This window comes from Cupressus sempervirens, chromosome 2, assembly GCF_028749045.1.
Source record: "Cupressus sempervirens isolate cs-2001-9-10 chromosome 2, ASM2874904v1, whole genome shotgun sequence".
In the NCBI taxonomy this organism is placed as follows: Eukaryota; Viridiplantae; Streptophyta; class Pinopsida; order Cupressales; family Cupressaceae; genus Cupressus; species Cupressus sempervirens.
This window is the reverse complement of record NC_143119.1, coordinates 630,502,854-630,791,211: the sequence shown is the minus strand read 5'-3', so window position 1 is coordinate 630,791,211 and position 288,358 is coordinate 630,502,854. Positions and strand designations below refer to the sequence as shown.

Sequence of the window (288,358 nt, the reverse complement as noted above, 5' to 3'; positions counted from 1 at the left end):
TGATTTGGATGATTTATAGTCAAGGTATGATGCTCAAAGAATATACCTTTGAGGGGGACCATTGTACAATAACTTTTTAAAGGTAGGGCATCTAACACTTGTGATACCTTCCACCCTAGAGCCCTTGTTAAAGAAGTATTTCAACCCTGGGGAACAGGCCCTCTATGTTTCCCTTTGCGAAAAAATTGGCATGGATGAGAAAGATCATATCCTAGGGTCTTTGATTTTTATGATTGCTACTCGAGTGAGAAAAGGATGGAGAGAAGCTACTAGTTTAGCTCTAAAGTGCAGATATGACTTGGGAAGTCATAAATGCCAGTTTTGTCCATTTTGACAAGTATTTTGCATTAAAAATGAGGATTTTGTTGAGTCGAGATAACCATCAAATTCCCCAACCCTTACTGGAGCTTATCAAGCCTCAAGATCATGCTAATTGTCTTAAGGTTAGTCATAACTAGGGAGACATTATCCATTGTTCAATTTCAATTGTATTTAGAGTGTATGGTTTCAAGGGAACCTCATGTCCTACCATACAAAGTGCATTTGAAGGTAGGAATTGTTATGGTAGGTTGGAGGACTTCAAGAGAATAAATTGGTGGGAAGATCTAGGGGAACCATCTTTCCAAATTTAATAGTTATTCACAATTTTATGCTATCTAAAGGAGGATGGAGACATTTGGGTAAGTTTCTTGACAACTATCAAATGGCCCAATCTCATTCTCATTTCATTATTTAGAAGGATTGTATGAAATGCTCAAAGAAAGAACCTAAGCCAAATCCTATAAATATATTTTTTACTTTCATGAAGATGTGATTAGAAACAACTTTTCTCTACAAGAACATGAAGTAAAGAAAGAAAAATGGAGGGTCTATAGTAGGGTTTTGGAGTTTTTTGATATGTTAGATAGAAAAATTATGATCCTCTAGTTGATATCAAATTTTTGGGGATAAGGTGAATAAACTGATGACGCACTTTTTTGGGATCATGCAAATCTTGAATGAAAGAAGGAAGCATTGGTAAAAGCATACCCAAATCAAGCTAAGGAGGTTGAGAGGAGAATGGAAAATAGGATTGTTATCAATCTAAGGATAGTACACCCTCCAGAGGCAGGAAGCATGTGTAATTTCCAAAAATGTGGGAGCACATCTTGTTCCAATCTATAAAAGACAACATTCAAAAAGCCCACCCTCGGCACCAGCTGCAAAAGGGGAAAAAAATTGGAGGAAGGAGCCTCGTCAAAATTAGAAGAGTATTCTCCATCCCAAACCTCTATCCATGTTGACAATGAGGACTCCTTGAGGGAGAAATTGAAATAGATAGGGGGCTAAAATGATGTTTTAATAACAACATTAGAAGTAGAGGAGGGAATGCCTTAAGAACCTCCAATGCCGCTCTTAACCCTCACTGTTGAAAACTTTAAAAGGAAAGAGATGGATCCTATTGTAAATTAGGTTGCCAAGATATTCTTGGATGATGATGATTTTGTAAATTCTAGGGCTTTTATCTAATTTTTGTGGAGAGTTAACATATCAAATTTTGAGGCAAACTGCAAAACAAAAAAGGTAGAGCAACCTAATAAACAAGACTCTAAGATAGAAGAAGAGATTAAAGTTGAGTTAATACAGAGTTTTAGTCAGATAACCCCTAAAGGGGGAAGACAATTGCTAAAAAATTTAGGTGTGTTTATAGTTCCAGAGTTGGACATTGCTAATGAAATGGTTTTTGATGTAATAAGGAAGGAAAAGGAAACAAAGTTCAATATAGAAGAGGAAGTTAAAGAAGCCCATAAAGGGGTCAAATATGGTAATGATCACAAGGCCCTAGTGATATGGTCTATCTAGAAGAGGGATAAGTCAAGACTCTAAGAGGCTTTAGATCTAGAGCACATAGGAAGCTTGGTTGTATACAAAGTGGGGGATGTGGACAATGAAAAGGTTGGTTGCATAAATAAAGACATGGTTGATTTTGGTGTGAAAGTAACTGTGAAAGATAAAAATAAATTTCTTGAACTGAATTCTAAATTTGAGAATGTATTAGAAGCTTATGATAAGAGGGGAAGGAAAATAAGTGAAATGGAGAAAACCATTTCAAACTTCCAAAAGCAAAAAGGTAAGAGAAAGGTGGGAGAAGAACCTAGCCAATGTTTAATTGTGTCCTCCCCTAACACCCTATGTCCCATTGGATCTAAAGTGGAGATCCCAATACACCTCAACATCAGGATTTCTACACTGTAGAGGAGCTAAATGAAGAAAAGAAAAAACTCATGGCATTGCATGCAGAATTGAACATACAACATGAAGACAAGATCAGGGACACAATTTTGTTTTTGGTAGATAGAATAAATTGGCCCCTTTTCTATTTAGAAATGTCAAGGTTAGTAAAAATTTGGAAAGAATTTGAGAGTAATGAGACTACATTGAGGGAAATTTTGAATAAATGGACTAGTAGGGAGGATGACATCACTACTCTATGTTTTACTATCATTGATAAAATTGATGATTAGATTGAGAAAACATATGACCAAGTAAGTGACCTAATGAATTTTGATCAAGAAGATATATTTTACAAAGGAAGACAACAATATGTTTCTCTAGATATCTTAGTAGGAATTTTGATCTTTTCCCTCACATGCTAAAAGGCCAAGGCATCATAAAAGATAAGGAAGAATGGGGAAGTGAAATAAAAGAAATAATGAGTATTAGAATGAATGATGTTGATAATAAAGATAATTATATCTAGTTTGCAAGAATTTTTGAGGAGGTTGTTAATGTCTAGATATTCTTTGATTCCTTCTAGAAAGATTTTGAAGAAATAAACAAGTTGGTAAAGGATATTTTGAAGAGAGAAAAAGAAATTCTTAGTTTCAGCTAGCCCGACGACACTATTTTCAACAAGTGGATGGCAGAGTATTCTTTAGCTTCACAACTACTACAGGTGACATCTAAGGATAAATTTGTAGATAAATCAACATCTACAGAAGAACTACATTTTGTTGACAAATTTGTTCAAACAACTAATGGAAAAGTAGAAGAATTGAATTCATAAGTGTCTCAGGAAGCTGAAGCTAAGATAACATAGATAGATGAGGCAAATCCTTAACCAACACAAGGAGTTGAAGACATAAAACTAGATGTGGTTGATGACAAGGAGAATCAATTTCTTGATATAGATATTAAAGTATCAAATCAAAGCATAGCTGAAGAAGAAAAGGTGGCCCCACAACCTAAGGAAAAACAAGAGGATAAAGACCAATCATCAAGTGTTGTAGAGGAACAAGAAACAAACAAAATAGAATAGGCCCTACCACAAAGCAATGAATGAAAAAACCATTATGTTTCCAAGCAAAAGACCACGAGTGTTTTCAATTTTTTTGTGTAAAGAGGAAAGTGACTTTTTGTCTTGTATGTAATCTTTTGTTTTAAAGACAACTATCATTTTCCCCCTAGATCCAAAGCTTGTTGTAACTCATGCTATATAAGTGAGTTCCCAAGGCTAGAGAAGGGGTTTGAATTTCATTTTGTTGAACTAGGTTTTGCTCATGTTTTGATTTAGTCCATGCAAACTATAATTTTATTCCAAAATTGAATAGAAAGTTAATAGTTGTTGGTCTATTTATGATAGGAATGGTCATTGAATTGTACACAACTTCAAAGAAATTAATACAAAATGTGGAAAGCTAACAACTCATCCTAGATCTTGTCTCTTTTCTTATCTCCATTTTGTTCTCTGAGATTCAATGAAAAAGTTTATTAAATTTTAGATGTGATTCATTTTTGAATTATATTTCAATTTGATTTTGCTAATAATCTAATGGGTTATGTAAATTATTAATGTAAATTAGAAGAACTTTATGGTTTTCATTAAAGATTTTTGATAAGTACAAGATCTAGAAATAAACATTGATAATCTTTTCACAAAGTATTGAGACAAGATCTAGAAGTAGATGACTAATTCCTATTATTTTATAACCCAATAGATAAGGCATTAGTCATCCTTGAAGTTGATATACTAGGGATATTTTACATGATGCAAAAAAAACATATAAATCAACCTTTTAATATTTTGTTGTTGAAGCTCGAAATGTCAACCTATGCTTGACTCATGAAGTTCTAGGGTTTGATAAAGTAGTCATTTGTCATCTCTTTTACTATCTTAGAGTTAGAAGAAAGAAGGCTAAATTATCTTTTATTTTGGAATTCATGTTGACAATATAATTTTAAAGTGAATAAAAAATGGATTCCTAGGTGTACCCACCTGAATCTTGCAGAGTTCAACGTAGAGAAGACATTAGAGTCTTGCCGGTTGGTCCTTTTAGTTTGTGTTTTAGAATACCCATCATGGTATCTAGATTATTCTTAGGTTTTCTTATCATCCAAGAGGTTGTTAAAATTTTGTCAAATCAGAAGCCAATGCACAATATTACTCCAAATCTCCTTACCAATGATGAGTTTCCACTCCATTTTGCAAATGAGAGCCTTATTTAAGCTATTAATTTTCCACAGACCAAAGCCTTCAATATTTTTGGGGGAGAAAATTTTTAATTATTAGTTGGAAAGGTTAAATACAAAGAGGGGGGTGAATTAGTACTTATAAATTTTAACCTTAAATCATTTTCTCAACATAAATCGATAATTTGTAGTCTCTAACCTGATAAACCTTCCATATAACTGATATTGTGACTTGTAACTTAAATACTCATATGCTTGAAAGTAAATAACACTAACACATAAGAAATTCATATAGATTTTGGTATCGCATAAAACCCTTGGTTAGAGGGAAAAGCTATGGTGGGGATGATACCCACAATTTTTTCACCCCAGTAAAAAAGGTTGTTGATTAGGCTTACAATAATGTTTCCTTCTAAGAAACTTAGTTGATGAAAAGTGATTGATACAGTGCCAATTGTATCATTAGCCTTGTTAAGGCTACTTGTTGTGGTTCCACAAGGCATGTCCCATTCCCTACTAGGAATGGGGACCCCCTACTTTTTAAAGTTTCGGATCCCCAGATTCATAATTCAAGATCGTGGAAAGTCAAAGAGTCGAAAGAGTCAAAATTGAAAAAATTGAAAAACCAAAAAAAATTGAAATATTCAAAAAAGTCATAAAAAGGTCAAAAAAATTTTAAATATGTATATAAATTGAAAAGACCAAAAAAAAATTTTAAAATCAAAGTGTGCACCCGCACACCTCACATGGTGCGCGGAGCCACATCCCCACCTTGGGTGATGCACACTGTGCACCACCCAAGATGGGCAGGGCTATATAAGCCCCAGCCCCCTTGCAACTTCCTTGCCTCTTTTTCATTTGTGTTTTCCTCACAACCAGACACTTTGCAAACATTTTAGCTCCAAACTCGTGTGCATCACAACTTTTGCACCATCATCAAGGTGCGCACAACATCCTCCGTGCAAGGAAAAAGGGGTTGCGCAGTGTACACCTGACCTTGGTGTGCTCCCACACACCCTGACATTCAAAACCCTCAAATATGTAACATGCAACTTTCGCACCTCCCCATCACCTCTGTTCATCCCATCCTACTTCAGCCACACATCACGCCACCACGGCTATGCCTACTCCTGCACACCACATGCCTCTCGCGTGCTGCACAAATCATGCGCTCTGTGCTCACCAAACTCAAACTCATCGCGCATGTTACTCTGCATTCTCATTGCCACATGCATTTTCGAACTCTTGTGCATCGCACGCTCCATATTCTCATTGTTGTGCACATTTTTGCACATCGCACGCTTTGCGCTCATGCACATCGCACCACCTCACATGCTGCATGTGCATTACAAAACCTCACGTCATACGTGCACCACCTCGCATGCCACGTGCCCATCACAAAGTGCCACAAAGTACCGTGCGCACACCACTTTGCGCCTTGCACACTATGCTATGTACTCATCCATGCATCTACCCCAAAAACCTAAAAATTAAAAATTAAAAAATATATTTAAAAATAATATAAATAAAAAAGCACCAAAATTCTGCATCTTATTTTTATTTTTCGTTAATAAATAATAGAAGAATTTTTTTGTGCTTTTAAGTTTTAGGTTTTTCTTATGTTGAACTAATAAATGCCTTTCTTGTGTCATGCAGATATAATGGCATCCACTTCCCGAGAGAAATTGGCACCTAAGCCTGTCGTGTTTAAGTTCCATGGCATGCCATCGAAGTTGAGGTTCCAAGATGACTATGCAAAAATCAAAGACACTGATTTGAGACATACTGAATTGGGAGAGTTCCTTAGAATCTACAACAAACTCATAGAGAGATTAGTTTTGGTATCCGCTTTGATCCAATCAAGGTTGGTGAGCGCAGCTTCACATCCAGTATCAATGCAATCACCAGAGTTGATCATGACACTAGCTCAACACTTTGTTCTTGAAGAAAGAGTGGGGAAAAGTGTGATAGGAGAAGTGATTCTTGATCTCTGACCCGAAAACATTGAAAGGGTCTTCCATCTCCCGAGGGTAGATCAATTCATCAATCTTTCCTATGAAGTAGTAGAGAAGTGGTATAGGGAACACATTAAGGAGACTACAGGTATTATCCAATCCTCCTATCTCATTGAGAAGCCCCCTCTGGGAAAGATAACAAGAAAGGTGGACATGACTAAGGGATACATGAAGGACGATATTGGCTATTTTATCATTCTTTTGAGCAGAGTCATGGGTCTACCAACAATTGGCCACCTCAGTGCTTTCATGGTCAATTTCATTGAAACAATCAAGATGACAAAGATGCCACTGGACTAGGCCACCACATTAAGTGAAAACTTGTGTGAGAAATTGGGGGCAATCAAAGACAAGAAGAAGTTCTATATGACTTCTTACATGGTATATCTGCTAGCAACAAGGGCCACCAATTACCCTGGATTGTACAAAAGAGGCAATATGAAGGATCATAATGCTTGGCCCTACATTCTCTACCCTCAACTGGTAGGAAGAAGCTCTTGGCATAGAGTAAGGAATACAAAATCGTGAATGACGCATTCATTTTTGTGGTCATCTGATTCATAGAGGGAGATTATGCAAAGAGACTATCTGATGAGGCAATAGCATAGATAACAGTTCTTGGGGCCTACTACATCTAGTTTAAGATATTCATGTATCTATAGGTAGCTGGTGCCTCTTTCAACCCTAAAAAGCTCCCTAGATATTTAAGTGACAAATTGTTGTTATTGGAGATTTCACGACAGATTGAGTCTGCCCATTACAGGGTCAGGAGGCAACAAAGACCGTGTTGGACATGGCCCCTGGTCATAGGACCATACCAGATGAAACATAAACAAGATATTTTTTCCTTTGAGTGGAAGTGGGAACATTATCCCTTAGATGAATACAACTCTCCCCGACCCTATTTTGATAATATTGGTAAAGTGGAAAGTCTAGTTGGTAAAGAATTTCATCACGAAGAAGCCATTGAAGACCATTGGATGAATGCAACAAATGACTACAATGTCTGCATTAGGGATTATTGTAGGATGAATTTATATTTGGTGGAAAATGTTCTCAAACTAAACATTCCAGAGGAAATAAGGCAACAAGATTCTGGGGAGCTGTTGGATCCCCTATTCAACTCAAACAAAATTAGAGAGAGACCCATCATGAATGTTGAGGTTGACAGGGAGGAGGGTGATGATATTAATCATTGGGCAAGGCATGTCATCAAAATGACCAAGGATTGGATCAGGAAGCCTTTTCAACTTGATCCAATACCTAACACTATGATCTTTCATTCACAAGCCTGCCCAGAGAAAGGTAGAGGGAAGAAAGTTACAATTCCTACCTTTGCAGCTCAGTCTCCCATCAAGCTAGAGACAGTATACCAACTTGACCACCCAGTTGGATACTACCACCCTCTAGAGAGGAAAGGAAAGAACAAAAGGAAGAGGACCTCCCATCAAAGGATTGAAATGGAAGAAGCTGAAGCACAAGCACCTCCCTAGCAGCAGGAAGAGAGTGTACAAGGGTCCGAGGATATGAGAGCTACTCAAGTCCAGGGTGACCCTCAATTGCCTCCCTTTGTGCCCAGCCAATCAAAAGAGGGAGAGAGTCAACAAGTTTTCATTCCTCCTCCACAAGAACAGCCAGCATCCCCTTTTGCCTCTATGAAACAGAAGAGGATTAAGATCTAAATGAAGAAGAGGCAAAGGGTGACTGAGATAATGGTGCATTTCCCTTATGTTCCTAAAACCATTCTAGAGGGAGAAGAGGAGGAAGAAGAAGAGGGAAATGAAGAGGAACAAGTGCCCCTACAGAGAAGAACCCAGCTAGCTAGAGCCGTAGAGTAAGAAAGGAGGAGTACCATAGTAACCTCGCCATCCACCCAATTAGGACCCTTGGAAGTCTCTTCTTTAGAAGATGAAGTACAACAGTGGGTGGATGAGCAAAGTGAAGAGGGTGATGACATTTTCAAAATGTCATATTTTGATTTTATGCTTATGGAGATAGAGTTGATTGGGGATAAGATTAGAGATACCCCTACAGGTGAACCCCAATAAGAAGACTGGACACAAATGCCACCAGATTCACAAGGTCAGGATCTTACTCCCTCATCTCCACCACAAGTCATTGTGGTAGATACAGGCTCAGTTACTCCTCTGTCCTAGAGTTCAAAAGAAGAACAGGTTCAAAAGGAACCGTCGCGAGAGGAGCAACTAGGAAAAATGGCAACTGATGAAGTGTCAAAGGAGGGACAAATGGTGGAATATTCTCAACCACCTTCCCAAGACACTAAGGTGCAAGCTGTAGGGTCTATTGAAACAGAGGCCACAGAAAAAGAGCCCTCATAGAGGGAAAGTACTCTGAGGAGGAGTGATAAGGGGAAGGAGGTAGTGGAACATACTCCTTCATCCTTGAGAGGAAAGTCTTCAACTGAGTGCATCCCAAGATGGCTCCAGAAAGAAATGATGAGGAGCACAAAGCCTCAATTCTATGCTAACGAGGAAGACATTTTTGAGTTGGCAGAGATTTTGAATAAACCTGAGTCCCTGTTGCATGAGGCAAGACCATTGGTATTTTTCAACAATACATGGGACCAAGATTTGTTTTTTCCTCCTGAAGATACAGATGTAGAAAGCCTTAGTCCCCAAGATTATCAAATCAAAGAGGTTATGCTAGAAAAACCTATACAAGATATAGCCTGATTGATGGTGACCATGGGAATCAAAGAAGTCTTTGAGAGCATGGAGTAGGAGGAGGTCAAACTCTAAACACTTTGAAGGTAGATCAAGATCCTAAGGGGATATTTGGCTGAAGTGGTTGGTCCTCTAGATCCTGAGCACCCTGAAGCTATACATGTAGATCAATTTTTGAAAGCCTGTCAAGAAAGTCTTGAAGAGAAGGGAATTTTGATTATTCAAGGGAATTTGAAGTTACTGCATGCTATGCAAGAGAATGTGAATAAAATGGTGGCAATTTTGAAGCAGGACTTCAGCATTATGAATGAAGGGCTTGGAGTAAGGACTTACAAATTTTGCAAGCCATAAAGGGGCAAAGGTACAGAGTTTTGATAGATGTATATACAGGGGAGGAGTTGGACATGATTGATGATTGGATAGAGAAAATTGTGGATAGTAATAAAGTAATGGAAACATTACACGTAGAGATTCATCGACTCAAGGACCAAGCCCAAGAGTGAATTTTGGAAGTAGAGAGACACTATAGCGATGCATGCTTAGATATTTTTTAAGATGAGGAACAGGAGAATTTGTTTCCTATAGAGGTAGTAGTGGAGAGTTTTAAGAAGATTTTTGTAGAAGCTACTAATGATGAGGATATCCAGCAAGCCTTTAGGACTGAAGAAGCTTTGTTAGAATTGGATACCAAACTCAGGGATTTTGTTGACACCCAAATTGAGGTAGAAAATTACAAACAAAAGGTCAAGGAAAAATACAAGGCTTTATATTTATTGAATGTAGCTAAAATTATTGAGATTATAGAGAAATTCAAGGGAAAACATCCAAACATAGCTTTGGGATAAAGAAGAACAAAACCCAGATGCCAGAATTTCAATCTTGACACTTAGTAAAATTTTGAGATTTTGGACCATTTTGAGGTGCATAGGTCCATAGGTGCACAACTCCGTAGCTCCGCAGGTCTGCATTTCTTGAAGCTCCAGCAACAGTTAACTACTAGTTCCAAAAATAGAGCTTTCCATGCATTGAAAATGCATTCTAACGACAGTTTAACTCTGACAAATGCCTAGTGAAGGATCAACATCCATTTTTGGCACTTCTAGACACTTCCACTTCAACTCTAAGATTTCTCATTCTTTCTTCTCTCATAATTCTTTTTTTTTTAACATGTAAAGGCTTATGCATCCAATTAATGAATAAAATATGGATGGAGTCCAACTAAGCACCAATAAGATTGTAGTTTGTATATAATTAGTTTGTTTTATTAAATTAAAAGTATTTTTTATTGCATGAAGATATCTCTCACTCTCAACACAAATTGAGGAGATGATTTCTTATAAATACTCCATTGTAATATTTAATTGGCACCGCCATTATTCTACAATAAAATTATGATTTTGGTGCTCGCATTTGGAGTGTAATAATTCTTGCTTGAATGTGTCATATTTTTGTGGATTCATGTTCATGAAATTGTGATTGAGCCAAAGGTTTATTGCTTTGTTTATGGTTGTGTGATTCATTAGTTCTGGTGTTTGTTATGGTTTTGATGAATTTCGCTGACATAACTAGCTTGAGAAGAAATCATCGAATTGTGCCTGCATAACTTTTTGTCTCGCATGAGTGCCCTTTGCATGGCCTTGCGATTTGATGAAAGATGAAACATCGTACAATTACTAAGTTTCTCACTAATGATTGCATCAGTGGAATTAGGGAAGCGTTGTTCCTTCTTTCATTGGTTATTTACCAATCTCTTTGAAAGCTTAATTTGTAGATGTGTCATTCTTCATAACTTATGTCTGTTAGGAATTTTCAATTTCATATTATTTTCTTTAAAGTTCTTTTTATTTTCTTTGCTAACCCCCTTTGTTAGAATAGGAATTCATCTTAGTTGCATTGTTAGATTGCATTCGTAGAAAACATTAAAAAATACAAAAACATAGTTCTCTTGCATGTTTTATTTTGAAGCATTGTGCAGATTCTTCATTTCATCCAAGATCAATATGAACTAGCAAAGGCCTCCTTGTGAACAATCACATTTATCTTCAACTGAACGGATTCTAGTAGGTCACAAGATCAACCCGAAACCTTGGAGTTGATTCACAAAATCAACTTTTCATTAGAGGAGTTCACAAGAATTCCTTCCATTTAGCATCATGCATAACAACAGCTCAACACTACTCAATTAAGAGATTTCATCCTACCCTACATGGCATCCTACCCTACATGGCATTCACCTTGCTGAAGGATTTACCAAACTTTATACACAAACTTGTCGGTCCTATAAAAGACTACCTTAGTTTTAAGGATTTTACTAATCTTGTATAGAATTGGTCAAGTGTTTATACAAGATAACTTGACCTAATTTTTTATTTTGCCTTAAGCTTGCCACATCCCTTCTTGTGCTTTATTTTTGCCTTCTTTCTCTACAACAATCTTTCATTCTTCTTATTCTTAGTTGTTTACTTCTCCTCTCTTTTCTTATATTCATGTTTCACATCTCAACTAGCCCTTTACACAATCTTGGCCATAGATCTTAAGGTTAACCAATTTAATTTTTTTGTTGTCAGTTGCCAAACAAAAATTCCTTAATACTTTGATAGTATTTCAATATTATTGTCCATACTCTACTCTAGTAGTTAGATCTCTTATAACTACACTTAGACTCTAATAGTGTCTTAAGATTAAGAAACTAATAGTAAGTTTTCTTGTCAATTCAATGAATAGCCCTTAGATATTTGACATCAATGAAAAAACTATATGTCATACCTTCATCATCATATTCATCAAATACAAATGCCAACAATACTCCCCTTTGGCATTTATGGCAAAAACAAAAACTATGATCTCTGTCTGTGTCCTTCACTATATTGTACTCCCCCATTCATATGACTTCCCTATAATTTTTTGTGATACTCTAATATCCTCTTTTCATCTAGTCTGAATTTTCTCCTTTGTCTTTTTGTAATGCCTACCCCTAGTTTATTTTTCATGTTATATTGTTGAATTCTTTCAAGCTAGCTTTTGTGTTTATGTGTTATGGTTTAGTGGTACTTGGTTACATGATTGGATTGATGTTATTTCATACTTAGATTATACACTTGATGAGCTACTTGATACTCATTATTTCATGTGTTCATGGTTATTGTTTCGATGATGATGCTTTGTATATTTCATATAGTGATTTCAATTGTTTCATGATGACAATTAGATGGATGATTTATATACAATTTTTATGGTTACTTACCCCATACTTGCATGTGTATGGTGTACATGTATGTTTTATATTATGTTTGACATTTTTGATGTGGTTGAGGGAGGGAGTCATAGTCACCTACTAGTTGGGATCTACACGATGTACCACTCCCTATCATTGTCTATTTAGTTTAGAAATGTATGCATATGTACACGTTCAAATTTTATGTAGGTTGTAGGTACCAGACATCGACTTCCCTGAATTGTCAGGATGAGTGTGCCCTATCGCAATATCTCAATGGTAAAGAGGGGAGATAGTTCTCAAGTCCAAATCCTAAACTGAGCCAATTATCCTAAAATATAGGACAAGTATCTGAGTTAATTACCTTTTTGAATTCATCAAGTGATGTGAATTCGAGATTTTAACCTTTGAGTTTGAATTTGTACCTTGTCTTTTTCTGCTGTGATTTTTACTTATGATTAAATCAAATAAAGATATTATTAAATGATTCAATCAAACAAAAAATTAATAAAGAAAAATCAAGTTTCAATGATATTTAATTAATTAGGAAATTAATTAAATAGAGGAAATAAATTTAAAGATTTACCAGGCATAACAATATTTATTAAATTTAATTATAATAAATTTAGAAGTTTCATTAAAATAATGAACTTTAAATATTATTATTAGTTAAATTAATAATTTTATATTTTCTAAATAAGTCTTATTATTTAATAATAACAAAGTGGGAATAATTTAAATAAATATTATTCTAATTAAAAGTAAAAAGGATGTACAAATAATTAAATAAAATTAAAATAATAAAAGAAAAGGCTTTTTGCATGTTCGTAAAACCATAATCCTAGGTTGAGAGATCTTTTTTAAGGAGATTAGAGCTCATTTATCTACACACACAAGTTTGGAGAAGCAACCAAAGCTTTGGCAGGAGAATTTTCTTATGGGCTTTTGGAGACATAGAATTGGTGGACAAGGCTTCATCGAATTTTATTAGCATCAAGTTGAGGTAGGAATCTATGCAATTCCTTTGTAAATTTCTTTAGGAATCCTCTATCTTCTTTGTGCTTGGAAAAGAGAGATTGTATGTGCCAGATCTATGAAGATTTCAAATTATTTTATGAAATGTGAAAACAAATTTGAAAGCCCTCATTAAATTATTGAATTTTTTTTCGTTGAATAACCATATGGGGAATTTAGAAAATTGTAGAAAACCAACTAGGGTTTGGTTAGAAATTACAATTTGATTTATGAACTAGTTTAGCTTTGATTAAAAAAATGCTAAAAATAGTGTATTTTAGGCCTGTACTGGAAATTAATCAAAATATATAAATATATTATTAAATTTATTTTTTAATAAAGTATAATATATTTTTTTTAAATAAATTTAAAAATGATGAAATTGGAGGCGGGCGCCATAACCCCCCAACCTCCATTACCTTAGCGGCATGGCTACCAAAGGCAACACCCTATAGCTCAAGGTAGTACGCGTGTTGCCCAAGGTAGCAACATCTACCTTGGCAGACCGTTGTTGCTTCTAGACTCATTGAGCCACCACAACAACCCCCCTTTTTAGGGTTTAAAAAAAATTATAAATTTTTATTTTAAAAAAAAATAATAAAATATAATTAACTTTAAAAAAAAGGAATTTCTTAATTAAATTAATTTAAATTTAATTAAGTTTCAGTTAGTTATTATGTTGTTTTAAATTAATTATTTTTACTTATAAAAATTAGATTATTATTTTTATCATTTAATGTAATGTTTAATTATATTTAGATTTTTTATTATTATTTAATGCTAGTTGAATTTAGTCAATTAAATATAATTAATTTCAATTATTAACTTGTATCGAAATAGGTTCCTTGCAGTTGATTTGCGTTTGAAGGAACATTTCTATATTGGATATTTGACCATTGAATAGAGGGGGAGGAAAATTTTGAATCCTTAGACAATGGAAATGAAACTTAGACTTGATCCAACTAAAAATTAGAAATTTTATCAACTAAGATATCTTCGGCAAACGAAAACACCACTTTTTACCCAAATCAAAACTTTAGAGAATTACTATAGAAAATTGGTATGGCTAAATAACTACAATTGTTTTAAATTACTTGATGAGATGTTATGTTTTATTTCATGTTGGGGTTTGGGATAAACCTAGTTTTGACCAGTTAGGTATGTTTACCAGAGGCTTGGGAAGTGATTGATTTATGATGTTATGTAATGTTATTTGGTCACGATCTTTTTTATTCGCAAACACTATGATGCAATTTGTATTTTTGTGATGAGGTTTTCGATCAATTATCTATTGGTGCTTTACAGTTGCTTGTATAGGACTGAGGTGAATATTGTGGTTTTTGAGATATACTTTTTATGAGCTTAGGGTAGGTTATCTATGTGTATATTGGGAAGTGTCTTGCAATGGAGGTCAGAGCCCTAAAGAGGTTTCCAGGGTAACCCATTGTAAGTTTTATTAATAAGTGATACCATTTCATTAAATGAGTTTAAATGAATTAACAAGAGTTAGTGTATTACCTTGCCCATGCCTCGATTGCTTTGATTGCTAGTACAGACAAGGATGGGAGTAGAGAGGATGTTTGGTTACGACCTTGCCTCGTTATTATGCCTTGTCTGTAAGAAAGGATACTGATGCAACATAGTGTCACTAGGGGGCTGAAGTCTTGAGAGGTCACTAGGGTAACCTTAAAGTTGGCTCATGTGATGATACTTTCACACATGCATATTAGGTTTCCTACATGTCTTTATTGCCCTTGGGATTAAATGTTACTTGTATACTTGGTACCTTTGAGGTAGATTGCTATCAAGATTCCTTGACCTATATTCTTGTTATGACTTTTGGATTATTATCTGTTTGGGACTTGAGTTTATGTCCGCAATATAGTGAGAGTGGGCCATTTAGGTTCCATGAGGTTAGGTGGTAGTGTTTCTTATACCATTGAGATTCTGATAGCTAGATGTCACAGCTCGATGTACTTGCACAGTTGTTCTATTCTTCTGATCTTGTGATTATGTTTTATGCTCATATTTCAATTTATCATACTTTGATTATAATTTGAAATACTATGAGATGTTGTATCTTATCATGATGTGTATTCTTTTAGCATTTCATACCCTATGACTTGTACAGAGGATGATTATGCATTTTGGTTATGTCATGTGGCATCTTATGTACTTGTATATTAATTCATTTAATTTTTTAATTCTAGTAATTCTATGATGTGGACTTTGTTATTTAGTAGATTTAATCTTAATAAAACTTATATTTGTGATTCAATATTATGGAACCCTTGAGAGATGCAACTGTTAATGTATTGCTTATGTATGTATGTGAGTTATTGCTTCTTCTATGTTATCTCTTGTTGTTTCAATCTTTTGAAAAAAATGTCTAGCAAACTTAGTGACACAATAGGTTAATTTCTTTTGGGTTCCCTGACATGGTGTTGTACTTTTTCTATCTTCTCTTAGTGATTATGATATTCTCCTTGTGTGAATCTTCTCCCACTTTTTGTTTATGAAAATCAATGCTAGTAAATAAGACAAAATAGAATATGTAGTAAAAATTATAAGTATTTAAAATTTGCTCACTATATTTGTATATCTTGATTTAGTGACTGACACCAATGTATCCCATATTTTCTTTAAAGCTTTCAAGGTTGAATATTCTTGTGTAATTTTGAGGTAGTGTTCTCCATACCTTCTACTATACAAACTTCTTTTGTATGGATAATACCTTGTGCTTCCACCATATTCCACTTTAAAACATCTATATACAAAATTAACATTCCTTGTAACTCCAAAACTTTAGCTATTATTTTCTCCTTCTTAGTTATAATTTCATGATCCTTTGCAATAATCAATTCCTTTAGTCTTATTGAGTATTGTACAATATTTATTGATGAGTCCAATCCTCCAAGATGACTTGTTCTCTTGCTTCGTACACCGATAATGTTAGTGTCAATCTCTATAGTTAATGTATCAAAATTGCATAGAGAAATATATAATCCAATGGATTTTTTCAATATCTCTTGTGCTTCAACAATAGTGTTATGTAACTTCCCTTTTAAATCCATAATCTGATTTGACAAAATTTTCTTTGTATGTTATTCAACCTTGTACTTATTTTCCTTATTCATCTGATCTTCTAAATCTTTTGGATGCTTCCATAGTATCTAAATATACCTTTATTCCTTTGTATTAACTTATCCTTTTTTACTATAACATTAGGCATAAGATGTTTAAACATATGCAATGTCTTGTTCAATACATGTATCTTGATTTGTTTTGACTTCCTTCTATCAATAGTTGTCTTAATCTCTAAGAATCTTTTAAATTCTTCTTGTTCCTTCCTCTTTATGTTTAGTACTTCACTCTCTAACATGTCAAATTGAGGATCACCGCTAGGTAGATCATTATCATCCTCTATCTTCCTCTTTCCTTGAACATCAAGTTGCTTCTTGCCTTCCTCATGAGCTTTATTTCCATTCTTGTCCTTGTCCCTATCATCATCATCCTTTCCTTTATTTTATTGCTTCTTCATGTTGATAGTGACTAGATTGGATTCACTATGACATTCTGGTTGAGTGTTATCACTCTTCCCTTGCTCTTGTTGTGCTCCTAATTCCTTGGTTTGACTACCTAAATCACTAGTATCCCTCTAACTGTCATCATTACCTTTAGTCATTTTGGGTACATCTATTTTCGATTAAGTGTGTTGTTGTTCAATTGATATAGGGTTTTCATCATCTTGATTGCTAATAGCATTTAATACTTCTTCAGTCAATAACAATGTTTGGCTTGGTAATTCAAGTGATGGCATAGCGATCATTCTTATCAGTGCGAGTGCATGTTGTATTTCTATAGCTTTAACGATTGTCTTAGTATAGCTTTGCTTATTACCAATCATTATGTCCTCTCCTGTATCTTGTAAACTAACTCGTGCCTATGTTAAATTAACTCAAACATTGTCTTCATTATAAGACTCCTTGTTTATCGGTGATGTCTTCAATAGTGAAATGTTCCTTCTTATATGTAATAGGGGTAGATCCAATTAACTCACTAATAATGAACACATCATAAATATTTTATGGTCTTGCCTCTTCATAGACCTAATTTGGCTCTCTTTGTAGCTCCTAATCCATACTTCTCTAATGCTCTAAATCAAAATGGGTTCTTCATTAACTAACACCATAGCAATTAGTACCTTGGTTCTAAATATCTTACTAAAATTATCCATCTATACTTTAATATCATTCAATGATAAGTCAGGATGTGATTCTCTTAATACCTATTTTCTCTTGATTCATCTACTCTTAGATGCATTGAGTGTCATCTAATTAAAAATATAGTATACAATTCCTTTGGCACTTTATCCTTCACATCTCTAGGATACTTACCAGATTCTCTAAAGTATTTAATCAATGAATATTCGATCATCTTTTTATCAATTTCTCTCAATTTTTCAAAAGAATTAGGATCCATTTTCTCGACTAAAATTGTGTCAATGATATATTGTGCTAGTTCCTTAGTGTTGGATAGAATCTTATGTATCTTTCTTCCAAACTTTCTTCCCCATGAACTCACTTCTCTCTCCAATTATATTTGTGACTTCTTCATTGTCAATGGAGTCTTGACTTGACTTTGAGTGACTCTCATTTCCACTGTAACAAGGTGAGTTTCTCTTCTTTTAAATACTTTACCCTTATTAGTTTTAATAATTATTTCTTCTAATTCCTCTCCTAGTGTACACATTTCAATTTCATCATCGCTATCATCTTCCTTTTCTTCTTCATGTTCAAAAAAAGTAACCATAGTCTCTTTTGGTAGCTTAATCCCTTTATCTTTCTTCTTCCTTGATAGAGTAGATAGTTTTAATGACAATTTTGCCTAAGTGATCTCCTTTGTTGATAAGCTTTTGGACGCTCAGTCTGGTGTTTCTAAGGTCATCTTTGTTTTATTCTCTTTCTTTGGAACTAGAGCCTCTGATGCCTTATAGCTTGAGACTTCTTCGTAAGTGTCAAAACAAGTGGAAGATGTGTTCTTCAAAATATTTAGTATATAGTCATCATAACTAACTGACTCTTCTTATGTAACCTCATAATATAGGAATGGAACCTAATAGGTTCTCAATTCCACTAGTTGAGTTCTGCAATTGTTAGTATCAACAACAAATCAAAAAGTATATCTATAGCTTTCAACTTTGGATGTTGGAATCCTCTAGTTCTCGTGAGTTCTAAGTTGAAAATCCTTGAAACAACTTCACATAATTCTCCAAAATTCTCTTCTTAATTTCTTGACATACTCATTAATTTAATAAATAATATGTCTATTTTCATTCAATACTACCTCTCCTACATAAGGGAAACAATTCTTAACATACAAATAAATACACATAAGTAAAGAGCCATACTTAATGTCTTGTTGATGGTCCTTCTTCAAGTGATCCATATTTACATTAAACTAATATACATCCATACTTGATAAGTTGTATGTGTTACCTCAAGTAGGAATCTCAAGTGTTGTCTAGATAGTTTCTTAGGCAATTGTTGGGATGGTTGGACTAATATATTTTGTACCCAATGGTCATTGCTAAAAATTGTGTGCCTTCATGCTTGACTTTATCCACCATCATAGATCTCTTGTTGGATGTTGTCCGAATTATCTACCTCGGCTCATTCATGTTGCTAAATTGTAGAGGACAGTCTTTTCCTTGCACCAATAATCTCATGACCTTGTGAACAATCTCCTCAATGATCTTTATTGGCTTCTCTTCATCAAGCCAAAGTGACCCATCAAGTACTTGGATCAATACATATCTAATCCATTCATCAAAAAGTACTTTAGGTTTATACACCATATGTGTGAGACCTTGAGCTTTAAGGTTCATGCAAATGTCTTTCAATACTACATCTACACACAATTCTTTGTTGTATATCTTTGACTCATGTATTACCCAACACTAAAATTTTGTTATGGATAAAACTATTGATATCCTTAGCCAATATTACTCTCAACAGCAGTGACCATAAAGCTCTTGTGTTATTTCTTACACTTGAATCCTTGAGATAAACTTCGCATTTTGGTTTCAAAATTTTATTGATCCTCATAAGTAAGGTATCTTTGTGATAGTTTCCATTTTCTCTGGAGATTTTTTCTAACTCAACATACACATTGAATAAATTTAATTTTGGCTTCTGTAAATCAAGGCATGAATCATTCTTTGCAAATTCTTATTTTTAATGCTCTTAGTAAATTACTCTAGATTTCTTTTTAGACTTAGTAACTTTAGAGAGTAAGGTGTTCAATGCATTGATTTTACACATACTTATAGCCTAAAAAGTAAGCAAATGGTTAATTAAGAATTAATGCATTTAAAATGGTAACTTTTTTCTAATAGGTATAACTCTGGTTGATAAATATTATCATTCCTTGCTAATAGCATTGCAATAGACATCAACTTGTACTTTCTTGTTTAATACTCTTATCTATCTTGGAGGGGGAAAAATATGATTTTATCATTGTTACAAGTCCCTAAGAAATACCTTTTGACTCAATTCAAGGTTGTTCCTTCTTGGCTTGGATTTGGGTGAGCTATTGTCAGATACACTCATGTCTACCTTTTCTATCCAAATTTGTTTGATGTAATTCTTTTTTGGTTTTAGTTCCCATATCATTCATTTCTTCATTGTTTTTATTCATAGCTTTTTGATATCTATAGTTTTGTGTTATATGACCATACTTGTGACAGATGTACCATAATACTCATGTTGATCTTGCACCAATCTAGGGTTTATGAACCTACAATCTCTTGTTATGTCTCCAAGATATCCACAATTGTTACATATCATGTTTCTTAATTTCCTTGTTGATGACATTCCACTTCTAAAAAAATAATTCTCTATGATCAAATATGTTGCATGTATAAAAATAACCCATGGAGTTTCCTTCTTTTGAGACATTTGATGTTTTCACTCTACAATCTCATATTCTATGTCCATATTCATTACATTTATAGCATTAACCATTGAAAGTTGTTTTTGATTAGATATTAGATGTTCTACTCTTACACACATTTTTTGTATGTCTTGGTTTTCCACAATTATAGCAAGTAGTTTTCTTATGTTGGTTATTGATTGGTTTGTTCGACTATGATGTCTTTTATATGGCAGTTTTTGATGATTCACCAATTTTGATTTTTTTGTTTTTTGTGCATCTAAGTCCATTTGTATTGCTAGATTTCCTTTGTCCTTTTAGTTTTTCATCAATGTTTTTCATGCTTAGATAAAACTTAGTAATCTTTTCATTTACTTCTTGTTCTATCTTCAGATTATTTTGTCAATTCGTCTACTTATTTTCCTAATATTTTATTCTCAACTAGAATTTGTATGTTTTCTTCATTTATATCACTTATGTATCCATTCAATGTATTATTTTCATGTTGAAATTAAAGAATTACATTATCCATATCTCTAATCTCTTGTTCAAGATTTCTTTTATTGATTTCAAGTTTTCCTTTTTCATCTTTGGCAATCTTTATTCTTTCCAATAGTTTAGTCATTCTTAAAGCTTGACTTTCAAGTTCCCTTTTGACTTCTTCTAGGTTTTCATCTAGAATAGTGTTATTGTCTAATAGATCTGCTACTGTTGCATCAACTTCTCTAGAGTGTGTACTATTTTGGGAAAGTTCCTCAAGATCTTCAAGGCTTGTATGTAATTTTTCTAATAGTTCCTTTCTTTTTGCAAATGATATTTTCAACTTTTTCTTTAGTTCTTCACTTGATTTCCCAATCATGAATTTGAGTTGTCGGTGAGAATGGTACTCATAAAGAAGTTATCCCTTGCGCATGACCAAGGACATGATATTATTAAAACATTAACTCTTGAAATTTGGTCTTCTAGATCCTTTGAGGGTGAGAATAAAGAAGGGAGGGGATTATTTTCAGTAGGGAATTTAGCTTGGAAACTAGAGATGGAGGCCAATTTTGCGTTTGAATCAAATAATTAGACCCACTAGTATGAAGGGTGAATCATAGCGAGGCAGTTGAAGAATATTTTTATGTTTGATGACTAGAGATTTATGAGTGGCATCCATGATATTTTTGGGTTAGAGTATATGGATACTTACTAGAGAAGAAGATCCAATCTAGATATAGCGTCTCTTTTTGTGGCTTTGGCTTTGTTAGTTGGAGAGACAAATGAAGAAGTTTGTAGGGTCGTGGTAGCTTGCATGGACCTGTAATGGCTACTAGGGATAGATGATGTTATTGAAAAAGTCATATTGGGTGTTGGTTTGGAAATGGGGCAGGGACCATGGAGGATAATTGGGGGGGGGGGGGGGGGGGGAATTCCTCAATTTAACCTCTGGTCATGTGGTCTTTTGCATCTCCATAAGGGGTGCATTTGCCAAAAGTTGTGAAAGGTTGGAGGAAGATTGTAACTTTTTTGGAGGAAATTATTTGGGTCACAAAGTATGAGAGGAGGGGTTTCATGAAGACAATGCCTCGAAAGAGCATGAGGATGCCTAGGGAGCCACTGAGATATTAGATTGCAAGGGAAGGAAGGGGAGCTTCAGGGGAGGTAGGATCATGGATTGACATGTCACTTGTTGCGTAGGTGGGTATAATTTGCACGGGCAAGCAGTGGTCAGTGGAAGATGATCGAGCAATTTCAAACTTCACCAAGGATGATGCACTAAAATGGTTTAAGGATTTCCAAGCATTTAATGCTTTGTTTTGGGTCCTCTTTTGTTTTCTTGTTTATGTCCTCCATGGCATTCAAATACTACTATGTTTTCGGGTATGGTCTTTTGATGGGTGTTTATGCCATTTGTAAATATTGAATTTTAATGTCAATGGGGTGGAGAAGTTAGGAGGGATTTTGTAATAATGGCCACGTTATACTATAGAAAATCTTTGTATGCATTATCTTTATCTACTTAATACAAAAAAACTTGTTACCTATCAAAAAAAAAAAGTTGGAAGGGTTAAGTTTTGGAGGGAGGTTGAATCAATACTTAACAATTTTAACATTTAAATCATTTTCTCAAAATTAACCAATTGATAAACCTTCCATGTAAGTAATGATGTCACTTGTAACTCAAAGATTCATATGCATGAGAGTAAAAAACACTAACACATAAGAAATTCATACATGCATAAAAGATTTTGTTATCACAAAAAACCCTTGGTCAAAGGGAAAATTTGTGGTGGGGATGATACCCACAATTTTTTCACTACAATAAAAAAAGGTTATCAATTAGGCTTACAATAATGTTTCCTTCTAAGAAACTCACTTGATAAAAAAATATTTATATAGTGTCAATTGTATCATCAGTCTTGTTAAGACTACTTAGTTAAGATATTTCATCTTGCCCTTCCTAGCATTTGTAATAGTTCATACCACTAGTAGATTTTTAGCAAATAAATGACCATATGACTAAAACTTTTAGTCACAAGATTACAAATTTTAGTCATGTGACTAAAAGTGATCAAATTCTAGTAATGGTTTACAATTTATAAGTATAGGTGACTAATTAAATGACTAATTTAATCATTTTAAGATCACAAGGTTTGTAAATATATGTGACTAAATAAATGACTAAATAATTATTCACCTAAACAAATGCCTAAATGGACCATTAATGATCTTTTTATCATATTAATACATTCTTTAATTTTTTATAACTTTTATTGCTAACAAATTGAGTTTTTATACTATCAGTGCATCATTTTAAAATTACTTTTCTCTTAAGAAGTCATGTATTCTTAATTTTTTTCTTCTATTGGTTGTCTTCACCATTGGAGATAGTATTTTTCTTTTCTCGGTTGAAATTTTTTTTTAAAATAGTTAGCTATTTAAAATCATTTTATAGAATGTTTTAAATAATTTTAGATCAAATTTAAAAGAGAATATTCTTTTAGTGAAAATTTAGAGTGTTATTCTATTTTTCGTAGGTAATATACTATTGCATTCACGTTTCACAATGAGTGCAATAATTATATTATTTTATATTATTTTGCATGAATCAAGAGTAAAAAAAAATTATTCCATAAATTTAATATTTCTAATATTCTAATTTTATTTATTAATTCTTAATATCATACAATTTATTTATCTTACATATGATTGACTCAATTTCTTTTGTGTTATAGGATCCCTTTTTAGAGGCTCTTCCATATTACATTTTATTTGGCTAAATTTGTGTAGCTATTATATAATTAATTTTTTAATATAATATATTTGTACTATAAAACTACTAACCAATAAAATTATATTCAATAACTAAATCTATTAACAATTACAAATCAATCTTTCACTAAAGACTATGAGTGATGACTTGAAAAGTAGAGAAGACTATGATTTTTTTTTAAAAATATTTACTCATTATTAATTGATATCTCTTAACATTGATTTAGATACTTATTCTCATTCATTATATATTATACCTTTGAGACTAAAATGTATTTTATAAAATTAATCACATGCATACACACTAAATTTATACTAGCTGACAAGTATACAAAACAAAATCATTTGAATCAGATTATCTAAATTCAACCTACTACTTATACCTTGATAATGGTAAAAATATGATCTACTTATTATTTCATTGATTAATTATTCTATTATTATTTATATGAAATTCATGCTAACAGTTTCAATATGCCTACAGTTAATAAGTTTACTTGATTAATAGTACTAATTTGATTGATTTCATTTATATTTTATGACGCGTGTATATATAAAAATATGTTTTTTATTTGATTTAATATAATTAAATATATTAAAATTACAGTCAATTCAACTTGTTTTCTTATAGTTATAATTTCTTTCAAATCTTTAATTAAATTAAATACTTTTCTATCTAATTAAACTATTACAACTTACAGTAAAGACAAGCCACTATGTGACTCTTATTTTTCTAAGAATGAAGAAGAAAGAAAAGAGAGAAAGAAGGAATGTCTTTCATGAAGCTACAGAGTAATATCAAAACCTATTAATTTTTTTAAATTTTTTTGGCACCGAAGTAAAGTTCAAGTTGCAATCTCATATGCTTACTTGGAAAGAAGATGGAGAATTATGACTATTGAGGGTTTCAAAATTCAGTCAAAATCAATGGAAGTTATTCTCCATCTATCCTCCATGGAACCCTAACATACTCAAAGTGCAAGCTTGCATAAATCTTGGGACTTTTATAATTATTGGAGATCTGATGACTTGATAACCCCTGCATTAATCTCATCTTTGTTAGGTTCACCAACAGCTTGAAAGATGTCAATTCATTTGTATAGAATTGCACTTTAGAATAAGAACAAGTGAAGATTTCATACTGGTATTTTTTGAATCCTTGGTCTCCATGCTCAACAAAACCATTTTTTGGATCGGTTCTCACAATACAAAACTATTGCTAACGTAAGATTTTCGAGATTTTTTTTTCAATTTTTGTTGTATAGGCTTCAACTTTTCAAATTCCAAACAAATATAGACTTTTTATTGTATCTATGAATTAATTTTAAAAGTTGAAGGTCCCTAGCTGCCTCTAAAAGGTGAAATCACAGGATTTGATCTCACCAGTCACTACACCATTTCTTCCCTCACCTCTGTCATCCACAGATTTAGGCCCTTGGTACCCTCATCCTCAAAATTGTATTCATGATGTTGCACCACCCTATTAGAAATTATTGTAGAATTATGGATTTTTAGCTAAATAATGTTTTTACTATAAAGGAATTCCATGCAATGGTTTTTTAGCTGCAATATTCCATCAGGCAAACTAATATGGTTAATTGTGTACAAGCCTACAATAGGGGCTTCTATATATTTACATGGAATTGTCTTAATCTAGACATATTATTGGATCCAACTTGTGACATTTATTGGCACTTTTTTTACAAGGTCCATTCTAGAAATCAGGGTGAAGGCCAATGTATTGAACAAGAGATATTTATGTAATGTTTATAGTATTAATACATTTTCAATTTCCAACTCCAAAATTAGAAAATGTGTTATTATGCCCATGAAATGGTAATATGAAGTTTCTTATTACAAACTTAAACAATTAAATTGTGATCTCTACCATACATTGGCTATGAGAAATCATAGAGCCAATCGATGAGCCCTTGGTCCCTCATCTCCAAAACTAATATGCTATTAGGAAACTCAGTAGAAGTACTAGGTCACAAGATACCCAGAATTTCATCTATGGAGTTTGATTTGCAGCCATGAAGTTCAAATTTCATCAATGAAGTTTGAATTTTGGCAAATTCTTACCCTTTCCTACCTTTATCCAAATTTTATGATATTTAATAAGATATTATTATTTATGATCATGAACTCAAATTTTAATTTGAACATTGTGATTTAGAGTGGAACTATGAAGAAATATGAAAGAAATTTGATAAATTTTCCTGAGCTAGACTGGTCTCAACAATTGTGACTTGGAGACAAAATTCTTTGGGTGTTGACATCAAGCTTCTTTAGGACGATAACCATTAAGCAACATACCAGCATTCAAACTGACTTCTAGAATACTACTAGTACCTAGTTCTGCATGTTTGTCTGAGTTTGATAAACTTCAGTTTTCTAATGTACATTATGAGAAAAATATTTTAAAAATAAAAAATATCAATTAACAAGAATACTCCTGGGATTTTCTTTTGGCTATAGTTAATTATATGGGTTATTTTCCTTAAGTTATTGGTAGATATCATCATAGATTCCAATATTCATGCATGTTTGTAAGCTAAAAGAATATAGAATCGTTGAATATGAAGTAACAATATATATTTATACACAGACATATATATTCATACATACATCCACTTACAAACATATATGGAACCATCATTACCCAATTTCAATAAGACATGATTCTAGAAGAAGATGAAATTCATAACAAGCACATACAATGAAATGATAAGGATGTTGGAAATGATTGAAATGATCATAAGAACAATTGTTGGAATAATATATGGAACTGGTAAAGAATGTCCTCAATCATTGTTTTGTCATTGATGTCAAACTTGCTACTTGCAGGGATGACAATTGCTTTAGTGATCCAAATACTATCAATTAGTTGATTATCAAGGTGGAGGCAATCAATAAGATGTAACTAGAACACCTAGAGAAAGGTTGAAGTTATGATGTTGTAATGAAGTACAAGGATCGGCTAAGCCATTGATGAAAAAGTGTATTGGATGACATACTAAAAGATACGAAGAATGAGCACACTGAAACATATCAAAGATCTAAGGTTTTAGCTAAGTCTTTTGTAAAGCTCAAACTAAGTTCAAGTGCCAAGCAAGCTAGTAAGAGCCAAGAAAATTCCTAGTTAAGTGTCGAGCAAGTTCAAGTGTCGAGCAGAATCAAGTGCCGAGCAAAACCAAGTGCCGAGCAGAATCAAGTGCCAAGCAGAACTGAGTGCCGAGCAGATATAGGTGCTGAGTAACACAGAGGTGTCGAGCACTAGTAACTCAATAATGTCTAGTTGTTGCATTATTTAGGAAATCAAAGATTCATCAAATCTAAGCCGACAAAGTTGTTACCTAGAAATTTGTGAATTAAAAAGAAGATAAGAATGATGAGTTGGTGGCACAGAACACCATGTAGAACGTTTTTAAGATATAACTGGCGAAGTTTCAAGAAGAGAACAAGATATGGGGTAGATGCATTGTATCCTACCTAATCCATTTTGAAACCCTAAAATTGGAGAGGGAGAATTGAGCGGCAAAGGCAAATCAGACTTCTATATAAGAAGACATAAGTTAAATATAGCAAAAAGGAGGGGACAATGAGAGAAAGAGCCATGGTCAAGCATAAAAGCATGAAATACTGAAGAATGTGCTAAGGAGAAGATAGCACAGAAACTCTGTTTGGATAAACGACCACAAGGATGATTGCATTGGCAAGATGAGTAAGAAGACTCAAGAAGATGAAGCTTGAAGGAGACAAGCAGTCAGAGCTGAAGTGATTGAAGCCAAGCATAAGGATTGAACTGAAAGAGTGATCTGAAATCTACAATGTATGTTGTAAGTTATATCAGATCAAAAGACCATTATCGTTACTTTCTAGCAATTGTAATAGTAAGATAAATCCTATGGACTTAGGTTGGTTTAACAGCCATTAGATAAATCCTTTAACAGGGTGACATTCCAAGTGAATGTTCTAAAGACCTTTAACCAGGCCCATTCCTAATAGTTTGGTAAAATCCTCTAACAGGGTCACATTTAACAATGTGTTGTAAGCCTTTAACAGGGCAGGCTTTTAACAGGGCATCACTTCAGAAGAGTGAGAATCAAGTAGCATGTTACTGGTGGTTTTTCCCAAATTGGGTTTCCACATAAATCATTGTGTCATGTGTTGATCTTGAATGTTTTATCTTTGCATGTTGATTTATAGTAATTTGCTTATATGACTGATTTAAGTTTGAAAAGATGAAAAGGGTATGGATTCATTAAAAAGTATTAAAAAGATATTAATAGGGCATTTGGACCTTGAATAACTGATTCACCCCCCCCCCCCCCGCCCCAGTTATTCTAAAGATTTCTAACAAAGGAACCATAGTTGCAGACAGCTTCTAGTCTATGTTTTCTCCCATGGGATGGTAATCAACTAATGTTTCCAGTGCATACTCATTCTTTTTATTATTGATACTCTGGAGTAAATAAAATCGGCATCAATAATTGGCATTTAAACTTGATTTATTAAAATAAAAAACCTTAATGTTTGATTTTGAAAACCAAATAGTAAGCTTTGAATTTAGTGGAAGAGATAAACCTAACCTGTATAGGGACCCATTGGGAATATAGAAGCCATAGTACTTATGTTTTGCTTCATAATGAATGCTCTTGGGATAAAGTATGGAACCAACTTGATGATTCTCAAACTTCCCCCACATGATTTCTTTATTATTATTATTATTGTTGTTGTTGTTTATAATGCGATCAACACTCTATCTAATCAGTACTCTATCTAATCATGCCATCCAAAGAGAAATGTATTGTAAAGAATAGGAACAAACTAACATATCCCAGCTCAACATCTCATTCAAAATTTATCCAAGCCTTGTTTTCCTATATCCTTTCCTATAAGGCACAACGGTAATCTTCCATTGCAATCGAATATATTAAATGTGTGCTATAGACCTCCATTTGGTTACTTTAATAGAGTAAAAGCAGAAACCTGTGTCACCTTTTATAAAGAAACGAGATATCAAAATGTGACAGTTCAACATTAATGACAAAAAAAATGGTATTTGTGTTTAAAATATGAATATGATGTAAACTGATGAAATGTGTAGAATTGGATGAATTTTATGCCCATAATTTTTATAATTTTTTTGAGCAAGAATTTATTCATTTTATTTTATTTTGAAGTCCCTTTTTTAACTATAAAAAATATAGGGTGTAGTTCCCATCAAACAAGTATATGTAAATCATCTTTTTTTTTTATCTAATTTGAAAATATCTTATTGATGACATGTATAACTAGTGAACAAAAAATAAATTAAAAAAATTGATGTTTATTTTCTTTGTTACAAGTACTCAAGTTCGACCATATTAGAATCCAACATATTTTTCCTCCCATCAAAGCTTCCCTATCAAATTACATATTCGTGAAGAGGATTCTCTCCTATGGAGATAAATATAATTTTTTAATTTTTTAGATATGACTTACTATTTTATTTCTTTTTTTGAGGGAGCATCTTCTGAAATGTTGAAATATCGACTTATAATATTTTGAAATTATAACATATTATAACTAATCAAAACACTCAAAATTTTGTATAATGATGATATTAAATTTGAGATCTATAAAAGGGTATTTTTAGTTTTTGAAAAAAATTGAGTTATGATAGAGAAAAGAGATTTGACCAAAACAGGTTCTGATATCATAAACGGTGACACAGATCTGTGCTTTTACATAAGTTCAATAACATAATTTCTTCCTTTCTCTCTATGTTAATAAATTATAATAGAAATGGCTGTATCAAAAGCCTTAGAATTGTGTTTGTGAGTACTAAAGAGTTCAACAACACAATTCTTTTAATGAATCCCTATTTGAATTATCATAATTAATGGGATTTTACTTGTGTCATTAAATCCCTTGTTAGACTACCTTAAATTGAAATCATAACATACCATTAGGCACAATTGAAGAAATTTTTAGGGAAATCCTTTACATAATCTCATATGTAAAAGGCACATCTCCAATATGCCAATATGATCTATAGAAGATGACTTTCTTCTCTTCTCCTGACAAAATGAAGTCAAGGTCTTGCACAACTTATCAGTACTTTTATACAGAAAGCCATTAATAATAATTATAATGACACAATCATCACTAAATCATGGTTTGTAAATTTGAGATGGAATTTGTACACCAAATCCTATATGATAAGCTCCTTGATTCCATATGCCAATTTGTGACTTCCCATATTCTTATTTCCTATTGCATTCACTTTTTCACGTGTTTTTACTGATTGGAATAGCAATATATTGAGACTTTTTTTTATTGTAAATGACTCTATAATGAAAAATATTTCATTTTGTCTTTATATCATTCAATTTGGCTCCATATCAACAAAGCTATTGTGTTTTGAATTGAGATTGGTCCAAAACCTCATACAGGGAACCTAAAACCTTAAAATTTTGATATCTTTTAAATTTATGTAGATATAATCCCCATGTTTTTTAGGGAGATGGGTAAGCATGTATTATATGTTCTCTTATTTTGGAAGAGGCTATGCATAATATTCCATTTTTCTGGATGGATAAAACTAATAGTTGATGAAGGGACTGAATATTTGTCTCTAAAATACAATCCTGGCATGAGGGCAATATATCATAAAGTAATTGTTGGATTTTTCTACCATTTGGATATGTTTCTAGGAGATATGTTTCCTAGGCTTTGACTAAAGGAATTTAATAAATATGATCTGGGTAGAAAGTTATTGTTTTTTGAGTATAGGTTTACGTAAAAATTAGTAAGTTCTTTTTTCAACAATAAACAATTATGAACACTATTATATTTTGCTTTAGTTTGTTTGGTAATATCATTAACAAAAGTATTTTCCACCATGCTAATTTATTCATCACTAGCTACCTTTTTCTACAATGTTGCTAACAACATTCCCATATCTAGATAAGCTTTCATTTTCATTAGTTACCAAGTTAGATGTTCTTGACCCAACTGTCAGGTTAACAACTTCCATTGTTGAGAATCATTCATTACATTACAGTGTAGACAATAATATATAATGTATATAAAATCTTCTTTGCTTGCCAAACGTGTAAGCAAAGAGCTATAGATATTAAAATTGGTCACAACATGAAGCTAAATTTTTAACCTCTTGTTGCATGTATTTCATGAAAAATATCAGCTAATCAAGCATGCAACATTATTAATTAAAGAAAAATGGTACAGATGTTTGATACCAAAATCAAATTTATTCTAAACTTTTATAAAATTTGGCAAGTCTGATTATTACAGATCATTTTATCAAACTAGTGTAGAATCTATTAATCATAAATGCAAAATGAGAACTTGGAATCTGATCATGTTATGAAGTAATCCACTTGCATATATTAAGAGACATAGTTAAGCTAAGAATACTAGGAAATTGAACTGAGCTTCATGTTATTATAGTTAATCTACAAAATACTAGATGAATACAAAAATATTGTTCCTCCTCGTATGCACCTCCCCATGTTGTTTATATGAAAATAGAAAAATAGATAATATGAAGGGTGTTAATAGCTAGAAAAAAATTCCATCATCAATAGATGAAATTCCATAAGTTTGAAAATGAAGTAAATTCTAATCAACACTTTGTGCAAAGAAATAATACATAGACTCATTAGCCCAAGTTCATATTAGTGGGTTGTATATGACTAGCAAGAATTGAACTCACAGATTAACAAATGGCTTACAATATGCTTGTGAAACTAAAACTGAATAGGATCTCTTTCAAGTGTGAATATAAATCATAGGAAAACCATAAAACTAAACTATTTAAGATGGAAAAGGTATCCATCTCACTTGACATTATGTATGTGATAGTTGGCAAAAATTTAGGCATGAGATTGTGATGGATCTTCAACAACAAGCATGGTTGCAAGATGAACATTCAATCCCTCATCACTAGTCTTGTCTTTGGGTGGTTGTTAACTACAAATCTGTGATGCCTTCCATCATCTAAAGGATTTGTTGGCATCGTATAAGGACCTGGTTGCTCAGCTTCAACTAATTTCTCTATTTTAGTTCTTCCAACACTTGGACTCCTCCCATGTAGTTGTTTTCTAATTAATAGCCCAATAGGTTCTACAATTACCACATCATGGATTTTAACTCCATGAAGAATAGTAATGTAAATACCAAAATTGACTATCATCATTTAGAGGAAATTAAAAAATTGGCATTGTGCAAATTTATAAACCCTTATACAGACATCAATATCTTACAGTTCGAATAAAATTCACAAAATTGCTATGGTGAGATTGTAGATAATTAGTTTCATAATAACATATCCAAATTGAGACAAATTCAATGATGCATTTAATATTTACACTCCAAATTAGGAAACCCAAATTTACTATCATAAAAACTTTGAATTTCATTATTTTAAGACACTACGACATCATGACATTCTCACATGCAACCACTTATCAATATCAAACCAAAACCAAATGAAATATTACTGGTTCTATTATCACATTATAGAATCCTAAGACTTATGGACAATTAGAATGTAAGATATTGTCAAACCCTTGTCTACAAGTCTGATATGGAGGGTTTATTGCAATTTTTACAAAACTCTACAAATCTTCCACTAAAATCAACAATATTTGCTATAAATTAATATATAATAAAGGAGAGTTAGTCTGCTTCATAATAAAATACTCTTTCATGGTCACTATATCCATTTGTTAACTTGAATATTTGTGATAATCAGAAAAACATAATTGATCAAAAAAACAAAATGATCAGAAAACATGATCTAAAATATACAAGGAAGCACTCTAGTGCATATCTTTGATATATGTGAATATTTCAATTATAAACTTTATAAATAATAACATGATCGTTCCAACTTTTCACTTAATAGGAGAGGTTTCACTACCTTAAGGTAAAATGGAAGAAGGAGATGAAGATGAGTGTAAAAACACTTTGAGGGAAGCAAAGGAAGAGATCGGTTTGCACCATTCCCTTTTCTGAGTCATCACTACTCTAGAACCCTTTCTCTTGAAGGTTGCTAATTGAGTTAAAAAACCCAAATCAATTTACTAATTATTGTATACAATTTTATCGAGTCTAATCTGATATCCTCTGTACAACATTTTTTGAGAGTTGTACCTGTGGTTGGATTATTAACTAATAGGGAGTCATTTATACTAGTTCTAAATCTAGGAGAAGTGGATGAGATCTTTGATGCACCCCTCGAGATGTTCTTGAAGATGACTATATAAATGGCTACAATACCCATGTTATATGTTTCATATAAATTAAACTCAAGCAAAACTAATAGAAAGCTATTTCACTTTTTAAGATTTATTTTGCATTATCATATTGAAAGAACTTATAGTTGCTTACGTTGATTGTTAGGATGAGAACAACATATCCGAAGAAAGAGAATGGATGGGTTCCAATTATACTGTGGATTATTTTGATTATGAACTGAGTACAAGAAATTTTTGATTTTGGGTTTAATAGTTGGCATCTTGATACGTGTTGCTTCTATTGTTTACCAACAGCATACAATATTTACATCAACTATGCCAGACTTTGATGGAATCCAAAAATCTATTTATGAACATGATCCCAAGTTATGAATCAAATATCTCTATTGTGTTTATGACTAAACCAATTAATCATTGATAGATTATTGATGGCTATTGAGAGAGACTATGCAAAGCAATTGTTGTCTAGTTAGTGAGAGAAGCTATTTTTGCTATTTAACTCTAATATTATTTCCAACTTTGTGCATTTGGAAGTGCATTGGGAAAAACTTAAGTAGCTCCCCATTTAAATAATTTCATTTGGCTACCCCAATCAAGGTCCACCTAGTAGCTTGCTAGAAGTGTGTCATAATGCTTTAATAAAAGTGTGATAGTATGCAAAAATTGCATAATTGATAAATGACACAAAAGAAAGGTTCAATTCTAGAAAGATAGTCTTCTAAATACTATATTTTTCACAAGAATTTGTCTTGATTATGATTTTTGGAGATGTCCTTTAATTTGTAAATACTAAATAATATATAATTATTATATCAACAGCTGGTCCCTTATGTGGGGAACTATTTGTTGAAGGTACAACTTTACTTAGAATGAATGGCATAAAAGCTCTAAAACATGTTGATACCATAATGACCTAGGACTTTGTAACATGGCCACAAATATGTACATTAGTATGGCTATGGGTACTCCCTTTGATTGCCTGCAACACATCATTGTCAATTATTTTGCAAGCTATATGATCTGGATAATCACAAATGTCAAAGTTTTTCCCCTGCTATAATGTCAGCCATTTCAATTGTACCTTCCATTTTCCATATCCTTCGAATTTCCTATTTTAGAAAAGTTGTTGTCTTAAAAAAAATACAACTAAAAAAGCCCTTAAAACTATTATTAGGGAATTCATGTTTCTTCTAAAAATATGCTCTAAAATAATAATCGTATGGCTATATTTAGGTATATTTGCCATAAAAAACCAACAGGAAAAACCAATATGCAGCCAACAAGTGGCGATGCGACAAGAGGGCAAGAAACCAACCCTACAACTAGAAACAACCAACTAAGAAGGGTAATCTTTAAAAATTCCTCTCCAAAAAAAGATATAAAATGTTGGTGAATCTTTCATTATTTTGAAAAAAAAAATCTATTCACAAATCCTTTAATTTTTTTCAATTTTAAATATTACATTTGTTGGTGATTATTTTTTAATATAATTTTGTATAGAAATCTCATTAATCACCATAGACTATTACAAATGGAAATTTAATATTTTTTAACTCATAGAATATTATGACGATCATTACATTATATTTCAAATCAATAGTGAAAACTAAATATTGGTGATATATCCCTAAAGTAACTAATAATTATGATAATTATTAGTGAATTAATTTTTATTTTTCCAATAATATATAATATTTAGGTGAATCAAATCTAATCATATATCAAATATTATGGAAAATCTTTGAATATAATTTTTTTAATAAAAAAATTATTGAGAAATTTTAAATATTTTAGAGCTAAAATTTATAAAATATGGCGATTTAATTTCGGTGACTCAGATTGGATTTATCAAAGGCAAGTTCATACTAGAGAATTTGGTTGCCAGTTGGGAAGCAATGCACTGGGCTAAAGTTCAGAACCAAAATTCAGCAATGATTCTATTAGACTTTGAGAAGGCATATGACAGGATTGAGTTCACTTTTTTATAGCTTTGCTTAAACAATTTGGATTTCCTGATTATTTCTGTCAGTGGGTCAATATCTTGTTCAAGGATTCTAATACTTGTATAAAGATTAATGGTGAAATATCTGAATCTATTCTGTTGGGAAGATCTATTAGGCAGGGATGTTCTTTGGCCCTTGCTTTGTATGTTATTGTTGTAGATGCTATGAACTATATTCTTAAATCTACTAAGTTTGGCCCCCAATTAAAGGTATTTCTTTTCCTAACAATGATGAACTCTTGGTTGACTAGTTTGTTGATGATACAACACTAATTGTGAACATGGAAGAGGACGATTTTGATAGAGTTGTATCAAAAATTGAGTTGTTATGCAGAGCATCTGGTGCCAAGATTGCTCCACATAAATCTGTTATCCTTGGTTGGGACAACACCCCTCCCACTTAGCTTGAGGGGAAAGGATGGCAATAATCTGGTCCGAGCACCATTGTTAGATACTTAGGAATTCCATTTTCCCTTGACCCCTCTTTGAATGAAATGTGGAACTGGATTTTTAAAAAGGTAGAAAGGAAACACATCAAATGGAAATCTCACATGCTTTCTCTTGCTGGTAGACTTTAGTTAATACAAAAAGTTGTATCTTCTCATGCAATTTATTATACCTCTACATGGTTGTTTTCTAGTGCTCAAACAAATAAATTGGAGAAGATTATGAGGGATTTTCTATGGTCCAATGGACTAGGTAATAGGAAAAGGCATAATGTCAAGTGGGAGTGGTGTTGTACCCCAAGGAAATAGGGTGGTTTAGGAATTAAGGATTTGAAAAAATAGGGTAGGGCATTTATCTTCAAATGGCTAATAAAAGCTATAGAAGGCAATGAAACATGGAAAGTTCTCATCAGGAATAATGTGGTGAGATTAGTCATTAAGAAGGGCAAAAATTGGGGTAATATTCCTTTTCTAGACATATTGTTAGGTTTCTTTGACATCAAAGTTTTTGGCTCTAGGGTTTTCTCTGCTCTTTGGAAAGCCTGGAAGGATATTAAACCAGTACTATGTTTTAGAAGTGTTGTGGGGAGGAATCCTTTTTTTTCTATTACCGACAAATCCTTATGGTGGGGAGTTTATCTAAATGATAAACCATTGGCCCTCACACAATGTTGTTCAGCAAAAAGTTGGAATAAAAAAGGAATATCATACATTAAAGATATTATTGTTGATAGTAGGATGTACTCTTGGGCTGAATTAAGTAACAAATTTGATCTTCCAGCTTCTCAAAAGAAAACATACACTCTATTGGCTAAGGTTGTGGGTAACTAGTTCCTTGGTAAATATATCTCTTCTTGTCATAATACTGAATACATTAAATGGAAGGATGGCACTCCTATAATGAATTTTTGTTGCAAGCAAATTTATAATATGATGAATAATAGTGATAAATTTTTTAATGAAGTTAACCGAGTCTGGGGTTTGAATTGGTCTAACAATAAGTGGCATTTAATTTTTGAATTGTTATGGAATTCTCGTGTGGAGCCCAAAAAGGTTTGTTTTAAGTGGATTTTTCTATTGAAAAAGCATGCAATTGGTCATTATGTGTCTCAGAGTTGCAAGGTCACTATTGTATGTGATGTTTGTAATTGTGTTGAATCTTATGAACATTTGTTTTTAAAATTCCCATGGGCTATTAAAGTTTGGTCTACTATATTTGGAGTCGATGGTTTGAGTCTATATGGGTCTTATTTATCTTGGTTGGTTATGTGGACAAATTTGATTGCAAACTCAATGACTTCTGGATTGTTCTTACTTCTGAAGTTCTTTGGTTTATTTGGAGGCAGAGAGATGAGGAGATTTTCCAAGGGAAAAAAAGGGTCCTTGCTGAGTTTAATTATAAACTCACACATTTTATTATTATATCTCAGGTTTCGGTCACCATTCAGATTCCAAAGGAGAGATTCCATAGCTTGCTGAAAGAAGGTGTAACCATCCTTTTTGCCAAAGACATCCAGAATATAAATGAAGTTGAGGGGACTCAAATTGAAGCCCCAAGATATAATGAACCTACTGATTACAACACAATTACTATTGAAGAAGATAATACAATGGAATCACGGATGACAGAATGGAACAGGAACACGGTAGAGGCTTCTAGTGAAGATCCATCTGATTTAGCTATTGAAGGTCATTGGAATACTGGTCCTCATAGGGAAGATGCATAACAAGGAGATGAAGATGGATGGAGCTAGCATTGAAAAACAAAACATTTTTGAAAGAAGCTCTTTTTGTGATTTTTGGTTCCCAGCTTTGTTGTAAATTTTTGAACATTATGTATAGGCCTGTATAAAAAGTTTATGTACAGTCATGAAAAAATATACATAGATGTTGTACATGTCAAGTAAAATCATACACAGATACTACTTATGCTAATGTAAAAGATGGTGATCGATCTCTGTTATACTAGTTGATTCTTTATTTTCAATAAAAAAAAATATGGCAATTTAGGTTGCGTTAAATTTTAAATTATTAGCCAAATTAGCAGTTAAAAAATTCTAAAATTATCTAATTGACTAATATTACCCACTGAAGATGGGATGATGGCTCCGCGCTATGATTCTGCATCCTGCAAGGCTAGGGCCTGTGTGCCCTAAGCCTGTTGATCTCGGGCATTTGTTGCGGTGTCTAGAGCTGTTGGTTTTGCTTTTCGATTGCATGTTGGGGCGAGTGTCTGTGTAAGAGGAGTGGGGGAGTTGCGGGGAGGGCTTTGGAAGTTTGTGTGAAGTTGTGGCCGGCCAGGGTTGGGCACACAGAGGGAATTTACTTTCTACAGTGGTGTGGGGGGCACGAAAGTGAACTGGTGGGTCTGGTTTTAGGTTTTAGCTTGGAGATAATGCCTTTGAGTCCGAGCATGGGGCAATTGGAGGCCCCTGGGGCTCAGATTTTGTCTGATGATTTGGAAATGGTTGATACATCTTTTCAGATGCGAGGAGGGGCTAAAGGCCAAATGGACAATATCCCATCTAGAGAGAACGTGGCATCATCAGAAGGTTATATCTGAATTAAGAAGACGAATGGGTGTTTGGAGAGATCTGATGATCGACCAGTGTTGATTATTCAACCAGAGCAAAATTTAGAAGATGTGGAGTATTGGGGCAAGCATGCGCTCATATGTAAGTTTTTGGGTCTCTGACTCTCTCTCTCCCTGTGTTGGAATCATGGGTGCATCGGATTTGGAATCTAGAAGGGGATATGGAAATTCTACTGGCGGCTAACAACTATTTTATGGTTATTTTCTCAAGCATGTCGGACAGGAACAAAGTATTTGAAGGAGGCCCATACTTCTTTAACCAAGTTGGGCTATTCATCAAACCTTGGCACACTGGATTCAATTTCGTTGAGGAGATCCCATCTCGGGTCCCTGTGTGGATTCAGCTTCCACGTCTGCCACTGGAATTTTGGAGAGAGGATATTCTTCATTTGATATCTCTTTTTCTTGGGAAACCAGTTGGGTCGGCCACCCAAACCCAAGATCGAGAGGTAATTTCATATGCACGAATTTGTGTGGAGGTTGATCTTATTAATCCGTTGTCTAATTCTATGGAAATTTTCTTAGGCCCTTGTTCATGGATTCAGCAGTTGGACTATGAGACTCTACCCTTCAGATGCAGGATTTACCGTGAGTATGGGCACTTGCAATGCAAATGCCCCAGAAATAAATTTTCTCAATCATCAACAACCATGATGCCGACCCCTAAGGATGACAAGGGTAAAGCCCCTATGCAAGCTGGTCCCTCTGGGGATAAGGAGGGTTTTATCCCAGTGAAGCCGCGTAATAAGGGAAAGGGGCAGAAGAGAACTTGGAAGAATAGACAAAGTGATGACACCTTCAACAGGTTTAATGTGTTGGAGAACTTGATACAGGAGGAAGGTATACCTGTTGAGATACCCTCGGGTGATGGTTCTCTTTTGGAACCCCAGCTAGAGGAAGTTGGGAATCTAGTCCAAATTCCTAAGGAAGTACAAGGCCAGCTAGTCGGTTCAAATGGATTGGTTCAGGGGTTAAGTTGTGATATTCCTGGTGGCTCACATCCCCGTGACAGTCCAAATATCATAGCCTCTACCCATCTTGGCAAGAAAGGAGTGACCAACAACACAAAAGGCTCTTAAGCTGCATCCACATTGGGCTTATAGCAAAAGCCCTTTTAAAAAGGGACCTCAGAGAAGTCTACTAAGAGTGGAAGGAAAACGGATCAAGAGAAAGTTAAGATGATGGGTGAGACTTTGGTTGAGGCAGGGTTGTGAAACCCATTGACTCCCACTTCTCGCAATCTTCTAAATGATTGTTATTTCTTGGAATGTTAGGGGGTTGAATAGCATCCCTAGACAAAAGGCTATTCGTAGATTGATAGATTCTCACTCTCCAGATGTTGTTTTCATTCAAGAAACTAAACTTTCAGTTGATGAATTGAATAGTTGTGGGCCAAAGTTATGGCCCCATGGTAGCTGGTAGGTAGTTGGTGCTCAAGGAAGCTTAGGTGGTCTTGCTTGTCTCTGGAATCCTAAGAAGGTAACTCCCCTGTGGTGGATTGCGAGCAGGTCTTCCATCTCTTTTATGGCTTCTCACTTTGAGACAGATCAAAGGTGCTTGTTTTCCAATATTTATGCTCCTAGTGATTTGGTTGGAAAATCTCTTATGTGGTCACATATTATATTTGTCCAATCTTTAGATCCTTTCCTTCCTTGGATTGTTGCTAGAGATTTTAATGTTGTTACTAATCTAGAGGAAAAGAGGGGCGAGACTTCTCGATTAGGTCCTTCTTCTAGTATGCTTAGAGATAATATTAGTTCTTTGAACCTTATTGATGTTAAGCCTAGTTCTGGTATATTCACCTGGAATAACAGAAGGAGTGGGATGGAGGCTATCTCTGAAAGGCTTGATAGGTTCCTGGTATCTTGTTTTTGGATGAATATTAGATGGTTTACCAGTTCAAAAATTCTTGATTGGAGAGGCTTTGACCACTGGCCTATCAGGCTCTCTGTCACTCCTTTCAAGACTTCTAAGAATCCCTCTTTCAATTTTTAGCTGATTTGGTTAAGGGATCCTTCCCTTCAGGATCTTATGACAGCCTGGTGGTATGAGGGCAGGCCTCCTCATGGTACTTCCATGTACACCTTTAAGAAGAGGCTTCAACATGTGAAATTCAGGCTGAAACAGTGGAATAAACAGTGTTTTGGAAACCTTCAAGAGAATTTAAGAGGAGCCCAGGCCAGGCTGGACAGTGTCACTCACCAGATCAGGGACCAAGGAATGACTCCAGATTTAATGTCTGAAGAATACTCAGCTTTGAGGGAGGTTGAAGAATGGAAGCTTCGAGAGGAAATATTCTGGAAACAAAAGTCCCAAGTGGATTGGTTGTAGGAGGGAGATAGAAACATTGCTTTCTTCCACAACATTATTAAAGCTTGTAGGTTTGGAAATTTCATTACTTCTCTTGTTTCTTCTTCTGGAGATCATCTCTTTTCTAAGGAGGCAATTTCTTTAGAGGCCACTAATTACTTCTCTCAACTCTTCTCTAAGGAGGAACCTGTTTCCTTGGTGGAGACAAGGGCTATTTTAGATTGCATTCCTCATCTTGTGTCTGGCAATATGAATAGAGATATGTTAAAACCTATTATGCTCGAAGAACTAGAGAAGGTGGTATTTGGTATGAAGAAAGGTAAAGCCTCGGGCCTAGATGGATTTCCCATAGAATTTTTCCAAGAGTTTTGGGAGATTATTAAATATGATCTTCTAGAAGTTGTTGGGGAATCATATCAAAACAAACAAATGCTCAAGTCTTTGAATGCTACTTTCCTGACTCTCATCCCCAAGATTGATGGAGCTAACAGGTTGGATCAATTCAGACCTATTTCTTAATGCAATGTCACGTACAAAATTATCATGAAATTAATTGCTGAAAGGCTTGAGCCTTTTCTTGCCTCTTTGATATCTGAGGAATAGGGAGGTTATGTTGGTGGTAGACAGATTCTTGATGGAGTGGTTATTGCTTCGGAGGCTATTCATTCTATGGCCACGTCCAAGGAAAAGGCTATGTTTATTAAGCTGGATTTAGCTAAAGCTTACGACCGAGTTAGTTGGGAGTTCTTGGGTCATGTACTTCTTGCTTTTGGATTTGATATTGAATGGGTGGATTGGGTTCTCAACTGTGTGAATTCCACATCCTTTTCAGTTCTTATTAATGGAGAACCTACTGAACTTTTCTCTGCTTCTCGGGGGCTTCGGTAGGGGGATCCTATCTCTCTATATCTATTTATCATTATGGTAGAGGCTTTGGGTAGATTTATAAAATCTCAAGCAGAACAGGGACTTGTTCAAGGGTGGAAGTGGCACAATGATATTCCAGCGTACACGCACCTCCAATTTGTGGATGATACTAGATTGATGGGTTTGGCTACCATAAATGAAGCAAGGAACTTTAGAACAATTTTGGATACTTGTTTGAAAGCTTCTAGACAACAGATTAATGAAGGTAAATCATCTATTTATTTCTTTAATACTCCTCAGTTGATTCAGGTCAAGATTGCTAGAATTCTCAAGTTTCAGGTTAGATCCCTTCCTTTGATTTATCTTGGAGTACCACTAGCCCTGGGGACTCAGCTGAAAGAATACTAGTAAGGTCTGTTGGACAAATTTCGTAGCAAGGTGAGTCACTGGACTCATAGATGGCTCTCCTCTAATAGAAGGGTCATCCTCCTCAAGACTGTGATTCAGGCTCTTCCCATTTATAGGTGTCTGGTGCAAACTCCTCCCATTAGAGTTATGAAACATTTTGATGCTCTATCACGACAATTCCTTTGGTCAGGCAATCTCCTTTCTTCTAAATGGAGCTTGGTCAAGTGGGACACTGTTTGCCTGCCTAAGTTTGTTGGGGGATTAGGCCTTAAATGTATGGCTCTTGGTGTCAAGGCTCTGGTGGCTAAGTTATATTGGAGGTGGTGCAAGAATCAAGAACGAGATTGGGCTAAAATTTTGGCCCATAAGTATTTCCCAGGAGTGGAACTTTAGGATATTTCTAGATTGGAGCTGGATGGTAAGGGATCCTTTATTTGGGACACTCTTAAAAGAGGTGCTCCTCTCATCAAGGACGGCTTCTTCTGGATATGTAATGAGGGATCGAGTGTGTTATTCTGGCAGGACTCCTGGGATGGCTATCCTCCCATTCTCTCCAGCTATCCCCACCTTCAGCCTCTATGTCAAATTTTTTTAGCTACAGGATGGACCAAAGTTGTTCACTTCAAAACTATGAAGAGATGTGGTTCAATGGTTGTGGCTAGTTGGAAGGATCCTCAAGATTGGCCCTCGGGGGGCTCCTCGAAAATTCAAGCTGAGCTGGCCAATCTTCTCTCTATTAGGCTATGCAACTCTTCTAAGGACAAAGATATCCTAGCTTGGGGTCCCAACCCTAAAGGTATTTTTAGTGTGGCCCAAGGGTATGCTCAGCTGGATAGTCAATGTAATGAAATTCAGGAGATTCCCTAGTGGCGGAAGGTTTGGAATAGATTCTCATGGCCTAAATGTAATTTTTTTCTATGGTTGGTTGCTCAAAAAAAGTGTCTTACTTGGGGTAACCTCCAGAGAAGAGGGTTTCATGGTCCTTCACTCTGTCCCCTCTGTAGGTTGCATGGAGAAGATGTTTCTTATTTATTCTTCTTATGCCCTCTCTCTAGAGAAATCTAGCATAAGTGGTGGGAGGCATGGTGTCATGGATGCATTCATGCTGAATCTCTTATTGAGTTTTGGGATAGCCTGGGTAGACCCCCTGCGAAAACTTCATTCCTCCAGGTGGCCTGGGCTGTTGGACCTTCTTTCATTCTTTGGAATCTTTGGCTGGAGTGTAATTGTTAAATTTTTTGTAACTCTAGCTTGGGAGTCACTAAATTATGGCAGTTGATCTTAATCAGGCTTCAGGAAACTATCTATGCTAAATGTGATATGATGGAGCCAGTGGATCTTGATGACTTCAAGATAGTTAGAAATTTGGGGTTGGTGGACAAAGGATTGGGAAGTAGAAGCAGTAAGAGATCTCAGCCACTAAAAAGAAGAGTGTGTAGGATGGGGAGATGGAGACCTCCACCAAATGATGTCCTAAAGATTAACACTGATGGCTCCTCCTGTGGGAATCCTGGACAGGCTGGGGTGGGGGGGATTGGGAGAGATGCGGATGGCAAGGTTTGTTTCATATTCTCTATTCACAAAGGAGTTCATTCCAATAACGTGATGGAGGCCTTGGCCATTAAGGTGGCTATGGAGCGGGCTTGCTCTCTTGGATGGAGGAGAATAGTGTGTGAATCAAACTCTCAGATTGTTGTGGACATGACACGTAACCAGAGAATAGAGGACTGTAACTGGCATATTGCCTCTCTTGTTAGAGAGATTCTTCACTTGAGTAGCTTTGTGGATGAGATCTCCTTTTGTCATATTCCTAGGGAATGGAATGGAGTTGCTGATGTCTTGGCAAAATGGGCTTCGGAGAAGGGAGCTAGTTGGGATATTTCTGATAGGGATGATCTTCCTGCTGATTATGTGGGGATTTTCGAGCGTTTAGTGGAAAAGGATAGAACTTAATGGTTTTTGGGTTGTGGTTTGGTGGATTGGGCTTGAGGCCTTTGTAATTTGGCTTTTACTGAATAAATTTTTACCCCTTTTTCCAAATATTACCCACTAAAAAATACCTTTCCACTAAGATTTACTTTTGGTTTACTCTTATGAGAATCAAGTGTCATATCAAAAGAGAGAGAAGACAAAAAGATTTTTTATTTCCTTTCTCCAACCTTTGAAACCTCACCTTGTCAATAAATTGAATCAATTATAGAGCTCCCTAACCCAAAAGAGGGACAAACCAGTCTCCAAAGTAGGTCTAACAGGACCCTGAGAAGTAGGAGCAAGAGTAGCCAAAAATTGCATACTGTGGTACTTGGACTAATAGTTGTTGGAGAGGCACTAATAGTTGTTGGAGAGGTAGCATGTGTATAAGTTCATGGTGCTAATCAACTTGGTGAAAAATCCCTCTCAACATTTTTGTCTTTGATTGATCTTGTAGCAACACAATTTCTAATCTATATAAACTTGATACATTCTCGACATTTATATTTATAAGGTTTCTTACAAATTTTAGATTCTAGGCATCTACAATTCTAGAAGATATTATTTTGTACACATATTTCTAGAGGTCCATGATAAGGCAAATATAACTACATTACAATAATTTTTTTGTTTATTTAGCATTATTTGAGTTGTAGCTCTATCTTAGAGCATTCAACTGTGTGGTTTTAATATATTTCTCGATATTAAAAAGTATTGCTATAAAAATTAGTATTGGATGTTTAATTCAAAGCACTCCATTTAATTTGTTTTAGATATTTATTGTTATATGATGATAAACATTTTTTTCTCTCCTAGAGGTAAGTACATTTATGTTATAGATTGGATGAAGCTATACATAAACCAAATCCTCTTATCAAAATAAAAATTAGGAACTTGGAACAATAATAAATTGTCATCCAAAAATTTTTGGCTTAGTTTTCTCCCTTGTTCACACAAATAAAGGTCTTTCTTTTTATTCCCACAACTTTATTATAACAAGGGAAACAAGCCACATGTAATGAATTTGACAATGAAAACATTTTCTTGATCTTTATATTATGCATTTAATAACATCACTATTCTTTAAAGGGTACTATCTCAATGGAAGAGCACCTGCTTTACAAGTAGGAGGATGGTGGTTTGATTCCATTGTGCCCTAGTATGATTAAATTAATGATCAAATTAATTACCAAGTAAACTACTAGATATGCTACTAAATATACTACTAAATAAACTACTGAATAAACTACCAAATATACTACTAAATATACGATAAAAAATACTGCCGAATAAACTACCAAACAAATTACCAAATACACTACCAAATATACTATCAAATAACCTACTAGTTAATAATAATCAACTACCAAATAAATTGCCAAATAAACCAAATAAAGTACTATTTAATAACAATCAACAACCAAATCAATGATCAAATAAATGACCAAATCAATGATTAAAATAGTTTAGTCATAAATTTGGTTGCGATATTAATGACCGATAGTAAACTACCAATGGTTACGTGAACAAGATTGGTCATATATCTACAATTTTTAGTAGTTTATTTAATCATATATTGTTATTTTTGTACTAGTATACACAAACTTGTCAGTCCTATAAAAGACTACCTTAGTTTTAAAATTTTTACAAATCTTGTAGAAAATTGGTTATGTGTTTATACAAGATAACTTTACCTGGTTCTTGCTTCAACCTTAAGCTTGTCAGATCCCTTCTTATGCTTTGTTCTGGGCTTCTTTCTTTGTAATGATCTTTCATTGTACTCATTGTTCATTGTTCACTTCTCCTCTCTTTTCTTCTCTTCTCATTTCACATATCAACCTTGTTATCTTTTTCCTTTTCTATCCCTACACACAATCTTGATTGTAGATCGTAGGATTAACCACTTTCTTCTTTCTATTATCAGCTACCAAACAAAACCTCCTTAATATGTTGATAGTGTTCTAATAACATTGTTGATACTCTACTTCGATAATTAGATCTCTAGTAACTACACTTGGACTCCAATAATGTCTTAAGATTAAGATGTCAATAGTAACTTTACTTGTCAGTTCAATGAATAGCCCTTAGATATTTGACATGAATGAAAAAACCATGTGTCATACCTTCATCATCATACTCATCAAACACAAATGCCAACATAGATCGTGTCCCAATTTACTAGTGAAATTTTCCTTTTGTCTTCAGTGCCCACCCAAATGAAGGTGTATTAGATCTTCTCCACTTTGACCACCATAACCCCCATAATTTTGCACATGGATAGGAAATACATAGGGATACCTTGTAATAAAAATCTAAGAAGTTGAAGTTTGTCATCATTACTAAGAAATTTACCTTTCCATTCCATTAGTTTCTTTTCGATGTGTTCAAGAATATTAATTCAAAAGTCAACTTTAACATCTTTAATTACAAGTGGGAGTCCCAGATAGGTAGAGGGTATGTTAATAGATTAGTAGCCCAAAATTTTAATCACCTTAGTTTGTATTTTTGTGGTCATATTAAAGAAGACTATGCTCTTATGGAGGTCAATACATTGCTCCAAGTCTTCAACATACCTATCTAGCAAGTTTTTCCATTATCTAGCTTCAACTACCAATGATCCACCATAGAAAAAAGTGTCATCCACAAACTACTAGAGGACCAAGGGGGAAGATTTGAGGTAGGTTTGATACTTTTGATTTTCGTTGATCCACCAAGATTTGCAGATTTCAACCTATAAATTCACCAACATGAATGAAGAGGAAGGGAGAGAGGGGACATCCTTACCTTAGACCTTTTTTTGAGGGAGAAAACACACTTGGGGAGCCATTGAAAATAACATAGTAATTGATAGTTTGAACACATTCCTTGATAATAGTGATGAAATTATCGTTGAACACCAACCTAGCTAGAACTTTGTATGAAAAAATTCAATCGACTTTATCATATGCCTTAGAGATGTCAATTTTAATGGCCATACCATCATTTTTGCTTATGTCCATGGAGTGGATAATTTCATGAGTGCAAATTTTAACATCTAGAATTTGTCTGAACCTAAAACAAATCCTTTATAGTTTTGATTGATAATCTTATCTAATAGTAGTTTAACTTTGTTGACTAGAATCTTGGAAAGGATTTTTTAGAAGGTAGTACATCAGTTTTTGGGCCTATAATCACTCATGGGAGTGGGATTATTATGTTTGGGGAAAGCATAATGAAGGTTTTTTTGTATCATCGTAAACTTTTACCCATTCATATGAAGTCTCTTGCAACTCTGGTAACATCTAAGCTACTAATATCCCAAAACTTTTGGAATAAGCTCAAGGAGAAATGATATGAACCTAGGGATTTGTAGGAATCTAAGGAAAAAAATGCCTTTTTAACCTTGTTGTCATTAACATGGGATATGAGGTTAGTATTATCTCCCTTAGTGACCACATTAGGGAGGTGGTTGTTGAGAGGGTCTTGTAACATCAGGTTACCCCCCACCATTTGCAAAGTAGAGGTTCTTGAATAAATTAGTAGCTAGGGTATTTAGAAGATTTTTATCAATGATTTCCACCCTTGCCTTATTGTGAAGAGACTCAATGGTTTTCCTTCTACTATGGTTGGTCATTAAAAGAAGGCGATGTTGCGACCCCCCTTCTTAAGCCATTGCACTCAGGATCACTGCTTCTAATAGATTTATTTACCATCCATGAGTTTTTTGGCATGAATTAATTATGGAGACTATAAGTATACCTTGGGAGATGATTGAGTTCTTATGTGTTACATTCATGACTTGGTTTGTCATTAATGTCAACATATTAGTTTTTTGGACAGTTATGACGAAGTACTAGAGACATTTTTTTTCAACAAGGTTTCTGGTTGTTGAATTTCTTTTACCAAGTTTAGCAATATGTTTATGGATTCTTATAGATGCTATGGTCAAGTGCACAGAAAGAATCATGAAGTTTTGTACATGAGTTAGAAAACTTTTGTTGAAGACTAGTTGTAGGGCAATTTGTAGGAAACTATATGTTGTTGTTTGTGTTGTATATTTTTGGCAGAGTTAAAGCTTGTTCAATGGGATTGGAATTTGGTTAGAGGAATGTTCATTGTGCTATGTGCAAGATGACAGAATTTGATTTTCATTATGGAAAGAATTGTGAAGTATAATGTGCAATTTATTCCTTAGAGGTCAATTTTGTTTGTATTATTGATGTAACTTGTAATATAACATGTGGAACCTAAATGCAATATTGTATGATGGCCCTATATTATTCATTGTACATTGGGAAGCCTCAAGGCCAACTAAATAATTAATTGAGACTTGGCATAAAGTAAAGATGTTTCCTTGGTTATGAGTATCATTTTTGGTTGGTAAGATCATGTGTGGTCATATGTTATCGATGTTATGTTATGCGAGCTTTGGATGCAAATTTGTAAAGATTAGAAAAGTGTTTGAGGTTGAGAATAAAGTGTGGATTTCAAAGGAACTATATTGGCAAAGATGAGTTTTTGTTTTAGTCAATTCATTTCTCTTGGATAGGTTATCCTAAATTGTGCAAGAATAATTTTGAAGCAATTTGGACAGTGGCTTCAATTGTCTTCTTTAAGCTCCTAACAAAGTTGGCACAACTCCTAATAGGGTTGAAATCTTCTGATGGAGATTTGAAGTCTCCTAATGGGGACTCATATGTATTGATTGTATTTATTGGACTACTAAGAGGCTCAAGTCCTTTCACAATGAACATTTATATTAGTACATCATCTTTTGGGCATCATTCCCATTGAGGTAATTTCCTCTAATAAAGAGTTTCCATAGTTAACATATCATGTGTCACATTGCATGTTTATTATCTTGTGGTTGATATATATTTTTATTACATGTTTCAAATTTCTTAAAATTGATCAAAATTGTTTAAGACATATATTTTATTTGCCACCCCCTTCCCTCTTAATTATCTTGGTTGTGTATATGAGAAATAAGCATGTAAGAAATACTAAACTAAGAAATCAAAAGCATTTACAAACTTGTTAAACATAACATAAAGCGAGACAAAGAGGAAACAACTCAAATGAGAATGTGAGCCATTAAGGGACTCTCTCAATGAGATTGTTCTCTTGCTTTAGGGATGAGTCTATTTGATAGGTTTGATATGTATGCTCAAATGCTCAAAATGGCTTCAATGGAGGATTTGAATTTGGGTGTGGATGATGGCTTTGTTGTAAAACTTGGTCTTACAATGGCATTATAACTTTAGCTCAAAGGTTGTGATCATATGGCTTGGGAGGGGATCCAATTTATAGGTCAAGGGCTTGAGGGATGGAGGGTTAAGATGCAAGGAGAGATGAAAGCTTAAGGAGGTCTAGGATGCACTCAAAGGGGAGCATGTGGATTGTGCTTGTTTAGCACCAACCAGGGAGTGACACATGTCACAGGGTGAGTGGATGGAGGCAAGGGGATGGATGAGTCCACAGACGAGGCTCAAGGCCTTAAAGACCCTCATAAATGGCTTGTAAGAGCAATGAATGGGTTTGTAAGAGTCTTTATGGCCTTTGTAAGAGCAATGAAGGCTTGGTGGTTGGGATATTTTGGAGGGAGTTGAGATTGTTGACTTTGCTTTGCTTACGAAAGTCTTAAGCTTGTTTAGAGAATGTGACAAGGTTAGGGGAGGGATTAGGCTTGGTTTTAGGATTAGATTAAGGATGTTAGAGATATGCAAGTGGATGGCATTCATGAGGGTGGGTGAGTTAGTGGCTAAGCTAGGTTAGTATGGGTGGATGGGGTGGATTAGGCTAAATGGAGGATTAGGGATAAGTTAGGGACTATTAGATTTGAGAGATTTATTTATCAAATAGATTTATTTAATAAATGGGGATTTTGGAATTAGATAGGAGAATGGGATTAATTGATAAATAATGGGTTATTTGATTTATCACTTAGGACTATAGATGATTAATTAAATTAATCAGCTAGAGGATGGAAAAAGGATTAGTTAAATAGGAATTTAATTAATGATGCCTTTAGAGATAGCTAAATAAGATTACCGAAGCAATGTAATCAGATTTAGGTGTCTACATTTTGCCCCTCTTTGACATAGTGTTGAGACAACACTATTTCAAAGAATTTTAAATGGAGATGACACGAGGAAGATGTTTTAGCAACAAGGTTGCCCTAGTCTCGGATAAGAAGAGAAGAGACTAGACTTAGAGATGCCCCCTCAAGAAGGCAGCGGGGAGAGAAAATGAGGCTCGACGGCTTCTTGAAAAATACAAGAATCTGGGATAAGAAAGGAGACTCAGAGTGGCAAAGAGAAGGGGCTGAATTAGCTCAAACTCTCACTACCAGAGAATGATAAAGGGAGGAACAGATGCTCAAAAGGAATTAAGCTTAAGAAGTTCCAGGATTGGGGGGAGGATGAGGGAGTGGAGCGCTATAAAAAGGAATCTAGGAGGAGGGGAGGGAGGATGGGATTAAAAAGCTGATGCAATAGGATTTCAAAGAGTCAGATTGGCGGAAGATGGGTTTCGGAGATCCCTAGGACTAGGATTGTGGATCTCGAAAGATGAGGCTTGGTGGATTGATTGGATTGGTGGATCCCTAAGACTAGGATTATGGATCCCTAAAGCTAAAAGTGATGATTGATTCAAAGAGATACTGATGCATAAGCGGGGATAGGTGTTGGATATGGATGGGGGATAATGGAGATGAAAGGAATCCATTGAAGCTTTTTGAGCAAGGGGATACTTCAAAGAGAAGTACCACCATGTAGTTGAGCACTAGATTTGCTATAGGACTGTTGGTTAATTGCCAAGGTTACCAAGAACATCAAGGCCTTTTCACCAACTGTCCAGAGGACTGACGGACTGACTCGAAACAAACACAAAAGGATCACCCCAGCATCACACATGAATCTCGGAAGAATTAGAGTGGAAATGATACTGGGTAACCCACAAGCAGAAAAGAAAACAAGCAAAAGACCTGATCAAGACCTTACGCTCAGATTGCCCCATTCGTAGTATACCATGATATGGAAGATCATGGCAACCTTGAGGAGGGAACAAAAAGAATGCTTGGAAAAGATACTTCAAGTCCCAAAAGGGAAGATTCCAAATCAAAAGAAAGCAAAAATCCAAAAAGAGAACCATTTGCCAACAAGATGGGTAGGACGAGGTACTAATGGACCAAGATCAGACATGAGGAAAGCTATATCCTACAAGGATCTATTGGAGAGCACCTAAGCTGGTGGATTTGGATTAGTGATGCAGCTAGCAAGCTAAACTAAGAAGGATGACACTTTGGTGATAGGAGATCTAGCGAAAGGATACATTGGAAAAGCTAACCAAGGGTTGTGCGATGTGTGCAAGATGTTGATCAAGGAGGAACTGACATGAAAGCTGGATAGATACAATGGTACTAAGCTAAAGAGGATGTACAAGCTGACAGACCAAGATATGTTACAAATATACAAGGTTGTTCATGTTTTGGTTTTTTGTGAGATGGAAATGTTCATGAAGGGTGGGATGTCTGCAATAGTTGATAGGCGGATAGGTAGATGGTTTGTGAAAAGCTTAAGGAAAATGGGATTCTTTGTGTGCATGTGATAGGATACAAGCTAGGATACAAGATTTGGCATATAATACAAGTTAGAATATGGTACAAGCTTTGGACAATATTTGGATATACAAGCTATGATACAAGGGAGGATAAAAGATTTACAAGTTGGGGTACAAGATTTACAAGCGGAGGTACAAGATTTACAAGCTATACAAGAAGGTATTTACAAGCTTCATCAGATTTTGGATATTTGTTTGAAACACCAAGGGAGCAAGCGGGTGTGTTATGGGATGGTGGGTGAATGGATGAGGGATAAGATAGTGATAGATAATGGATTAGTCTTAGTACACAAGGCACCTGAATTACCAGGTTTTCACCAAGTTACCTATCCAAGGCACTTGAATTGCCAAGTTTGCACCATTGGATGCTTATTTCTCTTTACTATTTTATTTTTGTATTTTTCAAAAGATGGGTATACCAAGGATCTTCAAGCATATAACTTCTTGAGATGAATGATGTTAGTAGGATCATTCAAGAGTTCTCCTTCCGATGTAGATAATTGATAGGCTCCAGAGCCAAAGGATGCAGTGACAACATAAGGACCAAGCCATGTAGGTTCAAACTTGCCTTTCTTTTCTCGATCAGCTTGGACTTTCATATTTTCTTTAAGGACCATGTCGCCTGGCTGAAAGTATCGTAGGAGCACCTTCTTGTTGAAATTCCTTTTGAGACGAGTTTGATAGACTATGAGATGATCATAGGCTTGTTGTCGCTTCTCGTCTAAGAGATCTAGCTGGGTGAGTCTAGCTACTCTATATTTTTCATCTGATATTTGCCCTTGCAAAGATATGCGCAAGGAGGGAAGTTCAACCTCTATGGGTAGTACTGCTTCGACACCATAGACTAAGGAGTATGGAGTTGTGCTTGTGGATGTGCAGAAGGAGGTTCGATAGGCCCATAGGGTTGGATTTATTTGTAGGTGCCAATCGCGGTCGGAATCATTAACAACTTTCTTTAGGATTTTGAGGAGGGTTTTGTTAGTTGCCTTTGCCTGGCCGTTACCTTGTGGAAAATATGGGCTGGAAAAGCGGTGATGGATGCGGAGGGAAGTGCATAATTCTTCCATGTTGAGATTTTCAAAGTTACCTCTGTGGTCAGTGAAGATGGTGGATGGGATGTCGAAGCGGCAAACTATGTGGTACAAGATGAACTTGGAGACCTGAACCCCTGTAGCTAAGACTAGGGGGACTGCTTCCACCCACTTAGTGAAATAGTTTGTAGCTGTTATTATCCATTTATGTCCATTAGATGAGAGAGGTGTGATAGTTCCAACTAGATCAAGGCCCCAACAAGCGAAAGGCCAAGGTGGTGCAATAGGTTGTAGATCCTGTGCTGGAGCGTGCACAAGATTTGCGTGTTGCTGACATCGGAGGCACTTTCTAACAAAGTCACAGGAGTCTTCTTCAATGGTAGGCCAATAGTAGCCTGCTCTAAGGATTTGTCGCGCTAGGACAATACCACTCGTGTGGGCACCGCAAAGTCCGAAGTGTACTTCTTTTAATGCCATCGCGACCTTATTTTCATCTAGACATCGAGAGAGAGTATCATGATAACCTCAACGATATAGGGTATTGGTTATGATAACATAGCGAGATGATTTTCAGATGAGGTTCTGGCATTGGGTACGTGTGAGGTGAGGGGATATGATACCATCGTTAAGGTAAACGTAACTCTCATGGTACCAAGGGGATTGGGGACCAACCAAGATACAAACACAGTTTGAGTCATCATTCACATAAGCAGGTGTGAGGAGCTGCTCGACTAAAAACTCATACTGTGTAGTTGCTTGGGGAATTTCCAAGAGCGAGCCGATATTAGCCATAGCGTTTGCTGCTTTGTTCTGCATAGGAGGCACTTGTGTAAACTGAAGTTTTGTAAAATGTTGGGTTAGCTGATCAACTAGCTCTTTATAGGGTAATAGCTTTTCATCTTTGGTTTGATATTCATTTAAGGCTTGCTTGATGATGAGCTAAGAATCGCCAAAGATTTGTAACTCAGTGATGTTCCATTATGTAGCTATCTTTAATCCTGCTATGAGAGCCTCATATTTAGCTATATTGTTGGTGCTAGGGAATTGTAGCTTAAAGGCTTTTGGAATGTAATCTCCTTAAGGTGTGACCAACAATATTCCTGTCCTTGATCCATGAGATGTGTATGAGCCATCAAAATAGAGTTTCCATGGGGTTTGTTCTTCAATTAGATAGATATGCTCATTTGGAAATTCTGTGATCAAAGGATATGTATCTACTAGAGGCACATCAGCTAGGTGATCTGCTATAGCTTTCCCTTTGATTGCCTTTCTATCCACATACTGGATGTCAAATTCGCTAAGGAGCATAACCCATTTGGCCAAACGGCCTATAAGTGTTGTTCTGGAGAGCATATACTTGAGAGGGTCTATCTTGGAGACTAGTTGGATGGTATGAATTAGCATGTAATAGCGAAGCTTTTGAGTTGAGAAAACAACTGCCAAACAAGCTTTTTCCATAGGAGTATAATTGAGTTCATAACTAACTAGGGTTCTACTGATGTAGTAGATGGCTCTTTCTCTATCGTAGTCATCAAGCTATGCTAGAAGTGCCCCTAGAGTAGTAGGCATTGCTGATATGTACAAAATCAAGGGACGACCAGGAACTGGTGGAACCAAGATAGGGGGATTGGTGAGATACTGCTTGAGCTTATCGAAGCTACACTGACATAAAGGATCCCACTTGAAGTTCTCATCTTTCTTCAGTAAATGTGCAAATGGTGTACACTTATCTACAAGCTGGGAGATGAAGCGTCGAACGGATTGAAGCTTTCCCTGAAGAGAGCAAAGCTGTCATAGTTTCTGGGGAGGAGGCATGTCTAAGATAGCCTTGGAAACTATAAAGCCTAGAAGCTTGCCAGATGTGACCCCAAAGACACACTTCTTGGGATTCAGCATGAGATGACATTTGGCTAATCTATCAAAGACTTTCTCCAGGTTAGCAAGATGATCCATGAAGGTATGAGATTTGACCAAGATATCATCCACATAATCCTCCAAAATGCTATGGATGAGATCATGAAAAATGGCTATCATAGCTCTGTCATAGGTAGCCCCAGCATTCTTTAGGCCAAAAGGCATCATGTTGTAGCAAAAGGTTCCCCAAGGGGTAGTGAATGTTGTCTTATGCTGATCCTCTTCTGCAATCTTGATTTGATTATACCCAGAAAATCCATCCATGAGGGACAAAATTTCATGTCCAGTTGTAAGGTCTACAATCATATCTATGTTGGGCAAGGGAAAATCATATTTTGGACAAGCTTTGTTAAGATCTCTGAAATCAGTGCTGATTTTGATGTCATCGGAAGGTTTAGTGACGAGGACCTTATTGGAGATCCATTCTGAGTAGTCGATAGGTCGGATAACCTTAGCAGCTAACATTCTTTCTAACTCAGCTTTGACCAATAATGCCACCTTGGGGTGCATTTTTCTAAGCTTTTGTTTGACGGGCTTGATCTTTGGATCGACTGCAAGATGATGAACTATAAGCTTTGGATCAAGTCCTGGCATGTCCTAATATGACCATGCAAATTGGCCAATGTTCTCTCTTAAGACCTCAAAGAGGAGGTCAGCTTGGTCTTGTGATAGGGATGCAGCCATGTGAACAAGTCTGGGGATCTCTAAAGAACCGATGTTGGCTTTCTAGTATCCTCAATTAGAATAGAAGACACCTCCGGTCGATTATCTTGAGGAGGCAATGCTAAATCCTCATGTTCTGCTTGTGACTCTAGATTTTCTTGCTGAGGGGTTCTCTTTGTTGCCTTGGTTAGTCTCGGATTCACCTTAGTTCCAGTTTTGGGTGTATCGGAACTAGTTTGGGGATTTTCTCCAAAATACCCCTTGGGATCTAGCTTATAGATATAGGCAGAATCTAGCTTTGTTTGCTTGTGAGGAGTTTCGGCTCCCATGAATCTCAAAAGCGCTTCCTCTGATGTGAACTCATCAATGTGTATGATGCTTGGTTGGTCCCAATCTATGAGTTGTGGATGGGCGAGTGGTAGGTCAATGAAATGGATGGATAGTTCTTGGAGAATAGAGTATCTGAGGAAGATTTGGTTTGGGATATCATCGTAGGCTCTCTTTTCAACTTCCTCAGGAATGTCTTCGATTTCGAAAAGGTCACGATGAATGTTTGAAAAAGCGTGATTGTCCGTATTGGTGCCCCTAGTTGGGGTATGCCAAAGCCAAGACCTGACTTCGATTCCCACTTGTATGCGTCAATGGGGCACTGCATGCCTCTTTCTTCTGGTCCTAGACCAACACCTTGATAGTTCCATTTGTCAGTGATGAGCTTATGTTCTTGGGGATACTTCTGGCTGAAGTGATCAAGGCATGCTTGATTTCTTGGAGGTGCATCCTTATGTAAGCAATTGTTGATATCTGGAGTGAGCTCCTCATGAAGAGGGATTTTTGAGGATACAAAGGTTCTTGGGCCATACTATTTGTATTGAGGAGGTGGAATCTCCTTAGCTTTGTGATATGTCGGTCATCCATGGGCGTGTGGATCAAGTGGGAGTGCCCCGACAGCAAATGCATCTGACAGACTATACTCTCCACAGCCTTTGTTATTGATTTTCATGGTAGATAGGGTGGAGGCGAGGATGGTTTCTAGGTCATTACAAGTGTGGGATGAGCTGGCGATGGTTGTGCTAATATCAATTCCAGGGCAATGGTTTGTATATAAAGCTTCAACCGCATGGCAGTAAGCAAAGGGTTCTGGATCGACATGGATGGTTACCTCAGTGCCCTGATGCAAAAATTTGATGCACTGATGGTAAGTGGATGGAACAACTTTCATGGCATGAATCCATGGGCGATCGAGGAGGATGTTAAATGGTAGGTTTAGATCAATAACATGGCAGAGTGTTTCTTGGATGATTGGCCCAACCTTGATTGGTAGCAAAATAGTTCCTTCTATGGTTCTTTCCAAGTTGTCATAAGCTTTAATGGTGATAACCTCACTGATGATATATGCCTCAATATACCCAGCTTGTTTTATGAATTTTAGGGTGCAAATATTCAAGGTTGATCCATTATCTATCATTACTCTTTTTACAACAAAATTGGATACCATGATGGCTATGCAAAGCGGAAGGGTGTGATCTGGCTCGACCACGGGTATGTTAGTGGGTTTGAAAGATAGGGCACATGAGGATGAAAGGTGTCCAAAAAGATTATGAAAATCAATAGTGTTGATATCTGAAGGGACACGAGATTCTATGAGAGCACTATCAAGGATGCTTTTGTACGCAGGACTGGTGCGAAGAAGGTCTAAAATGGAGATTTGGGCTGGCATGTTCCCAAGGTGTTCCAAGATATTGTACTGGCTTTTTGATGGAGCTGATGGTGCTGGTGACACTGGTGGACCTACGATGTTAAATTGTGCTCTTCAAGTGGTGACTGCACACTCATTGTTTGGGCCTTGGATATTGATAACATTGATAGAAGGCTCTTTTTCAAATATACAACCGATGAGGCTACCATAGTCTATGTAGGATGAAGTGTGGTCATTGTTCTTCCCATGTTGTTGGTTTGGCTGGCGGTTGTTGGTGTTGTTGTTGTTGTTTTGGATAGGCGCTTTTCCAGGATTTTGATTGTTGTGAGGAGGAAAAGCATTTTGATAGATCTGTAAGCCTGCATTGGGAGAGGTTTGGGCACCAACAGTGATTTCTTTCTGATCAATGAGGTCCTACACATAATCTTTCAGTTTCATGCATCTGAGGGTGGTGTAACCTTTTACCCTATGAAATTTGCAGTACTCATTGTCTTTGTACCATGCAGCTTTGGATTGGCTTGGGTCGATTTGCTGGGTAGGAGGAAATTTGATGAGGTTTTCCTTGACTAATTTCTCAAAAATGACATCCAATGGCTCACCGAGGGATTATAGTTTCTAGGTGCAGGTTGGAATCTGGGTGGCATTAGCTTGATTGCTAGACCCTTGGAAGTTGGGTCTTGGATTGTGGTTTTGATAGCCTTGGTTATTCTGCTGTTGGTAGTTGATAGCTTGTTGATTGTTTGGTTGATATGGTGGGTTGGACTAGTTTTGGGAAGGAACAAAAATATTCACATGTCTCGTATCAGCAACCCCATCTGTTGCAACGTGCTTGCTTTTGTTCCAATACCTAGACTTGTCATTTGAATGTGTTTGATTTTGGTTGGCTTCCTTGTAAATCTTGACCACACCATCTTTAATGAGTCCTTGCTCAAGGATCATTCCTTTCTCTTTGATATCTTTGTAGGTATGCAAACAATTCATGGTCATGTGGTGAGCCAAGCTAGGATGGGCATTATCAATAAACATTTTCACCAAATGGCGCTCTGGCAAGGTGCAAGATATGCGGGTGGTAAGGGTTTGCCATCTTTGCAAATATTCGGGAAGGCTTTCTCCACCTTTTTTCTTAGTGTGGACAAGATCAACTATTGATAGTTCTGTTTCAACAAGATGGGCATATTGGGCTACAAATGCCTCAGATAATTCAGCAAAAATTTTAATTGTGCCATAGGGGATTCTGTAAAACCATTCAAGAGCTAGTCTGACCAAGCTTTTAGGAAAGAGACGCAAGAGAAAGACATCATCGTATTGCACTTCTTGGCAGTGCATGTAAAATTCTTTGATATGTGTGATAGGGTCTCCTTTTCCTCTGAATTTGTCAAACTTGGGTGTCTCAAAATGCTTGGGGAATGGAGTCATAGTAATGGCTTTGTCAAATGGGTAAGGACACACATTCTCAAATTTGGAGGTTTTTGGATCATTTCCTTCTTGGATGTTCTTCAAAGTTGTCTTCATGGCTTCCCATTCTGAATTAATGGGTGATGGCTGGGGTGCCCCCAATGTAGGAGTGCCTTGAGGTAGGTATGTGCTAGATGGGGCAATGGAATATGGATGACTTTAAGGTATGGGCTGGTAGGGATTGTACATGGCTTGGGCAACTGAATGTTGGATGATGGGTTGTTGAGGTGGAGGAGGCACATATTGCTGCATGTGTTGTGAGGCTTACTGTTAGGATGGGATTTGGGATAGGGATTGGGGGATGTAGGCTGGCTGTGGGATAAATGGATTGCTTTGTGGAGGTAAGGTATAAGATGGGTGTGAAGCTTGGGGAAAGTATTAGGGAGCTTGTGGAACTTTACTTTGAATTTGAGGAGTTTGACCAATATATGTGGGTTGTGCCCCCATATGGGAAGGTATCTACATGGCAAAAGAGGCCAAGTAATTGGTCGTTGGTGGCGGTGGATTTCCTCCTAGAAGTGGCATAGAAAAATAGTTGGTAATAGGAGGTAATGGATTAGTTGGTGGTGGAGGTGGTGGAAATTGAAAGCTTGGAAATGGAACTGATGGGGTTTGATAGCTTGGTGGCTGGATTTGAAAGCTTGGTAGAGTGGTGGCAGGAGCGTGGGTCACTTGAGAGCTTGGCAGAACATTGGTAGTAGCTTGTGGGGTTTGATAGCTTTGTGGAGTGAGGGTAGTAGCTTGTGGATTTGTGGCTGATGGCACTGAGCTCCAAAGACCTAGTGAAAATGATGGAATTGTGTTCTGAGCTGAGGTAAAGAAGCTGGGGGTGATGAAAGGTTGATTACTTGGCCCCATGGGTGGCATCCCGGTTGTATATTGCTGAGGTTGGCCAAAGATGCTAGCACTGATTTGAGAGATGGGTGGATTTGGAAGGCTGGGTTGGGGAGCCGCAATAGCAATAGTGAAGGGAGTGAATGATGAGGTGTTTTGGGCGAAGGGGGTTTGGGATGGAGTGGTATAGACCAATGGTGGAGTGGTGGTGGCTAGATTAGCTTGTGGAAGGGAGATTTCAACTTGAGTGGAGGTTGGTATGTATGGATCTTTTGGATCATATGGACTGGTTCGAGGCTCTTCTTTTGGCACATATTAAGGATAATTTGAATCATAAGAGCCTATGGGTGGTGGGAGTTGCTCAAACAAGGGGTGAGATGGATCTGATAAGGGAGGAGGTCTTCCAAAGTTGAAGGCTCCAATGTTGTCCCTTCGAAAGTTAGCCATGATTATTTCCTTATTTTTGTCTATAATGGCGTTCACCAATACTGCATTTCTTGGTTGGTTCATGAAAGCTTCAATGTGAGTAGGTGATGGTATGGTGTTCTCTAGGCTGAAGGATGGTTGACTGCTCAAGGGGAGCGATGTTGTTTGATCCAAATGATAGGGCTCCATTGTTTCCCTCTTCTTCTTGGCTAAGCGAGTGACGGGTGGCATGAAAATGCAGAATGTTCCTAGCGGTGAGATGCAACAATGCTGATGAATGCAAAGGGGGAAGGCTTTTCTATGCAAATGATTTCCTAGGTTGAGGCAAAGCTATATGAAAAAACCTAAGGAGGCTTGGGTTGGGGATTCTAACTTCAAAGATATGTTGCCAAAGCATGAAAGGTCTGCTTTCCTATGTGTAAGCTTGGTGGTGATTGTGTCAACTTAAGGATAGACTGATGATCCTTTAGGAAGAACATGAGATTGACCACTTGTGTATCCCAACCTTTAGCTCAAGGTGATGAGGGATAACAAGTAACAAAGCTAGATTACCCTAGACAAAGCTCTGTCAAAGGGATAACCTTGGTGAGGCTGGTGGATTTGGAAGATGTTAGGAATGGCAAACTTTTGGCAAGGTGACAACAATTTTGAAGGCTTGGATGCGAAGCTTTTGGATTGTTGGCTAGATGGTTTGGTTCTAAATGAGATGGATGAGCTAAAATTCTTAAGGGGATGACTAAGGATGGCTGGCTTACCTACAAGGATGACTCTAAAGTGAAGCTTATGCAAGAAGATGTGGAGAAACAAGAGGGTCTAATCATAGAAATCATGCCTAGTTGGTAAGGCATAAGCAGGGTTAACTCCTGGATGTTGGTTAAGTTGGATAGTGCGATCTAACCAAGTGTCTTGAAGGGCTTCGTCGGCAACTTTGTCCTCTTCTTTGTGGAGTTTGGCAATTCGAGGGCTTGGTGTTAGTTCCTTTCTCTTGGTTGAAAGTTCTTGGTATGCCTAAGATGGCTTGAGTTTAACTTTGTGAAACTTCTGTTTGGGTTTGGGTTGTTCTGACATGAATTCCCGAATCTACTTGGTTTTGAGAGATCTCGATTGTTTTGCTTCAACTTGTTCAACTTCTGGAACAGGCAGTGACTACGCTAAGTGTGCCCTAAGCTAGGATCGACCAAGTTTGGAAAACATCCATTCAACAAATAAAAAATCAAGCAATAGATAGGAACAACCAGATAGAAGTTTTTGATTCTCAGAATGTGATACGTGCGCCAAGGAGTGTGTATGTTTTACAAATGTTTTGATCAGTCACTTCAAACACATTAACACCCTAGATGGTTGTTTGCAAGGCTGACAATTGGTTTAGCTAGGGAGTCCTTGATATACCCAAGGTATGCGAGGCCCAAATCCGTAGATGAAACCAAAACAATGTCACACAGCCGAGAGGAGCGGTAACCCACTTCTCCTCTTTCACTTCTCAAGGGTATAAAGTTCCTTGAGGCTTAGCCCGAGTGACAAAATCTTGATTCCAAGAGAGGTGTCTTTGGATTCACCTCCTGATCTTTATACTTCGCCAGATGGCTGGAGTTGAGGTCATCCCAAGGGGTGATGAAATCCCCAAGATGGCCTCGAAAGACGACAAGGGGAGAGAAGACTTGGATGATCTTGGGCTAAAAAACACGTTTGTTCTTTTACCAACTGACTCTTATGTGTGCTGATCTAGACTTTGCAAGCACTCATGTTTAAGATGCAAATGTTCAATTCCAACTTTGAAATGCGCCAAAAAAGCAAAATCGATCGAAGAATGCAAACAAGAAGAAGAGTTAGGGTCAACAAGAAAGTAAACCCACACGCTCGGAGGCCCTCCACGTCAAGTATCGATTAATTTCCTTTAAGGCATTCAAGAGTTGGTGTGATTTTGTTTTAAGCCCAAGACAAAAAGATGTGTGTGAAGATCGATTTCAAACGCGCGCTCGGAGGCCCTTCATGTCAAGGATGTGTTCAATTTTAAAGCCCAAATGAAGTGTGAGCAAGACTAATGTGCATTCAAAGAATTTTCTAACTTAGAAAAACCACTAAAAACCCAAGTGAGTGGAGTTTGATTTGCATGGAGCAGTTAACACCCTCTTAGGTAGACCCATCCCCATAGATGGCGCTGAGATTGCAACCAATGGTTAAATTGATGGGTGATTAAGGAGGGTGAGTCCAACTACAAACTCACTCAAAAGTGTTTTTATTTGATTTATAACTTAGAAATTTTCTAAAATGTAGATTCTTTTTATGCCCCAAAAATCAAAGTGTGCCTAGATTGCATGAAAAATTGAAAGTTTGTTTTTGTTCGTTTTAAAGCACCAAAATTGAGTGTTTGATTTGTGGGGTTGTTATGTATACAAGTTTGTTTTTCCCAATTAAAAAATGTGAATGACAATGACTTAAAAGCAGACCAAAAAGGGAAAAAACATTCTTGCAGAGGAAAAGGCGAGAAACAACGTTCCCACGATGGTACCAGCGTTCCCGCACGCAAGTTAGTGATCCCGCTAGCTTTTTGTTTTCGGGAATGACAATCCCGCAAAGCCTTTGGACCGTGGGAATGACAATCCCGCAAAGCCTCTAGACCGCGGGAATGACAGAAAAGACTACTAAAAAGAAAAATTAAAACATGAGCCAAAAACCTGAGAGCTCTTTTTGACAGAGCGATCCCGTAGGTTTATGCCCTTACAACATTCCCGTAGGCGGGAATGACGATCCCGTAGAAAAAGGTTTATTACAATCCCAAGAATGTCAAGACAGGAAGTGGCGAGGCAGGAATGGCGATCTCGTTGTTATTAGGCGCGTTCCCGCAGGAGGATTTGTCGGCGGGGATGCGGAGAAAGTTTTTAGGACATGTGGTAAAACTGTCTGGTGATGACCTGCGAACTCGCTGTCGCGGGTTCGCATTCCCGCCGATGAATAGCCTCATTTTCGCATCGTGGGGATGTGTTCTTGCGGTCACGGGTTCGCAAAAATTTTGATTTTTTTGAAGTCTCAGAAATGGAAACCGATGATATGGCCGGGAGCGTGACTTCGAAAGTGTAACTTGCGTACCTGCAAGAATGTTAGCAAACCTAACACAAAAAGTTGCAAGCAAATAATGTTAGTTTTGTTAGTTTATCATAAAACTCAAAAACATGATTAGATTGACCCATATGCGGGGTCCCACCGGGCGTGCCAAAATGTATATGAGAAATAAGCATGCAATAAATACTAAACTAAGAAATCAAAAGCATTTACAAACTTGTTAAACATAACATAAAGTGAGACAAAGAGGAAACAACTCAAATGAGAATGTGAGTCATTAAGGGACTCTCTCAATGAGATTGTTCTCTTGCTTTAGGGATGAGTCTATTTGATAGGTTTGGTATGTATGCTCAAATGCTCAAAATGGCTTCAATGGAGGATTTGGATTTGGGTGTGGATGATGGCTTTGTTGTAAAACTTGGTCTTAAAATGGCATTATAACTTTAGCTCAAAGGTTGTGATCATATGGCTTGGGAGGGGATCCAATTTATAGGCCAAGGGCTTGAGGGATGGAGGGTTAAGATGCAAGGAGAGATGAAAGCTTAAGGAGGGCTAGGATGCACTCAAAGGGGAGCACATGGATTGTGCTTATTTAGCACCAACCATGGAGTGACACATGTCATAGGGTGAGTGGATGGAGGCAAGGGGTTGGATGAGTCAACAAATGAGGCTCAAGGCCTTAAAGACCCTCATAAATGGCTTATAAGAGTAATGAATGGGCTTGTAAGAGTCTTTATGGCCTTTGTAAGAGCAATGAAGGCTTGGTGGTTGGGATATTTTGGAGGGAGTTGAGATTGTTGACTTTGCTTTGCTTAGGAAAGTCTTAAGCTTGTTTAGGGAATGTGACAAGGTTAGGGGAGGGATTAGGCTTGGTTTTAGGATTAGATTAAGGATGTTAGAGATATGCAAGCGGATGGCATTCATGAAGGTGGGTGAGTTAGTGGCTAAGCTAGGTTAGTATGGGTGGATGGGGTGGATTAGGCTAAATGGAGGATTAGGGATAAGTTAGGGGCTATTAGATTTGAGGGATTTATTTATCAAATAGATTTATTTAATAAATGGGGATTTTGGAATTAGATAGGAGAATGGGATTAATTGATAAATAATGGGTTATTTGATTTATCAATTAGGACTATAGATGATTAATTAAATTAATCGGCTAGGGGATGGCAAAAGGATTAATTAAATAGGAATTTAATTAATGATGCCTTTAGAGATAGCTAAATAAAATTACCGAACCGGTGTAATCAGATTTAGGTGTCTACAGGTTGACTTTACTTTCTAACAATTGGTATCAAAGCTTATTCTTACATTTGTACTATTTGTTAGTGATGCTTCCTTGGGGGCATAGTCACTTTTCGTTAGAGTTACTGACACTTCCTATACATGGGAGTAGATTAATGGTTGATTGCAAAGGAGAATAAGGATTTTTATTAAGGAGAAAGACTTGGAGAACTACACACAAGAAGACAAGGGTTTATTCGTGTATAATATGAATGGAAGAAAAGCATTGTTATCATTTCTTCCTAAAACAACGTATGTTGAGGTAAAAGATTTATATCTTGCTAGTAAATTTTGGATTAAGTTATAGAATCTGTTTGAAGGAGATAATTTTTTAAAGAAAACTAGATTACAGAATTGGAAGAATATGCTAGATAATACAAAGATGATGGAAGATGAAGATATTAGAATATATTTTGGTAGTATTGTTGAGATTGTTGCAAGAATCAAGAGTTGTGGAGGAATTGTGACTGAAGATGAAGTAGTGTGAAAGATATTGAAATCTTTAACCCTTGATTATGTAGACAAAGTTGAAATCATTGAAGAGATTATATTTGTTACACCTAATTTTGTAAGAGAGACTTTACATGGGAAGTTGTAGACCTTTTAACAAAATTTTAAGTAGAACCAAGGAGTGACAAGGATAAAATCAGCCTTTAGTGTACAAAAAGAAAATTAAACTTAAAAAGAGTGTGAGTACAAATGGAGATTATGTTAGAGAGTGGATGATATAACAAGAAGAAGTAGAGATGATTGGTGAAGGACTTGCATTGCTTATGAAGAGAGAACCTAAAGGTAAGATGTTTTTTGCTTGTTGGAATGTAAAGAACTTGGTCATTATTCATCTAGTTGTCCTAAAAGAGAGAAGAAGATAAAGCCTAGGAAGCCTTATAAGTCAAAGTTTTCACAAGATTGTTTCTTTGTTAATGAAAAAGATGAATTTAATTTTAAAGTGCTAAATTTATTAGAAAGTGGTGATAAGGATGATGAACTTGGATTTGTTTCAATTAAGAAGGAAAGTTATGAGAAAGAAGAAGTAATAGAGGAAAAAGCTTTAGTATCATGTGTTGTAGATAGTAGTTGTTATTATCATATGACTGGATACATGAATAATTTTGTTGAGATCAACAATTATGATGGAGGAGTAATCAGAGTTGGAAATTTAATGGACCATGTTAGACAAAAGAAAATATTACACTTGATGGAAAGACTACCACTGAGATGTTTACTTTATTGATGGTTTGAAACATAATATTTTGAGTGTTGTACAACTTGTGGATAAAGGATACAAGTTGCAATTCACAAAGAAGACATGTATTATCAAAGATAAAGATGGTAAGTTGTTTGGTATAGACACAAGGATAGGACGTAACATTTTTTAGTTGAATCCTACTTAGATGACATGTTTGGTTGAAAAAGTGGATGACAGTTGGTTATGCCGTAAGAGATTTTGTCACATTAACTTTGATAACATTGTGAAGACAAGTACTACACATGCAGTTAGAGATTTTCCAAAACTTGTGAAACCATCTAATATGTTTTGTAAGGAATATGGGATGGCAAAACAAAAGAAGAGTTAATTTCTAAGCAAGATGTTTACTACTATGACAAAGTTGCAGATTGTGCACACAGATTTGAGTGGTCCTACAAGAACAAGAGAATTTCATGGTGAAAGGTACTTTATGCTTCTATTGATTATTTTACAATGATGATGTGGGTAGTATTTCTTAAAGATAAATATGAATATTTTGAGAAATTCAAGATATTTGAGAATAGAGTGGAGAATGAATCTAGTTTGAAGATTAAGTGTTTGAGATTAGATAGAGGAGATGAATAATTTCAAATGAGTTTATTACATTTTGTGAAAAAAGTGGAAGTAAGATAGAAATTTCAACACCTAAGACACCACATCATATTGGGATAGTAGAAAGGAGGAACATATCAATAAGTGAAGTAGCTAGAACAACATTTTTTTAGAATAATGTATCACATATCTTTTGTATAGAAGCAATGAACACTAGAGTATACACAATGAACAAAGTGCATATAAGGCAAGATATTGGTAAGACTCCTTATGAACTTTGGTTTGGGCATACACATACTATAAAGCACATTAAAATCTTTGGAAGTAAGTGTTATATTAAAAGGGATGATGATATTGGGAAGTTTGACTCTAGAAGTGATGAAGGTGTGTTTCTTGGTTATTCATTTAAGAGTAAGGCATATAGATGTTTTAATCAAATATTGAAAACTACTGTTAATAGTGCTAATGTGAAAGTTAATAGAAAGTTCAAAATTCAGGAAATAATACTTGATTATGACTGTAATGAAAATAATAATCAAAGGACTAACAATTAAAATGTTGAGCATCAATTATTTTATGAAACTGACACTGATTTGCAAACTAAAATACAAAGAGAAGAACAAGGAGAAGAATCTAGATCAAAACCAAGAACATAAAACATAATAGAATAGGGATAACCTAACAAATATGTTGCAAAGAAATACTTTGTGGATTAAATATTTGGAAGTGCAAATAAAGGAGTGATGACGACAAACAAGGTGAGTGAAGAACTATGTTTAATATCTGAAGTTAAACCTAAGACTGCAAAAAAATCTTATAAAGATGAATTTTGGATTAAGGTTATGAAAGAGGAATTAGAGCATATTGAGAAGAACAAGACTTGGGAATTGGTTCCTAGAGTTGATAATAAGAATGCTATTAGAACTAAGTGGATATTCAAAAAAATATGAATTAGCAAGGAGAAGTGGTAAGAAACAAAGCAAGGTTAGTATGAAAAGGTTATTCACAATAAGAATGAATTACTTTGAGGAAACTTGTACCCTTGTTGCTAGAATTAAAGTAGTAAGAATGTTGATCGCATGTGCAACTAACAAGTTTTAAGGTTTACCAGATGGATGTTAAGACAAATTTTCCTAACATAGGTCTCGAGGAAGAAGTTTAGATTGAACAACCTAAAGGATTTCCCATGACACAAGACAAAGACATGGTTTGCATATTAAAGAAAGCATTGTATTGATTGGAGAAAACATTTAGAGCTTAGTATGCAAGATTGGATAAGCATTTATAGAATTTGGGATTTAAGAAAGGTAATGCAGACATCAACATTAATTTTGAGAAAGAGTGAAGATGACTTGTTAATTATTATTGTATTTGTTGATGACATCATTTTTGGAGGAAATGATGAAGCTAGCAAGAAATTTTATGAGGAAATGCATAATGAATTTGAAATGAGTGTGATTGGTGAGATGAAATATTTATTGGGATTGCAAATAAATTAGAACGAGGATGGCATTTTCATATCACAAACTAAATATCTCAAGGATTTGTTGGAAAAGTTTGGTGAAGAATTTAAAACCAGTTGGGACACCTATGGTTACATGGTGCAAATTATTGAGCAAGGATTAATCCCCTCATGCAAAATAAACAAGGTACATATCTATGATAGGAGGGTTGTAGTTTTTGAACTCATACAAGACCTAGTATATCTAGTGTAGTTGGAATTGCAACAAGATTATTAAAGCAAATCCTAAAGAACCACATTTGGTGACACTAAAAAGAATTTTTTAGATATTTGAAAGGTACACCTAATTATGGCTTGTGTGTGTGTGTGTGCGCACACGCGCGTAGATTGGGCAAAAAATGTTGATGATAGGAAAAGTACGAGTGGTGGAGCATTCTTTTTTAGAGGAAGATTGGTTTCATGGCTGAGTAAGAGTAATGACAACAAACAATTGTAATCAAATTATTTGGACAAAGATGTTACAAGATATTAGTATTGAATTTTCAGAGCCGATTCTTATTCACTGTGATAACACAAGCATAATTAATACATCAAAGAATCTAGTATTACATTCAAAGACTAAACACATTACAATAAAGTATCATTCTTGAGAGAAGAGTTTGCAAAGAAAGAGATCAAATTGGAGTATATTAGCACAAAGGAGAAAATGACAGGCATTTTTCAAAAAACCCTTAGCTAAGGATACTTTTGAGGACAAGCGGTGTATTCTTGGGGTTATGCCCTAGCCTTCATCAAAGTAATTGATATAAGATTGCATGAGTCCAACATATTTAGAGCTTATTATTACATATAGATTGTGCATTCGTGATGCTTCCTTGGGGGAGTAGTCACTTTTTGGCAGAGTTACTAAGAACTCTCGAGCATTGTTTAATAGTGTCTTTTGACACTTGGTAAACTTTTTCAGGTTGTATTGGAGATGATTGAACTTCAAGAGTTGGCATAATGTCACCTTTGTAATTGATGTCAATGAGGGGGAGATAGACATGAAAAACAATGTTAATCATGGGGGAGATTAGAACATGATTTTTGTTTTACAACTCGTGTGTATCAATGAGAGAGATATATGTTTATATATTTATGGAGCAACATAAATTGGGGAGCAAAGGTAGATGAGGAAGAAATATATCTTGGTATTTTGGGAACTTTGATATTTTTCATCATATATTGCCATCAATGTTAAAGGGGGGGATTGTTGCCATGAATGCCTTATGGATATTGTTAGTATGTTTTGGGAGATGATTGAATACTCATGTTTTGCATTCAGGACCTGGTTTGTTGTTGATGTCAACATATCAACAGTTCTGGCAAAGTAGAAGAGACAATTTTGTTCAGCGAGGTGTCTGGTTTTTTAATTGCTTTCAGTAGGGTCAGCGTTATGTTTTTGAATTCTTATAGATGCTATGGTCAAGTGTGTAGAAAAAATTATGAAGTTTTGTATGAGTTACTTAAGTTTTGTTGAAGACTGGTTGTAGGATAGTTTGTAGGAAACTATATGTTGTTGTTCATGTTGTATCTTTTTGGCAGAGTTAAAGCTTGTTAAGTAGGCATGAATTTTGGTTAGACACATGTTCGTGATGCTATTTTTTAGGTGGAAAAACTTGGTTTTCAATCCATGAAGAATTGTGAAGGATAACATGTGGGTTATTCCTTGGAGGTCGATTGTGTTGTGTTATTGATGTAACTTGTAACATAATGTGTGGAACCTAAATGTAATATCTTATGATGGTCCTATATTATTCATTGTACTTTGGAAAACCTCAAGGATGAATCAATTATTTATTAGGAGTTGGTATAAATGGTTTCCTTGGTTGTGAGTATCATTTTTGGTCAGTGAGATCATATGTGGTCATATGTTATTGATGCTATGCTATGCGAACTTTGGATGCAAATGTGTGAAGATCATAAAAGTGTTTGAGGTTGAGAATAAAGTGCATAATTCAATGGAACTATATTGGAAAAGATAAGTTGTTTTTTTAGTCAATTCATTTCTGTTGGATGCGTTATCTTGAATTTTTTAGCAAGAATAGTTTTGGAGCAATTTGGATAGTGGGTTAAATTGTCTTCCTTTCAACTCCTAAAAAGGTTGGAATCTTTTAATAGAGATTCAAAGTATTCAAATGGGGACTCATATGTATTGATTGTATTTATTTGACTCCTAACAAGGTCACATCCTTCCACAAGAAACATTTATATTATTGTATCATCTTGTGGGCATCATTCCCATTGGGGTTTTCCCTCTAATCAAGGGTTTCCCCAATTAACATATCTTGTGTCACATTGCATGGTTGTTATCTTATGGTTGTTATATATTTTTGATTACATGTTTTATATTTGTTAAAGTTGATAAAACTTGATTAAGACATATAACTAATTCATATCCCCCCCTCTCAATTATATTGGTGGACCTCACTTTCTAACAAAGTTGTTTCCTTTTTTGCCTCTAGTTTTCTTCCTTATTTTTCACATCAAGGGAATTATTTCTTTTAGCCATCTATATTTGTAGATCATTGAAGGAGGTGGAAAGCTCTTTCTTCTCAATGAAGATATCCTAGAAGTTACTTTTGCTCCACTCATACCTTTCTCCTTGATGATCTCTAGCTTAGAAGCAACTTTGTACATGGCTAAGCTATTTTTGGTGTTTCCCACCACCTTTTAACCATGTTGTTGAAAGTGGGATGAGAAGTCTAATTGATCTCATATATGAAGGGGGTGACCCTCTTCAAGAGAGTCCAACCATTTGAACTTCAATAGGTTACGGGACAATGATGTTAGTGAAGTGGAATTTATAGCATCCAAGTTTGGGAATACAAGGAGCATATCAATTTGATCTTGACTAAGATGATCACCCTTTCTATTATTGGACCAAGTGAAAGGGTTTCCAATTAACACAATATTAACCAAACTAGATTCATTGATGAAAGTAGCCAAATCACCCATGTTATCATTATAGTCTATTAAACCTCCATTTTTATTCGAGGGGTAAAGGGGGGAGTTAAAGTTGTCAGCCAAAAATATATACAGTTAACGATTTCCTCCTAGAGGTACTTCTTATGAGACCTAGTGTTAGGGGTATTAACGTTGATTAGGTGCTAGTAATTAAGGTCCTTAATGAAAGAGACCACTGAGAAGTTTTAAGAGAGAGATAGAGCACTACCATTCACATGGAAGGGGTTCCAAAGGGTGGCAATTCCTCCATAGGCCCCATAAGCATCATAGTAGATGAATTGGGCCTCCAATCATTGAGTATTCACCATTATAGCAAAGTTATTGTAAGACATTTTTACTTCTTGTAGTAGCAAAATATCAACTTTATGTTAAAAAATATACTATCTGATAACATATTGATTTTTAGGGCTATATAGACCCCTAATATTCTAGGAAAGAAAAACCATTTCTTACCTTTTCCATTAGCGTCCAAGGTAATTTTCCTACCAACAATTATCTCCCTTACCATTACCATTTGCCTCCTAAGTATTTCAAAAGGTCTTCCTCTTGGTGTCTCCAAACCCACATCCAATTTTTTACTTTTATTTTTTATCTTTTAGGTTTTCCAATCCCCACTAATGTCCTTAGGTTCCTCAATTTCAGAAGTAGTTTGAATCTGTTACAGGACTACAGTAACCTAGGGCATCCAATTCTCTAGAGGGTTGAGGGTCGTGTCTCCTGAAATATCTTCAATGCTAACTTGGTTAGCCATAGGGACTTCCATAGGTACAAGTGTATCTATGGTATCTTCTCTGATGGAGGTGGTGGTTTCATAACTGTTTGAGTTCCCATCAATGGTCGGTAAGAATCACCATTTAAGGTTAGGGAATCTCCCCTTCTTCTAACCCTAGTCTCTTAATGGGGGGAGGGGAACTAGTATCACTCACAACTTTGATGGAGTTGGTATTCTCCCTCATGATGGTACTGCAATTAGAGCATTCTCTTAAGATGATTTGGGAAACCCTTGTAGAGGTTATTTTCTCCCTGTCCTTTTATTCCATGAAGGGATTGTTCTTGCAAGTAGCATTAGAGTAACCTTTTGGCCTTACACCTCTGACAAAACAGGGTGGCATTATTGTAGGCAAGCGCTTGGGTGTACTTGCTAAATCTTGACTTGAAAACCACAAAGTTAGGCATGGTCTTGTTAAAGGCCACATCAACATAGAATTTGGCAAAAATTAGATGAGATTTGGAGAGGGTTACCAGATCTGGCAAGATGTAATCGGCAAACGAATCATTAATGTAGTAGAAAATTTGTTCATCCCTAAACTCAAGGGAGAGATCAAACAACCTAATTGACACTAGAGCCATATGAATAAGCTTGATAAAAGGGTCAAACCCTAGCTCCTAATTAGCAAGTGTGAGGAAATGCTTGCTAAAAACCCACGAGCCTAAGGGAATGAGAGAGAGTTCATCTATGGTAGTGAATCAAAAGAGAAAAAGTTCTCCAGACATTGTCGAAGTTGCAACACTGCCCTTGAGCTTCCAATGAGAAGAAATCCATTTTTTACCATGTTAGTAGATGACCTAGAGTTAACAAACTTTCCTATCAAGGCAAGTTTCATGTCTACCATGGTCATGTTGACAATTGATTCAGGTAGGGAAACTTCAGTTCCCTTCTTTGTTGATATAATATCAACCAACATAGATTCACACATATTCAAAGGGGACCCACAAGTGCAACTTTCCATCCAACTTTAGTGGGGGTGGAAGATAATAGGTCAGGAACACTAAAAAACCCACTAACCAGGGTAACTATGATATGAGTAGAAACAACAGGAGTGACCCTTGTCTAGGGATCCATCATGGTTAGAGTGGTAAGACAAGGAGGGTTTGGAGTAGGCCTAGAAGGGTTTGAACCAAGGAAGACAAAGGGGGACGATGAGTCCCCACTAGGGGCAACCATGAAAATTTGAAAAAAATAGAGAGCAAGAAAACCGGTGCAACAATTGCTGTTTTTTTTTTTTTATAGTAGCCATCTAGTTGTACCCCGAATAGAGTGTATTTTTAAATGATTACTAGAACATTTGTGCATGAGTAGTTACAATTTTCGAACTACTACCATAAGACATTTGTACATAAGCATTAACCATTTTAAAAATAGTTATACTAAATGACTTATTAAATTATTTTCAAGTAATTATTGGATAATACTTTAGAAGCTCACATTTTGACCCTTAAATACATAAGAGATTCCTCAATTAAATTGTTGGTATCTAAAAATTAGAACAATCGGTAATCTCATACAAATATAATAATAATAATAATTAATGCCGATAGGCATTCTACAATGGGAGTGGGATGGTGTGAGCGTGTTAATGTTAACTTTTACTCTTTTAGGTTAAATTTGACAACCATCTACATGTCAAAAGTTCAAATCTTATTATAAAGAGAATATAATTTTAAAAATAATTTAATAAATACCACATAGAATATCCGTTTAAGTTATAATATTTGGAGATATAAATCATCTTTTTAAAAAAAAATTAGAATAAAAAACTTCGTAAAAAATTAAATAAATAAAGATAAAGAAATACAAATATTTTAAATTTAGTAAATTAAATTATAATTATTTTATAGTGATATCTATCGACATTTCACTCACTAAAATTTAGAGATATCCATCCCCGAACTAGTTAATCTTTGAGAAAAGACTTTTAATTACCATGTTTGAATGGAGATAGATAGATAAAAAAATTAACGTCCACGAGGCTAAAAATAGCCTATGGGACAGCAAGACAACTCAAGTAGACTTAAGTAACAATGTTCGTTGCTTGTGCAGGATGATGACGAGTCCACCCAATTGCTCAATGTACTCTTCATTGAATAGGTTATGCCAAGAACTGTCACATATAGTGTCCGCAAATTTATCTCTACTACTCTTGTAGGCTTCACATTCTAAAATAAAGTGTTGTTCAGTTTCCACTTTCCCAAAATTGCAGAATTTGCAAATTCTCTCTTCCCAAGCCTCCTTTTCCCTCTTCCAATGTCTGGTCTCACAAAGAAGTTGGTGAGAGTTGGTTCTCACCTGAGCAATAAGAATTTTAGCCCTCCAAGAAATGTTGGCTCCTATGTATGCTTTTGGAGTTGATCACAAGCAGGGTTGAACTCATTTATATAATATAATTTCTTCCTTCCGATCTCGCTTCCCCAATTTCTCTTGTAGAATTTCTCCATGACAAAGACCTTTATTTCTTTATTATTTGTGGGGCACATATTGAATTGAATATTCCATTTACTCATCCATTTGATGTTTTGTTGCATCCATGTCCTTTTTCGCTGACTTAGTGTGTCACTAAAGACCACTTTAGGCCATCTAGCCTCTTCCATTTTTTCGATTCTTTTTAGATAACTTAGAAGGCGAACCATAGCAAGTGCCTCAATAAGACCAACCCCCATTTCACTTAGCATGATATCATATGGAACAGTGCTTTTGATTTTAAACTTGCTTGTGATCAAGCGCTTTTGGATTCCTTTGATTTGTTTCCATTGTGCTATAGTAGTGTTGTTGGCCCATAATTCACACCCGTAAAGAACAACTGGCAGCACAAGAAGACCGAACAAGGTTTGAATAGTTTTCCAATCCCACAACTTTGCTTCACGACACCTATTCTGAAGAGCATAAAAAGCCTTCCACCCACCTAATATCCTTTTATACCTGCAGCTAGACCAGCTTAGTTTTTTGTTGAAATCGATGCCAAGGTATTTATACTCCGCAACTTCTTCAAGAACACTTCCATTGTAATAAAATTCACGTTGGTGTTATTTTTTATTATTAGAGAAAATCATAACCTTAGTCTTGCTGATATTGACTTGCATCCCCACCATTCCGCAAAAGCGCTCAAGAGAAGATAGATGATCTTGCAAACCATAGGCAAATTTGGCAATTAAAATGAGATCGTCCGCATATAGGAGCAGCTTTATAACAAATTCACCTAGCTGAATGCCTTCACCCTTTTGCATGTTTAACCACTCTTCTAGTTTGTCAATATATAAACCAAACAAAGTAGGAGATAAAGGGCAGCCCTATTTGACCCCTATATCGCTCCTAAAACATTCTGAAATGCCATCTGAAGTTCTGATTTTAACTTTCACCTCTTCATACATCCTATGAACAACAGCTCTGAGATGCATAGGAATCCCCAATTTTTTCATCCTAAACCAAAGCTTGTCTCTCGGGACGGTGTCAAAAGCCTTTTTAAAGTCGACAAAGCAACAAAATACCTCTTCCTTTTTCTCCCATTCTTTTTCAATAATGTGTCTCAAAGTGACACAGTGATCCACTGTCGAGTGCTTTGGCCTAAAATCAACTTGCCCTTTAGCACGTTCATGGTTTTCTTCTGCCCATTTGCTGATCCTAGTTTCTATCATGCTGCCAAAAATTTTAGCAAAGAGGGGATTGATCATTATAGTCTTGTAGTTGGAGGGATTGTTAACATCACCACTCTTAAAAAGTGGTATTGCAAGGTTAATTGTCCAATCTTTCGGAAACCCTTCTTGGCAAATTTTGTTGAAAATTTCAATGATGTGCGGTGCAAGAGTTTTCATACCCCACTTCAGATATTCTGCTTGGAGCGCAACAAGGTCTTTTGCTTTACCTCCACCTAACTTCTTAATCCCTGCCTCTATCTCTTGCATAGTGAAAAGATTTGTATCATCATTGACCAAAGGTGGCTGTCCCACTCCACCCTCTTGTTCATAAAGTTTCTTAGCATATTCAAACCATTGGGTGGCAGTAATATTATTATTTTCAGTTTGTTTTCTCCTTGGTTGGAGTTCTTTCCAAAAACGTTTGGGGTTATTTTTGCCCAAGAAAATTAGCTCCTCTCTCCTTGTGAACATAAAATCGGTTTTTTTCTTCTTTAGGATTTGTTTGTAGGCCGTAATATCAAGTTTAGTTTTATTTGACTCCCTTAGGTTTCTCCTAGCCCTCTTGCATTCCTTATCAAACCAAGCATTGGTTGAAAAACAATTAGTTTCAAATTTTCTATTTTTTGCTCTCTTGCATTTTGAAAGAGCCTCATGAATCAAATTTGATAAATCATAACTGTTAACACCATGTTTATACATAGGGTGTCCCATACAAAGTTCCTCAAGAGTAGCTCTGAAAGTGTTATTGTTTTCTGAAGTTAACAAAATTCTGCCCTAAGAAGGGGGGTATTGAGGGCCTTGGGTTTTTGCTCCAATCCGCCTATCCTTTGCCCAATACAAATTTACATACAATGGTCTATGATCTGATTTGAGATCCCAAATGTGTTCTCCAATTTCAACTCCTTCAATATTTTCATACAAATTCTGTGAACAAATTACATAATCTACCACACTTGCCCTGTTGTATGTGTTGCAAGTGAAAGTGCCTGACTTAGCCCATCTAGCCAAACCATTACAAATTATGGGATCAAATGTGCCACATAGAGTGATCAATTCTTCCCCAAAATGATTGCAGCCTTTAACATCTTCGGATATTCTTTCCCATTGATGATTTCTTTCTTCTGTAAGCCAAATAGGGTTATCATTTACTTTGGAGCTGAAAATACTTGCTTGCCAATTTGCTGTCCTAGCATTGAAATCTCCAACAAGAAGAACATCCCCACACTGCGAAAAAATAGCAACATCTTTCTTTAACGCAGCATAGGGGTCATTGTGATCTAAGCCACACTTTTTATAAGTTTTAGATACTTGTGGAGCAAAGTAACAGGCTGTAATCCTGATAAGAGTGTTATTTTTCACAATTTTGAGCCATATAAATTGTTTATTAGAATTAGTCTTTTCCAACTGAATGGCACAACCTTCCCTTTCTTTTACTAGAACCATTATACCTCCATGACCTTTACCATTTCCCGCTACCTCATTCCACACTGCCATCTTCCAGTAGCCTTCAAACAATGGGGTCTTACATCCCTCATGCTCATGTGTCTCTATGAGACAAATAATGTCTTTGCCTTTCGCAATAGGTCCTAACCCAGGTCCACGTCTCCATGGATAACCTCTACAATTCCAAAAAACTAAACTTAAGGACGCTTGGGTTAAGTTTGATTGCTATTTGTTTTGATGTGAAAGATTCGAAGTTGAGTTATTATCGCTAAGCGTGATTGCTAATCTTGTTGTATCGTTGCATACTAATATGTTTGTTGTCACACCTTTGTTGCCTTCTTGCTGCCCTTCATTGGAGCGGTGGCCAAAATGAGCAATAATTGCTTTTCCCTTGAACATCCAAGCTCTTTTGCCTTCATTTCTAACTGTTCTAATTTTTTCCATTTTCATTCTTCTTTCTACTTGCTGTCTCATGGTTAAATCCTCATCTATAACGGAGCGAGAACCCCTCAAGAGTTGTTTTTTGTTAATTAGATTTTGTTTGTCGCTAATGCTGGGCATGACTACCTTGATTGGCCTATTTCTCTCAGCTTGTGGTTTGCCAACCCTCTAAGCTTGACAGATTTGTCCTTGCCACAACAATACATCTTGTAGGAAATCCCTCGTTAAGTCGAGGGTGTGTTCGCCTTTCCCATAATCTTTTATCCCTTTGATAATTATATTGGATGCCCTATGCTTCCTTTCCTTGACCTCTTCGTCTTGTATGTTCACACAAACCTTTGCCTCTTCTCTTGCCATATCAAGGTGTTTGCAGTTTTTGTCCCAAGTTTTGGTGACTTCTAAAAAACTTCTCCTCTCCTCTTCAACCCCTGCCTTTCCCAACGAATTAGTGTGAAGAATCGGTCTCTCCTTATAATGAGATGACTCGATATTTGTTGTGACCTTGTTTGTTTCCAAAGTAGCATTCAGGTTTTTCCATTCATCCTTCATGTTCTGCCATTCAAGCTTCCCTGCTAAAAGTGTTTCTTGCAGCGTTGAGATTTGAGCTTTTAAAATGTTGTTATTATCTGCAAGATTTTTATTTGCTACAATTAACACCTGCATATTACGATAACTTTCTTGTTCTTTAGCCTCTAGGAGTTCCAACCTCCTCTTGGCCCTCAATAGTTCTTGCACATAAAGATCTGGGCACCAAGCGAGAGGTGTGGAGGTAGGGCTGTAAGTGATAGAATCAACAAAGTTACTGCTACCACACAAATGACTGTCACCATCTAAGTGTGGAGGAGGGTACATTTTGACAACATCTTTTTGTTTCTTCTCTGGTTTATGCAATCTCTGCCTGTGTTTTTGCTTTGAATGTGACCCTTTCAAGCGAGGAAGTCTACATTTTAAAATGCCCTTGAACTGTTTAACGTTGACCCAAATATATTTCCCTATCTTGCCGAGTGATGCCATTTTGACTTGACCTAAATGGTTAGTTTCAAAGTGCACCAGAATTTCTTGACCGTTTTTTATCAATGATATGGTTTGCTTTTCCAATGCTTGCATATCCACCGTTTGTTTTCCCATTGTTTGTGTATCCACAATTTGTTTTTTCATTAATCAAAAGAAAGAAGGACGAAACAAAACTAACAAGAGCAAATATATATAAAAAAAAAAAAGTCGGAAAATGCACCTTGAGAAACACCTGGCTTAAAAGGAGTTGAATGGAGATCGAGACTTGGAGTCCTTCCCCACGATCGCAAAGCGAAAAATATAAGTTGAAAATAAATTGGCTTTTGGAGAAAATATAAATTGAAGCAGGCAGACGTTAAACCCTAAACCCGGGACAAAAATTTACTTGCACGAAGGTTTCACTCGTAAGCGAGGGCAAGGCGCCATTTACCATTCAGTGTTAAGAGCCTTAATGTAAGCTCTTGCCTGATGTTCTTTGGCGCATAAGCTCTTGCAGGTTGTTCTTTTGCATTCTGTCTGTTAAGTGCCTTGTTTAAGGCCAAAATGCTGACTGGAGGGGGCAGTTTGGTGTATCGCGCGCCTGTATTTTCTAGTGATGGCAAGAAGCTGCTAGTACCGACCGATCAAACTGTTTCAGTTTACAGTGTGGCCACAGGCCTTCTGGTAAGTTTGGCCTAGCTTACGGCCAACGTGCCTATGTTGCAATGGTTGTTGACAATGCTAATGATTACTATAACGCTTTTGAAAAAGCTGTCTGTGTTGATACACAATAAGCAGAGGTTTTTGCTATCTCTTTGCTGTGAAAACCTCATGTTCTTTCATATTTATGTTGATGATTGTTAATGTACTCTAGGCTGAATTGGTCTGTAGGACCTTGCAAATTGTATCATTCAGATGCATATTCATTGAAGCTTCTATTTTTGATGTTACCGCAGGTTTCGGAGTTGGTAGGGCACAAGGCACAAGTCACAACAGTAATTTTGGGACCTCCCAATGCGAATGGAGATACGACCAAGCCTTTTTGCCACTGCTGGACATCATCTTTGGATGCTACTATACGCATTTGGGACTATGACTCTGCCACGTTGCTCTACACTATTCAAATTTCTCGCCCCGTTGTTTCAATGGTAAGATAACTCCTTTTCATTTATTCATGCACTGGGAACGAGTTATTAACAATAGAGAGGGCTTAACTGAAATAAAATTAATTCCATGCATATTGAACGTTAGTCAAGCCAATACTCTCCTCCCTCCCTGCTCGATTGAGATTGGACACAAACTTACACACTCTAAATTGTTTTAATCTGCGTTACTTTATATTTTAATTTGGATTTATACTTTTCAAGCCTCGTTAAGCCCTGTTCACGACTGGGGCTGTTTTAAATTTAATTTTGTAGAAGCTAGTAATATATCTCATGGATTCAATGAATATATTCACAAAAGCCTTATCATGCTTTTGCCAAATCTAAAATATTTTTTTACCTTTGAGATGATTGAAAGATCCAAAAGAACACTATAAATATTTATTAAAATTGTAGAAGGAAGAATAATTGGTAGGTTTGCATTCCTCTTGTGACCACCAATTTACCAAGCCATCCAATGAAACATTATTTTTATGACCGCTGGAAGAAAAACCAGAGTTTCAAGGCCTGTAGCTTCCTTTCAAAATGTTTGAATCTAAATCACTAAAAGATCTGGAATTCTGAATTATAGGATATAGAAAGTCTGCTGATATAATCAAGACGATGATGATGTTGGGCGACAAATTAAAACTTCGCTTGGACTATGTGCTGAAGGAATTGCTCGTTTTCAATGGATCATATGCTGGCAGCTAAAGAATGAGAGCTCAGATCTTTCTATGTGAACCATTTGGGAAGACCACAAAAGAAAGCCTCATTCCTTAGACCAATAACTAATAAGGAATGATAGGCTTGATAATTGCATTGAAGAGTGCTTACTTTAAAGTACATCCTGTAAATCTATCTAAAATCATGGGCACTACAGGACCAAATGCGAAACATATCCCTCATGGAATGGTGATTGAGATAGAAGCACCAGGTTCAACAAACTCAATTCCTGGAAAAAGTATATGTCATTGTTGTTTCCATTTGATCTCTGCGTTATGATTCCTGGAAAAGGCACCATTACATCAAACACTTTTATTCCTATGTTGGTGTGCTGGGAAAATTGTCTTATGTGGGAACAAGTCTTGTGCAGAAATAAATTAGTTAGGCAGGAAATTGGAGGGTGAGCAGGGAAAGAAATAAGTCATGTTTCTGTCAATCTATGAAGCAATAAATTCTGCAGCATCAGCTTCAGCTATTTTGCCAACAGTTACCTGTCAGTTTTGCAGGTGTAAATAAGTAATTCATCAGTTACAAATGAGTTATGCAGCTACCAATTATGGGACACTTACCAGCCTTTATGCACCAGTTGAAGATATATTAGTTAGATCTTAACTGATCCAATAGGTGGCAACATGAATCTAGTTCAGTTACATGTTTGTTAGAACAAACTGATTCCATTGGTGTAAAAATAAATTTTATCCAGTTATATTGGGGCTTTAGTTTGTGGGAGCTATATTCATCCTCTAAACCTCAAGTACAAATGTGTGCCTTGAGTTGGACCTTACTGAACAGACGCATGGAAGGACAGTTTGTGGCCTAATGTGCTACCCATATTGCTTTCAGAGTGAGCCCATGCGGGCACCCATTTCCTTTTATGAATGTGTTTTATCACTATGTACTGTCAAAAAATCATTTTTTGAATTGTAATATCGTTCTGTTTGAGCCTTTTTAACTTGAGCCTTTTTAACTTTTCTGTGTGTTTTTCAAAATTTCCATTCCCTCTTCTAATAAAAAGGAAAAGTAGAAGTTTAAGAATTTGTATTTTAGACATTTTGGTATCTACTCTATCTACTGCAGATTTTCTACCTGTTATCTAAGTTACGGGTTTGGGTTTGGGTACATTGGTATGGCAAGTGTTTTTGGATTGGATTTGTTTTGGCTACATACATATAAAAATCATTAATATGTTCATATTGCATCCTGAAAACATGGATCAAGCTGAGTGTTAAAAATTAATACTACAACACTTCATATTTATTAGACAAATATTGTTAAAATATTATATGATTTATTTAGTAAGAATTAAATGTTCTTATAGAGATTACACACGAGATATTTCTAAAAAGAAACATAGAAGTAATAGAAAGAACCTTATTATACAAGATATTTACAATGTCTAAGAGTGACTATTAAAATAGAAATAAGCTAACTTTGGAGCTGTTATTTTAATACCCTCCCTTAATGGTCAACCTACCAATGACAACAAGCTGGCTGCTGAATTTGACAAACTTCTTTGGAAGTAGGGACTTGGCGATGATATCAACAGTCTGGTCAGCTGTAGGAACAAATTGCAAATCCATGGGTCCATCTTCAACCATTAGATGAATACAGTGGCAATGAATGTCAATATGCTTAGTGTGCACATGGAAGACTGGATTTTTGGCAAGTTTGAGGATCCTTGATTGTCACAAAAGAGGGGTGAAGGACCTGTCTAACACATAAGGATGTCAGAAAGCATCTTGCACAACCAAACTGCCTCATAACCTACTTTGACTTTTCCCTGATATTCAACTTCTGATGAGGAAAGAGATACAACTTGTTGCCTCTTACTGGTCCAAGTGATAACAGTTGTGCCCAAACTGAAGTCATACCTGGAAGTGGCCCTTTTGTCATTAACAAAGCCTTCCTAGTCTGAGTCTGTGTAGCCGCTGAGTTGGGCATCATTGGTTCGTCCATAGAAGATACCAAAATCAGGAGTGCCCTTGACATAGCCCAAGATGCACTTTGCTGCAGCCCAATGATTTGAAGTGAGAGCTGTCATGAAGTGAGATGTGTAACTCATTGTAAAGTTGAGATCAGGTCTAGTGGCAGCGAGATAGATCAAATTGCCCTCTAGTTGTTTGAATGTGGATTCATTTTCAACAGGAGAATTAGATTTGGTTGACAACTTAAGATCAAATTCCATAGGTGTAGATACAAGTTTACAATCCTACATTCTGAATTTGTCCAGCAAAGATTGAGAGATGAAGATGCCATGCGACTTTGGCCAAACCTTGACATGTAGGTAGTTGTGGAGAAGTCCAAGGTCAGTCATGTCAAAAGACTGATGATTTTGTCCAATTCTCGGAGTCAAGGATTCAAAACTGCTAGTGATAATCAAATTATCAACATATATAACCAGAATGGCTATATCACATACAGATTTGAGCCAAAAGGACTCTTTTGGAAACCCTGAGTTGAGAGATACTTATCAATTTTCATGTACCATGCCTGAGGAGCCTGTTTGAGGCCATAGATTGCTTTTACCAGTTTGAGTACTTGGTGTTCTTTGCTAACCACCTTGAATCTAGGAGGTTGAGTTATGTACACTTCTTCCTGTAACTCACCATTTAGGAAAGCACTCTTCAAATCTAGTTTGATGGACCTTCTAGTTACATTGAGTCCCCATGGTGAGGACAAATTTGTTGATGCTCATCTTTGTAGTGGGAGCAAAGGTCTCTTCATAATCAATTCCTTCTTGTTGAGAGAAGTCTTTGGCAACAAGATGATCCTTGAACTTATTTTAAGTTTTATCTTTTTCATATTTCTTTGTAGACCTATTAGCAATCATTGGGTTTCTTTCCTACAAGAAGTTTAGCATAGACCTATTTGCAATCATTGGGTTTCTTTCTTATAAGAAGTTTTGCAAAACCCAAGTGTTAATTTTCGACACACTATGATGCTTAGTTTGCATAGCTTCTTCTTGCTCAAGTTTTCCTTTTGCCTTTGTGTATGTCTAAGGTTCGTACACAATGTGAATATTGGCCATGAGAGCAAAATTTAAGGTTATCTCTTTTTCCAAGCAATTCTACCCTTAATGAGCTCATCATCATGAATATCGCCAATGAGCTCATCATCATGAATATCGCCAATGAGCTCATCATCATGAACATCGCCAATTATCTTAGCCCACCATTTAGGCTGGAGAGTATAAGTGTTAGCATTAAAAACAGGTTGTGCAATGGGGTCATTATCATCAAATAGAAGATCAGATGAATACTAAGCAAATTTAGATGGTGTGGCTGCACTAGGTGAGCATGTAGGTGAAGGAACTGGTGGAGAGACAGGAACAAGAATAATTGGAGCCTTCTCAACTGAAACCCTTCCATTAGGTAGACGTAATGGTAGACGAATATGCAAGTTGTGAGCTTGGAGAGATTGATCCTTCAATTTCATAACTAGAGGAGAGAGCTGAAATGGTCCTTGTTCCTCATCAAAGACCACATTACAACTGAATATGAGACGATTTGTCTTGATTTCCACCATGGGGTAGGCTTTGTGATTATCATAGTAGCCAGTTATACAATGCTTTTTGTGGCTCTTGACATCTAACTTGGGGTGTTTAACATCAAGGATCCACACAACTGTAGTGGCCAAAAACTTTGAGATGAGTGATTCTAGGCTTACGACTTGAGTTGGTTGCTTCTTGACGACCATTGTAGGAGAATGATTGAGAAGATAGATGATAGTGTAGATAGCTTTAGACCGAAATTTCTTTGGAACTTGTTTGTGTTCAAGCATGCACTGAGCCATTTCAGTGATCGTACATCATTTTGCTGAGGGGTGTAGGTTGTTGTTAATTGTCGCTTCATGCCAAAGGTTGGGGAATAAAACTCTCCCCCAGTGTCACTTCTAAGAGTAATTGTTGACTAGACTTTTTTAATACAAATGATTTGAACTTTTGACATACAACAAATGCCTGTGAGTTTTGTTGAAGGAAGTACACCCACAATTACTGAAATCATCAATAAAATAGTAAAAAATACCTGGACCTAGCAGGATTGGGAGTAGCCATAAGTCCACAAACTTCAGCATGGATCAATTGTAATATCTTTGAAGCTCTCTAGGAGTTGCCATCTTGTAAAGGAATGTTATGTTGCTTCCCAACTTGACATACTTTGTGAACTCCAAGATTCTGGGTTTGAATCACCGACAATCCAATGACATATATTCCTGAACAAGCTGAAAAAGATAGTGCACATTCAAGTGCACATACAGTTGATGCTAGAGTGTACTAAAAGTGGAGCAATGGGCTGCCATGGCAAGCTCTTGAGAATCCCTAGAGTCAACAAGTTTAAAAAGACCACGATCTTCAACAACAATGACAGCTGTGGACTAAGTTTCCCGATCAATGGTATTGCATTGATGTGAACTAAAGGTCACATCAAGCCGAGAAAAATGCCTTATAATTTGACTGACAAAGAGAAGATTGCGATCCATTCTTGGAACATTGTACACATCAAGGAAAATCATTTTCCTTCCTCTAAATTGAATCTAGATATTGCCTCTGTTGGCAACGATGTACTCTTCTCCCCAAAAATAATTAAATCTAAGAATGGCTGGAAATCTATGAACCAATCTTAATGACAGTAAAGTGGTGAGAGGCACCTAAATCAATATAGGTAGAGGATTTTACATGATTTGTAGGTCTTTTAGCCACGAAGGCATAATAGGTAGATTCACCTAGTTCAGTATGCTTCACAACATGTGCTTCAGTCTGTGAACTAGATTGCTTGGCTTGGGCAGCTAAGTGTTTCTGACAATCCAACTTCATATGACCAAACTTATGGCAATAGTTGCACTAAACATTTTTCTTCTTTGGGCCTTTTGATTATTGAGCAGAAGGATTCTACTGAGAAGATTGAGAGAAATGATAGTTGCCTGTGGATTTAGCTGAGAAGGCTTGAGTGTTAAAAGATGAGTAGGTACCATTGCTGAATTGTTGTTTCTAATGATGTAGCTGTAGAAACATTGTACAAGGATCAAAAAATGAAATATAAAAATGAGTTGAAGCAATATTGGGAGTTTCAACAAAGTGCTCATAGGAAGATGAAAGACTCTTCAAGGTGATCACCACCATGTCTTCTTCCATTTTGTATCCAGTGGCTTCCAACCTATCATGAATATTTTTAGTTTTATTGAGATGATCTTGTAGAGATACCTGTTCATCCATCATGATCAAGATGAACATGTTCTTCCAAAAGAATGCACGACTTTTATTGGAGTTTTCATTTAAACCTTTTAGATGGCTCCAAATTGTTGTAGCCGTTTTGTTGGAAGGCTGTAGGAGCTGATCATCAGTGACAAAAAGTTTGATGAGCATGATGATTTCTTGATTCCGCTCATTAAATTTATCTTGCTCTTTGCCTTCTTCCTTAGGATGTTTAGTCGTGGCCAACACAATTTTGTCAAGGCACTTGTACTCGAACATTGTCATCATACGTTACTTCTAGGTATTGTAGTTATTGCCATTGAATTTTTGACTGCCTTCCAATAGAATGTTGGTCAAAAATGCCATTGCATGCTTTTTGAAGTACAAAAAGGAGAAGACTAGATGGATGAATGCACGAATTTGAATGTGCTGATTATAGAGGCAGATACATATTTCAAAATGATTTCTTGGAACAAAATGCGAGGCATGGAAATTGAGGTACCCAAAAAATTCTAAAGACAACCCATTAGAGGTTTTTAAAAATGCACAAGTAATCAGTAAGCGAAATAAAATTCCAGTTAGCATAGAATTCGAGGAATGGAAAATGTGGCACCCAAAAAAATGTGAAAGCAACCCATTCAGGTCTTGAAAAACCCACTCAAGAATCTGAATTCAGATTTTGAATATGGCAAACAAACGGAGAGTTTCTAAAGAAAAGCCTATTTGGCTACAAAAAATCTTCAAAACATGGTAGAATACCATAGAGTTGCAACATGTAGCTAGAAAAAACTTAGTCTTTTTGAGCAGAATCATCTAGAAATGTCATACCCCCATTTTAAGATAGAATTTTAATAATAATTAGATATTACAATATTAAATAAATAATGATAATAAAGTTATATTAAAACTAATACTAAAATATAAAATAAGAAATAATAATTATTTAATATATATTATGAATTAAATAATATTTAGTATGATATTTTAAATAATTAAAAAATAATAAAATATCAATGAGTAAATAAAGAAGCAAAATTAAATACTAGAGACAATATTGTAGAAAGTATGTTAACTTTCTAAATAGAATTTAATAATAAATAATAATAACACAAATAAGTAAGTAAATAAATAATATAACATAGAATAATATAAATTAACTAAATCTAATGAAAAGTCAAGAGATGTTTAATAGATAGACATGACTCCTTAAAATTAAGATATAAAAGGGAGGAGAATTTATTTTAGAGAGAAGAAAAAATAAGAGGAGAAGAGAGGAGTTCAAAAAGGAAACATGGAAGAGGAAGGTAATATGAAGAAAATAAATGACTTTTTGAAAATGTATCAATGATATTGAAAGGATGTGCACCTTTGAAAGGGTCATATTTATGAATAGTTGTCACTCTCAAAAAATATTTTGATTATAAAGTATTGAGACTTTTCCGAAGGATTATAACTATATAGTGTTGTGACTTTTCAAAGGATTTGTATTATGAAAGGTTGTGACTCTTGGAAAAGAAGAAATAAAAAAAGCATATTTTGTCTTGTCCTTATAATTGGAAAAGGAAGAATTTTAGAAAGTAGATATAGAGTTGAGATAATCTAGAAGGAATAATTCATTGATGTGCAGACTAAGGGTAGAGCCACATGGACCAAGACAAGGAGGAGGTAAGAAAGGTATGTTTATGGATTATATTTATTTAATTATATTAATGAATTTATTTATATTAATGAATCATACTTGTGAATAATATTGTATTAGCTCATGGGGTTAACACCATGGAGATAAATGAAACTCGAAGCATGGAGCATGCGAGATATTAAGATCTCCATTGTTCGCCATGGCCGAGTATCAATGTGCTAGAATATTCTGATGTTGTCAACATATGCATATGTCTTTGGCCTTGGATAGAGGATGCCCATCGAAGAGAAATCTTAAGGGGTGTGCTCTCGGAAAGACGGCGAGTTAGCTATGAGCTAGGAAGCCCGATTTGGAGATGTCCTTAAGATTGGGGTTAAATTAGAGGGTAGAATAATATAGTTCGTTTTGTTATTGTTGTGATTCTAACCATTATTTTGCAGATATTACTTGTCCCAAACTAACCCTTCTAGTGGGGACATTACAAGAAAACAACTTTAGGAAATGGTCAAATAAAAACAGTGGTGCACAGATCATAGTATTTTTTTTAGCAGAAAAAATGGTGAGTTGCAGAGTCGTTTTCAGCAACATACCTTCAGATCAGCAAAATAACCAAACTACTGGTCTTAGTGAACAAAAACGAGAAGGAACTGTCGACCAAATACAGTGGCAATTTTGGTGTCTGCAAAAGAACGAGCTGGATCTGATCATGAGGAAAAAAGACGGCACCTCAATAGTTGCACGATGCAGGGTGGATAAAATGAAGACTTTCACAGCTAGATAACTGTGGTGACAAGTTACAACCATAGAAAGCACATAATAGACCATGAAAAAACAAAAAGTGTTTTCAGACAACAGAAATCTGCAAAAAAAAATCTTATGCGGGTAGCAGATTAGGAATGAGCATGAATGTGGGTAGGGAAAAACAAAATTTCCCTAGAGCAGACGCACAGAGTTCCTCAGAGGAATCCTTTTGAAAAAAAAATACTAAATATTTTTTTTCCAAAGGATGAGTTTTGAGAAACAAATGTTTTTTTTTTTCAAAAGAAGAATTTAGAAATCCCACTCTGATACCATATTAGATAAATATTGGTAAAATAGTGGATGACTTATTTACTAATAACAAAATGTTCTTATAGAGATTATAAATGAGATGTTTCTAAAAAGAAACACAAAAATCATAGAAAGAATCTATTAAACAAGATATTTCCAATATCTAGGAGTGGCTGTTAAACAAGAGATAATCTATTTTAGGAGCTATTATTTTAATAATATCAGCTCGTCAAAACTCAAGTTTCATGATAGATATTTATTGTTCAATAGTAAAATAACAAAATGAGCAATTGTTGTCATACGGCTCTTCATAAAGACTATCCTTGCACATGCATTGAAATACCAATCAGGAACTTTCAGGAACAAAACTTCAACTCTTCTTGTGCAGTGAAAGATAAGAATGACAGGCAAGTGTACTGTACTGTTCTGCATCTTTTGCGTTCAAAAGGACATTTAATGAGTAAATTTTTTGGACATGGTTTCAACTGGGTATACACCTTGGGTCTGATTTGTAGGAATTTGTTGGCGTTTACAAGTGACACAGATAAGCTTTTTCCCTGAACTGGATCTGGATTAGTTATCAGCCTATCGGTGATGCATTATCCTTGATTTCATCAACCGACACGGGGCAACACCAATTGTAGTGAAGATTGTAAACTTGGTTTTCACTTAAACCCATGTTGGTAAAGCTTATAAAAATGAGCAAGGTTATTATATATTCTGATTAAACTGTTGGAAAAAACTGAGGGAAAAGGACAACTTGAGCAACAAAAAATAGTATAGCAACTAGAACATGATGTAACATACAATCATCACCTACACGTGTGCTGCTGAAGAAAGTGCCTAAGCTTACAAATGTAAATACAGAATGAGTCCAGGAGAGTAATGACCTTACTTGACTCTGATGGTAGCCTTACCAAATTCAGAGACCAGGGTAGTACAAAATTAGCCATCAGAGTTTGTCGATAATATAATTTGGATGGAACTCAGCAAAGATAAAATTTGCAAATAAATTGCCATTAAAATTACCTTATATAAAATTGCTTATTTTTAACTATAAGTAATATACACACAAAATAGTTTGACATTATTAAATAATTAAACTAAACAACTCAATATTATTTTAAAATAATATTATATTATATTAAATAACAAAATTTATTATATTAAATAACAGTATTATATTAAATATCATAAAATTCGGATGAAGTTCGAAAAGGGTAAAAATTCGCTGAAATTCAAATTTTATGGATGAAATTCAACGTATCGTGTGACTTAGGATGATAGAATCCAAAACTATTCAGTTGAATCCTGATGAAATAGCATATAATTTGATAGATTGCAAAGTCACCACCTTAAATTAAACAAATTGATTTTTCAAATGAATAAATAGCAATTAATTAGTTGTCTCTTTGTGAATACAGTAACTGATATTTGCTCTATGCGCTCTGACTAGGATTAACATTATCTATGGAAACTGTTACAGACACTTATGCACCCTAAAGATAAATCAATTCTGTACAATCTACTATTATTTTATCTTCCTGAGAAGAGTCTTTAAGTTTTTGATTAAGTGAAGTGTCTTTAAGTTGTTGAGCTTTTGTCTATTTATAGAGGTTGTTCAAGGTATGCTATTTCTTTGGGTCCACTGTTAGACTCTCCTGTTGCTTGTAACAATGCATAAACCTTCACTGCAACAATTTATTACATTTTAATTTTTGAGACTTCACTAAGGTGTCTTATGAAGATGGTTCCAAGGTGGAAACTTAGCAATTTAATACTTTCTAAATGGCATGGTTTGTTGTGGTCTTTCACTCCTCTTGGATGACAAAATAAACTGTTGGTCACTTGCAGCAGTGTGACTATTATAGAATGGAAGATACCTCTTAAGTCTTAACATAGTCAATAATCAAGAATAATGTGTATAATTTGCATCTCTATAGCATAACATATGAACATATCAAATATTTTGGGTTTGATAGCCAATCTAGAATGAAAGAAGGAGAAGGAAATATATTATATTAATGGCTGCAGATGACCAAAAGTAGGTTGATCAGACTCAAGAGTACAGTAGTTTACAAAAGAAACTTCTAGGAAGAAAAACATAGAAAGGCACCACAAAGGGGAATACCAAAATCAAAGGATTACAAAACAAAAAGGGACTATGAACACAACTGGTCAATACACTAGTACATATAGGCTTGTAGCCAAGAATGGGGAATAAGAACTCCAAAGAGCAAACACTAACTTGAGATCGTCAAGAATTATTGTTTGAACTAAAAATGGTGAAGTCGCTATTGCCATCATCTGTCATTGTGAAGGGTCAATGCAAGATCTAATATTGCTCATTGGGTAGTGCTGAGGGTTGGGAGGCTTAAGCAAAATATTCATCTTAGGATCACTTTTAAGATTTTAACATCCAAGACTAAAGTGACCCTTGTATTAGTGAAGATGCTTGTATATGGCTTTACCCTTGTCGCTGGGGGTTGGCTGAAGAGGAGTAGATCTCTGTCAACAAACAGAAGATGAACTGTATCATGGAAAGAAAAAGGACCATGATCCCAGAAAGTCCACCTTGTGATTTAAGTGCTCATTCTTTGCGAGTTACATAAATATGTCATTTAGTATGAAGTTAGTAAGTTTTCTCTTTATGAATACAATAACTACAGTAGTCTTATGCTTGCTGACAAGTATTTACATCAATTGTGCAGAATACATACATGCACCCAAAACAAAATTCTCCATCTCAGTGCAGTGATATTTCATCTTCCTTGGAAATTTTTGAGCTTTTGCAGATTTATAGCTGCCTGAACTTATGCTATTCACCTGGTTTTGTTGAATGGTTGTTATATGTGTTGTTTGTTGGGACATACAGATTGCATACATAGGATAGTTTCTTCTTGGATGTTTAACTGTTTTTGGAAAGTTTAGGTTAGTTACAACAATTAAAAGCAGTTGAACATTAACAGGTTAGTTTTCTATTCAATGTCTTTGGTTGTTCTCTCATGAGTGAGTTGACATGTATGGGTAGTTGAAAAATATAAAATTTACTTTTGTTGAGTGCATGACATCTTATATATGGAAATTCGAGGTCAATGTGTAATTTATAAGATGCATATAAAAAGATGAAGATGTCAAATGATAATTGATTGAGATATTTAATGTTAAACAAAGGAGAGGGATGCTCCTTAAATAAGCAATTACAAGTTCTTTCCATAACAGAAATGATCGAGAATGTAATAACCCCAATGGGGTAGAACTTTGTCAAACACCAAATTCTTCTCTGATTCAGTTGTTTGACATTTGGTCAAACACTTTGCAAGCAAGGGATATATTGCAGATCTAAATTCTGATTTCTTTCCAAAATGCCAAACTAAAAGAGATATGCTTGCAAACTCCAAATGATTAACACTGGCGATGCAAATATTTTTTGTATTTGATTGGAACATATAAACATGGGTTACAAATGAAAAAATATGCATCTTCAACAATAAGTCATTAGGGCAACAAATTCTGATATAAAACTTTGATATAAATCAGATTACAACAGATTTACAAACTCTATCAATGCCCTAAATATCTACTCTCAAACAATGCAAAATGTAGTAGATAAAAACTTGGAATTGCTTCAAAATATGAATTTTCCTATAGCAAATCTTGTAGCAGCGTCACTGTAGCAAGTTACTGTAGCAGTGTCGCTGCAGCAAGTTACTGTAGCAGCATCATTGTAGCAGTGATACTGTAGAAAGTTACTGTAGCAGCGGCACTATAGCAAGTTACTGTAGCAGCAATAATGTAGCAGAGCTCCTGTAGCAATATCCAACTTATTCCTTACTTCACAAATCTGGCCTTAGGCCACATATCCGGCACAATGAAAAGACTGATTTGTCTTCTCCAACAACTGCAACCCTTCGGAAGATATTTCACCTCCTTAGTTATGCAAATCAATAGGAGTGTTCCTTCCCAATGATCAATATAACAACTGCAGAAACCCTTGGCTCCACAAGCTATCTAGAAGAGTAGAAAGCAACACATTCGATGCTCAATAATGAAGCTGCCCTCCCTATTTATTCTTTTCTTCCAACAGATGGACCTCCTTCTAGAAGAAATAAAATAATATTAAATTCCTCCTTCTAGAAGATTCTTTTAATTAATTTATTTAACTTTAGCCACTTTTAATTAAGTTAATTAAATATAAAGTCATCTTTTAATTTTAATTTATTTAATGACTTTATAAGAAATTAATTTAATCAATTTCTCCTTATTTCTCCACTTAGCCTTCAGAGAATGTAAAGGCTAAGAACTCCACTGAGATACTAAAAAGATGGGAACATTACAGTTCGCCCCTCTTAAAATTGCTTGTCCCCAAGCAATCTCAACTTTGGATGCTGCAAAATTTCTTCACTCTCCCAAGTGGCATTCTCTACTAGCAGGTTCTTCCACTTCACCAAGTACTTCCTGATAGTATGTCTCCTCAAATTCCTCTCTCTGAACTCAATGATAGCCTCTAGTACTAAAAGTCTAAAACCAATTTCCCCTCATCGTCCAAGGGTGGAAGCACTGTAGAAGGAACAATCTGGTGTCCTAACGCCTTTTTGAGACGTGACACATGAAAAATATTATGGACTCTGCTCTCTGCTGGCAAATCCGACCCGTAAGCCACCTCTCCAACTCTCTTGATCACCCTTAAAGGCCCATAATAATGTGGCTTAAGTTTTTTGGCACCACGCTTCTTGAGAATGGACTGGGAGTAAGGCTGCAACATCAAATATACCATATCACCTACCTCAAAAGTTCGTTCAGTCTTCTTCTGATCAACATATTGCTTTTGTTGGTTTTGTGCCTTGGTGATATTATCCTTAAGAGCCTTCACAATATCCTGGCTCTCTTGTAATAAGTCTCCAGCACTGGGCACTCTACTATCTGATAGCAACAAATCCATGAAACTGGGTGCCTCATATCAATATAATGCCATGAATGGTGACATCTAGATAGACATGTGATAAGTGGAATTATAAAAATATTCGCATAGATATATCCACTTATCTCAAGCCTTCTGTTGCCCTGCTATGTAATTCCTGAGGTATCCCTCCACCCATTTGTTCACTATCTATGTTTGACCATCTATTTGGGGGTGGTAGCTAGTACTCGGAGTGAGCTTTGTCCTGCACAATTTGAACAACTCTTGCCAAAAGTGACTCATAAACCTGCTATCCCTGTTGCTGAAAATGCTCCGAGGTAAACCATGCAACCTAAATATCTCTCTGAAGAATAAATCTGCCCTCTGTGTAGCAGTGTACATAGTGTTGATTGGGAAGAAGTGGGCAAACTTTGTAAGCCGATCAACAACAACATATATACAGTCTCGACCCTGGGGTCTCGACAGTCCTGCGATGAAGTCAATGGATAAATACTCCCACTTCCTGTTAGGAATCAGAAGTGGCTTAAGTAAGCCGACTGGGTAAGAGTGCTCCTGTTTATTCTGCTGGCAAGTAGGACACTCTCTAACATATTGCAACACCTCATTTTTGAGCCCTTTCCACAAAAAACGCTCACGAATCTGCCGGTAGGTTTTGTAAAAACCTGGATGTCCTGTCTTAGGTGAGTCATGATAAACTCTCAACACCATCCTCTTCACCTCTGACCTTGGCACCAAATAAATGCACCCTTTGTAAATGATGATCTCATTCACAAGGGTGAAATCACTATTCTGGATCGATCCATCTATGAATCCCGATGCCCATATATCCTTTGCATACTCTGCAAGGATCAAATGTCTACAATCTTTTGATATATCGGTCATCAAGCTCAAGTGGGGTCTTCGTGACAAGGCATTTGCTACTACATTCTGCGTCCCTTTGAAATAGGTAATATTAAAATCATATGCCTGTAATTTACTTACCCATTTTTGTTGCCTGTCATTAAGATCTCATTGCTCCAGGAAATGTTTCAGGCTATTGTGGTAGGTTTTTATGCTGAATTTGCTACCCACTAAATACTGCTTGAATTTGGCCAAAGCATGCATTATGCCCAACATTTTCTTATCATAAATGCTGAAGCTCCTCTTAGCCCCCCTGAGCTTCCTACTCTCATAAGCAATCGAGTGCTTGTCCTGCATAAGCACCGCTCCAACACCTTCGCTAGATGCATCACAATGCGATTCAAAAGTTTTGCTAAAATCTGGTAATACGAGCACTGGACAAGAAATCATCAACTCCTTGAATTTATCAAACCACTCCTGTGCCTCAAGAGTCTATAAGAAAGCCCCCTTTCTCATCAAGTCCGTCAAGGGTGCTGCATGCTTGGAATATCCACTAACAAACCTCCTTTGCAACCCACACAACCCCAAAAATCCTCTCAACTGTGTCAGGTTTACTAGAGTAGGCTACTCAATAATAGCACGAATCTTTTTAGGATCCATGCGTACTCTCTGGGCACTGATAATGTGTCTGAGATATAATAACTTTGATAATCCCAAATCATATTTGAACTCCTTTGCATACAAGGACTCCCTGCACAGAATGTTGAACACGGTGTCTAAGTGCCACACATGCTCATCCCATGTCCTATTATACACCAGGATGTCATCAAAGAAGACTAACACATTTCCTCAATTGATGCTGAAAAACCCTATTCATTGTGGACTGAAAAGTAGCTGGAGCATTATTGAGCCCAAATGACATAACTACAAACTCAAAATGGCCACAATGACATCTAAATGCCATCTTCTCTATATCCTGCTCTCTGACTTGGATTTGATGATAGCCTGATCTCAAATCAATTTTGGAGAAGAAACATGCTCCATGTAGCGCATCTAATAACTCATCAATCTATGGGATGGGGTACCTATTTTTGATAGTCTTCTTGTTCAGAACCCTGTAATCTATGCACATCCTAAGAGTTCCATCCTTCTGCTTCACCAAAACCACAAAAGAAACGAAAGATGACTTACTTGGTCTAATGTGCCCCATAGCAAGTAGTTCCTTGATGGTTTTCTTGATTTCATCCTTCAATCTCTTTGGATGCCTATAGGGTGTGATCATCATGGGTTTAGCACCGTCCTCTAACTCAATAATATGCTCAATACCTCTATTTGGAGGTCTACTTGGTGGTATTTCACTGAAAACCTTGTAGTGCTTGATTCTTACATTTTGTATGTCCGGGTGATATTTTGATTTTTGCTGCCCCTGTGATGGCATTTAAGTGCAACGGGCTGCCCATTGAACCTGGTCATGTCTCAACAAGCTCTCTATGCGTTTGCAAGACATCATCCTAAACCCATTGTTACGAATGACCTTACGTATATAGGTCTTCCCTTCTGACTGGAACCTCATCTTCATATCTCTCAAATTGAGAATGAACTCCCCAATATCATGTAACCAAGTCATGCCAAGAACTAAATCTGTGTCACCCATGTTAACAACATAAAAATCTTCTTTGAAATCAAAGTTGTTGATCTTTAGGGGGAGACCTGTAATCTTCTTGTCACATTTGAGGATGTAGCCATCAACTACCTTCACTCTCAGACCCTCGAATTACTCTGTTTGAATCCCACGCCTCACAATCAATCTGGAATCAATAAAATTGTGAGTAGCACTTTTATCAAACAAAGTAATAACTCGATGACCAGCCAATACCCCTCTCATGCTGAATGATCCCTCTTGTTGTAAACTAGTGAGATGGGCCTCCGAAAGTCTACCCTCAATCTTTTCATCGCCTATATCATCTGTGCCTTCCTTTTCTTCAATTGATTCCTCATTTTCAGAATGCTGGTCTGAATTTTCAGAATCAGAATCCTCATAATATGCCCACATAACCCTGTTTGCTTTCCCCTTTGGCCTCAAAGGATAGTCATGGTTCATGTCATAGGGTCCTTACAATAAAAACAAAGTTTTTTCTTCCTTAAATCGTTCAATGTCTCTCTATCCAAAGGAGCAAATGATTTATCTTTATTTTCAGCCTTTGTTTCATTTTTCTTAGGTTTCTTGAATAATGGTTTCTCGTTGCTAGATGATGCACCCTTTGAAATTTATTTACTGGGGCTACTTGTTCCATACTTCTAGCTTTCTTAATCGCTTCTTGCAAATTGAATGGATCAAAGGCTTTTACCCAACCCTTCAGTGGTTCGGATAATCCCTCAGTGAACAAAACAACCAATCTCCTATCCGATATATTTGGCACTATAACGGATAGCTTCTGAAGGTCACTAATGAAATACTCCAATTCCCCTGTCTGTTTCAACTGGGTCAACTCCTTGAAATAGACTTTTGGATCCTTCTTATCAAACCTTTCTACCAATTGGTTCACGAGGTCCTGATACGAAGTCACTTGGTTATGCTGAAGGGTAACCATCCCATGGTACTACCAATCATGTGCAGCTCCCTCTAAATGTAGCGTGGCATATTTTATTGCCTCCACTTCTATCATAGGTCTTAGTATTAAGAAGGTATCAAGCTTGTGAATCCAAGCTTGCGCTGTCATTTTGCTACTCCCATCAAATGTAGTCAAGGAAAGCTTCCCTGTAGCTCGCTTTAATTGATTATCCTCGTCATGAGGTCTCTTATTCTGTTTGACTGCACGGTAGTGTTCTCTTCTTTGCTTCACAAACCTCTCAAAAGTAATTCTCTCCCATACTTGTGGTGCCAGTAATTCCCATTCATCATTAGCAACCATAAGGATATCTACAAATGTCCCATCCTCAACTTCCTCTGCTAGCTCCTGTACTAGTTCCTCTCTAACAAAGGTAGGATGTGTGGGCCTGTCTGCTGTTCTGGAAAGAGTTCTATGAACTCTAGGTGATCTCATTGCACTCTTGTTATCCCCTTGTTCCTGATTCCGTCTGTCTTGTGGGTTCATGTGCTCAACTATGGTGGTGAGTGCTTGTAAAGCCTGAGCCATCCACTCTTGTCTTGTAACCATTGCTTTGAAAAATTCCCTTGTTTCCTAATACTCATTCCCATTGTCTCTTGGTGGGCTACGCTCTTGCCTGTCACCTATGGTGTTTGGCTGGCTGTCCAAATCTTGTTCCTTGCCAAACAGAGCTCGCTTGCAAGTGTAAAATCTGTGAGATCCAACCCCAGGTGGCTGCATGTGATTGCTAACCCTCAGGATGGAAGGATTTAGCTCTGATACCAATGTAATAACCCCAACTGGTTAAAACTTTGTCAAACCCCAAATTCTTCTGTAATTCAGTTGTTTGACATTTGGTCAAACACTTTGCAAGCAAGGGATATATTGCAAATTTAAATTATGATTTCTTTCCAAAATGCCAAACTAAAAGAGATATGCTTGCAAACTCCATATGACTAACAATGGTGATGCAAATATTTTTTGTATTTTATTGGAACATATAAACATGGGTTACAAATGAGAAAATATGCATCTTGAACAATAAGTCATTAGGGCAACAAATTCTGATATAAAACTCTGATATAAATCAGATTCCAACAAATTTACAAACCCTACCAATGCCCTAAATATCTACTCTCAAACAATGCAAAATGTAGTAGATAAAAACCTGGAATTGCTCCAAAATATGAATTTTCCTGTAGCAAATCACTATAGTGACGTCACTGTAGCAAGTTAATGTAGTAGCGTCACTGTAGTAGCAATATTGTAGCAGCGATACTATAGCAACAATATTGTAGCAGAGTTCCTGTAGCAATATCCAACTTATTCCTTACTCCACAAATCTGGCCTTAGGCCACAAATCTGGCACAATGAAAAGACTGATTTGTCTTCTCCAACAACCGCAACCTTTTGAAAGATATTTCACCACTTTAGTTATGCAAATCAATGGGAGTGTTCGTTCCCAACGATCAATGTAACAACTGCAGAAACCCTTGGCTCCACAAGCTATCTAGAAGAGTAGAAAGCAACACATTCGATGCTCGATAATGAAGCTGCTCTCCCTATTTATTCTTTTCCTCCAATAGATGGACCTCCTTCTAGAAGAAATAAAATAATATTAAATTCCTCCTTCTAGAAGATTCTTTTAATTTATTTACTTAACTTTAGTCACTTTTAATTAAATTAATTAAATATAAAGTCACCTTTTAATTTTAATTTATTTAATGACTTTATAAGAAATTAATTTAATCGATTCCTCCTTATTTCTCCACTTAGCCTTCGGAAAATGTAAAGGCTAAGAACTCCACTGAGATGCTAAAAAGATGGGGACAGACATTACAGAGAACTAAAGATAGAATAGAAATTACTAAACTAAAATAAACAATTAAAAGAATAAAAAGTTACTAAAAACTGACTGACTTTGAAGAAAGTTATAAGACAATTATACTAAAAATTACAATATTACTTAAGTACCCATCCTCACGGGCCATTCTACTAACTTATAGAAGACTTGACATAATATGCAGATCATTTGACCACATGCGTAGAAGGTTGATTCCTCATTTGTAAACTATCTGTAACACGAGGCTGCTTTTGAGACACTCCTTTGTTGAACTTTTGATCAGCCAACTTCTTTCTGATTTTTTTTTTACATGACGAGTACAAGGACAAGTTGAATGGCTTCCAATATGATGTTAGGTAACGAAGCCATCCCTCCTGTTATCCAGAGACCGAGATCAGCTTCTCAAAAATCTTCAATTTTTGTTAAAAACTTTGCAAAAAACTTTGAAACCATGATTTTGGCGAAAAACATCGAAAGAAGTTGCTTCAAAACAGCACCATGATTTTTTGGAAAAATCATCAAACCCTTGATGCAATACTTGGATCACACACTATTTTGTGAAAAAACTGTCTAAACATTTTTGAAAAGACAATTCCATGGTTTTCTGAAAAATTGTCAACAATCTTCATTTTGTGGAAAAACATTAAAAACTCATGATAATTAAAAAATTGCCAAAGCCTAGCAATCCTATAAAGAAAACCATGATTTTTGATAAATAAATTAGTAAAACCCTCTTAGATTTGAAGAAACAATTTTGGAAAAATGTGCAAAATACTTGAAATCAAAAAAATCAGTAACCCACAGTCACAAAAATAGAGAACACTTGCAGATCTTACAAAACTTGATTTTGCTGGTGAGAAAAACCAATAAAAAAGCCCTCTGCTCAAAATATTCGATTTTTGTTGAAGCGAAAAACTGATCAAAAAGTCCTTGAAAAATCTTCTGAAAATTTCTTTGATGAAATGCTCAAGAAAAACCACAAGTTTTATTCTATAAAAAGATCCACCAAAGAACCACTTTTTTTGTTTCAAAAAAATGTGCTTAAAACTTCTAGAAATTTCTAGATAATTAAGCTAGTAGTTTTATTGTAAAATTCACCAAAAGCCAACCTCTGTTCTGATACCATGAAATAATAACATATTGAGATATTCAATATTAAACAAAGGAGGGGAATGCTCCTTAATAAGCAATTACAAGAATACCTTTCACATCATAAATGATGGAAAACTGAAGACAGCATAAAAAGTTATTAAACTAACTAAAAAGCTTAAAGAACAAATAGTTACTAAAAACTGACTCAAAAAGAAAATTACTTACCTGACTATTATGCTAAATCTTACGATATTACTTTTATAGGATGTGTGTATATATTATAGTTATTAAACTAACTAAAAAGCTTAAAGAACAAATAGTTACTAAAAACTAACTGAAAAAGAAAATTACTTACCTGACTATTATGCTAAATCTTACAATATTACTTTAATAGGATGTGCGCATCTATTATGGTACACTAAAATGCAGGGTTTGGACATAATAAGGCAGTACCTTTGTGGAGGGTCATCATTTATTCTCTAATATCCTCTTGGTTTCAAGTAAACCTTAGTTCCAATATTTTAGTTGTATTTCAGAGATCTGAGGAGTCATTTTTTTCGGTGAACAAGTCAATTATGTGCTTCTGCACAATTAATTATATGTTTATCTACCCTGAGTTTTGGTTGATTATCTATTTCAAAACACTAGATGAGGGTATTTTACTTTTAGACAAAGCGCATATTTCAAGATTCTTCGTTTATAAAATCTTGCATTTTGAAACCTATGGTAGATTTGAATATTTAGATGCTCATATGCATTTTGAAGTTATACTCATTATCCATGTCAGAGTGTTTTAATGGTGGTAGGCAAGCTACAAGGATTGATACTACATTTTTTTAACCTAAGAAGAATACTTTTCATGCTTACTGAATAACCAATGGATTTTTGTTGTTATTTTGATGGTTGCAGGCAATTCCAGACTTCTTGTGGTGTCCAATCACCCATGATAAAAAGAGGAAGGATTTGTATGCATTTCTCTCACTTGATTGGAAGGAAAGCCAGCTTAATGACTGGGGTGGACGTCTAATGATTCATAATCTGACTAAAATGAAGGAAATAAACGGGCAAATAAAACTGGTCTGAGTTTTGATCTTGTTTTTGTATATTGATTATGTTATCCTTGATGATGTTATTATGCCCTTTATCTGATCTTGTTGTAATTGCTCCTTTGTTGACAATTTGTGTGTTTGTTTTGTAAATGTTATAGATAGACACTTCTTGTCTCAGCATGCTCTGTGCGAGTCTATGTGAAAGCCCTAGGGATAGTATCGGGATACTAAGACAGAATGATCATGAACAGGATAGAAACAATGTTTGTTGTCTGTTATTCACATAAAGTTTTAAAATGTATGACTTGTAGCACAAGAATATTTGTGGGCTACATTGTAGCATTTAATCATGTCATGGAGGTCATGATGAAGAATATACATTTAAGCTCGTCTTAGGAATTACAAGGATACTAAGTGCAATGTGAGTAATGTTGAATCTCATCAGATTGATGGATCACAAGCATCTTAGGTGTCATAAAACCTTCCTATGATACATGTCAAGAAGGGACTAAAGGTATTAGAAAAGGCATTAAGATACAAAAAAAGTTATGAAGAGAGCTAATGAAGAACAAGCTTTGGCCAAGCAAAGTGCTGCACCTTTATGGATTTTATTTTTGTAGCGACTCATTTTTTAAGCCAAAAATCTTGTCATTTTCAATTGTTAATACAAGCTTGAGTCCTTGTTCTTAGTGGTTGTTAATGCTGCTATTTTTAGTTACCCTTTGCAGGGCTAAGTTATAAGTTTTTTGGTACATTAAGCATGGTGAATGCAGAATTTGGGATTATGAAGAAATGACAAGTTGTTCTAAGGGAAAGGCAAAGGGTTTTGAAGAAACATCTTCACAAGGTAGAGGCAATTTTTGAGGATTTTGTGTAGGGAAAGGGTGCACAAGTGGTCTAGAGCATGCTAGAGATAGGGGAGATATTGTTTTTTGTAAAATTTGAATGAAAAAAATCACTTAAGTGCAAAAAAATGCAATGTTAATGGCAATTAAAACATGAAAACACAGCAGTGGAAATAATACATGCATGTTTCAATGGCAATGACAATGGCATATTAGAGTGTAAAAATCATTTCAATGGCAACACAAAATGTCCAGAATCACTTTAGTATGAAATGTCAAGGTGAAAAGATGACAAAAGTGCATTCAAGTACGCAAGCATGTACCTACCTATTTTAATTTAAAAATGTCTAATTAAACATGGCAAAACTACATCAAGGCTCTTAGGGGCACCCAAGCTAGCTGAAGTGAAATGATATCATTGTGGAATTGGAACAAAAAGTGCATCTCACATCCTAGGGTTGCCCAAAACCCATATAAAGTCATTAATACCACTTGCAAAACATGACAAAAGTGCAATGAAGGCCTTTGGTTTGCTCAAAACCATTAGGGACAAAAGGTCAAAGTGAAATTAGAAGGGAAAGTTGTATCGAGGTGTTCAATCATCCCCCAATATGGCCAAATATCAAAGTGTTAGTAAAAATATGAAAAAGTGCAATGCTACACCTAGGGACTCTCCTAGGCAGTGGATATCAATTTGTCAATGAGCTTTTAAAGTGCTAAAAAACACTTACATGACAAAACATTAAAAAGGAATTAGACGGAAAAGTTCTATCTGGGCGCTCAATCATTCCTTGATATACCTGAAGTGTCAAAGTGAAAATATCAAATTGTGCAATACTACACCTAGTTACATCCTTACACATTTTGATATCAAGTTTTTAATGAACCTAAGATGTGCTCAAAATCAATAAATAGAAGATCAAACTGAAACTAGAAGGAAAAGTGCTATCCAATTGCTCAATCATCCCCCAATGCACTTAAATGTTGAAGTGTCAAAGTGAAAACATCAAAAAATGCAACTCTACTCGTAAACATTCCCCTTGGCAATTGGATATCAAGTTATCAATGATCTTTCATAAGGTAAGAGTGCATTGAAGTCCCTAAGGATACCCCTAGAGCATTGAGGGTTAAAACATGAATGAGAAATGTAAGAAAAGCTGCATCAAGAGGGTCAAAAGCATGCTTATAGTGAAAAATTCTCTTACATAACAAAATGGATTGAAAATTATAGCAAAAAAAGGAGCAATCAAAGTACGCCCTCTACATAAAGAAGTCCAAGTTTCAGTTTTTAAAATCATGAAGAGTGCCATTGGAGAATGTTAATTAACATCTTTATGATTGTTAATGGTAGACTCTCCAACTTTCATCATAGTTGTTTGAGTATCAACACTTACTCCTTTTTTGAAAGCATCCAAAGTAGTTGTCATGATAATCTTTATCATTTGCTTTCACCCTTCATTCAGCGAATTTTAAGATGGATGATTTGTTGTCTAAAAAGTCTTAATTCTTGTTCACTAGGTAATTTCAAGGCTTTTTTCCATTAATTATTGCTTATGCTAGCATAATAGATAGTTTCAGGTGGCTGAATTTCAGAAAACACAAAGGAATGCCTTAAAAAATACAAAAATCTACACTAGGGATATCATATTGGTATTAGAGCATAGACCCTGCCAGCTTGCAGGTTAACATCATGAGCGCATGTAGCTGATTCAAAGGGATTTGAGAATTTTAGAAAGGGAAAGGAAGAGTTGGAAGCAACACAACCTGAATCAGCTTTGGTATAGGAGGCAATGGTAAGAAACACATGGTAGACATGGAGGATAAGGCTGACATTTTTATTAGGAAGTAAGAGCAAACATATCAGCTGTTAGTCCAGATGATGCAACAAATGTTGAATATGAATGCTTTGTTGAACTCCAGCATTCCTCATGCAGCAAAGGTGAGGGACACACTTCAACTTAAAATAACCCACTCAATCATACGAATAATAGTAGGGTATCAATCGGATCGGCAGCTACACCATTTTAGCCTAGTTTCTTACTCAGAAGAAGAATGGCAGAAGCCAGCAACACATGGTCTTAAAAGCTTGCATTGTTAAGTACCAAGGTCTTGATGTAGACATCAGAAATCAGATTTCAAAATGCACAAAAGAGAAAATATGCAACGAAGCTTAAGAGTTTAAAAATGATGGTATGAACGTGACAAAGAAGAGACTTGTTGATGTGAGTTTTATTCCACTACAACATGTAGAATCAAATACTCAATGTTTCAGAGTGAAACACCAACTTTTCAATCTTCCCTTGATATAAGGTCATCTCTCATGCTAATCTTGCAAAGTAAGATCATGAAACAATTTCAAAGTTCCTTCCATTGTGGTTTCTTGCTTAGTGAAATGATTTGATTTGTTGGTAATCACTCAGGGGACTTATGCTATTCATTCAGTGGATATTAACTCTTGCACTTGTAAAGATCTGGCTTCACAATGTGCAATGAAAATATATATGATCTTCCGATTTCCACTTCAACTTCAACTTCAACTTACTTTAATTCTTGCCCTAGTTATAAATGTGAGTAATCATGTATGGCTTGGACTCTACTAGATATAGCTTAATCAAGGACTCCACCCAGCTAGTGCAAGCTTATAAGGAACACTTTAATGGTTTTCAAATCATTGTCTCTTTTCCAATCCCATCAAACGGATGCAAACTAAAGATTGGATACTAGTTAAAGTTAAGTTCTTTCAATCATCGACTAACTACACAAGGCACTCCTACCATCACCAAGGGGCTAGTGGCCTGGACTTGTTCAAGTTATGCAAGCCAACATCATTTTCATTTAACGTGAAATGAAATCTACTCTTATCGAAAGATTAAGGAAATTGTGCAACACTTCAAAGCAACATAGAGTAATTCACCATGAAGAATCAACAATGAATTATCAATCACCTTGATAGCATCATAGGAACAATTTGATCAAGTCTTTCCCTTAGCTAGCCAACTCTACTTAGAGCTCTCTAATCCAACCTCCTAATCTAATCCAATGTAATTCTAATGCTAGTGAATTACAAATGAGAAGGCCTTGGCCTTTTCTATATGTTCAATTACAATGGAGGGCTAAGATCGATTCCAGAGCAAGGGCTAGGATTGATTCCCATAAATGCTAACTAGGGTTTCCACCCTATCAATCAACTACATGAGGACACCAATGCAAGGTCCAATAAGAAAATAACAAAGCTTTTGATAGTCAATAAAAATTGAACACATGGCATGGTTTGATTTACTATGCTAGAATTTGGAATTTTCTAATAAGAGAAGACAACTAGGTGCCACCTCATTATCCTTATCCTCATCGATTGTCTTAATTAGGCAAACTTGAACCTTCTAATCCTTTTTTTTGAACTTGAACTTGCATTTTGAAATTGCAGAATTGCATTTGTGAACTTGATAATATTGTCTTTATGTTGTTGAATTCCCTCTTGAACTTGATCTTCAAATCTATTTTGATCTCAATCTCAAATTTTCTTGGATGACCTTGATGTTGAATCCTCTTCTTCTCATATGAAGGTTTTGAGCTTGGTGTTTTGATCTTGAAACATTCCACTTACCTTTCTCACTCCAATCTACCATGCAAAACAGGATAGGAAATTGCATCTACCTTGCAAAACAAGAAAGAAAAATGCATTAAGGTTAGGAGATGACGAGAAGAGACCAAATGAAGAAACTTATAATTTTCATGAAATAAAATTTCTTCTAGATTCCACCTTGATCCCGCCACCATAAATCTTCAATTAGATTTTGGAGCATAAAATTTGATTATCTCAAGGGTTAGATTTTATGGGAATCAATCCACTCCCTTTATATAATTAAGACCACCATCACTAGTAAAGCCTCACATTGAATTCCTAGCCCCATTCATTTAATTCCAAATTTGGGTTCATGCAAATTGCACGAGGAAGATCGAAAATCTTAACCTTAGACAGATGTGACCTGTTCTGCAAACAAGACTAAATCTGAAAATATGATTTTGAGTATTTTTTTGAACTCAGATTTAACTTCTGCACTAATACCTTTCAGATTAGGAAATGCCGAATGTGTCTATGTTGTGTCAATTTATTAATCTGAAACTAATAGTTGAATTCCCTTGAGACCAGATCAATGTGTAATAAGGCCTATTTAAGGCTTCCACTGAGAAGAATCCACCACCCCAACTCCAATCTGCCACCCTTCAAGATAATTTGCTACCTCTAGGTAGTAATTCGCTGCCACTGAAGGTTGCAGTTCGCTGCAAATATAGGCCAAATTTGCTATTGCAGAGAAAAGATGTTTTTATATTTTGCATTTGAATGATTTGGAGTGCCTCCCTATGTTGTTAAAAGCCTACGCTGGAGGGGTACAACTTTTTATAGAAGCTGACTTCTCTTTTGGGAATTAATGCAATTTGATTTTAATTACTTGACTTAGGCAATATAGGTCCACTGGCTAAGGGGGGATGGAGTTTTAAAAATTTAATTTCTCTCTCCAAAATTGACTTTGATAATTAAGTATACTTTCCCAAATCAGTATGTTATTGTTCCAAAAGAGGGCAGTGGTGGAATGTCAAGTGTCGAGAGGATAGAGTCCTCGTTTAGGTGCAAATTCTGCCCTCCAAAGAGGATCCAAATTGTCTTAATTCAGATGACCAGAGTCACTTTCTTTTACTTGTCTCTTAGCATGATCATCTTCTATCCTTACAACACCAAGGCAAAGATTTGCATGCGCCAAGGAATTTTGTCCTCTTATTAGGTGGAATTTGACCATAAATGAGGATTGCCATCTTATTATCGCTATAGTGGATTGCTCATGAGTTCGATTGGGGGCCTAGTCTTCTTTGTCATCTTATGGGGTCTTAGCAACCGAAACAAGCTTTGGACGCTATTTCATCAAGTTGGAATTGGACAATGCCTTAGGATTTTAATGCCAACTACTTCATACTTCGAACTTGCATTATTTTCTAATTGAATTTGATTGAGGGAATTGTTTCACTCCTTTTTTATTGCCCTAAAGGCAAGGCAAGTCTTTTTTTGTTGCTTGTCATGGCCAAACGAAATTTTACATTGGTAGTGGATTTAATCCTTAGGAGAGGGCAAAATCCGCTCTCTCTTGAGAAATTCCCAAACTTCAACTGTTGATTTTGATCCTCATTCATACCATCTCACTTGAATTGATCTTTGTTTTACTTGTCAGAAACTATGCTTTATTGCCTCTCCCCTTTGTATTGATAAAAGCATGCATCACCTCCTATCCAATTGAATCGACATTAATCAAGGTAGAGTCTTGTAGGTGGTGAGGATGAGACCATTAGCTGGGCAAAAATGCTTGAGGAGAGGATTCCTTTGTTTCGAACTTGAGGATTTCAGATTCAGTTCTTCCACCTCCATGCTTTGCCACCTTAGCTTTGATTGTGAAGTGCAACCTCATAATGTTCAATGTGGAATAAAAGAGAATAGGATCAAGAGAGTCCTCATCTAGCAGTGAATTTCAACATTCTCAAGGGGTTTTAAAGTTTCATCTTAACCAAATTTGGTTCATTTTCGATTTAACTCCTCACCAAGCCCCTAAGGTTTTGATGCCAAGTCATCCAATTGTCATCATACCGTTTAAAGAGAACTTGAACAATCATTTGTATTGGGGTGAAAATTCAAGCATCAAGGAAAAATCCTTGGCATTAGTTCATCCAACATGTCCTCATTTCACATTCAAATTCGTTACCCTTGCAATACTTAGTGATTTCGTTGCCATGTTGAACTCTTTCAAACTTAGATCCCATACCCATTGACTTGGCTGATCCTCCCTCTCTCTGACATTTTCAAATTCCAAGGAACATCAACTCGATCCCAAAGGGCAACTAAACATTGTAGGCAAAAGAGGGGGTCTCCATTTGTAATGGGCGATGATGTGAAAACCTCACAACAAGACTGAATGTGCTTTTTGTATAGGGTCTAACAAAACTTCTAAAGAGTTTAGCTATGACTTTTGATCCACCATCATGATCAATTACCATTAGACAAGCCCTAACTTTGATTGGTTCTTGAGAGAATGGCACCAACATTAGCAGCTTAAAGGAAACCACTTCAAAAGGTTGTCCCTTCTTTATAAAGCATGCCAGAGGTTATCAACAAAGAAGCTACAAGAATGTACTTATGAGGAAGAAATTGTGTTTTACCAAGTGAACGATTAATGCCTTGCTCATGGACAAATACATCACATAGAGGTATATCTAGATGGAGAGACAAAAACGAGGAGCTAGAATCAGAGATCAAAAGAGAGGTCTAGGAGGGTACCCTTGCTTCTCTTTCAGCCATCTTTGCTTCTCTTGCAGCTGCTTTTAGACATCATCCATTTCGAGTTCGTGGACTGTTGCAGAAGTACAATATTACATGTTAATTGATAATTTGATAGTGAAGCCTATCATAATTTCATTGGGGAGGAATTGATATTTAGGAGGGACTAGCCACAGGGATTTAATTTCATAGCTGCAGATGGCCTCATCGCTCCTTGTGCTACGATGATAAGACAGTTTGACATCACCTTGGAAAGACATAAGATGCACAATCACTTTTATGCTGTTGGATTTGCAGAGACTAACATGGTTTTGGGTGTAGTGTGGTTTTATTCCCTTGGGAATTCATCCTTAACTATCAAACTATGGAACTGAACTCGAATTCAAAGGGGAAGAAGTAGTGCCTTCTAGCATCGAGGATAGGGCTCCAAGAGTTGTCATTGCCACAAGCATTTAACAGCATGTGATGAGAAGATGTGTTTATTGTTGTGGTATTCAATCTATTTTGGATTATACACAGTATGAAGTTAGATGTTGTGTTTCTAAGATGACCACAGCATGGAGAAATTCATGAAGATAAAGAGAACGAGGAAGGATGTGTTGGTCCCAACGTACTATTGAGGAAGTAATTCACACATTAAGGAATATTAAGGGAATGCTCAAAAGTTTGTGTAAGAGTTTCACTCTTAAATATGGCTGGGAAGGATGACAAAGAGGACATCACAGAGAAGAGCAGTGATAGAAAATCATTAATATCTTGTGAAGGAGACATGAAAAAGTTCATTGCCATCATAAATCTCAACTTGTTAGCTGCCGCCTTCGTTATTTCCAGCCACTGTATTCCACTGTTTGCATTCATAGAGGTGTATTCAGCTAAAGGGTTGAATTATTTTCAGTTTGTTGCTGCCATTGGAGTATTTCCAGGTATTTTACTGTTGCTTTTAGATTGTGTTGCTGATTTGTATTAGAATTGTTCAGTATTAGTGCTGCTGTTCCATTTATGCACTTCTGATTCTTAGGATTATCCATCTTGGACTACTGTTATCAGTCATTGTCAGAAACTAGTTTGCATTTTTCTGAAGATTTTCATGTATCACGTTGTCTGTGAAGATTTTCAGTCCTTGGATTTGCAGAAAACAATTGTTTCAGCTGTTTTGTATTAATTAGTCGCAACTTGGTGCTAGCCTGTATGCAAGCTGATTGGTCCAAACTCAGGAGGGACTCAATCTACAGTATTGTGCTGAGACCTAGTGGAACTCAAGGGAATAATCATCATGCTCATATTGAGATTAGAGTGGTGCAGCAAGAGCTTGATGGCCAATTTATAGGGTAATTTTTTTCTTGTGGAAGCGTGACCTTATCCTCAAACATGGAGAAGAAAGCGTCATCTGTCATCACATCAAAGAAGAGAATGTTATGGGTTGACTGTTTTCTTTGTTTGATCCAAGTGAAAGGTGGAAAGATACAAGTGCATCTCGTCGTAGGATCTTTTGATTTAAGACTGAAAATTACAACAGAACCCATCATCTGGATCTGCAGTTGCTTGTCGGCAAGCAATTTTGGCAAGGGTGGACTATTGTGTCGCCTTTTTTGGAATTAAATAATTAGTAATATTATTTAAGTTGGCTTTGGAAATTTCTAATTTTACAGGCAATTTAGTTATCCTATTTTGATTGCTAATCTCATTGTTTGTTTGCAATGAGTGTCCAAACCCCTCATATTTAACATGTGATTATAGAGGTCATCTCTTTAGGTTCTAGGATCTAATATTATTTTCTTTTTCTAGGGAGATTCCCCTTCCAATTTTAAGAAAGGTTTATTCTTACACACTATTTCATATTTTGAGTATCCCAAAGGGTAAAAGTCACAATTAAACTGCTAACAGAAAGCTTCCTCCCTTGGAAGTTGTCTAATCTTGAATTGGTGTCCACATTTTTTCAAGAAGCCTCTATTGGCTTTTTGTACAGTCCTGAAAGTTTAATAGCAACATGTAGTTTGCTACAGGATTTTTTCTGAACATTTAGTATTTAATGTAAATACAAGAAAGGTAAGACAGCTATAGAATTTTCCTTAGTTTTTCCTTTACTTAAGATTGTACTACTCACAAATCAGAGATACTCAAAGTTGAATCTCATTTAGTATTATTTTATTTAATATTTATGGAAATGAAAAAGCTATCTAGTTTGACCTTTTCGAAGGAGGAGCTTGAAAAAGAGTAGAATAATATGTATTTAATTTGAATGCTGAATTAGAAGCTTGGAAATGGAAATTGGGACATTGGAACATACCTCTTGATCTTGATGATTGTAACAGAGGATGGGTTAGGTTTTCAAAGGGTTTTTAAGTAGGGGACCCTCAGTGGCCCCTCCATTTAGGCTTAGGATTACTGTTATACCCTTCATTTCAATTTCTTTTTTCTTTTTCAAATACCAATTAGTCTCCTTTTTTTTTTTTCTAAGTTGGACATGGAGATGCTTTGGTATCCTTGTGATAATGGTGGCATATCCTTGGGCATCTATGGCTATGGGGCCATATTTGGGATGAGTCTGGTTGCTCCAAAATGGGGTAATGGTGGGAAATTTCGTCTCTATCCAGTTGCCCCTGGTGTGCTTTGTTCCAGGGAACAGGGTAGAATCCCCAGCCAGTCATATCCCTAGATAATGCTGTTTCTTGACGTAAATGAACAATATTTATGGCAGATGGCAAAATCAATTCAATTTTGGAGTTCTTGCATAAGGGGAGTGTTGCACACACGAATTTGGTGTCTTACTTGGTAGTGACCTAAAACTTACCTGTGCCTTCTACCTTTGCAACACAGTGCCTCCTGCTTTCTCTGGTCAGTGCGTGTTCCTTAATCAAACATAATAGTTCTGATCTATTTTAAATGTTGCATTAGCTCTAATTTGAGTAAAATTATCACAAGTAGTTCTGGTTACATTTTGACTTATGCCAATCTATTTATCATCGATATATTGACACAGTATCAAAAAATTGCTTCTATATGCACTGGAGATGAGTTAGATTGGGTTTTGTTTGTTGATTATGTGTACCCACAATAGATTGTTAGTGCTTTTTCATTATTAATGTAAACATCTCATCATGCTTGAATTATATTTCTTTTATCTTGTGAAATTGGTGGTCCTGTTTACTTTCAAGTTTTAATGCATGTTGTGAATTCTTGCTAATGATAAAGATTAAGAATGATCCTCCAGATGTGACTAACAATTTTAATTTTAATTATCAGTTCAATAGTGCTTTTTGTTGTTTTCTACAGTTTCAAAATGTCCTAGATGGTGGTGTGTACTAGATACATTGCATTTCTTAATACTTCAAAGTTTCTATTTAGGAATGTCATCAGTGCAGTTGTTATTTACTTCCAACTGTGACAAATTACAAACATCTGCTTAATCTTTACAGTATTAGTTGTGTCTGGTTTTATCTAATAGCTATTGAATTGATTGACTTCTAAATTTCTAATATGTGGTAGTCATCTATATGTGGCAGTCATCTGTTTAAGTTTAACAACACTAGTCATATCTACTTATTTGACCTAGCTGAACCTTATTTTTGGTTGGCAAATGCAAAAGTTTTGTATCAGAACTGATCCTTTCGTGTCATGGGTTGTTTAATAATATTCATATGATAACTGTAAATAAGTAAAAAATAAGTGTTTTAATTATCTTCTTGGAGTATGGGTTTATTATAAATAGCTGTATTTTGCACCATCAGCAAATGACCATCTTTTGGGGTTTGGACATGAAGGTGCACTTTTAATATGTATATGTTAGACATGGGTTTATTTTATCTTCTTGTGATCTATGAAACAGTTATCATGTTTAGGTGAATCCTGAAATACTGCAATATTTTTTTCCCAGAAATATGGATCTCGACTTGTTGTAGTTAGCCCCTCAGGTAAATATATTGGAGTAGCAGACAGGATGGTAATTCATATTATGAACACTCCAGATGAAGAGATCGTTAATACCAAAGAGGTGAAGAAGATGCGACTGCACCATCTAAATAAGTTTTGTACCCTAGCTTTTCATCCATCTGACACAATTGTTGCTGGAGGAGATGTAACTGGTCGAATATTAATATGGCAAGGGATTGGTGAGCATTCATTGACTTCAGAAAATATTATTGAGCAAGATAATCTATCCCATCACATGGAGAGGTTTGATGTTAGGTCAAAGGATGATGCCATTTCTAGGACAACATGGCATTGGCATCATAGTGCAGTCAACTTTCTTTCTTTTTCCTCTGATGGTGCCTATCTGTATTCAGGTAATATATTTATGGTCATTTTCAGTCTATTATTTCTTTGATGTAAAGATAATTTGCAATTTTTAAATTTATGATACCTCATATCTATTAAATGTTTAGAATCATAGTTTCATGCTTACTATAGTCAAAAATATACTACAGAAATATAAGTTTTCAGGAGTCGGTCTTACTTATAAATTTAAGAATCATGGATCATGAAAACTGAAGCAAACATTATTGATGAGTATATCTTTGATGAGAAATTGGTTAGAGTATTATTTTCTTGTTTGACATACCAATTAGTGCATGTAATTTCTTGCTAGGTGCGAAGGAAGGGGTTTTTGTGATATGGCAGCTGGAGACTGGGAAGAGGCAATATTTTCCACGTTTGGGAGGCCCTCTTTTATTCCTTGCCGAGTCTCCTGAGCCATCACTTTTTTCTGTGAGTAAGATATAAATATTGTTTTTGGTTAAATATAGCCCAATCATGCAACGCTATTCATAAGGTTTACTGCTAGTAATTGCAAAGCTTGTTCTTTGATTGTCGAAGAAGGCTACAGAGAAGTAAACCCTTTAATGCAATTTATTGTTAATAAGAACGCTCCTAGGTACTCCATTCATTGTTGGCTGCTCGGATTAATTGCAGTTCACAAAGTGAGCAAAGGCATTTAGTTTCTGTTGTAAACTTTTGGTAGAATGAGAGGAGAATAATATCATTTGAAAAAGTAGTATGGCTATAGCCACCTCATGTAAAATGCACCCAACATGCATATGAGTATGTTGCTGAAAAAAACTTCTCCATATCATCAATGTTAATACTAAAGAATGTCAGGGAGAGAGGACACCCTTGTTTGACTCCAATGGTACTTTTAACAAAGCTGGAAATATTGTGAGAGGTATGGACCTCCCAGCTGTGGTAATAAGAGAGATGGGAATACCAAACAGAGCGTTCTAGTTAGAATCATTCTTTAAATAAGAAAGAGAAACTCTCTTATAAGTAAAACAAAATAACCTAGAACTGTTGGGATAATTTGCAGCTTTGTGCATGCATTATGAACAAATTTAAAGCATTTCTTTTTGCTCTGAAGTATGAGCACAACATTATTCAATAAGCTTTGAATACTCAGACTTTCTAGTTAAAGGTAGAGACTAAAATATGAGTACAACACAAGATTTAGCAAGTCAAACAAATGAAATTGGATACAAAGCTACAACTACCAAAATCCTGTAATATCCCCTCCTTTTGTTTAAAGAATAATTCAAAGGATTAATTTACTTAATGCTTTTTTATCTTTTTAGTATTTAATAAAGAATTTACAACATATCAATATATGTACAATTTACCAAAGTGCTGCACTGGAGGAAGATACAATTATGTTTATATTATAAAAAGAGATGAAACTTAAGACAAACAATTGCGTGTACGTGGGAAGTGAAGATGAAAGGCCATAACTGTTACTATCTGGTGAAATATGAGACTGAAGAATGGATATGCTCAGGGGGGAAAAAGAGAAAGAAGAGAGGGATTTGACTTGACAGATTTGCATATTAACTTATTGGCTTGGTTGCTTCTGTTAACAGAGCCCAGCCTTTGTTGTCCGCCTTCAGCATTGAAACTATATGCTTGGGGATGGGGGAATAAGAGAACTTTGCAGAGAATTGACAGGTTAGAGAAAATTGGATATAGTGAGTGCCGAATACGCGGAGTTCCCTCAGAACTTTAATCTATGTTCAGTATTGGAATTAGTTGCTCAGGATAGATGCGTCCAGGTATTTAGAATTACATCAATTGCTTGGAAGTTTCAAGGGTGCCGTGGAATGAAAGGGGTTAGATGTGTCAAACTTAATTAGTGAAGTGGAGAATGGAATGTAATGACTTCTGTGGGTACAGATTTCAGGAAAGGAGGGAGAAGTCTGTCACATTAATGAAGCCGTTGCCCAGGAATGATATACCGATAGAAGAAGATACATCGGTGAGGGTGCGTTCATGGGGTATTTGAGCAGTAACATTAATAGCCAAGAGGTGACTCCAGGAAAAGGAGCAATTGCATGGTCATTTATTCTGAGAACTGGAAACATCCCAACTTGGTCACTGGTGGAGGTTGGTTGTTGCATGCGTGCCTAGATTTTGTGATAAGGGAAGAGTGATGTAAAAACTTCCATCACAGAGCGTAGCTTGCAGGGCGAGTGGATTTAATCTACTCATGAAGAATGGCGGGTCTGTGGTTTGAGAGATAATAGGTTGAGTTGCATGCTGTATGATCAAATGAATGGTGTTGGGGGAATAGTTGAGTTTATTGGGAAGGCAGAAGACAGCATACCATCGCACTCTAGCAGGAACGAACCTACAGTTTGTTTCATTGACTGATTATTCATGGTTAGGGATGCCTGGGAGTTGCTACCAAATCTGGAAATCACATTCAAATCACAAGTCCATCTGTGCTGCTAATGGAGCTATAGAAGTTACTCAGGTGGTGGAGTAGTTCATGTAACATTCTGTGAAACAGGGCAGACAGACTTCACTAGCTTAACAAACTGGGAAACTATTACATCACTCTGCTCATGGTTGAGAACCTTATTTGTATGCTATTAGCTGAGTTACCATATTTTAAAAGATCGAGTTTTTTGAAATTGTAAAGTCACAACAGTTATTAGTCCCATGCGTAGAATTTAAAACTGTGTTACATGCACTCAATTATTAGTTTCAAAGGAAATTTAAAGTTATTTTTACAAAAAATGAGCTAGCTGAAATATAAACTATCTCAAAATACATTTGTAAATCTTTAAACACATTTTTGCTTAAAAAAGATTATCCTCAAACAATAGATCTTCTGTAATGTCATCCAAAAATAGCAAAGAGTGAATAATACTACTTTACAATTTTGATTGACATGCTTCATGCAACAATATCTTGAGTTTTTTTGTAACCCACCAAGGAATGATCATAGATGGCAGACTTGATGTATTACTTGTTGCCAAAAATTCTTCAATTCTTTTGCAAAATGATTTTTTACTATGTTTCCTTACTAGAGAAACTCATCGAGTTTTTGAAAAGTACTTGCTGATTTTTTGGCGAGTACTCACCTAAAACTTGGGGAGTTTGATGTGAAAACTTGCTAGATTCTTAACTTGCAAAACATGAAAAAATGCATAAAATGAAGGAAAATAGTCAAAAAGGTTGCTATATTGCGCCTTGACCTTGTGGGGGGTGCTGCGCCCTAATCCCCACAAGGGGAGATGCCCCTTGCCTTCCGTGAGGGACACCTATCCTCGATCCCATTGGTATCTCCACTCCTAGACCCCCCTAGTAATTGGACTATTTTCCAGTGTAACATGGGGACTCACACCCCCCTCTAAAACCTTCAGTACTCGTTCCTCACCTCGTACTTGAGTACCCAAGTACCCCCACCTCTGTCATTCTACAACCATGCTGCCGCTAGGATGGGTACTTGAGTTCTATTTGAATTTTGAATGTTACTACTGGGCATGTAAAATGTTAGTATGTTGAATGTTTAATGGTTTTAGTTCATGTTGCAATTCTGCCATGTTCAAGTATTTTAATTTGGTATGTTCTACTGAAACATCATTTCATAACTAGCATTTCAAGTTCTATATGTATACTATACAACACCCCTCCTTGCCCTGTCCTCCCCTTGCCACCATCCCTTGGCTATCCCCCCCCCATCTTGAAAATGAGGCTCATTTTCCCTACATCCCAGAAACTCCTCCTAGCGTCCCGTCGTCCCAATGTACCCTAATATTGGTGTTACATTGCTATTTTCTCATACAAGAAATTTGAACAATGAGGGGATTTTGGAGTGGAGACAATAATCGAAAACTTAGACAATTATCTTGAGAAGTATAAAAAATTTAAATGCCATTGTTATCATGAGATACAATATAATCTTTAGCCTTGCACAAGAAAGGTTGACAATAAACCAAAGTAGTTTAATCGATTTGTTCGAATCAAAGCCAAAAACATATCAATTTTGAGCAAGGAGCTATAGCGGAGTGCATAAATTAGAACCCTTGCCAAGATGTCAGATGTTGTAATATGCAATTTATGATTTACTAGGATTTCATGTGATGATGAAATTTTGTCTACAAAATTAATAGAAAATGCTTTTCTACTCATCCATGGGCTCATTGGACATATTTTGGCAAAAAAAAGCATTTTTAAAGAAATTTCAGCAATTTTTTGAGTTGTAGAGTTTTTTGCTTAGTTTTTTTGGAACCACCTCGCCCCCTCCACCTTGGAGAAGTTTGGGAAGGATTGGCCACCACGCTCAACTCGAACCAAGCCCTCACTGCCTCCACGCTGCCACCATCCCAAACACCTCCATCAGTTGACCATTTGTGTGGAATTTGCTGCTCAGGAACAAGAATGACCTCGCTCACTAGTGGTGGCATCGATTTCACAAGAGTTTGCTTACTCTTTCTCCTCCTGTCTACCACCAACTCCTACTCTAGTTCAATTTATTGCAGAAAACTAGAAGATTGCACCACCTCTTCTGAACATACACTGTTTGCACCTCCATTGGCCTTGAAAAAAGTCCAAATGACCAAGGGTAGTATGTTCCTGTCTTCACCACCATTGAGCCGCCACATGCTACAATTCATGTGTAGGCCCACACCCACCTTCGTCCTAGAGATAATTCCTGCAAGCCCACCAATCCATGCGGGCTCCAAACGCATGCTGGACACTCTCAACACTTAGTCTTTTGAAGAACTAGCCATCAAAGCTAGAGCCAAGAATAATAAGGAAATTTCCAAATCCGTCTTGGGCCAAAGATCAGTATTAATAAACTCATCCCCAAACATCAAACACATAGCCTCCTAGAACTCCACATGATCAAATTTGAAGACATTCCTCATCCATTGCACATAAATTGCCCCCCTGAAGCTAGGCAACTAGCTTGAAGATTGCAAAGAAAAGTTTGCCTCCATGAGTACTCACACTCACACAACCACCCCAAAATCAAGAGAAAGCACTGGCAAAACACCACATTTCGCAACCCAACAGTTCTGCCTTTAAAGGCATTCGAAGCCTCCAGAAGCGCTCCCCAACTCTAAGCATGATGTCGAAACATCACATCAGACCGCTCCTTAATAGATACGGGTCAGAGGAAGGCCTACCCCAAATAATTCACACATTGCCACCTTAGCCAAGAGTGTACTTATCACCACAGAAAGCCAGCTCAAGACAACTTCCTTTGCCAAGAGTGTACTCATCACCACAAAAGGCCAACTTAAGAGTACTTCTTCCGCTAGCAGATTCATAGATCCCCTGATGATGCAACAATGTGATGTCACAAAAATGATTTCAACAATTGTTTTCATCCAAACTCCTCGAAAAGTTCAAATTTGTTCACCAATAACCCATTCGCCCCTATATTAGGTAGTTTATCAGCAATTGTGTAGGTCTCTAGAAGAACACGAGACACTCTGAAATTAATCAAATCCCCCTGAATGTTTCGGGTCCTTTGAATATGCTTGTTTAAATACCATGTATCCATCTGACCTTTCACTATGCCATTCACAACTAGTTGTGAATCACCTTCGAGATGGAGCTTCTGCTCTCCTTGTTAATGTTTGATGGCTTCAGTTGGATAAACTCATGAGACTAAATTGAAGTGATATATATATATATATATATATATATATATATATATATATATATATATATATATATATATATATATATATATATATATATATATATATTTATATGTGTGTGACATATATGTGTATATATATATTTTTGTTTGTAGTTAAATAATATATTATTATTTGAGATATTATTATTTGTTAATGTCTAATTATTGGATAGACATGTCCCATCAATGTCTCTTCATAGTGTTTGCTCATTATAAATTAGAGTTCGTTGCCATTTGGAACACACATACCAAACATAATGGCAGTGCTATTACATTTGCAGTGATTCTCAAAAAAACAACATTATATTAGAGCCTAATTTCAGATGTCAAACGTGTAGAGGACTGGAAGGAAAAGAGTTTTATGGAATGGATATGCTAAATAAATTCATGGAAGTTTTTTGTTAGATGTAGGTGGCAAGCATGGAGCATAACTTTTTTATAATGACGAGTCTTCTGCTTCGTGTATGATGTTGTCAATTGTAGTTCTTGGAAAAAAAATTCACGGTTGTTTGATAAAAGGTGTATTTGTTAGACATGTATTCTAAATTCTTTGCCATAGAATTTGCACGTGGAGTTTTTTAACCGCACGAATGCTATGATTGCAAGTTACACTTGGAACAACAATAGTGATGAGGCCTTGACAGTTTTTCATCAAATGCAAGTAGCAGGGTTTGGTCAAGTCTTGATTATTGGAATGCAATGATATCGAGATATGTCTAGAATGGGGAAGCAAATGAGACTTTCCATTTCCTTTGGAGAACACAGTTGGCAGATGCCAAACCCATTTTGATCCAATAATAAGTATCCAACCTCTTTGTGCAAGGCTAGAAGCTCTACAAAAAAGGTAGAGAAATTCATGGATTTGTTGTTAGAAGAGTATTAGAATCAGAGTGTGTGGCGTTTGAGGAGGTTCTATCGACGCTTCTCTCATGATTGGAATATCGCTTGTAGAACTTGATATGCTTGGGCATAGTCTTTGAGAGCTTGTTGGTTGGGTTGTCTTTTATAGTAGTGCAAGGCCTTATAAACTCAAAGGCAGTTCAAACATAGTAGATGTTATATTGGTGGAACTAAGAAGTATCTTTGTACAAGTCAAAAATTGTGAGCATCATGATATTGATATGATAGAAGGATAACTAGAATCACAATTAGGAAGAGAAAAATCTTCAGATCGTATAGTAATGGTTGTCAAAGCATTTGAACCGAGAATTGGCCTCTCTTTGAAGAAGTAGAGTATTGGTCATCGTCTAATTTAGAAGAAAGAAAAATCATTTTGGAGAAACATGTAACTTGACTTACGTGGCAAATCAATACACACAACGAACATTTTAATGAAAGAATAAGTGATCATAAAGAAAATTGACTCGCCAAGGACTAGTCGCATCCACATGAGGGATAGGTAACGGATGGCCCACCCAAAATGGAATTTAATATTTTGTGTAGTGACGTTTGCTACCAAGTGGTGGAGGTGACTTTGCAAGCCATGTTATGAAGTGGTACCTGATTCAATCAGTTAAGTATGATGTTTAATGTTTAATGTGTAAATAAATATAGTGATATGTGCGATTTAATTTTTTTTGATATTATCATCAAATAATATGATATATAAGTTGCTTACATTAATAAGTTTATGGTAGGTATTTGAATATATGGTGATTATATATATAAAGTAAATATATTTTCAAACAATTTCTTATAAAAGTGTTTTTATGTGGCATTAATAAGAAAAATGATATGTTGGAAAACATAGATTACAATATATTAAAGATGGACTATATGTTTATATGTTCAAAGTATCTATTTTATTGAAATCATCTTATAGAATTATGCATAACTATTTATTATCCTTGAGTAATATTATAGTCTCTCTCTTATTTTTATTTTTCAATAAGAGCTATGTGCCTTGATCTTTTCCCTTGAGAATATTCTTGCAGGAAAAGTAGGATTCATATCAGATTTAGAGTGAGTTTGACACTTTGTTAAAGACAAGAAGCTCAAAAGATTGATGTTCAGAGGGAGTCTAACACATCCGTCTGAAGGAGTCGATAGAGAACATGTTTCAATTGATCCTTGAAGATCTTGATCATATCACAATCAAAGGGAGTTTTGACTTCATTTAAACTTTTGGTATGATGTGTGTGGCTGCATGATTTAATGAGCCTACCCCCTGTGTACATCATGAGGAAGTGTTGACTTCCAAATGATCATCACTTGTATTTGCAGAAGTTATTGAAAGGTGACGATCTTACAATAACTTCATTTCTATTATGATGGATATCTTATGATGTCTATGCAGATCTTGATAGATTATACTTTGCATGATGGATGTTTATATGGTAAGCATTATGAGAATGCATGTGCACACATACCTTATAAACATTTTTTGAGTACACGGTTAATGCAATGCAAAAGTGATGTTCTAGAGGGCCATTACATGGAGTACATGGTGAATGTCATGTGACTTGATGTTCTGGAGGCCATTACTCACATTACTTGGTGAAAATCTTGCATCTCGACATTCTGGAAGGCCATTACTCAAAGAGTATTTGGTGAATATCATGTATTGATATTCTAGGAGACCAATACTCATGATATAATATGTGATATCAAAACGTTTTGATACTTGGTGAATATCGAATGTCCATATTTTGGAAGACCAATACTCATGATATTAGATGTGATATCAAAACCTTTTGAGTACTTGGTGAATATCTAATGCTGATATTCTGGGAGACCAATACTAATGATATCAAATGTGATATCAAAGCTTTCTGAGTACTTGGTGAATATCATGTGTTGATATTCTAGGAGACCAATACACATTATATCAGATTTGATATCAAACCTTATTTGGGTATTTGGTGTATATCATGTGTTGATATTCTGGAAAATCAATACTCATGGTATCAAATGTGATATTAAATTGGTGGATATCTTCTGATCAAAGATATCCTTAAAATTTGCAAATCCTAATATTACCAATGGTGTAATATCTGTCTCGTGTTTATCCTCCCTAGCTAAGAGGGAGTGTTAATGCTTGATAGCTTCAGTTGGATAAACTCATGAGACTAAACCGAAGTTATATGCATGTGATATATCTATGTGATAGACACATATATATTTGTGTGTAGTTAAGAAATAGTTAAAAAATATTTTATTATGTGAGCTATTATTATTTGTTAATATCTAATTATTGAATAGACCATGGGACATTTCTCTTCATAGCCTTTTCTCATTATAAATTAGAGGTTGCTGCCATTTGGAACACACATGCCAAACATAATGGCAGTGCTATTACACTTGCAGTGATCCTCAAAAAAATAGGACTCCTAATTTTTTTGCTAGCAAAATTGCCCCCACCGCTGCGAAACATTTTTCTTCATTGTTTGTACCTTCTGCCATCCTTTTTGCACCTAAAGCAAGGATACTTCTGTTCTCATCACAAGCAACAAATTTAGATCCCAAAGGTCCAGGGTTGTCTTTAGAGACACCCTCAAAACTAATCTTAACTGACCCCTTGTTTGATGGAGACCACCTTATTGTGTTTACCCTTGCATGCTGACGTTTAACCCTCAAGTTTTGGGTTGACTTTTGTTTATGTTTGTTTCTGTTATATTTTAACACCATTTTCATTATTGATTATACAATTACCAGTTTGAATAATGAAAATCTATTGTGGAAATCTTTTTGGAAGTTTCTTTGCTTGATTTTTTTATAACAAAAATCAAAGGTTATTTATTTGTTGCAAATTGCAAAGCTGTTTATTTGCGATTTTCTTGGTGTTCATGCCTATGTTTGAGCTTAGGGCTTTGCTGGATTTTTCCGTTGGGTTTCTGCTATTTTTCAACGAGTAAGGCTTTTGGAGCAATGGGTTTTTTCACGTTTCCTCCCAAAATGTGGTGTTTTTTCATGGGTTTTTTTTTCCTCAATTTTCTTTTTGGTTTTTACAAAACTTTCCTCAAAAATAATATTTGGGTTTTGCTTGATTCTCTTTTTGAAATCATAGATTGTTTTGCACGTTTTTTTCTACAAAAGTCATGTTTCTTACAATCTATTTTGGGTCATTGTACTCATTTGCAAAAGTTTTTGCCTTTTTATGAACATTGCATGAGCATTTTGGGTTTTTGGCAATCTTGCATGATCCAAAAATATATTTTGGTTTCAGTTTGTTCTTGTTAGCTAGTTTCAATATTTGTTGTTCATTTGTTCGAGCTGTCTCATTATCTTTTGTTAACCTCCTACAAAGCACTAGTTGTCATGTTTTACCTTTGTCTTGGTTCATAGCTTGATTTGTGTCTACTTGGTGGAAATCTGTTGGATTCTTGCTTAAACCTCTTGTGTTCATGTTCTAACAACTTGTTGGAGATTTTCAATCATGTAAAGCGATTCCTTGATTGGTGAAGCTTCCTGGCACATTGTTCAATGTTCCTATGCTTGTGGTAGACCTACCTATGGTTTTATGCTTCATTTGAGATCATTATGGATATGAACTTCAAGATTTAGGTCGTGACTTATATTTGGTAATATGTTTTCTTTACCTCTAAGAATGTGATCCTCTTTGGCAGACTTGATGCTTGTGAAGGCTCTATAAATTGATGTAATTGATCCTTAGGAAGCAAGTTTTGGATAGCTAAGTAGTAGATAACTTCTTAAAGGTTTGATCTGAAGGACCATGGTATGTAAGTGTGCATATTGCTAGCCAATTATATGTAATTTTATGAATTTGGAATAAAGCAAACATATTTTCTTTCATTCTCTCCGTTTCTTGTTGCTCCATGTTGTGCCATGTTTATTTTTGTTGTGTGACTATTGCTGCATGGCTGGATTGTCCTCTTTGGGGATCCTCTTTACGTTGATTGGATCACTCCTTAGGAAGCAAGTTTTGGATAGCTAAGGAATAGATGACCTCTTGAAGGTTCAATTTGAAGGAGCTTGGGATAGGCTGCATGTCGGTGGTCAATTGTATGTAATTTCATGAATCTGGAATAAAGTGAGCGCCTATTCTTTCATTCTCTTTGTTCCTTGTTTCTCGTTGTTATTTGTTTCCATTGTGTGACTCTTGACACATGGTTGAACTATCCTCCTTGAGGATCTTGCTATTGTGATTGCATCAAGTGGTATCAAAGTAAGTTTTCGTTCCTGTGATGGAAAATCCTTGTTCCTAAGTGTGCGAAGCCCTAGATCTTTTTGTTATGGGGTGGCAGATTGTGGATTTGACCCTCAATTGTAGAGGTCTTGCACAGAGATAGTTTAGAGAGGAAACACTATTGCATGTGGAGCAAGGAGAGTTGCAAATGTGTTGGATATGTTGAGACAAATTACGGATAGATTGGAAGTTGTCGAAATGACCAAGAGAAAAAGCTGAAATGTTGATGATGTTAGGGGCGATGATTTTTCTTTTTAGAGGAATTAAACTCCTAAGAGCCCTAATCAGGGTAAATACCAAGGCACCTTTCAGTCCCCTAGATTATGATGGCAAATTGGATTCAGATGAACTATTTGATTGGATCATAGAGATGGAAAAGTAGTTTGACTTTGAGGATACACATGAGATACGAAGGCGAAATATGCTTGCACAAAGTTGTGAGGACATGCATCGTTATGATGGGAACATTTCTAGATTAATAGATAAATAATAGATAAAGAGAAAATCCAATCTTGGGATAGGATGGTAAACAAGTTGAAGGTAAAATTCTTACCCTCAAATTATCATGTAAAAAATAAGGAAAACGTAAAGAATAAGGAATCTAGTGTGAAGGAGTGTACTGAGGAATTTTACATGTTGGACATCGAATCTTGTCATAGTGAGGATGATGTTGAGGGGATTGCTAGGTATCTTAATTGTTTGACGACATTTCTACAAGCTAAGATCATTTTGATAAGCTTGCAAGGTGTGGAAGAGGCTTATTAGTATGCCCTAAAAGATGAGGAGAAGTTGAACAAGAGCCATGAACACAAATAGAGGAAGAGGCAGAAGATTTTAGAGAGGTTGATCCTTTGCTAGAGGAGAAAGATCTTAGATAAATCAAAACAAGGGCAAGTCAAAAAGTAAGGTAGAAAGCTCACTTCGAAGGGATGACAAAAAATTCCATAAGAATGGAGTAGAAAATAGATATAGACGAGGTTTAGAGGAACTAGTTTTAAGTGTGGAGGAGAGGACATCAAACATTTGGATGTACTCAAGGACTTCAAACAGGAGGGTGTATAGAAGTAGAAGGAATGCAGTCATAGAAGAAGAGCCTACTTAATCTCTAAATCAATTTGAGGATGAAGAATCTTTGATTGTAAGGAGATCCCTACGTCACAATGAGATGGATTAAAAACCATTGCAGAGGAAAAGTTTGTGCAAGACAAGATGCAAAATTGTAGGTAAATGTTGCAAAGTGATCATTGATAGTGGTAGCTCTGAAAACCTAGCTTCGAAGGAGTTAGTGATCAAGTTGAAGTTGTAGAGATTGAAGCACCCTAAAACCCTATCAGATAGCATGGATATAGGATGATCATAAGTTATTGGCAAGTGAACAATATTTGGTGAAATTTAAGATTGGAACTTACTATGATGAAGTTCTACGTGATATTATGCATGTGGATGTGTGTCATATCTTGTTGAGTAGACCATAGTAATATGATAAACAAGTGTTGCATGATGGTAGAAAGAATTTATATACTATTAGTGTAAATGGAACAAAACAAGTTTTGCTACCTTTTGGAAGAGACCCGCAAGAGTGAGATTTGTCCCAGTGCTAATGTTTGCTTGGTTGAAGGCAGGAAGTTATTGGATGGCTTGAGAAATCAGAATGTATGTTATGCTTTGATTCTAAGAAGTCTGATTTAGGATCAGAGGAAGGATAACCTAAGAAAGTAGAAGAGTTATTGAAGGAGTATGAAGACATAGTCTTAGATAATGTACCTGATGGAACTGCCTATGAGGAGTATCAATCATTGTATGAATCTAATTGCAGGAGGTAGTTTGCCAAATGAAGTAGTAGCTAGTTTGCAAAATAAAATAGCATATTGGGTGACAGCTACAAAGAATGAAGAGTTGAATAGGCAAGTGCAAGAATTGTCAAATAAGGGTTTTATCATAAAGAGTTTGAGTCCTTGTGCAATACTTGCAGCATTAACACCTAAGAAGAATGGAGAATGGAAAATGTCTACTGATTCAAGATCCATAAACAAAATAATAGTGAAGTACGGGTTTTGTTTAACTAAGATGGATGACATAATGAATTGTTTGGGTGGAGCCAAATATTTTACATAGATAGATTTGAAGAATGGGTATCATTAGATCAGCATCAAAGATGTTGACGAATGAAAGACAATATTCAAGATAAATGTAAAATTGTATGAATGGTTTGTGATGCCTTTTGGAGTTACCAATGGACTAAGTACTTTCATGAGGTTGATAAATGAAGTATTGAAGAAATTCTCTGGTAAGTTTGTGAGTTTATATTTGGATGACATTATGCCCTTTCATAAGGTGAAAGAGGGTCATTTGTTGCATTTAAGACGAGTGTTGCAAAGATTGAGAGAAGAAAAATTGATAAACATTAAGAAATGTAGTTTCATGAATGAAGAGATAGTATATTTGGGATTTCTGATATTTGTAGAGGGATTGTTTAGTTCAATTGTTGAGTGACCTACACTTGGATGTGTTTGAGAGGAAAAATCACTTCATAGATTGTCTAGTTTCTACTAAAATTTCTTTAGGAATTTGAGTTTAGTCTATACTCTTATGACTAAGACAATGAGGGGAGATGGGAAAAATTTCAAGTTGCGAAATGGAGCAACTAGAAGCTTTGAGTTGTAGAAAAAAAAGGTGACTGAACAACAGTGTTAGCCCTACCTAATTTCACATAGATATTTCAAGTTGATTGTGATGCAAGTGGGAAGGCAATTGGAGTAGTGTTGACTTAGTATAGAGGACTTGTTGCTTATTTCAGTGAGAAGTTGAACGATGCAAGGAGAAGATATTCAGTGTATGATCAAAAGTTCTATACTATAGTTTAGGCCTTGAGGAAGTGGACACATTATTTGTTCCCTAACAGATTAGTGTTGTACTTGGATAATCAATCATTGCAATAATTGGTTCGTTAAAATAAGTTGAACTAGAGATACATGAGATGGGTTGAATTCTTGTAGTTTGGCACCTTTTTACTAAAGCATATGAGTGGTAAGTCAAACAAGGTTGTTGATACTTTGAGTTGGAGAAGGAATTTGCTAACAGAGATGAACATTGAGTCGTTAAGATTTGATGAATTGAAGAATTTGTATGAGGATGACCTTGATTTTGATGGTAGTGGATTGAAGCAAATGGATGGATTATTTCATTTAGAATGAAATGTTGTTCGAGGGAACCTAGTTTTGTATGCCTAGAAGCTGTGTCACAAGGTTTGCCAAATTTTCAGCTACAAATTTGAAATTCGATGAATTTGAAAAAAAATAATAAAAGTCGTTAAAATCCCTAACAAGTTTGTTTGAGTTTGCTGAAGAAGAATTTTCAAAGGCTGCCGCTAGTTGAAAAGGAAACGTCTACGATTGCGTTAAGGGCATAAGAGATTTTTTCGTGTTTTGCATTTGTCCATCTCTTCCGTGTTCTAAACTTGTCCACTTCATAATGAGATTTGTTGTGTTGTGAATGTGTTGATGATAACATGCCCATACAAATTTCTACAGTTGATGTTAGTCCACCCTTTCATCTGCAGGTAGTCAGCTCTTACATCTGCTGTTACGATGACCATCTGTAGGCTCCCCAAAATCTGTGATTTTTTGCATGCCATGTCGTTTAAATGCAACAAAGATTTTATATTGCAAGTATTAAATAAATTGCATGTTTTAACATATGGTTTGCAAATAGAATAAAATTTATTATTTTATATATTTTTTAATGTTACAAATATTTTTATTATGTTATGAACTAATAATATTTTAGTGTTTTTATGTAGTGTTTGGTATTTAAAAAAAATGAATTTAATATATATATATTTTTTATAGTTAAGACAAAAAAATTATATATTTTTTTCAAAATAAAATAATATATTTTTTTCAAAATAAAATAATGTGATTATTTATTTCGTTTCAAATTTATAATGTTTTGTAATATTAAGCTAATTTAAATGTTATTGGATATATTATAATTTTTAAAAAATAATATTTATATTAGACGAATTTAATGTTGAATTTTTTTCAATTTTTTTATTGTGCCGAACTTCATCCGAATTTTATTGTTGCCGAACTCGAATTCGAATTCGAACCTTGTGACAGCCTAGAAGTTCATGGGAGACAATTTGATTAAGGAAAAGTATTGTGGAGAATTAGTTGGACACTTTAGCATTGAGAAGACAATGACCTCGGTAACTGAATTACTTTTGGCCCTAGATTCATAAAGACATTAGGAAATTTGTTCAAAGTTGCAGACTTTGTCAAGTTGCAAAAGGAAGTAGTCAAAATGAGGAATTGCATAAACCTTTGACAATACCAAATACACCTTGGGAGGACATTAGCTTGGATTCACACTTGGATTGCGTAAGACACAAAGAGGGAATACTTGATAGTTGTTGTGGATAGGTTTTCTAAGATGACACTTTTCATACCTTGTAAGAAAATAATCGATGCATTACATATAACAACCGTATTTTTCAAGGAAATTGTCATTGTGTGAATTACCTAAGAGTATAGTTTAAGACAAAGATAATAAGTTAGTTATTTTTGGAGGACCCTTTGGAAGAAGATGAAGGCTAATTTTGTTGGTTAGAAATTTTATAAGTCAATGACCATAAATTACACAATTGTGAGTTTGGGCAATGTCTCATGAGATTTCTCTCTCCTTTTAGCAAAAGGGGAGCCTCCCTTCTTACTGTAGGTGGCTTCAACAAGAATATAATCAAATTTAGAAAAAGGACAATTCTCTTAATCTATTCTTGTTTTTTTCCAAGAATTTATTTGCATACAACTACAACTTCTCAACTTAACGAAAAGTTACTTATTGCTACGATATACCAATGACCTTGGAATTGACATAAGAACAATACTAGGGGCTTCAATTTACTTTTTCATATTTTGTGAAACAAAAATAGATAGCCAAAGCCTCTTGCGCTTGTCTTGAATGACGACTCTAGTAGAATAATTAATGATGCACAATGTCTTTTACTGGATGCTGTCAAATTTAATAAACACTCACAACTGAAGCCCAAAGTCTTCAAAAGTTCAAATTGGCTCTGAATGCAATTGGCAGCTCAAAGTCTGCACAACTAAATTCAAATCCCTCTTGAGCAAAGTTCCAAAACTCACAATCAATATCGTCAAAATTTTGTCACATAGTACCTTGAATCAACACAAAGTCTGAAAACAACTTGCCCCTTTTATTGAAAGCAATTCAATTTACATCGAAGCTCAAAGTCTTAAGAGTGCAAATAGGAATTGGCAGGAATTTCTTGCATTGCCTAAAAGATTGCTGTTTACAATGAGCTTCTTCCTTTATATAGGAAAAGAGTGGAGGAAAAGGTGGAAAAAGAAGGGAAAGACTCTTACTACCTTGATTTATTCTCTAACAAACTTCTAACTTTGACTTATTAAAAGTTGCACGACTGATGCTCTTGCAACCTGATTGGATGTTACAACCTTGCACGTGATACTATTACATGCAATCACATCTTGTTTTTCCATTACATGTAATTTGTAAATTACAAATGTGCAATGAAAATATTCAAAGTGCCTGACAAGACACGAGTTTTAGTAAATCATCCTATATTGGTCTTCATGCTGCTACATGACGCTTGATGTGAAGTATTTGTGTTTAGCAAAAGCATCTTGAATTGGAATATGAATATGCATTCTTGATTGTTCTGTTGAGTGTTCATTGACCATTTTAGTCTTGAACGCATTGTATGCTTGTAAACATTTTTTCACCTCCTTGTAAGTTTCATTTTGTCATCATTCTTGCCTTGTGTTCCTATTTCTTCTTTGCATATTTGACCTATTTCTTCTTTGCATATTTGAAGTTAGGCATGTTGGTATGATTGAACAACTTTAAGCAACGAAGGATGAAGGAATTAAGGTGAAACCAACTCTTTAATTGGGGGGAAAACTTAAAAACGAGGTTTTATGGGAGCAATACATACGATTGGATAACAAGCGTTAGGTGAAAATGAAGCATGGATGGGCACTTTGTACATTTTTTGATGTACAAGTATGAGTTTCAGGATGTCATGAAGAAGGGGAATATTTGTAAAACTTTGTGACAACAAAAAGGTGAATGAGTTTGAGCTCAAAATGGTCACTCAGATGGTAAGAAAAACCAAAAATAGCTTTTTCAAAGGATTGCATATGTGGACAACAAACTTGATTTGTTAAAAACGTCTGAAAGATTTATGGCATGACGTCTACTTAGAATGGAGTTTTGAATTTCCATTAGAAGTGAATTGACAAACAATTACCAACATGAAGTTCAAGTCAAGTGGCAATAATGGAATAAGTACGGATAGGGAATATGGAATCAATGAAAGTGGGTTTTTGAAATGCATTTGAATGATGTGATGATGAGCTTTCTTTCTCTGCGTATACAATTGTAGAACAGGGTTTTTAATCCCGAGTGCACATGCAAGCAAGAAGTAAAACATGGGCAAATCTGAAAATGAAATAAAGCATTTGCAACCATGAACAAGAAAAAATATATACAACAAAAGCCCTAAGAAAATCATGAGAAATCTTACCTCTTTTCCACAAAAAGAAAAGGAATAAGTTTCTTCAAATCTTTGTGTGAAATCTGAAGCAAATCCAAGAAGATTTTCATATATAGAAAATATTGCAGCAAAGAGATTTATATAGATTTCAAATCTTGACTGGATCCTCTAAAAAGGAATGCATTTTAGAGTCGAGATTTGTTGCTTTGCAAGTGTTGAAAGTTAGAGGATTAAAATGCATAACAATAGCAACTAGATTGACCAAATCAAATCCAACATGTAATGGCAACCAAAACAACACCTAGGGCATTCGATGCAAGTTACAAGCTGAAAATGAAATCTCATGCTCAAGATCTCACCTTGGAACCAAAACATTGAGATTTCAATAAGCAAAATGGCAAAAAATGAGACATTTCTAGCCAAAAAATGCCCTAGGGGAAGGTGATTGCACGAGGGAGAGGGCTTTGCAATTGGAGATCCATAGAGCCCTCATTGCAGGCTTTGATGGCCTTGACTTTGCCAGGGGCCAAGAAATTTAACCATCTAAAGCAATTAATTCCGGCCGCCTTCAATAAGAGCAATGAAAAGGAGAAGCATGATATTCCTAAACCACATAGCCATCCTTCTTCCCATCTTCGAGCCCTTGATTGTCATAGAGAGAAAAGGGAAAGAGCAGAGGAAATGGTCGACGGAGGAGGCATAGCGTCGTTCAAGCAAGTGCTCCAAGGAATCCTTCACATCCCAGAGGACGCCAAATTCGTCAAGGAATTCTCTTCCTCAACCGCCCTACCTGCCAACCAAGGAGATGGAGGTAAGGGTATTCTTCATCTTGTTTCGTTGCTAAGCCTAATGTCCAAATGGTAGTAAAGTTAGATAAAGAGAAGAATAGGTTAAAGAACACAACTATCTTCTTTGCTACTTTGGATCCTATTAAATTGCCTTAAAGAAATTATCTCAATGACCGGTTAATAGGGTTTGGGGCCACAAATTAGGGCATCATTTTTCTTTCTGTCGAATGGTTCAGAGAGGGTTATTTATTATTATTTTCTATAACCCTGATTCCCAAAAAGCTGTTGTGGATAAACAATTCTGGAAAGTGGGCAATGCAGAATTTAGGGCTTTGCCTTGGTCTCTAGAATCAATAAATGATGAAGCTTTGGCCCTAACCAACCCTAGATGAGTAACTCTTAGCAACCTTCCCCCATTCATTTGAAATTTCATTCCCCAACTGTTGGAGCCTTATGGTAAAGTTCTTAAAATTAACCCTTCCAACACCCTGATTCCCAACGCTGATATTAGAATTCTTATCTCCATATTCCTTGGTGTTGATGCCCTTGAGATTGTGGATCTCTCACTTGTGTGGTGTCCTATTGTATACATGGGTGGGCTAAATGGATGCTACCTTTGCAGAAGAGAAGGACATAAGAGAAAGGATTGCCCTCTTTTGGCTAGTAAAAAGAATCTTAATCGAGTCTCCTTGCCTACACCTGTGCAAACTCCTAAACTCAGATCGGTTATTTCCTCTTCGAAAAGAGATTCCATTCAAATCTCCTTGGAGCCGCAGGCATCCCAATGGATGAAAGGCTTTGATAAGCTTATGGCTTCTCTAGATGTCCTAAAAGACCAATTTGAGCAGGCTTGAGGGAACCCTATTGTTCAGAAAGCTCAGGAGTCTCTGGAAGAGCTTAAAATCTTCTTGGAAGTCCAAACTTTGGATTTTAGGCTTGATCCTAAGCCCTTGGGGGGTTAATACTAGGAGGTTAAATGCCCAGCAATTGGCATTGAGATCTCTGAAGGATAAGGCAAAAAATGTTGTCAAAGACATTTCCTCCTTAGTAGCGAAACTATTATCCACTTTGATTAGGAGCAGAGATGAGGTTGTCCCACCTCTGACAACTACCCCTTGTCTTGAAGTTGGCTCTGATAATCCAGATTGCCTTGCTGAAGATACTCCTATGTTACACAATTTGGATTTCCTGAATGAAGAGGAAAGGCTCCATGACTATTCCCTTATTGTTATCCTAGCTAATTCTATTAATCCAACTATGGATAGGAAAAGGGATCCTTCAGCTAGTTTGGACATTAATGTACCAGACTTCAGAGCAAATTTACAAGAGGATATTTGTATTACAGAAGAGGTACAGCTTGATGTTGCTCCTGAGGTCAGAGTTGGGGAATGCTCCAAGATGGATAGCACGACAGAGGAGGAATTCTATGTGTTCTGTGTAGAAAGGCAAAGAAAGAAAGAATAATAATAGAAATGTTTTAGAGAATGGAGAAGTTGTTAAAAAGAAAATGGGAAGTTGTAATGTCCCCCTTTTTGGCCAATCTGTACAATTGATTAAGTTAGCTCATCATAGCGAACCTCGTGAGTTGACAGGGTGTTTTGGGGGTCTCAGCTGATTACTTACTACTTTTAGCAGCACAATGGATGGCTTGGCAGTTGGTTGTCACTTGCGGTTGATCAGGGTAATAATTACACAAGCTCTTATTTATTTATTCATTGAGTTGCATTATTATAATATTGTTTACATTATTATAATAATGATTTAAAGAGATATTTCTAGAAAGCAAGTTGGAAAGTTTCTAGTGTTGAGTTCTTGTGGGAAACATCCACATTTTCTGAAGTGGAATTTTATAAAAACTTTTGCCAACGAAAAGCTTATAAATGAGAGCTCTTTTCATCGAGAAAAAGCATGCTTGATTATATATTTGATTTTGTGCCTTTGTGGCTTTTTCCTGGGTTCTTAACTGTATGCCCTTGCTGATGTATAAGGGTTGGAAATTTTGAGAATTACACTTGCAATTTAGCTGCTGAGGTATAGCTAAGATTGCTTAACTTCTCTACTGTTCAGCACTGTATCTGAGAAGTGTTTTCATTCCATTGCTGAAGTATAATGGATTTTGATATTTGCCGGATTCTCCTACTATGTTCACTATGGCTAAGGAGACAAACATCTTGGTGGTTAATTAATTGCTGCTGTTTGGCAATTGAAGAAAAATTGATTTGTTTATAGGGACAGCTAAAAGTTTCATTCTGGAAATACATGTGGTATTGAATAGCAGATAGGATACTTAATTTCAGATTGGACAGGTGTGACGACTTGCAAAGGGGCGATTATACATCTTGCAAATAACGTGAGTGATCCTGTGCAATGTAATTGACATCAGACGTCAATTCCTCCTGTTGCTGTTTCGGTCTGGATTTGGAACTCATCACTATAGGCATTGGACGTGAAGTTTGTGGCTTGCGTTCAATTTTGGTGGCCAACAGTTACATGTTTAAGGTCTGAGATCTTTGTTAATGCCTTGCGATCCGTTGCTGAAGCTTGCATTTGGGGTTAGAGGTCAGTATTCATCCAATTGAGGCTCGTGTTCGCCTCTTAACTGGTTGTGATTGCATTATGGAGGCTTGTTATTTGACAAAAAGAGAGCTGGATATTTCTTTGACATTGCGAGGTCCTTTGTTTCTTTCAATAATTAAGTTGTAATCTACAAATTGTTTATTTCAATAAAAGACGGTGAGGAAGTTGGAGTTTGCATTATCATTGAGCTGGTATAGAAATCATTAGCTGAGCTGAAAGAATGAATTTGCAAAGTTTATTGTGATAATTTCCAATACAATATGAACTTTTCAGAATTTGAATTACTAAGTTGTTATTTCAATATTTTGACGTCCACAACTAGGGGCTTAATTATTACAATAAAAGTAATCAACGAAATGACAGGCAAATATAGAGTAAAAGAGAATTGATGTATTAAAGAGCAGTAATCAGATGGGGTTTTTACAGTGGTATTAGAGTGGTTTCTTGCCAGCCTATAGGAATTGGGCTCAGTTTGGTTAGTGCTTGGTTTGAAGTGCAGTCAGTATTTGATTTTTCTATCATGATTGATGATAGGAGGCTTGTGACGGGTATGCACTCCTCGAAGAAGACATAATTCAGTTTGGTAGCTTGGGTGGTTGGCGGCTCTGGATCACAACCCAAAGATGCTGAGGTTGATAGAGATGCCGTGCAAGCATTTAGGAATATTGCAGCTGGACAACAACATATGACAGATGTACTGTATCAGTTATCTAATACTTTGCAGCAAATATCACTTCCTCGAGGACGGAGTAGGGAGAGAGCTCGAGATGTTTCTATTGGTTTTCATAGATTGCGAGTTGAGGATAGAACTCGAGATGGTGTTGGGTACAGAGATGCAAATCAAGTTTGAGTTGAGGATCATGGTGGATTAGTTGACAAAGCTAACATACATACTGGCACTCATGATAGGTTGTGGAGGCTCACGTTTTTGAAACCTGAGGTGGATGCGATCAGTATTGAGTTTGAGGTTGTTCCTTTTTCTGAGGCTCCTTTACAGAGTGGGATGCTTGACCACAAGCTATTAAAGTTCATTTGAATTTGATAGGTTCGTGAGCCAGAAATGAGAGCATTCTAGAGTGAGGCTGGGACTTGAGAGACAACGACCTCGACAAATTGAGTTACAACAAGTTGCGAGTAAGATGACATTGGAGCACTTTGATGGTACTGGCAGAGTTACAGCTTGAGTGTGGATTCATAAGCTCGATACATATTTGGCTTTGTGTTCTATGTCTGAAGTGGACGCTATCAGATTTGGAGTGTTGCATTTGGACGGAGCTGCCCATGATTGGTGGTACCATGGGTTGGTTTCTTTGCGACACGATCAGATCACTTCTTACCAGGAGTTCGTGGATCGCTTGATTGAGAGATTTGATAGGAAGGATTTGGAGGTGTACTTCTGTGAGTTGGCTTAGCTGAAGTAGTTTGGTGGATTGGAGAGCTACATCAGTGAGTTCCAGAGGCTTTCAGTCATGGTTTATGATATTTCAGAGCGCAGACGAGTGATGCTATTGATGGAAGGATTGATTGAGCCACTTTGTGAATGGGTGAAGTCATTGGACCCATCTTCTCTACAGATAGCGATGAGGAAGGCGCGTGACTTGGAGTCCTCTTCTCGAAGCAAGGTTGCTTCGAATTCTTCTACTCTTCTCCTTGATGATGAGTCGTCCCCACCAATTGTTGAGGATAAGGGCAAGTCAGTGGAGAGATTTGATGACACTTCTAGAGAGGATTTGAGGAGGCGTCAACATTTCTTTTGATGCAAGGGGCCTTTTTTTAAAGATCATACTTGTGCATTAAGGTCAAAGGGAGCGGCAAATCGTGGTATGTGGGTTTACACTAATATGGTTGAGGATGAGTCGTCATAGCGGCATGATGATGTCGACGAAGATGATCATATTGATGATAGAGTTTATACTATGATGAGTATTTATAGTTTGGTATTTGACTCACATGTTCAGGATTTGCACTGGGTACAGAGTTCGCCTGAGCCTAAGTTGGGTTGTTTGCAGGATGATTGGGTAGGCATAATGAGGAGAGTGTGTTGAGATCTCCTATGAATTTGCTAGTTAGCGATGTTCCAAATTTTACATCATTAACACAAAAATTTGGTGTCATGTTGCAGTTATGTTATGGGTCCTGATGATGGCATTTGCATTCAGTTGGTTTAGTGAGGATCGGGACATCACTTGCTTCTTGTGGGATCCTGGTGGACGTTTTTGTTTCATATCGGATTGCTTGAGGACAAGCAATTTCGAGGAAGGAGGACTGTAATGTCCCTGTTTGTGTCCAATCTGTGCAGTTGATTGAGTTAGCTCATCATAGCAACCCTCGTGAGCTGATAGTGTGTTTTGGGGGTCTTAGTTGATTACTTGTTATTTTAGTAAGTCTATGATGGGTAGTTTCTATTTTTAGTACCACAGTGGATGGCTTGGCAGTTGTTTGTCACTTGCGGTTGATCAAGTTAATAATTACATGAGCTCTTATATATTTATTCATTGAGTTGCATTATTATAATAATGGCTTAAAGAGATATTTCTAAAAAGCAAGTTGGAAAGTTTCTAGTGTTGAGTTCTTTTGGGAAACTTCCACATATTTTGAAGTGGAATTTTATAGAAACTTTTTTCAACGAAAAGCTTATAAATGAGAGCCCTTTTCATATTGGGAAAAAACACGCTTGATTATATATTTGATTTTATGCCTTTGTGGCTTTTTCCTGGGTTCTTAATTGTATGCCCTTGCTGGTGTATAAGGGTTGGAAATTCTGATAATTACACTTGCAATTTAGCTGCTGAGGTATAGCTAAGATTGCCTAACTTTTGTACTGTTCATCACTGTATCTGAGAAATGTTTTCATTCCATTGCTGAAGTATAGTGGATTTTGATATTTGCCAGATTCTCCTACCATGTTCACTATGGCTAAGGAGATGAACATCTTGGTGGTTAATTAATTGCTGCTGTTTGGCAATTGAAGAAAAATCAATTTGTTTATAGGGACAGCTGAAAGTGTCATTCTGGAAATATGTGTGGTATTGATTAGCAGGTTGGATACTTAATTTCAGATTGGACATGTGTGATGGCTTGCAAAGGGGCGATTATACATCTTGCAAATAATGTGAGTGATCCTGAGCTACGTAATTAACATCATACGTCAATTCCTCCTGTTGCCATTTCACTTTGGAACTAGAATTCATCACTATAGGCATTGGACGTGAAGTCTGTGGCTTGCATTCAATTTTGGTGGCCAATAGTTACATGTTCTGCGATCTTCGGCTAATGCCTTGCGATTAGTTGCTGAAGCTTGCATTTGGGGTTAGAGGTTGGTATTCATCCAATTGAGGCCCGTCTTCGCCTCTTAATTGGCTGGGATTGCATTGTGGCAGAGATAACTTTAAGAAACCCCCCTTTGGAAAAAGGTATAAAATTTTGGCGAATCTAACATTAGTTCAGGGGGAAAAAATTAATTTCTATTGGTGAGTTTTTATTTTCTTGTAGCAACAAAATTAATTTTATTGGCAATTTTTTTCTATCATATAAAAATTCTATAAAATCCCAGCATATCTTTCATTATTGATGAAAATCACAAATATAAGTACACATACCTAGAAACTATGATTTTATTATTATTATTATATGGATCCTAATTAATTAGCAAACTTTAAGGTTAATTTTAGCCCACTTTTACTGTTACAATTCCCCTCCAAATTATTGATATCACTAAGGGGGCAACACCCTTATTTTTTAGAGTCGTTGGATGATCCTAAATCAATGGCCTATATCCTATTTAAATACAAACTTTTAAAATGATATCAAATTTTAAAGAAAGTCACAAAAATAAAGATATGTATCCCCAATCAAATCTATTTTGGACTAAAGTGATAAACGATAAAAAGATGCATGAGAAGTCATTGAAATAGAGACACGTGTTAAATCTATAGACTTAATCTTTAAGCTAACTTAAAGTTTTACTAAATATTGGTGAATATGACCATTGATTAAGACAATCCTTGGAAATTGTAGGCGAAAATATTTAATTTACCACATAGAAAAAATAGATTCTATTGGCGAAGTCATCACTAAAGTACAAATACTTGTGTAATATTATTGGCAATTGGCCTAATCATGGGACCCAATTTTGGTAAAGTGTAGGCGACATGGGCATCCCAAAAGTGTAAAAAAAAAAGCCAAATTTGGGGTCCTTCATGAGTAAGATGTGCCAATTGGCGAATATTAGCCACTAAAGTTATCCTTGCATTACGGAGGCTTGCTATTTGATAAAAAGAGAGCTGGATATTTCTTTGAAATTGCTAGGTTCTTTGTTTCTTTAAATAATTAAGTTGTAATCTGCAAATTGTTTATTTCAATAAAGACAGTAAGGAAGTTGGAGTTTGCATTATCATTGAGCTGGTATAGAAATTATTAGCAGAGCTGAAAGAATGAATTTGCAAAGGTTATTGTGATAATTTCCAAGACGATATGAACTTTTCAGAATTTGAATTACTAAGTTTTTATTTCAGTATTTTGACTTTCACAACTAGGGGCTTTATTCTTACGATAAAAGTAATCAATGAAATGGAAGGCAAATATAGAGTAAAAGAGAATTGGTGTATTAAAGAGCAGTAACCAGATAGGTTTTTTACAGAGGACCACCTAATACTAGTGGAAATACCAAAGCTTTCAACAGGGCCAAATCCAAAATGCTTGAATGCTTTAGGGGGTTTCAGACCCCAATAGACACTGATAAATAAAAATTACTATGGATAAACTGAAATTAGCTTCTTGGAATGTTAGAGGCTTGGAAACTTCAGATAGAAAGTACATTGTCAAAAGATTCTTAAGGTGGGTCAATAGCATTGATATTCTGTTAATTCAAGAACTCAAGGTAGTTGGTTTTACCCTTGAAATTGCTTTGAAATGCATCAGGAAGGATGCAATTGCCTTCTATACCGAACACCTCAAGGGGTAGGGGGGAACAACCGTCCCGGTGGGTCCTAGTTTGAGGAACAAAATCACCAAATGGAGCAACTCACCTTGCAACAGAGCCTCATGGGTCTCCTTTAAAGTTGATAACTTTGAGTTTGGCATATGCTCTGTTTATGCCCTTAATGATCCTCTGGTAGAATCAAGCTATGGTAGTGGATGACCGATCTAACCAATATTCCTTGGATTGTAGTAGGAGACTTAAACATGATAGAGAGACCGGAAGATAAATTTGGTGGATTAAAGTTTGAATGGAAAGAAAATGAACACCTTTTTTGGTTTCGAATGCTGAGCAAGGTCAATATCATTGACCCCCTTGCTGATTTGAAACATCAATCCCTAGGCATATGGCACACTTGATCAAACTTTCAGAGAAGGGAGAAGAGAATTTATTCAAGACTTGACAGAGTCTATCACGATAAAAACTTCTTTAGCTGCTACAAACCTATTGATAACAACCCCATCCAGGTTTTGTCTTATTCACTCTCTGATCATCATCCTATTTTAATCAAAATTCTTAAAATCGTTTCTCCCCTGTCTAAGAGCAATAATCGACAGTCCTTTGCTCTCAACTCCTTTTTGGAGGATCAAGATGTCCTTGCAGCTTCTAAAATTATAAAGTGGTATAATTATACTAACTATAAGCATGAAAACCCCATCAATAGATGGAACCAGGCTGTCAAATCCTGGCAAACTTTATTCAAGACTGTGGGTAAGAAAAAAAGCCAAGGATGACAGAGCATTGGAATTGTCCTTGGTTAATTCTCTACAAGAAGCAGAAGTCTCTCTACAAAACCACCCTGCTAATCCCCAATCTCTTGAGATGGTTACCAAGACTAAGCACGGGTTGAGGAAACTGTAAACCAAAAAGATTCGGGGGCCAGAGTTTGGTCCAGAGCTAAGTGGTTGGAGAAGGGGGATAGAGGTTCTATGTTTTTCTTTAAGGTTTTGAAAGTTAAGGAAGCCAAAAATAACATTGAGTGTGTGTGGGAAAATGGTTCAAACTTCACAAATACATAAGATATCCTTGGTTCTTTCACTCGATTTTATAAGATTTTGTTCTCATAAGATAAAGGGGTGGACATGGAGAATGATAGGAGCAAGATTAAAGATATTATCCCCAAGAAAGTGTCAGAGGCAGACTCAGAATTGCTGAATGTACCTATTTCTCTTACGGATATTAAAGATGCCATCTCCACCCTAAGTAAAGAGAAAGCTCTTGGGCTAGGTGGGATTACAGTTGAATTTTTAAAAATCAATCTAGATTGGATTGGCCCCATCTTGTTAGAGCTGTACCTCATTGCATTTAAGGAGGGCTCAATGGGACCAAATATCAATTCAAGTCTCATCAAACTAATCTATAAAGGAGGTGACAAAACCTTGATAAAAACTTGGAGACCCATCACACTCCTGAATGTATCTTATAAAATTTTGGCTATGATATTGGCCTGTAGACTGGTTCTTATCCTCCCTAAGATCATAAGCTAGACACAAATAGGTTTTGTCAAGGGTAGATATATATTGGCGAATCTCATCACGTGCTAGGAAACTATGGACTGGGCTTGATATTCAATACAAGATATTGGGATGCTTTTGATAGAGTACGAGAGAGCCTATGATAGGGTGGAATGAAGATTCATTTTTATAATGCTGGAAGCATTAGGCTTTCCAATAGCATATATTCATAGGGTGAAAATTCTCTTGAAAGATGCTAATCCGTCAATTGAAGTGAATGGTATGATATTAGAATGCTTTGAACTGTCAAGGTTCATTAGGAACGGATGCCCCCTTGCCCCAACACTTTTTGTAATAGCAGCAGAAGCTGTGTGCTACTTACTAAGGGATAATTCTCTCTCTCCTAAGTTTTCAAGCCCTCTCCTTACAAATGAGAGTGAGATAACAAATATCCAATTTGTAGACAACACAATATTCAAACTTGATGAGGCTAATATGAAACACCTGATGACTAAACTAGATCTATTTTGTATAGCCTCAGGAAGCAAGATTTTAGTTTCTAAATCCATTCTATTGGAATAGGATCCTAATCTTCCTTTGTGGTGTAGCAAACTTGGTACATGTTGGGGAGGCCCTAACCAGTTAGTGAAATACCTTGGAATTCCCTTCGCCACCAACCCAAGTATTAATGATGTGTGGATTTGGGTCAAAGAGAAAATCATTGGTAAACTTCATAAATAGAACACTATGTATCTATCTTTGGCAGGTAGAGTTCAGGTTTGTCAGAATATCCTCTCCTTATTGTACTTATTTCTCGTCAGCATGGCTCTTTAATGTTAATCAATTTGAATATCTACAAAGCATTATTCGAGACTTTCTTTGGTCTGATCGGAAGGGAACTGGTAAGACTCATGCTGTAAGATGGGACTAGTGCATTAAGAGTAAAGATTTAGGGGGTCTTGGATTGAAAGACTTGAGAGTTCAAGGTATGGCATTAGCCCTAAAATGGGTTGCTAAAGCAAGGAGATGAACCCTAGAAAATTCTTATCGGACATACTTTGATTAGAGGCTATCCGTGTGGAGCAAAGTTTTGGAATAATCTGATTGTTTTGGACTTTTTAGCTCTTGAATGTAAAACAACGATTGAGGGATCCAATGTTTTCAACTTTTCAAAGCAATATGGAAAAGATGGGCTAAAGTGAGACCCTTGTTGGGTACTATTCTGAGAACAGAGGATGGGAACATATGGCGTGGCAACAACTCTATTTGGTGGAGTTTGAAAAGTAACTCTAAGTCTCTAGCCCTGGTGCAGGGTTGCTCAGTGGAGAAATTGGCCAAAGCTAGTAATAAAACCTTTAGAGACATTCTGTGTAATGATATTCTAATAGATTGGATTGACCTTAAATCCATATTCTCCCTGCAAGAATCTCATAGGAAAACTTTCTCTATGATTGTTAATGCCCTTGATGCTATAGGGGTAAGGAGGAGTTGTTGCTCTCATGAATCTTTCTCGTTCCAGTTGAGATGACTTGACTCCTCTCCCTTGCACTTGGTTAGATCGAAGTATGGTTTTTCCGCCATTACCACCAGCACTATTATTCTTGATAATCTTAATACCAGTTGGAATTTCTCCCTTGCCCATAATGACTGGAAAAATAATTCTAATTCATCTTTGGGCTAGACTTATAGAGCCTAAAATTGTTTGCTTTCTTTGGAGGTTGTTGTTGCATAAGCTGCCATTCAATAAGCTAGCAGGAGATCCTAACATCTGTGCTGTTTATGCTCACCCTGAATCTGTTCCTCACGTTTTTCTCCAATGCCCTTTTGCACAGGATATCTGGGTATATGTTTGGCTTTGTATTTGATGAAAATGTCTTTATTGAGAACATTATATATGGTAAAATTTGTAGGGGCAGCAATAATCTTAATGTGTTCTGGTCTATTCTCTCTTAATTTATACTTGGTATCTTTGGAAATTTAGGAACAATAACATATTTTAGGGTAAAGAAAGAATTCTTATTGAGTCTCTGGGGGAGACTCATAAGGGCTGACATTGTTGTGCAGGTAACTGACATTTTCAAGCTAGAGGCGGAGAAATTCCGGAAATTCATGTAGGAAGGTAAAGTATTGTTGACTAAGAAGGATCTCAAGTATGGCTTTACTACTATGAAGGAGAAAAAAAGCAACACATTGGAAGATGAGTTCAATGTGCCCTTGATGCAACTGGTGCAGAAGATCCGAAGGGAAGGTAACTGGAGGGCACAAGCAGCAGGAAGAGAGGGTCCTCTTGTCATTTATGCCTTCTCTTGTGAGGTTACTACCTTAGAGTCAAGTGAAGGCGAGGAAGGCTAAGCTTTATGTTTTATTGTGTAAACAACATGTAGTCTTGTAAACTCTCCGTGTCAGCCCATAGGCTGAGCCGTATTATTTTTTGGTCAGTTGGCTAGATTTGGTATTTGAAACTTACCATGTAACCTCTTTTTGGATCCTTGATATGCAATAGTAAAACATACCCTTGGCAAGTTCTTTGGTGAGGAAAAGACATGCAAAACTGTGTGATATTGCATCAAAAATCGCCTTCCAACTTATTGTAGCTCAAACACACATATACAAGAGTAAAAACATGGTTATTGATGTCAAAATATATGCGTTTTCGTTGCAAAATAATGCTCAACTTCAAATGCATGAGTGAAAGGAAGAAAAAAAAGTCCTTTAGCTCCCAAAATTGCCACCCATGGAGTTTTAATGCCACACACTTGTAGAAATGAGCAAAGATGATTTATTTTTGGCCTCATGAGACATGCTTTCTCAGCTAAAACTCCCATTATATGCTTTCTAATGCAAAATGCTTTGTTGGAGAAGTGATGGCAAACTTTTTAGATGGAAAAACATATGCTTTTGCTTTTAAAACTCAAATGCATATCATAAAGCTAATTAATGGATTTTTTAATAACAAAAGCATGTGCTTTTGGTTTGCAAATCGCCACCTTTACGCATTAAATCATTACTCGAGTCAAAACACATAATGATGTGCTTTTTAAAGGCATAATATATGTAATTTGGTTTGAAAAAGCCACTTTTGCCTTTAAGACATCAATAATGGGCATTTAGAATGCAATAATAGGTGTTATTGGATTGAAATTCCCCATCATAAAGATTTTTAGTTAAAAAGATTTATCATAATGACCTTTTTATATGCAAATGCATTAAAACACCCCACTTACACATGTTAAGTTACATGTTTTTAATTGAAAAGATTCATTCACATTTAAAAAGTCCACCTTTGTGCATTTGGGACTTAGAATTTATTGATAGTGGGTTTTAAAAAGTGATTTGCACGTTGATAATATGCAATGTGTAGTAAAAATTCCACTTAATTGCATTTAAAGTTTCTCATATAATTATTTTTATTATGTAGCTATAGTTTTCAATAAAGTAACATGAATAAAGACTTAAAAAAGCCATTTATCATTAAAACATTAAAAACTATGGTCAAATCAACTCACAATGAGCTGAAATTTGGAAATGGGGGTCAAAATCTACTTTACATATTAATAATAATTTTATTTTGTGCAATTACCAATAAAATGGCCACTTTTGGAGGAATTCTTAATACGACTTGTTGTCAGTCTGAAAACTCCACTTTTTCCTTTATAACTTGAGGTAGACAATTCTGTTTGAGGCCTATGATAGCTTGAAACAAGTAGAATTCCAAGGGCAATTAACCTAAGGGAAGAACAAGAGTAAAAATTGTTTACTAGAAAGCGAAGAACAAAGAATAAACTTGAAGATAGCCAAAAATGAAGTGCTTGCAATCGGAAGCATTCTTGCTATCCACAATGGGAAGCATTCTTGCACTTGGTCTATCTTCTTGCTAAGGGGAGAAATGTTGTTTGTGGACATTGGACCACCTTTTGTCTTCACCCATGTCGTTTACCCAATTTCTCCGCTTAATGAGAGATTGCATTTCATGTATTGCACTGAATATTGTACATGGGTACCTAAAATGGCCTAGTAGTTGGGACTCATCGTGCATTTTCATATAGCTTTTGTGAGTTTAAGTGCATTTCCCTAAGTTGCACTTAGGGGTGGGTGGTGGTGTAATTAAATATTATTAATTACACTTTACTTAGGATAATGCATTTTTATATTAGTTGTCATGTAGACACAAAGGAGTTCGCACTTTATTAGAGCACATGTTGTCTCCCACTGCTCTCCGTGTGATACACTTTTGTGTTCTTATCCTCTCATTATTGCACATGCTTTCATGCACAATGGAGAATAATCCACCTTTAGTCAACATGTGCTTAGTTGATGCTTATCACTTGCATGACTCCTAGTCATCTTGCAATGCCTACATATTAAGGCACTTTTACATGTGTTGTATCTAATTATCCATTATCATTTGATCATTGTTGAGATTCTCATTTGATCATCTCTTGTCTCTCTTGTTCCATCTCTTGAGCTTCTAGAGCTTGGCATTACATTCATTGCCTTAGGCAAATTCTTACATGACTAACCTACTTATGAGTTTGTGCTTCATTTGAGATCATTATGGACTTCCAGATTTAGGTGCTGACCTATATTTGGTAATATGTTTTCTTTACCTTGGAGAATTTTGATCTTTTTTGGCCGACTTTGTGCTTGTGAAGGTTCTATAAATTGATGTAATTGATCCTTAGGAAGCAAGTTTTGGATAGCTAAGTAGTAGATAAAATTTTGAAGGTTTGATCTGAAGGACCTTGGATTGTAAGTGTGCATATTGCTAGCCAATTGTATGCAATTTCATGAATTTGGAATAAAGTGCACATATGTTCTTGCATTCTTTCCATTTCTTGTTGCTCCTTGTTGTTTATTTGTGACTATTGTTACATAGTTGGACTGTCCTCCTTGGGGATCCTCTTGCCATAATTGCACCACAAAACCATGTTTGTTTTTCTCAAGTAGTGGAGGGTTTGTGATTTTCTCTTCCAAACTGTGCTTTCAGTTTGAGAAGCTGTTCTCGGTATCTCTAGCGATAGGGATGGACATCTTTGCTTCCCAACATCAGGTTGGAAGTATTTTGGTTATCTTGTTCATATCTAGAAGTTTTATAGAATTAGGGTGTAATGTCCACGCCTTATGTAGTTTGGTTACAAGTGGAAGTTGGCTTATTTTACGGTTCCCATAGGCCAACAAAGTGTATATGGACACATACAGGGGCTTGTGGAGCCACACAAGGGCTTTGGGAGCCATTTTAGACAATTTGGGACAATCTACTTGATTTCGGAGGGATCCCCATTTTTTTGGCATTGGTTGGGAGTTGAATGGGATGCATCAACTTACCTCCCTAATCTGTTTGTAGACTTTGGGTGTAGATCCTATTTTTTTAGGAAGGGTCCCTAAATTGTAGTGGGAGATTGTTGCGGTCAAACATCATCTTGGACTAGTGCCATTAGTTGGAATCCAACTTTGAGTTTGGATGGTGATTTTATAAATAAATTGGAAAATATTAAACTTTTTACTTCAATATTATATTATTAGTAACTCACAATGGTGACTTGGGAAAATTATTAGAGTAATACTGAAATGTCACCTTGGCACAATTCCCTAGGCAAATAAAGATGCAACTTATACCTTAAAATGTGTTTTTAAGTCTTACGGCAAATAAACCCTCGAGGGATGGATTATTGAGGGAATGAAGTTTTTAATGAAGCTCTTTAATAAATTTTATTAAGAAAAAGAGGATAAAATGCCCTCAAAGTTGAAAGGGCAAACCAGATAAAGAAAGAATTGCGTACCATTTTTTAATTGTTCAAGTTTTGTTTTCTATTTGAGTAATTTGGTGGATGAGCTTTGAGAAGGGTTTCTACAGCTGTAGAACTTCTAGGAATGAAAACATCTATAGGAAATTTAGAGTTGGATATAGCCCTAGCTTTCCCGATGATAGGAATTGTGTAAGATCAGTCTTGGCTTCATTTTAGCATCAGTGAATTGGGTGAGTTGTCTCAATCCTGGTTGGAAAAAGGAAAGATTGTTAATAGAAAGTTGCAGATAGAAGCCTTTGAAGGGCAGACTTATCATTCTTTAGGCACCCCGGCCAAGGCATACTACTCCAGGTTTCATCGAATACCTCTTATCTTGGACATGGACAAGGAAACAGGAAAAGCAGTGCACCATACTCTTAATTTGGGATGGCATTAGCATTTTACAGACCACAGCCATTAAATCAGGAGTTGACAGCAAGAAAAAATTTGAAGTTTCTGGCCATACAATCCCTTCATTGCTTCCTCAACTGTACGGCAATCAACAGTAGCAGCCATCAGCATTAATGTTCTGAGTTTACACATCTGCATCAGCATCTTGGCTGGCATAGGAGAAATCAGGGTATATAGATCAAATACCATCCATTGTGCAGCGCAAAAAATCAGATCCGTGGTACACCCTGATATGGCCATGCATGCATTGTTTTTTTCAGAAATTAAATAAGTCAGATTTTGACTAGTCTTTGGCATCTAGTTTGTAGAAGTTAGTTGTTTTCCTTTCGGCTTTCTGTTAATTTCAAGTTTTGCAAATGACCATAAAAAACACAAAGGAAAACATAAAACCTGTAAAAACCAAAAAAAATCAGAAAACGGAAAGAAAGCAAATCAGACGTTTTCCTTTCAGCTTTCTGTTAATTTCAAGTTTTGCTAATGGCCATAAATAACACAAAGAAGAACATAAATCTGAAAAAACGAAAAAAATCAGAAAATGAAAAGAAAACAAATCAGACTTTGCCAAAAATCAGAACTAGCAAATCTTGATCTGGGGTGGGCCATTATGCAGGGAGGATCTCAGCAATTGACTAATTTTGCATAGCGTGCTTCTCTGCATTTGTGTCCAAAAGGAGTCAACCATCTATGCACTTACGACCAAGAGACCTACAGATTTTGTTTTCTGTAGGGCAGTAAAAACAATGAACTTTACAAGAGGGTATTAAAATATTGTAATGTTCCTTTAATGGTCATCTTAGTTGTCACAGTTAGTTTAGGTAGTTCCTATTCCGACTTCTATTTACAATTGTTTCTTTTATGAACATTGTAATGTGATTTCTTATATAATGTAACTTTCCTTTGATTATTGAACATAAAATTACTAATTCAAAATTCATCAGAAAGAATCGTAAGAGTTAAAACCTTACCTGAGATAAATTTTTGTTGACAACAAGTTTTAGGTACTGATATAATTTTCCATGGAAGTTCCAAAGAGGGTCAAAACCACAATCATTTGTGCTTGCAAAACTCATGAATTCGGCCCTAATTATAGCTTTTATGTATTTGCGAAAGAGTCAACAAATAGCTGCCATGTATCGTTGAGCAACTTTAGGATCACTGTAGAGGGCAAGTCTTGTGTTAGTGTCATAAGGATAGATTGACCATTGTACTTGAGACTCAATGCAAAGGCTAGGGCATGCAAAAGATAGTCATTTTGTTCCATGTCTCCACCATGATTTTTTGTAATATTTTGAAGTATGTTTGTTCAAGATCTTGCTCTTTTTCATTTATGATGCCTTCTATTTGCTCAATCGTCAGGTCATTGCTATCATATACCTCACCCAAGCAAGGCCTATCCATGTGAGTATATTGATCATGTTAATTATAGGTTTATTAAAACCCTAGAGGTAGTCAACACAGTCCCATCAAAAGTCATCTAGTGTTGTCACGCTAATGTTTGCTGCCCTTTTAGTGCCAGACTACCTCTAGAAGCTCCAATTAGGACCACGTACCGTTCTAAGCTATGTCTCACAAACCTTCACAAGGCGTCCCAAAACAGTTGTGGTGGAGGCAAAATGGGTCTCAACAGCATATTTCAAAATAAAAATGATAATAAATTAAACCTAAAAGCTTAAGCAGCTTATTAAAGTAAAGCATATGTAAATATCTTAATTTACCTTCAACAACTTTAGTCTCGAGAATTGTCTAAATTTGCCTCATAATATATGATGGCAATTGTGTTCAAGGCAAAAGAGGCTTCAATGACCTATTTCAAAATCAAAATAGTAATAAATTAAAGTTTAAATTAAATGCTTAAGAAGTTTACTAAGGTAAAACATATTTAAATGATTCAACTTACCTTCATTAACTCCAATAACAATAGTTGTCTAAATATGCCTTGTGACACGTGGCATTTTGTGATGAACATTTGGTTCTCTTGGGTATTGGCATACATCTATTTAACCCATTCAACTTTGTTCTCAAGTTTTTCACAGCATGAGGTGAGTGTGGGACAACATAAAGGGTCCAAAAAATGTGTGAATAACACTCAACCAATAACCCAACAACCTTCTCATCATTTTGTCATTGTTTGTTGTAACTTGAAGAACATTTTAGGGCTAACTTGCTCAATGGCATGTGAACCTGACCTTTACAATATGCTGCTCTCGAAAACATTATACCTCTCCTGGACATTGCTCTAACATTGATTAGAGGACATTTTCTTGCATCTTCCCATCCATAGATACTATGGAGACACTTGTTTCTATCCATGAATCCTTGATGAGCTTCAAGACATCCTATACGTGCTTCACCAATCTAATAAGGAAGTACACAACTTCTCATAACACGAGCCCTTGAAACCCTTTGGAGCCTCATTAATAGATCTCACCAATTTTTGCCAGTAATGTGAGTGACCAACATTAAATGTTATACATTAGCTAGATACATCTAAGTATGTCTTGCTCAACAATCTCTCTATGCTCATTGTAAAATGTTGTTTCCAAGGGTCCCTTTACTCTTTTATTGCAAGAATGAATGTTTGTTTTTTGGTTCAAGACTGGAAATAAATGGAGAGGCTTTTGAAACTTTATTAGACTTTTCCAAAGTATGAGACCCTCTTTTCCCAGATGTTTTGTTCACTCTTGCTTGCACTTAAATATATATTTCATTGCAAGAACCTTTGCAAGAAGGCTTTACCCTTGAGACTTTTCATTAACATTTGGCTCGCTTGGACAAAACTTGATGCCTTTTTTGAGGAATAAAAACCAAGTGCACTTTCCCTTGATTATATGTGCTGTCATATTGTTCTTTGTAGTAACTACAAATTTAAACATAACCTCTTCTGGTTGGTAGTTAGTACACATATTTCTATAGGGGAGAGTTGGGGTCTATTTTCATTTGGGAGTTTCCAAAGCTAGAAGCACTTGCTATTCTGTAAACAACATATAAAACCACATGTTAAAACTAAAAAACAAAACAAAACTAGAGAGTTCATTTCAGTTCAGTTTTTAAAAAATACAAGGAAAAATAGAAAAGGAAACAGAAAACAACAAAACCTACCTCTTTGGTTGAAATATTCATCATTGGTGTCTTTAAGAAGTTCTCAACACTAGTAACCTAAGTTATTGGTTCTGATGCTAGTACATATGTGGGTACAAGAATCTGGTACACAGATACAGGGAGCTTTTTTGGGGAAATTAGATGTGTGTGTGTATAATAATAATTTTATATCTATAAATTTTTTTAAAGAAATATATAGAATTAAATCATTTTATAGAATGATACTTCGTCGTTGATTAATGCCAAATGCCAAAGCTAAATATTAAATGCCAATTGATACCTCAAAATTATTCAAACAAGACATATCATATGTGTCTATATTCACAATTCCGAAGACATATCATATGTGTCTATATTCACAATTTCGATGAAGATCATTACAACTACAAAATGAAGTTCATAATTTATCTATCATTGAAAGGATTATAAAAAGAATCATCTTCTATTGGATTTTCATTTTCAGCTGCAGCAAGTTCAATATTTATTTGAAGCTAAAGTAGTTCTACTTGCACTAGATGCACTATGTGTATGGATGCAATCATCATCATCATAAGCTCTAGGAAGTCAGTACGATTCATATAAATGGCCATTTTAGGGTTTCATGGAAAAACAAAATAAAAATCACTTTAAATTCTGTTTTTAAAGTGAAAATGTACTTATGGGACTTGGATGCTTGGATGCACCTGGTTGCTGCTTGGGTGCACTTGATGCAATTCACACTGCCTCCTGCTGCGCATCAATGGAGAGAATTTTTTAACAAAAGTTTTGTTTTACATTCATAAAATCCAAAATTAGGGTTGGGGGTCAGATTGACATTTTTAGGCAAAAAGAAAAGTCTAGAAAGGTTAAAATAAAAGCCAAACGCTTCCCGGGTTGTGCCACCAGAGAGCAAATACTTCCGGATTCACACCCAGTTCAGCAGGGCCAGATCCTATCTGAACCCATAGGGAACCAGACCTGGATCCAGAGCTGGTTTGAACCGGACCAGGACCTTACAGTCATAGGGGAGGACCTGGTATCTTAAGTTATAACAAGTAAGGCATTCATTACAGTTGGAGATAAGGATTTCATGACGAGTCACTAGTTCGAAAATCACAGTTTTTCTGCTATAAACATGATTCTACATGAAAATTCTCATATGGGTACAGCTCTTAAATCAGGGAAGGAATGGAATATTGCAACTTTGAAATTAAGTTGCGCAATTTTCAGGTTGATACTAGAGTGATCTTGATTTTCAGAGATGATTAGTGGATGGTGTAGTTAGTTTCCTTGGCTCTCATAAGCTGATTATGTTGAAAATTAAGTGGGAAGTTATATCAAATGTACTTCATACTCCACTGGCCAAATAGACAGGTATATTTTTAAAATTAAATTATGGGTGACAACCATCTAATTCTAGGTGGTGCTGTCAATTCCAATTTGTGTCAGATTGTTTATTGATATTCAATCACGCAGTGGGTTAGAAAGAGGGGAAATTCTGTTATATCTGGAAGTGATTATTTCAGGAATAGTTCTGTGTGCAAATTGTATTATTTTGTTTGGATATTCAGTGGGAAATAATAAAAATGTTATAAGAGTGTGGGATTATTTAGGGATCTGCTGATTTCATTTGGTTTAGATTTCTTGTGCAGATAACAAAATCTTATTTGTGGATATTTCAACTATGAGTATCAACAAGGCTATCGGGGGTATCAAGGTATTTCTTCCATGGATTAGAAACCATTTCTGTTTGGTTTTAACATCATACTTTGGCTTATTGATTGTTATGCACTAGTACTTTGTTTCTGATTTTGATTCCCCTGCTCCAGCTGGATCTAAGTATAATTCATTTGATTTTTATTTTCAGCCCCCTTTAACTTTTAAAGAGAAATTTCGTCATATATCAAATTTTAGTCCTTCAGTCGACTACAAGGCAGGCCTGCTTGTCCTGCCAGCAGAAAACCACAGTGTTCAATTCTACAATTTGTATTATAATCGGGCAGTTACAGAGGTGAGACCACAATATTCTGTTCTTGCGACTCATTTAGTAGGCATGCTTTCCTCAGATCAAGTAAACAAAAAATGGCATTCATTTGTCTCCATGCCATATATTTATAAAGTTATGAAATGTTTTTTTTTTTCCTTGATCAGCAATTAAGTTTGTATTTTCCATAAATTAAAGCAGTAATGGTGCGAGTTATTCTAAATGGATATTTTTTTCTTTGTTTCCGTAACATAGATTTCAGTCATGTCTCCTGTGAACAGGTTCAGGTTTCTCAAAGAAATTATATCCCTTCAAATGAAACTACGGTGGGTAACAGTTTGTCACATTACAGTTTACACTATGGATTATAAACAGCTGCTTGTTACAAATGATCACTAGTGAAAAATGACGCGACTTTATTGCACAAATATATGCACTAAGTTTGGTATATGGTATGCAGGTTTTGGTTAGCTTTGTGGCACTCTCAGGAGATGCTTCTGCAATGGCTACGGTTGAATTTAAACTTGGAGAAGAAGGCATTGGCCATGGATTTTGTCTAAAATTCTGGGTAGCTGAACCTGGAAAGCAAAATTTCTCGTTAACAACTATTATTGATGAACCTCACAGGTATTGCATGATGAGAAAATACACAGCCTATATTCTTAGTGGTATTTTTCAAGTACTGAGAGCAATAAACAAGCAAAGAGAACTTTTTCTCATTAAAACAATAGAAAGTCTTTGAAGTAGAAAATCAATCTGTTTGCTATGGAACGTTTATTTTTGTAATTCAACTGATGGATTTAAAAATCTGCATTTTCTGCAGAACTACCATGTTTTGAAAGTGTTTTATGTATAAAATTGGAAGAAATCCTACTTAATATTTGACTCTAGAAAAAACACAAAGAGGTTGGAATCTTTCAAACTTCTATTTTTATGCCTACCACAGAAAATAATCATAAATCATATCTACTTTCGTAATTAAATTGCTAGGTGCCTTCACACACAAGAGTTTCTTGTTTCTTTTTAAATAGCAAAAAAACAGCTTCTACTCTCAAATATGAGTTTTAAATGTCTTTCAGTTGCACAACAATGGACATGGGAGGAAGAAGAGTACTGATACTTCAAAGTAAAATAACGATGGGCATGTCAAGAGCCCCATTGATTTAGCCCATCTGCTGCTTTATTGTGGTCTCTGGGAACATTGGTAAATTGAATATTTTTGGATTTCGCCCCTGTACCTTTGAATCTTCCCCGCCTCATTTGCTATATGTCAATTATGACTATTTAGTCCATGAAGATCAGACAAATGGCTAACAATAACTTCTCTGTCAGATACAATTTGTCGGTTTTACCACCCAATTTTGAAAGTCTCTTGCATTTTGTTTTAAACAGTTACTTATTAGAGCAGTACATGCAAAAAAATATTGCTTGTATTCACCATCTCAATCTATCATTTTTATAGGAAGAAGTCTTGAATTTTTCTCATACAGTTTTATCTAATCCTAGAATTAAAGTGCAGTTAAAAACTTAAACTTGTAGCCACAATAACAATAGTTTCTCCAAACAAGCAAATTTGATCTGCAAAATTATAGTTTTCATGACTATTTATCAAGAAAAGAAGGTTACAGATTTATCTGAATATCTACCCAAGTTACTGAATCCACATAGAACTTGCCCCACACCAATATCTGCTGTGTCCAGATATTACTTTCCTGGGGTATGCTTGGGTACACCCAGAGTGCCTACTCAGGCGTATTAGGTTGTAACCAAGCATATCTGCAGGTATGCAAAGGCACTGAGCTATCTAGGTCTTTCCAATTGAATTTTCTTTTGAGGTCAAATTACACACACTGTTGAATTTCTAGGTTGCAAAGAGTTGCTTTACATAAATGCTCCCAATCTGAAGTAAGAATTTGAGAAAGACAAAATCTTATGCTTGATAGATTTGGTAATATTGATTTTCACCTTCTCCCAAACATAACCAATATGCTATCCTGCTATAAATTTCTATTGTTTCTCTCCTTCCAAATTTCAATGAGCATAAGGATGATGTTTGAGCACATTGTCAAGAGGAAGGTCTGACCTTTATGTAGATGGCACTACTATTGTCTAATCGATTGCTTAGAAGACTAAATGTTGAGCCAAGAATAAAAATTGTCATAACAAGACCATCCAACCCACCATGGACATTGAGAAAACAATTGTGTAATGGTTTCCCTATTATTCAAAGTTCAAACATTAAAAACACAAAAGCGGGCCATAAAGTCCATGCTTCACGAGCCTATCATGTTAAGATATATTAACTTTAGCCTATCATGTTGGCTCGTGCTCCCAAGTTAGTGTATCATAGACCAAGGAAGATGATAGTGGATGACTAAATAGAATTCTATAGTTGAGATTGTTGTGTTTCTTAAATAGCACATAAGTGAGCTTCTTAAATACCTTTTCTAGTTTGACCCTTTATAAGAATATTATAATAGTTTATTAGCTATTTTTTAGTTTTGATAATGGTTGGTTAGAACCTTATTTTTTATTATTTTATTATTTTATGTATTCGATCTATTTTTAGAGCTCTTGTGATCTCTAAGTTCAAGATTTGTATTTTTAGCCTTTGAAAAGGCATTTTTCCGTTTAATCTATTGAGCTGCTTTTGGTTTAACAAGGTATTAGAGTGATTATTTATCGGGTGATTTTTTCTTTGGTAAAATTCAAAACTATTATGTGCAATATGTTTCAAACCTAGCTACGATTATTGCAAAATTGTGGATTTATTTTATTTGTCGCTTGTTCCTAGTATTTTGTGTTTAGCCGCCACATTTCATTGCTAATGAACATGGGTTAAACAATAAAAAAGGTCATATTTTTGGGCCTTTTTTTGCCACAATTTTGCTTTGAAAATTGTAGTGTGACGTTAAAATATATTTGCGTGTTTGTATAGAAACATGTGACTTGTAGTCTTTTTTCTCTGTTATTCTTCTATCAATGACGCAATTTGCTTTTTTCCACAGTTTTTGGTCTACACAGCTTCTCGGCCTGCGACCAAAGATTTTTCAGCGGTTTATTTTTTGTGGATTATTTTGCACAATTTCCCGACTATTTTTTGGCTGTTAAAAGCTGTGATTACTAGTTTTTTGTTGCAATTTTTTGACAGAAATCAACTTTATTTTTTTTCAATTTTTGGACGTGATTTGATGAGAAGATGTCATTGAAGGATCATCTTATGAATATCAAGGGTGTATGCCTCCAATTGGAGGCAATTGGTTACAAGATCGAAGAAGAAGATATGATTGTTAATGATTGAAGAGTCTCCCTAGATTGAATGGGAATTTCATTGAGATACTCAATATTACCTCTACAAATGTTGCACTGATGTTTTCTGATCTTTGCAACAAAATTTTGTAGCAAGACAAGTTGAGACAATAGTTTGGGAGCAACATTGAAACAACTAGTGTGGAGTGTGCAATTGCCACCAAGGAAAATGAAAAAGATGAGTCTACTCAACAAAAATAATAACACAAATTGGAGGGGTCCTAGAAGAAATGCATAGGTCATTATTTTTGTGGATTGATTAGAAGTCCAACTAGGGAGAGTATTGTTGACACAAAAGTCTGCACCCATGCCCGATGTTTTATCCCCAAGCAACCTTTTATAACATGGAAACAACCTCCAAGTGTGGGACTCACGCTCTATGGTTGAATCTCTAGAGAAGGCTGATTTCCTTACAATCAGGATGCCAAAACTATGGTATGACTGGTGGAGGTTTTGAAAACTAACATGAATCTTTTGATGCTTGTTCCACCGGGCGTGCTAAACACTGTTGACACTATAGTCTGCATTCATGCCCAAAGTATTATCCCTAGGCAACCTTGTGTAACATGTAAACAACTTCCAAGTGCGGAACTTGCGCTTTGAGTTGAATCTCAGGATAAGGCTGACTTCCTTACAATCACGATGCACCTAAATTATAACTTTGAGGGAAAAGGGAGAAGGATTGCATAAAAGAAAATGTTGAAAGGGACAGGAGGTGATGCACTAGATTAAAACTTGGTTACTACCTCTACCTATAATAGCACTACACATCAATAAAATGCCAAATATACGCTAGTCTTAACTCTAATCTATCTTCCAAGAACTTGTATGCAGGTTAGGATTGTTTAGATGTTGAAAGGAAATGGATTTTTCCTATGCAATAGTTGTCAGCAGATTAAACCCAACACATGAATTAGGAAAATAGAAGAGAAACATTGACTACAAGGCAAAAAACATGCACATTAATGAATGACAAGAAGAGGTAAAAAAACAAGGAATTTCTTTAATGGAAGGCAAAAAGAATACAATTACAAAGAGCATAAAGCTACTACAAATGCAAACAGAGAAGAACTCATAAATTATTTACAAGATTTGTCTTAATAGAATGAAGGCATAACTCAGATTTTACTTTTTAGTTCAAACCCCAACTACAGTGGATTTAGATTACAGAAAAGAGGATTAAAGAAATTTCAAAATAAAATTTGATCTTTATTACGAAGTAATTGGTAAAATACTTGCTTGTTATTAAGAGATATCGAGAGGTGAATATGTACAAAAGAATGAAATGACGACGTTTCCTTAGGAAACAATCATAAAGAATAGAAACTTTCTATTCTAGCTAATAGAAAACTAACAATTATCTACAACCTAATTAAATATTAGAAAGATTATAATATTTACAATTGATTACAAATAGATAACCATTAACTAATAATAGAATCTTATCTATTATCGTAATACCCTCCCTTAATGGTTAATCTGTCCACAACACCAAGCCGTCCTCTGAATTTAACAAACTTATCAGGACCAAGAGGCTTGGTGAGAATGTCTGTAATCTGATCCATAGTAATCATTAACTAATAATAGAAGCTTATCTAATAGCGTAATACTCTCTCGTAACGGTTAATCTATCCACAACACGAAGCTGTCCTCTGAATTTAACAAACTTATCAGGAGCAAGAGGCTTGGTGAAAATGCTAGCAGTTTGATCTGTGGTAGGAACATACTGCAAGTCTATTGTCCCTTCTTCAACCAGCGGTCGTATGTAGTGACAATTAACATCCACATGCTTGGTTCATTCATGGAACATTGGATTTTGTGCTAATTTGATAATGCCTTCGTTATCAACAAATAAAGTGGTCGGTTCTGCTGGTGACATTTGCATATCCCCAAGCATCTGACGAAGTTAAATAACTTCACAACTTGCCTTTACTGTCCCTCTATATTAACCCTCTGTGGAGGAGAGAGAAACTGCCTAATGCTTCTTACTGGTCCATGTGATGTCACTAGATCCGAAATTGAACACATCCAAAAGTTGATTTTTTATCTTCAACAAAGCCTGTCCAGTTTGATTCTGTGAACCCATTGAGTCTAGGATGAAAACTCTGAGAGTAAAGAAGTCCACAATCTGACGTGCCCTTCACATAACAAAGCACCCAATTTGCTGCCATCCAATGATCAGCCTTGGGAGCTGTCATAAAGTGGGATATGTAGCTGATTGTGAAGTTGATATCAGGTTTAGTAGTAGAGAGGTAGATGAGGTTGCCTACTAGTTGCCTGTATGTAGTATCATCAAGGGGAGGAGAATCAAATTTAGCTGATAACTTGAGACCTTTCTCCATTGGTGTACATGCAGGCTTGCAATCCTGGATACAAAATTTGTCTAATAGAGCTTTGGCATATTTGGACTAAGACATGAATATACCTAAAGACTGTTGCCAAACCTCAACACCTAGGCAACAATGCATGAGCCCAAGGTCAATCTGGCATAAATTCGATTTGATTCCCTGAATCAAAGATGCCAAATTGCTAGTGATAATCAGATCATCCACACAAATAATCAGAAGGATGATGTTAACATCAATAGTCTTGATGTACAAATTTGAGTCTGAAGAACTCTTTTGGAAGCCTTGATCACTGAGGTACTTATCAATTTTTATGTGCCATGCTTGAGGGTCTAGCTTCAAGCCATAGAGAGCTTTCACTAATCTAAGAACTTGATGTTTTTTATCAACCACCTTGAAACAAGGAGTTTGCCTCATTTAGACTTCTTTATGGTGATCAACATTCACAAAAGCACTCTTGACATCCATTTGATGGACCTTCCAACCAAACTCTGTTGTTATGGCTAGGACTAATTTGATTGTGCTCATCTTTGCAGCATGATCAAAGGTATCCTCATAATCAATGCTCCGACGCTGAGAAAAGCCCTTTGCAACTAAACAAGCTTTATACTTATCCAAAGTACCACCAAATTTGTATTTGATTTTGTAAATCCATTTGCACCCATTGTGTTTCTTCCCTGGTGGAAGATCATTAAGGACCCAAGTGTTATTTTTTTGCAGGCTTTGGTATTCAAATGTGTTAGTTAAAATAGGATCTGTAACTTGTAATAGCACTTGTGAAATTTTATGTGTTTTCCAAGTTACTATTCCAGTGAATATATATATGATATAAAGAGGCATGCCTCTTGAAGAGACACGTCTCTTTAATAAATTAACTTACATTAGTTATAGTTATAACACAATAATATACTCTCAATATATAATAATGAAATATATATATATCACTCTTAATATAAGGTAATTATTCCATATATAACATTGTCATATATTATATATCTCATATATATATAATATAATTTATCCGACATAATTATAACATTAACACTCCGTCTTAATGAAGAAGGATAAAACACATAGATATTACACCATAGGTAATATTTCAAAAAGAATACATATAAGAAATCTTTGATCAGAAGATTTCTAGAATATGATATCATGTAAGTATTGGTCTATCAGAATATCAACATATGATATTCACCAATTACTATTTGATATTATATTTGGTAACATGAGCATTGGCCTATCAGAATATCAATCAAATGACATTCACCAAATACTCTAAGTAATGGCCTATCAAAACATAAACTAAATGATATCCACCAAGTACTCAATGTGGTAATGGCCTATTAGAATATCAAGGCAAGATATACACCATGTACCGAAAAATATATCTATACAAGCAACTTGTAGATAATCAAATTAATGATATCGACTGCCTAGTTGTTGATTTATAAGATAAAACCTTTACATGAAACAATTTCGCAAAAATGAATCATGCTACAGGTTATTATAAGGACGTCACTTTACAACAACTTCTTCTAATAAAAGTGATAATCATTTCGAAGTTGTCACTTCTTCATGATGTACGCAGGGGACAGGCTCATACATGTATGACATCAAAAGTTCACATGAAGTCTTCATGAATACTATCATGTGGTGTTGTCACAACATTCACCATAAGCATATCAGAGAATAAGGTTTCTCCCTCTTAGTTTGATATCAACTTTTCTAACCTCTTAGCACAAGGTTCTCTCCGATGAAGTATCAGACTTCCTCTGAGTCTGTTATCATCCTTGTAATATCTTGGTAGCAAGTCATGTCATGCTTCCTTAGTTCAATGGGTATCCTAATAGCATAAAGCCTTCCAGCCTACATACATGAGACTTTATCCCATGAATCATAGTCTTTTAGCTATTATAGTTTCTGACTAGTGTTGAATCCATCGACAAGGTCTACTACTTTTGAACCAATATCATCAAAAGTTTGATTTAAGCATTTTTATTTTTTGCTCCCTCTCTTTTTCCAAGGTTGCCTCTAATGAACTATTAGACTCCCTCTCATAATTTCACTCATCAAGGATATTTGCTTCAAGAAACTCACATTATCCAACCTAATCATCAGATGATTCGTGAATCCTAAATCGCAACTTCTTTGGAGCTACTATCATAAGATTGAGTCGGCACAATATTTGGTAGCATACCTAATGTACCAATCTTCTTTTCTTGCAAGAACATCCTCAGAGACAAAGGAAAAGATCAAGGCAAATAGCTCTTTATAGTAATTATAGAAATACAAAATAAGAGAGAGATTACAATGAGTAGATACATGCAATACCCGAGGATAATAAATACTTATCTGCAATAATAATATAAGTTGCTCCAATGAAGGTCCATATGCATCAAATTAGGAAATGCCTTTATGTAAGAATTAAACAATTTGACTACGTCTTTTCTGCTCCCATAGAAGAATGGTTCAAATTGGAATAGAACATCGGTTATCATACCCCCTTACAATGTTGGATACCCACTCTTATATTATTGAACATATAAGTACGCCAACAACATTGCATATTATATGGTTGGATTCACCAAAGTTTAACTGAATCATATCTACTCCCGCTTTTTCCTAATACTTATCTTTATTGCATGTCGATAGTTAAGGTCTATGTCATGCAGTCAAGGCCCAAGTGCTCTCCAATGTTGTTGTGCACCCAAGGAAGCTACAAAATTGGATTGATAAACCTCCTGGTCTTTATGATAATAATGGTAGTGCTCATTTCATCGATGAATGTGACAATGCGATTTTAAGTCACAAAAATAGGGATGAGCATGCTGGTCCACTTGACCAAGTGCAGATACTTGTTAGGAAAATCCCATCCCTAGGTACAACATCTCCATTATCGGTAACCATCATCAATTCACAATCCTGGTACGATTGGCGGATTCCTTATTCAACCCTTGCTGAGTCAGGTTTTCAATATCTACATCGATTGCTAAGTCAATATTGCTAAGTAATATCTTCTTCATATTGATATCTTCTAAACAGATTTGGCACTGGCTGGCATGGACAATGTTTAATACCAGATCTGATACCATACTGCACTTTTCAGGGAATGAGTGTATCCTTTTTAATAATACTTATTTTAGTTTCATCATTACATATCATACTTCTTTTCATTTTAATTAATTTCTTTTATCACAGCATGAATTTGTGCTTAACTCCCGATGGCAAAATCTCACAAGGACTTTCAAACCTTAGCAAAGATGAATATCTTTGAGTGGATCTCTATTACATAATTGGTCTTTGATTGTCATCTAAATTTACGATTGTTGGTCCTTTACATCATCGCTCCTTGTTGCCGACCATTATACTCATCGTTGCCTTCAAATTAACTCGCTGTATATAGTATATGTTTGTGTGGTCCCTTCTATATGTTGGCAACCATTGTTCCATTATAGGACTTCCAATTGGGCACTAGCTTTAAAGCTTTAAATTTCCTTCCATGGATATTTGGGATCTGGATCAACACAACAGTATTCGCGTGGCAGTTGACACATTTTAATTTATAAATCGATGCACGTAACATTGTATGGCCAGGTCTCATATGCCATGTATTTCCCAAACATTTTCATTTATCTCATACATCTAACATTGTAACGAAGGACTGTAGACATTTGACGGTGCAAACTATGATATCGTAGGGATATTGGTTGCAACAAACTCATCTCTATGACATTGAAGCGTTGCCTCCCTATCGACATTCAAGATGTATGCAGTCATTTCCCAACTATAAGCGTAGGCATTTCCTCAACATTTTCCAGAAGACACCTCCAATCTAGCGCATCTCATTCAAGCCCTTTTAATACAGCTGGATATTCAGACTGCTTCATCTGAACTCTCTGATATTATAATTTCTCCTAAGATTGCAGAAAACAATTGATATGAATAATGTTGAAGGAAAAGTCAACCATCATGGTAGTTTACAATCGATGCCAGTAGCACATTTGTTCTCTAAATGCCCTCACTATAGGCGTATAAGGTAGCCACATGAGTTATATATATGCAAATATCCTTCTTTTATCTTACATTATCTTCTATTATCTTAGCAAGCCTGGGAGTCACCTGCTCTGATAACATGTTAGTGAAAATAGGATCTGTAACTTGTAATAGCACTTGTGAAATTTTATGTGTTTTCCAAGTTACTATTCCAATGAATATATATATATATATATATATATATGATATAAAGAGGCATGCCTTTTGAAGAGACATGTCTCTTTAATATATTAACTTACATTAGTTATAGTTATAACACAATAATATACTCTCAATATATAATAATGAAATATATATATATATATATATATATATATATATATATATATATATATATATCACTCTTAATATAAGTTAATTATTCCATATATAACATTGTCATATATTATATATCTCATATATATAATATAATTTATCCAACAAAACTATAACATTAACAAGATGGCATGGCTTGTTCCCAAACTGAAATTCTTTTAGCCTCCGAATGTGTTTGAGCTTCAAACACTCTATGAATGTTGGACATGAGAGAAAAGTTAACAGACTCTATAGGTTTTCTTTTTTTCCGAGTAGTTCTCCCATCCATAGTTGGAAAACTCGCCAAAGGCAAAAACTCGCCAAGCCCCCCAAAAGTTTAATTGGGAAAAACTCGGCGATTTTAAAAAAAAACTTGAGAAAAACTCGGGAACCTAAAAAACTGCTGAAATTTAATTAAAAATACATTTATTTTGCAAAATTTAATGAGAAGATGCATATAATAAGTTAATTAAAGACAATACAAAAGAAACAAACAGAGTTTAGATATATATAAATGCATAGTGCGTACAAAATTGCATTCTCATGTGGAATGCTCATGGTAGGAAGCAAAATAGTAAATAGTTTCAATCTGTCAAACTAGAAGTAAATACTAAAAGTCTAAATACATCAATACAATGTCAATGACTCAATCACATCTTCCTCTTTCCACTTGCACTAGGAGGAAAGCGAGGGGGTCTAGTCCTAGAAGAAGTGCCTCGCATTGGGATAGGGCGTGAGCTGCGTGACTGTGAACTCTGTGGCTATGCCCCCTCGCTCGACGTCCCTACTGACTGGCCCGGCGTCCTAGAAGAGGATGCATCTCCTCCTAATGGTAATGCTTGATCCTCGCCTGAATCATCATCGTCCTCGTCCTCGTCCTCATCTTTAATGTCATCCATAGTGAATTGAAAATCAGCGTCAGCCTCCTCCTCCATGGCCTGCCTCTCCAAATCAGCGATCTCATCTGGTGCAAACAATGGACCTGGCTCCTGTGCTGTCCAATCAGAATAAGGATCTATCTCACCTAGATCAAGTGGACCGGGTAGTTCTAAGAGCTGTGCCTTTTTTATGCGCAACTTAAGATTATAGTGCACATAAACAAGGTCATTAAGCCGTTTTTTAGTCATTCTGTTTCTTTTCTTTGTGTGGATGGACTCAAATAAGCTCCAAGTGCGCTCACAATGGGATGAGCTACAAGGTTGGGATAGGACTCTAAGAGCAAATTTTCATATATTGGGGGTATTGCCACCCCAACTTGCCCACCAAGCATTTGCAAAACAAAATAAAAAAAGTTATAAAGCAATAAAAAAAAAATCAAAAGCACAACTTATCAATTAGCAAAAGTTTCAAAGTTTGACACTTTACCTGGTGCTTGAGTAGATCTTCTCTCTTTGCTAGCATAGAAGAGAACAAAGGGCCCCTCGATTCGACATAGATTTGTTGTTCGGTCACAATAAGGTCTCTCTCCTCTTCACTTGATATCATTCTCTTAATGCATTTAGAGAGACCTCCGATGACCTCTCCATTAGGATCTGAGTAGGAATCATCAACCCTAAAACAAATAGAAAATGATATCAAGTCTTACTACACAACCTTAAAAAGTAAAGTAAAATAAAGTCTTAGTAAAATCCCAACTTCAAGGACAATCAATTATCATAGTACCTGAATTTGGGATTGAGGAAGTAGCGTGCTGCATGAATAGGTTGGTGGAGCATATTGTTCCACCTCCTATCAATTATTTCCCAAATGGGGTCAAATCTGAGATTGTCCCCATGATAGTAACTTCTAACAGCCTCTTTCGCCCTATCCATGGGGATAAAGACCTCCCATTGGGGATTTCTGCCCATCACATATGCGCAAGACTAGAACTAGGGGCAGAGACATCTACATTTGGAATTTGAAAAATACAAATTAGTTAATAACATAGTAAGTTATGAATTGATAATGAAATTTGAATAAACTAAAAATATAATGTTTTGATTTTTGAAGTTACCTCCACAATCTCCTTAGCCTTTGCAAAAAAGCAATCATCAAAGACTATCCGTGCCACAGCCTCTCCTTCGAGCTTCTTTGAGTAAGGTGAAGCAACCCAATCAACACACACAAACATTTGCTTCAAAGCCAATATGTGGTCAAGAATACTTTGCAACGTCAAGAAGACCGTTGCAAACCTTGTCATAGCAAGTCTCATCAAATCTTTACCTTTAGTGGCTTTTCTTATCAAACTGAGAACCCATGGGTGATTATAGATATATTTCGTGACTCGCCTAGCATCTTCCACAACTGGACACACCCAATCAAGTTTTCCTATGTCCTCCAAAAGAAGGTCAAGGACATGTGCTGCACAAGGTGACCAAAAAAGTGCGGGATGCCTCTCTTGGAGGATTCTACCTAAAAGATTAGAAAAAATCAATAATCAGTAACAAACTTTCCATATTTAGTATTTACAAATTACATCAAATATAAATTGAATAATACCATAGCATTACATTCATGATTCATATTGATTCGAATAAAAAAAATTAAATTTACCTGTTGCCACACATGCTACTGCATTATCTGTGATTATTTGCACCACATTCTCTATTCCCACCTCCATGACAACATTCTCCAACATTAAAGCCAATGTGGCTGCATTTTTCACTTTGTTGGAGGCATCGACAGATTTCCAAAACACCACATCATCTTTGCAAGCAACCAAGAAATTAATAATGATTCTACTTCTTCCATTTGTCCACCCATCAGATAAAATGGTGCAGCCATACTTCGTCCACTCTTTCTTTTGGTCTTCTATCAATAATGTTGCCCTACCAACCGCTTTGTCAAGCAACCTACAAAATTTAGGTGTAATATTAAATAAAGTGTAAGTGTTAGTAAAAAATAGGAAATAAGTTATAACAATTAAGATTTAAAATATAACAATGAGCTAAAGTGAATCACAATTATTTACAATTACTAAAATTTAAATAGTAAAATACTAACCTTCCACTCATATCCTTGCGATTAGGCGGCTTGTACCCTTTGCCTGATATTGTTATTGCATTCACCATATTGACCCAATAGGGACTATCAGCGGCATTCATTGAGATATTGTTGAAAAACCAAAAATGAGATGCTGCAATATCAGTTTGTTCATGCACCTCCTTAAACCATGCAATGCCCTCTAATGATGGCTGTGCCCTAGGTGTGTTCCTGGGCACAAAATAACCCCCTATCCTTGATGGGGATCCGGATGGTGATGAAGAAGTAGGAGATGTAGAAGAAGTAGAACCGGTAAAAGAGAAATTTTGTTTGCGGATCCGTGAGCCACGAAGAGATCCTGGTATGTTCTTAAGTGCTTCTTCTTCCTCTTGCATATCAAAAGGAGCTCCTTCAGATTCAGCTATGGCTGCCCTCATAGCTAATTTTGCCCTCCCCCCATTCAATTTTTTCTCTTCAGTAGCTGCAAGTAGGGCATTGATGAATCTTTTTTCATCAGTTATCTTGAGACAAGGATTTGAATCATGTTTCTTTATGCCTACAAGGTGATATTTGAGGCGGTTTATGCCTCCAGAAATAATTCTCACATGGAATGCATATCACTTTCTCAACATCACTTGTAGCTTCATAGGCAAACCACCATGTCTTATCTCTTGCATTTTTAGGCCGAGTGCCTATATATCCAGATGGGCATGGTGTTTGTGGCCACTCCTTGCGGATTTGTCATTTTTTTTAATGCTTGATCGCTGCCCTACACATAAATTTATAGAAAAATGAATAAACAAAGTTAGAACTCAAAAGCTAGAAGTTTAGAACAACTAGGGTTTCAACTTTCAAATGATTTGAAATCATTTACAAACAACAACAAAAACAATATAAACTTTGCTTAAAAGTTAAAACTATAAAAAGTTTTCAAACAATGATAAGATGAACATACCTGGAAATAAATTTCTCTTCTAAATCCCGTTAGAATCCTCGAAAATCCACTCCAATCTGCCTTGAATCACTTGCAATCAGCTAAAACCTTCTTTGCTCCACACAAATGAAAGAAACAATGCAAAAAACAATGCATTTTGACCTATTTAGGCGTCACTGGCCGCGGGTTCTCAGAACCGCGAGTTTTTAAAAAACACTCGCCGAGTTTTCGGCCCATTTACTTGTCGTCCCAGAATACTCGGCAAGTGTTTAAAACTCGCCGAGTAACCGGCGAGTCTTCCATCTATGCTCCCATCAATGAGTTCATCATCACAAAGATCAGCGAATGTCTTAGCTCACCGCTTAGGCCGGAGAGGAGAATGACCAACATTAGTATCTGGAGATGCTTTATGATCAGGTTCCTCATCTAAAGAATTTAGATCAAACTCAGGTGATGCATATACAAATATTGGTGATCCTGTAGGAGAAGCTGAAGGTGTATGTACAGGGATCACTGATATAACTGGAGCCACAAGAGCTACTGGAGCCCTCTCATTAGGTGGACCTAATGGAAGCCTAACTCCCAAATCATGAGCTTTCAAAGGTTGGTTTGTTGGCTCAAGGATAGGAGAAACATGCATGAATGGTCCTCTTTGCTCATGAAAGACTCCATCACGTTTTTTGGGCTTTGATCTCCTTTATAAGGATGATCTCTCTTTGTAATTAACCAATTCGTTTTTGATTATAACAATCTTTCTTTTTGCTCATCAAGAATGTCTCATCTATGGATCTTGCAATTTCAGCCACCATAGCTTTTGCTTCTCTTTCTGTAACAGGTGTTTGCATGTAGGTGATTCTTGGGAGCTATGGGTTTTATCTTTCATCAACTTCAACATGGTATCAAAGCTCTAGATCTTTATGCCCCTGTTCTATTTATGAGAGGTATGGCTTTCTTTTTAGATTTGTGCTTTTTCTTTCAGAGGGTTTAAGTTTTCAGAATTATTTTGTATTGAATTGGGGGGTCACTGATTTTTGGGTCAATTTGAGCCCAAACAGAAATCATCGTTGAGCCCAGAGCGCTTGAAAACCCCCAATTCCATATAAAATTCGTTCAGTTTGGACAATGCTAAAATCTGAGGCAAATTTTTCCGGTTGATTGACCTGGACACGCAAATTGAGACAGCAATATTTTTGATTTTTTGTCAAATTTTTTTTTGCAAATTTCTCTTTTGCAAACCCATGAAAAAAATAAAAATAAAATTGTGGGCAATTTTTTTGGTGCTACGTCCTCTATGCCCACCTCGGGCCCCACCCATGCAGGCGTCTTCTATATTTGCCTTGGGGAGAGTAGGTTGTACCTCCACGTGAGTTGGTTTTTTGACCCTGTGCGCCTTGTTATCTGTGCAGACCACCATTTAGGCAACACACTTTTATTTGGCAAGTGCACGTTCTCTGGTTCGACAAGTTTGGAGCTCGTGCTGTTCTTGGCGTGAATATTCTCCTTTCTCAGCCCTAGTGCTATGTCTGTGATCTATGCTTTGACATGCACTTTCACCCCTCCACATCACCATTGACATTGTTAAGAATGTGTGTGCCAGAAGAGAGGTGGTCTCCACAAAATACATTTGTGGATAGGGAAGAGTGGCATGGTGACGACTTTTTGTCTTGAATCTCGCACTGTTAGCAATCTTAGTGGACGACCCCACCTCATTAATGGTGTTTTTTGGCGTTGTTTTGGACCTTACGCCCTTTGTCTTTTCTTGCAAGCCCATACTTGCAGTCCACACTTATGTGCCTTCTCAGCTAGTACGAATATTTTATTGGTTGGTGCATGGAAATTTTTATTGGCTGTGGCAATACTCAAATTTTCTTGCAAATTTTTGGTGCTCTCTATTTTTCTGTGCTCCCAATATAAGCGGTACATGAAAATTTGATAGGGCATGGCTCCATCTATTATGGCACGACTTGTCGCTGTATTAAAGCAAAATTATGGAGGAAGTGTATATACCACCACTTGGTCAAATACAGCCCATGCATCTTGTACCTTTCAATGCACTCCTCATGCATGTGTTTGTCTAATTGTTTGTCCCGTGCGATCACCTTTATTCTGGTCATTTGTTTGTCATGTGGTGAGGTTTACCACCACACATTTTGCCAACATTTATTCTGCAATTTACGATAGATTGTGCTTTGGGATCGATCCACATCAGTGGGAGTCTTCACGAGGGAATGGAAAACCAGGTTGGTACGAGGACTGGCAAATGCTGCTTCAGCAAAACACCAAAGGGCCATCTACGTGAGAGCACGCTTTTCTTTATGGTTGGCCTTCTCTTTCAGTGATGGTACATAAGTTTTTTGCAACATGCACTCTTGTTTCCAACCTCGGTCAATACTAGTTATTAGCGCCTTTTTTCTTGGTTTCCCATTTTGATCGACACAGACCATATTTGGTGGGCATGGACCATATTTTGGAGATTTTTTTTGGTAAAACCTGTGGCACATTTATGGTACAACCAACCACATAATTCTTGTCGAGAACTGATAAGTGCCAATTTTGTTTTCTTTTCCTTGAAGGCCATTCTTTTTTGGCATCCTCTATGCCAGCCAAAGCTCCACTTCAGTTGCCTACTTTGACACATCAATCAGTTATTTAAGCTTATTGAGCAAACTGGAGATCAGATCGAATGTGGGAGATATGATTTGCTTTGAACTTGTTGTGAACTTGTTTATTGATGCGTGTTCCAAAGTGTTTTTTTAATAAAACCTCTATTCTCACATGTGCTATCTTGGCTACTAGTTTTTTTTCTGGAAATGACCCTTTGCACGTTACATATTTACGGTGATCAGATATCTTTATTTGACAGGGGTCATTTTTTTGGCTTTTTTTTTTGCCTCAAGTCGTTTGACTGTCAAATTTATGCTTGTCACTTGCTGACGTCAGGATTACATCGACATTTCTGTCACCTCTTCTGGCTCTGTTTGGACCCACCTTAATGTTTTTGCTCATATCTCGAGCATACAGACTTTGTTTTTAGAAAACGAGATATCGCTGGAAAGCTGGTTCCAAGCTTGTCACAATAGTGCAGTTAGTTTTCAGTTCGGATACTTTTTTGATGGCTTTTTCTATTGTTAAAGTCAGAGGTACAATTTTGCACTCCGGGAGACATCTTGAGCATCCGATCTCCGATTTGGGAATTCTTTATATCGTTGGAAAGCTCTTTTCGAGGTTTTTCCAATGATGTTGGTTGTTTTTACAAATTCTGCTCCAGGCACATTCTATTCAGTCTTTTGCATTTTTGCATTCTAGTGGATATCTTGGTTGTTTCAGGTTTGACGATCGATTTCGTTGCTTCAAATGATTCGTCATGACTCATACTTTTTGTTGTACTAGTCTTATGTCTTTTTTGGTCTATCTAGACATCATTTGTATGCATTCTTGCAAACGCATTGAGATAAAGTGCCATACTCCATCTGTATTTTCGTTTCAGTAGTTTTGCCTTTTTTTGCCTTTTGATTCAAGCAGTGTCATTTGAGGACACTCATGCAGATTATTGTATTCATGGGATTCATTATGTCTTGTGCCTTATTGTACATGCACTACTCATGATTAAAGTGCCATGGGGGGTTTGATGTTTTGCCTTTGTTTACCATCTTCCTTTATCTAGCGAGCTTCCCTTTTGTGACATTAACCTCATGACGTGTTTGAGATTGATCACCTCAGTACACATACATACTCTTTTATGCTTCTTGATCGTGGTTCTTTGACATGTAGTTCTTTTGGCCCACTTTTCCAGTTGCTTGTCACCTCACCCTTGTTTGCATTAGGTGAGGTTCTTTTGTTGTTTCTCATGCTTCCTTGGTTCGATTGATCAACTCTTCAGGCTTTCGTGTTTCATGCCATTTGTATCTTCGAGTTCAGTTGTTTGCCTTTGTGTGCCTCCTGATTTGATGCAAATTACAGTATTGTCTACTTGTTCAGGTTCTATTTCAGGGGAGGTTCTTTAGATCAGCAGTTATTTTTGGTGGAGCTTTGCAGCTTCTACATGCTTCAGTGGTGTTCTTCATGATCATCTTTTGTTCCTATCTTTTGGGACATTCCCTAGTTTGGAGGCTTTTTCTATCCTTCACTAGTTTCTTTTCAAACATTATTTCCGACTTTTTTTGGAGTAGGGTTTTTCCCATGTGGTTTTCTCTATTTCTCCTATTTTCATAGTTTTGGTTATGCTTGGGTACTTCATTAGGTTTTGTTTGTCGGGGGTTAGTGAACTAGTCTCTTTGGTGGGTAAAATGACGAGAAACTTGAATCAATGTACGTGGTAGACAACTTCACACAATCTGCAAGTCTTTTAGCTATGAAGGCGTAAAAGGTAGATTTAGCAAATTCGTTATGCTTAGTGTGCTTTGCATTGTTCGCTTTGGGCTGCGAACCAAATTGCTTAGATTGTGCAGCCAAGCATTTCCGACATTCAAGCTTCATGTGACCAAACTTGTGGCAATAGTTGCATTGAATGTTCTTCCATGAGCCTTCTGAAGCTGGAGTAGACGACTTTTGCTGAGAAGATTGTTGAAACGTGCCTTTACCCTTTTGAAAGGATTTAGCAGCAAAGGCTTGCTTTGTCGAGGTGGAGCTGGAACTACTACTAAACTGTTGTTTCCACCGATTTTACTGAAGTAGTAGTGTGTATTGATTCGTGAACTTTAGATTGACACCAGTAGAAGTGATGTTGAGAATCTCGATAAATGCTCGTAGTACTTGGGCAAATTTTGAGAGTTATGACCACAATGTCCTTTTCCTCCATCTTGTGTCCAATGGCAAGCAACTAATCACGGATTTCCCGAATCCTCTTTAGGTGTTCCTAAAGCGATTTCCGCTCATCCATGATAATAGAAAACAAAGTGTTATTGAGAAAAAAGGCTCTATTTTTGTTTGATGTCTCATGAGGTTTCTTTAAATGCTTCCATATCTTGATAGTTGTTTTGCCAGATGGAGTCTGAGGGAGTTGAGCATTAGCCACAGATAATTTGAGAAGCGTCATCGCCTCCCGGTTATTGAGATCCCATGTATTCTGTTCAACACCAATTGTAGTTAGGTGCTTTGTAACACCTAGAACAATCTGATTGGTATTTTCGATAATCAAAGATTGCTAGTATCCGCTACTTCCATGTGCTACAATTCCAACCATTGAATTTTGAATTGCCCTTGAGCACAATATTCACCAAAGATGCCATCACATGTTTTTAATGAAAAAGCGTGAAAATCTAAGAAGGCACGTACTTCAAGGCAAAAAATGGAAGACCCAAAAAAATTAAAGTTGTACTCAAGAGAGCTCAAAAAACCCAAAAATAATATGTTTTCGATTTTCATATTCACTGGCACGAAAATGAAGGCACAAAAATCGAGGTACCTAGAAAAATTAGATGACAACCCAATCGATCTCTCAAAAAAACCCACCAAGAATATGTAATTAGAATTTTTTTTTGAGCCCAAAACTTAGGGTTTACGAACAAAACCCTAGTTAGCAGCTATGGAGGCAAAAAGTTGTAAAACAAAATGGCGATTTTATGGAGAAAATGTTCGATTTTTCCACGAAGATGGACGTTCTTGAAGAGACGTCGTTGGAGATGGAGGTTTGGACACCAAAAAACAGTGTTTTTAGGCGCACATTTTTGGAAAAAACGGCTATAAAAAATGGTGTGGGTCTTGCAAAGAAATCCTAAAAACTAGTTCGTGGATGCTGCAAAAATGGTGGTCAAAGGTTGAGTTTGAATGCCTGGTCACTACACATGCTTCTAGTGCCAAAAATGACCCATAAACAGAGTTGCTAAACACATGAACAAAACTGAACGCGTGGATTAAACTGGAAGTGATGCCTAGCAAAAAAAGGTGACTTGCAGATTGAAAAGACCTTGCACTAACTAGGGATTTTTGAAGAAAAATATATCATGAAAAATAAGTTCAAAAATAAGGATTTGATAATTTCAAAAAAGAAATTATGATTTAAAAAAAAATGTAAAGTATTGGCTTTGGTACCATATTATGAAGTAATTGGTAAAATACTTTCTTGTTATTAAGAGAGACTGAGAGGTCAATAAATACCAAAGAATGAAACGATGTTTCCTTAGGAAACAATTGTAAATAATAGAAACTTTTCTTCTAGTTAATAGAAAACAAACTATTGATTTTCAGGATTGTTGCAAGTGTAATGGCACTGCCTGTTCTAAGGTATCTTCTTTTCCAATGCATCTGTCCTTTTATTAATAACCATAAGTCATGAATAGACATGTCCCTATAAGGGACATGTCTATTTCTTAATTTATATAATTAATATTATAATATAGTTATAATACTATTATTATATAATTATAATAAATTATAATAATAATATATATAACCATAGTTATATATTACTTTTATATTAAATTATCTCATACAATAAACACATTCATAAAAGGATAAATACATCTGAATTGACTAAAACTTTAACACTAACAATTATCTATAACCTAACTAAACATTATAATTCTTTTAATATTTACAATAGATTACAAACAGATAACTATTAACTAATAGTAATAATAGAAGCTTATCTATTATCATAATAATTTTTGTATGCAACTTGCTCTTGGAAGTGACAACAAAGAGCCAAATGAGCGCACCTAGCTGGTAGAAGGATAATATTGAGAGAATAAGATCCCTGTAAGCAATAAATAGGCATGGAGTGCATTGGCCTCTTGAATACAAGGCCCAAAAAGTTGCTTTGCATTAAAGAAACGGTCCTAGAAATGTGTCGTAACTGCAAAGGAATCAAATCATGTCACTATAAAAAACTGTTGGGATGGGATAACACAGTGTTAACCCATCTGCGCACACTTGTAAAGTTGACCCGTTGACTCTCTCCATTTCACAAACACCTCCAACAAGCTATTGGAAAAACACGAAAGAAACTTGGGTTCTTGATCATAAATAAGATGCACGACATAAAACGTGAAGAAACATAGCACTAACATGGGCCCACAACACTTGTCGGCAATGAAAATACCCTAAAATCAAATGGATGGCACAGTTCCCCATAGCAAAATGGCAGGGGAAAATGTGGGAAGGGATGACATGAAATGTTAACACCTTGTCACGTGGCACAATCTTGTTAGCTCTTTAAAAGATGCATGACATGAAAGTTGGGACCATGACAACAATGCAAGCCTTTAACCTTGGGAAAACATTGCATTACCATCACTTGAATGGAATGGAGACAAGTGACGGAATATAAGGTTTTCGCCATTTCTCAAGGGGCTCAAAGGGAACCTTGCGAAATAGCAAAACAATAATAACACAAAGGTTAGCCATAGATTTTTTGTGTTAACCCACTTTGACGAATTTCAGTCCATTGAAAAATTCTTAGATCGGTTATTTGTGATATGTTGATTTGGGGCAAAAATAACCAACATTTCTAGTGACTCAAAGGGTATGCTTTCCTACTAAGCATGAGACTAGTGGCCTTGAGCAATCCATTGGGCATGGAGTCACCAGCAAAGAATGACACGTTAGCCCACCGGTAACTTCACAAAAATCAGCAACCTCTACAACCAACGAAACTTGCAAAACTTGTTATCTCCAAGAGGGAATACCCGTGCATGCATACTTCTTTGAAAGCTGAAAACACCTACTCTACTAAGTGCAAGTATTTGCAAAGAAAAGAAATTAAACAAAGGCATTGACTACCTTGTTAAAATAGCTGCCCTTACAAGTTTTTAGTTTCTTTCATGCATGTGGGCTATATAGGGCTGGAAGTATAAGAAGCATACTGCTGCAATTTGGAACACCTTCCCAATGCTGAGAGAAAAGAAACTCTTCAACATTGGGACACCTTGGTTTTGAGAAATACAAACTGGCTCCTTTTAAAACTCACCCTCATGCTTTGAAACAAGTAAGCCCAAGGAAAACTTGCTGATTTGTTGCAGAGTTAGAAGCCTTATGCGGCATCCTCTTGATGGTGTTGGGTATAAGTAATCAACCTTGACCACACTATTGTGCTCTCCAACCATTGTATTTTGCTTGTCCAAAGGAGATGGCTTTGATGGGACAGTTGGTAGTGTTCTCTGATCTTGTTATTCTTGCAACACATGGTCTTCATATGGGGAAGATGACTTGTTGAATAAACATGAGGCCTCAAACTTTTATAAATCAATCTCCCCCATCCACTGTGATATCCCCATGTCACAATAGTCTCTATAATGGCTTAAAGAAGCAAAAAAACTCTTCTTGGAATGTCTGCTCTGTTGTGACATTGCACATGGGCTGAGGAGAAACCTCATGCACATCAATGTGTTCCTCCTTAAGGACATGGATGTCCTTGTGACACTATTCCTCTTTGATCTCCTGATGCAACACATGTTCTTCAATAGACAACTTCTCCTGCGTTGTCTTTGATGTGGGCAAAGGTATATCCACTTCTTCATCATCAATGTAGAGGGGGCAATAATCATTCGAGGGCTTACAATCATCAAGATGGGGAGGTGTCTGAAGTGTAGGTGTAGGATCTAGACTACTTAAAATGGGAATCTGGGGAGGACTGCTCTGACCAAAGTAGGCAAACTTACGCCTTGGAGGCTCTTGTGCTTCAACTGCTTGCATTTGAGCAAGCTTGAGCCTTGTCTCCTCATTTGTAATAGCAATTCTTTTGTCAAGGTCCTCAAATTACGTTTGTTTCGTTTCTCTTTCCCGCTGCAATTTGAGAATGACTTGGTAAGCCTCATTGGAAATAGTATATACCTCATAAACCATCTCGCAAACTTGCGGATCATTTTTCTAGTGCTCAATATTTTCATATCTCTCCTAGAACCAACTAGTCACAATGAGTGCAATGAGAGATAAATTCCCACTATCCTTATTCTCATACGGATTATCAACATAATCAAAATGTTTTCTTAGGTTAGCAAATCCAAGGCCCATATTGTCTATACAATTAGGGAGTTCTCTTTCTTGTTCATTGCGGGGCCTTCTAGAAGGTTGAGTAGTGAAACATGGGGCAATGCTACGTTGCAGCCTTGAGTGAGATGGAAAAGATGAGGCGGAAGGTGGAGAAATCTCATGATATGGGGGGAAAATAGGAGGCATCTCTATGAAGGGAATCAATGCTAAAGCATTTAGACAAAAAGCCTAATAGAAATCCCGAAGAAACATAAAAGATTAAATATCATCATATTCATACCAGCACTATTTTAGCTTGAAACCGGTAGATTTTTCACTTAGAGTCGCCACGGTGTTTGATTGAATGCCTCCAAAGGTTGATAGCACTTGGAATAACACCCAAATTCTCAACGAGTAGATCTCAAAATGGCTAACCAATGGACTTATGTAGCTAAAACTTTGTCCCATCGAGCGTGCCAAAACTATGGTATGATTGGTGGAGGTTTTGAAAACTAATTTGAAGCTTTGAATGCTTGGCCCATCGAGTGTGCCAAAAATTGTTGACACTAAAGTTTGCACCCATGCCTGACAAATTTGAATCTTTGAATGCTTGTCCCATCGAGCGTGCCAAAAACTGTTGACAGTAAAGTTTGCACTCATGTGTGACATGTTATCCCTAGGCGACCTTGTGTAACATGGAAACAATCTCCTGGTGTGGGACTTGCACTCTAAGGTTGAATCTTTGGAGAAGGTCGTCTTCCTTACTATTAAGATGAACCTAAACTAAAACTTTGAGAGAAAAGGGAGAAGGATTGCATAGAAGTAATGCTGAAAGGGAAAGGGGGTGATACACCGGATTGAAACTTGGTTATAATTGCACTACACATCAATAAAACACTCAAAAATACACGTCTTAACTCTAACTTACCCTCCAAGAACTTGCATGCAGGTTAGGATTGATAAGATGTTGAAAGGAAATGGTTTTCACTGTAACTACGACTAGAAGATTAAACACAACGAAATTTCATTAATGGAAGGCAAAAGGAATACAATTGCAAAGCATAAGTCTACTGCAAGATGCACATAGAGAACCTAGAAATTATTTAAAAACTTTGCCTTTATAGAGTTTATGCATAACTCAAATTTTACATTTTAGTTCAACGCCCAACTTCGGTGGAGTTGGATTATAGAGGAGAGCATTAAAGAAATATCAAAATATAATCTGATCTTTGTATGAAACTTGCTCTTGGAAGTGACAACAAAATGCCAAATGAGTGCACCCAACTAGTAGAAGGATAAATTTGATAGAGTAAGATCCCTGTAGGCAATAAATAGGCATGGAGCGCATTGGTGTTGTGAATACAAGGCCTAAAAAGTCACTTTGCACAAAATAATCAATCCTAGAAACATGTTGTGGCTACAAGGGAATCAAATTGTGTAGCTGTAAAAAATTGTCGAGATGGGATAACATGAAGTTTTAACCCACCTGCACACCCCTGTAAAATTAACCCATTGATTGTTGCCATTTTGCAAACACCTCCAACAAGCTATTGCAAAAACACAAAGAAACCTAGGTCATTGATCATAAATAATATGAACAACAAAAAACCTTGAGAAACATGGCAGTGGTATGGGCTAACAACACCTGTCGATAGAGAAAAACCCTAAAATCAAAGGGATGACATAGTTCCCCATAACAAAAGAAAATGCAAGAAGGGATAACACGAAATGTTAACACCTTGCCATGTGGCACAATTTTGTTAACTGCTGAAAAGATGCACGACATGAAAGATGGGACACCTGGGAAAAGGATGCATTAGCACCACTTGGACAGAAAGGAGAAATGTGCAAGAGCGTAAGGATTTTAGCATTTCGCAAAGGGCTTAAAGGGAAACCTGCGAAGTAGCGAAACATGCATAACATGAAAGATAGCTGCAGATTTTTTGTGTTAATCCACTATGACAAAATCAAACCCATTGAAAATTTCTTAGATCAGTTATCTAGGATGGGCTGAATGTGGGTAAAAATAATCAACAAGTAACAAGAGCAGGAACAAGTCCATGTCGCAGAAAATTCTGAAGAGACAAAGGCCACAACCTTCTTTGCTTTTTGATGAGTAATTTTTTGTCATGTAACTTGTTGGGTAGTTAGTACAATGACTATTAAGGGAGGGTAGTAGACTATTTTAATAGTTTATTAGCTATATTTGGTTTTGTTAATGGTCATTTTTAACATAAGTTTTTATTATTTTATAATTTCTATTTAGCTCTATTTTTAGTGCTCTTCGAAACTATGTTCAAGTTTTGTATTTTTTCCTTTAAAAGTTATTGTTTAGTTTAATTCATTGAGCCATTTTTAGTTTCACACCCTTGACATATTTTATTTCCACATTCGCTCATAGCACATAAGTAAGCTTCTGCTTGACTTTATGTGCACATATAATGAATCTTGCATTGATTATAATTACAAATAAAAGTTCCATCTCCTAAAATTTGTTTAAGCATTGTACATATTTTTGTACAGAAGATGATTGATTGTATTTAAATTGTATATTTAACACAAGGCTCACAAAACTTGAATTAGTAGTAGTTGTAAAAAGATTGCTCTTATAAGAAATTATAAACCAAAGGTGATGTGTAGACCAGTTTGGTGCCAAACTAGGACTAGGCGGTGTACTAGACAAATAATACACTAGTAGGACAATATCGACAATTTGCCTACGTACCACTACAATTCAAAATAGACATGGAGAAATAAAATGGTAAGTTGATATTGTTACAAGCTAGGGCTGCTGTTGCACCAAAAGATTGACCTATTAATGCTTGATACAACCACTAGACTTACAGAACACAAGAGTGTGGTAAGGCATGTCACAAATCTTGAAGGGTAATGTTGGTGGTTAGTCTAACTACTCCCCCAACTTTACTTGAGGAAATTTAAACCTGTGACGAAGCTCTGATATTACTTGTTACAAGGTAGGGTTGCCATTGCACTAAAAGATTGACCTATTAATACTCAACCACTAGACTTTAGATCATAGGAGGTGGTTAGCCATGTCATGAATACCAAAGGGGAACATTGGCAGCTAGTCCAATTATTAGAAATATGGATGCATGAATGTTGTTACCTCCATTGCAAAAATTCACGAATAAACAAAAGATGGCAAAGTGGAGAATCCATGAATCCAAGGCTTTTGCAACCTTTATATCTTTCCCACATGCTCTGATGACCTTTTCTCACTCCACGTACCATAGTGTATGCTGCAAAACAGCCATCTTTCATCCCTCTACTAGACATCTATTACATCATATTATCTTTCTATCAATCGCATTTTCCATTCCATTGTTTTTATATAATTCCCAAATATCTTTTCTTCAACTCCAGTCCTTAATGCTATGAGAGAGATTATGATTTGAATAACTATTTATTGTGAAGTTTGCTGTTTTATTTATCCCAATATTGCCCTCTCAATATCTGAAATATCTTCTCTTCAACTCCAATCGTCAATGCTACAAGAGAAATTTTTATTCAAATAACTATTTATTGTGAAGTTGGCTATTTTATTTGTCCCACTATTGCCCTCTCAATATATGTTTTTGAATTCATAACCATGTAATTATGCTACATACCACTTGTATGATGGTTTTTATCCTTCAACTTACTCTACTCATTTTTTTTGGTGTAATGGTAATCATGGAATTGTCTTTGAGATTGATGCTTGTAATCTTCTATTTGAAAACCATAGATAAACCCAAAACCGTTGCTGGAGTTTTTTCTTTGTTATTTATTCTTGGGCTGAGTTTCCTTGATGCTGTTCATGCTTCATTGCATGTTTGAATCCCTATTAATACCATCAGTCCTTAAAAGACTGAAATTGCCCCTAGCAGCCCATCAAAGTTCAACTTTAGTGAGTTCAATGGTGGAGCTTCCCATTGTATTTGTTCTTTGTCTTAATATAAGACAAGATAAGATAATTTTATTAATGTCCAACAAGAGACCACAAAGAGGGTCTAAGGGACTGCAAGAACACAACAAGAGAAGCCAACCAACACTGGGAATACCAAACGGTGCCTAGGAAAAGTAGGACAAAGTAGAAACAAGAGATAAAACCCATAACCTTCAACAAGCTAGAATGCCTTGTTGTGAAGAAGAAATCTAGAACCGAAATACGACCTAGAACAAGAGGAAGCCTCGTACCCTCTTTGAGAGTTGTTGGAAGTGGAGAATTATTGTTGCGTCTAACTCATGCGATCCCTTTTCAAACCTAATGTGCTTAGAGGTAGGGAGAGCAAGTGTCCGCTTGGAACCTCGAGTTGTAGAGACCAATAAGAAGGTGATGAGATGATACGTGTTTTGTCTTGGGGGAGACTGAATCTGTAAGGTGTGGTCCCGAACCCTTACATTCTCTTGAAGATAAAGGGTTACCCATTGCTGATCTGGGTAGTACCTGAAGAAGGATGAGAGAGACCGGCCTCCTTTGAATAAACAATAGAACCTCCCTTTGATCTCATAGTAAATGGGGTAACAAAAAATAATGTGTCTTTGTCTCAAGCTCTCGCATGTCACTAAGCCAACGTCTTCGATCCTCTCTATTAATCCTGTTGATTTGTTTGAATATGATGTCGAAGAGAACTCGCCCTGAAAGAGCCTAAGGAGATGTGGAGCTCGTGTGTCCAACATCGAGAGAGGTATGAAAGTGGCACAATAACCCCATTAGTATATTAATAAACTATTTTTCTTAGAAGACCATCCTTGGCCACAACCACCCTCAGGGGTTGACTCAAGTTGTACAAATATACTACTTGTAGATGTCCATCCTAATGTGCCCATTTAACTCCTAGGAAAGGAGGAGATGAGTAGGGGCATCCAAGGAGTATTGAAAAGGAGGAAGGTGGTCCATCTTAATCTCCATAGACCTCAACAAAATAGAAACCTGGGAATACCAACATCGGGCCCGACCAATAGACTCAGTGCTTGCAATCGCCTCCGAGGAAGCAATAGGCCAAGTAAGAATATTTGTGCCATGCTCTCAGTTGAATTTGTGAAGCACCGAAGATGATGGAGGAGCTAAACCAGGTCGAAGATGGCCCAAGTTTGAGAGGATGTGCCCCAAACTCAACTTGATATTGTGAGGAGTAGAATGGTGACTTCTGATGATACATTTGAGAAGAGTCTAGACCCTCTACCAAAGGCATACCCTACTTCAAAAGACAAGGCCTCCAAACCACGAAACTGTAAAGCACAATGAACTTGACCGAATTGTTATGTTGGATGTTGTCTCTTGGAAATGTTTCGAAAGCACTGTCTTTCAAGTACCGTTAGGGAGTAATACCCCTTGTTAATGCCAGGTTGCATGGCGAGTCTCATGCTAAAATGGGGATTAGAGAACTTGACCCTATATATGTGTAAGAAGAAGAGATCTCAACCTCCACGTCTAGGAAAAAGAAGTGGGAATGATAGTTCTTCAAGCAATTGAATACCATCACTCAGGTCTTCCCAAGTTAAAATACTAGCTAGTACGAGTCATAGAAAGAAGACATGGCATGAAGTAGCCGCCGTAGACCCTCCGAGGAGGAGTCTAAGAGAACCACATCATCTGCAAAAAGCGAAATGGTGATCAAGGTTTGATGTACGAAGCAGCGGGTGCTCATGAAGGAGAGTCTCCAAGTTGTGTATGTATATGCCAAATAAGTTAGTAGAGAGGGGACAAACCTGCTTCACCTCAATAATATGCCATGACCAAGAAGGGAGGAAACTAATACAAAGCACCATGTTGAAGAGCATTGTGAGGGAGGGCCTCAAAATTGTGATGCTAAGCTTGACAAGTTCCATCTAAAACCCTTCCTACACTGTAGCCTTACTATTGTTCATGGATTTGACAACCTCATTGACGTCAGAGAATGTGAAAAGATGACAATGCGGCTGGGGTGTGGGGAGGATGGGGGTTGGCCAGGAATATTGTAAAGGGTGGATGCATGCAAGTCCAAGAAGTTGGGATCCAACATGGGGGATGGGAGGGGGGTGGTGGATGATAGGGAAAAAGGGATCACCTTAAGTACTAGGGGTACTGCAAAAGAAAGGTGCAAAGGGATCTACATTGCAACGTGATGAACAACTGCTTTTTATGGCTGAGAAAGCGACAGTAGGAGAGTATTAGCTAGGTAAACATAGGGGTATGGGTGGAAGAGGCAATGCAAAGTTGGTGATTGAAGCATTCCTCATTGTACCACTAGCTATTAGGGCAAAACTTTTGCACTTGGGACTAAGCAAAAGCGAGGTAAAGCAAAGAGGGAAGGAGAGGAGGGTATACTCCCAAAGCGTGACAGCAAGGCGATCAAAAATAGTGGAGGCACACCCAATGGCAGTGAAGGGATTATGGGGGGGGGGGAGGAGTCATTTGAGGTGGAGGGTGAGGAGATTTTGTCTCTGTCGTCAAAGGGAATGGAAATGGAAGTGCAGGTGGTAGGCATCTTTGAAAAGCAGGGGAGAGGGGACAAGGGTAGGGGTTAATACGAGGATTTGTTGAAATGTGTTTAAGTGATTCGGTAGGTAGTTATCATTGAAGAAGTGTTGAAATGTATACAAGGATTTGTGTTGAAATGTGTTTACAAGGATAAAATTGTTTTTTTTTAAATTCTTGCATCTTTTGAAATTTCATGTACACTGGATGATAGGATGTCTAGGAACATGCCTGTGGTGGGCACTAGAGCATGAATCATGAATGCATTAAGCAATCATTGTGATGGAGCTCTAGAATTCTGCAATTTAAGGCCTCCATTTATATCCCATTTATATATACTGAGGATAAATATCATGCCTTGGTGGAGAAATACAACCATAATGATCAGGACATCACTATCAGTACATAGAATGAAGACATTCAGTCTAGTTCATGCCCAGTGAAGGAATTGGTTGCTGAAGCTCATTGAAGTTATGCTTATTATGCAGTTGTTTGTGAAAATAATGGTGGCACTTGTGTGCAACTATATGTCTTAGCTTTAATGATAGTCCTTGGACCTGAGCAAGAAAACATTCAGACGAACCCATAGAATACTACATACCATGTGATGATAAAGCAGTACATGGCCCTTCTGCCGGTCTCTTGTCCACTGGATTTTTTAACAATCAATCTCAAAATGGTTGTTGGTGTTTATCGGAGATTCACAAAAAGCATTTTCCAAGTAAATGCCCGAAGATGTTGAAGAAATATTAAACATCATTATCATCCTCAGCAAAATATAAAAGTCTGGACAACATAAAGAAGAAGGAATGACGCCGTCGTGATCAAGAAATCAGTATTTGTGAAGGGGTCGAACATAACAAGCCACTTTAGATAATATATGCAATTGTATGCAAAATACGTGGAATATTAAAAGAGATACGAATTGCTTGAGGAAAGAATTACAGTGTTGCTTCAAGAAAAACTGACGGAATATATGAATTGTTTAATTGAGATTTGCTTTCTGTCTGGAGATTCGACATCAAATAATTATCGATGATAGTGTTTGGGCAACTATGCGTTAAACTCTTTCCACTGGACATTTGATCATTCTTTTAAAAGCTATTATGAAAGACATCTGTATTCATTATGGGAGTTTTGTTTTATTTGGACAAATACATCACTACTTGGTGGCTATGTCCAACATGTGTGCATATTACCTGCAACAACATGCGTGTTCAAACATCTTTTTGGCACAGTGAACAGTGTTCTCCATTTTGTGTTTTGGTGTGAAATGGTGTATTTAAAAGCAAAGAAATTATTTGTTTTGAAGATCGTGGTAATAATGTGAAGAGGTGCAATTAAATTAGAATTTTGTAAGGATGTGAACTTATAGACGTATCTTTTTGCCTAGAAACATGGCCTTCAGTTTGAAATGAAATATATAAATGAGAGAAGAGAGAGACATCCGAGCATTCAGATTCATACACTCTGAAATTTTTTTTATATTTATTTAATGTATGGAGGAATAAGGGGTTCATTATGACTTTGTAATATAAATTCTATTATTTTATTTTAATAATAAAATAAAATGTTCTTTGTTTATTATTAAAGGTGTGGAGATTTAAACTATAGGCGAATCGTCCTTTTAATTATTTTTTGGAATTCTGTATACAATTTAAATGTTAGATAAGTGGACATGGTGATTTAGCATTTTAAATTTGATCATCGCAGATATTGTGAAATATTAAATCATTTCTGTATTTGTGTCTAGTTTGTTTCCCTGCTAGAGGAGTTAAAGCCCAATCTGGACTAATTTAAGATTGCATACATATTTGATCTTTCACATCTTGATTATTTTATTGTTGGCAGTAGAAGTGCTTAAGAACATTATAAAGTTGTACGTAAAATTTCACTAAGTTGACTCCATTGCCCAAATGAGTAGAGGCATTGGTCTTTTTGTTATTGAAGTTAGAAAATTTGTAACTTCCTTCCTACAAGCATCAAATCAATTATTTATAAATATTTTACAATCCATTCAACATTGAGTTCGAGGACCTTGCCAATTAGAGAACTCAAAAGCTTAAATTTGCTCTAGAAAAGCCTTGAACCAGACAGTCAATGTTAAGGTGAAGGTTTACCCGTTGGGGTGTAGTGGAGCCCGAAGTGTAGGGGAATCAAAAGGTATTCCCGTTCGTTGGCCAGAACTGATTGAGAAGTCCTATTGGAGAAGTGGCAGGCTCTTGGATTTCCAATCTGCGGTTTTGGGAACCAACACATTGTATTCTTATTGGAAAAATATACCAAATCAAATAAGCAACACCTGAATTTTAATGTGTATAACCAACTTATATGGTGTTATGGAACTTTCATCCTCAGTGTAATCATAACCGCTGAAGTCTACGTAAATTGAATTAAATAAAAAAGATGGTTAATAGTCGATAAAATATGTAAAATAATTTGATATGAACATTGGTTTTAGTACTCTTGAGTTCTCAAAATCCTTGTAAACACAGACATATAGCATTGTACTTAGAAATCCTACCTCAAGAATCTCTTGAGCGAGAGCACAAGGCAGACAATGACCATTAAAGAAGTGGTACACAATGTTTGTCCAACTAAGAATACGATATATAACTTGGATGCTTTCCAACAAGGCTAAAGAAAGTTATATATTGTATTTGCTTCCATGCAGCAATTAGTTTAATGGCCTTTACAAGTCACCCCCAAGGGAGGGAAGGGCCCATTTCTAAACAGCAATCAGATATGATTCTAAAACGAGTACTGATATCTTAAATTCATGAGTTAGAGGAGCAAAAATCAAGAATTCCATGAATACAACTAGGGATATTGGGAATAGGTATCCCAACACGAAAAAATAGCACGCAAAATGCATGATTTTTAGTTTTTAAAACTTATTTGGGTGAATTGGACTGATAATAAACAATGTTTTCCTTCTTGCCTTTTTAATTAACTTCGAAAGAAATCAGATGGCATATAATCTTAATTTCTAATTAAAATGGAAAAAGTTTATCAATTTTGGAAGAAAGATTTAAGATAAACTTACGTTTTTTGTACCTAGGTATTCGATTACTACATTCATCTTAGTTACAATGACATCACTATGTTGTCGTCATCTAATGTTGGTCCTCACTAATGATTAACATACTCAAGAACAAGATGTGTGTAAGTCTTTATCCTTTCATATGGATGAACATCCGAGTAGAATATTAGAGTATTATTATGTTACTTTAATAGTCATCTTTTGTATATTATGTAAAGTAGGTAGATAAGATCGTTTCTATGATCTTCCTCAGTTTCTTATAGAAACTTTCTATATTGTATATTTGTAAATTCTTTATACCGATAGTTATGATCATTTTTCTTTGATCAATAAAAGGCTGAAGCCAAAACTTTTTATTATTTATTTATAAAGTTTATATGTGGTTCCTCCTTTCAAACGGGCATTGAAAGGAAAGAAAGGAGTCAAGAAAACCTCCAATCTTACCCGAGGACTTGTGTCCATTAAAGATGCAGAAATTAATAAAAGGACAATCCTCTATTTACAAAATAGATGAAATTTATGAGGATTTTTCCTCAATTCATTCCATTTGAGCATTTCCTTTGTATGTTTTCCTCGTATTTGATTGTTCATTTTTTGCTGCATACACTTTCCTCTTGACCAAGATCTTTGTTAGAAGAAAACGGTAAAATGTATGATAATATTTATTTGAATTAATTTAAGTTATCGATATGACATGTGAATCTTTGTCTAAATTATAAAGGAAATTTAGTTTAAGTGCATTAAAAGGTTAACCTTTTTATTTACTTCAAAGAGGAAGCTTCCTATATATTTCCATTATGCTGGCTAAGTATTTTGATATTGATTTTACCCTTGTAATCAAGTTGTAATATTTACTTTATTCTAATATTTACTTTATATTGAATAAACCCATTATAAACATGTATAGTTCATAACATATCGTAACCAGTTACTTCTCTTAATTAAAGACTCCTGATTAATCATATTGCTAATTTCTATACTCTAGTATTGTATACATGCCAATAGATACAATCTAAGAATTAGTTTTAAATGTTATATAGTTAGTGTTGTTTGTCCTATTGATAGCTTACTCCATCAACATGACATTCTCATTTTTTATTAATTTTTAATACAATAAACATTTTACCAATTATTTCTCAATAATATGGAATCTTAGCAATCTTTTTGTTTTTTGAAAACAATGCAATTTCTCTTCTGAAAATAATTGATTAATTGTTCCTGGATTTGTTCAGAGTCTTTTACAGAATTCCTTTAGAACCTGATTAGGGTTTTTGTAGCCATAGCTTTTGAAATTTTTTCTGCATGATCGTCTACAATTCACACTCGATTTTTTTTGCGTGCTTTTATGGCATTGTTTTTATTTGGAAGACCCATTATTGGTGTTTTTTGACCCTCTTGTGGTCATTTTTTTTACTGTAGTCCAAGCCTCAATATGCATGGGACAAAATTCTATGGTTCTCCTTTTTTTGCTCTGGTCGACCATTTTATGGTAGTTTTTTACCTGCCACAATTTTTTTTTTGCAACCCACAACATTTCTTTTGCTTACGTCCGCAAAAAAACGACTCTAGCAATTTTTGGGTTTATACTCTATAAGATTATTCGATAATTTGTGGTCGGTTTTTACTCCTAGAGTGTTTTGCATCGATTGTAGGAATACATTTGTATCTAACACTCCATTTCCCACCATTTTTTGAAGTTTGTTCTAGGCGACTAGAGTTTTGAAACTCACTCTTTTTGTCTGATTCAAAATTGGACAGCAAATTTATAGTGGATTTTTCAAAACATCAACTGGGTCACTGTCAGAAATTTGTGGGTGTCTCAGTTTCTGTGGCTCAAGTTACCAAAATTTTATTTTGATTATATTTCCCTTGTGTGTTTTTCAAGTTCTCTTCTGGGTTAGCCAATTTTTTTTTGAAATTTGTGTCAGTCGTACATAATTTTTTGTAGTCTATACCTACATCTACCTTTGTCTTCTTTGTTTCTTGTTCTTTGTCCATTTAAAATTGTGCAAGATGTCATCATTGACCAACATAGTGTTGGAGGACAATCAGAAATTCAAGAACAAAAATTATTACACCTGGAAGCAACACACGCCGACTATCTTCAAAAATTGTCATCTTAATGAGATTTTTTTAGGAAAAGATACTCAACCTGCACCAACCAGATTAAAACAGGACAAGTTTGATGACCAGAATTGAGAAGTTGTTAAGCTTCACATGCTCTCTATTCCATATGATAAAATGTCTAAGATTCCTTCTAACAAGTCAATGTTTGACATTTGGAAGCATCTAAAGGAGTTGCATGAGACATTCAACAAGAGCTCCAGTCTTAGGATGATTCAAAGAAGAAGGTTCAATATCGCTGTTATCATAATATGTTCATCTGCTGAAGGATTGTCACAATCGTTTGGATTTCGAAGAGTGAAGCATTGAGGGTCTCAGCCTAAAGCCAATTTTGTTGAACACATAGAGCATAAAGAGTCAACCTTTTATGCCTTAATGGAAACCATGTGAAATCTTTTGCTTGGTATATAGATTCTGGTGCTTCTAGACATTTCATTCACAAGCTTGATTAGTTTACAAATGTTTTTCCCTTTACTGATTCAAACATATTCAGAAGTGGAGAATATACTTTTGTCAACAAGAACAACATTCAGATACAGTCTTGTCGGAGGAATCTCATTTTCCTCAATGTAACTGTGTTCATGGCATGGAACTAAAGCTACTTTTAGTGAGTCAGATCATGCAACATTCTTCTCAAATTTATGTGGTATTTAGTGCACACAAGTATTCAATTGTGGATTGTGTGATACACACTATTGTAGCTGTTGGCATTGAGGATCATGTTCTAGACAAACTTGTGGATGTTGGTGATTCTCTTGAGCATGCCTTCACAACAAGCCATCTTCTATTAGTAGTCTCTTGCATCAACAATGTGGTCAGCTGAACATTCACTATCTCGTTCAAGTTGTTTGGCAAGATTTACCCAACTATTATGACAGCGCCTGGATAAATGGTATAAATTCTGTATGTCGTTTATGCAGGCACTGTCATAATAGTTGGGGCCACCCTGCATAAAGTCTAAACCCTGCTTCCATAATGGTGCATGCACAGTGTGCATTCATAGGGCAACTATAATGGAACCAGGGTGGGTGGCAATAGAACTCCCCACCCTGCAGGGTTGGGAGGCCCCAGCTATTATGAACCCCAGCGCAAGAATCTACCTCTGCATGCAGCAGGGTGGCCCTAAGATACCTAAAATTGAAACTTAGAATCAGTGAGCTTGTGGAGTTTGTGAGGCTTGTGGAGCTTGTTAGATTGGATGTCGTTAAAGGATGGTGACTCATGGAAAGCCTCTAAGGTACTATAGTTGGTTCATGCTGCTCTATGTGGTTCGATGAATGCTCCTTCTATTATTGGGTACAAATATTTCTTACTTTTTGTTGATGAATTCAGTCATAAAATGTGGGTATACTTTCTTAAATAGAAATGAGATGTGCTTATTGTATTTCAGAAATTTAAGGCCTTAGCAGAAAAAGACTCTAGTTGTTCTTTTATATCTCTTACGACTAATAATGGGTGGAGGGAGAGTTGTGTTCTATTGCTTTCTCCACTTTATGTAATACACATGGCAACAAATTTTAGTTAACCACCCTATACACCCTTCACCAAAACTGTGTTTTAGAACGTCACAACATCACCATTACAAAACTGGCCAGGTGAGAAAACACATAAATGTTCCTATGAAATATTGGGTTGAAGCAGTGTTTATTGCGGTCTATCTTCGTAATTGGCTCACGCACATGCTATTGAAGGGAAGACTCCTGAGGAAGCTAGGAATGGTCGAAAACCCAATATCAACCACGTAAGAGTTTTTGGCTCTTTAGCATATGCATGGGTTTTAGATTCCCAACGCTCGAAGTTGGATTCCAAGAGTGAAAACCTTATGTTTACAGGATATAGTGACAACGATAATGCTTATCGGTTGATTGATGTTGATACTAATGGGAGGGATTATGTAGATTCTATATTTGATGATGCACTACTTGACTTTCCACCGCATGGTGCTAATCTTCCTGGTGCAGATCCTCTTCCACCTCCAGCTCCAGTTGTTCCTCTTTCATATGTTGCTGCACATCTGCTCTCCAACCTAAATGGTGGGCTAAGACCATTAGTAATCTTGTCCTAATGGGTTCATGAGGGTAGATTGTCTAGAAATATGGGCAAGCAACAAGGTTCAAGTAACTTTTCTCTCATGGCCAACCTTCATAGTATTTATGAGCCTTAAACATTTAGAGATGCAAAAGGGATTCCAAAGTGGGAACGTGGTATGGACACGGAATACCAAAGTCTTGTCTAGACAACACTTTGGTTCTCTCTAATCTTTCTCCACGGAAGAAGTCCATCAGCTGCAAATGGGTGTATAAGTTCAAGTATCATTCAAACGATACCTTAGATAAATACAAGACCAGATTAGTTGCTTGAGGGTTCACACAACAGGAGGGCATTGACTGTGAGGAGACTTTTGCTCCTATTGCCAAGATGAGTACAATTTTGTCACCTTCTTGCCTTCGTAGCTCAATTTGGATGGAAAGTCCATCAAATGGATGTTAAGAGTGCCTTCCTCAACAATGAGTTGTAGGAAGAAGTTTGCATTACACAACCTCTTGGGTTGAAGGTTGTTGGCAAAGGCCTCCAAGTGTGTCAACTAAAGAAAGCACTCGATGGATTCCAACAGGCTTTTAGTGTAGCCCTTTTGATAGTTATTTGTATATTAAATGCTCCGGTGATGATGTTTTCTTGTTGTCTAATGTGGACGACTTGACCATTACTGGCAATTCAACACATTCGAATGCAGAAATCAAATGATGCCCGTGCAAGGATTTTGATATGTCAGATTTAGGACAGTGTCATCTATCTCATTGCCAAGACTTGATGTCAGTTTTGTAGTGAGCTACATTTCAGACTTCATAACAACCCCCAACGCTGATCAGTGGGTAGCAGCGAACTGTGTGATGCATTATGTGAAGGGCAGCTTTGATATGGACTTCTTTGTAGTAGAGGTCATGATTCTAGACTCAGTGCGTTCACAGTTTATGATTGTGCAAGATCAGTTGATGATAAAACACTAGCCTCTTGATATGTGTTCAGTTTGGGACTTGGTGCAGTCACCAGGACTAGTAAAGAGCAACATGCCGTCTCACTCTCCTTCATAGAAGCAGAGTATCAAGGAACTGTTAACGCAGCTTGCAAGGCTATTTGGCATCATTGAATGCTTGTGGATATGCATATATCTCAAGTAGGTTCGACTCCCATGCTATCTGATAATCAGGTAGTTCTCAAACTTTCCAAGAATCTGATCTTTCACGAAAGAACCAAAAACATAGATGTTCATTTTCGATAGATTCGACAATTGGTTGAAGATGTGACACTTCAGTTCTAGTATGTTCGAATATTGGATCAGTCAGCAGACATTTTTACCAAGCCTCTTGGTCCAGAAAGTTTGCTTATTTTGGGGGGCTGCTTGGTGTTGTTGACAGATCAACCATTCAGGTACGGTATTAGAGTATTATTATATTACTTTAATGGTCATCTTTTATATATTATGTAAAGTAGGTAGATAAGATTGTTTCTACTATCTTCCTCAGTTTCTTAGAAACTTTGTATATTGTACATTTGTAATTTCTTTATAATAATCATTTTGATCATTTGTTAATACAACAAACGTTTTACTGATTACTTCTCAACAATAGAGAGAATCATTACTTTAGCACGCATTCAACACTTTTAATGTATTTGACGCATTTAGAAACTACCCAAGGAGCAAGCTTAGAAATGATAACTCACAAATTACCAAGTCTTTTATAAAAAAACACTCTGGTTCCAACATTCATTAAGGTAAGTATTTTTTTTTCAAAGAATAAACATTTTATTTTTAATGAAAACTTAATGTTTATGAAAATATAAATGCCTAAATGATGTTGTATTAAACAAAAATTCAACCCTTTTTAGGAGAATTGTAAACTTTTCTCATCATTTCTTGGGAATGGCTATAATGCAAAGTTGTCACTCTATTATTGTATCTCAATCTAGATATAACATCAATTGCTGAACATATTTGTAATATGATGAGCTGAAAAGCACCTAGTTCACCTATTTAAGTGGGTATCAAATTTGACTCTGATAAGAAATCCAGATCAATAAATAATTACATATAGTTTGATTCACCTCTTATTTCTAGGCTTGTTATCACCCATGCAGTATGTCTTACATCTAGATTTATGTGAGAATTCTATGTGGGTAATCAAAAGCAGAAGATTAAGATATATTTTAAAATTAAATCTAAAAAATGATCTTATCTATTCCTGCACTGAAAAAGAAAACTATTTTGGTTATTAAGATATCACCTATCTTGATAATTCTAATGATAAGAAATATAAGCATTTTTTTCAATTGTCAGTTTTTTGCCAGGTTGGAAATTTTAGGTTCACAAGCATTTTTTTGATTTTCATTTAGTTATGTTCTTCAATTTAAAATCTATGTCTGGAAACAGGCCCAACAAGTTTGGGTTGAGCAGTGGGGAATACAAAGTCTCACAACTAGGTAGGAAGCATACTTATGGCAATGCATGGACCAAAAGCCCACCCAAATCTTGAAAGAATCACAATGGAGACTTGTCTTAATATATGGTCACCAGTTCCATGTCTAAGATGAAATTCCCCATACTTCAACCCAAAGTCTTTCTCATTCTCTCAAAAAGATTTGAAGAATCTTTTAAGGTATAGTTAATGCAATACATTGATAGCACTTGTATTTAGACACCATTTCCTTGAATTGTTTGGAGAATTTGTTGCTGAGTTAATTTAAGTATAATACCATAGAGAGAGACCATTTTTTCCTATGTTAGATGCAATATCTTCTTGTGTTATCATGTAAGCCATTCCATGTAGAGAGATTATTTTCTCTGTTGCAAATGCAACAGAAACACATTCGTGTGGTGATAACTGTGAAATACTGTAGACAAACACATTTAGGCCATCTGGTCCTATTGTGGGTGCATTCCTGTTTGCTATTGAAATGCTAGAATATTGATTTGATTTGAATGGCAAGGACATGCATCTTGACAGTACTACCAATATTCGTAGACCACATGTGTCAACTCATTGCTGGGAATTGAACAATTTTATTTTCCCCATCTTTCATTCTTCTTTCTACAATGTCTTCTGTACCAAATACATATAATACCTGAAGAACAGGGAAAAAATGATGGTTGCACAAGGAGACGAAGGATGACAATTTGGCTGGCAAGCAGAAACCTGGGCATCGTGAGGAATCTGAGGATAGCAACAGATTGTTTTTGAAATGTCTGATTTTAACAATCAACAAACTGAATATTTTGATTTTTATCATATTTTTCTGCACTGCTATTGTATGAGATGCACTGAGGTGACAATAAAACATTGTATACTTGTGTTGACATTGATTAATGAGGGTCTTTTGTGCATCCATTTTAATTTTGAACTGATGGCGCACATATAATCAGATTTAGGTTCTAAGATCCTGCCATGTGATGTTTTCTTTAGTGGTTCCATTATCAGTCTTAACACCCACAGGACTTAACTATTTGGTGTTAATAGTGTTTTTTCAATAATATTGTTGAGAACATTGAAGATATTGTTCAGTTGAATATTGAGTCACTTTGTTGTCTGCTACGATGATCACATGTCTACCATGGATGAGTTCTGTAGTTGACTGTTGATGATGGCACACCATCATCTGATGCTGCAGAGGTTGAGATCTATGTTGCCCTGAGTTTACAGGACGGGGGGACAAGGGGACAGGGGGATGGGGAAATGGGTTTCTGGGAGTTTTTTTTTCTTCTCAGAGTAGGGACGGCTATATATATATATATATATATATATATATATATAGCCGTCCCTACTCTGAGAAGAAAAAAAAACTCCCAGAAACCCATATATATATTATTACATTGATAAATCTAAAATCAATGCGTCTTTGCAAAGGTAACAAGTCTTTCACACCTAATCGTGCGTGGGAATCAACTTACAAAATGACCCAGTGCAAGTGAGGCAAATGACCCTCTTGTCCACTTTTTTCAATGAAAAATACAATATTAGGCCCCTTGGGCAGACAACCAGCCTGAGACAACAATGGTCGGTCCCTAAAAGCTAAGATCATGTTCATTAGCTAACTAATGCACTTCTCAATTCTGATTTACCGATGATAGCTTGTTTGTTCACTTGGAAGGTATAAATTTCCTTGGAATTTACTTAATTTCTCTTCTCCTCGCCTCTTGGTCATTTGCAGTAGACTAAACAAACTTGTAGATTTCAACATAAGTTAGAGAGGAAAGTTTAAGTGTTTCTGGGCATTATAATTCTTGAGATGTGGAGTACTGTTGGTTCATGGCATGGTTACAAGACTTGGATTCGCCTCTAACTCAGAAAGTCAAAATCCGACTTGGACTTGGACTCTGACTCAGCGACCGGACTCGGCAAGGAAGTGGAAAATTGAAAAATCCACGAAATTCAAAGATTTTTAAGGATTTAAAGATTTTTTCATGCATCATTTAGTCAATTAAAATCAAATGCACAATAATTGAGATAAATAGAAGCTACTTAACACTCACACACAATTTTGCATAGATCACATAAGTATAACAATGAATTTCTGAAGGAAAAAAACTGAATAACATAATATGAAGTTAAACATATTGTCACTGTCAAATGTCTACAATATATGAAATCCATGGAATCAAAAGTTGAAAACATATATCAAAATATCAGCTAGAGTGTAGAAGACTAAGGTTCATAGTAGCCTATGCCTTCTTATGAATATGCCTAAGATAAGTCATAGAAGACTGAGAGATTGAGAAATATGTTTATTACAGCTTATGTGCGCATTGTAGACAACAACAGGGCTCTCAAGTATGTCTATCAATTTGCTTGGTGAAACACAACCTTTAACGGTAAAAGTCTTTTAATAGCAATTATAGTTGGTTTACAAATTTTTGCCAAGAAAATGATCAAGGACATAGCAAGCAACACATATACACATAAGTCTGAAAGTTTATAACTTTATGTACAACACTAGAAAGTTCTAACATTCATGGACACGTAAGTCTAAGAAAAGAAAAAGAAAAACTCATATACGTCATCATAGAATTCTAACACAAATATATGTAAATCTGAAAATATCTGTACAACATTACTGAACTCTACAATGCTGAAAGCGACTTCTTTATAATGAAACCCAGATAGTAGCAAATATTGGCAGTGAGCCCCACAACATCATTTTCAGAATTAATATACATTGAAAAAAAAAACACCTTCCATAAATCTCTATCTTTTAAAAAAAAAAAAAATAGAAAAAAAAATTTAAAGAAAAGAATTTTTTTTTTGGGAGAATCCTGGGCTCGGGACTCGGCGAGTCCTTGGACTCTGTCGGGACTTGGCCGAATTTGAGTCCAGAAGCCATTTGCCTCAGAAAGGCCGCCTTTGCCTCGAACTCACAGAGTCCCGGAACACTGGTTCATACTTTGATGATCCATTGAAAGATTGAAGTGGGTGTTAGATTGGAGATGGTTGATATCTCTTATTAGAGCAATGAATTGTATGATCCTTGAAATGTGTGAAGAGTAATATTAAAAAAATGACTTACTTTATGGCTGCTGTTGTTAGAAATGGCTGTCTCTCCCAAGAATGGCCAGGGGACGGTCAACCGTTCGCCCGTGGCTATACAGCCACGAAAATGCACTTCCTTTACATTACTTTTTCTAACTTTTCAAAAAAAATTCTAAGTCCTCTCCTTCGTAAGAAAGTGCATTTTCGTGGCTGTATAGACATTGCCCAACCGTTCAGGGGATGGTCAATGATTCCAGGACAAGAGTTGACCATTTTTAACTTCAGGACGGTTTCCATTATTTTTGGAGGACAGGGGACAACTTAGAAACTTTTCCGGCTGTCCTCCAGTCCCCAAAACGGTTTCTATTACCAGAAGAATCATATTTAGGATGGAAAAGTGTTTCTTGGTAGCAATGGTTGAGATTCATTAGTTCTTTGAGGCTTTGATGCAGAGGTGCTTGATAAACCCAAAGACAACCCCCAAGTTCACTTATTCACTGGTTCAATGACCCAAAGACAAATGGATGTATTCACTTTCTAAAGCCCAACCAATCCTTACGACTTTTACTAGGCCTCTTGTGCAACTGAGACACCAACCTCCTTGCAGAGATCAAACATGGGAACTTGACACTTCTACACCCTTCTAATACTGCGAGACACTGAATAAAACTCTCCCCAAATCAATTTTTTCCATCTATGACTATATTTGTTCACAAAACCCTCAAGGTTCTAAGACAGTAAACCCTCAACATATGGGTTATACTGCAGCTCTTCACCAGTGGCTGTGGAGACCATTGAAATGACGTGAGACCACTTCTATTGCTTTGACACAACATGCATTGACCACATAATCAAACCCAAAACACCATTTTGGTTAGATCCCTTATTTAGACATTATTATGCATATTAACTCAATTGGTTTTTGAGCAGTAACCCTTGAATTCTTGACCTCTCAGACAATCTAAGGACATTTGCAGATACCCTTTTGTGGATTTCTAAACATATTCCAAAACCAAGTTTGGGTCTCATCGATTGACCGGTTAACGAGGTCTGATGACCGAGATCTATAGGGTTATTAGGCCTTGTTTGTGAAGCAACTGCCCTTTAGATGTCTCAACCAACCAAGGCCCCACTTGGAACACTTCAAATCAGTTTCCAAACCACCAGATCAGTACAAAACCAGTGCTTGAACATCACGAATTCAGTCCTACAACTTGATTTTCTCTCAACCCCTTGTTATTCAGGCTGTCACACATATGTCAGACCCTGGCAACCACCAAAATCCTAAAGTAAACCCTATACTCTTCCATTTCACCAAGAGCCAGATTTTTCTACCGGTGGAATGAAGAGTTAGGGTTTCAGACCTGTAGGTACTAAGTTACTTAGAGCTCCTGCAAATGTCAATGAATTTGGATCAAACCAATCCCAAATGAAAGCTAAGCCACTTATCTACACATGCACATAGGTTTTGTTCATCTACCAATCCGTATAGAGCCATACCAACAGACTGATTGTATAAAAACCGTGTAACAGGTTTACAAAGCAGAGGAACAACTTTATTTTTTCGAATCAAATCCTCAACAGGATTGATGCTTGACCAAAAGAGGCATATATAGGCTTATTACAACCGTTGCAATTGAATCCAACTGAAATTTTAATCATTTGATCATTGGATCCATGTTTTGCAACTTTAGGCAAGAAAAATTGTTGTAGCAACTTTTTGCAACATTGACAACTTTTTGTCATTTGCGTACACTGTGACTTCCTACAAATTTATAGCTTTGCCAATATGCCTAATGAGGCTTATAATCATGAAAAACAATAATTGCACTCCATTTCCACATTATGGAGTCTTTCACCATAGTTTGACCAACCGTGTCCTGATTAGCTACAATGAGCAATTTGGTTAGGAAGCCTTGTAAACCCTTACAAATTGATTTGACAACATTATATCATGGTCCAAGGGACGTTATTACTCCAAAAACAATCTCCTATTTATGTGTAATCCATCAAATTGAAGATGTTGTAGGTGCTCCTGCACCAGGCTTGAGCAATCATTGATGTAGGGTGATGTTTAAGAGGATTTCACCACTTTTATGGTGAAGATATAGAAAATAGACTATCCTTTTTTCTCACTAGTTTTGTATCAATAGCTTCCACATTTCGTAAGTAACGGTTTGTTTGATCGTAATATTCTTTTCTTTTTGGTATATTAAAAATCTTGATAGATAAGGATTTTGAATTAAAACCCTTATATCTAATGTTTTCATTCTCTGCATTTGTTATCAATGCTAAAACTGTTTAAAATCTGTTTTTTTCTAATTTTTGCAACTATTATAATGTAAATATATTTTTTAGATTTTGTTTGTGGAAGTAATAGAAAAGTTCATTGCTGTATCCATGTAGAAAGTTTTAGGTGTCTGTACCAAGTATTCCACATGTGTATGCTTTCTCCTCACATAGCCAAGCGAGTCCTCCTATTTTGCTTTCATATTAGATTTTGTTTTTGCATAAATCCATCTATAATGGCATCAGTAATATGGCTGAAGTGAAAATGATAAGATTTTACATTTATAACCTGGGTATTGATTATATCATGCAATGCTTTATAGTGATGCAGGAATTTCTGACCTTGTATTCCACCCGTGGATGAATACGGCAGTGAGTACTTCTTATGGTGGAAATTTCAAGGTAGCTTATTGCCTTGTCATTTGTTGGTATCATGGGAGTGTTTATTACTGATCTATTGTGTATTACTTTGATACATCCCAGTTAACATTTCAAATTGGTTGCTCAAGCTTTATGCATTGCGCATATTGGTAGAGTTGCTTATTCCAAATGATCCTGGACTTGGCAAGTGGATATATTCCTTGTTATGTTTCATACCAGTGCAACACATTCTTTGTTGAGTTTCTTTCCTTGCATTTTCAGGTCTGGATTGAAAGTAAAAATATTTCAAGGGACCAGAGTTCTGGGCAGAGTCATGGCTGGAGATGCCAATCTGTTGGATCTTATAAGTAAGTTTGTCTTTTCAATTACTTTCATTATGATTGCCTGTAATGATTTCTGCACTACATTGTGCTATTTTAAATTTGGTTATTGCAGATAAAAAATATAACGATTACATGAAAAATGTAATAATATGCTGATTTATACTTTATTACGATAGAATGAGATGACTGTTCTTAGGAGTTTGATGCAAGATGAAATGTTTTTTTCTCATGAGGATGGTGCAAATCGTCTCTTCAAATTGCTCTATAGAGTAACTTGAAATGACTTTCAATTCTCACTTATATATGTACACACATGAATGTATTTTTTAATTCATCTTATCTTCTTGGAAAATAGTGATAGAGGTATTTAAAATATTATGAAGTTACACATTCCAGTTAATGCACAAGCTTCTTGTTGATACACACTATTGTTTCTATGTGCTAGCTTAACCGAGATTTTAACTTTTAATGAAATCTGAAAAATTTGTAACTTCTCTAACCTGAGTTATGATTTGTGAGGTAAAATAAACCCCAAGTTGTCAGTTTGGGTTCAGATTTAGATATGGGTTCAAAGAACCAATTTGGTGGTACAATTTTTTTTTGAAATGGGGTTTGGGTTTGTGAGTGCAAAAACATGCAACTTTTCCTCCCCGCTTTGACCAAAATGGCTTGATCGGCTTGGGTTCTAACTAAGTTCGACTGACATTGAACCACACCATGGTGACCGCCACAGTTTCATGACTCAGATTTGGACTCACCTATGACTTGGCAAGGTTGACTTGACGCATGACTCACCTATGATGTGACAAACTTGGTAATGACTTTGCAAAATAAAAAAAACCCCTAGAGGTTTAGATATTTTGAGTGATTCAAAACTTGTTTCATGCACCCATTAGTGAAGAACGCTTAAAGACGCTATACCATCATTAAATAGAAGCTAATTTGATTAGAGATAGAAATATACATCTATCACATAAGTACAAACATAAATTGTAGTTGAAATAGAAAACATCGACAATGCTAAATAATAAATATTGTCAAATATATAAAGTCCATTATATCAAATGTTCCTAAACATATGTGTAAACAAAAATGAGTCTATGGCTCAGGCTCTAGGTCAAGCTTAGAGTAGTCTGTCTCCCTCGTACAAATGCGTCTAAGGTAGGTCTTGGATGACTAACAAGCTACAGTCTCTGCCTGTGGAGTGTTACTCTGATCAACATTAACTGGCCGAGCAACTGTTTGTGCACTATTCTCATCCTTTGCCATAGCCACAACCTGAGCCTCTCTCTTTGTTTGGTCCACCCACTCATGTTCCTCCTTAATGAAGACAAAATTGGTAGATAGTGTCCAAAATCTCTCCTAGAGTGATTGGAGAGGAGTCGGTGTTTAAAATCTATTTGGTCCTATGAAGAATGTTGTCATGAACAAAGACAAGAATATTCAACCTCACCATAGACAATCTATTTGCCTCTTTGAGTGGATATGCTCAAACATGGACCAATTCCACTCACATTCGGAAGCACTATATGGCTGACTCAAAGTTCAGATGACGATTTTTTGAATGTTTGGGGCTGTAGGCCCAAAAATTTACCACTGTCTGTCTGAAATAAGGAAAAGAAAAATAAAATCAGTCTCATTTGCAACATTAAGGATAGATTATAAAATCAAAATGTATAAGCCATGAGAATCTTAAGTTTAACATATATTTCTACTTGGCTGCAATGTTGTCCAAGTGTTTTTGCACATCTTGCTTGCTAAAATTATCCAAGAACCTCCTCATCTGCCTTGAAACTATCAAGGAAACAAAATGATGGATTGAGGAAACAAGCTGCTACATGGATGGGTATGTGAAGCTGGTTTCGCCATCTCCTATCAGTGATATCCCAAATGGGGCTATACACATCCTCAACTCCTGCAAACATGGATCTTATGGTCTCGTTGGCTCTATCCATGCCCTTATATATGTAGCCTATAGAAGGTTTGTCCCCATCAACTCGGAGGAGAACTTTGAGGGGCTCAGTGACTTGAATATAATGAAAAAAAAGGAAGAGTTTTTGTAAGTGTACATTACAAATTTAAAATAAGCAAAATTGCAAGGTTGCAAATCAAATGTTAAATTTATTTACTTGAATGATCTCAACAGAAGGGGTCCAAAAACTTGGCTCATCAAAACTACAATCTGCAACATCCATCCCTACAATTGTCATGGCATAGGATGATACAATCCACTCCTCACCAACAAACATGTTTATTGCCTAGTCTGCCAACGACCAATGCATGATTGTATATAAACTTGGAAATAGTTTTGCCCTTATTGACACATGATTTGACCCATTCAAACTCGCCAATATCCTCTAACTTGAGGTCAAGTCAATAGGCTGCACATGGAGACCAAAAAATTTCGCTTTTCTCCATCAAAAGCTTACATGCAACAATTTTAAATTAATTAGAAATTTAGATGTGTTTAGAAAATTTTAAATAAACTCATAGATGCCTCTTCATCAAAACTTAAAAAGTTAAAAGTTTACCTTTATCAACATAACATATTGCATTGTCTGTCACCACCTGCACCACTTTTCCTCACCCCACCTCATTTATGATTTCTTGAATAGCCTCACATAAGTATGTGACATTTGTCGCATGTGATTTAACATTAATAGACTTCAAGAGCATGGTGGATCCTAAAAATAAAGGAAAATAATTATCAGTTATCATGAATCAATCAACAAATCAAAATATATACTATTCAATGCATTTAGGGAAGTAGAATGATCAATCACTTCCACAAGAATAAAGAAAATTTAGGAGTGTACTATTGCTCATTTCTGTCCAAGCATCTGTCATGGTGGTGCAACCCTTTTGGCTGCTAGACTGTACAATTTTTTCCCTAAAAAATCAAGGGTTTGTTATTGTTCTACTTTTCTCATTGAAGAATGCACCTCATATTTTAACATAAAATATTCAAGGTTTAGAAAGGTAAGCTTAAAAAATTTAACAAAAAATGCAAAATCCATAAACATACAAAACAAACTTACCTCTTTCAAATAAGTTGAGAAGTCTTGGAATAACTGCTATGGACTCGTTGATGTTCTCAATGCAAACCTATGGCCTCCCCAATATAACTTTGTGATCTCCTTGATTTTGTGCAATCCTACGATGCTTCTTGTTAATGTTATAATTCAGTTGGATAAATTATATTATATATATGAGATATAATATATGACAAATATTATAATTAACTTATATTAAGAGTGATATATATATATATATATAAAACCATTATAATATGTTAAGGATATATTACTTGTGTTATAACTAATGTAAGTCAATATGTTAAAGAGACATGTCTCTTCAAAAGACATGCCTCTTTATTTCACATATATATTCATTCATATAGTAACTTGGAAAACATATAAATATCTACAAGTGCTATTACAAGTTACAGATCCTATTTCACTAACATGGTATTAGAGCAAGTTCCCTAACTGCCTGTAAGGCTTAAAGAATAAATAAAAATGAAGAGTGAAGTTAAATGAACAAAATATCCCTTAAATCCCTTGTTTGGGATGAAGTCGATGGACAAATGGAAATTTCCTTGTGTACGGGTTTGGCACTGCAATTTTTTGTCTATGGAGAAGAAAATCGACAAAAGGTAGATTTGTACGTGGAATGAAGTGATTAAAAGAAGATTAATGTCTATTTGGGTGTAACTTGAGTGGTGAATGGGAATGGACAACGTGAACCCTTCTCGTCAACAGTCTTGACATCATCGAACAATGGTCTTGGGAATTATAATTGCATGATAAATAATTGTGTAATGGATACCCCAAAGTTCACTTCTAAACAAAATCACAGCTATAAAGGAATTCTGTCAAACACTTTGCTTGCAGCCCTTAATTTCTCTGTTTTGTGTTACAACCCTTATGACTCCGGGATGGTTTATTGTATTGTTGCCTTTTTGTGCTCTTTTAACAAAGATCTATGCATGTAACATAACTATAAAAATGAAAGCATAAACACACAACTGAAAATAACCAGCACACTGTATTTATAATGATTTCAAATTAAGTGCAATATTGGCAATAAAACAACTCACTAAATACTCCAGCAATAGAATGGCGCGTATATTGTTCACTTCAAAGAGTGATGGCCTTGGCCAGAACATTAATCTGCTGCCAACAAAACTATAGTATGCAGCTGCTACAGTGCGCGCTGCTACAGTACGCGCTGCTACAGTACGCTGTTGCTACAGTACGCGTTGCTACAGTACGCGCTGCTACAGTACAGTGCTACAGGAACACAAACAGTGACGTGCTATAGGAACTGAACAGTGTTGCGCTACAGGAATGGTTTGTCTTCAGCTAGAAATGCGCCCAAACTGCCTGATAAGGAAGCTGAGAGCAATGAATTCCAAAGGCCAAACCCCAAGGGAATGGCGTCTAGAATGTCACAAGAGAGGATGAACGTCCTCAAATGCCAAGAGCAAATCTGTAACTCATACACCAATTTCTTCTCATATTCTCCATGTCGAATGAAACCACAAACTCTTCCTTTTATTCTATTTCCAAGGGTCCGTTCAACTCACATGGGCAATGTGGGATAAAAGTTGTGCAATATAAAATATATATTATAATATCCCCTTATGTCTCCCTTGGGTACACATCCCCATAAAATAAATATTAAAGTAACACTTTAATATTTTACAATTAAATAAGATATTACTTTAATAAAACTTCAGGCATTAAAATCTATTAGCAATCGGACTCCGAATAATGCGAGTGATAGCTCATCGGAAAGCTCTCGCCGAAGAGTATGAAATCCCATCACCAAAACTGACCTCCACTGTGACCTGCTGACTTACTAAAAATAGTAAGTATGCCTGAGATTGAGTAAATCAACTTCGTTTTGGCCCAAACTGGAAATGACTAGGCCAAAACACTCCAGGATCCCCTTAAACCCTTCGTTAGCCCTCGGGACCATGTAGAACAAGGCTAACGCGCACGCACTTGGTCAACTGCTAAAGTGGGGACATTACAAATTGAGGATTGGCACCGGTGATGTTTTTGTACTGAAGGTAGTAAATTGAGAGTGGTGCAGTGGATTGAGTCTGATTTGGACAAAATACACGCACCAATATTTCCATACACATGGTTGGAGAATGAGCAACACATTGAATGAAGACTTCTACTATTGCATATATCATTCTAGTTAGTATTCAAAGTTTAGTAAATGCGTATGTGGAGGAAAGTTGGGCAGTGTAGGGGTTAATGGTAGTACAAAGAAGAGCCGATACCTCGTTACTGAAGTTACACCCTTTATACTAGTGACCAACATTGTTTTGGAGATTTTGTGTGATCGTGCATGCGAACTGGTCATTCACATCGGATATGCAAGTGATTGCGGTTTGTATAAATCCTTCAATTGGGATGTCAAATTGAATAGAATAAAAATTAGTGCATACTACAAACAATGGCTCAAAAATCAAAGGAATATTGACATCAAACAAATTAGTCATTGAAACCAAATGGTCACAGTAAAATCCATGTGAAAAACGAAGAACCTTGGTTTGGATTGGCATGTGAGAATCAATTAAAAGTGATCATATTAACTTACTGCAAGCTTCATATAATTATAGAATAAGTTAATCATGTGACTCGAGCGTCACTTGGCATTTACTCCACCAAGAATAAAGGTCCTCAAATGAGAAGATTACTATTGGAAGAATTGAATTATCCAAAAGCACTATGTATTGATGTGGGTGTTTAGTGCCAAGTATGATCAAGTTCCAACTTCACCAAGGAGGTGACAAATTTGAATTGTCATTGTGAATGGAAAATAATTAATAAATGCATGTAATTTCCCTTATAAGACACTACACATGGTTATCACTAAAATAAAGGAAGAGGGAGATTGATATTAAGAGGGAGACCTCACACTTCAATCAACCTTCAACAAAGGAGTGGGAGAAATTTGATGATGAAAAGACCATGGAAGAAGGTCCTGTTAATAGTTATTGAGATAATCCTCACTGTAAGGCATCATTATTGTGTCCTTGAGGACTAAGTCGAGACATCTCTTGAGGAGAAATAATCTTTTAAATTGTTCAATGGCATAAGAGTGAGAATTTTACATTGTAGGGGGAAATATAATAAACAATATTTAATTCCCACTTGAACCATCCTTAGTGAGGAGCTGATTCAAAAGAGGATCTAAGAAGATGTTTTCAGATATGGACTTTCATGTATCAAGGATGCGTAGGTATGTATTTATTATCCTTTAGTATTACACTTATCTACTCATTGTAGTCTCTCTCTTATTTGTACTTCTGTATGTGCTATAGAGAGTCATTTGCCTTAATTTTTCGTTTGTCTTTGAGGATACCCTTGCAAGAAAGAAGATAGGAACATTAGGCATGCTACCAAATATTGTGCAGACTCAATCTTATGATATTAGCTCCAAAGAAGCTGTGATTTAGGATTTACAAATCATCTGATGATTAGGTTGGATAATGTGAGTTTCTTGAAGCAAATATCCTTTATGATTGAAATTATGAGAGGGAGTCTGATAGCTCATAAGAGGCAACCTTGGAGAAAGAGAGGGAGCAAAAAATTAAAAAAAATGCTTCAATCAAACTTTTGATGATATTAGTTTAGAAGGAGTAGACCTTGTTGATGGATTCAACACTAGTCAGAAACTATAACAGCTAAAGGACTATGATTCATGGGATAAAATCTCATGTATGTAGGCTAGAAGGTTTTATGCTATCTGGATACCCATTGAACTAGGGAAGCATAACATAACTTGCTCCCAAGAGGTTAGAAGGATGATAACAGATTCAGAGGAAGTTTGACACTTCATCGAAGATAACCTTGTGCTAAGAGGTCAGAAAATTTGATATCAAACTAAGAGGGAGAAACCGTATTCTCTGATATGTTTATGGTGAATGTTGTGACAACAACACATGACAGTATTCGTGGAGATTTCATGTGAACTTTTGATGTCATTCATGTATGAGCCTGTCCCCTGTGTACATCATGAAGAAGTGACGACTTCTAAATGATTATCACTTATATAGAAGTTGTTGTAAAGTGACGTCCTTACAATAACTTGTAGCATGTTTCATTTTGTGAAATTGTTTCATGTAAAGGCTTTATCTTGTAAATCAACAACTAGGCGTTTGATATCATTAATTTGATTATCTACAAGTTGCTTGTATAGATATATTTTTGGTACTTGGTGAATATCTTGCCTTGATATTCTAATACGTCAATACCACACTGAGTACTTGGTGATCATCATTCAATTGATGTTTCTAATAGGCCATTACTCTTGAGAGCTTGGTGAATATCATATTGTTGATATTATGATAGGCCAATGCTCGTGATACCAAATATGATATCAAATAGTAATTGGTGAATATCATATGTTGATATTCTGATAGGCCAATACTTGATATCATATACTAGAAATCTTTTGATCAAAGATTTCCTATATGTATTGTTTTTTGAAATATTACCTATAGTGTAATATCTATGTGTTTTATCCTTCTTCATTAAGAGGGAGTGTTAATGTTATAATTGTGTTAGAGAAATTTTATTATATATATGAGATATAATATATGACAAATATTATAATTAACTTATATATATATATATATATATATATCCATAACCATTATAATATGTTAAGGATATATTACTTGTGTTATAACTAATGTAAGTTAATATGTTAAAGAGACATGTCTCTTCAAGAGACATGCCTCTTTATTTCACATATATATTCATTCATATAGTAACTTGGAAAACACATAAATATCTACAAGTGCTATTACAAGTTACAGATCCTATTTCACTAACACTTCTTAATGATGACTCTTGCGATGCTTCCTGCAATTGCAACCACGATTCTCTTCACTAGCTCTAGCTCATGGTCATCACTCTCGTGCTTGACTTTGTGCTCATGCTCCTGCACTTTGTTTTGTTTCATGTTTGATTTCAAGTCTTGGCTCATGTTGCCCTTTGCAGATTGGAGGTTGTGTTTGACTTATAGTGGTCGTCTACAATCTCTATGACTTTGTCTTTGTTGTTTTGCTTCTTTACTTCTCCATGGGCTATCTTCCTTTGGCTGTGCCACATTGCCTTGTGCTTAATCAAGAGCCTTTCACTTGCTAGTATTGCATGCATGTGCCTTTGTTTTGGGGTTTCATGCATTTGTTGGGTTTCAACAGTCGGTTTTTGGACTGGGTCTCCTAACTTCTCACAAACTGGCATTGTCGTTGTTGATGCAGTTCTCTACTGTTAGTTTCACTAGGTTCTAACTAGCTTCCTAGTTACTGTGGCTCTTGACTGCTTATTCCAACATGATGGACTTGTGGTGATTATACTGTTGTTTACATTGTTATTCAGTTGTTGAGGCGTGGGATAAACAATATTCTTTTATCATTCTTTAGTTATTGTAACAAGATGGAATTAATTCCTTGTGACAAGGATGTTTTGAAACTTACTGTAAACCTACCAATGCATGAAGAACAATGCTGCTCCCATTTCTGAACTTGTGGATCACATCTCTAGCCTTGAATCAGAGAACTAAACTCTTAGAAACACAATGATCGCCACACTATGGGGGACTGTTGGGCACAAAGGAACATAGTGGTGGCTCCTTGCATGTCAATGCTGGAATGATAATGGAACACTTTGGTCTATGTCGACTTTGCTTCAAGACGCGGCTAGCTCTACACATCTTGTCACTAAGACCCATAAGAGCCCCATCCAACCAACTCTAGGGGTTATTGAATTTCATTGATGGTCGGTTTATAGGAACAAGGTTCAAAGTTCTAGAGGTGTTAGAGGTTCTAGTGAGGTTGCTTGCCACTTCAACTATTGGCTTTAGAATGAGACTTTTGTGGTTTGCTTAGACAACTTCGCTAGATTTATGTGGGATTGTGTGTGCCAAGTGGCCTCTTGCCTTAGAGATCTGTTCATCACAATTTGTTACTTTCCACAACCTGCTACGTAGAATGGGTCGGAGGGGGACCCATTGACGAACCTATTTGACAACATTGTTAGGTTCTGTAAATTGGGGGATATTCTTATTATTTGTGATTTTGATGCAGAAAGTGGGGACTTGCATACTCCACTTGATGATTAGGGGTTGGATCCGAGATGTATCTTTGTGTTGGATCCGGTCCCCCTTGGGTTTCAACAGTCGTTAGATGATTCTTTGGGCCGCCTTATAAGATACAACCACTACTTGCTATTGTGTGAGTCCTCAGACTTGATGATCGTCAATAGCCTTTCCAGTCTACCTGGCTCTAGTTCGTTCACTTGTCGGCTAGATTATGGGGGTGTGCGTCTTGTGGACTACGCCATTGCCTATTTCTCTCTCATTCCCGCTTTCAATCGCTTCACCATCACTCGCCTTCCTCTTCCCACCCACGCCCACACCCTCCTCAACCTCACCCTTCAGGCTTCCCCCTCCTACCTCCCTTCCTCCTTTACCCCCGTCCACCCATGTAGCACCCCCAACCCCCTATCTCCTCCGCCTCTTTCTTGCACCTCCCTTAATTAATGGGGGATCATGACCTTTTCATTGTTGATGTTGTTAGGATCATTGCAATTGTATTGGCATTGCCTTTAAGGTATGTGTTTTTCAAAGTCAACAAATCCTTGAATTTGTATTTTGAGAATAAGCTAGAGGAGACATGTCCCATGCCCTTCATGGGACATGTCTATTTATTATTAGGTAATTAATATAATAATAAGTTATAATATTAATTTATATATATATAAAATTTCACGAATTATTATAATATTGAATTCTTTCACATAATAATACTTAGATATATATAAATTTAAATCTCACATATAATAAATATGTGTATATATCTACAACAATATTGTCTCAAGGTTTCTTCGATTGAAGCGATCAACATTAACACTCCCTCTTAGCTAGGGAGGATAAATACATGATAGATATTACACCATTGGTAATATTAGGAATGACAAATTTTAAGGATATCTTTGATCAGAAGATCACAATTTTGATATCACACTTGATATTATGAGTATTGGCCTCCAAAATATCAACGTATGATATTAACCAAATACCTTCAAACAACTCGTAGACCATCAAGTGAGTGACATCTAACACTTAGTTGTTGATTTACAAGATATAATTTATCATGATTTGTTTCAACATTTACAAAAAAAATGTATATCCTGCTATAAGTTATTGTAAGATCGTCATTTTCTAATAACCTCTGCAAGTACAAGTGATAATCATTTGGAAGTCATCACTTCGTCATGATGTATGTAGGGGTTAGGCCATTAAAATCATACAGTTAGACACATGGACTTTCAAACTCCTTTTGAATATCAATCATTTCAGCTCCTCATCCAAAGTTGTTTTTGGAGAAGTGTTAGACTCCTGCTGAATCTGATATCAATCTCCCTTTCCTGCAAGAACATCGTCGGAGGAAAAGATAAAGGCGAATCACACTCTTATAGTACATATAGAAGTACAAGTAATAGAGATTTATTATATTAGGAATACAATACGAAGAAGTTGTTCTCAAAAGAAAATACTTATCTCATGTAGCGACTTCTATTAAGCTCAGTTCTTAATTAAGGGCAATAGAGGCATGCCCCTCACTCCAATTTAAAAATAATCATTTTGTCTATAAATACACCATATGATGATCACACTAACAAGAGAAAGTCAAAGCTTGATGATGAACAAACACACACACTGAATAATGAAACCCTAGCTACTCACATCTAACCACAATGGACTTGGCATTTCTAACACTCCTAGATTGCGACTGGTAGGTTACAAAAAGAAACAGTATTACATCTTGGAGAATATGACAATATGAGTCATATTCTCACTGCTCCAATACCTTAGAATCTGTAGTGCTTAATTCCTTTGACAACAACAATGGTTGTCATGATATATGAAAGAAAAGGAAAACTCTTTGATTTTCCATGTTGAATGTAACTGATTTGGAAATGATAGTCATTGGTGTAACGGTTGTGATTGAAGCCCTTTGATTGTTCCAATTCTTTTCATCAACGGTTCAATGATCATTATCTCTCGATGATATTTCAACTTCTATCAACAGTCATTGAATGATTTTGGACCTTGCTATTCAATCAATGGCTTGTGGATTGGTTGTGCACCCAATGGTGATTATTCGTCCTTGGTCTAATTTATTGTGACCTTTTGTATGATTTACTCCACCTATTATCAAATATTGAAGTGAGTGACAAGGGTGTTGACTGCAACCCTTGATGCCTTTGTGCCCCATCTTGATGATTATTTTTTGTTATTAGATGCCTTTGAATTGTATCCGATTCTATGTGCATATAGATGTTTGTTGTATCAGGGAATTGTTGTCCTCTAATTCAAATTAGGTTTTAGTATAAATGGTGATCTCCAAATCATGTCCATATCTCCTTGCTGCGGGTAATTAGAAATCCAGGTATCGAGTAAGCTACATCTCCTTAGCATGGGTTATATATGCTCTGTGATTGATAACTATCATTCATTCGTTGTTCATTCTAGACATACTTATTGTAGTGATATAATCAACTTCTCAATGCCATCGTTGTTTGTAAAATCTAGCAAGCTTGGGAAACCTTGCTCTGATGCCATGTCGATGTTGTTAGCATCGCTGCCATTGTATTGGCACCGCCTGTAAGGTATTTGTTTTTCAAAGGCAGCAAATCCTTGAATTTATATATTGAGAATAAGCCAGAAGAGACATGTCGCTTCATGGGAAATGTCTATTTGTTATTAGGTATTTAATATAATAATAAATTATAATTATAATTTATATACATATATACATATAATTCATGAATTATTATTATATTAAATTCTCTCACATAATAATACTTATATATAAATTTATATCTCATATATATTATATCTCACATATAATAAATATGCATATGTATATGTATTTGCAATAGTATCGTCTCAAGGTTTATTCAATTGAAGCTATCAAAAATTAACATTCATCACACACCTTAAGTGATTTCTTCCTTTATATTGCTTCCCCTCCCATGAGAGCACATCATCTTGGTTAGATCGCCTCACCACTTCCATTTGGGAGGCTGCTGTCCTCTCTTTCCCCCAACGTACCATTCATTGGCTCCCCTCCTCCGCTCAGTGGAGTACTTGCCCATGATCTAGTGGTACGTGATGAATGCAAATCATTCCACCACAAGTTACATGGGGCCTTAACCCTTCACCTGGCTTACCTTGAGCAACTGAAGTACTCTTACTACAACTTCCTTTGCTACAATAACACACTTTTGTCTTGCATTGCATATGGTCTCTTTAGATCTCTCTTCTCTAGTCCCTAAGGCTTTTTGGTCCACGCTTTTTCCTTGCAGGTCCTCCGTCCCCTCTCTTGCCTTATACTACAACTTGTTGGTCTCCCACACCCCTACTCTCTATGGTATTCCTAGCCAACCTTTCTTCACTGTCAACCCTCCCCCCTCATAGCCACCTTTTCACCTTCATCAATATCAGTAGAGTTGTTAGGTCTATGAACAGTAGCAAGTTTTCTCAGCAGGGTGGTTTGCATAGGGTTCTCCCCCTCTTGGTCATGTCATATCATCCATTTGATTCATAATGCTTGTCCAACGTCTGATCCCAACAACTACAAGATCCTCATGGTTGGACACACTTTCTCTAAATTGGACACCACATATTTACACTATTTTTCCTAGGGAGCTTGATCAGAGACATCCGTGCAAGACGGTAAGCTGGCTTCCGACTAAATTTTTAGACCATGGACCACATCTTGACTCTCTAGGCTATCATTGAGGAAGCACGCCATCGCTCCTTGAAGGTTTACTGTTGCTTTGTGGATTGTTGCAAGGTTTTTGATTCAGTCGCTAGGTCAGCTTTCTTCTAGGGACTACTCCACATTGGTATCTTAGTGACTCTCTTGAATGCTATCATGGGACTCTACAAGACAATGGTTGGTCACATTCGTACCCCTCAAGGGATGTCTGACTTAATTGATAGCACCATTGGGGTGAGACAAGTTGCCCTTTGTCTCCCACTTTGTTTAGACTCTATATTGACGAGTTGTAGGAGTTGCTTCACCTGCACTCCCTTCCTAGGGTAGGTATTGATATCTATCTTGCTCTTCAGAGGAGATGTGGGTTCTCATGGCCTCGTAAAAATGCCTACAAAGACTCCTTGATAGCTTTACTTTTTTCTATGATCTACGACAATTGATCATGAACCTGAGTAAGACCAGGGTGATGGTCTTCAATTTTCTTAAGACCTCTCGCCTGCACTTTTTCCACGAGAAGGAGCTTAAGATTGCTTCCTCATATACTTTTATCTAGGGTCAAGTTGTCTAGCCCTCGAATCAGCTTGTGACGAAGCGTTTAGCCTAGTATTAAAAAGGGTTATGGCTCACTGGCCCTTGTTGAGAGGCAGTGCTTCAGGCATCATTTCTAAGACATTATGTCCAAGCTTACTCTTTTGGACACCTTGATTAGACTTGCTGTGTTCTATGGTTCTGTAGTTTGGGGACTGTCCTTATTGGAGTTCGAGTGGGCTTCAATGGAGTGTGTCTAGACTCTTTTCCTTAGGTGTATTATTAGATGTAGACGATCTACATTACACAATATTTTCCTCCCCGTGTTCAAGGCCCATCCTTTTAGACTTGGTACTAATTTTGATTTAGTTTAGTTATTACATTGCCTCCAAGGCTTCATGGATCCGTTAGATGGTTGTCACATATTCATATGTTGCCTATTGCTCTTCGAAGGCTATGGCACGCTTGCATTCCACTGGTCGGGCTCCTTGTTGGTTTTCTCAGGCCTTGGCTTGTTTAGGTTCTATTGAGATCGATATTGATCGCCTTCCCCCCTTTGTTATATTCCCTAGATGCCCCCTCCCATCACCTTGGCTAGCACTGAACATGCATTTCAAGATGAATATCTAAATGCAATATATTCATACTACTTGGGCTTGTCCCACCTTAGGGGCTTCGCCCAAAGATGGTATTCTATGCAGAGCAATTTCTCGAGTTTCAGGACATGACTATTTTGCATTCCTTGTACCTGTCTCATGATTGGTTTCATGTGCTCTATATCTCTCTTAGTTATTTTAGAGTGGGTTCACATAGGCTCTGCACCCAGATTGAACACCATTTGGCTAGGGAGGACATGATGTGCCAACTTTGTGATTTGGGAGAGATGAAGACAGAGTCTCCCTTCATTTTTCTTTGTCCTATCTACTATAAGATTAGAGGGAGATTTTACTGCTTATTTAGGGAGGCTCAGTCTCTCCTTACCTTTTTCATGTATAAGGACCAGAGGTGCCTTACACTCTACCTTTAGGAGGCACAAACGCTTTAGGGACCTCACTCTATAGCAACTTTTCCCCTTCAGCTCGCATTATGATCAGCCTTGCATAGTTCCCCCTACTCTGGGCGCTGGATCCCTATCCCCCTTTTGTGTTTCCCAGGGAGGTGAGACCTCATAAATACTTCAGTCAACAGTGACCTAGTGCTTCCAAGGGCTTTGAGAGGGCACGAGTATTCCCTATCGCATGACTTATTTGTCAGCTCTCTACTTTTTCTTGATTGTTGCAAGCAGCTAGCTTGTTGGGTTGTTTGGTTTGGAGGTTTCCTCTTGCTTTAGTTCTTTTTTTCCATTCTGTCTTCTTCCAAGCTCCGTTTGGTGTTCCCTCCATTTTCTGGGTTAATGTTCTACTAGTGGCAGCCCCTTGGACAATTTAATTAATTTTTCTTCTCTTCCCTACTAGTTGCAAACCTAAGGCCTCTTGTTTTTCTTCCTCTTGATTTTCCGCTCTTCTCATTATTAGCAAATAGAATGCCTTTTAGAGAAAAATAAAAAACATATAATTAAAAGGAAAATACTTAACGTTAATTATTTCTAAAATGTTTTGTGGAAATAATTATCGTGGCATGGCTCATGAGCTACAGAACCGGCGGGTCATGGCCGATGATCCAATGAGTCATGCTGATGGGTCATGAAAATTTGCTAGGCATGCTATGACCTGCAACTCGTTTGTCATGTCCCCACTCTAGCTCAGTCTAACAGAGACATGTGAGTCAGCTTATTATGGGGTCTTGTAGGTTGACAGGGTTGGATAGAGGCCCAGTATGGTTATTCAGTGTTGGGGACTTGGTTTTTTGGTGGGTATTGATCAGTTGGGTGACGTTCCTTGTTTTTAGGAGGCAGTTCCTACATTTATGGGGTTCATTCCTACTTTTTAGGAGGTATGATCATGCCCAGGGCTGGGTTTCCATGAGATGACCCTTTGGGTTCAGTTTCAGAGGGATAGGGCTTGTTTCCTAAATTTTAGGAGCATCCCTAGATTTTAGGGATGAGACTGCCAGTGGATCCTTGATTTCCGACTTCAGTCACAGACAGGTGACAGGATGATTTTATGGTTTGTGATGTCAGTTGGGCAGTTTGTGGCTATTTGGGTTATATTTTTAATATTTCCTAAGTTAGCGTTTAATATTTAAATAAGGCTAAGTTAATAGCCATTTTGGAGTAACAAAGGAATTTTGGCCTCATCTGGATGCGTATCCCATGTTATGATAGCTCGTTGGAAAGGTCTTGAAATTCTCTAAATCTTCCTCTTTGGTCTCAGGGCAATTCGGTGAGCGGATTTATTACTATGGTGGAAAAGATCATTTTATAATGACATGGTCACTTGAAAATAAGATTTAATTCATTTTTATAGCCAACGCCAATTGGGGGTCACTTTAGGGTTCGAATTGCTTTGCAAGGGGTTATAAGGAGATGGGTGCCATTTCTCATGATTATGCATATTTTTCAAACACTTCTTTTCAGATTTGCTCTGCTTGAGCGATTTGCATTCTGGGACGCAAACCCCAAGGTAATTGCTGGCTGGGACGTAACCCTCAGTAGCATTGGGTATTGGTTTGTCAGTGGTTTCAACAATATTTAGGAGGAAGGTAGACGCCACTTCAGCTTGGGCCTACAGTTTGTTTTGTTGGGCATGTTCTTTGGCGTATGGAAGGTGAATTCTAGCAGCCGTACACTGCCATTTCTTGCAGCCGTACTTGCAGCCATACTCTGTCATTTGCAGCACTTGGATACATAGAAAAATCGGTTACTCAGCAGCAGAATCTTGCATCTTATCTGCCCGTTTTCATCAGCCAGTTGTGGTGTCATTGTTAGAGGAAATGTACTGGATCTTTTATTTGGCTCTTTAATTCAGAGATCTGCCTGGTACGATTTGTATCAACTCTGACTTTACTGCATATTGTTATTTATTTTCAGACTCTTTTCTTGCCATTTGTTACTTCTCATTTCTATGTGGAATAATCATCAAAACACAAAAACAAACAAACTCTTCTGCATTTCCGTCTAGTTCTACAAGAAAACATTAATAACCAGGAAAAAACAAAAAATAAAATAAATCTACAGCAGATTTGCAGCAAAGATCCATCAGGGATCTTTCAGTGGTATCGGAGCTTACATCCTGCCAGCCTGTAGGGCTTGTGAGAAATTGTCACAACAAATTTTGGCATCTGGGTATTGGATAAATTTTTTTGATAAATCATTTCAGCATCTGGGTAGTCACTAGTTGGTGGATTGAATACAAATCTATGCATCTTGGTGGAGAAATACACAGATTCTACAAGCGCAGGAGAAACCAGTGGCAAGCAGAGGCCGCCAGAGATGCACAGATACTAGCTATGGGTGAGGCACAGGGTGCTGCTGGCGACGGCATGCCTACAGAGGCAGAAGAAAGAGAGATGGTGCGGACCCTATTCACTACTCAGCCCAGGATCGCTCAGGCTCTAGACAGGTTAGAGGATATCTTGGAGCATTTGGAGATGGGTGGACACAGAGGCAGGCAAAGTAGATCAGTTTCAGTGGTTGGTAGTCAACGCAGCCATCAGTCCCATTCTTCAGTTGGGAGCTCCCTTCATTCCAGTAGGAGGCATCGCCATCGTACACCTACTACGAATAGGCGATTGCTTCCCCAATTCATACCAGGTGAACGGCCAGCGCAGGCGGAACCACTGGAAGTGGGGTTTCAGGAGTCAGTTTTGACGGCCACAACTGAGTGGAGAGCTCTACCTCCTGAGGTTAGGGACGTCTTCCCTCTTCCCCAGTATTGTGTACAGCGTAGAGATACAACTAGGTTCAGGGGAGATCGTGGTAATAGACTATCACAACAGTAGCAGAATTATGACCTCAATAGAGCTACTGGAAAGATTACATTGGCCCCATATAATGGCTCAGGAGACACTAGTGCACGAGCTTGGGTCCACAAGCTGGACATATACCTTTCATTGAGGCCCATTCCTGAGCGTGAGGCTATTCAGTTTGTTGTGTTGCATTTAGAGGGGATTGCCTATGATTGGTGGCACCATGGATTGGTCACCTAGGATCACGGCTTAGTTCACTCCTATGCTGAGTTCACCGAGCGACTCATTGCACGATTTGACCGTAAGGATACAGAACTTTATTACAAGGAGTTGGCTCACCTTAAACAAACTAGCCATGCAAAAGCCTATATTAATGAGTTCCAACATATTGCAGTTATAGTACCGGATATGCCCCAGAAACGTAGTGTGATGTTGTTCATTGAGGGTTTGCAGGATAGACTAAAAGGATTGGTACGTGCTTTCCAACCAGCTACTCTTAAGGAGGCTATTGATGTGACATTGAGATTGGATACTGTTCCCACTTCTTATCAGGCAGATAAGAAACCATTTAGAGATTCACGGCCTTCACAGAAGGCCAATACGACATAGAACAAAGGAGGGACCTCATCTAAAACTCCTTCGATGAATCAGGAGACAAGGAATGAATTCAGGAGGAAAAAGTTGTGTTTTTTCTGCAAAGAACCATGGGAATCAGGACACCGTTGCATGGGTAAAGGAAAGGTTCATTTGATTGAGGTGACTTCTGAGTTAGGAGAGGAGGAGGTTCCTGATACTGATATTGAGGATAATACAAAGGATGTTGAGCATTTTTCGACACAGTTGGAGTTAGACACCGCTGAGCCTGTGGCATCAGCTAAAGTAGCTATGGCTACCCTCTCCAGTTATCCTAAGTTTCATGCCTTTTGGTTGAAAGGTACACTTAAGGGTAAGCGGATCACCAGTTTGGTAGACACAGGTGCTACGCATAACTTTATTGATCAAAAATTAGTTGAGAGGCGTGGCTTACAGTACGAGGAGTTTGGTGGTTTTGGAGTGAAGGTGGCTGATGGTGCCATTTTGGGTTGTACCAAGCGGATTCCACAGCTTAGTATTCAGATGGGAGATTATACTTTGACTGATGACTTCTATGTGCTTCCCATAGAAGATTATGATGTGGTTTTGGGCATGTAGTGGTTACAGGGTATTGGGCGTTACATTATTGATCACCACCGTATGCAGTTAGAGTTTCTTTCTGGCGGGCAGAAGGTGATTTTGAGGGCAGCGTCAAATGGTGGACCCAGGGAGGTACTTAGCATAATGGAGAGTCAGTCTCTATTTGCTAAGCTTTCCAAATGTGAGTTTGGATTGGGGGAGGTGTTATATTTGGGTCATGTGATCAGTGTTGAGGGGGTGAAGGTGCATGAAGAGAAGATTCAGATGATTCAGAATTGGCCTGTCCCTCGGAACATTACTGAGTTACGAGGGTTCCTTGGATTGTGTGCTTATTATAGAAGATTTGTGAAGGGTTTCTCACAGCTGGCAGCACCTTTGACAGATCTCACAAAGAAAGGATCATTCAGATGGACAGAACAAGCATAGGGGGTCTTTGATAGACTCAAGGAGGTTATGAGTACTTGCCCCGTTTTGGCACTACCTGATTTCTCGCAGCCATTTGTCCTGGAGTGTGATGCGTCGGGCTTGGGTATAGGAGCGGTGTTGATGCAGAATAGACACCCCATTGCCTATGAGAGCAGGAAGTTGCAAAACAATGAAAAGTTGTACTCTACCAATGATAAGGAAATGTTGGCTATTATGCATGCGTTAGCCAAGTTCAGACAGTATCTTGTTGGCAGTAAATTTGTGGTGAGAACAGACCATAACAGTCTGAAGTATTTCCTAAATCAAACAGAGCTCAATGATCGACAACAAAAATGGGTTAGCAAAATTCAGGCTTATGACTTTGATATCGAATTCATAAAGGGGAAGAATAATACTGTGGCTGACACTCTCTAGGAAACCTTCATTGGCTGCCCTATGTTCATTGAGCGAGATTTCAGCAGATTGGAAGCCTCAACTTTTAGTTGAATACTCCAAAGATTAGCATGCTTGTGAGATTATGGAGGGATTGATAGTGGATGACAGATACAGTGTGGTAGATGATATTATCTACTATAAAGACAGGGTTTACCTTGTTCCGGGTTCTCAGTTGAAGGAACAAATTTTGCATGCTCTCCATGATATTCCTACAACCGGACACCCAGGATATGGTAAGACTTACAGGGCGGTACGTGAGAGATTCTCTTGGAAGGGTCTCAAAGATGATGTTTTATGCTATGTCCGTGAGTGTATGACTTGTCAACAGAACAAGTCGGAGCATACCTACCCAGCGGGATTATTGCAGCCCTTGCCTATACTGGAACAGAAGTGGACAGGGATCTCCATGGATTTCATTACAGGTCTTCCTCGGGTTCAGGGGAAAGATTGCATATATGTTGTTGTGGATAGGCTAACGAAGTATGCCCACTTCTTTCCCATTGCATTAGATTTTACAGCATCGCAGGTGGCTGAGTTGTTCTTCAGGGAGGTGTTTAGACTTCATGGTCTTCCCAAGACCATTGTGAGTGATAGTGACAGCAGATTCATGAGTTCCTTCTGGTAGGAACTTTTTACACTAGCTGGTACTTTGTTAACACCTAGTACTAGTTACCACCCTCAAACGGATGGGCAGACAGAAATAGTTAACAAATGGGTTGAGGGATATTTGCGTAACTATGTGTCAGGGCAGCAAAAAGCATGGGTGCGTTGGCTGCATTTGGGCGAGTATTGTTATAATACTACGCATCATATGTCCATTGGCATGACGCCTTTCAAAGCTCTCTATGGATATGAGGCATTATCTTTCACTGATTTGGCATTTGGTGACAGTAGAGTTCCCTTGGCTCAGGATTGGTTACAAGAGAACCAGGATGTCATGAGATCTCTTAGGGAGAATTTGCAGCAAGCCCAAAATCAGCAAAAGATGTACGCTGACAGGCACAGGATTGAGAGGGCATTTGAGGTGGATGATATGGTCTTTCTGCATTTACAACTATATCGGCAGAGCACCCTAAAAAGGGGGGGGGAGCTGAGAAGCTCAAACCACGTTTTTATGGTCCATACAGGATACTCAGGCGAGTGGGAGAGGTTGCATATGAGGTTGAGTTACCACATGGCAGAAAAGTTCATTATGTATTTCATGTATCTTGCCTGAAAAAGGCCCTTGGACAGCATATTATAGTTTCACCGGAATTACCTCCTATGGATGAGGAAGGTAAATTGATTTTGGTCCCTGATGAGATTCTTGAGGTGAGGGAATGGCGGCTGAGAAGCCGGGTGATTCGAGAGTATTTGGTTCGATGGAGAGATCTTCCCATAGAGGATGCCACCTGGGAGGGTGAGAGCATTTTACAGCATCCTGCATTACAGTTGCTTGTGGGCAAGCATCTCCGAGAGGGGAGGACTGTCATGTCCCCACTCTAGCTCAGTCTAACAGAGACATGTGAGTCAACTTATTATGGGGTCTTGTAGGCTGACAGGGTTGGATAGAGACCCAGTATGGTTATTCAGTGTTGGGGACTTGGTTTTCTGGTGGGTATTTGTTTTGTTTAAAAGAGTCTGAAAATAAATAACAATATGCAGTAAAGTCAGAGTTGATACAAATCGTACCAGGCAGATCTCTGAATTAAAGAGCCAAATAAAAGATCCAGTACATTTCCTCTAACAATGACACCACAACTGGCTGATGAAAACGGGCAGATAAGATGCAAGATTCTGCTGCTGAGTAACCGATTTTTCTATGTATCCAAGTGCTGCAAATGACAGAGTACGGCTGCAAGAAATGGCAGTGCACGGCTGCTAGAATTCACCATCCATACGCCAAAGAACATGCCCAACAAAACAAACTGTAGGCCCAAGCTGAAGTGGTGTCTACCTTCCTCCTAAATACTGTTGAAACCACTGACAAACCAATACCCAATGCTACTGAGGGTTACGTCCCAGCCAACAATTACCATGGGGTTTGCGTCCTAGAATGCAAATCGCTCAAGCAAAGAAAATCTGAAAAGAAGTGTTTGAAAAATATGCATAATCATGAGAAATGGCGCCCATCTCCTTATAACCCCTTGCAAAGCAATTCGAACCCTAAAGTGACCCCCAATAGGCGTTGGCTATAAAAATGAATTAAATCTTATTTTCAAGTGACCATGTCACTAGAAAATGATCTTTTCCACCATAGTAATAAATCCGCCCACCGAATTGCCCTAAGACCAAAGAGGAAGAATCTTTGGTCTTAGGGCAATTCGGTATTGAAGCAGCAGAATCTTGCATCTTATCTGCCCGTTTTCATCAGCCAGTTGTGGCGTCATTGTTAGAGGAAATGTACTGGATCTTTTATTTGGCTCTTTAATTTAGAGATTTGCTTGGTACGATTTATATCAACTCTGACTTTACTGCATATTGTTATTTATTTTCAGACTCTTTTCTTGCCATTTGTTACTTCTCATTTCTATGTGGAATAATCATCAAAAACACAAAAACAAACAAACTCTTCTGCATTTCCGTCTAGTTCTACAAGAAAACATTAATAAACAGGAAAAAACAAAAAATAAAATAAATCTACAGCAGATTTGCAGCAGAGATCCATCAGGGATCTTTCATCACCATACCTGCTAGACTCATGGCAAGTTTTGGACCACTAGTACAAACCTTGTCTGCACTCACAAGTGTATTTGGGCTGGACCCGAACCCGGTTCAAATCAGGCATGGAAGAGTGCCCTATATAACCAACCTAGTTTTATAGAATAAACATAAAATAATTTATAGCTGTATCATCTAGTGTCATGTTTTTGCTTTTAAAAAGATTTTGTCCTTTCTATGGTTGGTTTTTCATAAACAAATTGATCACTTGTACAGGGACTTCTAAATATTTAATCCTCTCCAGCTAGGAAAGAAATGGGTGGCTGCACTCTCTGGTGGTAGATATAGTTTTGAATTATCTTAGAAATGACTCGAGGGCATTGTACATGTAGGTGGAGATCCTTGCTTGTATGTGTAGAATTTTAGTGTTCAGAAGTTCAATGGTTGACTTGTTTTGTAAATACTAAAAATAAAGAAAACAAATACATCTCTATAAAATTCCCAAATGGTAACTGAAAAACAGTGAAAACTGAAACAAGAAACACAAGGTACCTTCTAAGTTTCCATAAATATGTTTTTATCCCTTTTACATTTGGAATTATCTATCGTGCTACACGCCCGATGGTTTTGTTCTATAGTTGGGCGATAATACTTCTACGTTCGAGAATTATTGAACAAAGACTTATTTATATTATTTTGCTATACAATTTTCGCACAACATGAGAAATGCAATTGTGTCTCTATTTTCTTCCAAAATACAAAGAAGTTATTCGAAATGATCTTTACAACTACATTATTTAGATGATTATTTCTCATATGAAGCTCATACCAAGAAATAAACAAATAACTCAAAGATTACTTAGAACAAATAACTTAAAGATCACCGTAGACAAAAATAAGATCATGGATAAATAACTCTGAGCTTCTTGAGGGAAGTGTTCAACATGATGCTATGTGAGCCCTATTGAAAATGCAAAACTTATCCCTTTAATAACTAATTGCTTGATGATCCAAAGTTTGGAAAAAAATGAGTTTGAGAATTTGAGTTTCTTTTTCACGACATGAGATTTAAACCTTCATTGATTCTCCCCCAAATAAAATTGACAATCATTGAGATTCTTTACTGTGTTAGTTTGATGTCCCCTTTTGAACTTACCCTAGAATAAAAAATGCATTAAAAACAAGAGATGAGATATGGTTAGAGATATATCTTTGTGCCATAAAATATGCCTTTTAAAAAGATAAACCTTGACTTAAATCTTGCAATTACAACCATTGATACATACATATGCACTTTTCAATTATTAGGGTTAGATGAGAACATTTACTTATTTCAAATCAATAAAAGAAGGATATATCTATATTACTACTTAGAATTTAATCACATTAGGGTTGTTGCAGGAAGCATGATATATTTGCTTGAAGCCATCTCCGCACTAAGCCCAAGAGTGGACTCTCACCATGTTGGCCCCACTAGTAGGCACATTGGACATCAACTTTGGGTGACCTACATAGTGGGGTGCTTGTATCTTCATTCCCTATTCATGTATCACCCCTTTATGTCAATAATCAATCATCACAGAGTTGGGTAAGAAGATTGTAGAAAGGAGCCTTGTTAACTACCTACCTGAGCCCATGATTGGATACTCACTGTCTTGGCCCTGGTGGCATGCACATTGGACATCTATTTAGGGTGGCCTACTTGTATAGTGATCTAATCATTGCTTCCCTTCCTTAAATCTCCATAAGGGGCATTGCAGTCTACCTATCTATGCACATGAATGGACATTCACCCTCTTGTCCAATGTGAATATAAGTATACACTCTTTGGCTTAGAATGGTCGATTACAAGGCTCCCTATTGCAATTTCCATTCCCAACTCTATGATGTTTGACTGTAGACTTGAAGAGATGATGCATGAATAGGGAAAGTAGATACAAGCATCCCACTAAGCAGACAACCTCGAGTGGATGAGCAATCTGTTTTCTATTGGGACCAAAAGGGTGAGTGTACTCTCGCGGGTATTGTTCCGAGCGGGCCTATCGTGCTTCCATCCCTAAACCCTATTGGGATTGTTCCGAGCAGACCTATCATGTTTTCCCATCTAACCCTAATGATTAGAAAGATCGTATGTACATGTCAGTGGTTGTGTTTGCAGAATTTAAATTAAGGTGATCTTGTTGAAAAGGATATTTTACTGTGTAAAGATATATTAATAACCATATCTCTTCTATCGCTTTTGCATTTGTGACATTAGGACAAATTCTAGGGAATACCAGAATGGGTCATTCAAAGTAGTTTGATAAAGGCACATGATTGTCAATATTTATGTATGAGTCTTTTGGAATGAACCATTTGGATATGGCACTGTCAAACAATGGATTTCTCTTAGGATCTGAAGTTAAAACCTTAACTGTTAATTTTGCAAGTTGTATTTTCAATTTGCATGTAAAGATTCTAGAACTTTCTGACCATGGAGTTCCCAAACTGGCAAGGCAAGGATATAGTGGCTATATTGCAAACAATAATAAAATATATTTTAGAGGCTGGTGGCAAGCCACACAGATTACAATGCTTGCAATGACAGAAATGATGAAATGGATTCTTTTGCCATGCACTTCTAGAACTGATACATTATCAGCATTAATAAAGCAGTTGGCTGCTAGGTCTTTTGGATTTCACAATCATTACACTAACAGAATCTATATCAAATTGGCATAGAAGCATTTGGATTTATATGAAGCCACAAAAAAATGATTCTGGCAACAGGCAAAACCCAAACTTCTGTGATTTCCTTTGTTAATCGGAACTCTATACGGAATCATGGATAATCATAATACCCAAACCCTCACTACTGATATTGTTTTTTTGAAACGTGTGCTGTCAGAACCTGTCTGGGACATATGCTGGAAATGGCTGATATACTTTTTTCTTCAGTAATAGATTATATGATCAATATTTGAGAAATGATTACAAAATTTAATTGGATCTTAATATCCAGATTACGACTATAAACTACTATCCATCATATACAAACTTCTCAAAAAGCACTCTTCTATACTCAGTACATATTTAGCTAACTAAAATCATCAATCAAGCCTTTTATTATTGACTATCCTTCAGACTGACAAGAGTGCCCAACTAACCTTTAACCTTACACTTAACTGCAATTATCCAAATACATGATCAGAACTTTCAATAAACGAATCTCTCTGTTTAAGAAAGTCAGAGATTGACTCAGCTCCAGTACACAAATGACAGACCCACCTATAAATAATCACAACAAAACTCCCGAAAGGTGCCAAAACCAACTACATAAGAAGACAAAGCTTTAAAAAACCTTGAACCTCGCATTGCCTTTATGCATTCAATTCAACAATTCTCAGACGTCTCCCATGTCTTGATCATTGTCACTGAGGTAAGAGAAGAGGAAATATCGTCGTTGCATGAGCCGCATCATGTTCATGATCAAGCAGAGCCTGCTTCAATTTCTCCCATTCAGCCGAAATGTCTCGCTTCTACTCATCTCTCTTGACTCTTTTTGGCCCTCTAACAATAGCAACAAAGCAAAGCTCTGCAGCATCATTCAAATCCTCAAAACACTCACTTTAAGCCAACCCCTGCATATGCCCATTCCAAAATTAATCCAAATATCTTAACCCGGCCTTCTCAAACAATGAATTTAAAATCCAGTTTGTGGTTTCAGCCTATTTTCCTAATTCCAGTCCCCACGCTAAAGTCAATATTTAAAGGCCACTTCTTTGCTCCCCTTTCTCAGCCACCTCTGTCCCTGACTTATCAGAGGCTGGTCGAATGTCTGCTGAAGCTCGAAACTGAAAACCTGATGCTGAAAGATGCTGTGTTGACTCTCAAAGAGACAATCTCAATGCTCAAACTGCAGATAGATTCCAGTCAAGTTCTTTTGAGTAGCTTCTCCACCACTTTCACCATACAACAGGTATCAAGTCTGACTTAGTCTTGGTCATTGGGCTGTTGAGAGAGTTAGACACCATGAAGGATAAGCAATCTGAAATTGTGGCTCAACATTCCTCCTTGTTGACAGAAATTGAGCAAAAAGTTAAAACTTGGGCTTCTTTGTGCAACAACACTGGGTTTGGACCTCTTTTGGTTGTCGAGAAGTTGGTTCAAGGGAAGATTAATGTTAAACGGGTGAGGCAGGCTGGTGAATTCAATCCGTGGGTCAGGGGTCTTCCCACATCCTTGGTGGATCCCACATCAGCCGGTCACTTGTTGCTTTGTGACCAACTTGGTATCCACGATATTACATTGGACATATATTGGCTCAGTCCGGACAATACTCTCTACCTTCAATTCGTCTTTATCTGATAGGCTACAAGCTCTTAGGGCAAAGAAGTTATTTACTCTTCCCAGTAAGATTTTCCTCCATGAGGATCTTAGGAGATCACATGTGACCAAGTTGAAACGAGACATGGGCCTGGTTGCGGAGGGTAGGCATAGTGGTAAATGGATGGTGATTCAGAACATCAGAGCGATGATTCGTGATTTGCCCCAGTGGTTAGGAATCGAGGTCAGCCCCCATGGCCAAATGATGGTCTCACCAACAGTTACACAAGAGTGAGCTCTCTTCACGCTCTCTTATTGTTAACTGCTGGAATGGGAATGGCTCTTTTACATTTTGGTTGTTACCAAGACTCATGAGAGCCCCATCAATCCTCTTCCTGGGTATGCCGAGTACCGGTGGTTGTCTATTTATAGTGATGAGGTTTGCACTTCTGGGGGTGTTCATGGTTCTGGTGGCATTACTTGTTTGGCTAGAGATGGTCTTTTCAGCTCTATCTTTGTTGTTCACTCTGAAACCTATGCTAGATTCCTATGGATCCACATTGGTCATGTGAGATGCCATCACAGTGATATCTTCGTGGTTATTTGTTACTTTCCACCGATGTCTTCGTTGTATGCCATTCACAACACCGAAGATGGGAACCCCTTTATGGACATGGACGAGTGCATCTCCAAGTTTGTGGCTATGGGTGAAATCATTATTTTGGGGGACTTCAATGCACTGACTAGGGACCTTTGGACACGTCTTTATGACCGTGGTACCGATCTTACCTGCATCACAAAGACTGATCCTACCAGCATGGGCCTACAACTTGCTTCTGAGGATTGTCGTAGGGCTCTCTCCAGTTATGGTCACCACCTCCTTCAGCTTTGTGAGTTTGCCGGGCTCGTGATTTTGAACAACCTCTCATGCTTCCCTGGCTCCGATCTCTTTACCTGCTGGCCTCACTGTGTTGGTGCTAGTTTGGTGGACTACATGATTACTTGTGCTTCCTTCATTCCCTCTATCCATAGTTTCACTACCTCCTGCTCGCCGATCATGCTGTCCTCAGCCTCCTGATTCATTCACCCCCACCACTGTTGATGATTGATAGCTTCAGTCGGATAAACCTACATATATTTATATATGAAATATTATATACATGTGTGTGTGTGTGTGTGTTCTTTATATTATATATGAGTTTAAATTTGTTATCATTATTAATTATCTGATTAATGAATAGATAGGTCCCATGAAGGGACTTGTCTATTCATGGCCTATTCTCCCTAAATATAAATCTAAGAGGATGTTGCATTTGGAATACACATACTTAATAAGGCAGCGCTTAATGCATTTGCAGCAGTTCCAAAAAACCAACATGGTATTAGAGCCAGACTGCAAATATAAGAAAGTAAAATTAAAGACAGAGAATTCAGAAGAGGTACTAAGAGCAACCATACACAGTTCGAAATCACCGAGCAAGGAGAGACGATGGAGCGATTCCTTCTTTGCTACTATAAACTTCCAATCAGGAGTAAGGAAATATCCAAGTGGGCAGCAAACAAAGGAAGGAATGGTCCACAATAGTATGATTGAAAACATAGGGGAAAACACAAAGACAATCGCCAGGCATCATGAACGATTACGTGCGACTGAATGGACAGAATGTACAAAGTGAGAAATTTCAATCAAGATGATAAGGTGTCAAGGAACGATAAATATGTGCAGTAGCATCATCTCAAAGGGATTATTATTGAACAATAATAGTGGCGACGTCCATATGCAGATCGAACATGGTCGAAGGCAACCACACTTTTTATAGTCTTTGTTTGACAAATGAATCCTCCACTCTAATCGTATTTCCTATTTTCTGCGATATGTGATAAACACTCTATCTCAGTCGCTATGAAAGAAAGTCAACAATAAGTATAGGAACAATATTTGAGAGGTTCACTAGAGGGAATTGGTAAGGCCTTTGATTCCCTACCGACAGCCCTCTTTCAAAGACTTACAGATATTGGGATTTCCGAGATGTTATTGACAGCTATTATGTGGCTCTATGAGACTGTTGAGGGTAGATTCAAGTACTGAAAGTACTGGAATAGCAGAAATGAGTGTTTTAAGCATTAAAATCCTACCAGCTGAGGTCGACCATCTACTTTTCTATCCATCCATTTTCCAACAGCAGCTTTCAACCAAATCTTTTCAAACAACTGTCCTGTTACCACCATTAAATAAGGGGATCCCTGGATACTTGTTAGTAAGAGCCCTTACTTACATTCCCACAATTGTGCAATCTCCTGTTGCTTATTCCTTGCAGTATTAAAAAGGAAAATCTCCTACTTTCTCCAGTTAATATGCTGTCCCAAAGGGCCAAAGCCCTTCCATAAGTATCCAAAAGTAAAATAGGATCTACCCCTTCAGCTACCTTGATTCCTCTCCAGTACCTTCCACCCTCTTCTTCGTAATCAACCTTCCCAACACTTCTGCGGTTATTATGAAAAGGAAAGGTGAACTTGGGTCCTCCTCGTGTCCCCCTATCCACCTCAATGAATTCTTGTGGACTGCCATTGACTAGAACTGAAAACTGAGGAGTGCACATGCAACTTTGAACCCAAGAAATCCATTCATTGCTAAACTTCTTCAGGACTTAAAAGAAGAAAGCTAACTTGGTATCCAATTTGACCATTATTTTCTTTTCTTTAGCCACTCTAACTGAATACACTGCCTCATGAGCAACAACAATCCCTTCAAAAATTGACCTCCTAAGGGAGAATCCACTTTGCTCCTTAGAAATTATAGTATCCAGAACTTGCTTCAGCCGGTTAGCAATAACCTTATAACCTGTGTTACATAAGGTGAACCAAAAAGAGCTGCCTTCATGTCTTCCAGCATGACAGTTTTAAACAAAGCTGCATTTTGCTCTGCTTGGATGTATCTAGGGATCACAGCCAGCACCTCCTCAACACTAAGTGTATCAACAGTCTCACCCGTCTGACTCTCTCTAAAGAAACCTCACTGACTCATAATTAATCCGATTAGTTAAAAGAAAACCTTCATCTTTCTTAAATTTAAAAATCTTATTATTGGCTCTTCTAACTTTAACTGATGTGTGAAAAAAATGCAGCATTCCTGTCACCTTTCTTAACCAACTTTCTCTAGATATTTGCCTCCAAAACACTTCATCACGTGATAAAATTTCTGAATACTCCTTATCTAACTTTTTTTTCCAATAGATCGTCATCCTCACTCATTCCTTTCTCAATAACCTCTTCGTGTAAGGAATTTAAAGATTGTTCTAAGTTAAGCTTTTCAGAAAAGATGTTCTTAAATGACTATTTCATTTCTTCAATTGTTCCTTAAGAAACTGGAGCTTTTTGAAGAAGATAAAAGCTTTATTACCTTTCCGCTTAGGAGCTTACTCCACCAGCCTACAACCAAGTCCTTAAAGCCTTCAGTTCTGAACCACATCATCTTAAATTTAAAGGGGCATCGGCCTGGAGTCACATCCTCCTGTATACTCACACCTATTGGATAATGATCTGACCTTGCAAAAGGAAGGTTTCTAGCTTAACATGTCCATTGCATCCCATGCCAATTTCTAGCAAGCAAGGACTGATCCAACTTTTCTGCAATGTTTAAAAAAGCCTTCGTTCCTATTTGTCCAACTAAATTCCCCACACTCAAAAGGCAGTTCAATCAAGCCATTTATTGTAATAAAATCTGAAAAATCTTGCTGACTATTCCCCATCCATTCAACGCCTCCAAACTTGTCCAAAGGCCTAAGCATAGCATTAAAATCCCTACCCAAAACAAACATCTCACCATCAACCCTATCTATGATCCCTGACAAGTCTGCCCATAACACCCTTTTCTGAGAAGAGTTGTTAGGCCCATAGATGTTAAGGATTGAGAACCTGATACCAATCTGTTTAGAGTCCACCCATAACCATTGCCATAATCTAGCATGTTGAATTAACAGAATTGTAATGTCCCTTTCTCACTAGTGCTAAGATTTTATGGAGTTTGGCTTATCATCGGACCCTTGTATGCCAAGGTGTTGAGGAGTGGGTATTGCTAAACATTATATATATAATTGTCTATTTGCTGTCCCTCACAAAACACCCAACATTGCTCACATAGGGCAATATATAAATGTCTATCTGCTGGGAGTTCATTGAGTGCTAACTGCTGTTACAAATTGTCTATCAGCTGGCCATACCAATCTGGGCAATGTTGGGAGTTTTGTGAGAGCCATCAAGGTTGGATTAGGACTTTACACATTCAAAGGCTCTATGTGCATACCTGCTGGAGGGTCGTACTGCCACAGAAGGAGCTGTCTATGTTAGGGACTGCTACAGCAGTTCCATATAAGTCTACAATACTCCATTAAGGGTGTCGTACAAGATGATTGAGGCCCATACCTGTAGCTGAGTTCTGGGCAGTGACTGAGACCGTGACAGAGTTTTGGGTAGTGATTTGGTCAGTAAACAGAAGTTAGCACTCAATAAATGCACCCTGCCAGCATCCAATGCGCTTCCAAACACATCCCTTATCTGTCTGCATCTGCTTCCGCCTCCAGGGTCCAAGAGGCAGCATCAGTAACTAAGATATTAGTTTCACTTTATATTATAATTCTATATTAATATTACTTTAAAGTGCAACTAAATATTATTATGAATAAAAATCTTCTAGAAAGTGCTATTAAATATTATTTTATTTCTTCTAGAAGGAGACCGACCTCTTGGAGAAAAAGAATAAATAGGAAGGAAAGCCTCATTGTTGGATATCAAATGTGTTCCCATCTACTTTGCTTGATGACTTGTGGAGCCAAGGGCTTCCGCAGTTTGCACAATGATCATTGGGAATTAACACTCCCATTGATTCACATAACTGAGGTTGTGAAAGATAGCAGCTTTCGGAGAAGGCAAATCAGTCTTTTCATTCTGCCAAGTTTATGGCCTAGGGCCAGATGCTGAAAAGATTTGAAGAAATAACTCTGATATTAATCTCAGTTATATTCCAGTAGTGCTAGGGTATTTGGGCAAATGATTCTGGAAGGAATTGGAAGACCTTCCTATAGCTGAAGGTGAACATAGTTGTCGCTGCTACAGTGACATCCAGATAATTTGGGCAGTTTCCAGGTTCCTGTCCAATTATATTTTGCATTGTTCTGAAGCTAGGTCTGAATACTTTTAGGGCATTTCTAGGGACTTTGTAATCAGTCATGGAAGCATTGTAATCTGATTTTATATTAGAACATTATATCAGCAAGCTAGCAAGCTGTCATTTTAAAGGGGTCGGAATATCTTTGAAGTTTGCATGGCAGGTGTTTGTCCTAATGTCATACTATTATTCTAGATGCACATTTTTCTCATCTTTAACCATTGTTTATACACTTGGAAAAAAATGCAAATCATTTGCATCTTCATTGTTAGACATTTTGAAGTTTGTGCAAGCGTATCTATTGGCATTTAAAGAGAATCAAAATTTAGATCAGTAATATATTCCTTGCATGCAAAGTGTTTGACAAAGTTCTCAGGTCAAGAAATCAGAAAATTGAATTTGCAAGGGATATTACATGAATGCTAACTGTCCCTTCCTTCCAAAACACACCTAAACCACCCGAAGCACCCAGAGCCCCTTCCCAAAAACACTTCCACCTGCTAAAACATCTACTGAAACTAAGAAAACCCTGATACTTGACTGGTCTCTTGTAAAGTACCACATCTGGTCTCACTTGATCAAGCGAATCTTTTCATGGGCATTGGAGCCTGACATTGCACGATAGTAGCTTCATCTGGGAAAAAGGGATTAGCCTTTTCCCAATCTCAATTTGCTCTGCCCTGAGGCATTGCCAGCAATTTCCAACTTCATCCTTTCAATCTCTGTACCCCTTCTTTTTCTTTCTCCCACTTTAACCTTGCCGTTCTTAGCTACTGTTTACTCCAAGGATCTCTTCTCAAGGACTCTCATGTCATCTCTCAATCCGAAATAGTCTCCATCAGCTTGATCTTCTGAGTCTCCCATGTTTTCACTTGAATCCTTAACCCCTTCAAAAGAATGTCCTTTAAAACTGGTCCATTCCCTGCTATATTATTTACAATCTGATTCAATAGTAACAAGCTGCAACCTTCATTTCTTCTCCATTGAAGATAATGTGCATTCTTAACCTGGTTTATCTGCTCTTTCTGCCAATTGTCCTTATCTTTAATTCCTGATGGCTGAAATAAAGTTAAACCCAAATATTTGCTGAAATTTAGAAACTACAATAAGTAACATGTAGATCTGTGTTGTACAATGGCCACCTCAAATGGAAACTTGTATGGAATAGGCATATTACTGTTGCAGCAACTGCTATCACATAAGTAATGAAACCTTTTAAGGTTTCCACACCTATCTAATGAATATGATAAGACTCAAGTATGCTGCAAGTATTTTAATACTCAGTCCATGCAATAATACAAGTCATAATAGTAGGCAAGCAATGCTATTTTAATAACACAAAAATATATCAATCATGCCAACAAAGTACACATACAATTAATAGAACAATCCCATCTATTAGTATCCTGGCTAAGGTCAAACTAGAACGGTTAACCATATATCTTTTATTGACTATTCTTCTTTGTTAATGAATAGTTAAATAGCCCACTTGAGTATACGCATCAAACACAGACAGGCAGATATCATGGCTACATTATCATCTGGGACCTATTTTTGTGTCTATACTTCTGAATCATGTGTACTTGTGGATGTGATCATAATAGCTTTCCATTTAACAATTTCATTGTGTCTTTATGGGTTAATTATATAAGGATGTATGGAACAAGTTTTAAAACGTTTAAATGGTTAAAATATTTTGGTTTTTTTTTTCAATTTACGGAGTCTGCCAAAATTCCGAGTCGAAAATCAGGTTGCCAAGTCTGAGGTGAGTTTTGAGTCTTGTAACTATGCTTACAAGCACCCATTCTTTATACGCAATGCTCTTTAATAGTTTACTACTTGTTATGCTCGATGTTCTTCCCACTGCAGGTCTACTCATCTCCACTTTTATTCCACTTTGTATTACCCTCCCATCTATACATAGCAATGCTCTGTCATCTTTACTTGCAATCCTGCTTACAAAATTTGTTTTCTTCTGCATTACTGTTCATTTTCTGCTCTACCCCACATTGTCTTCATTTTGAATGTCTTGCTTGCAAATACAGTAGCTCCCTTTATTTTAACAACACTTATAATATGCACATGACATCATTATGTTTATTATTATATTACAGACAAAAAGCTATGCAATGTGCTGCATTTTCTGCTGATGGATCTCTTTTGGCTGTTGGTGCTAGTGGTCTTGTGACATTTTGGAATCCGGACTCAAACAGTCTTGTTTTTGTAATTGGGGAGTCTCCGAACGTCACGGTAATTTTTGTCAGTCATATTTCTTTTGGATGGAATTATGAGGAGCCATGTTTAGATTTAATGATTGAATTCATATGTTGTTCTTGGTTCGTCCAGTCAATTTCAGCTCTATCATTCATTCCAAAATCAAAGAATCTTGTAACAGTCTCTAAGGGGTCAAGTCCATGCCTTTCTGTGTGGAATCTATCAACATTATCTATTTGGTGGTCATACAGTATTTCTGTGGAAGGTAGTGAGCCAAACACAAATTGTAGTTCATATTCTGTTTTGAAATCTACATCTCTTTGTAAATGTGTACTGTTTTACAGTTTTTAAACCAGCTGATTATTTGTGTGCAGCAATTGCCACTGATCCAAACAGACCAAATTTTGTTGTTCTGGTTTCTTTACCTATTCATATTAGAGAGAAAATGAAATTGAAAGAAGACGCTGTCATCGTGTTATTTACCATGGAGGACCCCATTCCAGTTGCTGCCTGGGCTGTGAGAAAAGTAAGGATATTTGAAGAATATTGAATCTAATGAAAGTTGTGTTTAAGTGATGTATCTTAGTTTATTCTTTTTATACAGGGAATTGGTGGCACAGTCATCTTTATTAAAGAAAGTGGACTGTTGTTTGAAGAAAATGACATTGACAAGAGCAAACAAGCCGAAAGCAGACTTGTCTTTTTGGACAGGGACCATGCATATGTTGTTTTCAATCCATATGATAGTGATGACAATGACGCTCATTTAGTGCCTCTTTTAAGATTCTCTTCAATGGAAGATGAAGGTGAATAAACTAAGATTAATCCCACATATGTGATTTTTTTTGTAGAATCGTGAATTTTCTATGGTTAAACATACTAACAAATATTTACGTTTAATACAGGTCTGTCAGGATACAAGAATATGTTTGGTAACCTTCCTTCCCAGGAAGTTAATATTGGTAAATCTACCTACCACACGGCCAACCAAAATGTTATTCATGCTGCCACAAATCATCCTTGGGAGAGTGTATTCAATATGCCTTCACATGTTCTTCCTCCCCTCACCAGAGTCGGAACTGCATTTTTGGAGTCCCTTTTGCAGAAGAGGTCTAGCGAAGAATTATGACACAGTTGCATGGATTGCAATGTTTTGCCCTTCAGGTTTCATATTCAACCTTTTACAATTAAATATGACCTTGGAAAAATGACCAACTTAAAGCAAATTAATAAATAGATTTGTTCTCAGAGATTCGAGTATCTTGTTGGTAGGATTCTAATCCATGTATGTTTATATGGGTTTGATACAGGCTTCTTGAAATATGCATTGCTATCCTTGGCCACGGTTGTATAAACCAGTTTGGAAATAAGTAATCACTAGAAAATAATGTAGAATGGTCAATCCTTAAATATGTTTTTGGCAACTTTATGGTATTGCAGTGGATGTGTTTTTTTTTTGGGTGATAATCTCTGTAAATGAAGATGCCAAAGGTTTGCTTGTATATTATAAAAGATCATGCTAGATTTCTTTTGGCGATGGGATCTTAGTTCTCATAAATTTAGTGCATGGTGTCCAAGTACCACCATTGTCTGTTTCTTCAAGGAATTATGGGAGATACGGTTTCTGCAAGCAGTTTTTTCTATGGTCTGTTTCTTCAAGTAATTATGGGAGATACACATTCTGCAAGCAGGTTTTTCCTTGCAATATTTGCCAACGACAATGCATTATTACAGATTCTGGCGAACGACATTTTCAAAAAGTGGTTGGAGTTCATCATGTTAAATTTATGTAGATCATGGAGGGCGCAAAATTTTATAAACGATCACACCAGTTATACTTGGGAAATGATACTGGCAATAAATTCAGCATTTAAATATTGACGGAGAACGGAAGCGGTATTTGCAGAAGCATATTCAATTGATTGCTGAACTGAGATTCACGCAGGGCAATACTGATATTATACAGTTTTTTTCTTTTTAGCATTGAATTTGATTAATTATTCCACTACATTGCTGGAATTCTATATTTATATAAAACGAAATAGATTTGTTTTTTCAAGAGAGTTGTCAGCATAGTGACGAGGCATCTTCGCCAATATAGTTTTACAAAGTGGACAAATTTGTATTTCGAGTTTGAAACTATTTATAGATAAACAAGACTTGTGGAAGATCCACCGAAGTTCTATAGGCATTATGCCCCTAGTATTGTCACGGGTCATCTTGCACATGCAACATAAATTCCACGTTCCATCATTTATTTCGGAGGAAGAGTATAAAGGGGACTGCTATAAAAGGTACGGTAATTATTAAAATGAAAGGGAAATTCAGATATTCATATTATAATATTGAGCTTATATATATTGTAGAATCTTCAAGATACAACACTAGAGACATGGCAAATTAATAAATAATAAATGTCAAAACTTAAAGATGAATTCGTTTTTATAATCTATTATCAATATACATATCGTAAATTTTTGAACTATAAATGGTAAAATGACAAGCTAAACAAAAAGTGGTTGTAAAATGTGGGAGGTTCGTAGATATCATGTGTTAAAATTGCACCAAATTTTGTGTTCGGCTTTGATGCATTACCTATACAAGGTACTAGCTCATCTAATGAATACTAATTACCTCTTGTATGCTTTTCTTCTTCAATTTGAGTGGCGTCTTTGGGATCATCATAGCATTATTGGACTTCATAGTTTGATGAACATAGAGATGCAAATTATTATGCATCACCACCAACTCTACTTTGATGCTAATCTATTTCTCATGTTATAGTGAATCAAGTTGTGTCGACAATTTTCTATGGAAAAGTAATTGGACAATTGTGAAAGGAGGCAAATAGTGGACATGTTAAACTTGTGTATTGTTTATTGTTGCCATATCATATCCACCATTTAGTAGCATTAGGTTGACTTCATATAGATTTATTTATTCTCACTTCTAGTTTTTTGAACTTTGGATCTTAAAGAGTAGTAAAGATGAGTAATTGTGTTTGAAGTGTAGTAGATTTTAATTGAACAAATCTTGGGCTTTCTTTAGTCATTTTTAAACTTTTCATCATCACAACTAGGCAATCCACCAATTGGTATATATCGTTTGAGTATAGAGCTAAGATTGTCATATAGGGAATGTTTATGGTAACATATTATCATCTCTTGGTGGACTATGTCTTGGAAGAGGTGGGTAATGCTTTAGGATATTTTTTAATGGTGGATTTTCTTTCTTTTGATATATTTCACTCCACCTATGCACGAATACTTGTAGACATAGGTGCTTTTAAAGGTCTTTTGACATAGATTTAACTTTTTCCTCCAAAGGGTTCTTGGACTAAATCATTAGGTTATGAAGATTTTCCTTTTAGTTCTTTAAAATAGGCCATGTAGTTGCAAAGTGTGACTTCAAAAGAGCTAAGTCTAATAAACTTTCCTCATGGTGGAAGGGAGCCTCTTTACAACACTATACAATGGTTAAAACCTAGATCTAAAGGGAAAGGGAATTCTAGAAATGTTATGTAGGAGTCTTGCTTCAAATCATGTGGTTTTGGATTGAGGTGAGGTCTCTTATGCCCTGGATAAGGTAGAGGCTACCGATCTTCCTAGTTTTGAGTTGATGGTCATGGAGGTGGATGATAATGTTGGTCAAAATGCGGTGTTTGGTGGTTTGGTTCAATGCAAGATTATTGGTTGTATTTGGTAGCTTTGATAAGCAAAGTGTTGGTGTTATTGTTGTTGCCCGTTTTGTGTAGCATGATGTTGGAGGAGGGCTTGTCCAACAAAATACTAAGTTGGTTCCTTCAAAGGAGGACACTAATACTAGTCTTCCATGAATATTCTTCTTGGCACAATTGGTGCTGGCCTTTGTCCTGTTTTGATTATGAGGTCTTTGGGTTCTTAGACTTGGCAAGATAAGGTTGCTTTAGTGGAGGAGTGTTGGATCCCTATTATTGGGAATCATAATAAGAGGTTTCCTAATTTTGAGATGACTATGCTCCTAGACGAATGAGGGCAATCGAAAATCGTAGTTTTCCCTTCCACTTTGTAGGTTGTGGAGTCTTGGTTTTAAAACCCATTGGGGGCAGTTTGGGCTTAGTGTTTATTTTTCTAAACTATTGTTGTTTTGGGTGTTTGCCTACTTGGGCTAGCACCTTGAATTTGGGCTCTGTAAATATCTTTTTGTTCTAATTTTATAAAGGGTGTTTGGGCCTTTCAAAATCCATTTTTAAAACATGTTGCTTATTTAATATTATATTAGGTTTTTTAATTATTACAAGTTGCTTTCTTTTTATTGAAAAATGTTTTGAAATTTGAAAGTATGTTGACATATGGTATTTTCAGTGACATGATTCAACAAATATATGTGCAAAATATTAAAGATGAGTTGAATATTTAAAATAAGAAAATTTAGGATTTTTGTTTAATATTTTTTTCTTACATAATATTTCTAGTATACCTATTCCATTCTATATTAACCATGATCAATGGTAGGGTAGCTTGCACGTTATACATCGTGTCCAACAAACGAGACAATGAAAATGTTTTTATAAAGATCAAGTTGCAAATGAAAATATCTAGCTTCTGTTGCCACTTACTACACCTAATTCAATTTTGATAGCCAAAAGATGTGCAGTTAGCACCTTGATTATCATGCCAGTTGTGTACACATGTTAAATTAATGGCCACTAAATTTCAGGCCTAAACCCTTTTACTATAGTTCCTCTCAAAATATGAAATTGGAAGTTTGCATCTTTGTGCTTCTTAGCCATCAAAATATGTCACTTGGATCAATCATGTACAAAAGAGGTGCCGCCAACTTTGTAGAGCATTCACGGAAGCTCCTAAGTTCAACTCCTAATTTGTTGACATGTGTTATAACTCCACCGGTGGCACTAAAGTTAGATAAGAAGCTCAAAGCACATGTAATGTAGCTCGAAGAAGGGGAGCTATTGGAAACAAGACAAACAAATGGAGGGTTAGTCTAAAAGAGACTAGTAACTTAGCAAAGAACTACAACAACAAATGGAAGATCCTATGAACCTTAGTTGGCTTATATGAATTATAACTCAACAATTAGAAAAATCGACAACTCTAGGAAGATAAGAGCTACTTAAACATGTGACAATGATGTTGATTAGTGGTTGATGTCTAATATTAATCTACCCATTCATGACAAAAGAGTAGTATGCCCTAATCCAACTTCATGTCATGTTGATCAGTTAACTCCACATGAAATATTTATAATTAAGGAGGGTGGTGTGTAGCTTATATTCTCTACGAGGTGAATCCCATACCAACATAAGGCACAACTTTGGAAATTTGTTTGATATGAGATGAACATGCCGCATACAATTAAATATAGCCTAAACATAGAGGAATCTACCTATAGATTAAACTTTGGAATTGCCCTTACTTTCTTATAGCAATAGTTTCACTGCCAAACATAGATTACCTCTACAAAGCTAATAATGCAAATTGTGTTGACACTGACATACCTCTAGAGCTTGGTTGTGCCTCCATATTCAATCTATGTATCTCAACCTTCTCATCCTTTATATTTTGACACACCTTCGCCTATGGTTTTGCAAAAACTAATAGATGAAAATATACTATTGTAACTCTAAAATCTATTTCGCAAATGTGACATATTCATACTATTGCCCCTTTATCTTTGTATAAGGTTATCGCTAACTAATGAGGGCTTTTTGTAGGTTTTTTAAAATATCAAATAGTACTCAAAAGGGGTTTCGTAGTTTCACCTTTTAAGCACAACACTCCCATACCCTAATGAAACCCTAAGCGACCTTGGAACTCAAATTTTGATTTTGATTTCTTTTAGTTGATAATTTATTACCAAAAGATCTCAACTTGTACATTTAATCATAGTCTAGAGGAGAAAATATCAAGACTAGTGTCACATATCAAAATTACATTACAAGGTAGCAAATTTCGTCCTTATAGAGAAACCATCTACTTTTCATTAAGTTATGAAGAGTGGAAATGGCCTAAAATTGCATTAATTGAAAAAGTGATATGAAAATGTAAGATCCTTAGACATTATCAAGCAAAATCTCACTAAAAGAGTCTACATCATTCCACTCTATAGGTGGCTCAATAGTAGATACATCCTCATTCATTATTAGACATCTTGGCATGAGACCTACATCAGGAGGGATAAACTCTATTCTCATCTCTAAGCTAAGTTCATGTAAGGATGTCATAGAAGTTTTTATTGCACTACTTTTGGAGATCAAGGAAATCCTTCAAAAAATGTTCATTTGTCTTCCTTGATTTAGGCTAATAACATGTATATTGCTTGTGAAACCTATTAAATATTGGGTGGCCATGGTCTCTCAATTCATTAAATCTTTTCCTAGAGACTTCAAGTCTAATAGTAACTTGAACAATAACAATATTGAATATGAGTATTCTTGAAGACTTAGTATCTTTACTCATTTGGTCTTGATAGCATTCATCATTCCTAGATCTACATAAAACCCAAAGAGCAAGCCAAATTAGATTATAAGCTTTAACAAGATATTTAATACGACCAAGGTTTAAAAAGTGCATTCTTTTATAAGGAGTCCAAGCATTAAAAACAAAGAAATATGAATGGGACCTCTTTATAAAATAAGTAATTGAAACAAACATGCTCAACATTTTCAAGAACTCTATATAGTAGACAAAGATTAACATTTGATTTAGATAGTGCAAGATTTTTCAACAACAACCATTTGAAGCAAGACTTTGTGGTTCTAAGCCAATAGACCACAAGTGAACAAGAGATATAGACCACTAAGTAGGACCAAGGCTTATATTCTAACATTCCTTGAGGTTTCTAGTCATGATATCATTTTTCCATCATACAACTATAGGTTAATTTGAAAAAAATATATAAAAAAGATAGCATCACACCATCTAGCACTTCTAACCATCCTATTATCTAGGCTGAAATTAATAGGAAAGGGATACATTTTACAAGCTTCTTTTGATAATCAAGTATGTCCTCCAATGAGACTATGAGATCCAATATTCAATACTTAGATTAAGCCAATATCTCAAATATAGATTTTCAAGAATATGTGCAAAATTCTTAATGTCTTTATTGTGCCAAACTTTTTAGGAGTAACATTGAAGTAACCCAAGGATTATATTTGTGGTAAATAATATGTTAAATAGATCTACTATAAAATATTTTGTTACTATGATGGTTGTAGAAGTCATAATCCACAAATTCCTCTCTTAGCAATTCTCAAGCCTTTTGAATGCTTTTAAATCCACTAGAACTAAAGGGGATAATAGGAAATTTACCAAAAAGGGGAGTCAAATATATTCAAACCTTTCTATTTTTAGCATGTTTAGGTGAGGCCATTTACATATTATGCACAACAAAGATTTTCTACTCATTCTAATCTAGGGCTTTTGTGATCCATTTAAAGGCTACAATGACACCATGCATCTTAGGTCTTTGACACCAAGACATCCTTACACTTTGCTTAAACAACACCAATGTCACTTCACTCACTTTCTTTCCCTTTTCCATTTTTAATCCAAGCATACAAAGGAAATGATTTTATTCTAAATCTCATTAGTATGACAACTTATAGAATAACCATATATTGAGTAATACACGCCATAGGTTTTTTTTTGACAGAATCCCCAATTACCTTCCTTGCTTACTAGCTCATGATATTGAACATATAATTTAACAAGTCCTTCCAATGTTAAACCATTAATTTGATTGTAAGGATTTTTTATCCTAAAGCTTTATAAATTATCTCAAATCTCTTGACCAAGTTATCATCCTCATTCAATGCAAATTTCTTTTAGTGTCATGAATCTACAAATTGAACATGTAGTAGATTGTTTTAATTTGAAAGGGTAATACCTTGTGTAGTGGCTCTCCCATTTACTTTCTACAGGAGATTCTGATGGATGTGGCCTCAAAAGTATGTTTGTTAGTGCATTTTTTCAGTTGGATGAGATCTCTTATGATGCTCGATTGGCTCCAGATGTTCTTTATGGGTTTATGTGATTGATTGAGCTCACTTTATGTTTGGGTGGAGATATGCTCATATTGTTTTTAGTTTAGGTAAATAAAGGTTTTGAAGGGACCTTGAAGCCCTTTACATCTTCTCATCAAGAAAATTTTCAACTAAGCATAACCAACTAGACCATTTCCCAAGATTATTGCAGTAACCCAAAACAGGGGCCAAAAAGGAGCCCCACAAAATTGGACCAAATAGAGACTACAAATAAAAAATAATGGAGTGAGTCCCAATTTGCACCAACGGAAGGAAACCCTCAAATGGTAAAAAGAAGGAAAACAATAGATTAGGGGTGAAGCATCATGTCAAAATGAGGAGATGACTTCTTATGATTTTTACCAATAACTAGGATCCACCCCTCAACCAATGAAATTGCCTCTTATGATTCCAAAATAAGAAAAGATCTCACAATAGATCCAACAATAGAGACTCTCAGACATGGCCAATAATAATAGATCGAACAAAAGAGGGAACAACAAAAATAGATCCAACATTGGTAGAAACCCTAACACAAACAACCTCCGCCAACACAAGGGAAGCCACGAGAGGAACACAAAAATAAAAAGCATCATCCAAAGACTAAAGACCAACACTAATAATAGGAAAACCAGTAGAGTTACTAGTAGTCCTTGCTAGAACATAACCAACTCTAGTACTAGCAACAACAACAACATCCAGGCCAACCACATCACTACCCACAATAACACAAGTAGCATTAATCGAAACAAGATCATAATGAGAAACAAGCCTGACAATGAGGAATCCAACAAAAATTCTTAGCAATAGTATAGTGTTTAGAAGAAAATCCATTCCACCAAGAAAAAACCTTTTTAGTCTTTGGCCTCTGTAAACCACATTGAGCCACCAAATGCCTAATGTTGTAGTATTTTCTATGATGATATTGTTGCAAATGACTATTTTATGTTAATTTAAATGAGATGATGTTCACTATGGATTATGCATGATGTGATTGTACAAAGTGAGATGCAGTTGCAGCCTCTCATTTTTGAAATCTATATGACATCTCGTTCTTCTTTGTTGTTTGATTTCATGTATGTTTAGGTGGTTCAACTATTTATAGTGTGAGCAGGTGCATTCATTGTTTGTGTATTTAAGTGAACATGTACTAAGCATCATTTTTCTTAACCTACAATTCAAGTGTGTCTTTATCCTGATAGTGGCATTGCATACATTTACATAGGTCATTTTGCATATTGAGCCAATATTGCCTATGCATAGATGGTGTACCTGTATTGATATATTATACATATGGTATTGTATGGGTAAAATCAAAACTTCATTTGCATTATTATGATTACACTAATAAGTGTCTATGCATTTTAGTTACCTTCAATTATCATAGTTGAGTTAGATCATTATACATTTGGATTTTAATTATTAAATGGTTATTTTATAAATACTGACAATTTTGTCGTAATGTTATTCCATTTAACTAGACTTGGTTAAATTAATCCATGTTGAATTTGGTTTAAATAAGAGTTATGATATATTGATTTAAAAGATATTTATTTTAGTGTTTTTATGTGTTGGCCAAAAAGTGACTTATAATGAAGAATTAGACTTCATTTTCTCACTTCGGCATTTTAGAGAGCAAAAAGTTATCATATACTCTTGTGGGCGGTTTGGAGAATTAATAATTGGGTGAGTTCTACTTGACATTTTTTAGGTTAGTGTCTAGTTAGATTCATGTTGCAAATTTCTCAATTTTGGCATTATTTTGTGCTCATTTGTGTGATCTCTTGTTTGGGATAGTCATCATGTTGGCACCTTCTGTGATTGGGCATGGGTTATACTCTAAGATCATGGTTGGATTGTGTGGTCTTAGTGAATAGATGGCATTCTAGTTACTTATTCTAAGACCTAAACTTTGGGTTATGGATTGCTTTTGTGCCTTATGTGCCTAGATAGTTAAGATTGAAAATGGTTGTTCTTTTTGGTTATTTTCCCTCAATTAAGAGCTTCTTGCTTGGTGATGCAGTACAAGGTAGGAGATTCCCCAAAGGAGATGTCCTAGCCCCCAGCAAATCAGCACACAATGGAAGTATAAAAATAACACATATTTAGATCCAAATCCTAGCTAGCTTAGATCCACAATCCGATAGAAAACCCCAAGAAGAGTCTAAACTTGTGCTCACAAGCCACCAAGTAACCTTCTTGTTTTTCCAAGCCATAGCTACTAGCTCTACTCACAAACTTCGCTCTTCTCAGCCACTCCTCTCTCTAGTTGACTTCCTTCATGCTGAATACTATGCTTCATTCCATGCTCCATGCTAAATGAATAATGACAAGATAAGGCCCTCTACTTATACCAAACCAAGCTACAAGTTGGCATAACAAGTTACATTAAATAAACCCTTACATTGAATAAACCCTTAATCCACAAGTTACATTAAATAATGCCACCTATTAAATGCATTTTCCCTCTTTTCTCCATTTTGAATTATTTATTATTATTTTTCTTCTAATTTTCATCACTTTCTCTCTCCTCCATAATTTTTTAAATAATAAATTTACATTATGCTCCATTTTATTTTGTGATGCAAGATGCTCCTGCATTAGACTCCCCCGATAGATAGAAAAGTATGTCCCATACTTTGATGCCAAAAGAAATATCTGCACACAACTTCATCTTCACCAAAGGTTTCCAATCCATCACAGACATAAGAACGAATCTGAAAATCAACCATCTATGTTTCATTCTCTCAAACATCACAACCGAATGAATCTCAATAACTGAATCAACAAGCTCACTCCCAGAAACAAACTCAATATAATGCTTCACCAACAATTTCTGCAACTAATCATAGCTAGCAATAGTAAAATCCTCAAACATGGAATCCATGTCAACAACAAAAGGCAACTCCCAAACTAAATCGACAACATCTAATCTCAAATTCACAATAAGAATAACATGTAAATCCTCAACGACATCAATAACTAGTAAATCCACACTAGAAACACCCAACTCCACATTGGTAGAAACATCCACATGTGAATTCTCACAATCAACAATCCCATCATCAACTCTAAGATGCTCTATAATTTTTATACCAGATCTATTTAACTGATCATGAAAACAAATATCCTTTGTAGTCTCAGCTGTGATATCCTTGCTAGTAAAATATCTATATAATTAAATCAATAATTACTATATAAAGAAAGATAATATACCAAATGATGATATAATTATAATCATATTATACTATGATACAATATATTACATAATAACAATGTAATGTTCTAATAATGAAATAATTATCAACTCTCTAATATATAATTTACATAATAAATATATTAAACTCTAAATATATGAATCGAAATTACATATATTCATAATATAAATATTAATTAAACATTATTAGTAATAGTAAATAATAATTATAATACTGATATTAATACATAAATATAACAAATTAAATGAAAGGACACACCCTCTCTCTAAGTATGATATATAATAATATTAGACACCAAAAATGGAATCATCAACAAAAGAAATGGGCAAAAATTGTAAAGATCAAGTAATGATAGACAAGTGTCATTACAATTGGTATCAGAACCAAGATCTTGTCAACCTGTAAAACTTATTGTTGTAAGCACTAATAATCAAAATACATCAATGTGAAACTTTCAAATAATGCATATCGTGAAGAGGACTAGAAAGTGGAATCGAATGAAGACAACTGACTTCATTAGCAATTTTTTCTCTCCAAAGCATTAGGGCGTGAACTAGTATACCATTGTTAATAAAGCAAGAATATCAACTACGCTACTCGGTAATGGTCTCATTGATTGGTGAATTCGTAAGAGAAGAATAGATCAAGTTTAACGGTGCACTTTATATAAATCATATATTCAAATTAGATTATCAGCAAGCTACTGCATCTACCCATATATAATGTTTGAAGAAGATTGAGGGTTTTGTGGTCATCAAATCACATCAAGAAGAGCTTTGAAGTATATCAGTTAAGATAATGAATAGAAAAGCAAGATTTGTGATACATTGTACCTATTTAGAGGAAATGAAAATAAAGGCAGTCAATATTTTAAGCATGTTGAGATTTGGCACAGACATGAAAGACAAGAAAATATTATACCTTTCTAGTAGGAATTTGTAGAGATTTGAACACTATCCGACAACATGAATGCATGATCTGGCCATCCTGTAGAGTATACAATAGCAGTGAATATATTTTTCGAGTGCTAGTATTAATCAGAATAAGGGAGCCTTTTTGAAACCTAATATGGATTATAACCATCAAGAATAGAAGGGATATATTGAATTGCCACATCTACAGATGTCAAAGATTGGAAATGCACTCCATTAAAAACCAGCGATTGAGGAATTCAATAGAAACAAATTCCAAACATCCAAATCAGTGGAATTGATTAACCCAATCAGTATGAAGAAGTTATAAATTGTGTAAGGAAATTAAATTAACACTAAATGTGAGGTGCATATATTACATCTATAGTCTCCAACATATGCTGCCACAATGAGACTCTCAACGAATTGATAAGGATATCTGTGCGGGTTCATAACCAAACTTATACATCTACACATATTATATAAGAATAGTCATACTTCAAAGGAAAAATAGAGGGAATGAATCAATCGATAGTTTCTGATCTATGTGAATTCCGATACCTTTAATTGTTATAACATTATGAAGTTACATATATCTCACCATTCTTCCTATGAAAATCACTCCATTAAGCCATAATCATTAGAATGACCTATCTATTATGCAAAAGGATGTAAGGAAACTTGGCAATAAAGAATATAACTGTTTCCACATAACCCATAATAGATCTGAAATAAACATGAAATTAAAATCCACATGCAAGAGAATAGACAACATACCCACAAAATTGTGACACAAGATATACCCTGGGAAACCCTCGTTGAGGGAAAAACCCAGCCTCCAAAAGCATCCATCATCATGTATTATTCAGCAAAAATACCATTTTCATACAACCATGGAAGCCTTCATGGCCATAGCCACAACCGAGCAAACTATGTGAACAAGCATGAATCCACACATCCCATGCCATGCTTTCAACTTTCACAAATGCTCCCTTGGCTAACCTGTCAAGCCTTGTCCCGCTCGACTCTTGCCTTTTGTCTTCTCCTTGTCACTCTCTCTCTACAACAACTACCCTTGTGGCTGCTTATATAGGAGCAAGTCCCACAAAACCACTAAGTGGTATTACATAAACCATGTGCTACCTAACCCACTGACCCCACATTTAATATTGGGCTTTTAATTCTTTTCCCCCAATCTTAAATAATTACATGAAATATTATCACAATGTTACAATACAACTCATCAAAAATATTCCATGAGAATCTTTACATGTTGCACGTCCATCTAGGCACAACATTACATAACAAAATAAAATATAACAATATTATGCAATGTGTGCAACACCCATTATCTCAACAAAAGAATCATGGTTATTTCGTGGAACTAATTAGTAATTTATTTATTGTGGTAAAGTCTTTGAACTGAATGGAATGAACATATCTATTGAAGAATTATACTTCTTGTATTACAAGTTAAAGCATTCATTGAACAATAGTCTTGAAGATCATAATCATATCAAAGGAGTGTAGTAGATGTTTAAAAATGAAAATCATATCTAAAGGGAAATGCCTATATAGCGAGTTACTTAAACTGTGATACTTGTTGGTATTTTAAAATATCATGAGAATTAGAATACGACAACAGACATTCATATGAAATTGATTGCTTTCAATCCGTGTTTCTACATTCGAGTTTGCGAGATCCTCATTTTACTCTTTGGAATCTGAACAAAGTTCATACAAGATTTATCCTTTGGCATGAACGGGAATAACTATGTAATTTGAATATTGATGGTTGGACAAAGAATATTCCTTCCAGATTGAAACCTAAGCACAAACGTCCCTACACATCATACCTAAATATGCTAAGAGTAGATTTGATTGGAGATCGAAATGGTTAAATCTGTCACTACAGATTCAAGGCAATCCATACCACCGATGGAATAATATTGCTGAACCAAACCCATAGGTACCCATGAAAATTGAAGGCCATGAGTAGAGCAGTTAATTGCTTGGATGGAATGTACCTCCCAATGCCATGCCTTCATGATAGTTTAAGTGGAGTGATAGTTGGAATACAAGAAATGTATTTAAATAGAACGTTTGGGTTGGTGTGCCAGTCTTACCAATCAACAACTAGAAAGAGATGAACATGCAATAATTAATTTGGAGGAAAAAAAATTAACATTATAAATATATGATTGAAAACTGAGTGAACAAACAATCACAATATGAGAGATAAGAGATATCCAATCAAGGATAGTTTGACCGAGCCAATGATGGGACCTGATTCATATCTGATGCAGATCCAATTGAGGTACGTTATAATGTTTTATTAAACTATTGAATATAATATCTTGAATAGAAAGGTAAGATTATATATGAAAGCAATACGTAACTTACACAATTATGTTTGTATAAGGTAAGAACCATATAGTATATTCATTGGATATATATTATAAGCATGACATAATTCTTGGTGTCTTAAATAAGAGATTTGAAATCTTTATGATTATATATATATATATATATATATATATATATATATATATATATATATATATATATATATATATATATATATATATATATATATAAGTACTATGAATATGTTATATGATTAAAAGTTGGTTAGAATGTTATTTATGGAATGATATTATGAGGGAATTATTATTGAAAATAGAATAACAGAGAATTATCATAAATAAGTATCAATAATATTGTGTAACGAATCAACATTAATGTTATATGAAAACTTAAGGGACAAAGAAGATTAATGTTATAATGTTACTAATGAAGTGGATAGAAATCCCCTTTTGGGTCTCATAAGGAGACATTATTCAAAATATTTGCAACCTATTACATAATGGATAGGGAGTGTGCACAGAGGGAGGAGTAAATCGGTCGCATTGGGGCAAGAAAATGCCAATATGGATTAAAAATCTGAGGGAGCCCCAAGCTGAGGATGTCCAACCTCGAGAAACAGTAAACCTACCATCCACATCAAAATTGAACATATTCCTAATAGATAGGGAGTTTGCATAGGGTGAGGAGTAAATCAGTCGCGTTGGGGTATAGGAATCCCAATATGGCTGTTAAGATCTGAAGGAGCCCTAAGCTGAGTGTGTCCAAACTCAAGTAGTAGTAAACTTTCCATCCATAATGAAACTAAACATGTACATAGTGGGTAGGGAGTGTGCATAGAGGGATGAGTAAATCAATCACGTTGGGGCAAAAGAGAATCCCAATATGGATTAAAGATATGAGGAAGTCCCAAGTTGAGCATGTTGAACTTCAAGAAGTAGTAAATCTACCATCCACGTCAAAATTAAGCGCGTTCCTAGTGGGTAGGGAGTGTGCAGAGGGGGAGGAGTAAATTGGTTACGTTGGGGCAAGAGAATCCCAATATGGATTAAAAATTTGAGGGAGCCCCAAGCTGAGTGTGTCCAACCTCGAGCAGCTGTAAATCTACCATCCATTATGGAATGATACACCCTATTATAGTACCAGCCATAGAAAAGTGTTAAAATTATGCATCTTCAAGAACTTTTGATTTTGAGACAAAGGAAAGGAGCACGACATTCACCTCAAGAAAATTGGTAAAACATTTCCTTACCATTTCTTATTTTAAATTGTAAGTAGGATTCTAACATGTATAATATGTGTCTACATTGTGTCTTCGTGCATTAATATGCCTATTTTGTGTCTTCTTTGTGTCCTCATGCATTCGTGTGTCTACCTCATGTTTGCATTACGTCTTCATGCATTAATGTGTCTACTTTGTGTCTTCATTCATATGTTCTTGTACATGCTATTATATACTAACATGTTTACTTTGCAAAGTGTCTAACACATATGCAGGAAAGAGAATGAATCCAGATGATGAATTAATGAGGATCAAATCAATTGCTTGAGGACAAGCACATTCAAGAGGGGAGGACTGTGATATCCCCGCTAGTAAAAGATCTATATAATTAAATCAATAATTCCTATATAAAGAGAGATAATATACCAAATAATGATATAATTAAAATCATATTATAATATGATACAATAAATTAGATAATAACAATGTAATGTTCTAATAATGAAATAATAATCAATTTTGTAATATATAATTTACATAATAGTTATATTAAAATCTAAATATATGAATCTAAGATTACAAAATTACATATATTCATAATGTAAATATTAATTAAACATTATTACTAATAGTAAATAATAGTAATAATACTAATATTAATAAATAAATATAACAAATTAAATGAAAGGACACACCCCCTCTTTAAGTAAGATATATATTAATATTACACCAAAAAATGGAATCATCAACAAAAGAAATGGGCAAAAATTGAAAAGATCAAGTAATGGCAGAAAAAGGTCATTACATTAGCAAGGTTAGGAACCTCTTCGGTAAGCTCAGGTATCTCAACAACAACCACAAGTTGCTCTGTAGGTTTCACATCACACTCCTCAAACTAATCAACAAAACCAGCTTCTACCTCAACCTTGCCATGCCCTCTTTTCTCTCAAACAAGTCTTATAACCAGACAAACAAATAACTTCTAGACTCCAACTCCATAAATCTCTATGAAACTCAATTATCTCTTCCTTAACTTGATCGAGTAGACATATGTGAAATCTTCCTCTCCATCACATCACAGAGATATGCAATCATTCAAGGGTCCAATCTTCTCAAAGACATCTTCCAAGATCTTCACAAACCCTCTGCAACAAATCTCCAACCAGATCTAACCTTTACTCAACAAGATCAACCTTCCATCTTTGCAACCATCTCTTCATATCAAGATCAATCTAAAAGACCTCTATAATTGTAATTGAGAACCATGATCTGCTACCTCACAACAAAGATTTCTAGGACTCCAGAATGAACAATCCATCACAAGATCAAAATATGCTTTGATAATCTTCACCCCAGATCATGGTGCAAACTGCATCACATTCAGTGATCTGTCTACATGCTCAAGAACTTCAACTCTAATACCACTTGATGCAATACAAGGTATGATAATCCACAAAGGAGATGTCCTAGCCCCCAAAAAATAACCTCAATGAAAGTATAAAAATAACACAAAGATTTAGATCTAAATAATGCCAACTCACATAATAGAATAATAAAATTTACATCCAATATGCCTGGTTGTAAGGCCTTCTGGGTTAGACTAAATACATAAGAAATTACAATAGTAATTCTACAAGATCTCACAAGATCCAAATCTTATCTAACCTAGATTGACAATTTGGTAAAAACCCCCAAAAGAGTCTAAACTTGTTCTCACAAGCCACCAAGCAACCTTCTTATTTTTCCAAGCCACAGCTACTAGCTCTGCTCACAAACTTTTCTCTTCTCAACTACTCCTCTCTCTAGCTGACTTCCTTCATGCTAAATAATACACTTAATTCCATGCTCCATGCTAAATGAATAATGTGAAGACAAGACCCTCTACTTATACCAAACCAAGCCACAAGTCGGCCTAGCAAGTTACCTTAAATAAATCCTCATGCCACAAGTTACATTAAATAATGCCACCTATTAAATGCCTTTTCCCCTATTTTCTCCATTTTAATTTATTTTTTATTATTTTTCTTCTAAATTTTGTCACTTTCTCTCTCCTCCATAATTTTTTAAAAATAAATTAAAATTATGCCCCATTTTATTTTGTGATGCAAGATGCTCCTGCATCACTTGGTGTTACTATCCCATATTGTTCTTATATGGAACATCTTGCACTGCGGCCAATAGAGCATGCTTGTGAATTATTTATTGTCTTAGTTTATTGGTTCATCTTGCTTGTGATTTTGCATTGTGTTTGGGTGAAATTTGGTGTTGAGATCACATTACCTATATTAGTATTTATCCTTGCATTGGTAGGATGTTGAGAGATCACACTCTTCAGTGATTCTAAATTAATTTATCCTCTGTCCACAAGAGAAGCAAATTCCTTTCTTTATTTTGCCTTATGTGTGATAGTCATTGCATTTCCTTGTTTTTTGATTCACCATATGTTGAATTTAGTTCACTTTTTTCTTACATATGTATGGTGTTGAGACCACATCCAAGCATGTAGTTGATTTATGGTCCTATGCCTAGGTTTGAGTGACTCATGCTCTTGAAAAACTCAATTGAGCATACTAGTTCTCTTGTCATAAGGTTTCGAATCCTTAGTGTTTTATGTTTTGATGGTTGTACTTTATATTGTTATTTTGTTATTGATTGATTGATATAGAGTAGTGTGATGGAGTGTATCAAATGCAATTTGGGACACAAAGGGGTCCTAAGATAACCCTTGGTAGAGTTAATTAATAACTAATAACCTTACTAATGAATAGGGAAAAGCATAATTATTAAGATAAGTGACTTTTCAATGATTTTTTGTTTGGAAGATGTAAGTCCATACAACCATGGCCATCTATATATGTTGAGATGATATGATATCAAATGGTTATTTGAGAGGAATTCTTCGATGAGAGAAGGTTTCTTGAAACCACACGAGCCTCCATGAGCCATGTGATGACACTCCAATATTGAGTTTTGACATCATACCTTCACTAGTTTTGAGTAGTGGTTGTGACCTACTTGTATCATCTTATATCCAATATTTGATTGAGTTGATAGATCTATAATTTCCTCTAAGATTGTGATGAAGGGCAGTCCTCTAAATACCACAAACACATAACATAAACAAAGGAAGAACAAAAATTTGCCAGAATAAAAATGGGCTTCTTATTATCACGACAAATGTGGAATTATAGAATTTTGAAATAAAATATTCAAACCCACATGGGCGATGTCCTTGCAATGATTTGTAACACATAGTTGCAAACTATCATCCCAGAGCTATCTTAGACAATGTGCGGGCATTCCTTATATATGCAATTTTACATAGCTGAAGAAGTTTCTAGACATCAAACCCTAACCTTTGAGACCGACTAACTCTAAAATTACATATAGAGTTGGCCCAATACACCTTTGACACTTATTGTGAAAATTTTGGTTGGCCCAACTTTGGAAGGCCATAACTTTTGAATTGTTGCTCTGATTGGCTATTATAACCACCTTTCAGAATCCTTGACTTTTGATCTACAAGGCCCAACTTGCACAAGCTCTAGGTGACCCCATTTCAAGGCCCATTTGGGGCCTCTAAGGTCTTCAAAAGTGGGACTGAAATTTTATTACCAAAATTGTACACCAAAAATCCACAATAAATCCATGAATACTCATGATATGACACTGAGCCTCAAATAGTAGACTGATATATCCAAGATGAACATCCATCTCTAAAATTATGACATTTTGAGCTCATATGACTGACTTGCTAAGTAGAAGGTTGGTGTAGAGCAAGATGGGCCCTTCCAAGTTCTATGACAATATACTCCAAACAATGTGTTTTCCCAAAGGTTTCCTAACACAACCTTAAGGCTTAAGTTGCCCAAATCAGGTAAATGACTTATCCAAAGACTTCTTAAGAATCTAAAGGCTTTGAATTCCCCAATACAACCCACATAACAAGTTTAACAAATATCAAGAGCCTATCTCTAAGGCAAACCAAACATCCCAGCCTACTAAGCCTACAAGCCCCTATTAGACCTCAATGTTGTCCTCTTGCAAATTTCTCCAAATTTTACCATAAAAAAGGAAAATAAATTGCATATTTAGATACCCATTTGACTTCTTTGTAATATTTCAGAAGATTAGGTGTGGTCGTTTTGGACCATGTCTCTGCTGTTATACTATGGGCCTCTTTTTAGGCATTAAAACCCCTCCATTTACAAAGGAACTATATCAAATAATTGTCCCCCAACCATAAAACTTGGTACAATATCTTGATATGATCCTAAACTAAGGATTATTCAATTGGTTTTAACCCAACAATTCTCTATATGTGTTTTTTTTTTTTGTTTTGTTCTGAAACCCTCACCAAACAAGGCAAAAAACTAGGGCCTCTTCAACTTAGACCAAGAAATCACTTCTAGAACCTATTATTTGATCCTACACCATGGATATGATGATTATTTTTAATTTTTGACATAAAAACATTGGCCCCCTTTGGGAAGATCTCCTGCTGCTATAGCTATGGCACCACTTTTGTGCCCCTTTCCCCCTCTTCCAAATGGTGTACAGCTGTGATATCTCTTCCTACTACATATTTTTGGTTAACATCATATTGTAAAAGTTTTATAGAGTCTATCCCATGAGAAATAGAAACTAGATTCATGGAATGACTCCATTTATATTGAAAACTTCAAAATTGGCCTTAAGGGAATGCCTTGTTTGCTACAACAAGATGCCAATATTGAAAGGAAAGTAATAAAACAATCAGGTGATTCAATAGAAATACTTGTATTGATTAATAATATTGGAATGAATTCAAATAATAACATTGGGATGTGAACAATGACAAAAATCAAGAGATTTGTAATAGAAATGAAGCTTTTTTAATTCACTTTTGAACCACAATCCATACAATATCATCTCCAGTTTGTACATCTGACATCCCTATGCCTTGCCCAAGTTATTTAACATGGTAAAAAACCTCCCTAACTAATCCAAACTAACTTTGGGTCATTATTAATGTATTTAAGGGTCTAAAACTATTTTCCCTCCAAAATGCTCCTAATTGCTAGAATTCAAATATTTGAATTTCTAACTTACATTTTAATGCTTTATTCTATTTAAACCTCATTCTAGTTTGTTCTCAATGTTTTGAGAGGAAAATTTGATCTATCTAAGACCCTTTTTATTTATTTTAATCTTATATGGGCACTATTGGCCCCCCTTACATTATTTTTATCCTAAGGTTCTTATTAGGACCTTTAAAATTTATAAATACGCTATTAATTTGTCATTACATATGGCCATGATTGGCCTTAAAACATTACAATTGACCCTTAATGATGTCTTTGAACCTTCATGTATTCTTGATGTCTTCACTTGATCATTTCATTGCTTGGGTGCCTCTGCACCATACTCCCCTCCTTTGAAAGTGCTCTTGCCCTAAGAGACAAGGGGTATTGTGTTGACATTAAGGTCAAATCATTTGTCAATTAGTGACTTAAAAGTTAGTCAATTTTTTACATCTCTATCGAGCTCCACATGCATCAAGAAGAGTCTCTCAAGCTCCAGAAGCAGATATCAATTGCTACCGAGTTTCATAGAGTCTACCAAGCTCATCAATGTGTTAACAAAACAGAATGAAGGTAGTGTTGATTGAGCTTCAGTGTCAACCGAGTCTACCAAGTTCTTCAATATTCACCGAGTCACCCAATACTAACTGAGTTCCTGCTACTCAAAAGTAGTCAATGTGGACCAAGCACTAGTATTAAATGAATTCTAGAATTTTTTGAGTTGACAGTGTTACCGAGTGTCAGAATGTCACCCAAGTGGTCTTCAGAACTTAAGTTACAACAGTAAGATGACTTAGTGAAGATTGTTTAAATTAGGTGTTGTAGCCAAATCCAGAAGGTAACTTATTGGATTGGTATATATGCAATATATATTATCATATCCAAAGCATCCAAGTGAATCAAGAAAGAAGTAGTATGAGTGCGAATTGAGAAGGCTACAAGTAGTATTAGGAAAATTAGAGTCTTATCTATCACAACAAAGTGATAATTTTATTTCAAAGGAATCTCATTCAACAAATTGAGTTGCAGATTAGAGATCAACCACTAACTCATCCTAATAGATGCATTAGTCAAATCCTCTAACAAGGTGGATTTACAGTCTTTTCCAAATCTCCTAACCCAAGTGCATAATTCGTTATATGTTGTAAATCCTTTCAGAAGGTGGACCTAATAGTCCTTATTGCTCCTAGTAGGGAAGATCATCGGAAGTGATCAGTTATAAGCTCTAACATGCTAACTTTATACTGTAGTAATAAATCTTGTGGGTATCATCCCCAACCCAGTTTTTCTTTCTATTTGGAAGGTTAATGGGTTACCAAATATTGTGTCAAGTGTTATGAATGTTTTATTGCTTTCAGTATTTCATGCATGTAATTAGATCATATTATATTGTGAAGAATTAATTGGTGAATTAAAGTACAAGTTTTGTTGGTTCTTGATTCACCCCCCAACTCTCAGTCATCTAGTCTATACTACATTTCCAATAATTGGTATCAGAGCTTTGGTTCTCACCTCAGAAGTTTAGTAGCTTGAGAAAAGATCAGAGGCGATGGAAGTATATAGACTAAAGAAAGCTATTGAAAATCAAAAGTTGTATCTATAATTGACCATGGAACAATTCAAGAAAATGAAGGAGAAAATCTCTTAATCCTTGAAAGGAAGAAAAGACCTTGCAACACAGATGAATGACAATATCTACATTGAAGAAAGTATTGAAGACATTTGTCAAGACGAAACTTCAAATGAAGATGATGCAACAATCAAAGATCTACTTGAAAAGAATCTTACTCTTCATGAAGAATTCAGAAAACTAACAAGAGAACAAGAAATTCAATTAGTTAGAATGTGTGAAGTCATCGAACAAAAAGGCAAAGCCAAAGAAGAAGTAGAAGAAAAGGACAATGAAATTCATCAACTATCTCTTTAGAAAATAGATCCGATTGATCAACTCAATGATGAAAATCAAGAGCTTATCAACTTGAGAAAAAAGAATGAAAGATTTTAGAATGATCACAACATATAAAAGCAAATCAATGAGAGCATAAAAAAATCTCAAGAAAGCATGAATCAGTTGGACAAGAAAACTCAATTTAGACACAAAGGTAAAGGTGGACTAGGATACACAAAAGAAGGTGAATCATCTCAGCAAGAAGCTCAAAAGAACGAAAGGACTACTTGTAATCATTATGGAAAGAAATGACATACATCAAACAAGTGTTGGAGCAATGGTAAATCAAAGTTGAGTGGAAAGTGTTACAGTTGTAACAAAATAGGACATAAAGTAAGTGAATGCACAGAGAAATCTAAGTTTGAAGGAAAGTATTTCAATTACAACAAACAAGGACATAAATCTTCAGAATGCAAGACCAAGAAATGGAGCCCAATAGAATAAAGTGTCAAAGCTATATGTGGTTGGGATTACAATGCATGGTGCAGATGTCACTATTGTGATGAGTATGAACACATTGGAAAAAATTGCATAAAACATCACACAAGGAAGAGAGCCACTACAAAGAAATGTTTTGTATGTACATAACTTGGACATCTTGCCAAGAACTATATGAATTGAGGAAGAGTTGAAGATGAAAAGAAAGAAAAAGTTGACAATATTAGATGTCAAATGAGGCAGTAGTGGGTAAAGAAATCTCTAGAAAATGCAAGTCAAAGTCCTGAAAATATTGCCACCCAAGTCAATGAGTTGGGAAAATCAAACATTTCAAACTAGTTAGATATGAGATCACTAGAACTATGATTCTTAGGAGATATCTCATATTAGTTCCAGTTAGCATCAAGAAGATCTAAATCATTTTTAAAGATACACTAGGATCATCGACAGGAACCACAGGAACCACAGGAACCAATTTGTAATCCCTTATAGCTCAATACAACCACAGGAACCAATTTTTGCATCACACATTCTGAAAATCCCTAACCCTAAGCCTTTTTATACAAGCTTTGTGCCCCTTACAAAATTAGGGATAGAATAATAGATAAATAGTAGTCGAAACCTTTTATAATATAAGGTCATTTTTGGCTTTTTTGCCCCCAAAAATCCCCCCAAGGGTGTTGCCCCTAGACCCCACCATGTATTGCGATAGGGAGTGCACTTAGGGCACTACCCCAGGACCCTACATGGGTATTGCCCCTTGAACCTGTCTTGGGAGCACTTCCCCCAAACCCTCATAGAAATAATATGGGGAGAAAAATATGCCAAATAAACCTCCGAGTTTGATTAGGCTCCACATCACAATAGAAGACCCTGTCGAGTTGGAGACTTTACTAAGTCAAAGGTATCTTCTGAGTGTTGAAGACTTAGCTGAGTTGGACAACCTGTCACCGAGCCAAATATTGTATGATTCATTAATGAAAATTTTAAGAGTGAATTTCATTGAAAGGAAGAAATCAAAGGTTATTGTTTCATTATAAATTTTCAGAGAAAAGAGTGAAGAGTATCTTTGAGCCCCTGAGTGATTCAGAGCAGATTTGTCAAAGTTTATTCTTGCATTTGAAGCATCACTGAGTGCAATGGCATCTTCCAACAACAAAGTGAAGAGAGGTTCAGAAATGTTGGTCGATGTGTCAATTGCAAAGCCCCATAATTCAAATTAACTCCAACGATTGGGGAGGAAATTGACCCAGTTGGAGTTCAATCGCAAATTCCTCCTAAGGTACTTCTAATTCATGATATTTGATCATTCTATCACTGTTATATCCAAGAATTAGGAACCCTAGAGTTGAACCAGATGTATAATGAGTTGTGTGTGGATGGGAGTTTGAAACCCAAACACAAGCATTTGGAAATGAAGGGTTTGATGCATATCCTGCACATGCCAAGATATTTTCAAGGGAAGTGGATCAAATTCATTCTAAGCCAAGTTCACGACATGCATTTATGGCTCGATCAATCCATTTTGATAAAAAAGAAGATAATTCATAGAATCACAGGGTTACCTATGCTAAACAATGTTAGAAATAGATAATACTAAGAGGGGGGGTGTGAATCTATGTTTTACAAAATTTTTCCCACAACTGAATATTGTTAATTAATTTATAACTTGTATATGAATGTAAACCAACAATGTTGAATAGTAAATACAGCAATGCACATGAAGAACTCATAACACCATTATTTGTTAACTAGGGAAACCCTGGCCAAGGGAAAACCTCAGTTGGGATGATACCCACTAGATGATTCACTAAACAATAGGATCCTGTTAGGAGTCTATGAAGTACATATAGTGTCTCAAGTCCTTGTTAGAGGACTAGGCCTTGTTAGAAGCCTCAACCTTGTTAGGAGTTTGTAGAAAAAATATGATGTATGCAAGAAGAGCCCACTACCCTAACATGCAATTATATAATTCAGTTCTTCATAAGAATAAATATACATACAATACTTTATGTTTGCTATGTTTTGCACTTGCTCTGATCATATATCAAGTATAGTTTGCATATCATCAATCAAAAATCTCACATAGATCATATGTCACATAGTACATCATATATCACACACTTCTTTCACTTGTACAACATGCTTATCTTTGCAAGATAAATCTTTACTTATACGTCACATCTTCATAATTCTTTGCCCAGTCAACCTTCATGTCTTCACATGCTTGACATAATATAAAAAATTCATGGAATAATATCCACATAGTCAGCTCATCATGAATAAGCAATTATTTCATAACCAAAATAATTCCTCAAGTCATACAATCCAATTGTCTGCTATGCTATGTTCTGTTATGTTAAATACTTGCACTGGTATTTCAATCATAACTCACATCGTACTATCCATATACACTTGCACACTAGTACATGTCATCATGAAAATGTCATAGAGATTTCCTTAACTACACATAAGCTAACTCTCAACAAGTGATCTGTACACATCACATATATTCTTTATGCTGTTGTAAATTGTCTAACACTTAAACAATTTTCTATCTCTAAATGCATAAATGAAATGCTGAATATATGTTCTCATAAATGAAAACCATCAATGCATCTATCTGACCATATTTCAAATGATCTCCCTCTTTGGCATTGATGGCAACATTTGGAAATATTGACTAAGTCCCAAAATGATGTCATACATAGTAAAAAACAAATAAAGGTAACTATACAAAATTGCCTTCAAAACATTACAATTTTATTCATGTTTTGATGGATCATTACATTTCTTATATCTCCTCTACATTGATACATAAGTACATGTTAGAGTAAATGGTTCCTTTCCATTTAACTCTTATATTAAGTTTACTTAGGTGAGCTCATAAATTAGGAGGAATTATATATTCTTGAATATTATTATTAGGAGGATATTGTGAGTCATCTTTTTGACTCCAACTACCCCTATGATATCACATGTGGTTAATTCCAATTTGGACACCACCTTTCTAAATCGTAGGTGGATGGTAGGTGGTTGATTCCACTAGGACTCTACTTCCTCCAAGTTGAAGCATCCTCCCAGCTCTTGCCTATACAAACATGCTAGCTATTATGTATTAAACATTAGGAATTATTGATGCTATTATGCCTTTGAGCATTTACATCAAAGATTTTTCTTGTATTGTTATTCTCATAATTTCATTTCCTCTTTATTAATCTATGTCTTTCATTAGATTCTGGTTATATTTGTTTTATACAAATTATAACATGGTATTAGAGAAAGTTTGAAAGAATGTATTTTTTAGAGGTCTTGGAAAATTTTGTATGTTCTTCTCTTGCATTTATATATGAACTAGAGAATCAAAAGGGATTTATGAAGACCTAGTAATACCTCTTTTGCATATATGTGTTCTTATTGATCTATTGATTGCAACACTCTAGTTGATTCCAAGAGCCATTCTGACCATTCCATTGCATCCCAAAGGTTCAAAAAAGTCAAAATTGACTTTGTTTCATTCAAATCAGAGTCTATTTGCATCAGTTACAAACTCATGCTCACAACTCAAATTTGGTGGAGAGCATGCAAAACAGAGCATTTTCAGGCCAAATAGACTATACCATTGCATCTAGAAGGCTTGAGAGATGAATTTTCATGTATAATTTGGCCTATTTTTAAGTTTGGAACTCTCTATGGGAGATTTGTAGCTTTGACATGCAAACCGAGGTAGAAGCGAGTGTAATTTCTTATTAAAATATTATTCAACAAACAACATCGACCATCATATTTTCATGTGAGGAAATACATATGGTCAAGAAGGAATACTTATGGTCAATGAAGGCAATTAAACCTTCAGTCACTCACATCAATATTCCCTTCAACCACTTCTCTTTACCTTGCATGTGAGTGCTCCTCATTATAAAGAGGTTTGGGCCCACAAAATTTATGGATGTGGGACTAAATTTCTTTGCACTATGCCGTTGACCTCTTATGTTAATTTTGACATCTATGTGCCCATCTCTGTGAATTATTTTTTTCTTTCTGTGATGTCCATTTTCCCATCAAGTTTAAACGCTACTATTTTTGGTTAACCCTTCTTCAATTGCATTTTATGTTTGGTAGTCTAACTTTGAATGGCCATAACTTGGTCATCTGGACTCCAAATTGGATGCAATTTTTTTTTTTGATTTGAGGCACTATTAGAATTGGCAATCTTTTCTTGGTTGTATTTATTAAATGGGATAAACCAAGGTATCCCTTATGTTGTTTGTCCTCTAGTCCACATGTGAGGACAAGTCTTTTTTTAAAATTTCTTTATTAAGGAAAATAGTCTATTCCTCCTTAAGAGGATTATGACACTTGTTATGCACACACTTATGAATGTGGTATTTACTCACTTAGGAGTTAGAAATAACTCCTCTTCTCATCTCTTTATAAGAGATGCTTCTCTCTCATTCTACAACACACAATCATGATGTAGTTCATGTAATGAGCCCTATGGCTCCTCATTATCCTCCTCTCTCTCTCTCTCTCTCTCTCCCTCTCTCTTCATTCTTAAGAATTTTCCTCATTCATATAATTCACAAGGGGTTTTCTTTGCTTTCCCCTTTCAAAATCCTTGTCTCCTCTCTTGTGTTGATCTTGGAAAGCTCATATAAAGTGTGGTAATTAAGTTCATCACAAACTCTCTTGGATTAAATTATAATTCTTTATTTTTAGTTCATTTCAATTGTATTATTTCTAACATGGTATCAGAGCTCAACTAATCCTTGTTTTGAGTTTGTGTGAAGGTTATCATATTGGAAACTTTTTGTTGAGAGTGAAACTTGAAGTGTCATTTTTTTTTTTGGTGTTGCAGGCTTTATTCAATCTATAAGTTTTTTAAAACTAATTCTCTTTAGATTAGATTGATCTAACAAATTTATTTATAGGTTTTCTTTCATTTTCTTATATTTTCCTTCATCTAATCTATTTTGTTGTAGGTTACTCATTCTATCTTCTTGCAAACTATTTACTTCATTGATTACATGGTTTAAAATTTGTCTTTTGTATTTTTTATATCTAATACTTATTGAAAATCAATATACTACATGATCTTTCAGGTTTAGATTCTTTTATTTAGAAATATCACTACTTTCACTTATCCCCCTTTCACTTCCTATGTTGCCCTTACCCTCTTTTCAACCCTCGTTGTTCTCCTTTGTCTCACTATTTTTTTTTTGACCCGCAGCTTGGTGGAGAGTTGGCTCTTGCTGTTTGTTACAGCCCGTGGCTTGGTAGAGAGTTGGTAGCCACCCTTCTCCCTCTTCTTTGGCTTCCTCCTAGTAGCTCCTCATGTGCTAAGGAGAACTTCCTTTACTTGCTGCATTTTTTGCTTTTAACTTCCTTCTCTTTTTGCATTTCTTTGGTGTACAACTTGCTCTTTGGTTGCTACTTTTTTGTTGCTTGCTTGCTCTGTATATGGGTCAGCTTTGTGCTCTATTTCTTTGGCTTGAGTGACCTTGCCTTGAGTGTCATTTCTCTAGTTTGTTTGTTGCTGGAGCCTCCTCCTTTCGTGCTCTTCCTTTTGCCTATTGTGCTTCCTTCCAACTGCTACATGGCCCATTCTCTGGGTTATAACTTGCCATTGTTGCTTTAGTTGACTAAAATTAAAATATTGTAAAGAAAAGAGTTCATAGTCGTAGAAAGCTTGAAATATGAGAAAAATTCACAACTTCCAATATTTTATTGAGTAAATATTGGTGAATAAATTTTGTAAAGTTTGTTTTATGTCTTATCAAGAAATACAATGAAAATTAGTTGAACTTGCTAAATGAAATTGTCTGTCTGATTTATAAGAATAATGGAACCAATGATTTTTTTAATCTAACTAAATTTGGACAATCTGATACATTAATGACAACAAAATATTATTGGCTTCCATAATGTTGGGCCAATCTATTATAGGTTAGTGGGATTTAATATTGCAAATGCTGAAGAAAGGTTTTGTCCACTCAAACATCAGCGACTCTCAAGAAAAGATTAAATCTACATGTGTAATCATAAAAAGTCAAGTGTAGGCAGAAAAGAATGAATCGGCAATTTTTTTTTTCCTATTGTAAGAGATTTTTTTTTCATTGCTGCTCCAGCCGTTTCAAGAGGGACATGCGTTACCTGGCATAGCTGTAATCATTCATTACAGGATTATTATTCTTTTTACTACACGTCATTATTTACCTTTTGTGCATTACTTTAATTTTATCCTATTCTCCCGTACGCCATAATCATTGTTCAAGTTCTTTATCCTTTTATTCATTTATTTCTAAGCTCTATATTCCTATCGATTTCTTAAAAGTTTTTTTATTTCTCTTCTTGGAAGTTTCTTCGATTAATTTTATTTTAAAAAAAATTCAAATTAAGAGACTATCGAATGAAGATTTATTGACTTTTCTAATATTTCTACCTTAAACAAATTAACAATAATAAGAAAAAGAAGCTAAACCCTTCTTTTCAATTAAAAATACTTTATCATTCTAAAAGCTTCTTATTAATTTTTCATTTCTTCAAATACTTATAATCTTTTTAGATCTGCATCTTTCTCTTCTTCGGAACCACCCTGTGCTCAAATTATATCATTTAGTTTTACCTTTGTTTGGCCCCTCATTATTTGCTTCTCATTTAATCTTAAAAAAAGTAGTGCACGATATATGTGTGTGTGTGTGCATGCGTACTATTCTTGTCTTTTCTTCACTCGCCTTTGTTGGAGTTGTTTCTGTGCAAGCATGTTGCACTTAGAAGAATGCTTCTTTTATCTATGTTTCCTTTCACCCTTCTTGCTTCTGTCGTGTGACTTGAAAGAGCTGAATCTGTCCCTTTTTCAACTCCTGTGCTTCCTCCAACCTTGACCTTGTGGCATTCCTTGTGTATCTGGTTTTTTTAATTACCTCTTTTATTCATATTCCTATCAGCAATCATGTCTCCTTTCAGTCGGAGGCATTTCCAGTCAAAGCCACAACTTAGCACTCCTTTTCCTTGCATCATTTCAAGTGTCTGTGTGTAACGTTTCTTTGCCGCCTCTTTCATTGGTGAGTTGCCAAATTTTCTACCTCAGACATCTTTTAATAATTATAGCATCTTGTCTCAAACCGTTGCACTCAAATTGGTCCTTTTTTTTTCTTAAGCCAATTTCAGCAAATTTCTATACATTTTATATTAACTATTGCTTTGCTGGAAGTTCAACCTTCAATGATATGATAGATTTTAATGACGTCCATGAGACTAAAGTAGTCTATGGGACCCATGCAATCACCCTCCCGAGTCAGGAGTGGAACTAGTCAGTTGTAAAGTTTTGGTTAACTTGTCTCTCCTTCTCTGAAGTTTGGTAATCAAATCCGCTGCTCTCTTCACTTGATCTTCCTCAAATAAATAGTTGAAGTCCTTGTTCTGAAGTAGTTAAATAGTGTGGGGTTGTTTTTTCCTTATTGGTATTTCAAGTGTCTTGTTTTAATAGAAGTTCTGAAATAAAATTTAAAAAACTTTAAATTTTCTTTTGCTTTAAAAATGTATCGGTTCTAGGCATGTTTTCTTTTAAAGTCTTCTTGACACAAGATGATTTGAATAAAAAGTTAATTTAATTAAATCTAAAATTTAAAGTCACATAGCCTTTAATCTTTAGGCTTACGGGGAGTATGTCTTATTTAGTTTTGGGCATCCCTTTCATATATATTTACTTTTAAAAGTTTATTTAAAAGAAAACGTTATTAGATAATTATAATTAAGTTTTCTTAGCTAGAACTTAATAGCTATAATTTTATCTTCATATCAATTTATGTTAAATTCATAGTTGATTTTAAGTCTTTTTATACTAAGTTTTTCAGCTTCAATATTATAGTTACATTCTTTTCAATTAAGTGAAATTTCTTAATATAAAAAAAAAATTGATATGAAAGGAAACCTAGTACTTTCAAAAGGTGTTAATCTTGTCCTAACTCTTTTTGGTTCAAGATATTCTTGATCTAAGAACCATCTATGATAGCTCCTATGCCCACTGAATCATTTCTTTTATGAGTTACCATATAAGTGATTTAAGTTTATATTTTTTCAAGGGTATATTTATTTGAGTATATATGGGTGCACACATATATGCCCAAATAAACATATAATTAATTATGACTATGATGATTATTGAATTGGTATATTCCTTCAAAAAAATATGTACCCATGTTTACCCTAAATGGAGTTTTATACCTGATATCCATATATTGTTTATTTTTCATTGATCTTCCTTGGATCTCTGCATTTACCTTAGTTCTGATTGGATTATGAGTTATCTTACACATTTGCCTTCAACTTTATTGTTATATCTTGATGTGCACATAGTTGCACTTTTATGCTTTTATAGCATTGTTCTATGCCCATGTTGGCACTTTATGGATTTATACCATTGATCTACATGATTTATATGATTTTATTTTGAGTTGCATAGGGAGCCAATTTTTCAAGGTTAACTATGTAGGTCCCCTCAGTATAATTGATACATAGTTTCCTTATCTCGCCCATGGAGTATCCCTCCATCCTATATTGGCGTGCACTCATTTTATATGGAGTTTCCCTCCATTTAGTTCTATTTTCTCTTCTTTGAAAGGATGATATTTTATATGGATTTTCCCTCCATTTGGTTCTATTGGTTCCACTTTGAAAGATTGATATTTATATGGAGTTTCCCTCCATTTGATTCTATATGCTCTACTTTGAAAGGTTGATACTTATGGAGTTTCCCTCCATGTTCCATTATGTTCCTCGATGAAGAGGATGTTATTATAGGAGTTTCCCCTCCAAATTCAGATGATTTGATCCAACTAGAAGGAAATATGTTTTAAATCCTCATAATCCATCACTTTGAGTATCCTAACAAAAATCATGATAATACTAATTTGATCAACATTTCTCTCCTTTTACTTTATTTTCATATATTAATGTGATAATGATCTACATACTTTATTACTTAGATCATGAGTCATGCATGTTATGGATTGATCACCCATTAACTTTCAATAGGATGATTCATTAAGTGGATTGTCTATATCCACATGATTGATGCAATGTTGATGCAAGTATCATTAGTTGGCCTTGTCTGTGGTCATTAGTACATTAGTATAATATACTTTTCATGAGAACACTGATCAAACTTTTTTTGTGCTTATTGATAATATTTTGAGCATATAATTTATCTTGATATCAGGTTATCTCCATTGTTTTGTTGTAACATGTTGTATTTTCCTCTTCATTTTTCTATGAGAATTTTCTTATCCTTATTCAAAAGGATTTCTAATTTGAATATAAGATGCAATGCTTCTTGTGGATAGTTATCTTGTTTCTTGTGTCTATATTTTTCAGGTAATCCATCTAGGCACATGCACAACAATATTATTTGGTGTACTTTAATGACCTATCCACTTCTCTCTTGGCTCTACAAAGATCTACCTACACTCACAAGAGACCTTTTGCAAAACTAAAGACATTCTCAAAGATCAAGTTGCTGCTATTTAGAATTTCATTGTAAAAATTTAGGTTTAATACCCTTTGATGTAATTTCCCCAAGTAAAGATTAAAGGGGGGTGTTAGAATTGGTAATATTTCCTTGGTTGTATTTATTAAATGGGATAAACCAATGTATCCCTTATGTTGTTTGTCCTCTAGTCCACATGTGAGGACAAGTCTTTTTTTGTAATTCCTTTATTAAGAAAAATAGTCTGTTCCTCCTTAAGAGGATTATGACACTTGTTATGCACACACTTATGAATGTAGCACTTACTCACTTAGGAGTTACAAATAATTCCTCTTCTCATCTATTTATAAGAGATGCTTCTCTCTCATTTTACAACACACAATCACGATCTAGTTCATGTAATGAGCCCTATGGCTCCTCATTATCCTCTTCTCTCTCTCTCTTTATTCTTAGGCATTTTCCTCATTCATATAATTCACAAGGGGTTTTCTTTGCTTTCCCCTTTCAAAATATTTGTCTCCTCTCTTGTGTTGATCTTGGAAAGCTCATATAAAATGTGGTAATTATGTTCATCACAAACTCTCTTGGATTAAATTATAATTCTTTATTTTTAGTTCATTTCGATTGTATTATTTCTAACGGGTAGAATTCTCCAAATAATGTAGGGATGTGTTAGTTTTAATTTTTGGATGCATATGTTATTCTAAAATTGTAGGATTTCATGACTGTACCTGTGTAACCCTACATTTTGCAACTTCTACAACATTGTACAAACTCATACAGATAGATTTTGGATTGCAATTTTTTTTTGAAAGTGCATTTTTTCAAGAAGAATCTAAATATGCTATAAAAATATAGTCTTATTTGGAAGAAAATTATACTTTCAGCCTTTGGCCAAAATTGACACTTGTAATAGTTTGGATTCACAAAAATCCTTTGTCCTGATTGTATAAGTCTTCATCTGCTTTAGATTGGAAGTTCTAATTGCAAAATCAAATCCACTTTGATCCATATTTTGTAAAAGTGGCAATTGTATAAGCACTAAATTATAAAGTGCCAAAATCATTGCATCTTGGCAGGATGATTCTTGATCTAGTGAAAAGGGGGATAGTCTCATGTATACTCTCTTGTGTTAACCTTGCTTCTCTTTTATTCTACAAAACAATCTTTATTTCTTCACTAAAATGGATCACTCAACAATACCATTATTCACACCTTATAATTACTATGAGTGGAAGTCTAAAATGACAATCTATCTTAAGAAGTTAGGGTTGTATAGAGTAACAATGGGTCTTGAATTTGAACCAACATTACTTGTAGAAAAGCCTAAATGACACAACAAATGTGATGAAGCTTATGGTACCTTGGTTATATCTCTAGAGCTTCTCTTTCATGTGGAATCATCTACAAATCCTAATAATTTATGGACAACATTAAAAGGATTATTTGGAAAGCAAAATGAATTGAGAGGACATCATTTAGAGAATGAATTGATAGCATTAAATCCATGCAACTATGATACTATTCAAGACTTCTTCACTAAGTTGAATGTTTTAAGATTGTAGTTAAAACAATGTAAAATTGAGAAGAAAGATTCACAATTGATCCTAACTATTCGTTCCAAGCTTAGTCCTACATATTCTATGTTTTTTTCTACCTTCTATGCTACTAAAAGTACCTTAGGAAATAGCTACACAATGCCTTCTCTTGATGAGTTTGAAAATGAACTCAGAAAGGAGCAGGATAAGTTGATCCATATGGACATGATCAAGCCATCTCTCATGTCTTGACTACAAATTAGGACACAAGAGAACAAAGAGGGCCTCCTAAGAAAGAAAAGAAACAAAAGTACCAAGTAGAATAAAATCAAGAAAAGAAGTTTTCTACTCCAAGAGTAGAAAATGATGCATCTTCTTCAAAAAACAATAAGCCCAAGAAGGAGAGAACAACATGTTCCTATTGTAAGAAAATTGGTCACGATGAACATAAATGTTTGAAGAAGAAAATTGATCACTTGTACCATCTTCTTGAAAGGAACAATATCAAAGTACTTGATTCATTCAAGACAAATTCATCCAAGAATCTTCCAAGGAATCAAGTAAAGGAAATGGAAAAGTTAAGGCACTTGTAGTTGTTGCCTAACAACCAAATTCATAGATTATTGATTCGGGTGCATCACACCACATTGCTTCATCAAAAGAGTGTTTTTCCTCATTAGAGTCATGTTTTATGTCATCCATTCTTTTTGGTGATGACACTCTTTCTGAAGTACATGGGAGAGGGCCTATTGACATGAGCAAAGGGACATTTCATGATTTTTTTGTGTTCCATCTTTGTCAACTAATCTCCTATCTATTTATCAGATCACGCACACATGCTCTGGCAAGCAAGTTGAGTTTACTCTAGATATAGTGGTTATTAGTGAGATGAGAAATGGGTCTACAATTGCAGTGGGAAAGGAAAAAAATCAATCAAGATTATATCATTCTCTCACTTTGTTCCTAATTCAACTTCACTTGCATTACTCACTCACTTTGATGAAGTGAGTCATTTGTGGCATCAACATTTTGGCCACTTGAACTACCACTACTTACAATAACTTAGTCAACATGATATGGTTACAAGGTTTCCTTCAATTCAATTTTCCAATGGATTTTTTCAAGGATGCATTCTTGGCAAGCATCTTGAAGAAAAATTCGATAAAGGCAAAGCATGGAAAGCTACTCAACTTTTGGAGCTAGTACATAGTGATTTGGCAGGACCATTTCCACATCCTGCTTTCAGCAAAGCCAAATATATTTTAACATTCATTGATGATCTTTTTCAATACACATTTATATATTTTCTCAAACAAAAGTCTAAATTCCTTGAGTATTTCCAAGAGTTCAAAGCTTTTGCAGAGAATCAAATTGGGAAGTTCAAGGTCTTGTGTATAGATAATGGGGGGGAATATGTCAACCAAGGGTTTGAGCAATTTTGTATCTTAGAAGGAATTGATCTTCAACACACAATTTCCTATAGTCCACAACAGAATAAAGTTGCCAAAAGGAAGAATGGGTCCTTAAAGAAAATGGCCAACAATATGATCCATTCCAAATCATTGACACCTTAGTATTGGGCAGAGGCCATCAACTGTGTACGTTACATTTAGAATTAGGTTCCTCATCAAGCTGTTAAAAGGGTAACTCCTTTTGAAGCATGGACCAATCAAAAACCTACAGTCACACACTTTTGAGTGTTTGACTCTCCTACATAGGCCCATATTCTAGCTGAGAAATGCAGGGCAATGGATCCACAAAGAAGACCTTGTATATTTGTTGGGTATCCAAATGGTGTCAAAGGCTATAGGCTTCTCCATCCCACCACACATGAGTTTTTCATTTAGGGGAGTGTTTGTCTTGAGGAAGATACATCTAGTTCTTCTTCTATCACTTCTTCATCATTCATTCCTATGGATACATTGCGACTACAAGATGATAGTTCTTCTGAAGTTCTTGACCCTCTTGATCTAGATGAGGAATCTTCTTCTACTTCAAATGATGATGATGGGGATCCATCTTCCTCCATTAATCATTTAGAGAATGATTATCCTCTAGATTCTCCACATGCTCTAGATATTGGGCCTCATTGGGCTTGACAGACATTAGAATCAACAGGCGATTGGGTTGGTAATCCTTCAGATGAAAGAAGAATGAGGTCTCAATTTGGGCAAGCTCCACATCTCTTTATTGCTATAAATTTTGATCCATAAATATTTCAAGAAGCTTCTAGTGTTCCTAAGTGGGATACTACTAGGAAAGAAGAGTTTAGTTTCTTAGAAAGGAATCATACTTGGGATTTAGTCCCTCTTCCTAAGGGAAGAAAACTTGTTCAGTGCAAGTGGATCTATCAAACAAAATTTGCAGCAGATGGGTTAGTTGATAAGTACAAGTCCCTCCTAGTCGCCAAAGGATTCTTCTAGGTTCCTAGAATTGACTTCTTTGAAACCTTTGTATCAGTTACAAAGATGAATTCTATCTGACTTGTCCTTGCCATTACTGCATCCCATCATTGGGAAGCACATCAAATGAATATGAAGAGTGCATTTCTTCATGATGACCTTCAGGAAGAGATTTATATGGAGTAGCCACAAGGGTTCATTAAGGATCCTACACTTTTTTGCCACCTTCAAAAGTCCCTCTATGGCATTAAGAAAGCTCCATGAAATTAGTATGCCAAGATGAACTCCTTCCTTCTTTTAGTTGGGTTTACTTGGTGCCATTTTGATCCAAACATCTACATGTTGCAACAAGATGATACTCTCACTTTCCTTGTCCTCCATGTTGATGATTTGTTGATTACAGGGAGTCACTCATCTCACATCACGATAGTCAAAACTACCCTTCATGATCGGTTCTTAATGTCTGACTTAGGCATTCTTCATTACTTTTTAGGGATTGAGATCTCTTAGTCACCATCTAGTATATTTATTGGACAACCTAAGTATGCTCTTGATATGCTCTTTAGATTTCACATGGTTGATTGCAAGTCTACATCAAATCCATTTCTATCAAGGGTCAAACTTGAGGCTTCTTGTTCTTCACCCTTGGTTGATGCTACCTTGTATCATCAATTGGTTGGTATCCTCATATAGTTGACTTGCACAAGGCTTGATATTTCATATGCTGTGGGCATGGTCTCTTGGTTTATGCAGAAACCACATGAGATGTATTGGAAAGTAGCTAAGGGGATAATTCATTACATTTGAGGTACTCGCAATTATGGGGTTCATTATGCAGCAGGTGTGAATATTGACTTGGTGGACTATATAGATTTAGATTGGGTAGGCAATTCTTAGGATTGTAAGTCTACTTCTAGGTATTGCTTCTCTCTTGGTTCTGGTCTAGTTTCTTGGTCAAACAAGAATCAGTCTATTATTGCTCTTTCATCCAATGAAGCTAAGTATCAAGCAAAAATTAATGCAACCACTGAGGCTATTTGGCTTTGACACATCTTGACTGAGTTTGGAATTTCTTTCCAAAAGCCAACAATCATCTTCAATGACAATAAAAGTGTTATTTAAATTTCTCTCAATCAAGACCATCATCAAAGGACCAAACATGTTGAGATTCACATGCACTATATTTGGGAGCTAATTTATGAGAAGGTCCTTGACCTTTAGTAATGCCAAACATCTAATCAAACTACATAAATATTCTCCAAAGCCTTCACCGAGAGCAAGTTCATTCACTTACATGCCTTTCTTAGGGTGCAAGAGACATCTTCTTCTAGAGTTGTTTAGCTTTATTTCTACTCTCTTCTGGAGAGGAGTTTTGTCCCACTGGGTTTTCTCCTTTTTCTCTGGTTATGAGAGGATACCTTTTAGTTGTACATGGGTACCTAACATGGCTTCAATTCTAGGACCCATTAGCTATATATTGCATTATAATACTCCCTAAGCTACACTTATGGGGGAGTGTTAGAGTAAATGGTTTCTTTCCATTTAACTCTTATATTAAGTTTAGTTAGGTGAGCTCATAAATTAGGAGGAATTATATATTATTGGATATTATTATTAGGAGGATATTGTGAGTCATCCTTTTGATTCCAATTACTCCTAAGATATCACATGTAGTTAATTCCAATTTGGACACCACCCTTCTAGATGGTAGGTAGATGGTGGGTGGTTGATTCCACTAGGACGCTACTTCCTTCAAGTTGAGACACTTGTCTCACTCTTGTCCGAGTATCCTCCTAGATCTTGGCATCATCCTTTTGAATCCAACTACTCCTAAGATATCACATTTAGTTAGTTCCAATTTGGACACCACCCTTCTAGATGGTAGGTAGATGGTGGGTGGTTGATTCCACTAGGACTCTACTTCCTCCAAGTTGAGACACTTGTCTCACTCTTGTCCAAGTATCCTCCTAGATCTTGGCTATATAAAAAGGCTAGCTCTTATGTATTACACATTAGGAAATATTGATGCTATTATGCCTTTGAGCATTTACATAAAAGATTGTTCTTGTATTTTTATTCTAAAAAATTCTTTTCCTCTTAATTAATCTATGTCTTTCATTAGATTTTGGTTGTATTTGTTTTATAAAAATTCTAACAATACATAAGTGTACTCCTCCTTACATATACAATAAAAAACTTGAAACTACACAATTTTCCTTCTACATAATACTCCCCCTTTGACATCAATGGAAAAGGTGTCAAAAAAAAATTGCATCAACAAAAAATGAGCGGTCTGCTACTGATCAACTTGATATTATGGAAAAGCAATCTGCATATACAAGTTTTAGTCTTTCCATTTCCTTCTTACAATTCTCCTTCACTATATGTAAAATATTGATTAGTGCACATAGTACATAAGATGCCACTTCAACTGCACTCAAGTTAGTATAGGAAAATTTGTGATAGGAAGTCTTGGCTATAAGACATTCCTCCAATTGCCTTTGCAAAATGTTGATCTTTTCCAATAAAATTTCTCTAAGACTAGATAATTTCTTTTTTGCCTTTTCCTTATTAGATTCTAAGCCTCTAATCACATCATGCATCTTTTCAACTTCTTCTCCATAATCCTCAATACTAGTCTTTGGGAGATGTAACTTAGCAGTGAGTGTTTCAAGTTCACTCAACTTTCCCTTAATTTGGTTCTCAAAATTAGTTAGGTACTTGTATGACAATACACACTATCCATACAATTTTCTTCCCTTCATCATTGTGATTTCTCAGCTCCTTGATGCTTTCATCAAGTTCTTTCAAACCATTTCTTACATTAGTGCATACTATATCAAACAATGATGCATCATGCTTCACATGTGCTTGCGCTGAAGCTACTTCAGCTATAGTTATGAAATCTTCATCAAAGGTCTTCACCAAATCTTTTTCCTTTGACTACAAATCTTGATTTTCTATAGTTGTGGTAACTATCTTTTGCATTATGTCCAAGAATTCAGTTAATGTCTTCTCCAAAGATTTTATTGGTTTGTTCTTCTCAAGCAACTTGCTCAGTGAGCTCATCAATCCTTGTTGATCTTCATCATCTGATGGCACTGATACTATTGCTACTATTGCTACTACTAGAGTGACTGTAAGAGTAAATTCTTTCTATTTTGCCTTCTTCTCTTATTCCAATATTTCTACTTCTTTCCTTGCATCTTCTTCAACTTTCTTCCTTTCTTCTTTTATTCTCTTTTCTTCTTCCTTTTCCTTTTTCTTTTCTACTTCTACTTTTCTTTTCTTTTGTTCCTCTTCCTTTGTCCTCTTTTCCTTCACTAACCTTTTTGTTTCTTTCTTCTTCTCTTCTTCTTTCATCTTCTTCAACTCCTCTTCTTATTTCTTCTTCTTCTCTTCTCCATCATCATCTTAATTGGAGTAAGCTGTAATATTGCCAACAATATTTTAGCCATGGGTTGCAAATGGGTTTTCTTTTGCATCTATAGTTATGTGCATACTATCCACTTGCATGGATTCAATACCCATAACAATATGGGGTGGTGAAAGTGCTTGCTATGTCTCCTCTACTTCTTCCTTTTCACTAGAAGGCATACTTGCTTGTACATAAATTGGGATGTCAGGCTTTGACTGCACACTCACCTTTGGCACTATAGTCATGTGCTTTACAATTGCTTCCTCTATTTGTTTCCTTACATCCTCATAATTGCTTCCCATCAGAATTTTTTCTCTTCTTTTGTTCCTCAGCAAGGCTCAATACCCTTCAAATGTTTTTTTGAGTCCTCCTTAGAGTCAACTTCACATAGTTTATTAATCAAAGAGATCCTCATATTTAGATCTTCTTACAATACTCTCTTTTTCCTACTTATAAGCCTATTATATAGATCTTTTGGTATCTGATTCTAAATGTTATCAAACTTCTTATACCTCAAAATCATATTTCTTACACATGCATTCTCTAACTGCATTATATCCATATTACTGTACAAGCTATAATACTTATTCAATTGTCAAAATTTTCATCATTAATAATTTGCAAGTTTAGGTTTTCTACCTTTGGTTTCCATGCTCTCTTCCCAACTATAGTTCTACCTTCCTATGCATCTTGCACTACTGGTCTATCTCTAGCTTCATCCTCAAAACTCTCTGAATCACTTACTTGCATCATTTTTATTTTCTTTCCTAGTCCACTGGTGGTCTGCTTGACCCTTTTCTTTGGTGATGGTGTAGATTCTTGCTTCACCTTCACTAATATTTCTAATTTTCTCTACGCAGTAGGTGCTTCCACCTCTTGCTACTTCCTTGGTTGCTTGCTTCTTGTCTTTATAGGTTGCACTTGCGCAACTATTGCATAAGGTGCAATAGGGGCCTATACACATGATTGTGCTATTGTCACACCTTCTAAAGGTCATGCAACAATAATAGGAGTTACTGCAATTACTTTAGTATTTCCATTGGATTTCATATCTAGTGCAATGCCTTTTACCTCATTTACTTTTTCTCTTGTCATTCCTAATTCCTTAAGGATAGAATCAATGACCTTATCCACTTTCTTCTTGCTCTCTTTTCTATATAGTTTAGATTGAACTATTCTCATTTTCTTCACATAGTTTCTCCATCTAGGGCACTTTGTGTCCTTCTTTGACTGGATTATGATCTGTGCATACCTTTTGACAAGCTCTACACTCATCTCATATCCCATGGGCTCAATAAACTTAACCATTGGTACCACAACTTCCATATAGGTGTTATCAATTTCCACCATGAAGCATAATTCATCCTTGTATTTCTCCACCATGGAGGGAGATATTGTACCTTTGTTTCATCTCTCTCTAAAAACTCTTCATCATCCTATCTATGTCATTATCTTTGACATCTACTAAATTTGATCTATAGCATTGAGTCACCATCTTCATTGCACACTTGTTGCTATCCCAATTTGTCATTCTAGGAAACTTCTTTGTAGCATAAAAGAATAGATGAGTCAGTAGGGACTCAAATCTAAAAATTGCACTCTTTGTTTTCTTCAACTTTGCAATGTTATCCAACAATTGCAATCTGATGCTTTTGCGTAGATTAACTTTTCTTCCTTACATTTCCATTTCATAAGCTACATGCAAAAAAATTGGCTGGTACTAAGTTAACCCTTGATCCATGGTTGAACTTGTACGCTAATATCTTGCTTAGTAGTTTTACTCCTTTTTCTTGAATGGAGTCTACCTTCATGTTTCTTCTATCAAACCTAGTATTCAGATTCATCTCCACCATCTTCCTAACATTCTTCTCATTAACAAGATTGCAACCTTCATTACTCAATCTTGTGACCTTATGAATTAGGTCATTATCAATAAAAATCTACGCATCACCTAACCACAAAAAATCATCGTGTAACCCATTAAAAATAATTAAAGTCTAGTCTTGATTGTCAAATTTTATATAAAACATATACTTCACTAGAATTAATCCATCTAAGTGTGCATATTCAGGCTTCAAGGACAAGTTATTGTGACACATTTTTCCTAAATTTTGATGAATATCATCATCACCAATACTTTCTATCTTGTAGTTGATATAACTTCTGATATCCTTAACATGTAACACATTTTCAAGGACTTGTGAATATGCGCTCATTGGTCATCCAATAGTGACACAAACAAATGATTCTTGAAAACATACCATGGTCTATTACTCACATAATACACATTCTAACTAGCCATTGAATTGCAATGGTAAATTCTAAATAACTGGATACAAACTTTAGAAAATAACTTAAAATAATGATTTAGGGCTTCTACAACTTTCCACTTGACAAACTTCACTTCAAACATTAGTTCATTCTCAAATCACTCTTCAATTCACTCAAGACACTTCACATGAACAAATGGTACACACAATCTTTCTTACGATCCTTAAATAATTTCAAATTGCATTGCGCATTAAATGCGTTTCTACCACAGATTTAAATACTATATCTGTTTACCAATAAGCTTAATTTCTCAATTCTTGCTCACTGTGATCATATCAAGACTTGTGCACTTGAACATAGCCTTCTATCTATGTCCTTAACCTCTTGTTAATTATGAAACTTCCACATCTCTCTCTAACATTAGTTCTGGCCAACTGATGTACTGCCTCTACAAAAATTGCTTAATTTAGGTAGGATGAATCACAAACAATCTGTGACTTCAATGTCTTAGCAGGTGCATCAAAATACTATTCCTCCAAAATTGCATAAGAGCTTTCTAGATCTTTAGCTATCATAAATACTTCTTTGAATTCATTAGCATGTTCCTTAATTGTTTCCTTCTGACTGTTGTCACTTTCATTATCATTCCTTTTGTCATTTCTATTGTTGTTCTTTCTATTATTTGGATTCCTATTAAAGTTCCTTATGTCCATTCTGTAATATTTCACTATGTGTTTGAAGTTATCTCATAAATGACATATAGGTGCATTTCTTCTCTGATTAGTTACATTTTGGTTCTCAGGTGCTCTGCAATTCCTTGCAATGTGTCTAGGATTATTATACTTGTAACACACAAACTGGTTCTTCTCTCTATTAGATTTCTCTCCATCATTGGATCTATTTTGGGATCTTCCTCTTTCATTACCTTTAGGGTTAGTATTCTTAAACATTATACTATTTGCATTATTACCATCAAACTTAGGTTTCTTACATTCTATTGCCATATGTCCATAACCATGATAGTTATAATTATATATTAGTAATGGGTTTAAAAGAATTACATGTGCAATCTCTTTTCATGTGTCCAACTTCATTACATATGAAGCATCTACCTCTGAACTCACAACTTACTTCCTTGGGTGGTTTATCTTTCTTAGGTTTATCAACTTGCTCTATTTTCCTAGGTTCATCATGTTTTGCTAACAAATCAATTAATTCTACTTCCTTTGATACTTCAATAGATGTGCTTGATTCTACCTTACACAGATTATATTCCTTAGGGGATTCAATAAATGGATCTGGTTCTCTTCTAATTTCAACTTTCTTGGTTGATTTCTCTCCAATCAAATATCCAAGTCTTGTCTTCTCATAAGAAGGTCTCTGGTGAAATATCTGTGGCATGGAAGAAGGATACACCCATTGCATATTAGATCAATGAATTCATAGTAGAAATGGAAGAGAATTTTGAAGGCATAATGGATGCATACTTTGAGAATTTTAAGGAGAAAATGGATATTACATGCATAATTCTCAAGAAGCTACTTGAAGACTATGAACAAGATATATGTTTCCTTGTGGATTGTGACAAAGTGCATATATAAGTAGTAAGGCCAAGGATAACAAGGGCGAAACCTATTAGATATGAGGCTAATATTGATGCTACAAAAGATATAATTGAAGCTCTTATAAATAAACCAATGAACCCCAAGGCACCATATTTTGGTACCTATGAAGAAGCCAAGGCTAGGATTTCTTTGGAAATTAAGCTCCCTCAGGCTATGAAAAGAGGAAGAAAGAACGTAGAGAAAATTCTAAAGGACAACAAATTATCTATCTCCTCTCTTCTGCTAATAGAAGGCATGGAAGATGACATTGAAAAAGAGGAAGGAGAAGAGGAGCATGCAGATGAAGAAGAATTTGAAGAGGAGCCTCCTAAGAAGCAAGGGAAGGTTATCATAACCAAACCTAGAAAGTCCTCCCCTGCTATATTCACTAGGCAATCTATAAAATATAAGAAGAAGCTCAAATTGGGTGATGATGATGAAGAAGAAGATCAACAAGTGACATTCGAAAGATCAGGCCTAACCTATGAATTTTTTTTTAAAAGACTACAAGATGGTGGAGATATATCTGATTTCAAGTTTTTGAAGTATGAAATGAGAACTAAGGAAGAGTAGAAACTAGTTGAAGAACCCTTAGTGGCTAAAATGGCTAAGTGGAAGTACTCCCTATAGGAACTAACAAAGCAAGTTCATGATATCCTACTGAAGGAAGTAACACATCATTGGGATAATGTATTAAATGATGTTAGGGAGATTAGAGAAAAAACCTTGAGACAACTTATGCCAAATATTTCTATCAAGGAAGTGAAGGAATCATTAAAGAAGAATGAACAAAGTTGACCCCTAGGTTTAATGCATTACTGATTTTGTCAAAAGATATTGAATCTTTTGTGCAGTCTAACACAATTGCATGGAAGAACATCTATGGATTGCATAAACCTACTGAGGAGGTTGAGAAAATATATGATGTTGAGAAAGATGATGATGAAATTGACAATTGGATGAAGAGGTCAATAATGAAGAGGATGAAGAGGATCAGACTGCAAGTGGAGATCATCCTGACATCTAGAGTATTGAAGACTCAAATCTAGAGAAGATAGCAACAGAGGTAATGGCCTCTCTTCTATACTCTCCAAGAAAAGCCTTAGTGCAACCTAGCTCAGAGAAGGCTACTACTAGGTTAGTTGAGGTAAACACTATTTTACCAAATTCAAGGCATGATACTTCCCAATGCAAAAACACATTTCACATGCCAAAACATTGATCCATGACAACAATTTCTCAATTTTTGATCACATGATGAAACTATCAGTAGAGGTATAGATAACTTTGCACAATTTAAAAGTTTTGCAAGAGAACTAGAACAAGACAATGTCCATACTTTTTAAGGTACACAATAATTTCCTTTCACATTTTGGTGTTACCTTATAGTTATGCAATTTTGGCATTTGTGTCAAAATCAAGGGGGAATTAATATCATATATATATATATATATATATAAAATCAAGGGGAAGTATATATACAAGAAGGAAATATATGTACAGTAAGAGAGATGCATATACATAGAAGAAAATATGTTTAGAAAAACAATTTTGATTTTTTTTATTTAAAAAAGTCAAAGTTTACCAAGTAGCAGACAATAGTCAAAACCGAGTTATAGACCGAGGCATGTTGATAGGGGGAGTTTTGAATTGTATTTTGAGTATTCAAATTTTTGGTATGATAAGTGTTTTTATCACTGATGCCAAAGGGGGAGATTATTGACATTATGGTCAAATCATTTGTCAATTAGTGACTTAACACTTAGTTGTTTACATTGCTACTGAGCTCCACATGCAGAAAGAAGAGTCTCCCAAGCTCTAGAAGTAGATATTAGTTGCTACCAAGATTCATAGAGTCCATCAAGCTCATCAGTGTGTTAACAAAGTAGAATGAAGGTAGTGTTGACTGAGCTTCAATGTAAATCGAGTCTACCAAGTTCTTTAGTATTCACTGAGTCACCCAATGCTAACCGAGTTCCTACTACTCCAAAGTGATCAATATGGATTAAGCACCAATGTCAAACAAATGCTAGATTTTTTCAAGTTGACAGTGTTTCTGAGTGTTAGAGTATCACTCGAGTGGTCTTCAGAACTCGAGTTACAACAATAAGTCAACTTAGTGAAGATTTTTTGAATGCGGTGTTGTAGCTAACTCCAAAAGGTAACTTATTGGATTGATATATATATATATATATATATATATATATATATATATATATATATATATATATATATATATATATATATATATATATATATATATATATATATATATATATATATATATATATATATATATATATATATATATATATATATATATGTAATACATCTTATCATATCCAAAGCATCAAAGTGAATCAAGAAAGAAGCAATATGAGTGCAAATTAAGAAGGATTCAAGAAATATAAGGAAAAGCAGAGTCTTATCTATCATAGCAACATGATCATTGTATTTGAAAGGAATCATATTCAAAAACTTGAGTTGCAAATTAGAGATTAGCCACTGATTCATCCTAATAGGTGCATCAGTCAAATCCTCTAACAAGTTGGACTTAATAATCTTTTCAAAATCTCCTAACCCAGTGCATATTTCATTGTATGTTGTAAATCCTTTCACAAGGTGGAGCTAATAGTCCTTATTGCTCCTAATAGGGAAGATCACCAAAAGTGATCAATTGTAACCTTTCAAAGGATTATTTTTTATTGCAGTAATAAAGCCTATGGATATCATCCCCACACCAATTTTACTTTCTATTTGGAAGGTTTCTCAGTTACCAAATATTGTGTCAAGTGTTATGAATGTTTTATTGCTTTCAGTATTTGATGCATGCAATTAGATCATATTACATTGTAAAGATTTAATTAGTGAATTAAAGTTCAAGTTTTATTGGTTCTTGATTCACCCCCCCACTTTCTCAGTCACCTAGTCTATACTACATTTCCAACATATTATTCTTCTTCCTCCCATCCTCCTTAATGGAACTCTATCTCTTTGACTAGGCACCTGTTGCAACATCTCCTTAGGAGTAGTTCCTTTACTTGAATTAGAATTATAAAAAGAATTAGAAACAAGAAATTTGGTTGCTTTCTACCCTCCATGTTAGTAAGCATTAGTATGTTGCTGCAAATTTTCTCTTGTCTTTACCTGATCTTCTTACTTCTTCACCATCCCTCTAATCGTAGTGGCTTTAGTTTTACCAACTTTTGCAACCAAGGTACATTTTATGGTCCCCACTATCACTCCACTTTCAGCCATGTCATAGGAATGTGTATTCTCCTTTTCCATGTCATTCAAAAACTTTCCTTCATCAAGTTCTTGTGCCCTCTTATTAGCCTGCAACTTCAAAGGCTCTTTGCTTCCAAAGAAAATTGTCAAGTTCTCCTGCTCTTTGTCATCTCCAAGAGGTCTCAAAACAAATTTATCATTTCCCTTGTGCCCCAAATAAGTGTTTTCCAATCCATCGTGAAATTGTACTCCTCAAATCTTGCCATGGTCTACCCAAAATGATTTGGCAACAAGTCATTAGAATTATGTCACAAAGGACCCTAACATAGTAGTCTCCTATGGAAAACTCAACATAGGCTTGCTCCCTCACCATGATTCCTTTCTCTTTACTCACCCATGTGGCTTGATAAGGACTTTCATGTGGCTGATTTTACAATCCCAACTTCTCAACCATTTCACAACATACTAGGTTGTCATGTGAACTTGAATCAATGATCATTTGACAAACTTTTTCTTTTCTCTTACACCTAGTTCTGGATATGGTTGGTCTTCTTATTGTTTATACCCTTCTCACCATTAGGAAATCTCCTTCCTTAGGATAAACATTCTTTGAAATAGTTTCCTCTTTCTTTTCCTCTTGAACCAAATGGACTCTTCCTCCTATCTTTTAAGGTTCATTCAATGGGCATTTGTACTAAGTGTGCCCCACTTCCTCACACATGAAATACCTTACTATAAACACTCCTCTTCCTGCGTCATATTTCCCACCTCTTGTGCTCCTATTAAAATATGCTATAGGTTCCTTAACTTTTTCTTGTCCATGCAAAACCTAATTTTCATTTGGAGGTCTTTTACCTCTCCCTCTCCCTTTGTTTCTATCATTATTTTGCCTTTCTTGTATCCTTTTAATCTTTTCCTCAACCCTCATTGCAAGTTTATAACACTCTTCAATGGTGTCCAGTGCTACAAGTTGATTTAATATTGGATGTTAAACCTCAATCCACCCATATACCTCAAAAATTTCTCCTCTTCTTCTTCATCATGAGAAACTATAATATCTAACTTGTGAAACTCCTCCATCTATACTTGAACATCCATGTCCTTTTGTCTTAGGCTTTGCATTCTTTTGCATAACTAAACCTTGTAGTCTTTAGGGAGAAAATTTTCTCTCATCTTCTCCATAATTTTTTTCCATGAACTAATCTTAGGCTTCCTCTTCTTCCATCTCTCTTCCTGTAGACAATCCCACCATAACATTGCATGCCCTTTTAGCTTTGATTTATCAATCTTGACCTTGTGTTCTTCTACCACAACCTCAAAATGAAAATTTTTATCCAAGGCTCCAAACCAATCAATCAAATCCTTCTCATTCATTTTCCCATCATACATTGGGATATCGAACTTCCCTTTATAATCATTTCCTTTGATGGCTTTAGCAAGTTTAACCATTCTTACATCATTCGGGTCTACCTCTTCTCTTGGTACCCTTTCTTCTTCTTCTTCAACTTCCACTTCCTCCTCTTCATCTTCATTATAATCCTCATGATCAATAATCCCCTTCTTCTTATTATTTTTTACCTTTCCCATTTCTCTTCTTTTCTCATCCATCTCTTTCTTCATCTTTATGATTTCTTCAACCTATTGTGCCACAAGTTTGGCAAGTTCAATGTTTGCATTCTAGGATGCATGTTTTGAAACACTTCAAAATCTTCCCCTTCTGACATGTACTCCTTCTCCTTTTCCAAAGGATTCTACTATGCTCTGATACCATTTGATGCAAAGAAATATGTGCCATTCCAAGTTCTATGATAAAATACTCCAAATACTGTGTTTTCCCAAAGGTTTCCCAACACAACCTTAAGGCTTAAGTTGCCCAAATCAGGTAAATTATTTCTCCAAAGAATTCTTAGGAATCTAATGGATTTGAATACCCCAATAAAAATAGACTAACTAGTTTACCAAATATCAAGAGCATGTCTCTGAGGCAAACCAAGCATCCCAACCTACTAGGCATAGAAACCTTAGTTAGCCCTCAAATGTTGTCCTCTTGCATTTTTTCCAAATTTTACCATAAAAAAGGAAAATAAATTTCATATTAGGATACCCATTTGGCTTCTGTATAACATGTAAAAAGATTAGGTATGGTATTTTTGGACCATATCTTAGCTATTATAATATGGGCCTCTTTTTAGGCATAAAACCCCCTCCATTTACAAAGGAACTATATGGAATACTTATCCCCCTGTTGGCGCTCAAAATTGCATTCTCATTTTGAGCGTTCATTTGAAATTTTGAGTCAAATCAAGCCCCATAAATGCATATGTACCTAGCTGTACGTGATTGTACCTCTCAGGCCTAAGTGGTTTTTTTATTTTTCTAACACCCTTCATCCAGGTTATCCATGTGTTCCATGAAGCTAAATTGACATTCCAAGCCATTTCGTGAAGTCCCATTTCAAGCACATTTCAAATCTGCATTTTCACTTAAGTGTCAAACAATGATAGGAGGCTATGTTTGCATTTTAATATCTTGCACTTAAAAATGTGTCATGACTCGCCACTTTGAAAATGTCTAGTGTCCACACTTGAGAGCCTATGTTTCAATTTTTGAGTCATTTTGAGTCCGTTTGACTAGGTTTTGAATCCCTCAAAGTTGGTCAGTTATCAATGTCATGCATTTGCAAATTGTGCATAATTCTGGGAAGCCCTGTTTGACGAGTTATAATTTTGACCCAGTTGACCCAAATGTTGAAATTCATTTTGTGTTGCATTTTAGGGGTCATAGACATGTTATGTGTCAAGTTTGAGCTTATGATGAATCCGTTTGATCAATTTGCGAACACGATTCCAAATGGAATTTTTAACTTTTTACTGGTGTCAACATTTGTAGATTTTTCATTACCCCTATCTGTGGCGTTATAACTCCTAATTCGTGATTGGTGAGATTGAATGGATTGTATCATAGTGTTGTCCTCCGAAAGTACTCCAAGTGTGTCAGTTTGCAAGTCATGATGAATCTGTTTGCACATTTTTCCAAGTTCATCCCATTTGCAAAAATCACTTTTTGTCAGTGTTTCCAATTTGCGAAATCCAAGTAGCCCACTTTGATTGCTCGCCATTTGCATCTTGTTATTCTTCATGAGCCCAAATCACAAATTTATAATTTCCTCATGAAAAAGAACCAATGCCCTAGTTTTCGTCTTCCCAAGTGTCAGTTTGCTCAGTTTTCAAAGCCAATTCCGAATGTGATTTGTTGTTTTCTGACATGTTTTCTTGCAAGCAATTATGAGAGGTCAACTTTGACAGCGGATATCTTTTGACCCCGAATTCCTCATGAGATGAGATTCGACAAGGTGCAAGAATGCATAACATAGAATCAATGTGTTCAATCTCAGGGCTTGGTTGGGTGTTTGGGTTAGTTTTTAAGTCCAGTCAAGAGACTTCTTGGCACCAAATTCACAGTTGCAGAAAGAGGTGAAATAAGTTTTAAAATATTAAAAAGTGATGCAAATTGATTGATCCTTCGTCAAATTAGTGTCAGATGTTCTAAGGGATATACTTGATAGTTTAGTTATCCGAAAACAAAGTTTTTTTTAGCCAGACCCACTTTGGGGGCCGACTAATTCCATCTGATTGATAAGGCATGCTGAAGTTTTCAAAGTGACTAAGATGGGTTAGAATGATTTTGATTTAGTAAAATGACACAATACAAGGCAATAATAATAAATCCCACCACAGTTTGAACTCGATACTGTTGAGCAAGAAGGGGATAGTACGACAAACATACTATGGCATGGAGTCAATACACAATATGCTCATACATATTTGAGACTTGGAATGCTTCTTGCAAGAGAAGACATCTCTCCAAGTTTACTTAGAAATATGAACCAGAGAAAACCACCAACTAAGTCCACTATTTTGACTAGTGAGAAAACAAGGAGATCTCTAATAAGAAAACACGAGATCTCAGCCAATGATGCAATTTGAGAAGACTCGGTATTGTATGAATCAATGGGTACATTGCGAATACAAGAAATTGCTCTTTTGCACTTTCAACTTGCATCATACCAAAAGGACTGCTGTCTTAAGGTTTTGAACCTTGATTACAAAGAACTTGTTTTTGAAAAGTGTGAAAATGCTAGTTTTCAACAAGCAAAGCACTATGCTTCTCTTGTAGAGCTACATTGGTAGAAGGCTAAAAAACGTGCAAGCACATTTATTAAGCCGTCCATGAAGCAGCCGAAAGTCAAGTAGAAAAGGCAAGGGACGGCTTGTAGGCAACCCACATTGACCATAGAGATCTCCACACATTTAAAAGAGACCCACGCTTGCAAAGAGATCAACCCCGGGTAAGGAAGGAAGCTTGCATCAATTAAGGAAGGCAGCCGGGGTTTTAAGAATAATAAGCCATATCCAATGCAATATAAAAGGCAGTTTCATGCAAGCAAGCAGAGGAGACTATATTGGGGCAGTGTATATCATAAAAAAGAAGAAGGGGGGACACCAGTAATAACAGAGCCCCACATTCGAGATGATTGTAGCCTAAAGGTGGAGCCTCACACAAAGAGGGAAGTGTCCACAGTTTTTAGCATGGAGGGAGGAGCCTCACATAATGGGAGATAGGGTAGAAGTCACCCACGTTTTGCAGGGAGATCCAGGAAAGTGGAAATGCCATCGGTGGGACGCAGAATGTCCATAGAATCTGATGGAGTTGCCCATAGCCAAAGACAAAGGTCTCCATGCCTAAGAGTTTAGAGGGCAGCATTGATGCCACAGTCCGCAAGGGCATTGTGAAAAATGCAGGAGGTGTTATCCCACATTGACTGGGATTTGATCTTTATAATATTTTAAATTCCCAAACACATAAACAAAAGTTGTCTTCAAAAGACATGGCTTATATAAGCCACAAGCATAAATGGTGGGGCCTTATGGTCAGCCGAAAATAGATTTAGTTTTGAACCAATGTGGCAAAAAAAGAAGGATGACATCAGCATTTGTAGATCTCCAAAAAAGTATCAAATCTGACGATTCGCTATCTTGCCATCAGAAAATGGTGAGGTTTTTCGATGGCGACATAGCAACCCATCGAAAAAACCTCAAAATTTGGCAAGGTGTTGATAAAGCAACGTGGGACCTGCACAGTGGTGTCAACGAACCATTGAATGGCAAGTGGCAACTGGACAACAATGGCAATGATGTGGCAGTCATGTGGAGTTCCTAAACAACCACAAGGTTCCATGTGGCACAGATTCTGAGGTAGGTTGTGACGTGGTGAGCAAATCTCAGACGCACCATATTGTTCCACCTGGCAGATCGGAGGGTCATCGCTCTGTCACTAAGAGGAAGTTGCTCACTCGTTAGTATAGCGACATAGTGAGTATGACGTGGCATCCAGGTGGTGTGATGATGTGGTGGTGAGTAGGACCAATAATGTGGTGACATGTGGCATGCAATTGTACAAGCCCAAACCAATCATAAGATGATACATGGAAATGGTGGTCAAACCATGTTTGACCTCGAATGAAACCTGTGGGGAAAATTTCAAAGGGTTTTAAAAAGTTGTTTTTTAAAGATTTTCTTAGAATCAAATAAATGTCTGAACTTTAATATAGTTTGAAATTATAGAAAGAGGAATTAATTTTTGCAATTTTAAATGGAAACCATCAATGGAGACCTGAACTTCAGAGGGCCATATCTGGGGTGATTTTTGTCAAAAATGGGCACTTCAATATACCACCAGAACTAGAACAAGATAAAATTTCCAAATTTGAGGTTAGTTTTTGCATAGGTTTTCACTAGTTTGTGCTATAGGTCAATTTGTGATTTTGAGGGCATTGGCGATAGAACAAGAAAATTTCAACATTGGCCATTAGAATTGGTTAGAGGGCAGTTATGAAGACTATTTGAAGCTAGAATGTGGTAAAAATAAGCTGGAAAAGATTATGTTGCATTTTGAAGACCATATTCAACTTATTTTTCACTTTTACCGTGAGTTCAATCTTAGCATCAGAAATCAGTTATGATGGTGAATCAAATATCTGAGATTCTTTATCCTTTTGACAGCCAAATTGGTTAAGGATTTGATTCACTAGTTGAAGAGAGAGATTAGAGAGAGTCTTTTCATGGAAAAGAGAGGGAATTTCAAGTGGACACATGTTAGTTACAGAGTAGATCCAAGAATTTCTTCTTCCTATATCTATCTCATTCTTTCTCATTGAAAGGGTTGGAAGTTTTCTCTGGGTAATACTAGTAGGGTTCCAGTTTTTCACTGTTAGACCATTCATGGTTCTAGTTTATTGGAGAAAATTTTGTTCATTTCTATGATACTAGGGTTTTGGATCCACTTCTTGATGCATTCCCAATACTGAGATACCATTTTCTTCAGCATATTCTCTCTTGTATGAACAACAGTAGGAAGGTTAATACAGATAGGTCAGATCTGTTAGGTTGCTTAATGTTTTTCATTTCATGCATATGACTATATAATTTCAAGGAAATAATACAAATGAACAAGAATTTCATTAGTTTCATTTTGATTCTCATCTCCTATCTCAATGAATTTCCAATGTTTTATGGTCTTTGAACAAAGAGCCTAGGTCATAGTTGTAGTCCCTTAAGGCTGTATGTTGTTTCATTGTTGCTTATAACCCAAGGGGTTATGTAAATGCTTGAGAGAATTCAATAAGGTTGCAAGTTTATTGAGGGGGATATCATGTAAGAATGAGGTTTAGATTGAGCACAGATGTTTATTTACAAGGTAAATAGATAGATCATATATCTGAATATATAAATAAGTATCAAATATCCATATGTATGCATTTGATTCATGGAATTTTCCAATAGATAAGACACTGATCAATTACACGATCCTTAGGTCTGATTGGTGCATATTAAGGGTTTGTTGAAATCAACATTATTAATCAAATGTGTTTTACCCTTTCATGTTGAAGGACCTAAATGTAATGCCCTCACTCAGCTTCTGAGATTCATAGATCTACATTTAGCTATTGTAGATTGATGTCATTTCATAAGTCATTAGGAGATATAAGGGTTTTCATTTTCTTAATAGATTTAGGGATATGTTATTGCACTGGTACGGTATGATTTGAATCTGAGGTCTACCCACCTAGGTTTAGCAGAGTTTGAAGTAGAAGAAGGGTCAAACCTTATAGTTGGCCTTGAGTCTGAAATGATATGTTGAGAATGGGAGTTAGCCGCCCCTAGATATGTCATATTCTCATGGGGATAATTGAAAACCTTCCAGCATTTTCAAACATCAACAACCCCCAACCATAAAAATTGGTAAAGTATATTAATATGATCTTGAACTAAGGATTATTCAATTGGTTTGAACCCAACAACTCTCTTTATGTGCTTTTTCTAAAACCCTCACCAAACAAGGCCAAAATCTAGGGCCTCTTCAAATCCAACCAAGAAATCACTTCTAGGACCTATTCGTTGATCCTATATCATGTATATGATGATTAGTTTTACTATTTTACATAATACAATGGCCTCATTTGGGAATATCGCCTGCTGCTATACCTATGGCACCACTTTTGTGCCCTTTTCCCCCTCTTCCCAATGGTGTACACTTGTGATATCTCTCCCTACTGAATATTTTTGGTTAGCATCATATTGTACAAGTTTTATAGAGTCTATTCAATGAGAAACAATAACTAGATTCATGGAATGACTCCATTCATATTGAAAACTTCAAAATTAACCTTAAGGGAATGCCTTGTTTGCTACAACAAGATGCAAATATTGAAAGGAAAGTAATAAAATAATCAAGTGATTCAATAGAAATACATGTATTGATGAATAATATCATAAAAAATTCAAATCGTAACCTTGGGATGGGCACAATGACAAAAATCAAGAGGTTTGAAATTGAAATGAAGCTTTTTTTATTCACTTTTGGACCACAATCCATACAATATCATCTCTAGTTTGTACATCTGCCATCTCTATGCCTTTCCCAACCTACATAATATGGTAAAAAACCTTCCCAACTGATCTAAACTAACTTTGGGTCATTATTAATTTATTAAATGGTCTAAAACTATTTCCCTCCAAAATGCTCCTAATTGTTAGAATTCAAATATCTGAATTTCTAACTTACATTTTAATGATTTATTCTATTCAAACCTTATTCTATGTTTTTCTCAATGTTCTCAAAGGTAAATATAACCTATCTAAGACCCTTTTTTATTTATTTTAATCTTATATGGGCACTATTGTCCCCTCTTACATCATTTTTATCTTAAGGTTCTTATTAGGACCTTTAGGATTTATATGTATGCTATTAATTTGATCATTACATATGACCATGATTGGCCTTAAAACATTCCAGTTGACCCTTAATGATGTCTTTGAACCTTCATGTATTCTTGATTTCTTCACTTGATCATTTCCTTGCTTTGGTACCTCTGCATCACAAGCCTTCATAGACAACAACTTTGCACTAAGACAAACCTTATTCAAGAAACAAAAAAGAAATATTTTTGGGTGATGCAAGATATCTTGTACACTTAGGATGCTCTTGCATCAGATTATGCACTTGATTGGTGTGTGTGATAGTTTTTCTTGTTATGCGTGTATACTTTTTATTTGTAGCCATGTTGCTATCTCCATTTGAGAAATGTCGTAGGCATGAGGGTTGTACATGGTAGCGTGGTTTTGCACTACCACTATTGGGGACTAGTGTATACGTGATGACATTCCTCTAGAGATGGATTCTGAGCATTAAATTTTGAATGATATCTGTTACATCTTGTTCATTGATAGATATGCATTTAATTTTTATGCTCATTAGACTAGTTTCTATTATGTTATTGTTGTTTCCATCGATTGACTTTGGCCTTTATTTTGTGTATTTAGTGTTGGAAATACAATGGAGAAAGTAAACTCTAAGAGGGGGGTGGAGGGGTGAATCATTTCTTCAAAACTTTAACCATAAAACCATTCACCACACATCCATATCATAATATGCATGTAAATTAAAATAGCTAGCTAAACATATTCATCCATACCATGAAAGCAAATAACATTCAACAAATATATGACACAAGATATTTGGTTACCTAGAAATCCTCCAATGAGAAGGTAAAATTGGGGTGGGGATGACACTCACAAATCTTCACTACTGTAGTAATAAAGTGTATCCAATGAAGGCTACAATGTTTGATCATAAACTATGCTCTACCTAGTGAAAGGTCTGCCCTGCTAAAGGCTTACAAGATTGTTAGATCTTACCTTGTTAAAGGATTTCAACACCCTATTAGAAGTGTGCCTGGTTAAAGGAATTAAACTTACAATGAAGTAAGTACCCTGTTAAAGGATTTACAATAGCCTATTAAGACTACTCTATTAAGAGATTTAACTAATTCACCTATTAGAATGTCTTAGCAATGATCATGTGGTTAACACTCTACTACTAGATAACGTATCACCTCTTTCTTGATGTGTACATGATCCTCTCTTATTAGATGTGTCACTTCTATCCTCTAATACTTTTCCTCTATTCTCCTCTAACTGATTTTGTAATGTATAACTCAATTCTATTCACAACTCCTTAGCCATCATGAATGGTCTATTTGCGCATGCAAACTTCTCTCTCCAGACATTATGATGTTTAGGGTTTGCCTTCCTTAAGAAGACCTAGGTGACTTAGGGTTAGTTATGAATCAAAAATTTTGATTCACCCAATTTTCCACTTAATCCATCCCTTTAATTGATTGGTTGCATGTACTACATAGGGATCCACAATATAGATTTGTCCTTATCATCTAGAATTGAAAAATAATCGTTAAGTCAGCTAAAAAATGGTTTACATAGAAGTTTGTGCCATTACAAATGACTATGTACAGAATTATTTTACTCAGCACTTGAATTCTCTGATGCTTGACATCTACTATATAGTCAATGTTGTAGCTTGGCCTCTGAATGACTCGAGATCCATTGATCACTCGACATCTAAATGACTCAACACTTACTAGTTACTTATCACATACTATCTAACAACTTATGCTCAGCATACATTACTTGTTTGGCATGAACTAAGCAAATGAATTAAGTGTATTGTCACTCATATGTCAAAACCAATCTAAGATTATAAATCTCCCCCTCTGACATGAGTGGAAAAAACACTTGGTCATGCATGAATAACCTTAGCTCTTGAGCATAACTCAGATAACCTCTATTTAGTGCTCAGCTTACGAAATTTCAAAAATTAAAAATTTTGCAAAAAACTTATGACTTATCAATCATACCTCAAAATTTTATAACTCCCCCTAAGTTGATTGTTCTTTTCTAAAATTGAATACTCCTACTGAGTAGATTTGCTATACTATAGTGTCCCCCTTTGTTTGGTCTCCCTCAAAACTTATTCTTTCCTTTCGTTCATTCTCTCCCTTTTGACACTTATGTCATGGGTGGTACGCAAATTGTGTGTTTGTCCAAAAATGATTTATGGACCTCCACCATAACCTTTAGTGTTGTATCCTAGTTGTCACATGCTACCTCTAGAGATTTGATCTGAATATCCAACTTAGTAGCAAGGGTGACTAGGCCACTATGAGTAGAAATATGAGGATCTTTCTTCATAAATATCTTTGCATAGGCTAGTTCCTTGTGTAATACCTCCATGTGAGTGGTTAACATGGATTGGATGTTGATGAATGCAGCCCTAATATTTGAATCTTGAGCTTGTAAAGATGTTAACTGACCTTGTGCTGATAATTTTTTTTTGAAATGAGACTAACTTTAACCAGGAGATTGTTGTAGGATGGTACCTATTTTATTCAAATCTCCCTCTAGATGGTGAATGTTTCTCTATGCTTCTTTTGTCAATAGGGGAACATCACACAACTTGGTATAAAGAGAGAAAATGTTCTCCAACATCTTCTTCACACCCTCAATTCTGGTTGCTAACTCAACCTAGTGTAGTTCAATGGTCGTGGATATTTATTCATTCACCTTTGTTTGAAATTTCTTCTTGGACCATTCTAATAATTTGACATTTGTATCTAGGTCTTCATCGTTGATCTTCTCCACAATATTTTCCAATTGCTCAATGATTTGCTTTGTTTCATCAAGTGCAAGTAGGTTGAATGCATCAAGAAATATGTCCTTGATGTCATGAAGTGCTTGTTTCTTCCTATGCTCTCTTTTGAGCAGTCTTGGTGTTTCTTCCTTGCTAGAGCATCCTACAATATGGTCATTTTCTCTATTGTGATTGATGCAAGATCAAATTTTAGAAATTCAATCACCTCATCTAAGTTGATATCACCATAGGATGTCACCTTATCAAGCTTAGATGTGCTAGGATTGGGCCTTGATGCTTGCAATGGTGTAGCTTGTGTACTTAATGTGTGAAGTACTTGACTAGGAATAGGAATAGCAATGTCTAGTAAGGTAACTAGTGTCTGAATTTCTATCACTTCCTTTGGTTTTTTATTCAAGGTTGAATCTTTAGTCCTAACCTTCTCCTTTTCTTTAGTTTCTGGTCCACCTTGTGCTTGTGGTGTAGGTGCAGAGCTGGCTCCTTGCCTATTTAGACTAGGGTCCCTTCTTGCTCAATTATTATAATTGCTGGTACTAAGACATTTTGTACCATAGTGTTGACATATGAAGTCACAATGTCATTCCTTTGGTATACTACAATAAACATTGTAGGTTGCACTTTTATAGATTGAGAGGGGCCAATGGATAATGCTTGTGTTTTCTCTCTTGCAGATGCCAATTCTACCTTCTCAATCTCATCCACACTCACCAAAATAGGATGGCTGCATAGTTGTTTCTTGGTGGTGGAATCAATCAATATCATCTACATATCCTCCTTTTTTAGGGGATTGATGTTCTAAATGGTGTTGTTAGAGACATCCTTGATCTTTACTATATCTTCTTGTGGATTGGCACTCGACATATGTACTTTTGGTATGTTCTAGTCTTGGTATTGCTCTTCCTTAGCTATTGCCTCTATAGCACCTTCCCCATGTACTTTCCTTATATATTCAACATTTTTTACTTCAACTATGTCTCATTCTTCTTTATCTTCACCTACTTCCTTAGGTGCTTTCTCAATATCCTTTTGTGTGGTCTGATACCAATTGTTGGAAATACAAAAGGGAAAGTAAACTCTGAGGGGTAGGGGGGCGGGGTGGGGGGGTGAATTAGTGCTTTAAAACTTTAATCATAAAACCATTCACCAGAAATCCATCTCATAATTTGCATGTAAAATGAAATAGCTAGCCAAACATATTCATCCATAGCATGAAAAGTAATAACATTTAACACATATTTGACATAAGATATTTGGTTACCCAAAAGCCCTTTAATGAGAAGGTAAAAATGGGTGGAGATGACACCCAAAAATCTTCACTACTACAGTAATTAAGTGTATCCAGTGAAGGCTACAATATTTGATCATAAACTATGATCTACCTGGTGAAAGGTCTATCTTGTTAAAAGCTTACAAGATTGTTAGATCTTACCTTGATAAAGGATTTCAACACCTTGTTTTAAGTGTTCTTGGTTAAAGGACTTAAACTTACAATGAAGTAAGCACCCTATTAAAAGTTTTATAATCACTTATTAAGACTAATCTATTAAGATATTTACCTAATTCACATATTAGAATGTCTCAACAATGATCCTGTAGTTAGCACTCTACTACTAGATAACATACTACCTCTTTCCAGATGTGTACTTGATTCTCTATGATAAGATATGTCACTTCTGTCCTATAATTCCTTTCCCCTATTCTCCTCTATTTTATTTTGCAATGTATAACTCAATTCTATTCACAACTTCTTAGCCACCATGAATGCTCTATTTGTGCATGAAAACTTCTCTCTCTGCACATTACAATGTTTAGGGTTTTCCTTCCTTAAGAAGACCTAGGTGACTTCGGGTTAGGTACGAATCAATGATTGTGATTCACCTATTTTTCCACTTAATCCATCCCTTTAATTGATTGGTTTCATGTACTACATAGGGATCCTCAATATAGATTCATCATTATCATCTAGAATCAAAAAATAATCCTTAAGTCGGCTCAAAAATAGTTTACATAGAAGTTTGTGCCATTACAAATAACTATGTCCAAAATTGTTTTAGTTGGCACTTGAAGTCCTTGATGCTCGACATCTACTGTATCTTCAATGTTGTAACTTGACCTCTGAATGACTCAGCATCTGAATGACTCGATACTTACTTGTTACTCAACACATACTATTTGACAACTTATGCTCGACATACATTACTTGTTCAGCATGAACTAAGCAAATGACTTAACATGAGAATTGTACATGGTAGGGTGGTTTTGCACTACCACTATTGGGGACTATGTATAGGTGATGACATTCCTCTAGTGATGGATTTTGAGCATCAAGTTCTCAATGATATCCATTACATCTTGTTCATTGATAGATATCATTTAATTTTTATGCTCATTATATTAGTTTCTATTATGTTATTATTGTTTCCATTGATTGATTATGGCCTTTATTTTGAGTATTTAGTACCCCTCATTATGGAGAAGGCCTTGTATTTGAGTCATAAATTTGTGTTGAAAAAAATATCCAATTGTTCAACAACAAGAAGTGCTATTGGGTTAGTTTTTAGTCTATTTTGTGTAATTTGGGGCAATCTAGAGCAATTTTAGTTTGTGATGGTGCATTTATTTGTCCTTTTAGATCACATGTGAAACAATATTAATGCAACTGCACCATAGTCTATTGCTTGCCTTATCACCAATTTGGCACATCTGAAGACCAAATTAGCACATCTATTCTCTTTAGTGTATATGATTTAGCACATTTGTGACAATGAGTAATTTTTGAGGGTCTATCCAAAAAATAACTTTAGATTTAG

General features: G+C 35.9%; 1 protein-coding gene and 1 pseudogene across 2 annotated transcripts; both read left to right on the top strand.

The window, feature by feature from the left end:
- Positions 1 to 32,453: 32,453 nt before the first annotated feature.
- Positions 32,454 to 33,205, top strand: LOC149574948 (nudix hydrolase 15, mitochondrial pseudogene; annotated as a pseudogene).
- A 43,987-nt stretch (positions 33,206 to 77,192) lies between these two features.
- LOC149574947 (Transducin/WD40 repeat-like superfamily protein) lies at positions 77,193 to 229,511 on the top strand. 2 transcript variants are annotated; one of them, XM_089814794.1, is made up of 17 exons: positions 77,193 to 77,632; positions 77,905 to 78,096; positions 98,890 to 99,057; positions 110,068 to 110,476; positions 110,779 to 110,897; positions 148,505 to 148,582; positions 148,733 to 148,876; positions 149,131 to 149,175; positions 149,310 to 149,476; positions 193,415 to 193,493; positions 193,734 to 193,819; positions 227,307 to 227,379; positions 227,476 to 227,608; positions 227,718 to 227,869; positions 227,948 to 228,149; positions 228,249 to 228,507; positions 228,654 to 229,511. In XM_089814794.1, the coding sequence occupies exons 1-16, from the start codon at positions 77,513 to 77,515 to the stop codon at positions 228,470 to 228,472; spliced, it is 2,391 nt and encodes a 796-aa protein (XP_089670920.1). In that variant the 5' UTR covers positions 77,193 to 77,512; the 3' UTR covers positions 228,473 to 228,507; positions 228,654 to 229,511. The 2 variants fall into 2 exon arrangements, with proteins under 2 accessions (XP_089670920.1, XP_089670919.1); XM_089814793.1 differs by having other exon boundaries at positions 227,244 to 227,379.
- The last annotated feature ends 58,847 nt before the right edge of the window (positions 229,512 to 288,358 follow it).

Excerpts from the sequence above, each read along its gene's own strand:
- LOC149574947 (XM_089814793.1), top strand. The coding sequence starts at position 77,513 with ATGCTGACTGGAGGGGGCAGTTTGGTGTATCGCGCGCCTGTATTTTCT. Across the intron at positions 110,898-148,504 it reads CTGAGCCATCACTTTTTTCT|ATTTCTTGTGCAGATAACAA; the intron begins GTGAGTAAGATA and ends CATTTGGTTTAG. Across the intron at positions 149,477-193,414 it reads ATTATTGATGAACCTCACAG|TGATGCAGGAATTTCTGACC; the intron begins GTATTGCATGAT and ends AATGCTTTATAG.